General features: G+C 39.5%; 2 protein-coding genes, 1 non-coding gene and 1 pseudogene across 7 annotated transcripts; 3 read left to right on the top strand and 1 right to left on the bottom strand.

Annotated features, from left to right (window-relative positions):
• Nucleotides 1-13,770: 13,770 nt before the first annotated feature.
• On the top strand, nucleotides 13,771-97,523 carry EPRS1 (glutamyl-prolyl-tRNA synthetase 1). 2 transcript variants are annotated; one of them, XM_015116038.3, is made up of 32 exons: nucleotides 13,771-13,958; nucleotides 20,133-20,217; nucleotides 29,606-29,705; nucleotides 30,949-31,105; nucleotides 32,107-32,246; nucleotides 33,889-33,983; nucleotides 39,076-39,202; nucleotides 39,883-40,075; nucleotides 41,844-42,015; nucleotides 44,092-44,325; nucleotides 45,228-45,312; nucleotides 45,802-45,861; nucleotides 53,390-53,500; nucleotides 56,360-56,496; nucleotides 57,391-57,598; nucleotides 58,314-58,426; nucleotides 62,766-62,883; nucleotides 66,900-67,259; nucleotides 75,416-75,649; nucleotides 76,802-77,064; nucleotides 80,187-80,238; nucleotides 81,029-81,238; nucleotides 81,590-81,662; nucleotides 82,972-83,051; nucleotides 83,555-83,656; nucleotides 84,173-84,328; nucleotides 84,799-84,996; nucleotides 85,692-85,865; nucleotides 91,385-91,545; nucleotides 92,552-92,630; nucleotides 97,006-97,070; nucleotides 97,166-97,523. In XM_015116038.3, the coding sequence occupies exons 1-32, from the start codon at nucleotides 13,913-13,915 to the stop codon at nucleotides 97,314-97,316; spliced, it is 4,539 nt and encodes a 1,512-aa protein (XP_014971524.2). In that variant the 5' UTR covers nucleotides 13,771-13,912; the 3' UTR covers nucleotides 97,317-97,523. The 2 variants fall into 2 exon arrangements, with proteins under 2 accessions (XP_014971524.2, XP_077793815.1); XM_077937689.1 differs by lacking the exon at nucleotides 20,133-20,217.
• On the top strand, nucleotides 76,596-76,699 carry LOC114675325 (small nucleolar RNA U13). The gene has a single exon (XR_003726378.1). It is a non-coding gene; the product is annotated as a small nucleolar RNA U13 (small nucleolar RNA).
• Nucleotides 97,524-103,221: 5,698 nt separating the features above from the next.
• LOC114674727 (small nucleolar RNA U3) lies at nucleotides 103,222-103,414 on the bottom strand (annotated as a pseudogene).
• A 2,795-nt stretch (nucleotides 103,415-106,209) lies between these two features.
• On the top strand, nucleotides 106,210-152,531 carry SLC30A10 (solute carrier family 30 member 10). 4 transcript variants are annotated; one of them, XM_077937674.1, is made up of 4 exons: nucleotides 106,210-106,780; nucleotides 135,921-135,998; nucleotides 144,828-145,067; nucleotides 147,338-152,531. In XM_077937674.1, exons 1-4 carry the CDS (start codon nucleotides 106,330-106,332, stop codon nucleotides 147,835-147,837), a joined length of 1,269 nt encoding a protein of 422 aa, XP_077793800.1. In that variant the 5' UTR covers nucleotides 106,210-106,329; the 3' UTR covers nucleotides 147,838-152,531. The 4 variants fall into 4 exon arrangements, with proteins under 4 accessions (XP_077793800.1, XP_001103570.1, XP_077793803.1 ...); XM_001103570.4 differs by lacking the exon at nucleotides 106,210-106,780 and adding an exon at nucleotides 132,734-135,142; XM_077937677.1 differs by lacking the exon at nucleotides 106,210-106,780 and adding an exon at nucleotides 134,746-135,142 and having other exon boundaries at nucleotides 135,883-135,998.
• The last annotated feature ends 94,491 nt before the right edge of the window (nucleotides 152,532-247,022 follow it).

Here is a 247,022-nt window from a genome sequence, read left to right as displayed (position 1 = left end):
ACAAAAAAAACGCCGGCTACTTTTTGTATATTTTTTGTGGAGATGGGGTTTCACCGTGTTGCACAAGCTGGCCTCAAAAGGGATCTGCCCACCTCAGCTTCCCAAAACACTGTGATTTTACAAGCATGACTTACCACACCAGGCCCAAAGTGATTTTTAAAAATCAAATGTAATGCCATTCCCCTTATTCAAAATATTTTATGGCTTTCCTTTGCCTTCAGGATAAAATGCAAACTCCTTATAATGATATATGAAGCTCTTAATGGCTTCTTCCTTCTCCAGCATCAACTCAGACCCTAACCTATACTGTAGCCATGCTCAACCATTTCAAGTTCCCCTAAAACACTATCTTTTCTCTTACCATGGCCTCCATTCATTGAACAAATATTTATTGAGCACCTACTGTGTGTTAGGCACTGAACATAGGTACTGAACATTCTTTTCTTTCTTTTTTTGAGACAGAGTTTCACTCTTGTTGACTAGGCTTACTGCAACTTCTGCCTCCCAGGTTCAAGAGATTCTCCTGCCTTAGCCTCTCGAGTAGCTGGGATTACAGGTGCCCACCACAACACCCAGCTAATGTTTTGAATTTTTAGTAGAGGTGGGGTTTCACCATGTTGGCCAGGCTAGTCTCGAACTCTTGACCTCAGGTGATCCACCCGCCTCGGCCTCCCAAAGTGCTGGAATTACAGGCATGATCCACCTTGCCCAGCCAGGTAGTGAACATTCAACAGTAGATGTAACAGTGACCATAAGTCTGTTCCTTTGTTGAGCACGTGTTCTTGTGAAACAAAACAGATAAGTAAATAAAATTTTAGATTGTGGTAAATGCTATAAAGGAAATCAGGAAGATGAGCTAGAAAGCAACTGGGGTGGGGTTGGAGGGCTGAAAGAGGATCTTCTGTATGTAAAATAGGAGTATCTTTTCCGTGGAGATGATGTCTGGTCAGGCACACTAAGAGCTGAGATTTCTAGTGGAAACAGCAAGCAAACAACATCTCTGAGAAGACAAAAAGAACTTAAGTCACAGTGGCTGAAGTAAAATGAACAAGGGGAAGAGTGTTATAAAATGAGGTTGGGATAGATCCTGAGGCAGAACTTGGGTATTAAAAATTATAAAAAAGAAATGAGGTTGGGGATGCAGGTAGGGGTCATCTATATCCTTAAACTTATTTTTTTCTTTTTTTGGGGGAAAGAGTCTTGCTCTGTCACCCAGGCTGGAGTGCAGTCATGCGATCTCGGCTCACTGCAAGCTCCGCCTCCTCGGTTCACGCCATTCTCCTGCCTCAGCCTCCCGAGTAGCTGGGACTACAGGCACCCACTACCACGCCTGGCTAATTTTTTGTATTTTTAGTAGAGAGGGGTTTCACCGTGTTAGCCAGGATGGTCTCGATCTCCTGACCTCGTGATTCGCCCACCTCGGCCTCCCAAAGTGCTGGGATTATAGGCATGAGCCACCACGCCCGGCCCCTTAAACATTTTTTAAAAATATTTTAAGGGTTGAGGGGAAATGGGAAGTGACTGCCAAAGGGTAAAAAGTTTCTTTAGGGGATGATAAAATGTTCTAGAAGTAATTGTGGTGATGATTGACCTCTGAATTGTACAGTTTAAATAGGTGAATTTTATGGTATGTGAATTATATCTCAATGAAGCTGTTAGAAAAAATAAAATGAGGCCAGGCATGGTGGCTCACGCCTGTAATCCCAGCACTTTGGGATGCCAAGGCGGGTGGATCACCTGAGGTCAGGAGTTCAAGACCAGCCTAGCCAACATGGTGAAATCCTGTCTCTACTAAAATACAAAAATTAGCTGGGTGTGGTGGTATGTGCCTGTAATCTCAGCTACTCAGAAGGTTGAGGCAGGAGAATCACTTGAACCTGAGAAGCGGAGGTTGCAGTGTGCTGGGATCGTGCCACTGCACTCCAGCCTGGGCGACAGAGTGAGATTCCATCTCAAAAAAAAAAAAAAAAGAAGAAAAAAAGGAAAAATAAATGGTCATATGTGGCTAGTGCCTACCACACTGTATAGCATAGCTCTATATCTTCTTCTCCAGGCTTATCTCATCCATTTTAATAACTACTCACACCTTCAACAAAATATTTCAACTGAGCCCCAGATTTTATTATATTATTATAATCTACAATTTGTAAAGGATATTTTCACCTACATATCTTACAGACATCTCAAAAAATCAGTCTGGAACCAAATAATTTGCCAACTCCGTTTCCTCTCTTGTCTTCTCTCCTTTGATAATGACATAACCATCCACCCATTTATCCAGCTGAAATCTAGGAATAAACCGAGGCAAATTTGCTTCTCAGCTGGGTGCAGTGTAATCCCAGCAATTTGGGAGGCTGAGGATGGTGGATCACTGGAGGCCAAGAGTTTGAGACCAGCCTGGCCAACATGGCGAAACCCCATCTCTACCAAAAATACAGAAAAATTAGCTGGATGTGGTGACACATACCTGCAATCCCAGCTACTTGGGAGGCTGAGGCACGAGAATTGCTTGAACCTGGGAGTGGAGGTTGCAGCGAGCCGAGATTGTGCCTCGGCACTTTAGCCTGGATGCCAGAGGGAGACTCTGTATCAATAAGAAAAAAAAGTTTTAAAAACTGCTTCTTTCACCATCGCCTCCTCAAACATCTCATCTGTCATTATTGATTTTACCTCCTAAATATATCTGAAACTTGTTCTCTATTCTCAGATCTTAGTCCACTGCCTTAGCTCAGGCCATCATCTTTTATTTTCTCTAATATGGACTGTTGTAATAACATCATAACTGGTTTCCCTAATGCCAGTTCTGTGCACTCCAAGCCATCTCCTGTATTATTGTCAAAGTCATCCTTGTAAAATGTGATCCTAATCATATCTCCTGCTCCTGCCTAAAACTTTTCACTGACTTTCTATCAAAAGATAAAATCTTGCTCCTCAGCATGATATATAGAACTCTTCATAATTTAGTCTGCCTACATTCCAGCCTTTTAGTCCCTCACTTCCAAAAGATGTTATATTCTGGCAATGATGAACTGGTCAGAGTTTTCCAAGTACACACAGCTTCATGACTTCAGGTTTTAGCTCATGTTCTTATTCTACCCTTTTTTTTCCCCACCCCTTAAATATACCCCCCCCTTTTTTTTTTTTTTTGAGACAGGGTCTTTCTCTGTCACCCAGGCTGGAATACAATAGCATGATCATAGCTCACTGCAACCTCAAATTCCTGGACTCAAGTGACCCTCCTGCCTCAACCTCCCACATAGCTGGGACTACAGGCATAAACCAACACACCCAACTAATTTTTTTTTCTTTGTGGGAACAGGGCCTTGCTTTATTACCTAGGCTGATCTCAAACTTCTGGCCTCAACTGATCCTCCCACCTCAGCTTCCCACAGTGCTAGGATTACAGGTATAATTACAGGCATACAGGATTACAGGTATATTACTGTGCCCAGTCAAATATGCCATCTTTTAGCCAAAGCTTTCCTTTACCATTTTGTCTTTCCTTCTTCACTCAATACGGATAATCATCTTCCATCTGAGCTATCTGTACTTTCTGCAAACTTTATTATGTTTATTCTCATTTCTTTTTTTTTTTTTTTTTAAGACAGAGTCTCACATCTCAGTCTGTTGTCCAGGCAGGAGTGCAGTGATGCAATATCGGCTCACTGCAACCTCTGCCTCCTGGGCTCAAGCAATTCTCCTGGCTCAGCCTTCAGAGTAGCTGGGATTACAGGCTTGTGCCACCCAGCCCAGCTAATTTTTGTATTTTTTGTAGAGATGGGGTTTCACCATATTAATCAGGCTGGTCTCAAACTCCAGACCTCAAGTGATCCACCCGCTTTGGGCTCCCAAAGTGCTGGGATTACAGGTGTGAGTCACCGTGCCCCCGACCCCAAAATGTTTTTAATATGAACATATTTCTATTGCTACATATATCTCACTGTGTAGCGATTTTTATTTACCTTATGTTTTTGTTTTGTTTTGTTTTTTAGACACATTCTTGCTCTGTTGCCCAGGCTGGAGTGCAGTGGCGCAATCTCAGCTCACTGCAACCTCCACCTCCTGAGTTCAAGCGATTCTCCTGCCTCAGCCTCCCCAGTATCTGGAATTACAGGTGTGTGCCACCATGCCTGCCAGGCTAATTTTCCTACTTTTAGTAGAAACAGGATTTTACCATGTTGGCCAGGCTGGTCTCCAACTCCCAACCTCAGTTGATCCACCCACCTCGGCCTACCAAAGTCTGTAGGCTTCTTGGTCAGGCACAGTGGCTCATACCTGTAATCCCACTACTTTGAAAGGTCGAGGCAGGAATATCACTTGAGTCCAGGAGTTCAAGACCAACCTGGGCAACATAGTGAGACCCCATACCTACAAAAAATAAAAAAATTAGCTAGGCATGGTGCGCATGCCTGTAGTTCTAGCTACTTGGAGGGCTGAGGTGGGAAGATCGCTTCAGCCCAGTAGATTGAGACTGCAGTGAGCTATAATCATGCCACTGAACTACAGCCTGCTCTGTCTGAAAAAAAAAAAAAAAAAAATTTCAGGTGCAGTGGCTCACGCCTGTAATCCCAGCACAGAATCCCAGCACCTTGGGAGGCTGAGGCAGGTGGATCACCTGAGGTTGGGAGTTCGAGACCAACCTGGGCAACATGGTGAAATCTTGTCTCTACTAAAAATACAAAAATTAGCCAGGCATGGTGGCACACACCTGTAATCCCAGCTACTCAGGAGGCTAAGGCAGGAGAATCGCTTAAACCAGAGAAGTGAAGGGTGCAGTGAGCCGAGATCATGCCAGTGCACCCTAGCGTGGGCAACAAAGTGACACTTTGTCTCAAAAAAAAAAAAAAAAAAAAAAGCTTCTTGAGGACAGGGACTTTGCCTTTCATCTCTGTATCTCCTGTTTATGTACACAATAATAAGTGAAAATCCAATACCCATTCTTGATTTTAAAAAGAATCCAGGGCTGGGTACAGTGGCTCAGGCCTGTAATCCCAGCACTTTGGAAAGCTGAGGCGGGCAGATCACCTGAGGTCAGGAGTTCAAGATAAGCCTGGCAAACATGATGAAACCCCATCTCTGCTAAAAATACAAAAATTAGCTGGGCGTGGTGGCGAGTGCCTGTAATCCCAGCTACTTTGGAGGCTGAGGCAGGAGAATCACTTGAACCCAGGAGTCGGAGGTTACAGTGAGCCAAGCTCACGCCATCGCACTCCAGCCTGGGAGACAAGAGCAGAAATCTGTCTCAAAAAGAAAAAAAAAAAAAAGAATCCTGTTAACCTAAAAATATATAAGAAACCAGCGGCAAACACTATTCTTTATTTTTATTTTCAGAAAAAGGGTGTTGCTGTGTCACCCAGTCTATAGCGCAGTGGCATGATCGTAGCTCACTGTATCTTCAAACTCTTGGTCTCAGGTGATCCTACCACCTGGACCTGCCAAAGTGTTGACATTACTGGCATAAGCCATTGCAGCCAACCTAGCAGACACTTTTTTTTTTTTTTTTTTTGAGACCGAATTTTGCTCTTATTGCCCAGGCTGGAGTGCAATGGTGCCATCTAGGCTCACTGCAACCTCTGCCTCCTGAGTTCCAGTGGTTCTCCTGCCTCAGACTGCTGAATAGCTGGGACTACAGGCACGCACCACTACTCCAGGCTAATTTTATATTTTTAGTAAAATGACGCAGTTTCACCACGTTCGCCAGGCTAGTCTCAAACTCCGGACCTCAAGTGATCTGCCCACCTCAGCCTCCTAAGTGCTGGGATTACAGGCGTGAGCCATCGCACCCGGCTTACAGACACTATTCTTGATAATGCAACATTAGCAGCATTTCCACAAAAGACAAGAACAAAACAAATACGCTCTTATTCAACATTATTATTGCTCCCATTTAACATTATTGTAGAAGTTCTAGTCAATGAAAGAGATAAGATATAGGTCATGTAAATTTTGGACAGGAAGAAAATGATATTTACCTAGAAAATCCAACATAACTAAAAAATGATTAGAACTAGTAAAAACATCCAACAAGATGGTAACTCTAAGACCTAAGACTTTGTGCTATAACTCCTGCTATCCTGAAAGTAGGATTCTATTGGTGTACTACAGTACATCCTTTTTGGTCGTTTTTATACCCATTTCCTTGATGATTCCATGCTTCTCAAAATCGTCAATGATATGTATCTGGGACTGTGAAGAGTAATAAAACAGTAAAACTTCAAACAAATGGGAAGATTATCATTACTTCCTAGGACTAATCTCTGACCTCCCCACTGAATGATCTCTCTCTTCTGAACTCCTAATGCATTTACAGACTCAACCAATTATTGGTGACTTGGAATGCTCTACTTTTACAGTCTTCAGAGCCTTTCATATTGCTTTGAAAATGGGAGATGTACTGAATAATAGAGATAGAACTAAAAAGATCTCAAGCATTAAAATCTAGCAAGCATATTTAAGATAAGAAAGTTTTATCAAATTACCATGGATCAACCCAAGGTAAGTTAACACATGCAGTGTCTTACATTAGCTCATTAGAGAATGGGAATTTTAGTTTATTAAAATTTTAATAGGAGTCAACAGTGTAAAGTGGCTGTAAAAAGCTAATGTAGTGTGTGTTGACAGAATTGTAATGGGCAGAATAAAAGTGACAATACTTCCTCCTCTACTTTGCCCTGATCACACCACACCCAGAACATTTTGTTGAGTTCTGAGTATTACATTTTAAAAGACACACTGATGAACGTGAGTATGTTTGGAAGAGGGCAGCTGGAATAGATTAAAAGTATCATTTGAAGGACTGCTAAAAGGGCTGGAGACATCTGGCCTAGATAGCAAAGACATGGAAGACATCACGATGGCCTGAAATATATGAAAGATTGTCATGGAGGATCTTAGGCCTGTTCTGTGTAGCCTTAGAGGATAGAAAATAGAGGTATAGAAAAGCATAGGTGTATCTAATAATAATAATAGTTTAGAACAGAGGGGCTGTCTTGGGCAATATTAAGTTTCAGTCACTGAAGGTGTTCAAAACCGGATTATTTGATTATCCATTTGTTGAGTAAATGATTACAGGATTCTCTGTATCCCTAGTGCATTATGTGGTAAGATACAGTATTTATGAAAAGAATTTTGTTTTTAAATCCTAGGGTTTCTCAGCTTCCTCCTCTATATTATATAGGATTTGATTACTCAACAATATTTAGTTAGCGCCTGTCTGTGATGCAGAGGAAACTGTGTTGGAACCTTTCTGAAACTTCATAATAATGGCCGGGCACAATGCCTCATACCTGTAATCTCAATACTTTGGGAGGCCAACGTGGGCAATTTGCTTGAGCCCAGGGAGTTCAAGAAAGCCTGTGCAACATGGCCCATCAGACTAACAGTGGACCTCACAGTGGAAACCCTACAAGCCAGAAGAGACTGGGGGCCAAGATTCAACATTCTTTTTATTTTTTATTTTTTTGAGACAGAGTTCCACTCTTGTTGCCCAGGCTGGAGTACAATGGCACAATCTCAGCTCATCGCAACCTCTGCCTCCCAGGTGCAAGTGATTCTCCTACCTCAGCCTCCTGCGTAGCTGGGATTACAGGCATGTGCCACCATACCCAGCTAATTTTGTATTTTTAGTAGAGATGGTGTTTCTCCAGGTTGGTCAGGCTGGTCTTGAGCTCCCAACCTCAGGCGATTCACCTGTCTCAGCCTCCCAAAGTTCTGGGATTACAGGCATGAGTCACTGCACCTGGCCTCAACATTCTTAAAGAAAAGAAATTCTAACTCAGAATTTTATATCTGGCCAAATTAAGTTTCATAAGTGAAGGAGAAATAAGATCCTTTCCAGACAAGCAAATGCTGAGGGAATTTGTTACCACGAGACCTGCCTTATAAGAGCTCCTGAAGGAAGCACTAAATAAATAATGGAAAGATGATTACCAGCCACTACAAAACACACTGAAGTAGTACACAGACCAATGACAGTATAAGGCAATCACATAAACAAGTCTGCAAAATAAATAGCTAACATCATGATGACAGGATCAAATCCACACATAACAATACTAACCTTAATGTAAATGGACTAAATGGTCCAATTAAAAGACACAGAGTGGCAAGCTTGCTAAAAATCAAGACCCACTGGTATGCTGTCTTAAGAGACCCATCTCACATGAAATGACACACATAGGCTCAAAGTAAGGGGATGAAGGAAAATCTGCCAAGCAAATGGAAAAAAGAAAAAGGCAGGGGTTGCAATCCTAATTTCTGACAAAATAGACTTTAAACCAACAAAGATCAAAAAAGACAAAGAAGGGCATTATATAATGGTAAATGAAGGGTTCAATTCAACAAGAAGAGCTAACTCTCCTAAACAGATATGCAGTCAACACAGGAGCACCCAGATTCATAAAACAAGTTCTTAGAGACCTTCAAAGAGACTTAGACTACCGCACAATAGAAGTGGGAGATTTTAACACCCCTCTGACAATATTAGAGCAGCAAGACAGAAAATTAACAAAGATATTTAGGACCTGAACTCAGCACTGGATCATATGGACCTGGTAGATATCTACAGAACTCTTGAACATAAAACAATGGCATATACATTCTTCCCATCAACACGTGGCACTTACTCCAAAATCTTTCACATAATCGGAAACAAAATACTCCTCAGCAAATGCAAAAGAACTGAAATCATAACAGTCTGTTGGACAACAGTGCAATCAAATTATAAATCAAAATTAAGAAATTCACTCAATCTTATAATTCCATTCAACAAGATAAATATATAAGTAAACAACAAAAAAAGAAAATATAAGTAAATAAATACATTTTAAACTTGGTAAGGGCTGGGCATGGTGGCTCATGCCTGTAACCCAAGCACTTTGGGAGGCCTGGGCAGGCTAATTGCTTGAGCTCAGGAATTTGAGACCAGCCTGGGTAACATGATGAAAACCCATTTCTACCAAAAATACAAAAATTAGCCAAGCATGGTGGCACACACCTGTTGTCCCACCTATTCGGGAGGCTAAGATGGGAGGCTCACTTGAGCCCAGGAAGTCAAGGTTGTAGTAAGCTGTGATCATGCCCCTGCACTTCAGCCTGGGTAACAGAGCAAGACACACTGTTGGAACAAACAAACAAACAACAAACAAAAAAACTGGGTAAGATCCCAGGTAACTTTCTGTCTTCAATTTTGCATGTCTCTTATGTACCTGGCTTCCTAATATACTTCAAAATTAGCATCTAGAAGAGCAAGCCAAGATTCCTGTATTTGCCCCAAAATAAAATAAATAAAACCTATTATTCTAGGTAGTTAGTGAATCACTAATAGACAAAAACACACAAAGTCTTACTATTAAGCAGTCTCCAGGCACTGTGGAAGTGCTTTCCAGCAGGACAGCTCTTTAAGTCTTGGCCTACAGTTCTGGCTTCATCACCTTTGCTCAGCAAAAATCAAACAACAAATATAAACATTCAACATTTAATTTTTTTTTCTAAGAATTAACACAGTTAAAAAAATCTAAATTTTCTAAGCCAAAGATGATGCACGTTTATTTTCATTGTTTCATAATGTTTAATTCCATTTTTCCAAAATAAATTTTGTTTTACTTCCCTTTCTTGCCCCCTATATACATGCAATCTATTGCTTGTGGCCTTTCCCAGATACCCATTGTGATAGAGTAGGAAGAACCTCCAGAATTTGCTAGGCACTGTTAAGAATGGAAGATGTCTAAGACATGTTTTCAACAAACAAGAATCTTGAGAGCGTCAACGAAAAAAATCAAACTCTGGGCTGGGCACGGTGGCTGACACCTGTAATCCCAGCACTTTGGGAGGCCGAGGTGGGAGGATCACCTGACGTCAGGAGTCTGAGACCAGCCTGACCAACATGGAGAAACCATGTCTCTACTAAAAATACAAAATTAGCCTGGGCATGGTGGCGCATGCCTGTAATCCCAGCTACTTGGGAGGCTGAGGCAGGAGAATCGCTTGAACCCAGGAGGCGGAGGTTGTGGTGAGCCAAGATTGCACCATTTCACTCCAGCCTGGGCAACAAGAGCAAAACTCCATCTCAAAAAAAAAAGAAAAAAAAATCAAACTCTGTAAAATATTTGAAGAGATTTATTCTGAGCCAAATATGAATGACCATAGCTCCTGACACAGCCCTCAGGAGATCCTGAGAACATGTGCCCAAGGTAGTCAGGGTGTAGCTTGGTTTTATACATTTTAGGGAGACATGAGACATCAGTCAAATCCATTTAAGATATACATTGGCTAGGTCCAGAAAGGCAGGACAACTTGAAGCAGGGGATTCCAAGTTATAAGTAGATTTAAAATTTTTCTTTTTTTCTTTTTTTTTTTGAGATGGAGTTTCACTCTTGTTGCCCAAGCTGGAGTGCAGTGGCGTGATCTCCGCTCACCATGACCTTCGCCTCCCGGGTTCAAGTGATTCTCCTGCTTCAGCCTCCTGAGTAGCTGGACTTACAGGCATGTGCCACCCTGCCCAGCTAATTTTGTATTTTTAGTAGAGACAGGGTTTCTCCATGTTGATCAGGCTGATCTCAAACTTCCGACCTCAGGTGATCCCCCGGCCTTGGCCTCCCAAAGTGCTGGGATTACAGGTGTGGGCCACTGCGACTGGGCTGATTTAAAATTTTTCTAATTGGCAGTTGGCTGAAAGATTTTTCAATAGAAAGGAATATCTGGGTTGTGATGGGTTGTGGAGACCAAAGTTTTATCACGCAGATGAAGCCTCTAGGTAGCCGGCTACAGAGAAAATAGACTGTAAATGTTTCTTATCAGACTTAAGGTCTGTGTTGATGTTAATGCTGGAGAGGCATAATGAGGCATGTCCAACACCCACCTCCCTAAATGCCCTGAATCAGTTTTTCAGGTTAAATTTTAGAGTGCCCTGGCCGAGGAGGAAGTCTATTCAGATGGTTGGGGGCCTTTGAATTTTATATTTGGTTTACAAGAGCTAGCAAGGTGTGAAAAGAGAAATCAATTTCCAGGAAAGGAGGCAGAGAGCCACCATTTGGTGTGCATTTAATCACTTTCAGAACTTGATTAAATTTGATTATGGATCCCATTGAACCAGGAAAAGTTCCCTTGTCCCCCTCCCAGGGGTGGGTGTGTGGCTTGCTTCTTCAGTGCCCGGCTGCTCAAACCTAGAGGGGAGCATACAGATGGGTAGGTTGTGGGGCTCCAACCCCACAGTAGCGTCTAGGCGTGAATGTTTACAGCTCCTGAAGCCCCAGAGGGCATGTGTTACAAGGTGCTCTTTTAGTTTTGCCGTCTGCAGCTTGTGTTAACCAGCTAAATTAGACCCTCTACCTTGTCAGAGGGCTTTCTGTATCCCGGGATCTTGCCTTGATATACCGGAAGAATTGGATCACACTTGGACTTGGAGAATGAGTGCAAGGTTTTATCATTTTTAAAATTTTTTAAAAAAATTAAATTAAATTAATTAATTAATTTATTTATTTTTGAGATGGGCTCTTGTTCTGTTGTCCAGGTTGGAGTGCAGTGGCGCGATCTCGGCTCACTGCAACGTCCACCTCCCGGGTTAAAGAGATTCTCCTGCCTCAGCCTCCCGGGTAGCTGGGACTACAGGCGCCCGCCACCACGCCCGGCTAATTTTTTGTATTTTTAGTAGAGAAGGGGTTTCACCATGTTAGCCAGGATGGTCTCAATCTCCTGACCTCGTGATCCGCCCGCCTCAGCCTCCCAAAGTGCTGCGATTACAGGCATGAGCCACGGCGCCCAGCCTGAGTGCAAGGTTTTACTAAGTAGAGGTAGCTCAGAGGAATTCATGAGGGGATAGAGTGGGAAGTTTTTCCCCCGGAGTCGGCCGCTCAGCGGCCTGGGCTGTCCTCTGACTACTCCAGCTAAACTCCGCGTGTTCTGCTTCTGCAGGTTGGTGGCCTGCCGGTGTGCAGGTGCCTATCTGTGCGTTCCTCTCAACATCCAGCTGCCTGAGTGTTCCTCTGCTGATGTGCTCCTCTCAATGTACAGCTGCCTCTGTTTCTGCCTTGCTAGGGTCTTGCGTTTTCATAGGCACAGAATGGGGGCGTGGCAGGCCAGGGTGTTCTTGGGAAATGCAACATTTGCGCAGGAAAACAAAAAATGTCTGTCCTCATCTAGGTCCATGGGGGTGGAGCCCTAGCCAGGGACCACGCCCTCCTCTACTCAGCACTTTCTTTCTTTTTTTTTTTTTTTTTTTTTTTTTGAGAGGTAGTTTACTCAGCACTTTCTTTCCCCACCTCTGTATCATTTAAAGGGACCACGGTGTTCCCTTCCCAGCACTTCCCTATCACCATCGCTAGAGATTCTGATAGAAAGGGAAGGAGAGGGGAGAGTTCTTGTTTTGATGCAGTTCTTGCTGGCTTTGGAGGCTGACTGTACTGTACTGAATGTAGCCATCTTTGGTGGTGGTTTACTGGGGCAGGGGCAGGGGCAAATACAGATAACTCCTTATAGTTGCTTTAAGCATTCAAGTCTCATGGGAGATGTAATCTAAGGGGCCCTCCCTATTGAAAACAAGGATGTCTTGGGGAGGTTAAGAAAAAGTGTGGGCAAGGATGCGGTTGAGATGGTTCTTGGAATCGATCCCTGGCCCCCGAACTTTAACGCCAGCCCTTGAAATATGTGTGTAGCTCACACACACGAATGTGTGTATACAAGTTGGAGTATTCCTGGAGCTCATGCATGCACGTCCGTCACAAAGGATTTGAAAGGGCGAATCAGATGAGATTCTGAAAAAAAATACTTGCGGACTTCGTGATTGGGGACAGCGTGGTAGGTTTGTTTTGTTTTGTTTTTTAGATCGGGTCTCCCCCTGTCGGTCACGCCGGAGGGTAGTGGCTACCCACAGGCGAGTCCACGGCGAGTCCACTACAGCCTCATCTTCCTTGGCTCAGGCGATCCTGCCTCAGCCTTCTGAGTAGCTGAGACTACAGGAGCGTGCCACCGTGCCTAGCTGCAGTGATTTTTTGTTTGTTTTGAAACGGAGTCTCACTCTGTTGCCCAGGCTGTAGTGCAGTGGCGCGATCTCAGCTCACCGCAACCTCCACTTGCCGGGTTCAAGTGATTCACCTGCCTCAGCCCCACCAAGTAGCTGGGATTAAAGGCACGCGCCAGTACGGCCGGCTAATTTTTGTACTTTTAGTAGAGACCCCCGTCTCTACAGTTTCACCATGTTAGTTAGGCTGGTCTCGAGCTCCTGACCTCGTGATCCGCTCGCCTCCGGCCTTTCAAAGTGATGGGATTACAGGCGTAAGCCGCCGCGCCCGGCCTCTGCAGTGATTTTTAAAGAGTCTTTTATAAGTATATTTCCTTTAACCATTATTTTCAATACGCAAATCTCTTGAAAATACGTTCCTCTTTTGGAAAAAAAAAGGCTGGGGGAACTGTATTAAAAAAAAAAAAAACAGAAAAAACTTCTTCCATTCCCAACGTAATCATGGCATATCGTGTGTATGCTTCCAGGACTTTTCTTCTGTATGTTTACATACAGATAGTGCATGCTTTTGTTTCGTGCTTCACGTCTATCCCATCTTAGAGATGGTTTTACAACCTGCTGTTTTACGACCTGCTGACTTTACGAAGTGTCGTAAAGTCCCGTCCACTTCAGCGTCTTTCCCACCGCAGCACAAAAGGCCACGCAGGCCATTCTACCCCTGGCGGCCAAGAGGCGGGGTGGCAGGCTCTAGACCCTGCTGGCGGGGGCGAAGACGGCGCGCGGCTATGACGCACCGCCGCGTGCGCGGTGTCGGCAGTAGCTGCGGCGCAGGGGCGGAGCGAAGGCTGCGGCGGCGTCGGGTACGCGCACACGTTGCATCTTCTTGCTTTCGCGGGGTTCTGCGTGGTTCTGGCACCAGCCGGGCGTACTGACAGGTAGACCAGCGGACTGGTGGAGATGGCGACGCTCTGTCTGACCGTGAATTCAGGAGACCCTCCCTTAGGTAAGGGACCGAGGCCAGTGACCTGTGTGGGTTGCATCAGCCAGGGAGGGTGCGGGGCGAGGAAGGTCGCTGCGCCCCGGCTTTCCGCAGTGGTGGTCACCATCTGGGAAGTTGGACCTGCCCCACGCCCCAGAATTGTACGTGGAGGAGGCTCTGCTCCCTTCGCCCCCTGTCCCCGGCAGGTGCATCTGCTCCTGAAGATGTTTTTCCCGGGCTTGGAGGGAGGCGCGGTGTGAGCCCGGGCTAGGCAACACGAGACTCCGCTTCGGATCTTCTTCTCAGAGGGATGAACTCCCTGTCAACTCACCTCTCCCTTTTTCCCCCGGAGACCGAGAGTTGCTCGTGGAAATAACGTTTTTAAAACTTAAAATCCAATTATCGTCACTTCTCTTTTAGCATTTTTTCTCCGACTAAGCCTTTTTCTTACCTCCTTTCCTGTCCTCTCAGAAGAAATCCTCGGTTCACTTGAGTCAAATTTTCCTTACGTTTTATCGAGTTCAGAAGAAAGAAGCCAGGCGAGCGTATTAGCATTTAGGGTTTCAACTGAGGCTGCATTTATTTTTAATTAAAGGTGTTGGGTAATTGGGGAAAACACCCAGGTACACTGTAGACTGATGCGGTTGCTTTTACTGCACCCTGTGGATGTGTAGTATATTTCAGAGTAAGCATTGGATCTGTCACCTTACTGATACATCTTAAGTTCGGTTTGGAATGACTTTTGCGACATGACCAAGGTTATTGTTGGTGGATTGCTTAGAATTTCTGCTTTTTCATTACTTTGGGAAATTACACAAAAGAATTTAAGTAGTTTGACGATTTTTTTTTTTCTTTTGAGAGTCAGGGTTTGCTCTGTCGTCCAGGCTGGAGTGCAGTGGCGCTTTCAAGGCTCACTGCAATCTCGAACTTCCGGGCTCAAGTGATCCTCCCACCTCAGCCTCCTTAGTAGCTGGGACTACAGGCGCGTGCCACCATGCCTGGCTAATTTTCTGTTTGTGTCTTTTTTGGAAAGATGGTGTTTCACTGTGTTGCCCAAGCTGGTGTCAAACTTCTGGGCTCAAACCATCCTGCCTTGGCCTCCCAAAGTACTAGGATTACAGGCGTGAGCCCCGGTACCCGGCCTGACCTAATATTTGCTAATGCGTATGTATGATAATAGACATACAGTGCTTTATAGTGTTCAATAAGCCCATACCTTTATATACAACTGGCCCCGTGGGGCTGATGAAATTATTCATTATGTTCTCTGGTGATGTTTTAAGGCTGTTGAACAAAAACACAACTTGATAGCCATTTTAAGATTTAAAAGATGATAATGTTTTGGCGTATTGGTTGCAGTAATGGACTAACCGCACAACAAATCAATGAACTCTAAAAGGAATGGGTTTGATTCTTGGGCTGGAAAGGCACTAGAGTGCCCTCATGTTTGAGAGCAAACACATTTGTTCCTGCAGACCTGAGTCCAATCCTGGCTGCCACTTATTAGTTGTGAAACCTTGACAGGTTCCTTATTTAGCTTCTCCCAATAGTTTCCTTCTTTTAAGAAAGGGAGAATAATGTCTTTCACATAGGATTGGTTGCCAGAGTTAAATGAGACTATAGTTTAAAGTTCCTGATACTGGTGTGGTTTTTTTGTTTTTTTTTTGTTTTTTTTGTTTTTTTTGAGACCGAGCTCATTGCAACCTCTGCCTCCCAGGATCAAGCGATTCTTGTTCTCAGCCACATGAGTAGTTGCGCTTACAGGTGCGCACCACCACGCCCGCCTAATTTTTGTATTTTTTAGTAGACACAGCATTTCGCCATCTTGGCCAGGCTGGTCTCAAACTCCTGACCTCAAGCAGTCTGCCCGCCTTGGCCTCCCAAAGTGCCAGGACCAGAGGTGTGAGCCACCATCCTCAACCTCCTGATACATTTTTCGTTACTTGGAAAATCACCCTGAAGGTGAACCTGTTTCCGTAGTGTATTACAGAACTCAGAATTCTGCCAGTATTCTATGAAACTCTTAAGTCTGTCGTTTTGAACTGTATGCCGGTTATCAGATATATAATTTTTCTAATTGCTTCTCCCCCTTCTTTTTAATTTTTGATTTAATTATTCCCAGTTGTTTAATTCAATTACATTTTATCTTTAAGTAATATAAGTAGATGAAACATTTTTAAAAAATAGGTTGCATTGCTAGAATTTTCCTATTTTATATGCATTCATCATGTTATATATTTAATGTTAATTTCAAACCTACAACAAAGCTGCAAGACTAGAACAAAGACCTTTCTCCCCCCGTACCACCCAAGAGCATACTGTAGATATGAGGCTTCAGTACCTCAGCATAACTCCCGTGTACATCCCCAACAAACTTGGAAACTCCACATGATCTCACACGAGCACCCAAATCAGGAAGTACACTTGGGTAGAATGCTTCCATCTAATGCACAGACCCCATCCTTGTTCTATCACTATTTGTTAAAACGAGACCCTCCATAGTGTTGGGATCAAAATCCTGTATTATGCTTTGTTTGCATCTAGTTGTCACCTCTCTCCAGTTTCTTTCAGTCTGGAATGGTTTACTAGTCTTCCCTTGGCTTTCATAGCTTTGACCTTTCTGAAGATTACAGGCCACTTAACTTGAAGAATATCCCCTGTTTAAGTTGTCTGATATTTCCTGGTGTCTAGATTCAGGCTCTGTGTCTTTGGCAGGAATAGCATAGTTATTCCTTGTTCTTCATTGCAGCCCATCAGTTGGTGCATGAATTTAATTTTCCCATTACTAATGATTCTAACCTTGATTTTAATGGGCAGATGCGTTGGAATCATGTAAATGTTCCTCTTTGCATCTGACCTTCACCCACTAGTTTCAGTATCCCATGATGCTTCCTACCTAACTTGATTTTTATGATTTTATGATGTTTGCAAAATGGTGACTTTCCAATTCTACCATTCCTTCTATATGTATTAGTTGGCATTTTTCTGTGAGGAGAGCTTTCTCTTTTTCCCATTAAAAAAAAAAGTCATAGCAAAATATACTCAAGAAGTTACAATTTGTATTATTTTCTATTTAAAATTATTTTATTTTTAAAAATTAGTTTTATTGAATTATAACTTGTATACAATTAAGTTTACCAATTTTAAGTGATTGACAAATGTATACAGTGTGTAATCTACACCACAGTCATCATTACTTCAGAAAGTTCTCTCATGCCCCTTTGCAGTCATTCCTTTCCCTATCGCTGGCACCTTGTAGCCACTCATCTTTTTGTCACTCTTGTTTTGCTTTTTTTTATAATTTCATATACATTGAATCATATCATATATATTCTTATATTCTCATATATGTCTAGGATAATACTTCTGAAATTCATATATCTTTTTGTCTGTGACAGTAGTGTACTTTTGTTGTTTTGTTTTTTTTTGGTTTTTGAGATGGAGTCTTGCCCTGTCACCAGGCTGGAGTGCAATGGTGCGATCTTGGCTCACTGCAACCTCTATCTCCCAGATTCATGCAATCCTCCTGCCTCAACCTCCCGAGTAGCTGGGACTACAGGCGCCCGCCATCATGCCCAGTTAATTTTTTGTACTTTTAGTAGAGATGGGGTTTCACCCTGTTGGCCAGGTGGTCTCGATCTCTTGACCTCATGATCCACCCACCTCGGCCTCCCAAAGTGCTGGGATTACAGGTGTGAGCCACCATTGCCCGGCCAGTAGTTCACTTTTTTATTTGCTGCATAAAATTTCATTGTGTAGGTGTGCTAAAATTGATCTCCTTTATTTTGATGGTCAGTACCCTGATTTGCCAGTGGAAGCCACTCCAACCTGGACTCTATGTCCTTTTTTTTTTTTTTTTTTTGGGAGATGGAGTTTTATTCTTGTTGCTCAGGCTGGAGTGCAGTGACACGATCTCGGTTTACTGCAACGTCCGCCTCCCAGGTTCAAGCAATTCTCCTGCCTCAGTCTCCTAAGTAGCTGGGACTATAGGCACATGCCATCATGCCTGGCTAATTTGTTGTCCAGACTGGTCTCGAACTCCTGAGCTCAGGCAATCCACCTGCCTCAGTCTCCCAAAGTGTTGCGATTACAGGTATGAGCCACTGTGCTTGGCCTTTTTTTTTTTTTTTTTTTTTTTTTTTTTTTTTTGCGGGGGGACAGAGTCTTACTCTGCTGCCTATGCTGGAGTGCAGTGGCATGATCTTGGCTCACTGCAACCTCTGCCTCCTGGGTTCAAGTGGTCCTCCTGCCTCAGCCTCCTGAGTAGCTGGGATTACAGGCATGTGCCACCACACCCAGCTAATTTTTGCAGTTTTAGTAGAGACGGGGTTTCACCATGTTAGCCAGACTGGTCTCAAACTCCTGATCTCAGGTAATCCTCCCACCTTGACCTCCCAAAGTGCTGGGATTATGGGCCTGAGCCACCTGGCAGACTCTGTGTCCGTTCAACGTATCTCTTCTCTGTCTTTGAGTACTCCTTTGCTTTCTAACACAGTAAGATTTTTCAGGTTTATTTTGTACTTTCCTTGCCACAACCCTGTTTCCACTGGAGCATGGTGTTCATAAATCAGTATCTGGGTGCTAGTTGTCCATCTTTTTTTTTTTTTTTTTTTTTTAAGATGGAATTTCACTCTTGTTGCCCAGACTGGAGTGCAATGGCGCAATCTTGGCTCACCACAATCTCTGCCTCCCGGATTCAAGTGATTCTCCTGCCTCAGCCTCCTGAGTAGCTGGGATTACAGGCGTGTGCCACCACGCCCAGCTAATTTTATAATTTTAGTAGAGATGGGGTTTTTCCATGTTGGTCAGGCTGGTCTCAAACTCCCGACCTCAGGTGATCCGCCCACCTCGGCCTCCCAAAGTGCTGGGATTATAGGCGTGAGCCACCATGCCCAGCCTGTCCATCTTAACCAAATTAAGGGACAGAGAATTAATGAATCAATTAAGTGTCAAGAGGCCATATTACACTGTTTTAGAGTTTGAACTGTGGACTGCGTTAGACTTGCATTCAGATCCTAACTACCATATATTTTGTCAGGGACATTAGGCTAGTTATTTAACTCCTTTAAGCCTTATTTCCTGTTCTGTAAAATGGGGATGAAAGTATCTCACTCTTTTTTTTTTTTTTTTTGAGACAGTTTCGCTGTGTCATTCAGGCAGGAACGCAGTGGTGCAATCACGGCTCACTGCAGCCATGACTTCCCAGGCTCAGGCAGCCCTCCCACCTCAGCCCCTTGGGTAGCTGGGACCACAGGCATGTACCACCATGCCCAGGTCATTTTTGTATTTTTTTGTAGAGACAGGGTCTTACTATGTTGCCCAGGCTGGTCTTGAACTTGTAGGTTCAGGCAGTCCTCCCACCTCAGCCTCGCAAAGTGCTAGGATTATAGGCGTGAGATACCATGTCCTTCTAATCTAACTCTACAGGTTACCCCAAAGATGAAAAATTATAACTGTAAAGCATTTAGCATAGTGACTACGACATAATAGTCACTCAAATACTATTAATGATAGCTTTTTTTTTCTTTTCTTTTTTAGTTTTTTAAAAATCCAAGGTCAACATATTAACAAAAGCTTTTATATAAGGCACAATGCTATTTTTTATTTTATTTATTTATTTTTTTTGAGACGCAGTTTCACTCTTGTCACCCAGGCTGGAGTGCAATGGCTCAGTCTCGGCTCACCACAACCTCTGCCTCCTGAGTTCAAGTGATTCTCCTGCCTCAGCCTCCCGAGTAGCTGGGATTACAGGCATGCACCACCATGCCTGGCTAATTTTCTGTTTTTAGTAGAGACGGGGTTTCTCCATGTTGGTCAGGCTGGTCTTGAACTCCCAAACTCAGGTGATCCGCCTGTCTCGGCCTCCCGAAGTTCTGGGATTACAGGCATGAGCCACCATGCGCAGCTGGCACTATATTAATTTCTTTTTGTCTCTGAAGGGAGGAGCAGATTAATTTCAGTGTCTCTAACTGAAAGCTGAACAAATTCAAAACCAGTTGGATATGCTAGTGAATGGATTCTGGATTCTGATTTGTTGCTGCTCTGAGACAAAAGACTATACTTTCTGTCTACAGACTACTGAGAAAGTCCTTACAGGACTTAATATTGGTTTGTTGACTCATCCTGATTGCTTTATGATTCAAGTTATAAATACTGCATTGCTTTTAAAGATAAAAAATCTTTTCATATTATTTATAGGAGCTTTGCTGGCAGTAGAACATGTGAAAGACGATGTCAGCATTTCCATTGAAGAAGGGAAAGAGAATATTCTTCGTGTTTCTGAGTAAGTGTTTTCATCTTTTTATCTTCAGTACTGATTGGCTCTTTTTTTTTTTTTTTTTAAGACAGAGTCTGCCTCTTTTGCCCACGCTGGCATGATCATAGCTCACTGTACCTAGAGCTCCTGGACGCAGGATCCTGCCATCTCAGTCTCCCAAGTAGCTAGGACTGCAAGCACATGCCTCCACACCTGGCTAATTAAAAAATGTTTTTTCTAGAGGTAGGATACCACTATGTTGCCCAGACCAGTTTCGAACTCCTGGCCTCAAGCCGTCCTCCGGCCTCAAGCCATCCTCCAGCCTCAGCATCCCAAACCACTAGGGTTAAAGACATGAGCCACCATGTCTGGCCTCTGAATGGCATTTAAAAAAATATTCAGCCGGGCGCGGTGGCTCAAGCCTGTAATCCCAGCACTTTGGGAGGCCGAGACGGGCGGATCACCAGGTCAGGAGTTTGAGACCAGCCTGGCTAACACGGTGAAACCCCGTCTCTACTAAAAAATACAAAAAACTAGCCGGGCGCGGTGGTGGGCGCCTGTAGTCCCAGCTACTCGGGAGGCTGAGGCAGGAGAATGGTGTGAACCCGGGAGGCGGAGCTTGCAGTGAGCTGAGATCCGGCCACTGCACTCCAGCCTGGGCGACAGAGCAAGACTCCGTCTCAAAAAAAAAAAAAAAAAATTCAGCATTGCCAGGTACGCTGGCTCACACCTGTAATCCCAGCACTTTGGGAGGCCGAGGCAGGTGGATCACAAGGTCAGGAGATCGAGACCATCCTGGCTAACACAGTGAAACCCTGTCTCTACTAAAAATATAAAACCTTATCCGGGTGTGGTGGCACGTGCTTATAATCCCAGCTACCCGGGAGGCTGAGGCAGGAGAATCGCTTGAACCCGGGAGGCGTAGGTTGCAGTAAGCCGAGAACGTGCCACTGCACTCCAGCCTGGGTGACAGAGTTAGAGTCCGTCTCAAAAAAAAATTCAGCATCAAATGTTGTATGCTTGTTTTACTTACTAATTAGGTAGATTGTCCCTAGAAAGAAGTATGCTTTTCTTTATTCTAAAATAACTGAATCTAGAGACTTAAATTTTTCAGCAAACTGATTCCCCATGTAATCTGTTTAAAAGGAACTAGAGGTCTAACTTTGAGAGCCCATCTGCAACACCAGCTCCTGAAATGAGGCACAGTTATTTAATTGGACTGGCCTATTCCCAGAAATGAGTGACTGGTTTAATGGAATCCTTTGGCGCCTAGCTATTGATTTTTTCCTGTACAACCACCAACTCAGCTTTTAACTGAAACTTCTAGGGAAGTTTCAGACAGGGGAATGTTGCCTCAGAAAGTGATATCCCAAAGACTGGCACTTTGACATGCTGAGAGGCCTTAGAAGCTACCTCAGAATCAGGGTACCTCTAACCTTGTTTCCTTTCACAGCCCTCCATGCCCACCTCCCCCATCAGTAGAGAGGGACTTTCTAGAATTTCCTCATGTGACCAAGAAAGCATCTTTCCAAAAGAAATGCAGTTGACTTAAATCCCCTCCTTAGGGATCTCATCAAATAATCTGGAAAGGTCCGTCAATCCCAGCTTAGACTTCACCTGCGCTTCTGAGGGCAGCTTTAAGATATTACCTAGGTGACTTTATCCGTATCATAAGACAGTCTTTGTTCCTGTGCAGCTCTGTTTCTTATCTTCCTTTAATGTTGCTCTCTCACCTCCCTGCGCCCACTTCCTGGTCCGTTTATTCTGATGATTTACTTTTGCGCTAAAGAATTATCTACATTCCCTATCTTTCTGCTCCCCTATGAAACAGGGTATGTGGCCAGGTGCGGTGGCTCATGCCTGTAATATCAACACTTTGGGAGGCCAAGATGGGTGGATCACTTGAGGTCAGGAGTCTGACACCAGCCTGGCTCACTTGGTGAAACCTCGTGTCTACTAAAAATACAAAAAAATATTAGCCGGGCATGGTGGCACGTGCCTGTAGTCCCAGCTACTCAGGAGGCTGAGGCAGGAGAATAGGTTGAACCTGGTGGGTGTACATTGCAGTGAGTCAAGATCGTGCCACTGCACTCCAGCCTGGGCGACAGAGCAAGATTCTGTCTCAAAAAAAGAACTAAAAAACTTTGCCAGATAGAAGAATCTGGACCAAATTGAAAGAGGGTTTCAAGGATATATTTTCAAGCAGGACGCAGATTATGAAATGTTTCAACACAATGTTAAAGGCCCCTAATAAACTGACATAAGAAAGACTTGTATTAGGGAAGGGATACAGTATACAAAATAAGAGGTATTACCAGCTTGGTATCATTTTCTCATGAAAAAAAACTTGGGAATAGATTTGAAAGAAGTGCCATGCAGCTTCTTGACTTGGAGAACTGCAGTCCCCCTTGTTGAGCCTCAAAGGGAAAAATGAAAATAATCCAAGAGGAGGATTTCCGTTCTCTACCACTCTTTTTCCTGATGCTTTATAGTTCTTTGTTGACTAAAAATAATTGAATGTGGCATAGTGTTATTAAGAGTTGTAATAGGCTGGGTGCAGTGGCTCACACCTGTAATCCCAGCTCTTTGGGATGCCGAGGCGGGTGGATCATGAGGTCAGGAGATCGAGACTACCCTGGCTAACACGGTGAAACCCCATCTGTACTACAAATAAGAAAAAAAAAAAATTAGCTGGGCATGGTGGCGGGTGCCTATAGTCCCAGCTACTCAGGAGGCTGAGGCAGGAGAATGGTGTGAACCTGGGAGGTGGAGCTTGCAGTGAGCCGAGATCGCGCCACTGAACTCCTGCCTGAGCGACAGAGTGAGACTCCGTCTCCAAAAAAAAAAAAGAGTTGTAATACATAGAATGTCGCTAATTCAAATATGTTGATTTTAAAAGCCAGATGTTATTTATGTAATATCTATAGTGATGTTACTTTCTCCTACCTGCAGTGATTGGAATTAGGCTAGTATTGTCTTGTAAGTTAACTTTAATGAATTAATCTAATGATTTTTGCCTTAATAAAAGTACTGCCCCAAGACAGAAAAATAGTCATTACTGAAATGCTTGGCTTCTGTTAATAGTAGGTACATATTTCACTTGAAAGCCACTAATTCGTCTTTGCCAGACTTACTCTTACTGTTGACTTGCTGGTCACAAAATTTATAAACTGTTTGTAGTGATAATCACAAAGGCGACTGTGCATAATATGAGTAAAGGAAATTAATCTGTAATTGTATTCTCAAAGTACTAACCTAAATAAATTGTCCTGTGTGCCTCTTGCCCTCTCAATCCTCACTGCAGCCTTGGTCTCCTGGGCTCAAACGATTCCCCTCCCTCAGTGTCCCCTCCCCTTTTTCCTGGCCCCTGAGTAGCTGGGACCACAGACACATGCCACCACACCAGTGAATTTTTGTATTTTTGTAGAGATGGTATTTCGCCATGTTGCCTAGGGTGGTCTTTAACTCCTGGGCTCAAGCAATCCACCCACTTTAGCCTCCCAAAATGCTGGGATTATAGGCACGAGCCACTGCACCCAGCTGCAAAGGTAAACTTTTTATGTGTTCAAAATTAATGTCTTTCTGCAAGGTTCCAAATATCTTATTTATTTATTTATGTATTTATTGAGAGGGAGTTTTGCTTTTGTTGCCCAGGCTGGAGTGCAATGGTGCGATCTCTGCTTACTGCAACCTCTGCCTCCTGGGTTCAAGTGATTCTCCCGCCTCAGCCTCCTGAGTAGCTGGGATTACAGGCACCCGCCACCACACCTGGCTGATTTTTGTATTTTCAATAGAGTTGGGGTTTCACCGTGTTAGTCTGGCTGGTCTTGAACTCCTGACTTCAGGTGATCCACCCGCCTTGGCCTCCCAAAGTGCTGGGATTACAGGCATGAACCAGTGTGCCCGGCCTTGATCATGTTATTTAAATGTCTTGACAAAATTAGTCTATTAAAAAAAATTTTTTTTTAAGAAATAGAGCCTTGCTCTGTCACCCAGGCTGGAGTGCAGTGGCACGCTCATTACTCGCTGTTGCCTCAAACTCCTGGGATCAAGCCATCCTCCTGCCTCAGCTTCCCAAGTAACTGGACTATAGGTCTGTGCCACCACGCCAAGCTAATTTTGAGAGACAGGGTCTTGCGTTATTGTCTAGTCTAGTCTCGATCTCTTGACCTCAAGCTCTCCTCCCATCTTGACCTTGCACAGTGCTGGCATTGCAGGCATGAGTCATTGTACCTGGCCCTAGTCTGTTTTTTCATTAAAAGTTTTTGATGTGGCTGTTGTTTTTTTTTTTTTTAGAGGTGGGGTCTCACTCTGTCGCCTAGACTGGAGTGCAGTGGTGTTATCATAGCTCGCTGCAGCCTTGAGCTCCTGGGCTCAAGTTATCCCCCTGCCTCAGCCTCCTGAGTACCTGGGACCGCAGGCATGTGCCACACCCGACTGATTTTTGAAATATTTTGTAGAGATAGCATCTCACTTTGTTGCCCACGCTGGTCTCGGACTCCTGGCATCAGGCAGTCTTCCTGCCTTGGGTTCCTAAAGTGCTGGAGAGTTTTGTTAAGATAGGATCTTTTTCTGTTGCTCAAGCTAGAGTGCAGTGGCATAATCACGACTCACTACTCACTGCATACTTAAACTCCTGGGTTTAAGTGATCCTCCTGCCACGGCCTCCCGAGTAGCTGGGACTACAGACATGTACTACTACACTTGGCTAATTTTTAAAAATTTTTTGTAGGAACAGGGTTGTCCTATGTTGCCTAGGCTGGTCTTGAACTCCTGACTTAAAGTGATCCTCCTGCCTCAGCCTCCCAAAGTGCTGGGAGTATAGGTGTGAGCCACCACGCCCAGTCTCATTACAATTTTTTTTTTTTTTAAATCAAAGCTATCGCGGAGCTTTGTGACTCACACCTGTAATCCCAGCACTTTGGGAGGCCAGGGTGGGTAGATTGCCTGAGCTCAGGAGTTTGAGACCAGCCAGGCAACATGGCAAAACCTCGCCTCTAGAAGAATTACAAAAATTAGCTAAGAGTAGTAGCACACTCCTCTGGTCCCAGCTACTTGGGGGACTGATGCCTGGGAATTGCTTGAGCCTGGGAGGTGAAGGGTATACTGAACCGATATTGTGCCCTGTACTCCAGCCTGAGTGATAGAAGTAGAACCCCATCTCTAAAAAATGAAACAAAAAACGAAAGCTACATATGCAAATACTTTAGCGGCATAGTGCTGTAAGTATTTTAGTAAAAAGCACCATTCACCTCCCATCTTCTATTTTTTCCTCTATAGGAACAAACATTTCAACCCTTTTGAGCTGATTCTTTTGTATTGACCTCTGTCTGTAACATTCTAGTATTGTTTCTCCTTATTTTTCCAGTTTTAGACAATATCTTTCCACTAAGAAAGAGAAAGCTGGGCCAGGCATGGTGGCTCACGCCTGTAATCCTAGCACTTTGGGAGGCTGAGGCGGGTGCATTGCTTGAGCTCAGCAGTTCAAGACCGGCTTGGGCAACATAGTAAAATCCTGTCTCTACAAAAAAAAAAAAAAGCAAAAATTAGCTGGGTATGATGGCTTCGCCTGTACTCCCAGCTACTTGGGACGCGGAGGCAGGACAATCACCTGAGCCCAGGAGACAGAGGTTGCAGTGAGCCAAGATCACACCACTGCACTCCCGCATGAATGACAGAGGGAGACCCTGTCTCAAAAAAAAAAAAAGGAAAAAAAAAAAGAAAAGATAAAGCTGAGCTGGGTGTGGTGGCTCAGCACTTTGGGAGCTGTAATCCCAGCACTTTGGGAGGCCAAGGAAGATGGATCACCTGAGGTCAGGAGTTCGAGACCAACCTGACCAACATGGAGAAACCCCACCTCTACTAAAAACACAAAGCTAGCCTGGCATGGTGGTGCATGCCTATAATTCCAGCTACTCAGGAGGCTGAGGCAGGAGAATAGCTTGAACCTGGGAGGTGGAGGTTGCAGTGAGCCGAGATTGTGCCATTGCACTCCAGCCTGGGCAACAAGAGTGAAACTCCATCTCAAAAAAAAAAAAAGATAAAGCTGAAACACTTTCCCCTGTTGCCATTCCGTACACACAGTCACCCCATACTCATAAACTTCTGCTGTCTATCTCCCCCTTTCTCCCAGTGTAGTTGTACCATAATTGTCATTTGATTACCGTTCTGTATTTACATTATAATGACCATGTAAGTTTTATTTACTGCTGAGCCACATGGTATAATTGCTTTTCATGTAAAACTATTAGTTTTTCATGGAATAATTGCTGTTTGTTTGCTTTGTAATTTTCTTCTGAAACTTTCTGAGTGTTGAACTTTTCTATGTGACTTCAGGAAGTTTGGAGGAATCTTCCCTTAGGAGTCAGTATTCTCAAATTTTACAACCATATGCTTTAGTTCGGGTCTGTTTTTCATCTGTTCTGCTGGGCATTTGGTTGCCTTTTTCGTTGTGGAAACTTGGAAATCCTGCTTTCGGAAATTGAAAAAATTTTTTCTGAGATTTGAAAAATGTTTTTCTCTCCATTTTCTGTTGTTTATGTGGGTGTTGGGATTAGTCCTTTTATTTTTCTAAGTTGTCACCTCCTTTTTCCATCTCTCTTTTTTTTTTTTTTTTTGAGATGGAGTCTCACTCTTGTTGCCCAGGCTGGAGTGCAATGGCGCGATCTCGGCTTCCCACAACCTCTGCCTCCCTGGTTCAAGTGATTCTCCTGCCTCAGCCTCCCAAGTAGCTGGGATTACAGTCATGCACCACCATGCCCAGCTAATTTTCTATATTTAGTAGAGACGGGGTTTTTCCATATTGGTCACGCTGGTCTCAATCTCCCGACCTCAGGTGATCTGCCTGCCTTGGCCTCCCAAAGTGGTGGGATTACAGGCGTGAACCACTGCTCTGGCCCCATCTCTTTATTTTTTTATATGTTTTTGAGATGGAGTCTTGCTCTGTTGCCCAGGCTGGAGTGTAATGGCACAATCTAGGCTCACTGCAACCTCCCCCTCCCATATTCAAGCGATTCTCCTGCCTCAGCCTCCCAAGTAGCTGGGATTACAGGCATGCACCACCATGCCTAGCTAATTTTTGTATTTTTAGTAGAGATGGGATTTTACCGTGTTGTCCAGGCTGGTCTGGAACTCCTGATCTCAGGTGATCTGCCCACCTTGGCCTCCCAGAGTGCTGGGATCACAGGTGTGAGCCACCGTGCTCGGCCTCTTTATTTTTATTTTTATAGATGGAGGTCTCAGTATGCTGTCCAGGCTGGAGTGCAATGGATAGTCACAGGTGGAATTGTAGCACACTACAGCCTCCAACTCCTGGGCTTAACGATACACCAGCCTCCGCCCCCTGAGTAGTTGGAACTACAGCTGTGTACCAACATGCCTGGCCCATTTTTTTTTTTTCTCTACTTTCTGGAAAGTTCGTCAACTTTATTATCCCATTTTTCTATTGAGGTTTTTAAATTTGGCTATTATATTTTTAGTATCTGAGTGTTCTGTTTTTTTACATTCTGGATACTCCTTTTTTAGTATCCTGTTGTTTTATCATTGCAGTATTTTTGTGTTGTTGCTAAAAATAAATTTATTCATTTTTTAAAAACTTATTTTAGGTTCAGTGGTACATGTGCAGGTTTGTTATGTAGGTAAACTTGTGTCATGTGGAGTTTGTTGTACGTATTATTTTGTAACCCAGGTACTAAGCCATCCAATAGTTATTTTTTCTGCTCTTCTCCCTCCTCCCAACATCCACCCTTAAACCCCAGTGTCTGTTGTTCCCTTTTTTGTGTTCATATGGTCTCATCATTAAGCTCCCACTTATAAGTGAGAACATGCAGTATTTGGTTTTCTTTTCCTGTGTCAGTTTGCTAAGGATAATGGCCTCCGGCGCCATCCGTGTTCCTGCAAAAGACATGATCTTGTTGTTTTTTTTTTTATGGCTGCATGATATTCCATGGTGTATATGTACCACATTTTCTTTATCCAGTCTGTCACTGCTGGGCATTTAGGTCCATGTCTTTGTTATTGTGAATAGTGCTGCAGTGAACATTTGCATGTATGTGTCTTCATGGTAGAATGAACTATATTCCTCTGGGTGTATTGCCAGTAATGGGGTTGCTGGATTGAATCGTAGTTCTGTTTTTAGCTCTTTGAGAAATCGCCATATTGCTTTTTACAGTGGTTTGACTAATTTACACTCCCACCAACACTGTGTGGTTTTTCGTGTTTTGTTCTGAGAGGGAGTCTTGCTCTGCTGCCCAGGCTGGAGTGCAGTGGCGCCATCTTGGCTCACTGCAACCTCCACTTCCCGGGTTCAAGCAATTCTCTTGCCTCAGCCTCTTGAGTAGCTGGGATTCCAAGTGCCCACCACCACACCCAGCTAACTTTTGTATTTTTAGAAGAGACGGGATTTCACCACGTTGGCCAGACTGGTCTCAAACTCCTGGCCTCAAGTAATCTGTCCACCTCGGCCTCCCAAAGTGCTGGGATTACAGACATGAGCCACCGCACCTGGCCTGTGATGGGTTTGGACGAGGTTTGATCTGCCTTCTTAGCCTCTTTATTAGCAATATATTCTTTGCTCCTTTGCCTTGATTTATTTTATTTTATTTTTTTTGAAACAGGTTCTCTCTCTGTCATCCAGGCTGAAGCGCAGTGACGTGATCTCAGCTCACTGTGAGTTCAAGCGATTCTTGTGCCTTAGCCTTCTGAGTAGCTGGGAGCACAGGTGCATGCCACTAGGCCTGGCTAATTTTTGTGTTTTTAGTAGAAGATGGGGTTTCACCATATTAGCCAGGCTGGTCTCAAACTCCTGACCTCAAGTGATTCGCCCGTCTTGGCCTCCCAAAGCGCTGGGATTACGGGTGTGAGTCACCACTCCTGGCTAGCCTTGATTTGTTTTAAATCACTGTTATTCTCAATATCCCAGTTATATTTTCATATTTGCACCTCTGAATAGACATGTAAAGAACAAATTAGCAGACTGGGCACAGTGGCTTACGCCTGTAATCCCAACACTTTGGGAGGCTGAGGTGGGTGGGTCACCTGAGGTCAGGAACTCGAGACCAGCCTGGCTAACGTCGTGAAACCCTGTCTCTACTAAAAATACAAAAAGTTAGCCTGTCATGGTGGTGGACACCTATAATCACAGCTACTTGGGAGGCTGAGGCAGGAGAATTGCTTGAACCCTGGAGGCAGAGGTTGCAGTGAACCAAGATCACACCATTGCATTCCAGCTTGGGCAGCAAGAGCGAAACTCCATCTGAAACAAACAAACAAACAAATTAGCAGATCTATTTTTTACTATAGTAGAAAATACATGGTAAATATAATAAGGTTTCCATTTTTACATTTCTTCATAAGTCTCATGACTTACTGATTTGCTAGAGCAGCAGTAATATTTTATCTCATGCTTATATTCTAGAAATGTGATATTCACAGATGTGAATTCCATACTTCGCTACTTGGCTAGAGTTGCAACTACAGCTGGGTTATATGGCTGTAATCTGATGGAACACACTGAGGTAAGCAATGAACATTTTGTTGTGTGTGTTTTGTCTTATGCTTCTGTTTTTTTATGGGAACCTCATCATTTATTGTTGGCTTATGAACTATTCTACTTAAGGATATTAACAGAGTGTTAATTATATAGACCAAGGTATGGAATGCTCATCTTGTTTTTGTTGTCACAAGAAAATTATTTTTTTGTAATTCCTAAGTTTGAACGTTTAATCCCCTACCAGCTGTTCTTTTGGGAGCGTTTAGTGCCATCTTTGCCTTCACAGATTCCTAGCATTTCATAGCCAGATGGGACTGTATAGATCATCTCATCCAACGTTCTTACTTTACGGATAAGGCAGCAAGCCTAGGAAAGTTAAGTTTGACCAGGGTAACATGCATAGTTTGGATCTCATTTTCTTTTCTAAGTGTATGCCTTGTTTAATTAATTATATCAGTAAATTAACTTTTGATACAATCATGTGCCTCTTAACAATGGGATGCATTCGAGAAATGTGTTATTAGGCAATTTCATCATTCTATCAGCATCATAGAGTGTACCCACAAAAACCTAAATGGGATAGCCTACTACACACCTAGGCTATACAGTGTAGCCTAGTGCTTCTAGACTACAAACCTATACTAGCAAGTTACAATACTCAATACAGTAGGCAATTGTAACACAATATGTATTTGTGTATCTAAACATAGACAACATAGATATAACTATAACCTTATGGGACCATTGTCATATATGCAGTCTGTCATTGACTGAAATGTCATTATGCAGTAGATGACAGTACTGCTTTTTAGATGCTGCTTTTTTTCCTGTTTGTATTCTGCTCTAACCTTCCTAAATCTCATAAAATTCAAAGTACACAGAATGGTTTCTAAGTACTAACTTTTAAATGTTTCAAGTAAATGAATATGTTTGGCTGGGTACAGTCCCTTTGGTTCATTCAGGTTGGTTACTTATTTCTGTACCAATTCTCAAATTCTTATTTTCCTATTCTTTCCTGAAGTGCCCCTCCACACTCTTGTAAAAAAAAAAAAAAAAAAAGCAGAAAGCATAGCAAAATAAATGTGGCATTTATTTAAGTTCCATTTTAGATTTTAGGCAATGAGAATTTAATCCACATAATGATAAATTGTATAATTTGAGAAAGGAAAAGCATAGTAAGAGTGTACTATTGCTCTAGTTAACTAGAATTTTTTTATAGTCTTTTTATATGTTGGAGTACATTTCTTTTCTATCTTTTATGTTCACAGATTGATCACTGGTTGGAGTTCAGTGCTACAAAATTATCTTCATGTGATTCCCTTACGTCTGCAATTAATGAACTCAATCATTGCCTGTCTCTGAGAACATACTTAGTTGGAAACTCCTTGAGTTTAGCAGATTTATGTGTTTGGGCCACCCTAAAAGGTATCAATAATTCCTAAAATGCTCTGTTTTAATCGTTTAATATTTTGCTGGATAAGAATTATACATATTTCTGTGTGTATGCATGTATGTATATGTGTATGTATATATATGTTTAGACAGTAACTTAAGACTTTATTACAGAGGAATGACCTCCCTGGCTGTTTTATTCCTATCCAGCTACAGGAATTCCCTGTCTTTTTCTGCCGTTGTCTGTCTCACAACCCCAACTTCCTTCTTGCCTTTGGAGCTGATCTTGTTCCTGATAAAGAAGTCTCTATCCCATTTATGTTAGCACCTCTCCTACTTCAGCTATTATTTTACTCCAGACACTTGTCTCTGACTTGAAAAAAAGCCATTATTGCTCAGCGAGTATGTGATTGGGAGGTTAGGGAGTAGTGGGGTGATGTGGAGTTGTGGTTTTTCTTAGAGGTCACTTCCTTCTTCTACAACTAGTTTGCAACAGGTAAGAATATGCTTTTTCCAACTTGGAAAGCCAATTTTTTCAAAAACAACTTTCTTGAGGTATAATTGATATACAGGAAACCACACTTATTTAAAAATGTATAATTTGATAAATTTTGACTTTTATACACACACACACACACACACACACACACACACACACACACACACACACACACACACACACACCCCTGTGGAACTATGGTTACAATCAAGATAATAAATATATCCACCATCCCCAAAAGTTCCTCATGCCTCTTTGTAATCAATCATCCACCCTCCCCTGGTTCCAGGCAACCAGCACGCCCAGCTTTGAATATTTTTCATCTTCAGTTGGTTGAACCTACGGTTATGGAACTCATGGACACAGAGAGCTCACTGTTTTAGAAAACATTTCATTGTATACCCAGATACTTAAATTTCATATTCCTTAGAAGCACAACTTTAAGCCATCTCATTTACTTCAGTTAGTCACAACTGGAACTTTGCTTTTGAAGCTGCAGATTGATTGAATAGTTTAAAACTATCTTTGCTCATAGGAAATGCTGCATGGCAAGAACAGTTGAAACAGAACAAAGCTCCAGTTCATGTAAAACGTTGGTTTGGCTTTCTTGAAGCCCAGCAGACCTTCCAGTCAGTAGGTACCAAGTGGGATGTTTCAACAACCAAAGCTCGAGTGGTAAGCCTTTTTTTCTTTCTTAAAAAAGAAAAAATGACATTTCAGTCTGTCTGAGGCCCTAGGTCTGAAAAGACAATTATTCCTACTCATAAAGTTTATTTTCTTTTAATAAATTTAAAAGGATCTTCTTGCAAGAATCTGACATTTTTATATCTTCGTTTCACTTTTAACTGTTCAGCTATATAAAGCCCTAATCTTTATATAACTAAAGATTTTGATCATCCAATATATGTCCCTTAGGCAGTTCAAACTCCATGTAAATAAAACCTCATAATTTTACACCTTTGCAATTTTTTCTTTCTTCTGAATCTCCTGGTTTTTGAACCATTGAGCATCAAGTCCTGGGATTCTGCAGCACTGTTTCATTGATTTTGTAGGAAAACGTGACATAGTGCACAGTACAAAAGGTTCTTTTCTCAACCAGACTTGCTCCACTTCGATCTGTTTTACATTTTAGGAATGTGTTGTACAGTTTTGATTTAATTAAGGTTTTCTAATGTAAAATTTGAAAACTACTGTCTACTTGGATAAAGATAGCACAGTCCACAAAACAACACAGGTTGTTTTGGCTGCAAATCTTTACTCATCCTTCACTGTATTTCACATTTACTCAATGAGCCCTGTTATGACTTCTCATGTGTGTAGATTTGTTTTCTGTCCTTCGGTGCTATCGCACTTTTTTGAGGCCTAATTGTTCCTTGCTTGGTTTAATACCATAATCTCATAACTAAACTTCCTTTTGTCTCATCTTTCTCTAGTTCAGGGTATCACTTTAGAAAGCACAAATCCGTGGTCCTGTTATCCCTGAGGACTGACTCCCCATTGCCTAAAACTTAAAAGCCAAACTTAAAAGGTCCTCTGTGTTTTTTACTTAATCTATTTCAGCTTCCTTCCCTACCCACCCAATATGCATTCCTAACTTTTAATGGACATTGCACTACTTTTTCCTGCCTTCGTGCCTTACCTACTCTGTTATTTATTTACTTAGAATGAATACTCCATATACTCTTTTTTTTTTTTTTTTTTTTTTTGAGACGGAGTTTTGCTCATCACCCAGGCTGGAGTGTGGTGGCACGATCTCGGCTCACTGCAGCCTCCGCCTCCTGGGTTCAAGCGATTCTCCTGCCTTACCCTCCTGAGTAGCTGGGACTACAGGTGCACGCTGCCACGGCTGGCTAATTTTTGTACTTTTAGTAGAGATGGGGTTTCACCATGTTAGCCAGTCTAGTCTCAAACTCCTGACCTCAGGTGATCTGCCCTCCTTGGCCTCCCAAAGTGCTGGGATTACAGGCATGAACCACTGTACCCAGCATCCCATATACTCTCCATCTGATACATTTCTACTTATCTTTGAGGTCCAGCTTGTTTCTTAACTCCTTTTAAGCTTTTCCTGATAAACTTAGATATTGCTGATTAATTTCAACTGAGTGATCTAACAGTACCCTGAACATATCTCTATTACTGGTATTTGGTTTTAGTTATATTCTTATCAGATTTTGCAACCTCAAGTACAGGGATGATGTTCTAGTCGTCATGTTTTTCATAACCAGTGTGTGTAGTGCCTGGCACATTTGTTGAATGAGTGTGTTCTTAGACATTTAACCATAAGACTTTTTGTTGTGATGGTGGTTGTGTTTTTCAGGCACCTGAGAAAAAGCAAGATGTTGGGAAATTTGTTGAGCTTCCAGGTGCGGAGATGGGAAAGGTTACCGTCAGATTTCCTCCAGAGGCTAGTGGGTAAGAAAATGTAACTTACATTTATAATTGAATATATTTAGTGGGAAAGCTTTAAAACAGTGCTTAAATACTTAAAGTATTAATAGGTTAATATTATAGAAGAACGTAAGATTTTAATTGTGATAGGTAAAATTCTAAACATCTTAATAGTTTTTACGTTATTGTTAATGTTGATTTAATTTGTAGTTTTTTTAGTTTGTGAACTTAGTAAAAGAGACGGCATTTTAATTTTATCCTGACAGAACTGTAAATGTAATTAACAAAATATCCACAAATAAAAAACCTTAAATTTCATTTTTAGTTTTAGATTTTTGGGCTTTCATTTAATTGGATTTGTGTTTGTACCCTGAGCAGTCCTTTTAATTAGCAGTTCAAGTTATGATAGCGTTGTTTGTTTGTTTTTTTCTTGAGATGGAGTCTTACTCTGTCTCTCAGGCTGGAGTGCAGTGGCGCTATCTCAGCTCACTGCAAGCTCTGCCTCCTGGGTTCATGCCATTCTCCTGCCTCAGCCTCCCAAGTAGCTGGGACTACAGGCGCCTGCCACCACGCCTGGCTAATTTTTTTTGGTATTTTTTTTGTAGAGACAGGATTTCACTGTGGTCTCGATCTCTTGACCTCGTGATCTGCCCGCCTCGGCCTTCCAAAGTGTTGGGATTACAGGCGTGAGCCACCGTGCCCAGCCAGCATTGTTTTTAAGTTATTTTTCCCCCAAATAAAGGAAGGGGAGTCCTGAAAAGCCTGTTTCTATTCCTTTCTTTCCATTAGGTGTCCCAACCCCTTTATCTCTTGGCACCCATGGAAAGTAGTATTTGAATAGCTCATTAGGGAAAAAGACTGTTCTGTATGTTGATCACCAGGCTGGGGCTGCTTCAGGCCTTACCCACCATTCCCCAGGGCTGAAAATGAAGTCTTTGTCTTTGCACACCTGTCATCCTATTTGAAGCATACTGGACAAGCTTTATAATAGCGTCCTTCCAATGATATTAATATAATAAAATACCTCTTATTAAAGCAGTTAGCCTCACTTAGAAAATTAACCATTAGGAAAATGTTCTGCCATGTTTTATAATTGAGGTGATTATTTTTTCCAAATTTAGGATTTCCAAATTTAATTTTTTCAGATTTTGTATTCTATCACCATAACGCAGTTCTCACCCTTATATAGTACACAGTAGAAACTGGAAGATACAGAAACAATTTTCTTTTAACTATGTATTTAATACTTCTTCACAAACTTTCATAAGCATCATTAACAGTAAAATTACTTTCAGAATATCACATTTTTGTCTCTGCTTTTCTATGTTTGCTGATTCAGGAGGTGAAATAAAGGGTAGATAGAAGGAGATGAAACAAAAGTGATGACTCTGGAAAATTCACAGACTTGATCATTAAATGGTTGATTGGTAATTGACTAAGTGGATTCAGTTATAAATAATATTTACCTTACATGGTTTAATACCTATAGACATCCTGCATTCCTGCCGTCCAGTATTCTGCTACTGTGCACTTGGTATGAGAGGTCATGATTGTCCTGTTGACCTTAATTGCCTGTAAAACCACCCTTTTTTTTTTTTTTTTTTTTGGCAGTGGCCATTTGTAGCTGTACCACTTGAACATTTGTCTTTTTTGAATCTTTTCATATTTCGTGTCACTGTCATTTCTTGGAATAGTGAGTTCCCCATGTTTGTATATTTACAGTATAAAATATTTTTTGTTATAAATTATATCAGTTTCAGAGACTATGCTCATGAGACAGCTTTGGGATTTGGAATATAAATCAGTATTTAGTTTTTCTTACTATGCATAATTTTGATCATCTCTTCTTATACTGTTAAAGAGTTTTTCTTTAATTACTATTTTTTCTTTTTTTCTTTTCTGTGTCTTAAATGAAAGGCCAGAAGGCTTGGCTTAGCCTTTTATTCTTATTCTTAGCTAACATATACATAGCACCTATTATGTACGGGTGCTACCACGTGCTTTACTTATAGTAACTTATTTAATCCCAACAGCCTTCTAAGGAAGTCACTATTGTTATCTCTGTTTTACAAATGGTTTCAGAAACAGATTCATACAACGTTTTAGTAACTTGCCAAGCTCAAACCTCTACCATCTGGCTCTAGAATCCATATAATTAAAAATTATACTACATGTATCTGTTACATGTGGCAGAAGCCCAATTCAGCATCACTGCTAACTCATGCAGCATGATTCTTTTGTGTGTGTGTGTGTGTGTGTGTGTTTAGCTATTCTGATATAGATTGACTTTTTAACTGATGGTTTTAGTTGTTTTGTGACTTATAGTCCTCTTAGCTTTCTTGGGGTTTGAAATTGTTAGACCTGCAGATGTTATTTCAGATTTAGAAATAACATTTTTGAAATAATGTTTTGATCTCATCACCTTTCTTAATTTCTATATTTTAAAGCTAAGCACATTAACTGTAAAATAATAGGTACTGATTGTTAGTCTCTTCTTGACAATGGTTATAACATGTTATTGGGCGCAACACCCTCAGTTAAAAGTACATCACAGTATTTTTCTTCCTGGGAATTTATGGCCCTTCATTTAGTTTTATTTTTAATAAATTTTTAATTTTAGAATAGTTTTAGATTTACACAAAGTTACAAAAATAGTACAGAAAGTTCCCATGTACCCTGCACCCAGTTTTTCCTAACATTAACATTTTACATTATTATGGTACATTTTTCACAACTAATGAACTAATGTTAATATATTATTAATTAAACTTCATCCTTTTTTGGGATTTTGTTAGTTTTTCCCTACTGTCTCTTTTCTGATCTAAGATTTCATCTGGGGATATCACAGCCCTTTATTTATTTATTTTTATTTTATTTATTTATTTATTTATTGTATATTTAGTAGAGACAGGGTTTCACCATGTTGGTCAGGCTGGTCGTGAACCCCCGACCTCAGGTGATCCGCCTGCCTCGACCTCCCAAAGTGCTGGGATTATAGGTGTTAGCCACCATGCCAGGCCTACAGCCCTTTATTATATGTAGAAAGTTTTGAATAGCCGTAAATACATTGCATTGTACTTGTTTGCATTAGCCTTTGTGTATAAACCCTCCCTTTTGTCTTTTTTTTTTTTTTTTTTTGAGACATAGCCTCGCACTGTCGTCCAGGCTGGAGTTCAATGGTGTGATCTTGGCTCACTGCAACCTCTGCCTCCCGGGTTCAAGCGATTCTCCTGCCTCAGCCTCCTGAGTAGCTGGGATTACAGGCGCCCACCACCATGCCCGCATAAGTTTTGTATTTTTAGTAGAGACGGGGTTTCACCATGTTGGCCAGGCTGGTCTTGAACTCCTGACCTCGTGATCCGCCAACCTCTGCCTCCCAAAGTGCTGGGATTACAGGCGTGAGCCACCGTGCCCGGCCCAAGCCCTTCTTAAAGTTGAATCATTGATCTGGGATGCTAATGACTTTTAAAAACTTGATTGATTTAAAAATGATATAAATTCATACAAGAGGTTGTACTTTTCCCCTTCCCATATTGATGTCAACTGAGATCAGAGCTGTGTGGGAAACTAGGTAACTGTCTTAAAACTGTACAACTGTTGACTGAGGTGGGCAGATCACGAGGTCAGGAGATCGAGACCATCCTGACTAACACAGGGAAACCCCATCTCTACTAAAAATACAAAAAATTAGCTGGGTGTGGTGGCGGGCACCTGTAGTACCAGCTACTTGGGAGGCTGAGGTAGGAGAATGGCATGAACCTGGGAGACAGAACTTGCAGTGAGCGGAGATGGCGCCACTGCACTCCAGCCTGGTCGACAGAGCGAGACTCCGTCTCAAAATAAAAAAACAACAGAAAAATAACCACAATAAAAAAACTGTGCAACTGCTACCATCATTATAATTTGAAACTAATACAAGTTGGTGAAAGCGGATTAAATTTCCTTGCTTCATGCCTTGTTTCCAGCCCAATCAACTGTATTTCAACATAGTGGTGTGACATCTTTTCTTTTACTCATGTACTTGATAGGAGGAGGATCTTGATGTGTAATATTATCAACAGTGCCTCTGATGTATATTCTTCCTTACAGTTGTCAGCTGCTCATAAGAACAGCAGAACAGTGTTTTTGTAGATTCTGATTCATTGAGTGTTGGTGCTGATGAGACCTTTGGGATTATTTAGTTAAAATTCTTTTATTTTTAATCTCCCTCACATGAGTTTACCTCTATAACAAACCTTCGCATATACCCCTGAACCTAAAATAAAAGTTAAAAAATTAAAGTTAAAAAACACTCTTTTGGCTGGGCATGGTGACTCATACCTGTAAACCCAGCACTTTGGAAGGCCAAGGCAGGCAGATCATGAGGTCAAGAGATCAAGACCATCCAACATGGTGAAACCCCGTATCTACTAAAAATACAAAAATTAACTGGGCGTGGTGGCACGTGCCTGTAGTCCCAGCTACTTGGGAGGCTAAGGCAGGAGAATCGCTTGAACCTGGAAGGTGGAGGTTGCAGTGAGCCGAGATCATGCCACTGGACTCCAGCCTTGGTGACAGAGCAAGATTCTGTCTCAAAAAAAAAAAAAATTTTAGCATCTGAGAAAACCAAAGCCTAGAGAAGTAAAGTGACTTTTACTAATTGTCATGTGCTCTTTTCATTTAGCCATCACAGTGACAGTCTCAGAAGAGCTTCTCTCCAGTGGCATAGGTGGGCACCCAGTTCTCAGTAGTAGCAGGTCTTATTAAAGACAAACAGTGGAAGGTAGCATTGGAAACAACTTTGAAGCAGCTTTACTTTAATTAAATTACCATTCTTTTTGATAAAAAGAAAAAGGAGAGTCTCCTTAAGGTTGCAATGTTTGTAAATACCTTGTCCCCTCTGTGAGATTTTACACATGAAGTTGTTTCTTATAATTGTTTTATATATGTTGTAGTCTTTTTTTCTTCCTGTCAGGGTCAGATTTTCTATCACAGTACTTTTTGTTAGAAAATAAAATATGACTTGGGTACCAATTGGAAGGATTTTTGTTTAGTTCTCATCTCCTCAAAAAGGTTAAGTTTAAGTATTTAGTTAAAACATGTTAATGAGTTTCTTTGTGAAATGTTTTTGTTTTAGTTACTTACACATTGGGCATGCAAAAGCTGCTCTTCTGAACCAGCACTACCAGGTTAACTTTAAAGGGAAACTGATCATGAGATTTGATGACACAAATCCTGAAAAAGAAAAGGAAGATTTTGAGAAGGTAATTAAAAGTGTAGTGATGACCCTTTGTCAGAAAAGTTAATTAAAGTTACAGGATTACCTAATACCTTCATGGTATAAAAATAAATTTTGTTCTCATAGCTACTTTTTTCCTTATCTATATATTCCATGTCTTAGACCTAAGCTAAGAAATGTCGAGCTCCCATACCAAAAAACTTAAAATTTATTTTTCTTTTCCCCATTTATAGAATTTACCTGAATGATATGTTTTCCTATAGTACCAATTTATTAAATGAATTGGTCACTGGAGGCAGGTTTTTTGGTCATATAATCTTAAGTTTATGAATGAAATAAACACTAAGTAGGTATTGGAAAATGTGAAGGTTTCCTAGCCTCTTATCTTTATTCAGAAGTATGGCAGTGTATTCAAAGAGAGGGCAAATGATTGTCAGTTCTCCCGGTAATGACCAGCTTTTCCAAAGTAAATGGAAAACTCCATCATGAGATCAGCTTTCTCAGCTGGAAATTTGGAGGCTAATATAATGAGTATCTATCTCTTTTTTCTTTTTTGATCTAATATCATGTAACTTCCAGAACTGTTTTCAGGCTAAATAAGACTGATGGTTTATATTACATTTGCCTAAATGCAGTATCAAGGGTTGAAAATGCACGAAAAAATGCAAAAGATATACCGATGGTTATTTTGGTTTCTTATTACAGGTTATCTTGGAAGATGTTGCAATGTTGCATATCAAACCAGATCAATTTACTTATACTTCGGATCATTTTGAAACTATAATGAAGTATGCAGAGAAGCTAATTCAAGAAGGAAAGGCTTATGTGGACGATACGCCTGCTGAACAAATGAAAGCAGAACGTGAGCAGAGGATAGAATCCAAACATAGGAAAAACCGTAAGGCACATTGTTTTATGTTTTAATTGATATTTTTATATTCTGCTTCTTTAGTTGAATGTGGTTTCTTTTTTGTGAAAGCTACTCGTTTTTTTGTTTTGTTGTTGTTGTTGTTGTTGTTGTTGTTGTTGTTTTGAGGCAAAGTCTCACTCTGTTGCCCGGGCTGGGGTGCAGTGGCACAATCTGGTCTCACTGCATCCTCTGCCTCCTGGGTTCAAGTGATTCTTCTGCCTCAGCCTCCCAAGTAGCTGGGATGACAGGCGCGCACCACCACACCCTGCTAATTTTTGTATTTTTAGTAGAGACGGACTTTCACCATATTGGCTAGGCTGGTCTCGAACTCCTGACCTCATGATCTGCCCACCTTAGCCTCCCAAAGTGCTGGCATTACAGGTGTGAGCCACCATGCCAGGCAAAAGCTGCTAGTTTAAACATATTTGGGTATAGGACTCATTTGTGTTAGAAATCTTTTTTCTTTCTCTATCTTTATGTTCTTATTATTTTATTAACATCACAACCACATATGAATATGCCCTTCATGTCTCACTTATTATGTGTAGTCTTTTGCATTGTATTCATTCAATTTGAAGGATTCCTTCTGCAACATTTTACAGTTGTCTTACTTCAAATACTTAGCCTTTCTATAATACAATGTTTGATGATAATGTTGTCACCCAAGTCTTCCTTTTGGCATGTGGGTAAATGTGAATATAATATATAATATAAGCTCAGTACTAACCTATATCTCTGAACTGTCACTTGACTAAAGAGCATATCTTTCTTATTCATGACTTCTCTCCTGAACTTCTAAATTGGGCTATTTTCATTCTGTAATTATGTTGTCAGAACCACACTATATTAAATCTTGAGTGTTACATTTGGGAAGCATTAGTAAATTAAAATAGTTATAATGAGTCTTTTTTATTTTGAAAAGGTTTTCTACATTTTCAAAGGTGGCTAACCAATGGACTTTTAGACCTATCTTGATTCTTTGAGGGCAATTGTCTTACATTTCTAGTAGCTTCCACAGAAAATTATTGTTTAACAGTTCGTATGCATATGGGGCAGGTTTTTGCTAGATACTGTGATATAGGTGGAACCATTGCCACTTAGAATATGGAGTCCTTTTTTCTAGTATTAAACTCTTTTCTTTCTTGAATCACTGTCTGTTTTCTATCACCTCTTATTTTCTTGGATCCAAGAGTATCCTGCTTCTCATTGGGATGATGAAGGGGCTTTCAGGGAGCCCATGAGTTCAGACTGTCAGCCTGAGATGTGTTCTTTAGACAGGCACGGGCTGTAGTGCCAATGCCTGTGGGACCTTAGGGCCAGACCAAACCATTCTGTCCCTTAGGCATGAGGTGGCAAAAGGAGAGAACGCTTCTGCTTTAAAGGTAGAATGTTAAATTTGAGGGAGATGAGAAGGGGCTGGCCCGTTGTACCATGATGGGAAGGGAAACACTCGGTGAGCGGAGCCTTCAGGCCTTGTACTTTTTTTTATGCTTAATTAATACTACATGAGTGGAATGTATTAGTGTTATCTTTTCTAAAACATATTTGTATTTCCTAAATGTATTGTGAAACATCTTTCATTAAAAAATGATGCATTTGCTCTTGGTGCTGGATACTGGAACTATTACAGTGTTTTTAAACTAACACAGGGTGGTTATAAAACAAGAACATGAAATTTTATATCAAATTATAGCACTATAAGAATAATTTCAATTTAACCAGATGAGTTAACTGTGATATAATTATCATTTTATAGCTATTGAGAAGAACCTACAAATGTGGGAAGAAATGAAAAAAGGGAGCCAGTTTGGTCAGTCCTGTTGTTTGCGAGCAAAAATTGACATGAGTAGTAACAATGGATGCATGAGAGATCCAACCCTTTATCGCTGCAAAATTCAACCACATCCAAGAACTGGAAATAAATACAAGTAAGTATATCTCCTTCAATATGCTAGGTGACCTTCTGTGCTTTTGTTTTGATCTTCTCTAAACATGGAGTAGAAGCAAAATGGTCAAGAAACCTAGCCTTTTGTTCATTCATGGGTTAACTGGCTGGTGGCCTTTCAGGGGCTGTTTACTCACCTATCAATTAAGGTTATACCACATTATTTCTAAGATCACTTGTATCTGTGAAAGTCCTGAGTCTTTTTTTTGTATTGATTAGGTAAACTGTGATGTATATCTTTAGATGAAGATACTTTGCTTCCTGTAATAAACTTTGAGTCTACTTTGCACAAATTGATTCCTAAAAGTAATAATATTGAAGACTTCCAGAAGTATGAACAATACAAGAAAGTAACATGTGTTTAGATTAGTTTTCTATGTGGATTTGTAGGTTAACAGATCTTCGTTTTAAATGGACCTTTTCCCAAAAAAAAGCCTACTTTATAAAGTAAACCATAAAATATATTTTTTAATACTTTGAAGAAGCCTACTACACATAAATGCTGAATTAAAACTTCTGAAAAGAATGGTAAATGTAAATGATTACTTGGTTAGCTGATGTGACTGACTTTAAACTCATGGGTGCTGACATGTCTGTCCATATATAGACAAACACACGTTAATTATATGTGCATACATACTATTTTTACCAGGATTACTCCTTGTTTTACTAAGCAAATCCTTTAAGTACATTTGGAAAAGTGACTTTGGATACACATTTTCAGTATCAAATAATCGCAAAGCATAATACAATAGTATCTTAATCAAGTTGTATCTTAAAGGTTACAATGTATAATGGCTGGGCACGGTGGCTCATGCCTGTAATACAGTTTGGGAGGCTGAGGCAGGAAGATCTCTTGAGGCTGGGAGTTTGAAACCAGCCTGGGAAACATAGTAAGAACCTGTCTCTACCAAAAAAATAAATTAAAAAAAAAAAGAAAAAGAAAAAAACTAGCCAGGTATGCTGGCATGCATCAGTAGTTCTAGCTACTTGGAAGACTGAGGCAAGAGGATTGCTTGAGTCCAGGAGTTCAAGGTTACAGTAAGTTGTGATCATGCCACTTCACCCCAGCCCGACCAACAGAGTGAAACCCTTTCTCTAGATAAACAAAAAGGAAAGCATTGGCTGGGTGCAGTGGCTCATGCCTGTAATACCAGCACTTTGGGAGGCCTAGACGGGTGGATCGCTTGAGGCCAGGAGTTTGAGACCAGCCCGACCAACATGGTGAAACCCCATCTCTACTTTAAAAAAAATACAAAAATTAGCCAGGCGTGGTGGCACATGCCTGTAATCCTGTCTACTCGGGAGGCTGAGAATCACTTGAACCCAGGAGGCGGAGGTGGCACTGAGCTGAGATTGCACCACTGCACTCTAGGCTTGGTAAAAGAGTGAAACTCTCCAAAAAAAAGAAAGAAAGCATATTTGCACTAATATGTATATTTTTTTAATTCAAATTGATACTGCATATAAATTGTATACATTATCTTAGTCAGAAACTGTTTTTAAGACTATTTCATCTTAAATGTAATTTTAACGTAATAATTTTCTGGTCTGTTATCGGTTTTTGTTTTTTTTTTCTTTTACACAGTGAATGGAGCACTGTTTTTGAGTGTGTTTGACTACTTTTAAGACTCTCAGGGATTTACTTGAGTAAGGGATTATTGAAGACAGTGAGACTCCGTCTCAAAAAAAAAAGATGTTCAACAGCTAAATTTCCTTAAAATTATTACATGTATTGTTTATTGCTTCTTACCATGCCGTACATTGGCCATTACAGAAATATTATGATTATACAATTTGCCAAACCAATACCTAATTTTGTATTAAATTGCAAATTTGCTTTTTTGTTTGACTGCTAAGTTGATAACTGACTCATTGTTCTCAAAGGCTGATAATGTTCTGATATACTTTGAGTATTATAAGTCATAAAACCTTTTGGTTTTTAAGAATCTGTTAACTTGTAAAGAATTACATTTTAAATTAGTATTGTTGTTTATAATGCCTAATCTAAGAGAGAAAGGGTAAAATGTTTTATTTGTTTTTATTTTCTTTTTTCTAGTGTTTATCCAACATATGATTTTGCCTGCCCCATAGTTGACAGCATCGAAGGTGTTACGCATGCCCTGAGAACAACAGAATACCATGACAGAGATGAGCAGTATTACTGGATTATTGAAGCTTTAGGCATAAGAAAACCATATATTTGGGAATATAGTCGGCTAAATCTCAACAACACAGTGCTATCCAAAAGAAAACTCACATGGTTTGTCAATGAAGGACTAGTAGATGGATGGTATGTTTAATGTTACTTAGAATTGACAAGAAGTAAGGACGTAGTAGTTATCAGTGATTTTTAAACTGCTTGAGAGATAGGGAAGGTGATCGGGACGAGGGGGAATGGATAGGCATATAGAATTCTTGTCTTCTTCTCAACCAGTGCATTAGGGCTCCCCATTCTTGTTTTAATGCCACAAATATGGAGTGCCCACTGGGGATCATGAAATGAAAAACACACATGAGGGCACATCCTCTGCAGGTCTTAGCATTTAATAGAAAAATAATTTTGACTTTCTGGTCATTGGTGTATTTGGTTACTGATCTCTATTCTCTACTGAGGCTGAGGTTTTTCTTTTTTGGCTAGGTCCCAAGAAGGTCAAAATACCCTTGAGTCGAAGTGAAGATGTAAAAGTTTATCTTGAGCTCCATTAAAAGGGTATTACTGCATACTTACCGAGGTTTGCAAATCCCTGCAAAATATTTATTTCCTACATATATTTTGTTTTATTCCAAAGGGCTTTATAAAGTACATTCATTTGTGAATGACAGGATACCATCTTTTTTCTGATTCTCATGGTCCTGTGTGGAATAGCGACCTTGAAAATGTTTGTTAAATAAAAATGTATTAATGCATGGGATTTCCATATTTGAAAATGTCACCAGTGTGTCTTTTTTTCCAAATGTGCTTCTACTGTTTCCAGTAGTGCATTTATTTTACTGCAGTATTTGACAAGTCAGCAGTTATCCTGTTCCTTGAACTTGGGCTTACTAGTATTGCAATTTACCTAATTCGTATAACCAGCTCTTAGCCAAATGTTTAACAAGCTCAATATAATTTATTATTCATTAAGTATCTTCTACTCTCCACATCTACACATTACAACATTTCCCTGGTACTTAAAATGTACATATTTCCAGGGATGACCCAAGATTTCCTACGGTTCGTGGTGTACTGAGAAGAGGGATGACAGTTGAAGGACTGAAACAGTTTATTGCTGCTCAGGTGCGTTATAGTTTCTTTTCCAGCTTCTCTGTTTGAAATTTCAGGTACTTCTATTACTGTCCCTTTGGTCTTTATTATCTCTATTGTTCTTTCTATTCCTTGTTTGTGCCTTACGAGCCAAGGGCAGATTTTTTTTTTTCTAACAAACTTTAAAAAAAAAAAAAAAGTTTATCACTGCTTATAATAGTGAAAAATTGAAAATGTCCTAAACTCCTACGCTAGGTTTGGACTAAGGCAGCTGAAGTATTTTTAGCAGTGAATTATATGACTTGACTGTGACCAGTCTGTAGACTGAACCTTTGCAGTGAACTGTTAAGGGTAACCAAATTAGTTTGTATACACTGAGTTTTACATTTCACTAGAAGTAAACTTGTAAGTATTTATCGAGGTTTTTTTTTTTTTTTTTTTTTCTAAACATGCTTAGCATGAAATAAAGGTAAAGTTCTAATTAATACTTCTTGCCCTTAAAATCATGTTACTGTTTTTTAGGGCTCCTCACGTTCAGTTGTGAACATGGAGTGGGACAAAATCTGGGCGTTTAACAAAAAGGTATATATTTTAACTCTCTGTCTTCTTTTTTCATGCCTAAGTCCCAAATAATGTACAAGTAGAAGTCATTACTGTGCTCATGGTAGAGAAAAGTTTGTGAAGAATATTAACATTTTGCAGACTTTCAGGAAAATGGAATGTTTTCCTTTTTTAAATACATGAAGAGCATTAATTAAGCCTATTAACTATTCCAAATAAGTAACAGTGATTGAAACAAACAAACTTGGAATTATGGGGAACAGTAATAGTTTTTTCCTTAAATTTTTTATGAACACTCTGCATTTCATTTTTCTGCTTTCAAGCTGCGAGCTCTCTGTAAGAAGGTATTACTTAATGCTTTTATTTGCCTTAAACATAGCTTTTAGCATATTACATGTTAAAACCTGAGATGTTATATGGCTTTGAAGCACAATCACATGTATATAAAAGACTTGGTGTTAAAAACCATGTCCTCTGGTTTTCTTAGTACCAAAGGGAATGTTGGGATAACCCCATTCTACCCCATTCCCTTGTGTGCTGAGAGGACATAGAATTTTAAAAGTATATATTTCATTGAGTTGTATTGAAGTTTCATTAATTACAGTTCCTTTGTCCTACTGAATCCAGCTTTTTTTTTTTTTTTTTTAACTGTTTCTTAAAGTCAAATGAGGAACACTGCCTATTGACATTGTTAATTACTAATTGGAAAGCAGATGCTTGGACACTATAATAAGGCAAATCATTCAAATGCCATGTTTTAAATTATGGTTTCTGTGATTGTGTTCTGTAAATTCTTATTTGGGATTGCTGCTTGATGGTGCTGATGTCTTGCCTCAAGAAATAGTTGCTTGTTTCGCATGTGTCTTGAATTTGTTTTATTTTGGTCTTTCGTGTTTAGTTTTTGATACATAAAGGAATTGTTAATTGGTTCTTTCTGTTGCTGCAGTTACTAATAATAAATATGAGTAGAATTTGCTGGCAAAGTTAACGTTGGTGTACTTTTCATTAACAATACAATTTTTAATGATTTCAAGTTTTAATAAAGTTAAGCATGGACACTTCAGATATCTGAAATATATTTTACTGTAGTCAAATAGTTCTATAGGGTCTGTTAAGATGAATAACACATTCCTCCATCTTCTTTCATAGTTTCCCTGGAGAAAACACTTTCATTTCTTCTAGATAGTTCTTTTGGTATTTATTACTTACATTTCTTTCTCTCTCTCTTTTTTTTTTTTTTTTTTTGAGACAGAGTCTTGCTCTGTCGCCCATGCTGCAGTGCAATGGCGCAGTCTAGGCTCACTGCAACCTCTGCCTCCCGGTTTCAAGCGATTCTCCTGCCTCAGTCTCTCAAGTAGCTGGGACTACAGGCATGTGCCACCATGCCTGGCTAAATTTTGTATTTTTAGTAGAGATGGGGTTTTACCATGTTGACCAGGCTGGTCTCAAACCCCTGACCTTGTGATCCATCCGCCTCTGCCTCCCAAAGTGCTGGGATTACAGGCGTGAGCCACTGTGCCCAGCCTATTGCTTATATTGCTGAATGAAATATATGTCACTACTTTTTCAGTTATGTTTAGACATATTAGTTGACTTCCCATGATGGAAGATAAATAATTTGGCCTTTTTCTCCTAACTTTTTGGTTTGCTTATAGTTGATTGTCTTGCTTTGTCTCTCCCTCTCATTTGCTTATTTTTCTTTTTTTGTTTTTGTTTTTCTGTTAAAAAAAAAAAAAGCCAGATTCTCATGCCTCTAATCCCAGGAGTTCGGAAGGTCAAGGCAGGAGGATCGCCGGAGCCTGGGATTTTGAGACCAGTCTAGACAACATAGTGAGACCCCATCTCTCCGGAAAAAAAAAAAAAAAAAAATTAGCTGGGCCTGGTGTGGTGCATGCCTGTAGTTCCAGCTACTCGGGAGGCTGAGGTGGGAGGATCACTTGAACCCAGGAGATCAAGGCCGTAGTGAGCCCTGATCACACCACTGCAATCCAGCCTGGGTGTCAGAGTGAGACCCTGTCTCAAAAGAAAAAAAAAAAAATTTTTTTTGCCTCAGGCTGGAGTGCAATGGCATGATTTGGGCTCACTGCAACCTCTACCTCCCGGGTTCAAACGATTCTCCTGCCTCAGCCTCCCGAGTAGCTGGAATTACAGGCGTCCACCACCACGCCCAGCTAATTTTTGTATTTTTAGTAGAGATGGGATTTCGCCATGTTAGCCAGGCTGGTCTGGAACTCCTGACCTCGTGATCCGCCCACCTCAGCCTCCCAAAGTTCTGGGATTACAGGCATGAGCCACCACGCCCAGCACCCCTGCGTAGTTTTCTAAATCTGTCTCCACAAGATGTGGAAATTTCCCACCAAGATACTCAGATGCCTTAGGTGTACTTTGAGTTTCATTTTGGAGACATCTCTGCCAGAGGCTTCTGTGCTGCTCTGTAACCTGATTTGGATTCATGGCCCATTGGCTTCTGAGGCACAGCTGTCTTCCTAGGTCTCTTCATCTTCCTAGGGATTCCCTTTGCTTTTGTTCTATAATGGACATTACAGAACATTGCCCTGTTCTTGGATCTTCTTTTTTTTATATTACCTTCTTGCTTTCCTGAAGGTAATACATCATTCTTTGGACACTCAGTCCTACTGTATACCTGTGGTAGCTCCCTGACAAGGGGAGCATGGGATGAAGAAAATTTTTGAAACCTTGTATCTGACCTGTGTTTTTTGTCTGAAATTTCATGATGATAGGCCATGGTGAGGGTCTGTTTTCATCCACATCCATTGGAAGAACATATGGCTTCCAGTCTGGAAACTCATTCCTTCAGTTCTGGGAAATTTTCTTGAATTCTCTCCCTTTCCCTCTCCCTTTCCGTCATTTATTTTCTTTCTCGTGTCTTGTCTTTTCTCTTTTGTTTTATTTTTTTCTGAGATGGAGTCTCATTCTGTCACCCAGGCTAGAGTGCAGTGGCATGATCTTGGCTCACTGCAACCTCTGCTGCCCGGGTTCAAGTGATTCTACTACCTCAGCCTCCTGAGTAGCTGAGATTACAGGTGCCTGCCACCACACCTGGATAAGTTTTGTAGCTTTAGTAGAGACAGGGTTTCACCATCTTGGCCAAGCTGGTCTTGAACTCCTGAGCTCGTGATCCACCCGCCTCGGCCTCCCAAAGTGCTGGGATTACAGGTGTGTGCCACTGTGCCTGGCTTTAAATTCTTTTTCTTTCTTCTCTATTATGTATTTCTTCTCTCTGGAACTCTTCTTGGGAAGATGCTGGGCCTCCTGGACTGGTACCCTCGTATTGTTTTCTGTCTTATTTTCCTTCTTGTCTTTTGGTTTATCACAGATCTACTTAATTTTTATCTTCTCATCTTTCTGTTGAATTTTATTTATGCTATTATAGTTCCAGTGTTTCTCTTGTTCTCTGAATTTTCAAAATAACTTTCTATTCTTATTTCATGGTATTACTAGTAGGGTTTTTTGCAGAGTAGTGTCTCTTCTCCCCAGTTTGTTTATTTTGGTTTCTTTCACATTAAAGGCATTTCTCAGATGTCTGGTTAGAGCCTTGGTTATCTGCTTATGTTTAATGTGGGGAAATAAAGAGTGATTGGAAGCCTGAAGAATGAGAGTTGGGCTTTCAACTGAGCTTCGCTGTACAATGATCTGGCTGGGCTAGTTTGTTGGAGAAATTCCATGTCAGTAATTTTATATCTTTTCTCAAGGATTAGGCAGTTTTCCCAGAGGGGCTTCATTGAATCGCCTTCCTGAAGTGTGAAGACCTGGCTGCCAGGTTTTGGAGTCAAATGGGGGAAGACTGCTGAGGGTTTTATACATCTACTATCATACATTCACTTATTCCTCTTGTCTCTCGTGCAGTACCCTTTCCTTTGGCTCTTTCTGGTATCTGCCAGGATCTAGATACCCTCTTATTCACAGAGTAAACTTCCATTCTTTTGTCGAGGAGGGGAGAGGCTGTTGCCTGGTTATATGAAGTGGAGAGGGGATGCTTCTGTGTTTTCAGCGTCCAGAATTTTGTTGCTGTTATCTCTTCTTTTTTCTTTTTTTCTTTTTTTTTTTTTTGAGATGGAGTCTCGCTTTGTCGCCCAGGCTAGAGTGCAGTGGTGCAATCTCAGCTCACTTCAACCTCCGCCTCCTGGGTTCAGGCAATTCTCCTGCCTCAGCCTCCCAAGTAGCTGGGATTACATGTTCCCACCACCATGCCTGGCTAATTTTGTATTTTTAGTAGAGACAGGGTTTCACCATGTTGGTCAGGCTGGTCTCGAACTCCTGACCTCAGGTGATCCGCCCACTTCGGCCTCCCAAAGTGCTGGGATTACAGGCGTGAGCCATCGTGCCCAGCCTTCTCTTCTTTTATTTTATTAATCCTTCTGGATTTGTGCCTTTAAACAAAACAAAACCTTTTATTTCTTTTAAGTGGGCAGTTGGGAAAGGGTGAAAGTTGATGAGTATTTTCAGTCTGCTTTTTCTCTTAAATCCTGCGAGATCTTTAATCATTAAACACTGTCTTTAAAACATAGTATTGTTTTTAGACAACTGGTAGTGAAAAGGAAATCATTCTGATCATTACTTTTTGTTTCTATTGCTGACCTTTATGATGTCTTCATGCACTGAAACCCATTCCCTTCAACTCTTAAGGTACATATCCCTCTTATTTAGAGTTCATGGCACTCTCAACCTCTAATTACTGCTTTGTTGTTTTCTAGCTTGCTCTGTCTTTCTTCTCAAGCTCTGCAGGTAAGATTTAAGTGAAGCATCGGTTAACAAAATTTAGCACCATGGAGTTGTGAAGTTAAATGTTACTGGCAGAGCTAAATCATCATTCTTTGGACATTCTCCTACTCTTAACTAACTTAGCTTTTTTTTTTTTTTTTTTGAGACGGAGTCTCGCTCTGTCACCCAGGCTGGAGTGCAGTGGCCGGATCTCAGCTCACTGCAAGCTCCGCCTCCCGGGTTTACGCCATTCTCCTGCCTCAGCCTCCCGAGTAGCTGGGACTACAGGCGCCCGCCACCTCGCCCGGCTAGTTTTTTTGTATTTTTAGTAGAGACGGGGTTTCACCATGTTATCCAGGATGGTCTCGATCTCCTGACCTTGTGATCCGCCCGTCTCGGCCTCCCAAAGTGCTGGGATTACAGGCTTGAGCCACCGCGCCCGGCAGCTTTTTTTTTTTTTTAAAGCAGCTTCTGTTTAAAAAAAATTAGCTAGATTTGTTTGCATGATTCTTTGGAGAAAGAGCCTTATTTTAGGAGTGAACTGTACAGGGTAAAGAAAAGGGAGAAATGGATGACGGGAAAGGAGACGTGTGATTAGTTATCACAGTATCCCTTTGACAATACCGTGATCCTTTTTTTCTTAGCCTGAGTTTTCATCTTGATAGGAATTTAGTACTTTATTTTTCTGTATCACAGTTAAATAGAATATATCTATAAATAGTTTTTTCCTTGATAGAGGTAGGAGACATTTCAAGAGCTTACTTTGCATTAGCCTCACTAATTTTCTTCTTGCTTTTACTTAAGTGTTAAGATTTTAACTTTTCAGTCAAGGCAGAAGAGTCACAGGTTTAAGATGTTCACTTTAGAGCTATTATCAATCTCTATGAACCCTCATTGACTGCTTTAGTTTTAAAATGTGTGTATTTCAGTAGTATAATATAGTTTTTCCCAACTCGCATCTCAACCCCCTTGCATCTGTTCCCAGCTAATAAAGTATGTGGAGACTTCTCTCCCTACTCTGCAAATAAGGAGACTTCCTTCCAGTGAAAGTTTTCTTGAAAATTAAACCCCAATAAATAAAACAAAAACATAGCTGTTCTGGTTGAAGTATGTGAAGGGAATCTGGAGGCCCTCTGGTCCTTCCACCTCCACTTAGTGCTACCAGGGCACCTCTTTGAAATCTTTAGGACTCTGGCGTAATTTGAAAACCACTGATCCAGAGATTTTTAGAATTGCATATTTTTAGAGCTAAAAATACCTTTTAAGTCTTTTAATCCAAGTTTTCCAAATATGCCTGATCCTAACCATCCTATGGAATGCTTGTTAAAAATTAGATTTCTGAAATTTACTTCAGACCATTAAAATTACAAATTTTTCGGGGGTAAGTTGTCTCAGAATCTGTGCTGACAACTGCCCCAAGTGATGATTAAAATTAGTCAAGTATAGGAAACATTCTTCTGTTCCTTTTATCAGCTGAGGAAGCAGCTGCAATGAACTAAGTTTCTCGGGCAGGGTTGTCTAGTTTCAGCTTTTTTAAAGAAATTGTATCTTACTGACTTAAATACTGAGCTGAGTAGCCAGTCACGAATTAAATCTTTGATTATTCCAGCCCAGTAGAAGCTGAAAGGGGAAATCCTTAACTGGTAAGAATGACCTTTAAGCCTCGAGGAAGGAGTGAAACAGTAAACTTGAGAAAGGCTGGTACTGATTTAGTATTAGCATGAAATATAAGCAGATGAGGATTAGCAGATGAGGAGAAGTTCAATAGCTTTTCAAACTTTGCATGAATGACTTCTCTGACGATGGCTTCCTCTCTGAGTTCATTCAGAATTTCCACGATATTCTTTTCAGAAGCTGAAAACTACCTTCGACACTGACAAAAAACCAACCCAATAATGGTAACAATGGAAAAATAAAAACAGATTTAATTATACCACCATTTTCTGCATTCTTCTAATGAGAAAAAATAACTTGTATTACTTAGCTCTTTGTTTGCTTTCATATACATTTTTCTCACATGTGCTTTATATATAGTGTCTAAACATTGCTCTTGTGATTGGTCATCATGACTAATTTTACACTGAACTGTGAAGTGAGAAAAATACATCAGCTCCAGAAGGGGATGCTACTAGTGATTTGGAAGTAGAATAGGTTGGAGCATAATGTGTATGACCATTTATTCAGTCAATCTGCAAATATTTATTGATAACCTATATGAGACAGGCCCTAGCTAGGTACTGGGAATATACTGAGAATATATTGGTCTATATATAGTGGCCTCTATATATAGCATATAGTAGAAATACCATTTATACTTTTAATCTATAGAATTGCCTTATTATAGTGACGGAATGCTATTCTGCTTTTGACGGTGATGTGTTACCCTAACCCTGATTAAATAAAACAATACTGAAACAAAAATATCTGTATTCTCTTAAAATGGACTTCTCCAAACTATAAAATTGAATGTCACATTTACCTTTAGGATTAAGATACAACCCCACTGGATAACTTTTCCTTACCTTCTAATATCAGATCTTAAAATTATTTTCAAAATAACTCTAATATTATGCTTTAATTGGTTTCTTTTCACCTGCCAGTAGCTATTCTTGTGAAAGAATTCTAAATCCTTCGTGTAGTCTTGGTTTACAGTTGTTTCTCTTTTTTCTGCTTGATGGTAAATATCAGAAAAGAGTTAACAGATGAAAAAAAATTAGTAAATGCAGTAACAAAAATACCAGTTAGTATTCCTGTGCTATTATTTATTTTATTTGTGGTGCTCTATAAGATATCTCAGTGTTTTAACATGAGGATGTATTTGTTGCAGGTTATTGACCCAGTGGCTCCACGGTATGTTGCATTACTGAAGAAAGAAGTGATCCCAGTGAATGTACCTGAAGCTCAGGAGGAGATGAAAGAAGTAGCCAAACACCCAAAGGTCACTCTTACAGTTTCACCCATGTTTTTCTCTGTTAAAAGAAGGAGCAGGAAATAAAAAGGAAAATGTGCTTTCATGGCAATGGCATGATTTTGAGATGATTTTCTTTTTCTTTATTTTTTTTTGAGACGGAATCTCGCTGTGTCTCCAGGCTGGAGTGCAGTGGGGCGATCTTGGCTCACTGTAACCTCCGCCTCCCGAGTTCAAGCGATTCTCCTGCCTCAGCCTCCTGAATAGCTGGGATTACAGGTACCCGCCACCACGCCTAGCTAATTTTTGCATTTTTAGTAGAGACGCGGTTTCACCATGTTGGCCAGGTTGATCTCAATCTCCTGACATCATGATCCACCTGCGTCAGCCTCCCAAAGTGCTGGAATTACAGGCGTGAGCCACTGTGCCCGGCCGAGATGATTTTCTATTCAACATTGTTTATTGGGATTTGACACCCGCCCTGTATAGAAATCTTAAATACAAGTACCATAGAGTACTTCTTTGTTAAGCCATGGTCATCCCAAATTCTTATGACTGCTTAATTGACAATGTTGAAGTAAAACAAGTTTTTTTTTTGTTTTTTTTTTTAATTTTGAGATGATCCTTGCTCTGGTGCATGATCTCAGCTCACTGCATCCTCTGTCTTGGGCTCAAGTGATCCTTCCACCTCAGCATCCTGAATATCTGGGACTACAGGTTCATGCCACCACACCTGGCTCATTTTTGTACTTTTTTGTAGAGACAGGGTTACACCATGTTGCCCAGGCTGGTGTTTGTAGAGACAGCGTTTCACCATGTTGTGTAGGCTGGTGAAAGAGTTCTTTTATTTCAGCTTTTACAAATTGTCTATAAAAAACTTTATTATATACTGAAAATTACGTTCACAGACTAACTCATATACTAGTAACCAAGCTTGTAACTATGTTGGTAAACTAACCTACATATAAGATGATATGCATTGCAAAGAGCTACACATGTTCTAAATTGTAGCCTTATATGATTGATTATCTCCCCATGTATGTCATTAGCTACTTTTTAATTTGAAAGATTTGAATCCTAGTAAGATTTGGGGTGTGCGTTTACTTGATTGATTTGGGTTTGCCTTTCTTTACATCTGATTGTTTTGACCAGGTAAGTAGTAGTATCTGATCTGCCATATCACCTACTGTACAGTTAGCATAAATCTGAAGCATACTGAATATTTTAAAATTTGAATCATGAGAATAAAAGTTTTGAAGAGTGCTTATTTTTTAAAATGACAGTTGTAGTCAGATAGGTTAGATTAAATTACTAGGCTGGGGGCTCATGCCTGTAATCCTAGCACTTTGAGAGGTGGAGGTGGGAAGATCATTTGAGGCCAGGAGTTCGAGACCAGCTTGGTCAACGTAGCAAGACTCTGTCTCTACGAAAAATTAAAAAATTAGCCAGGCATTATGGTTCCTGCCTGTAATCTCAGAGGTAGGTGGATCACTTGAGCTCAGGAGTTCAAGGCTGCGGTAAGCTATAACTATACCACTGCATTCCAGCCTGGGTGACTGAGCAAGACTCTACCTCAAATAAAATTTAAAAAATTAAATTACTAAGTACTGCTCATTGCTAAAAATAAGAACTAATTGTTAAGGAAGCACACTCTTAAATTGTGACTGGATTGCTCAGTTTGCTCTGTGGAATTTTCATATGACATTTCCCTCGCAAAGTGTTTTATATTTAGCCTGTTAGTATTCTATTCTAAGCTTAATATGTTATTGGTTGTTAAAACATACTGATTTTTCTCAAATGCATTGGTGAATTCATTGAACAGTTGTTAAACACATGCTGGTTAATGTTTATTTCAAAAGGCCTTCTTGCACTTTTTAAAAAAAAATTCTGCCAAGTAAAAACTGAAATTATGGCACTTTTTATTCTCCTCATCTCTTCTTCTTTCCATATCATACACACTGGAAAGGCAGAAAATTTACTTATCTATATCTATATAGATAATACTTTCTTTAAAGTTTGTCTTCTAAAATCTGAAAGGTCCATAATTTCCTCCAGGTGGCATCTGTTGTCCTATAATGTCCCATAGCCACTGGTCAGGAATGACTTATTTTCTCTTTTGCTGCAGAAGCAGTGAGAATCTTTTATTTATTTATTTTTTGGGGACGGAGTCTCGCTCTGTCACCCAGGCTGCAGTGCCGTGGTGCAATCTTGGCTCACTGCAGCCTCTGCCTCCCAGGTTCAAGTGATTTTCCTGCCTCAGCCCTCCCAAGTAGCTGGGACTACAGGCATGAGCCACCATGCCCTGTTAACTTTTTGTATTTTTGGTAGAGACGGGTTTTCACCATGTTAGGCAGGATGGTCTCAATCTCCTGACCTCGTGCTCTGCCCACCTCGTCCTCCCAAAGTGCTGGGATTACAGGTGTGAACCACCGCACCTGGCGAAGCAGTGAGATTCTAAGGATAGGAAGCAGATTCTAGTTGAAGAGATACTAAGTGATAAATTATACTGTCTTAGCTATGAAATCAGTGAATGATTCTTTTAGGCTGGAAGTAATCTTAGGGGCAGGCTACCTCATCTAATTTCATTAATATTAGTGGTCAGGTTGCTGATCTGATGTCACAGAGCTGGAATTCAAACTGTTAATTTCTACTGAGTCCGAGTATGTATTGTTTAAATGGTAAGAACAGAATTGGGAATATGTTTATGTTAAAATACATAGATGGAGAAAGAGTAAAGCATTTTCTTCCTAATACAGCAATGAACTGCTAACAGTTTAGTAACACAGAAGACTTTTGTGTGGTTAAAAAATAGAATGAATTTATACATTTGCATACCGGGTTCAATAAGTTGTTGTTTCAACAGACACTCTGCTTTTCTTTGTCAATCAGAATCCTGAGGTTGGCTTGAAGCCTGTGTGGTATAGTCCCAAAGTTTTTGTTGAAGGTGCTGATGCAGAGACTTTTTCAGAGGGTGAGATGGTTACATTTATAAATTGGGGCAACCTCAACATTACAAAAATACACAAGTAAGAACTTCTTGTTTGTTTTCAAATAAACATGGGAGAAAAGCATTTTATTTGTATTTACTTATTAAACATTATCAAATTCAGACCTATACATGTTACTGACTAGTAAATCTGCCAGACGTAGCTACTGCAAATTCTGGACACAAATTAAGTTTTTTTCCATATATGCTTCAGTTTATTAACAGGCTATCAAGATGTCTTTTATTTGTGGTGATGAAAATTACTACATCTGGATATAAAAAATAGTTGTAATGCTTTAATGAGAAATTACATGATAAAAAGGGACTCTATACAGTTGCCTGATATGGGGATCTTTTAGACAGAATTTATATGTATAAGATAATCTTTATACTAAAATTTACTTTAAAATTGGTTAATAATGAACTTGACTTTCTAGTTACTATAGTGTGCTACACTTATTTGATCTTACGAATTTGATCTTCAGATTCTGTAAATGAAACATAGTATGCTGAAGATTGATTTATGCAAACTCGGAAATCTTAATTGCGTTGTTATTACATATGATTGCAAGTAACTGCCAGATGTTTTTAAACATAGTAATTCAGATTTTATAATGCTTAATGCAGGTGACTTTAAGTTAATAAATATTTACATGTTCCTCATCAATTATATGTGAATCTGTTCTCTAGTTGATTATTAGTATCTCAATGGCAGTGATTATGTTGTATTTATCTATTAACCAGTATATGTCTGGCATATTAGAAGCTCAAATAAATGTTTAATTTGGAATTTTTCCAAAGAAAATTTCTTATCCATTTATTACAAAATAAAACAAACTATTTTATAATAATATAAAATAATTATAGAATAAAATAGTGAATTTATGGCAGCTGTGGTTAATATTTCTTTGAATACTTTTAATCTTTTATCTAGAAATACAGATGGAAAAATCATATCTCTTGATGCAAAGCTGAATTTGGAAAACAAGGACTACAAGAAAACCACTAAGATCACTTGGCTTGCAGAAACTACACATGCTCCTCCTGTTCCAGCAATCTGTGTCACTTATGAGCACTTGATCACAAAGCCAGTGCTAGGAAAAGATGAGGACTTTAAGCAGTATGTCAACAAGAACAGTAAGGTAACCTTCCAAAGAAACCATATTTCATCTTTTAAATTTTTCTTTAGAATTAAATTTTATATATTTCGGATCCTCAGATAAAATGGATAAGATGTGTAGAATTTTATTTAAATCAAAAGATGTAAATTGAGCATGGCGGCTCATGCCTATAATCCTAGCACTTTGGGAGGCCAAGGTGGGTGGATTGCTTGAGCTCAGGAGTTCAAGACCAGCCTGGGCAACAGGCTCTACCAAAAAAAAAAAAATAAAAAAAGATGTAAGTAATGTTTCCATTTTATAGATGATAGAAACTGAAGCACAGTGAGGTTAAGTAACTTACCTGAGGACAAACAGTGAATAGTAGAGTTGGGATTCAAATCTGACCCTTGTATTTAAGCGCTACACCAGCATGCCTTTCAGCTAAGTCTGTTATGTGCTCCTTGCATCATATTTCATATTTATAGCAGGAAAATTATTTCTTCAGTAATGCCAGTCAAGTTATTTAAAATGTTTCTTGAGGCCAGTTTATGAAGGTTAACTTTTAAAAATGTGATAAATTGAATTGTCATTTATTTTAACACTTCACCATTTCATTGTGTGTGCTCAAGTAGTAAGCTTCTTAACATATCTGTTTAAAATGGGAATATTTTAGTTAGTGGAAACTGCTTGCATTTTAGAGTTGTTTTACTACTCTGATTTTGAGAAAGCGTACTTTGGTTTTATATGATCTTTACAGCATGAAGAACTAATGCTAGGGGATCCCTGCCTGAAGGATTTGAAAAAAGGAGATATTATACAACTCCAGAGAAGAGGTTTCTTCATATGTGATCAACCTTATGAACCTGTTAGGTAAGTAAATGTAACTGAACATCTAAATGAAAATGCTTAAAGTTATTATAGTGAGTGATATTTTAGAAATTGAACTTTCACTAAAATAACGTACCTGACAGTTTTATTTCTCAGTCTCTTTCTCAGTTTTCTTTGTTTTATATTTAACATTTTAGACTTAAAGTAATGTATTTATTTATTTTTTGAGACGGAGTCTCGCTCTGTCACCTAGGCTGGAGTGCAGTGGCACAATCTCAGCTCACTGCAAGCTCCGCCTCCCGGGTTCACGCCATTCTCCTGCCTCAGCCTCCTGAGTAGCTAGGACTACAAACATCCGCCACCACAACCAGCTCATTTTTTTGTATTTTTAGTAGAGACGGGGTTTCACTGTGTTAACCAGGATGGTCTTCATCTCCTGACCTCGTGATCTGTCCGTCTCAGCCTCCCAAAGTGCTGGGATTGCAGGCGTGAGCCACTGCGCCTGGCCTTAAGTAATTTATTTTAACAAGGGATCTTTGAAACAACACGTGCATTGAACATTGATAAATTATTCATTTCTGAAACTAAACCAACTTGTAATTAACTTTCTTGCAGCCCAAGTATAAAGAACAAAATTTCAGTACTGTATATTACCTATCTTTGGGTGAAAATTATTACCATTATCTTTTTCTTTGTAGTGTATTTTCACTAGATAAATGGTACAAACGGTACATTTAGAGGGAAAAAAATAACCAATATTTGTATTTTTTTAACCATGAAATAATAGGATTATTAGAAGGAGAACTTTGTAAATTTTTGTCCCCTTATTTCTTTTCTATTTGTCTCTGCTGTTTTTCTAAGCGGTATCTCTGTAACTGTGTAGTCAAAATGCCTCTTCTGAGATTTAGTCTTGTGAATCTAACTGCCTTTTAGATATCTCTGAATAGATTCTTTCAAGCATTTCAAACTCAACGTGTTCAAAATTCCAGGATCTAGGTGTCATCTCTGATTTATTCTTCTCCTTCATCCCTTTTTTCAGTCAACAAACTCTGTTGTTTGTGTTGCCCATCTAGTCCATCTCTGTGGATCCACTGCTCTGCCTTATTTCAGGCTAGAGCATTGCTTCCTTGATTGCCAAAATAGGCTCTCAAGTATCTTCTTGCCTCCAATTTCATCCTTTTCCTATTTTCCTATTCAGTTTTCACATGCCCACCAGTCTGAAAATTTAAGAGTAACAGTTTTATCACATTCCTCTACTGTTAAGAAATCTCTATTAGTTGACCAGGCACTATGACTTATGCCTATAATCCCAGCACTTTGCAAGACTGAGGCAAGAGGATTACTTGAGGCCAGGAGTTCAAGGGTAACATAGTGAGACCCCGTCTCTACAAAAAATTATAAATAAAGAATTAACCAGGCATAGTGGTAAACACACCTCTAATCCTCACTGCTCAAGCGGGTGAGGCAGGAGGATTGCTTGAGCCCACGAGTTCAAGGTTACAGTGAACTATAATTGCACCACCACACTCCAGCCTTGGTGACAGAGCAAGACTCTCTCAAAGCAAACAAACAAAAATATTGTTAGTTTCAGGGTAAAAGCTAAACTTTTTAGTTTGACATGCAAGATTTTTCATGTTATGGCGTCTCTTGAGCCATACCTGTTGGAGTTTTCTCTCCCTGATCCCTTCTGTTTAACATATGTACCAAATTGCCTGGGACCTTTCTAAAGCACTTGATGCCTTTTCCTGGAATGGCCTTGTGGCTTTTTCATCATATGAGTAACCTTATTCATTTTAATATAACATTTCCTTTAGTCAAATAAGCTCATGCATGCATACAGTGTAGCACAGTGCCTGATAGTTACTAAGCCCTCCTTAAGTATTTCGTAGTGGTGGTGGTACCACCAACTAAAATAACAGAGTAGATTCTCATTTTATTCTTAGAAAGTTTTTGAACTTCTCAACAAATAGTTGAAAACTGAACAGCTACACACGAAGAACTGAACAGCTACACACGAAAGAGTGAAGTTGGGTGCTGTTTGTATCATATACAAAATTTAATTCAACATTTATCAAACACCTAAATGTAAGAGCTAAAACTATAAAACTCTTAGAAGAAAACATGAATGTAACTCTTTGTAACCTCGGCAATGCTGTTTTGGATATAACACCTAAATCACAAGCAACCAAAGAAAAAAAATAAATTGGACTATGTCAAGATTAACATATTTTGTGTTTCAAAGAAAGTGAAAACACAGGTCACAGAATGGGAGAAAATATTTGCACATATGTGTGTAAAAGGACTTGTATCTAGAAGAGAACCCAATTAACAATGGATTTAAATAGACATTTTTCCAAGCAGATGTACAAATGTAAGCACATGAAAAGATGCTCAGCATCATTAGTTGTTAGGGAAATTCAGATCAAAATAATAATGAAATATCATTGCATACCACTAGGATGGCTGAAATAAAAAAAGACAATAACAAGGATTAGAAATGTGGAGAAATTGGAGCCCATATGTATTTCTGGTAGGGTTGTAGAATGGTTCAGCTACTTTGGAAAACAGTTGGATGATTCCTTCAAAAATTAAACACGGAGTTACCATTTGACCCATCAATTCCATTCCTGCGTATTTGCCAAAGGAAAAGAACACATTCACACAGAAATGTGTATGTGAATGTTTACAGCTGCATTATTCATAATTGCCAAAAAGTGGCAATAGAATTTTGCTGATTATCCTTTGGAATTGAGAAATTCTTATAAATTATTATTATTTTTTTAAGAGATAGGGTCTCACTCTCACCCAGACTTGAGTGCAGCGGCGTGACGTCCCCAGGCTCAGGTGATCCTCCCACCTCAGTCTCTCCTGAGTAGCTGGGGCTACAGGCATGTACCACCACACCCATCTAATTTGTGTATTTTTTGTAGAGGCAGGGTTTCACCATGTTTCCCAGGCTAGTCTTGAACTCCTCGGCTGAAGAGATCCATCTGCCTTGGCCTCCCAAAGTGCTGGGTTTACAGATGTGAGCCACCATACCCACCCTTAAATATTTTAAAATAAATAAACATTTTGCAGAAATGTTTCTGCTTATAAGCAGATTAGGTGTGGTATGTAGACAAATTTTCTTGAAGTCAAGAGTATCAACAACATTCACTAACGCCCTTTCTAGTGGCAGGCATAGCAGATGTAATTTTGCCCTGGGCTTAGTTTGTTCATATGGATAGAAGTTCATAGATTGGAAGTTTATAATAAGGACTGTCAATTTCTTTTTTCTTTTTTTTTTTACATTGAGGCAGAGTTTCGCTCTTGTTGCCCAGGCTGGGGTGCAATGGTGCAGCCTCAGCTCATTGCAGTCTCCACCTCCTGGGTTCAAGTGATTCTCCTGCCCCAACCTCCCAAGTAGCTGGGATTACAGGCGCCCGCCACCATGCCCAGCTAATCTTTTTGTATTTTTTTTTAGTAGAGACAGGGTTTCACCATGTTGGCCAGGCTAGTCTCGAACTCCTGACCTCAGGTAATCCACCTGCCTCAGCTTCCCAAAGTGCTGGGATTACAGGCATGAGCCACCTCGGCCGACCAGTTTTGTTTTGTTTTTCTTTGGAGACAGAATCTCGCTCTGTCACTCAGGCCAGAGTGCAGTGGCATGATCTTGGCTCACTGCAGCTTCTGCCTCCTGGGTTCAGGTGATTCTCCTGCCTCAGTCTCCCGAGTAGCTGGGACTACAGGCGCCCGCCTGGCTAATTTTTTGTATTTTAGTAGAGATGGGATTTCACTGTGTTGCCCAGGCTGGTCTCAAATTCCTAAGCTCAGGCAGGCCACCTGCCTGGACCTCTCAAAGTGCCAGGATTGGCTCACAGGGGTGAGCCACCGCACCCGGCCAGGACTGTCAATTTTTGTTTTTGCATTTGTTGTTTGTAGAACTTCTCTGAAGAGCTTCTGATTTAAATAAGAGAATGGACTATTTTATACTTCAAAAAGCATTAACTGGACAGGCTCTGTGGCTCACACCTGTTATCCCAGCACTTTGGGAGGCTGAGGTGGCCGGATCACTTGAGGTTAGGAGTTCAAGACCGGGCTGACCAACGTGGTGAAACCCCGTCTCTACTAAAAATACAAAAATTAGTGTAGTAGCGTGTGCCTGTAATCCCAGCTACTTGGAGGCTGAGACAGGAAAATCACTTGAACGCAGGAGGTGGAAGTTGCAATGAGCTTAGATCACATCACCACCCTCCAGCCTGGGCAACAGAGTGAGACTGTCTCAAAAAAGAAAGAAAAGCATTAACTTAGTGCCATTGAATTTATCTAGGAATTCAGTGTTTATTGCTGTTCACATAATTTTGTTCATATGAACTATTTTGTCCCTTTATTTTCTTTTTAGCCCATATAGTTGCAAAGAAGCCCCATGCATTTTGATATACATTCCTGATGGACACACAAAGGAAATGCCAACATCAGGGTCAAAGGAAAAGACTAAAGTAGAAGCCACAAAAAATGAGGTAGGTAATGACTTTTACAGATATGTCTATAAAAATAAATGGTCTTTCTATACCAGAGTTTAGAATATATTTCTTTACAAATGATTATCTTTCTTACTGTGGAGACTGAAGTAGACAATTAAATCTGCTCTTTGCATTTTGTTGTTATCCTTTCATATAAGATTTTAAAATCTCGCTCTGTTGCCCAAGGCTGGAGTGCTGTGGTGCGATCTGGGCTCACTGCAACCTCCGCCTCCCAGATTCAAGCAATTCTCATGCCTCAGCCTCCTGAGCAGCTGGGATTACAAGTGTGCACCATGACGCCTGGCTAATTTTTGTATTTTTAGTAGAGACAGGGTTTTGCCCTGTTGGCCTGGCTGGTCTCAAACTGCCTGACCTCAGATGATCTGCCCACCTTGGCCTCCCAGAGTGCTGGAATTACAGGCATGAGTCACCGTGCCTGGCCAGACTCCCTTATATTCTTAAAAATTATTTGTTTATGTGGGTTATATTTATCAGTATTTATCATACTAAAAATTGAGAAGTTTTAAAAGGATTTAATTCATGTAAAAATAATAAATCCAGTTACATGTTAACATAAAAAAAGTTTTTATTAAAAAAAATTTTCCAAAATAAAACTTTTAGTTTGAGTGGTATGGCTTTAAATTTTTGCAGATCTCTTTAATATCTGACTTAAACCTTCTAAGGTAAAGATAACAACAAAAAGCTTCTAAAAACCTGCATGAACAGTCATAAGAAAATGAGAGCGAAAAAGACAAAATATATCTTAATATAGTGAAAATAGCTGTGACCTTGCAGATCACCTTTAAAAGGGTTTTATATACCCCTTAGGATCTGTGAACCACACCTTGAAAATTGCTGCTATGTATTATTGAATAACTCATGGAGTAAGCATGAGATAGGAAATTTGGTTGCCCTTCCCTCATTGGTCCCAGTTCCCACCTGTGCCTCTCATTTTTTACATATCCTAGAAAGATAACTGATATTATGCTATAAATTAATATGTGTTCTTGAAAAACTTCATGTTCTGCAAAATCGCATACTAAAAATAACAGCTGATTTATCAAGAAAAACAGAGTTGAGGCAAACCACGAAAACCTGTGTATATCATACGGTTTCAGTCAGATGGTGGCTGGGTAGCAGTCATCAAAGACTCAACTGGGCTGTATTCTGTTTTTATTTTATTTTATTGTTTTTGAGGTGGAGTATCACTCTATTGCCCAGATTGAAGTGCAGTGGTATGATCTCGGCTCAGTGTAACCTCCACCTCCCGGGTTCAAGCGATTTTCCTGCCTCAGCCTCCCAAGTAGCTCAGACTACAGGCATGCACCACCATGCTCAGCTAATTTTTTTTGTATTTTTAGTAGATATGGGATTTCACCATGTTGGCCAGGCTGGTCTTGAACTCCTGACCTCAGGTGATCCGCCGACCTCGGCCTCCCAAAGCGCTGGGATCACAGGCATGAGCCATCGCGCCTGGCCTGGGCTGGATTCTAAAATTGTTTCCTCACCTGGATGCCAAGTTGATACTGGTGTTGGCTGGGAGCTCAGGTGGAATAGTTGACTGGAATAGCTGCAAGTGGCCTCTCTAGCATGGCAGTGTCAGGGTAATAAGATTTCTTACCTGTCATTTAAGGCCTCCAAAAGTAAGTGTCCGGTAGATGAGGTAAAAGGAGCATTCCATTTTATGATTTAGCCTCGGAAGTCTCATGTAGCATCATTTCTGCTATACTCTGTTGCTCAAATCAGTAACAAGCTTGCTCAGATTCAGGAGAGTGCACAGACACCCCCCTTCTTGGTGGGAGGAAAGTAAAAAAAAAAAGTGTGGACATGCTTTGAAACCTGCACACTTTTGAATAGAAATTCAAAATTCAGGTACAGTTGACTGGCACTTATACCCAGTACTGCAGTCAGAGATACTTTGCAGCTTTAAACCTGAAGAATAATAATGCTTTTCCCTGTGATGTGTAGATCTTTGAGGATATTTGTCTCCAACAGAGGCTGATACTATCAAAATTAAATTCTCATCCAGGGTATTGCCTGCTTTGTCAGTTTTTTGGGATTTGTTTTTATTTTTAAGCTTTAGCAGATGAGAATATGTCTTTGAAGTTTCCATCCCCATGTACTGTTTCATCAGATGGCTTAATGTGACGGTAAAACACGTTTTTTAAGCACCATCCTCATTAAAGGAAGGCACTTATACAAAAGGTTTTTGGGTTTTTCTTCAGATTGTCAATGTATTTCTAAAGTTTTCTCTTTAATTATGAAAAGCTTGTTCCTGCATGCTTCTTTATTTGACATAAAACTTGAATACATTGGGAAAAATCACATACAAGGCAGTGTTTGTGTGTGTGTGTGTGTGTGTATGTTTCACTTATATGTTCCCCTATTTACTAACCATGATTGTGATGATTTATGTTGCAAATTAAATGTAGCAGAACAGGCCCGGTGCGGTGGCTCAAGTCTGTAATCCCAGCACTTTGGGAGGCCGTGGCAGACAGATCACGAGGCCAGGAGATTGAGACCATCCTGGCCAACATGGTGAAACCCCGTCTCTACTAAAAATACAAACATTAGCTGGGTGTGGTAGTGCAGGCCTGTAATCCCTGCTACTCTGGAGGTTGAGGCATGATAATAGCTTGAATCCAGGAGGCAGAGATTGCAGTGAGCTGAGATCACGCCGCTGGACTCCAGTCTGGCGACAGAGCGAGACTCTGTCTCAAAAAAAAAAAAGGTTGCTGAACAAATATATTTTTTTGATATAGGGTGGCTAATGATTTGTATTCTTTCTTTAATGTATAATATGCATTTATATATGCATATTAGAGTTTATGAGTGTATATATAGAACCTCACTAAAAATACTATGAGTGATTTAAGGAATTATGGGGGGAAATTTTGAGTGATGGTTTTTTTTACTGACATGCCCACTTGAGAGCCTAACCCTTGTGTGAAATGCAACTGTGATACAGCTTGAGATGCCTGTTAGGTGTTTAGGTAAAGATGTCTTGAAGACATTGAAAATGCTGGGTCTGGGAGCAGGTCAGAATTCTGGAATAGAGATGAAAATTTTTGAAATTTATACATAAGACTCTGTGAATATGGGTAAGATTATTCTGAAAAATTAAGTGGCAGATCATTTAAAGGAAAAAGGTGTAAGGAAGGTATAATGTGAGCTGGGTTTTAATGTTAGAAAGGTTTCAGTAGGGAAGAATGCAGTGTAGGCAGCAGAAAGCATGCAAAAAGTAGTATATTCACTCTTCACGGTTGATTTTAGTGAACATAGCTCTAGATTTGTTGCATTTACTTATATACAAATATATACCTCTAAACTTATAATTTTACACAAATGAAACTGTTCCACAATGATGAGTTACAATTATATCACAGAATTTCATGGAGCTGTTGCCTTATCAACAATCTAGATATATTTCATCTCTTAAAAAATTAATAGTGATAGCTAATGCTTATTGATACTCACTTTTTCTCAGCCTTTGTGACTAACAGCTTTACACAGATTACTTTTTATTTTCCCATCAACTTGATGGGTTAAATATGGTTATCCCCCTTTTATAGTAAGGAAACAGCTTAAATAACTAACTCAGAGTTGCACAGTGCGTATATGGTAGAGCAGTGATTTATTCTCAGACCTGATGGATATGTTATAATTTCTTTAGTCCCCTAATGACAAAGATTTAGGGCATTTTCAGGTTTTTACTATAGTAAAAGTAAAAGTGTAAAATATAGTACACTTTACTCTATAGTACACTCTATAGTACACTTTATAGTACACACTTTCTATAGTAAAAGTGTACCTCTATCTTTGTTTACTCCTGTCATTTTTCATTAGGATAAATACTTAGGAATGAGATTATTCATTTAAGCTTTTTAAGGGATTGAAGTTTAAAGTTTTTGTTTTAAATTGGAAACATTATAAAACAATCAGTTTGAAATAATTTTGTGGGAAAACATTTAATATGAATTAATTATTTTACTTTTGATTTTCTCTCTTGGTAGACCTCGGCTCCTTTTAAGGAAAGACCAACACCTTCTCTGAATAATAATTGTACTACATCTGAGGATTCCTTGGTCCTTTACAATAGAGTGGCTGTTCAAGGAGATGTGGTTCGTGAATTAAAAGCCAAGAAAGCACCAAAGGAAGATATAGATGCAGCTGTAAAACAGCTTTTGTCTTTGAAAGCTGAATATAAGGAGAAAACTGGCCAGGAATATAAACCTGGAAACCCTCCTGCTGAAATAGGACAGAATATTTCTTCTAATTCGTCAGCAAGTATTCTGGAAAGTAAATCTCTGTATGATCAAGTTGCTGCACAAGGGGAGGTGGTTCGTAAGCTAAAAGCTGAAAAAGCCCCTAAGGTCAGTATGTTAGAGAAAGTCAAGACCACATTTTCACTAAGTGTGTGAATTCAAATTGCTTAGGGTAGTCTCATCTTCTTATAAAACATAGACTGCTCACATTTTGATGTAATAATCAACATTAATTGATATCTGCTATGTGTCAGACCAAAAATATATGTAAGAAGCTCATAATCTAGTTGAGGCGTGGCTTACTGGGGAAGGAAACGTACAGACTCACTGTACTCTTGTGTGATGTGACTGTAATCCTTTGTGATATGTATAAGTTGCTATGTGAAGGGTTTGTGTTTTTAAGTGGCAACAAAGGCGGAAACAATTTATAAAGGATATTTAAAATCATCCTGAAGTAGAATCAGCCATTATGGGGGAACAAAGATCAGAACAAGGCACGCTTAAGTGTGGAACCATGGTTCTCAAGCTTTACTGTGCACCAGAATTACTGGCTTGCTAAAACATGGATTGCTGGGCTCTGCCCCTTGACTTTCTTCTTCAGTAGATTCAGAGCATGTGGAAAATACACATTTCTAGAAAGTTTCTCAGGTGATGCTGATGCTGCTGTCCCAGGGACCACCATGCTTTGAGAACTCCTGGTGTAGAAGACAGTACCAGCAGAGGTAGAGGTCAGAAGGTACAAGGTGTATTCAGGGAATAACAAATGGATTGTCAAGAGGTTTTTGACCTGTGATTATTTCCAACTTTTCATAGCAGGGCCTTCAAATTATATGAAATTTTGACTGAAGTATAAATTATATTCTTGTTTCAGTATGTCCTTAGGCAAAACATTTAGCCAAGTGGGTGTGGCACCTAGTGTGAAATGGACTTACTTGATGTAAGTAAGAGACAAAGGGAATGGCATCTGTATAGACTGTGAAAGATCATATTTAATAATGAAGGTAGGTAGTCCTATTCAAACAGCAGCATAGTTCTAAGATGTGATCGGATAAATAGTACTGCAACAAGAAACAATTCAGCCCCTGATGAGCTGCAAAAAATTGTAGAATTTAGACTGTGGCACATACACAGAGAGGTATGGTACACCACAAGGCTTGACTTACGTGGCAGGAAGGGGATTTGTTCTAAAATGTCAGATCTGTTGTCCTGTCAGGGTCCTAGGCTCAGGCTGGAGAATTCAGTAAGTTCCTCACCTCATCAATAAGTGGCTAGCATCTGACATGAAACCCTGCCACCTAAGATACTTTCAATCATGAATATTTGACCTCACATTTTGAGGTCTTCTCCCAGGAGTTAATGTTTTTCTGTCACTCCATTGTGAACTGTGAGAAAGCCTTTATTAGGTTGGTGCAAAAGTAATTGCGGTTCTTACCGTTATTTTTAATGGCAAAAACCACAGTTACTTTGCACCAACCTAAATAGCCTGTTGAGATCCCGAAGAACCATGATTATCTAAAACAGCTTTGCTTCAAGGAATAAATGCTGCTGGATGTATGAGTTTAGGATATAAATTCCCGATGTTTCCTACCTCATGGGGAGGTTGGGAGCATTTTGCACTGTATCTGCTGGAAACTAAATATGTACTCCTCTCTAGGTGTAATTTGAAGGGAAGGGCTTTGGTCTTCAAATTTCTTCGTTGTAAGTAGAATATATTGAGATTATGTGACAATTTTTGTCAGCTTAATTATGGGTGGAATAGTAACAGCAGAAACCATTATATTTGGAGTAACAGTCAACTATGAATCCATCACCCATCCTTTTGGGTTAATGGGTTACATCATGCTTTCATAAAATAACACTGTTAAGGTTATGAAAAGTCAGCTTAAGGTAAAAAGATCTAAATTTCTTTGGTAATTGGGTAGGTAATTTATTAGGTATTTAAATACCAATAAATGTGATACTGAAATAAATCTGACTTCAGTTTAGTCTGACTTACATTTATTGAATGCTGCCTACTTTATACCATATCTGTGTTTCAAAATATATTAAGTCTTAATGTTGTTCATAGGTTCTTGGAAACTGAGACTTTAAGCAAAATGATGTATAACAACAATAGGCTAATTGAGATAAACAAGAATTAAGTTACCTTGGCATATTTCTGATCCCAAAAACATCACATTACACAAACTTCTTGTGTTTTATTATTGTTGTTGTTGTCTTCGTTTTTTCTTTTGTAATATTTTGTCTTCTTTTTCTTTTTAAAATTATTATTTTTGCATTACACAGACCTCTAAATAAAGACCCAACACTTCTAATGGAAACAAATGTGAGCTGTATATACATTTAAGAAAGATTAATAACGACAAGTAAGATAATTATTTACTCAGTTATTCCAGTTCAGGGTTTTGGGTGGCCAGCTCAAGACTCAAGGCAGGAACCAGCCCTGGATAAGACATCATTCCATTGCAGGGCACACTCACACACACCGAGACTCAGACCGGGAGCATTTAGACTCACCAGTTCACCTAATGTGTACAGCTTTGGGATATGGAATGAAACTGGAGTTCCCAGAGAAAACTCACGCAGACATGGGGAGAATGCACATGTTCCACACAGACAGTGGCTCTGGCTGGGGGTCAACGTTTTTTTCCTCTTCAAAGTTATGATGAAATGACATCAAACAAAACAATGTTCTTCAAGGACCTGTTGTACTCCATGTATTTTTTCTCTGAATGCTAGTAATAGTAAATGTTTCTTCTCTTCTAAAGAATGAACCCAGTTATTAGGAATGGCACTAGCATTTAGCCTGCATCTGGCACTATGTACCATACACTTTTTAGTCTTCCCAAGAGCCATGTACAAAAATATTCAAAGAATGCTACTTTTTCTATTTGCCTGTTTTAGCAACAGAGGAGAAACTGAATATGAAAGTAACTTCCTGAAATTTACAAAGCTTAGATTAAAATACTGACTGATTCCCATGTTATTTACCTTGAGAGGTGGTGACAGTGGGGCATTCCATTGAAAGCGCTAGAGAGTTATAGTTTTACTAGTTTATCATTATTTAGCAAGTCTGTGCTTGTTTTGCATTAATAATTTGCCTAAGCCTCTTAACCATTCAGTTTTCTACAAAGGTGGTTATTTTACTGTGTCATGTTAAAAGGTAAGGAAGGTGACCAGCTGAAGTTTTAGGTTACCAGCTTCAACTAGACTTTTCTTGCTCTGTTTTTTGTTTTGTTTTGTTTTTAATCTTCTCTTTCCTGCTTCAGGATCAGATAGATGCTTCTATGAAATAACTTTTAAGCATAAAGGCAAAGTATAAGCAAAAAGACGAGCAAGTAATAAAAACTTGAAGTCCATCAAGTCTACCATCTTTTGCTCCTCTTACTCTTTTTCTCCTGCTCAGTGGGTTGCTGCATAAAATAATGGATCAAGTTGATATAGTGTGAGGCGCATAACAGAGAATACACCAAAGATATAATAACACTTAATATTAAGTTACTTTAAAAATTAAAGCCACTTTAAAACAAATTTCTTTTCTTTTTCTTTTTTTTTTTTTTTTTTGACAGGGTCTTGCTCTGTTGCCCAGGCTGGAGTGCAGTGACTCAATCATGGCTTACTGCAGCCTCACCCTCCCAAGCAATCCTCCCATCTCAGTCTCCTAAGTAGCTGGAAGTTCAAGCACATGCCACTAGGCCTGGCTAATTTTTGTATTGCTTGTAGAGATGGGGTTTCACCGTGTTAACAGGACTGGTCTTGAACTTCTGTACTCAAGCCATCCTCCCTTTTTGACCTCCCAAAGTGTTGGGATTACAGGCCTGAGCTGCTGGGTCTGGCTGTATACCTGTTCCTTGTAAATGAATTTTTTTTTTTTTTTGAGACGGAGTCTCGCTGTGTTGCCCAGGCTGGAGTGCAATGGCGAGATCTCGGCTCACTGCAACTTCCTCCTCCCGGGTTCAAGCAATTCTCCTGCGTCAGCCTCCCAAGTAGCTGGGATTACAGGTGCACACCACGACGCCTGGCTAATTTTGTAGTTTGTTTTTAGTAGAGATGGGGTTTTACCATGTTAGTCAGGCTGGTCTCGAACTCCTGACCTCAGGTGATCCACCCGCCTTGGCCTCCCAAAGTGCTGGGATTACAGGCGTGAGCCACTGCGCCCAGCCTGTAAATGAAATTTTATTGGAATACAGACACAGTCATTAGTTTACGTATTGTCTATGGCTGTTTTCATGCTACAGTTAAAGAGTTGAATGGTTGCAACCGAGACTCACATAGCCTAAATATTTATTATGAAGCCCTTTTGGAAGAAAGAGTTTTGAGAACCATTATAGTTAACAGTTGTTTAAAAATCAAGTAACAACAAAATCAAATGATTATTAAATAAAAATAATTCACAACTGTTTTGTCACTAATGTTCTCTCTTTATGCCATACGCAGTCTATGTGGAGGGGGGTTGAATCACCATTTGCTTCTGTAGTTGCAGCATTTTAATTCATGGCACCTTGTATTTTATGTCCCCAATAATTCATCTTGCAATCTTTGCTCTTTTATTTTTTACACCAATGTTACTGTTTTTTAAAACCTAAATCACAGTTTATCAGGAAAGGACATACATCACTGTACCCCTTTGTCCATTAAGCAGGTTGTTCTAGAAAACTGCCACCCTGCACTCTCGCCCCAAATAGCTTTAAGATGTCTCAGGCCAAAAGATAAATGTTGCAGGGAAGGAAATAAGAAAAAAGCCTATCTTTTTCTTGATGTTGTTTGTAACGTGTGTAGTGAATTCCAGCTATATCTGTATTTAGTACTTAATGCAAAATTGATTTTGATCTAAACAAATATAAATGCATCTTACATCGGATTGTGGTTCAGGATACTTCACAAGACTTACATCAGCTTGGGGATCTTCTGGAAAATCTTCAGAATTTGTGTTAATTGATCTGTATCAGAGAAAAGTAGCAGGTACATTGTGATTTAGGTAAACGAATCAGCCTAGTTGATCAGCAGGAGAACAGGTGTTGTGTTCTAATTTAGGTTTGACATCAAGATCTGGGGTCTACCCTATGCTGTATTGGCTCCTAGAATCATGTTTCAGTAATTGGTTATTCCTTACAGGTGTAGGTATTTAAGCTACACATGATCGGTTAATTATTTTCTTAAAATGTCTTTCTTTGAAACCTGTGAACTTTTAGTTTACTAAATCTCCTAGCAGACTTTAAAAAATATTGTACAAGCATCATCACTCTCTTCCCTCACTTACTTGGAAGGATTTTCTGTTCTGATTACCACTCATTCATCCCCCTCCCCACCAAGTGAGAATCTCTGCTTTCAGGAGTCATCATTACTGATGTGTGTAGATATAGTTCTCTTAGATACGCCAGTAAGGAGCAAAAGTGAGTGACTGGTAATAAAGTTGGAAAAAAAAAGTTTGAAAAAAGTATTTTTGAGAAAAGTTTTTGCATTTAGAATCGAGATACCCAGGCTATTTTGAAAGGTTCTATTATTTCAAATGGATAACATTCCAGGTTTTTTTGTTTGTTTTTTGTTTTTAAAAGTTCACTCCTTTCCCCATGGAGAAACGTTTACATCTAGTGGCTGCTGAAAAAATAGCTGTTTGAGTACTCATTCCGAATGTAATCAGAAGTTTGTCCATTTTCTCCATTTTATTTAACTTTCCAGTTTTTAGTCATAATATTAGCATCACTTTTAGTTATTTCAAATTCCCATCTTAAACCTTTACCAAAGTCTTGTGTAGGTTGTTTCTTTTTCTCATTAATCCACATCAGCAGTTATTTGCTGAAAACCTTTTTTGTTTGTATTGGCATACGTTAGGTAAGTTTAAAACAGTCTTTGTCCACTAACAACTTAAATTCTACTAGCAATGCTCTTTCAGCTTCTGCTGTTGTATGATATTGTACTAAATAATAGTATACCACCCAGTTTCTCTTTGTAAATGTCTTTTAATCCAGAAAACTAGTATTAAGAGATAATTTGTTCTCCACCCATCAGTTCTTCATTGTATATTCTAAGAGACAAATTCAGAGAACTATTCAAAGATCTCTTTCAAAAAGCAGTTTTCATAGCATGTTAGTAGGAATAAAGTGCACATTTAGATCATTGTTTTCTGTAACGCTAAGCAAACCGTAGTGGTCAAGATCACAGCCTCTGGAATAAACCCGAGATTCAAATACTAGCTCTACTACTTATTGTGTAACTCTGGGGAAGGAACTTAATCTTTCTAAATTTAACTTCTGTAAGGGTTGTTTTGAGAGTTAAATAATATACCTTGTACAGCATTTAGTATCGTGTCTGGCACAGACTAAATATGCCATAAAATGATAATGATACTTTTCATATTATAATTCAAAGTCAAGAATCTTTAGATACCTTCTGAATCATCAGGGAAGATTGCATGGTGGTAATTAGTATAATTTCACTCTTTTTGGAAAAATAACCTGAGCAATTTACTTAGTTATCTAAAATATTCCATTTCCCAATGGGAGGGGAAATGTATGAATATATAGCTTTATTAAGAGTATTTCATTCAGTAACAGAGTGGTTTGCTCATCTTAATTTTCTCCTTTATAATGTTTCAATATAATCTTGGCAAACGGGTTTTTTTTTTTTTTTTTCTGTGTGAGAAGTGTGCCATCTGACTTTAAGCTCTAATGAATACCTGCTTATAGTGTAAAGTGGAGTTTCTTTCAGATAGTCGTCTTTTTCTAGAAATAGTTGCAGGGAAGTTCCTTCTTTTCCATTTTTATTTTAGCTGGTGGAAATTGCCCTTTTTTCCCCCTTGATTCTCGTATGTCTGATTAACTTGGCCCTTTTTCTTTTTCTTTTTTTTTTTTTTTTTGAGACGGAGTCTCGCTCTGTAGCCCAGACTGGAGTGCAGTGGCCGGATCTCAGCTCACTGCAAGCTCCGCCTCCTGGGTTTATGCCATTCTCTTGCCTCAGCCTCCCCAGTAGCTGGGACTACAGGCGCCTGCCACCTCGCCCGGCTAGTTTTTTTGTTTTTTTTTTTGTATTTTTTAGTAGAGACGGGGTTTCACCGTGTTAGCCAGGATGGTCTCGATCTCCTGACCTTGTGATCCGCCTGTCTCGGCCTCCCAAAGTGCTGGGATTACAGGCTTGAGCTACCGCGCCCGGCCAGCTTGGCCCTTTTTCTTAAGATAAAGTAGTTTCTGCTGTGAAAACTCTTTCCTAGAAACAGAATAAACCAGAGACAAATCAAGAGTACAAATCAGACAGTTTACTCTCATCTTCTCTTTGTACGTTTTCTCTTAATTTTACTACCTTTATGTGGTGCCTGGTGTGACGCTCTAATGGCAGAAGACGTTATAAAGTAGCTGGACAAGGAAGTGTGCTTTGCTGCCTCATAGATGCAAATTTTTTGAAGGTATACCATTGGTATCCTGCATTCTTCTGACCCCCATTTGAGTATTCTTCATGGCTTCTGCCTGGTTTCATTTAGTTATCTGGAGCATTATTAGAAAGTAGCAGTAAAGATTGGATAGGGTGATTTGGAGACACTTTTCCTATCTATTTTGATTGATACCTCGAGGTTCCCAGTGGTACACTGGTTTGTAGTGAGATAGTAGCACCATTTCAGGTAAGGTGTCCAGCTTGGGTCCTTTGCCTGTGTTGCTGTCATTCTCTGCTAGAGAGTCACAAGTGTCTCGGTTGGGCTGAGTGTATCATTCTTTTTTATTATTATGTTAAAGTATCAGAGATTAAAATATATAGGTAAGTGTCTAAAAACTTCAACATGCTTTCTCATCTCATTGTCAATTTGTGAAATTGATGTAACTATTCGTTAGTTGGACCCAAACTTCCTTTTTTCCTGAAGTTGTCTTTAATTTCTGTTTAATAAGCAGTGGAAAATAAGGTTTGTATAGGCAAAGCCATTGATCTGATCTTTATTCTGATTTTGTAAATTCTGACTTCACTATTTATAGACCCAGGTCTTGACACTGACAGTTTACTTAGATGTTCTATTATTTGTCTGTTGACTTACGTAAAATAGAAAGTTACACTGTTGTATGTTGAACTGTATTTTTGTTTATTTCTTTGGCTTATATATAATCGATGTTTTTAATTTTTCTTTAGCTTTATCTCTTATTTTAGGCTGATGATTTAACGTAGGTTTCCCCATGATTAACTTATGGGAATGATTTTTTGATAATTAAAAATTTTTAAATGGCATTGAAATTTCCAGAAATTTCCAAAGTTTTATAAATATCTCTATCTCTCTTTTGTTTTAGGCTAAAATAAATGAAGCTGTAGAATGCTTACTGTCCCTGAAAGCTCAATATAAAGAAAAAACTGGGAAGGAGTACATACCTGGTCAGCCCCCATTATCTCAAAGTTCAGATTCAAGCCCAACCAGAAATTCTGAACCTGCTAGTTTAGAAACACCAGAAGCCAAATTACTTTTTGACAAAGTAGCTTCTCAAGGAGAAGTAGTTCGGAAACTTAAAACTGAAAAAGCCCCTAAGGTTAGTGGGTTATTTTGTTTATGTGTTTTTGTTTTTTACATTTCAGAGTATTTTCTTTGCCTCAAGTGTTTTCTGCCCCATCAAATCTAGCTAACTTCTACTCATATTTCAATTCTCAATTCTCCTACCTTGCCTTTTAGAGAAACTTTCTTTGTTGATTGTTTCTTACCCCAACTAGATTTGACTGGATGTTTTCATATGACACAGCCCATCACTGACATAGTACTTAAACAGACTGTATTTTAATTGTTAAGTTGTTTCCCTCCAATCTGTAAGATCCAGAATAGTGACCTAGACCCTAGCACAGTGCTCACCCATTGAAGGCCCTTAATATTTACCTTGTTTTTCATTCTTTCTCCTAAAGCTCTGTCAAACTGAAATAGTAGGTTTTATTTTGAGCTCTTAGTAGTCTGTGCTAATTCTGTTATCTTTTTAGGAGTAGATTTTTTTGTACAGATTCACATGAGTGGAAGACAGTCATTGTAGTTTTGAAATTTAACTTTATTAGAACTTGATAATCATTATCTCATCTTTATAATTGTGAAATGTTCAACTTATGTAATTTAATGGCTTTTAACTTAGATTCCTATGGAATACATGTTAGGTACCAGTGCTTTCTAGTAGAACTTTCTGCAGTGATGGAAATATTCTATAACAGTATTGTCTAATACAGTAGTCATTAGCCACATGAGCATTTGAAATGTGATTATGGTGACTTAGGAAGTGAATTTTTAATTTTATTTACTTTAAATGAACCACATGACTACTATTTGGATAGTGCAGTTATAGACCGTGCTATTTTCCAGTCACAGTTTGCACAATTCTATCCCTGTTTATAATAATCTTTATAATTTCAATAGTTGGTGTAACACCTACCCCAAACCCTTCTGTCCCCAAATCCCTGTCTTTAATTGTGTTTGCAAATCTGCTTTTAAACTTTGGACAGATCCTTTTGTAGTTCCTAAGTGTGATGGTTGGGTTTTCACACTCATATGTGAGATATGCCTCCCTCAAACCTTATTACCACCTGGGCACATTACCCATCTGATGTTGGGGGATAAAAGAAAGCTTTGAGCATTGTATTTAAGTGTGCTTAGACAATGACTTGAATTAAATACTGTCTTCTCTTTTTCCTCTTTTGTTAAACTAAAGGATCAAGTAGATATAGCTGTACAAGAACTCCTTCAGCTAAAGGCACAGTACAAGTCTTTGATAGGAGTAGAGTATAAGCCTGTGTCAGCCACTGGAGCTGAGGACAAAGATAAGAAGAAGAAAGAAAAAGAAAATAAATCTGAAAAGCAGAATAAGCCTCAGAAACAAAATGATGGCCAAAGGAAAGACCCTTCTAAAAACCAAGGAGGTGGACTGTCATCAAGTGGAGCAGGAGAAGGGCAGGGCCCTAAGAAACAGACCAGGTAATGAATTGCAGAAACTTCATTTGAAGCAAAGCAGAGCTTTGAATGAATTCAACTCTTAATATTTTTTAAAACAAATTTTGATTAGTTTATCACATTAAGTTAGAGAACGCTAAAACTGTAATGTCAGCAGATAGCATTGATTAATTTTCCATTTAATTTTTAAAATAGGTAACCCATTTGTTTGGTTCAAGAATCTCAGAATATAAGAAGTTCCTGTGCGTGTTTCCCATCTTTCCAGTTTTCCCCACCACCGTAATCAATCGGTAGCCACTGTTAACAGTTTCTTCTGTGTCTGTTGGCGATTTTCATTTATTATTCAAGTAAATACAGATATATATATATATATATCACACACAAATATACATACATGTTTTCTCTCCTCCTTTTTAAACATAATTGGTAGCCTAATTATACACACTGTTTTGCACCTTAGGCAGATTTTTTTCAAATGAAGATCTTTTATGGGGACTAAGTGAGAGCTTCATTCTCAATTTAAAAATTGATAGTTTAAATATAAGACAAAACTGACTAAAGACAAAACAGTGGAATAGATGGCTCTTTAAGGATCTTCTAATCTGTGTGAATAATGTGCAGTCATACACCACATAATGATGTGTCAATCAACAGTGGACTACTTATGTGACATTGGTCCCTAACATCATAACAGAGCATGTATAGAAACCTGATATATGGCACTTGATGTTGGCATTGAAGTATAACAAGCTATGATGTTTGCACAATGATGAAATCACCTAACAACGTATTTCTCAGAATATATTCATGTTATTAAGTGACGCATGATTGTAATTTTTTGTCTCTTTCCACAATTAGAGTGAACTTTATGATGGGTTTTCCTTAATGGCTTAATAAGAAGAAAAAACTGTTACTGAGATACTTTGGTTTTACATTTGTTTAGCTGAGTATCAAATTTTGCTGCCTCTTAGCTCTCATATCATATACACAGTGTCTCCTTAAACAAGAGAATGCAACAGATATTTTTCTTTTTGACTATTAAACTGAATAGCCAGAGTTATAGCAGGGTAGAAGAGAGTGTAGAACTTTTCACCTTTTACTTTCTTGGTGCTTGTGAAAGTGCTAGGTTTCATAGAGTTGTTTTTTTTTTTTTTTTTTTTTTTTTTTTTTTGAGACGGAGTCTAGCTCTGTCGCCCAGGCTGGAGTGCAGTGGCCAGATCTCAGCTCACTGCAAGCTCTGCCTCCCGGGTTTACGCCATTCTCCTGGCTCAGCCTCCCGAGTAGCTGGGACTACAGGCGCCTGCCACCTCGCCCGGCTAGTTTTTTGTATTTTTTAGTAGAGACAGGGTTTCACCGTGTTAACCAGGATGGTCTCGATCTGCTGACCTTGTGATCCGCCCGTCTCGGCCTCCCAAAGTGCTAGGATTACAGGCTTGAGCCACCGCGCCCGGCCGTCATAGAGTTATTTTATTGAGGTATGTCATAGTGAAACAATGGAGAATGCAAATACATTAAAATTTTTAGCCAGTAAAACCTTGTTTCTAAACTCCAAGAAGAGACCATACTCTATCCTGAATAATTGTTGATATTTCAAAAAAATGATTATTGTCTGAAATAATTTTTTATTACAGACCCAGTTTATTTTACAAGCGTCTATCTCTGCAACTTTTATTCTAGTTAAAAGAAAAACTTAAGGCCAGGCTCAGTGGTTCACACCTGTAATGCCAGCACTTTGGGAGGCTGGGGTGGGCGGATCACTTGAGGTCAGGAGTTCGAGACCAGCCTGGCCAACATGTCAAAGCTCCGTCTCTATTAAAATTACAAAAAAATTAACCAGGCATGGTGGCACACACCTGTAATTTCAGCTGCTCGGGTGGGGGAAGGGGTGCTGAGGCACAAGAATCACTTAAACCTGGGAGGTGGAAGTTGCAGTGAGCTGAGATCGGACCAGTGCACTCCAGTCTGAGTGATGGAGTGAGACTGTTTCAAAAAAAGAAAAAGAAAAACTTGTATAAATTTGGTTAATATGCACACATAAGTACACACACATATATGTGTGTATTTATAGCCATTGTTTTTATTACTTTTTAGGTTTTACTTTCAGCGAAATGGTGATCTTACTATAATTTTAACTGGCATAAGATTCTTCTTTTTTAGTGGGAGAGTAGGTGTGAACAGGCTCTGTCTCTATCACAAATTCATTACCTTAAAAAGAACCTTGTAAAAGAGATGTCTGCAGAGAAGCATAGAATCATAGCTTTTGTTACATTTGGCTTTCCTAGATTTTGTGGATAATGTCTCACAACTTTTTAAGAGATGTCTCTGCTGTTTTTGGTTTTGTTTTTTGTGTGGTTTTTTTTTTTGAGACGGAGTTTTGCTCTTGTTGCCCAGGCTGGAGTGCAATGACGCAATCTCGGCTCACCGTAACCTCTACCTCCCTGGTTCAAGCGATTCATTCTCCTGCCTCAGCCTCCCAAGTAGCTGGGATTACAGGCATGCGCCACCATGCCTGTCTAATTTTGTAATTTTAGTAGAGACAGGATTTCTCCATGTTGGTCAGGCTGGTCTCAAACTCCCAACCTCAGGTGATCTGCCCGCCTCGGCCTCCCAAAGTGGTGGGATTACAGGTGTGAGACACTGTGCCCGGCATTTCTACTGTTTTTTAGGTTAAAAACATTATCTTAGGGGCTAGGCATGGTGGCTTATGCCTGTAATCCCTGCACTCTGGGAGGCCGGAGCAGGAGGATTGTATGAGGCCAAGAGTTCAAGACTGGCCTGGGCAACATAGCGAGACCCTGACTCTACCAAAAAATAAAAATAAAAAAATAAGCCAGATGTTGTATGCGCCTGTAGTCCTAGCTACTCAGGAGGCTGAGGCGAGAGAATCTCTTGAGCTGAGGAGTCCTAGGTTGCGGTGAGACAGGATCACACCATTGCGCTCCAGCCTGGGTGACAGAGTGAGACCCTGTCTTAAAAACAAAACAAGAAAACACAATATTATCTTGGGGATGAATATAGAGAAGTTATAAATATGGAAATAACTCATACTGAAGAAAAACTAATCTATTTTGAACTTTAGAGGTTTCATTCGACCTAAAAGCAGTTGCTGAATGAAGAGATTTATCTTTTACTTTTCGTATCTGCAGGTTGGGTCTTGAGGCAAAAAAAGAAGAAAATCTTGCTGATTGGTATTCTCAGGTGAGTATGCATTCAGTTGATTTTTATGTTTTAAGTCTCAATAGCTGCTTTATGTTTAGATTCTAAAATACACCACAAAGGCAATAGTAATAATGTTATATAATGCCTTTAATACATACTGTAGTCATTTAATATGACACTGTTTTTCAACATGTTCACATGAAGTCCTGAATTGAAAAGTAGTACCATGAGATAGTGATTTTTTTTTTTAAATGTTCAAGTAAAGGGATTAATTTAAGGCCACAAAGATATAGTCAATAGCAGAGACAGGATTGGAATTCAATTTTTTTTTTTTTTTGAGATGGGAGTGTCACTCTGTCACCTAGGTTGGTGTGCAGTGGTGTGATCTTGGCTCACTGCAACCTCCACCTCCTGGGTTCAAGCAACTCTTCTGCCTCAGCCTCCCGAGTAGCTGGGACTACAAGCACACGCCACTATGCCCGGCTAATTTTTGTAGTTTTAGTAGAGACTGGGTTTCACCATATTTGAGGCTGGTCTCGAACTTCTGACCTCAGGCGATCCACCCACCTCGGCTTCCCAAAGTCCTGGGATTACATGTGTAAGCCACCACGCCCGGTGGAATTCAGGCTTTATTGAGAGTTTGGAACCCTGTTATATGTTGTTTTTCAGTATAGTCAGGTCTGTTTTACTTCCATTATGACCTCCCACATTATGGGGATGTATCAACAGTAGAAGCCTCCAGATTTGAATTTTGGTTATCATACTCTTGCCACTTACACTAGAATTTTGGTTGAATGTAAGCTTTAAAGACTATTTTTCTTTTAAAAAGGTCATCACAAAGTCAGAAATGATTGAATACCATGACGTAAGTGGCTGTTATATTCTTCGTCCCTGGGCCTATGCCATTTGGGAAGCCATCAAGGACTTTTTTGATGCTGGGATCAAGAAACTTGGTGTTGAAAACTGCTACTTCCCCATGTTTGTGTCTCAAGGTGCATTAGAGAAAGAGAAGACTCATATTGCTGACTTTGCCCCGGAGGTAAGTGAGCTTCTTTTTTATTTTTTTGCAGTGTTCTCTGACAAACTTGAAAATGTATTTTCAACTTTTGAGTTTAACAACCAATTTTGAAAAATGTAAAGCCATTTTTGTTAAAAAGTTCTGTTTCTACCTTTATAGCAAGTAATGATTTTGTCACATTAATTAACTGACTTTTAATATTCAGAAGGTCAGTAAGTGCATACCTTTCCTCACAGTGAACAGCAGCAACTATTTTAACTTGCCTAAATTGATATAGCAAAAATTAAAACAGAGGAAATTTGCCTGCATTTGTACTGTTGCTCCAAAATGCTATTGAAAAAAAATGTATGAAAAATGATTTTTTCTTACTAGGTTGCTTGGGTTACAAGATCTGGCAAAACCGAGTTGGCAGAACCAATTGCCATTCGTCCTACTAGTGAAACAGGTGAGAACAGGCCTTAGAGTGCAGGAGAATGCTCAATGAACAATAGAGACAGCTTCTAAGGTTGAGTCTCAGCTTTCGCTTTGTGACAGGTATAATCCCTGTTGACAATACAAAACTTCATGAGTGTTGATAACGATTGAATGCAGACTTAGGTTGTCTAGAGTTTTGTTCTCTAATAGTCATTGCAGAGCTCTTTATCATTAAATTATAGGATTTTTAATTTACTCACTTTTATGCTGTAAATTTTTAGGACTTTTCAAGGAATTTTATTCTTAGAATAATTTTTATTGTTGGAATTGATTGTAATATTGCAAATACAAATGTTTATGCCATAATTATTTTTAAATTTTAATAATACATTTAGATTTGCATTCACGTAGGGTGTTCATAGGTCGCTAAGTACTTTTACATCATCTTGTGTTATTCTTACAACAGTGTTGTGAGGAAGGCAGGGGCAGTTATTGTGATTTCCATTTTGCAGGTAAAGAAAAGTCTCTGAAAGATTAAATGATTTTTCTAAAATTACATATGGTAAATGATAATGCCGTTGGAAAAGTTGAGGTTTTGGGCTTTACAGCGTCTTTCAAAGTGATCATTCATCTGTAGAGTTCAGGATTGTTTGTTCTTATTTGATATTTCTAGTGATACTTTTGTATAATACATTATTAATATTGTGATACCAGTTTTTTTCTCTGAGACTATTTGGCAAAGTTGTGTTTTGGTTTACTAATTATAGATCATGAGAAGGCTATTCTAAGACAGATATCTTCACTTTGCAATTCATTGCAAGAGCTTTCATACTCTGAATAGGTGCATCTGATAGATATAAATTAATTCTGCTTCTCATACATAACTGCTGGATTCAGCAAATTGTTTAGCTTCTATAAACTCAGCTTTCCACATAAAACTGAGATTATGATACTTACTTATGGGTTGAATGCGAGAATTGAACAGGTCAATGAATGCAGAGAGCTTAACGTAGGACATGACCTTTATTGTTTTTAAAAACCAAACGTGAAAACTGTCAAAGTACATTAACTATTATATGAAGAATGTAAAATCTTCTGTGAAGAATGTAAAATATGATCAACTTTAGATATGTATCCTTGAGTAATACACTTTATGAAATAGATAATACTATTCACTTATTATAAACATTGGAAATATATTTACACAAACATACATTTTATTTTTCAAATTTATTTATTACATTTTAATTCCTACTAATTATCTTGCTGGTTTAGCACTTACAGCCTTAAAGGAGAAATAAAGCCTTAAATGACTGTCTCTATTTTCCCATGTCTTTCAGTAATGTATCCTGCATATGCAAAATGGGTGCAGTCACACAGAGACCTGCCCATCAAGCTCAATCAGTGGTGCAATGTGGTGGTAGGTATTCACTTCCTCTTATATTCTATTATTATTCATGTTCTTTAAAAAATATATATATATTGTTTTTATTTTCAAAGGATTGGGAGTATGGAACTATTTTTGAAGTATTTAAGATAAATTGTGATTTTTGATTACTTATTATATAAAATGGTAATAAAAATTGGAAAGTGACTGGGCATGGTGGCTCATGCTTATAATCCCAGCACTTTGGGAGGTTGAGCAGACAGATCACTTGAGCCCAGGATTTTGAGACCAGCCTAGGCAACATGGCAAAACCACATCTCTACTAAAAATTAGCCAGGTGTGTTGATGTGCACCTGTAGCCCAGCTACTTGGGAGGCTAAGGTAGGAGGATCATTTGAGCCTGGGAGGCAGAGGGTTTCAGTGAGCCATGATTGCACCACTGCACTCCAGCCTGAGGGACAGAGCAAGATCCTGTTTCCAAAAAAAAAATTGAAAAGCTCTTTATAATGACTAAATTGTTTTCTTGCCTCTTCCAGCGTTGGGAGTTCAAGCACCCTCAGCCTTTCCTACGTACTCGTGAATTTCTTTGGCAGGAAGGGCACAGTGCTTTTGCTACCATGGAAGAGGCAGCGGAAGAGGTATAAAAAGTTATTTTCCATATTAACTATGTTCCATTTTTTTGGTTCAGGCTCTGCAATTTTGTTATTTAAAATGTATGTAACACCTGTTAAAAGCAAAATCAAATTAATTCAAATGTACATGGATTTAAGTAACTGCTTATTGGAATGTTATTAATAAGGGAAATAGGCTCTTAAATTTTTAGGTGAAAATACTTCTGGGCTTTAATGTGTATAAAAAGTTATTTTTCAGGAAATTTTCATTTTGATATTGTGTATTTTTCGTAACATTTATTTTCTCTTATATTCTAAACTTATATATACATTTTAAAAAGTTATTTGACTTCTTTTTACATTGCTTCATTGAGTATCTTTCTTAATAAATTCACACTGGCTGCTTTAACCTTTTCATAAAAAGAAGTTTTTATTGTTCGAATTGCTTTTCCCACACAATTAGTCTTAAGTAGTGCAGTTTTATAGATCTTAATGAATAAATGTACCCTAAATTTGAACACATTTACATTTAAAATGTTACAGGTCTTGCAGATACTTGACTTATATGCTCAGGTATATGAAGAACTCCTGGCAATTCCTGTTGTAAGAGGAAGAAAGACGGAAAAGGAAAAATTTGCAGGAGGAGACTATACAACTACAGTAGAAGCATTTATATCTGCTAGTGGAAGAGCTATCCAGGTATCAAACTGCCACATAGGATTCATAAGTCACTGTAAGCACAGTCCATGGACAGATCCAATAATTTCTTCTGTCATCACGGAAGTAGACTCTTTTAAAAAATAAATGTTTAGTGTACTTTTGTATAATAATTTCAAGCAAATCTATCCCATTCCTCTGTCTCCATGGTTCGTTAAGTCATGATACATATCCTGAATTACTACTAAAATATGATTTCCTTTTTAACTGTTGTAGGTAAAATTTCTGCTATAAAAGGAGCTGCCCAGAGCAAAATACTTGTAAATAGTATTTTTTGACTAATCTTAATCTCTTGTTATGGTAATTATGCTTATAATTAAAAACCTTATTTAATGTAAAAAAAGGGAGAAAAGACAAGTCTGGTGCCATTTTTAAAGCATGTGATCTTACAGTAATCATTTTCAAGGGTGTAATAGTTTATTAAAAATAAAGCTTATCTTTCTCTACTTTAGGGAGGAACATCACATCATTTAGGGCAGAATTTTTCCAAAATGTTTGAAATCGTTTTTGAAGATCCAAAGACACCAGGAGAGAAGCAATTTGCCTATCAAAACTCCTGGGGCCTGACGACTCGAACTATTGGTGTTATGACCATGGTTCATGGAGACAACATGGGTTTAGTATTACCACCCCGTGTAGCATGTGTTCAGGTAAGGAAAATATTCCTGTTTATCATTCATTTTATAAAATACAAGCCATATTTACTAAAGGAAATTCGAAAGGATGATTTTCTGAATATCATTCAGGCAGATTTCTCTGATAATAAAAACAATGTGGAATGCAATCTGGACCCTAGTGTTTTGTAACTGTGTGTATCATTTACATTATTTATTGTCTCTTACTCTTTTAATTTTTAAGCTACTTATATAAACATTTTTAGAAGTCATTTTTTAAAAACGGTTTATAATATGTTAAATGAGCTGGGCATGCAGGCTCACGCCTGTAATCCCAGCACTGTGGGAGGCCAAGGCAGGCAGATTGCTTGAGCCCAGGAGTTTGAGACTAAGCCTGGGCAACATGGCAAAATCCAGTCTACAAAATATTAGCCAGGTGTGGTGGCATGCACTGATAGTCCCAGCTACTTGGGAGGGAGGTTGGGGTAAAAAAAATAAATATATGTGTGTGTGTGTGTGTGTGTAAAATAGATTAAATGAAATATAGTAGGTCAGCTGAAAATGCATTTAGATGGGTAAGTGATTTGCAAGTAATTAGTAGACATTATATATGGATTAGAAATCACACAGCTGATTTGTGTTAATAATAATAGCCACTAGTAGGTTTCGACTTCTGAGAGCTTCTGTATCTGTTTCTTTGCATAAATTTGGGGCATTGTGCTGAATTCTAGGTGGTGATTATTCCGTGTGGCATTACCAATGCACTTTCTGAAGAAGACAAAGAAGCGTTGATTGCAAAATGCAATGATTATCGAAGGCGGTTACTCAATGTTAACATCCGCGTTAGAGCTGATTTACGAGATAATTATTCTCCAGGTTGGAAATTCAATCACTGGGAGCTCAAGGTAAATTCCTCAGTTGTATCTTTTACCCTCAACATCTGCAATTTGAGTTTAGATTTTCCTCTGCATGTTTTTATAAAACTTGAAGTTTCTCATTACTTTCCTCTATTTTGATAGTGGGGGCTTTTTTTCTTCTTCACTTAAACTGTTGAGCACTGACACAGTTCATAGCTTTGTAATAGTTATACCTAAATTTAAAATAGTTTTGGTGGAAGCTTATTTTTATGCTGTTGGAATAAAAATGATCTTGAGCCCTTGTTTATGATTTCCCTCACATAGCTGGTATACTAAAATGTTTATGCCAGGAGTTCATACAATAAATAAGTTATTTACATAGACCACCAGAATAACGGTGCATGGACATCACTTAGCTGTCTTTGTTATAGCTAATAGTGAAACATCTGAGATTAATTTTGTTCTTGAGTTTTCACACCAAGTGTTTCATACCAGTTTGTTGATTTTTATTTTATTAAAGCCAGTCTACATTCTGCTTTATTGTTTGTAATATAACTTTCATTTATTGCACATTGTCATTAATAGATTGTCTGTGCCCTTAATTTTATTTTATAAACTTCTGGGATTTAACAATTTTTCTTACGCTGAAAGAGGGAATCTTACTGGATCTAGAAATTAGGAATCAAGACTGTGTAAACTGATATTATAGGCGATGGGATGAGAGAATGTATTGAGATTGCAGCTGCAAGCTTTCAAACTATGGAAGCTCAGCAATATTGGGATTATTAAGTATTTATACATCTAGGGTTCCTAAAGTTGCTAATATTTATCATCTTGTTTGTTTCAAATGGCCCCTGAGGTAAATTTCCTTTGCCAAGGAATGGTAATTATATTGATAATTGCTTCTCTTTTATGTAATATACCAGCTTCTTTACATGCTCTTCTAAACATGAATTTTTATTCCATGTCATTTCCTTTTTAATTGCACTCTTTTTTGCTTACTTATAAATAGGTATTGTGTGATGCCAGTAGCAGTTTCTCTAAAGTAATTTCTACTTAACCTGGGCTATAAAATGTTAAAGGAGAAATTTATTGCTGGGTACTAGCGGGATTAAAAAGAAAAAAACCATCCACATTCATTCCTGAATTCTTCTTTGTACCCTTTCCTCTTTTATTCATTTCTCATCCTTAAACTGACTTGGCTTTGTCTTTGTCACTCTTCTTTTAGTACCCTAGTGAGCCTACACTATGTTGGGGAGGTATGCTTAGTATGAGTTGGGTCTGCTACAGCTTCATTGTCTGTATTCCTCAGGAAAGAAAATAAAGCACCTAAGTTCTAAACTTGATGCCTCAAGTTAAAGAACATTGAGAAAGAGAGTTCACTATCTAGTGGAAGATATTAGTGGAAGGTATTAGATTAATGCCATTTTAGTTCCATTTAGTCAAATAATTTCTAAGAAAAAATATTTTAGGAGCTCTGGATTTGTATTTCTTTGACAGCGATTGACCAAAGTGTGTGAGCGATGTATACGCACATTTTGAAACTTATTCAGATTAGTAAATGAGCTGTAATATGGTTTGATTGTGAGGCCAGAACCCAGCAACTCCTGTAATTCTTTGGTACCCCTTCCTATAATATGAAAATCTAAAGGGGAAAATAATCTGAGTAAATTAACTACTTTTCTTTTTACTATGTGGAGTAAGATAATTTTGTGTTGCTGTTGAAGCAAAACACACATCTTTTACAGTTAAATTTGTAACTAGTTTTAGAAGAAAACTATCAACAAAATATTTGCCTCCTCCATGATTTGGCTTCAGATTACCTTTCCAGCTTCCGCTTTTCATTATCCCCTTTCATATGCCCTTTTCTCTCTTCACAGACAGCCTGTTTTTTCCACCTCTATGTCTTTGCTTGTGCTATTTCTTCTACCTGGGTTGTAAATTTTTTTTTATCATGCAACAGTCACAAACTTACAATAAAGCAAGTCCAATACAAATAATTAATTTTTCCTGCTTGAATTATTTGAAAATAAGATGCTAACCTGATGCTCTGTCACCCTACAAATATACTCTCCTACATAATCACAGCACAACCAACATAGTACAACCAACATATTCTCCTACATAATACAACACAAGTCGGTATAGTAATGTTCATACATTACTATAGTCTAATTCTAGACCCTCATTCAGCTTTCAGGAGCTGTCTGACTAGTGTTTCTTTATAGCAGAAGGACCTAGTTCAGAACTATGTGTTGTATGTAGTTATTATGTATCTTTAGTCTCTTTCACTCTGCAATCATTTCTCAGGTTTTCGTTGATTATCGTGATCTTGACACAACACATTTCTTATTAGCCTTTCTATTAGCTAATTCATATTTTATGGATCCATGGTTTCTAGTATTAAGCACTGGGTTACAGAATCTGCTACTAATGTTATTTGTTTTGATGCTCAAAGTGTCTCCGGTTTGACCATTATGATCCCTTAAAGCTGGCTTTTGTGTCCTTTTGACATTCTCCATCATTCTTTAAGAACTTCCTTGCTGCTTGGCACAAGATGTTGTAGGCTTATCTTGTACTTTTTCTACCCTGGCCCAGGAATTTGCCATATCTCTAAGAAGCTCTGGTTCTTTTGAGTGGAGAATGGTGTTTAGTGCTGGGTATGCTCATTGCTTTTGAGCTATCACTTCTCCCAGGCCTTCTCAGTAGATGGAGCTACTGAATATGTATATATATGTAGATGTCCATACACACATACAGATACATGTACACTTTTACCACCATATTTCCATGTCTATTTATATATGTTGAAAACCAAGAGTTTATATCTATACTTTAAATTCCAATAAAAAAACCACAGGGTGAACCCGGTGTGGTGGCGCATGCCGATAATCCCAGCACCTTGGGAGGCTGAGGCAGGTGGATCACCTGAGGTCAGGATTTTGCCACCAGCCTGTCCAACATGGTGAAACCCCGTCTCTACTAAAAATACAAAAATTAGCTGGGCTTGGTTGCGGCTATCTGTAGTCCCAGCTACTCAGGAGGCTGAGGCAGGAGAATCGCTTGTACCTGGGAGGCGGAGGTTGCAGTGAGCCCAGATTGCACCATTGCACTCCTGCCTGGGCGACAAGAGTGAAGCTCCGTCTCAGGAAAAACAACAACAACAGCAGCAACAAAAACCACCACAGGATGCATTCTAGTTTTTCTCCATTTTGTGCTCGTAATTCCCTTTTCTGACAATGAAAAACCTAGCTCTAATTATCCTTTTTTTTTTTTTTTTTTGAGACGGAGTCTCGTTCTGTCCCCCAGGCTGGAGTGCAGTGGCCAGATCTCAGCTCACTGCAAGCTCCGCCTCCCGGGTTCACGCCATTCTCCTGCCTCAGCCTCCCGAGTAGCTGGGACTACAGGCGCCCGCCACCTCGCCCGGCTAGTTTTTTGTATTTTTTAGTAGAGACGGGGTTTCACCGTGTTAGCCAGGATGGTCTCGATCTCCTGACCTCGTGATCCGCCCGTCTCGGCCTCCCAAAGTGCTGGGATTACAGGCTTGAGCCACCGCGCCCGGCCTTCTAATTATCCTTAGTACATGAATTTATTAGATTAGTCACCCTGTATGCCACCAATCTCTCATTGCCATTGCCACCCACTCCTCTGTATGAATGTGCTCCTTATCCTTCATGTGCTCTGTCACTCTATACAAGGTTGTTCTCATGCGCAGATGCCCTCTCGCCTGACTCAGGCTCAGACACCCTGCTGTGGGCTACCAATGGCTCTCTCCTTTTTCGGTGTAGGGTCCAGTCCTATTGCATTTTGCTGTCATGTCCTTTTAGTTTTCTTTAATCAGAAGTAGTTCCTCAGACTTTCATTGTCATTTATGACATAGGCATTTTTGTAACTATAGGTCACTTATTTTATAGAATGTTCTTTAATTATGATGAATAATTTCCTTATTAATTTTTATCTTCTCCAGTAACTTTTCTTCTCTTCCAGCTGAGGAATATTCTCTCACTGCTGACTTTCTTATTAGTTTTTGTTGTTTATATGTGTGCCTTATTTACCCTACAAAGCATGAAGCTTCTTGAGGACAAGATGTATTTCTTATTCATCTTTTAAATCTCATTGCACTTAGCACTGTATCTTACAAATGCATGTAATACATCCAGTATAATATATTGGATAAATAAACTAAAGCAATAAAATAACGTCATATTTAGCATACAACAGTTTGTTCCATTGTGTGTGTGTGTGTGTGTGTGTGTGTTTTAAAAATCTCATTTTGTAAAATAAGTCTTCCCTCGGGGTAAATAAGGACTTCTAGAGTAATATTTAAAATTTTTCCTATAGCATTTTTTGGGTGTACCACCCGGCATCTAAATTGTATATGGAAGCACCTAACTTAGGAAAATCCCATTAATTTTAGAGGATTATTCATTCAAAAAAAATTATTTAAAATCTACTATTTATCAAATAAGGTTCTGGGCCCGAAAAATGTGGTGTTTCCCTAATCCTTTAAGGATTTTAATCCCCTTACAGGATACACATTCACAAGATTGAACATTCCCAAGTCTTAAACTTGCATACAGTCCATGCTTAAGTTGCTTTGGAAAAACCAAAGAGTATAGGGGAGTGGTTCTTAAACTGGAGTCCTAGGACCAGCAGTGTCAGCATCACTTGGAAACTTGTTAGAAATATAAACTCTTGGCCAAGTACAGTGGCTCACATCTATAATCTTAGCAATTTGGGAGGCTGAGGCGGGCAGATCAGTTGAGGTCAGGTGTTCAACACCAGCCTGGTCAACATGGTGAAACCTCGTGTCTACTAAAAATACAAAAATTAGCCAGGCATAGTGGTAGGTGCCTGTAATCCCAGCTACTCAGGAGGCTGAGGCATGAGAATCAATTGATCTTGGGAGGCAGAGGTTATAGTGAGCCAAGATCATGCCACTGCACTCTAGTCTAGTCAACAGAGTGAGACTCTGTCTTCAAACAAACAAAAAAACAAATTCTCAGGTCCCGTCCCCAACCTACTCTAATAAAAGACTCTGGAGGCGGGACCCTGAAATCTGGGCATTAACAATCCTTCCAGGTGATCATAATGCATGCTAAAGATAAGAGTATCCAGAATGAGGACTTTTCAACCAGAGAATACCACCGTGTCAGGAATGAGTCAAAAATGTGTCATGGTACTGATCCCCTCAGTGGCTTGTAGCCTCAAAAAGTCTTTGTTTAACCCCATTCCTGTGCAAATAAATTTTCTGGATGCTATTTTGTAAAAGTTGGGAATGCTGATCTAGAAACTACTCTCTCTGTTTCTCCATGAAGAACTTCCTTAGCTCAGAACCACTAGGGCAGTAGATTTTTTGTGTTAGGTTTATACCTTCTTACTAGAGTAGGTTTTTATAGTATCTCAGCAGTATTACCTGTTTTTTTGTGTTTTTTTTTCTTGTTTTTTGGCTTTGCCTTTGTTTTTTGGGTTTTTTATAATTTGTTGTAGATAGGCCATGAATTACATCTGTATATTCAACTGGAGACATTCATATATCATTTTAACTGCCTTTTTTTATCTTATAGGGAGTTCCCATTAGACTTGAAGTTGGGCCACGTGATATGAAGAGCTGTCAGTTTGTAGCTGTCAGACGAGATACTGGAGAAAAGCTGACAGTTGCTGAAAATGAGGCAGAGACTAAACTCCAAGCTATTTTGGAAGACATCCATGTCACCCTTTTCACAAGGTAGTTTCTTAAAATTGCTTATGTCTCTCTCTCCAAATCTTCCACCACCTTTGAGATCTTTACCAAGGAATTTTTGGGGTTGTCCCAGTTGGAAGCATTTGTTCTCTCTCTCTGAACCCTCATACTACTTAATTCACCACTCTCTGGGTTTTTTACTTGTATTATGGTTATTTTTCTAAGTGCCATCTGCTTCCTACTAGGTTTGCAACAATGAAGTTTCTGTCCCCCGGACTAATTTGGGTTAATTTAGATCTAGGCTTTTATGAGATATAAATTCAAGGGCTTCAGATATTGACTGTCATCTGCTGGGTACACATTCGCAGCACCTGGGAAGCTTTAGTAACTACCAGTGCCTTCCTAGAGATACTAATTTAATTGGACTGGAGAGGACCTGGAAACTATACTTTTAAAAGCTCCCCCAGGGGATTATAATATAGCCAAGGCTGAGAACCTCCTGACTAGGATTGGGAATGAGGGATAGAGGAAGGCCTTAGGGCCACCCTCACCTATGGAGAGAGTCTTTTAGAATCACAGATCTCAAGGCAATCAAGGCAGAGGCACCAGAAGAGAGGGTAATGCCTGCATCTTATATGAGGGCACTTATATATTGATGTAAGATATATATATATATATCTTTTATATATATTTCCTCTGAATCTGGAAATATTTAAGACCAGGGAGGTTTAAAAAATAACACAGACTCCCATAGGTAATGTGTTAATGCCAGGAAAAGAATGTCGGTCATTAGAGATTTAACAGCAGTAACAAAAGTTATGATCACCTGTTGTGTGCTTAACAAATTTCCCATGCATTTAAGGCTCACAATAGTGCAATGATAAGGTAACTCTGATATACTGATGGTCACTGTGAGTGACAGACTTGAGATTAAAATTGAGTCCTTCTGACTTCCAGGTTATCTTTTCATTAAATTATGCTTATGTGTTTCATAAAACTTCGTCATATTTGTGAGAACAATTATGTATTGTTTTCTAATTTTGTTTGGTAGGGCTTCTGAAGATCTTAAGACTCATATGGTTGTGGCTAATACAATGGAAGACTTTCAGAAGATACTAGATTCTGGAAAGGTCAGAGACTTCTGAAATAAAAATATTTCAGTAAATTGTATTTTAAGACTCATTGAATTTATGCACGGTATTAATACCTTTAAAGCCAATCACATAAAAAGATAGTACATTACTCAACATTTATATATATGTATAAATATATAATCTATATAGTCTTTGTTTTATACTTATATGTCATATATAAATATAGTGTGTGTGTGTGTGTATATATATATATATATATATGTATATAGTCTTTGTTTTCTACTGGCTTTTCTAAAGCATTACAACATTATACCATTTTGGGGTAATACTCATGAACGGATTATGTAAGTTTTTTCCCCATGTTTGATGTGCTACTTTCTAAAGAACATTGATTCTGTATGTCTCCTTATTTCTTCATTATTGAAAATCTCAGTTTCTTGTAAGTTCCTAAAGTAACCATTGTTCTAGCTTTAGAGCTGTCATATGCGGCTGCCTAAAGCAAGATGAAAAGTCAGTTTCTTTCCATTCCCTGACTGTACATACTCAGCTCTCAATTGATTGAACTTTCTGAATAATGAGAAGAAAAGTGTTGCTTATTTTAAGCCTGTTTTTCATAATGAGGGGCTCTCTGGCTCCTTAGAACTCCATAGACTTTCCTAATTAGGTAGTTAATGGCTCTTTAAGATTTAATTGGCTTTATATATTGGGTATGTGCAGTTGTTTCGAGCTGAAACTTTAAATTTTCATAAAGAAGAATTTCAGTTTTGCAAAGTTATTTAATTATTGGAATGAATCACTTATGGTCTTTAGTATTCTGGTATACATGTTTGAATACAACCAATCCTGTGTCCTCAGGTTACAAGTGAGAAAACCATGGGCCAGTGTCTAAATGAATACCCCAAACTCTACAGAATTTAGATCCCTCTTCTGACTAGGTTTAAAGCATTTTTCTCTGTATCTTTTTTTATGTTTTAAATCCATGCTGAGAAGGAGCATGAATTTATGTAAAGCTTTAATTTTTATGGTCATAACGTATTAATATGTCTCTTATTTCTTAAACTGGGAAAATTAATCTCTGGCTTTCATTTTACTATTCTGTAAAATGAGTACAAAATAGATATCGAAATCCTCTTTAGATCTATAATTCTTCAGTATTTAGCCTTCTATCCTTATTGGGTTATTGCTTTTGTAATTTTTTCACCTTTCTGCGTTCTGTAATTTTTCACTTGACTCAAACTTCCTTTTTTTTTTTTTTGTTATGGGGTCTTGCTTTGTTGCCCAGACTGGAGTACAGTGGTGTAAGATCTTGGCTCACTGCAACCTCCATCTCCCAAGCTCAAGCGATTTCCTGCCTCAACCTTCCGCATGACTGGGATTTCAGGCGCCTGCCACGACACCCAGCTAATTTTTGTATTTTTAGTAGAGATGGGGTTTTGCCATTTTGGTCAGGCTGGTCTTGAACTCCGACCTCAAGTGACCCATCTGCCTTGGCCTCCCAAAGTGCTGGGATTACAGGCGTGAGCCACCGCGCCTGGCCTCAAACTTCCTACTTTTAATAGAAGGCTAGACAGTGGGTAGCCATCCGTAGCACTGTGTTTTTTCTTTCACTCTAATTTATGATTTTTTTGTTCTATTATTGAATTTAAAATTTTCCTTTATTGTAGAAATACTGTAGTCATGTTTGAGCAGTCTATTAAAGACATTGCATAAGAGTTAATAAATCAGTAGAGTAACTATCAGTTAAAACATGGCTTTCAAAGAAATGAATGCCAGCAGGTATTGCTGGAATCATGTCTTTTATTCTAATATTGGATAAATTACTGTAGAGATTTCAATAACTATTCTGAAGTAGAAGCTGTGGTATTTTAGCTCTATGTCCAAAGAACACAGGACCAGAAAACAAATTTTTGTTTCTTTTATTCAGTAGGCAGTTCCATCCCCCTTTTCACCTTATGTTGGTCAGCTTAGTAGATGTATTGATTGACCATCAAGCAACCTTTGAGGTTGTTGTAAATAAAATTGTATCTGCTAGGAGGGGAGAAGGAAGAAGAGATCTTTGGAACTTAAATGTAGGGGAAAGTTTGGATCTTTCTACTTTTCTTTATTGGTATAAATGAAAAATTATATCTGATTTTACTAGGACTTGATTTTAGTACATTTTGCCAAGGGAGAATCTTAATTCAATGAAAAATAAATGCTATGTGTATATAATATTTATTGTTTACTACTGCCATCCCTTACTAATCTCTTGTATTTGTGATTTTTGAGTATTGCCATTTCTTGTTATTGACATTTTCCAAGGAATTTGAGATATTACATATTACAAAAGATTGTGTCTTTTTTATTCTTTTTTATTAATCCGTTTTTTTTTGAGACGAGGTCTCATTATGTTGGCTGGGCTGGACTCCCAACTCCTGAGCTGCAGTGATTCTCTCATGTTAGTCTCTGGAGTAGCTAGGACTACAGTCATGCACCATCACACTGACTATGTCTATGTTTCTTTGTTACGTTTTTGTTTTGAGACGGAGTCTCGCTGTGTCACCCAGGCTGCCAGGCTGGAGTGCAGTGGCATGATCTCGGCTCACTGCAACCTCCGCCTCCTAGGTTCAAGCGATTCTCCTGCCTCAGCCTCCCAAGCAGCTGGGACTACAGGCACGTGCCACCACGCCCAGCTAATTTTTGTATTTTTAGTAGAGACAGGGTTTCACCATATTGGCCAGGCTGGTCTTGAACTCCTGACCTCAGGCAATCCACCCACCTCGGCCTCCCAAAGTGCTGGGATTATAGGCGTGAGCCACTGCACCAGGCCTTGTTTGGTCTTTTTAAAAAGCCAGGCACTGTGTGGTGCCTACCTGAAAATTTACCACCTCTTTATTGTGTTAACCCAGATTACCAAAAAGACAGTTCATCAACTTTGGGAATTAGGCTAATACATTTTACTGAAGGAGCATAAGTTACCTAGATAACGAACGCTTCATCACCCTGCATTAATGTTCACCTAATGAATTACTTGTTTTTCTGTAATTTCCTAGTCCCTATTCACTTCTAAGAGATGTCTTTTGAAACATGTTAAACGAAATCCCAAGTGCAAGGAAGGGTTTGCAGGAGGAACTCGAGTATGGACTGTGTGGCTGGGAATAGTTGATGAGAAGCTGCTGAGGAAGCTGGAAGCATGTTGCTGTTACTGCTGATGTCTCTTGGGTCTCCATTTTCATAGGTCTCTAGGTTTTCAGCTGCTTCACACTGTATTTCTAATATGTGGAGATATTCACAACTTTGCTATTCCCCTCATTAACTCTCCAGGAATATTTTGTAGGGCTACTACATAATTGTCATTGCAGATAAACCTCATTTTGAAGTAGACATGCTTTAAAAATTAGCATTCACAACTAGGAGAAATTTTAATATTTGTTGGCCAGATCCAGTGGCTCACGCCTGTAATCCCAGCACTTTGGGAGGCCGAGGCAGGCAGACTGCTTGAGGCCAGGAGTTTGAGACCAACCTGGCCAGCATGGAGAAGCCCCATCTCTACTAAAATTACAAAAATTAGCTGGGCATGGTGGCACATGCCTGTAATTCCAGATACGCTGGGAGGCTGGGGCACGAGAATTGCTTGAACTCAAGAGGCAGAGGTTGCAATGAGCCAAGATTGTGCCACTGTACTCCATCCTGGGTGACAGAGTGAGACTGTGTCTCAAAAAAAATTTTTGTTTTAATACTTGTCTAGTGTAACATCCACATTTTATTTAAAGAAAACCCAGAGCTAGAGATTTTCAAACACGTGGTGACTTTAAAAATTAAAATCCCAAGTATCTTGATTCGGCCTTTGTTTTACGTAGTCTAAGAAAGAAAAATTAAAAGGTTTTTTTTTTTTTCCCCCTTACACAAAATTATTTTTGGACTTTAAAAATGATCCACTTACCTTTATAACATGTTAGGAACATTGTGGCATAAAGTGAAGTTTGCCTGATTGTTAATTGTTATTGTTAACAACACGTTAAAAATCAGTTTGCTATTTTTGATGTTCCTTTTATCCTCCTCATAACCATTTAGGTAGGTGGAGCAGGTGTAGTCCAGGTTTGAAATGAGGGAGATATAACTGGAGTTCAAATTCTTTTCAGCCACTGTGTTGTAGCCCAGTTTATGGGGAGATTTGAGGGTATTGCAAAGATGTCTTTGTTGTGTCTTGTTGTGCTGTGAGCGTGGGTTTTGGAGAGTGGAAAAACATTTTTTCCTATCTTTTATAACTGAGCAAAGTTCCTAGCAGGTTTGCAGAGGTATCATGGCCTGAAAAAAGACTGGGAGACCTATCCTTTTTGCTTGCAAGTTTAATATAGAACTCAAATGTTCCTTCTACAGAATAGAATTGAAGGAGTTATAAATACTGAATACTTCTCCTTTTCATAATTAGATTGTTCAGATTCCATTCTGTGGGGAAATTGACTGTGAGGACTGGATCAAAAAGACCACTGCCAGGTAAACCTAATTAACTGGTAAAACTTTATTGCAATGGAAAGGAATAGCGATGTGCACCATAAATGAATGGAATTCTTATTTGTTATTAATTTCAGGGATCAAGATCTTGAACCTGGTGCTCCATCCATGGGAGCTAAAAGCCTTTGCATCCCCTTCAAACCACTCTGTGAACTGCAGCCAGGAGCCAAATGTGTCTGTGGCAAGAACCCTGCCAAGTTCTACACCTTATTTGGTCGCAGCTACTGAGGGATGAACAAAACCCCCCTCTTCAACTCCCCTCACTTTTTAAAACATTGAAATTAGTATCTTCTCAGATACAGACCGTTTTATGATTTTTTTAAAAAGTAAAAGTTCTAAAATGAAGTCACACGAGACAATTATTCTTATGCCTAAGTTAACAGTGGATAAAATACTTTTCGGTAAACAACCCCAGTAATAAATATCATGAACTAATATGGTTTTTGTATTCATTTGTTTCTGAAATGCCTGCATTATGTACTACGAAGAAATTTCTACCAAGGGATGAAGACAATTGAAAGCCAGATATCTGTTGTTCATCTAAGCACTCCCAACACGTCTCAGACCCTGAACCGCCGGTTACACCCTACGTTGATAGGTCTTGAAGCACTTTCTTTCCATAGCTCCTAATACAGAATCTGAAATTGCCCTGAATCTTTCTGTTTAAAAAACAAAGCAAACCCACAAATGGAAAAAGCAACAATAAGAAAGATTTCCCTTGAACTTCTCTCTTTCTCTAGTTACTATCAGGTCTTTGAAGTAAGGGTTACAGTTTCTGTCTGAAAGAGTGATAAACCCTCCTCCCTTCTACTTTTTACTTTCTACTTTTCCTCACCCTTCTGCCCCCACCGTAGTACTGTTTTCACTGAAATCATGAAGGATACTCCTGAGCATAGCTCATGTTGACTTCTTAGTTTCATGTCTTACCATATCACTCTGTTGCATTTGATACTTTTTTTTTTCTTTTAATTATTCCTATGACCTGCCCTCCTACATCTCTGACCCTTTTTAGTTCCAAGTTTTTCACTGACTTTTCTTCCTTGGTATGCCTCTTCCACATTGGTTTACTAAACTTCCATATTTGGCTGTCTTCTCGTACCTAATCAGCCTCATCTAATCCCACAGTTCCAAATAGCATTAATAGGCTAATGACTCCAATATTTTTATCTGTAGGTCTGAGTTCTAGACCTATTCCAACTGCATACTGAATTCTCTTGAGTGTCCCATCAGCCATTCAGGTCAACATGTCCCAGAAACCTCATTTCACCCTTTACCCCCAGACCCCCTCCTACAGTATTTCCTGCCTGGAAGATTAGCATTGCCAAAATGTTCCTCATAACCCAAACCAGAAACCTGGGATCCCCCCTGGGCAGTCCCTCCAACACCATCATCCATACTCACTCGGCCAGCAGACCATGTTGTTATTATCTCTCATTCTTCCTGAGTCTTCCCTTCCAAAAACCTGTGGATTGCCTGCAGGCCTTGGTACCTCTTGTGCTGATTACTGCAATGGACTCCAGTCTCATCACAAGTCCACTCCAAATTTTCACAGTGTTGTTTTTCTTTTTCCTAACAGTTTATTAAGAATTTTTTCTTCCCCTTAACACCCCTTTGTGGTTCACCATCACTTAAAAGATTAAACTAGCCCATCTAGTTTCCTTTTCAATCCAGCAAAGTCCTTTGCAGCCTAACAATTTGGGGTTTCCTGTAAACAACGTACTATTTCCTGCCTGTGCCCTTTGCTGGGAAAATGCCTTTCCTCCCCCATTTCTAGTCCAGTTGGTCAATCTTTTACCAATATTTCCAGTCCACTTGGTAAATCTCTTCCAATATGCTTTTACACTTGGTAGTGATAAATACACCAGTATAGGAAAATGCATCAGAAAGGACTTGCATTTTGAGCTGTGCTTTGAAGGATGAGTACAATTTCAATAGGTAGAGGAAGGAGGAAGGACATTCCAGGTAGAGGGAACAAGAGATGCAAAAGAACAAAAGTACAAACTGTATAAGAACACAAGAACTGTTCTTAATATTGGTAGGAAATTGTCAGTTGAAAGCAAACTAAATAGCATGCTTTCAAGACTCATGTCTTGAGTATGTATATTCATATACCTAAGTTAGTGAAATTGATTTCAGTTGACTGAAATATATATAGTCACATTTTTGTACTCAGAATCATAATTTCGTATTCCTTTATGGCAGTTCAGAATGCTTTGCCTTCTTAGTGTCTACGTAAACTGCCTAAGTTCATTTATAAAATGGAGAAAAGTCTAACAGCTATCTCAGTTACTCTGCCTCATAGAGGAAGGCAGTTAATGCCCAGCACAGAATAAATAGCTGTTGGTTATGACCATTATGTAGGGTCAACTGGAAGTTGCTTCTAATATATAATTCTAGTTATAGTAGTTACTTTAGCTGCTAATTGTTTTTCTGCAAACCAACATAAATGCTTTTAGGGGACAAGGCTTTTTTGTTTTAACCAGTCCATGATAAAAGCCTGAAAAGTATATTAGAGATTATTCACATTTTTCCCTGTAGCCACTGGCCATTTTGGAGGAGGTGGCCATCTCTGGTGCAAAGACAAATCCTTAGTATTACGTTTTGAAACTTCAGATGAGTAGCACTAACCACAGAAAAGCTTGAAGTTTGCTGCTTTAAAGGAAGTCACTATTTAAAGAAACTCTACATTAAGTACTTTTGTTAAGCAGGGAATCCTTTACCCAAAATGTACCTCTGGCAAATTGGCTTTTTTTCATAAGTTGAGGTTCAGCTAAAATATCAAAATATTTTCTTGGATGTCTCTGCTTTTCAAAAGAGTGCATGAACCTGAATGAAATGAACACGATTTTATTTGCAAGTGACAGCTGTAAACTAGATGTATGACTGATAGTTTGTGATTATATGCCTTGTGTTCCTTGCAGCAAAAAGAAAGCAGGTCAAGGCATATTTACTACTGACTCCATTCACTGGGGCTAGTGTACTACATTACATCTTAGCAATTTCTAGTTCATCCATGAGAGTGTGTTTAATACAGTTTTTCATTATGCCAGTAAATCACATGAATCCTTAATGAGAATTGGACAATAATGGTTGGCTTGCCAGTGAAGAGGATTTAAGTCTTGAGAATAGCAGCATCAGAACATTCATAAAGCAAGCAAGGAGGAAGGCATTTTGAATGGAGAGTGGACAGATTACCCTATTTACATCTGACTCTAGTTATTAGTTATCTGCCATATAACCGTGGTGTTCAGGGGTTGCCAGTACCGTCAAAAAGTTGGGGGAAATAGCTACCACTACCCTGTTATTTTCAAACATAACTTTGGTCCTTTGCTTCTCACTTTTACTATGTCTAGAAAGTGCTAGCCATTTAACAAATTTGAGTGCCTGCTCTGTGCACAGTGCCAGAGGACACAGTGGTGAGTAAAGTGGCTGTATCTCCTTGCAGTAGTTCTGTGTGAGATGCCAAATTAGGCAGTCACTCGGTGGAAAGTGAGATGGGGCACTGAATTGGGCTAAGTGTTGTCAGTAAGAGGCCATAGTCTGGGTGACCCTGACTAAGAGGGTCTTATTATCTAATCATGAGATTATCCCCGTCACCGGTGGCAACATGCCGAGAACTTTGTAGTTGAGGTAATGCCTGGAAAATTACTCTGCCACACCGTCAGGCTTAAAATAACAGGTAGAACCATATTCATCTTGTGGTCAGTAGGCAATTTTAAACCAATGTCTTTGTTCAATTTTACTGGAAAATATATGAGTTTGGAACATCAATAGTACTGAAATGATATAAATATTTTATTAATATTTAAAAAGCATCATGTAATAAGGATATTTCAAAATATATTTGAAGTATGTCACCAAAACCAAATTTTGTGATGAAATACCTGTTGATGAGGAGATTGAGGGATACAGGAACTGGTGATGATGATAATGTCAGTATTACTTTATATGTGGGTAAATATGTAATTGTACCATATTTCCCTGATTCATTCTCTCACTCTTCTAGACAATTATTTCATACCTTTCTCTCCTCAAATACAAATGCTTCCTTTTTCTGACTTTCAGTTGATCATCTTGAATTCTTTCACTGAGATGACAGAGGCAATAAGGATAGAACATCTGGGACCTCCCACCACATCTACCTACCTACTCATGTCTATACATTTCACTTTCTCTGCTGTTTCAGGTGAACTGTCTGTTCTCAGAATGGATGCCAGCCCCTCTACGTGTGCACTAAATCTCATCCCCTCTTGCTTCTCAGTCGTGGCACATCAGCATTTCTCCCCTATATATCATCAGGTTTTCTTTCTCTCCTGGTTCTTTCCATCAGCTTACAAACATGCTGTTATTTTTCCCAGCCTAAAAATACCCTTTCTTGTCTCCACATCCCTTTTAGTGTAGAGCAAAACTCATTGAAAGGATTATCTGTACTTGCCAGCTCCAATTTCTCTTCTCCATTCTCTTGAGCCCCCGTCTCATTTACCCTCAGCACTCCCCTGAAACCACTCTTGTGAAGATCACCCATGGCCTCCATAATGTGCAATCCCATTGGCATTTCCAGCCCTCATTTTGTTTTTGCCCTCTCAGCACTTGACTCGGCTGATTCTCCCTCCTCTTTGAAACACATTCTTCCTTGGCCTTCAAAACACTATACTCTCCTATTTTTTCTTTTCTCTCTCTAGTCCTTCCTTCTCACCTCTTCATACTTTCTTCTCTTCACGTTTTCTTGGTGGCCTCATCCAGTCTTGTGGCTTTTAATATTATCAATTATCAACTCCCGAGTTCACCCTCCCCTGAACTGCAGGCTTGTTCAACTCCCAACTAGCATTTCAACTTGGATATCTAATAAATACCCCAAACTTAACATCATTTCCACCCCTCACTCCATGCTGCTCCTGCAACAGTCAACTTCATCTTATCTTCATCTCAGTTGCAACATCACTCTTCCAGGTCAAAACCCTAGTGCCATCTTTATTGTTGTTGTTTTGGAGACAGAGTCTTACTCTGTTGCCGCCAGGCTGGAGTGCAGTGGTGTGATCTCGGCTCACTGCAACCTCCATATTCCGAATTCAACCAATTCTTGTGCCTCAGCCTCCCGAGTAGCTGGGACTACAGGGGTACAACCATGCCCGGCTAATTTTTCCATTTTTTGTAGAGATAGGGGTTTCACCATGATGCCCAGGCTGGTCTCAAACTCCTGGGCTCAAGCTATCCAACCACCTTGACCTCCCAAAGTGCTGGGATTACAGGCATGAGCCACTGTGCCCAGCCCCTAGTGCCGTCTTGACTATTGCCTCTCTCATACCTTACGTTTAATTACTCAGCACATGCTGTTGACTCTAACTTCAAAATCTCCTGGATACCAGCCAGCTTCATGTGTGTGTGACCTGAGGAGTTGCACCAGGCTCTGTGTCTGGTTTAGTGCTCTGCTGTTGCTGTCTTGAAATTATTAATAATTTTAAAAAATTGGAGTATGGTAAAATACATATGACACAACATTTACTGTCATAACCATTTTTAAGTGTATAGTTCAGTAGTGTTAAGTATATCCACAAAGTTGTACAACCAGTCTCATCTTTTTTTATCCTTGCAAAACCGAAACTCTGTACCCATTAAACAACTGCCCCGTGTCAGCTTCCCTTCAGCCCCTGGCAACCATCATTCTCCCTTCCATTTTTGTGAATTTGGACTTGACTGTAGATACCTCATACAAGTGGACTCACACAATATTTGTCTTTTTGTGGCTCGTTTATTTTACCTAGCAAATGTCCTCAAGGTTTATCTATGTTTTAGCATGTATTGGAATTCTTCCTTTTAAGGTGGAATAATATGTCCTTGTATGTATATGACCTCGTTAAAAAAATTCTTTCATCTGTTGATGGACACTTGGATTGCTTCTGCTTTTTGCTATTGTGAGTGATGCTATGAACATGGGGTACACATACGTCTTCAGGGCCCTGCTGTCAAATCTTTTCAAGTTTTTATACTCAGAAGTGGAATTGCTGAATCATATGACAATTCTATTTTTAAGTTTTAGGGAACTGCTATATTGTTTTCCATAGTGGTTGCACCATTTTATTTATTTATTTATTTATTTATTTATTTATTTATTTATTTATTTATTTTAAGAGAAACCACTCAGACTTCATCCTCTCCCTCTTACTCTCTCAGAGGAAGAGAGGAACAATCATCAATGGCAAATAGCAGTTGCAGTGAAGCAACGCCAAGAGCCAACTTCACGCTCAGGAGAGAATACTGAACCTCCTCCTTGTGGATTCTGGGGCTGCGCCATTTAAAAACTCTTCTTCTTCCTTTTTTGGGGGCAGGGGCAGGCGGATAAAGTCTTTCTCTGTTACCCAGGCTGGAGTTTAGTGGCACAATCATAGCTCACTGCAGCCTCAAACTTTTGGGCTCAAGCAATCCTCCCCCCTACTTGTCTGCTAAGTAACTGGGACAACAGGGAGCATGCCACCATGCCTGGCTAATTAAATTTTTTTTTTTTTTTTTTGTAGATGCAGACCCTTGCTATGTTGCCCAGACTGATCTTGAACTCTGGGCCTCAAGCGATCTTCCCACTTTGGCTTCCCAAAATGTTGGGGTTACAGATGCACACCATCAAGCCTGGCTTAAAAATTCTTGATAATTGGCTGGGCATGGTGGCTTACCCCTGTAATCACAGCACTTTGAGAAGCCAAGGCAGGCAGATCACTTGAGGCCAGGAGTTCCAGACCAGCCTGGGCAACATGGTGGAACCCTGTGTCTGCTAAAAATACAAAAATTAGCTGGGCGTGGTGTCTTATGCTTGTAGTTCCAGCTACTTGGGAGGCTGAGGCACAAGAATCACTTGAAACCAGGAGGTGGAGGTTGCAGTGAGCAGAGACTGTTCCACTGCACTCCAGACTGGGTGATAGAGCATGACTATCTCAAAAAAATAAAAAATTATTGATAATTTTTGAACAAGGGAACCTGCTGTTTCGTTTTACAGTAGAATGCATGAATTATGTAGCCAGTCCTGCCTTGGTGTTTCCACTTTACACCTAGTCTAAACCACAATCTCATCTAGATTATTGCAGGAGCCTCCTAACTGGTCTCTCTGCTTTCATGTAATCTCAGACACATCCAGTGGTTCCTTTAAAACATATACAGGACCTCCTCATTCTTCTGCTCAATATTCTTCCATCTCAGGGCCCCACATGATCTGCCCCTGCTCCATCACCTCTCTGGCTTCTTCTCTTTCTCCTCCCCCTCGTTACTCCTCTCCAGCCCTGCTGACCTCTTTAGTGTCCTTTGAATTCCCATGCTCCTTGTTCCTTCTGCCCAGAAAGATCTTCCTTCAGATGTCTGTGTGGTTTAGTTTCTTACCTCCTTCAGATCTTTATTCGAAGAACATCTTAGTAAATTCTTCCCTGACCATTTTATTTAAAATTACAATCCATACCTATGCTGACACTCTTTCCCCTGCTTTATGTGTCTTCATCATACTTATCACCATTTTAATATTCAATACATTTCATAACTTAGTTTGTTAGTCATTTATCTCCCCCCACCAATCACTAGAATACAAGCTCATAAGGGCAGAGATTTTTGCCTGTTTTGTTGATTGCTGTCTCTTTGGAGCCTAGAACTCTGTCCAGCATGTTGGCACTCAGTATTTGTGGCATGAATGGATGAATGAGCTAGTCTTAGAGCAATAATCTTCACAATGTGGTTGTATTGGAAGTCTAACTGTCAGAATATTAACTGAGTTGGAGATAATTTATGTGATACTATGGGAACTGTTAGGGCTACTGTCTAAATTGTCAGGTTTTAGTCAAAGACTATTAGCCACTGTTCTCCAGAGAAACAGAACCAATGAGACTGTGTATGCAAGGTACACAGATAGTTATATGTGTGTATATATATAGAGAGAGAGATAGAGAGAGAGAGGTATTATAAACAATTAGTTCACATGATTAAAAGGCTAAGAAGTCCCAAGATTGATGGTGAATCAGTAGGCAACAGACCCAGGAGAGCCGACGGTATAGCCCAAATCAAAGACCCACATACTCAAGACCCAGAGAGAGTCCATGTTTCAGTTTCAGTCTGAAGGCAGGAAAAAACAAACATCCCAGGCTGGAGGCAGTCAGGCAGGAAGAACTACCTCTTAGCGTTTTCATTCTATTCAGGCTTCGACTGATCGGAGGAGGCCCACCCACATTAGTGAGGGCAATCTCCTTCATTCACTCTGCTGGCCCAACTGTTAATTTCATCCAGAAACACACTCACAGACAAAGCCAGAAAGTCTTGCATGTCATTGACCAAATGACCAGTTAAGTTGACATATAAAATTAACATCACATTCGGGAGAAAAAGAGATTATAGTATCACTCTGTTTCTTTAAAAGATTGCCAATAGGCTGCTCACAACAATAGAGGCCACTGCTGTTTCAGTCATTTAGAAACTGATAGGCCTTTAAGGGCTATGAGTGTTTGACAGATAAGATTTTTTAAAAGATAAAAACAAAAACTTCCTTGTGTCAGTGAAATCATTATTACTTGTCTGTCTTCCTGGAAACTAACTGGAATTACATCTTCAGCTCTTCCAGTTTACAGGTTTCCTGAATATGAGGAATATTTATTTTGTCTTACAGAGAATGTTTGGAAGTAGGGTACTTGTTTATTCCAGGTCAGTGGGCGGAGCAGTGGAAAAATCACCCTGGCTTCACTTTTAGGTTTCACTTGCTATAGGTCTGCTCTCTGGGTTAGTGACCGCTAGAATATTCCCTGTTTCACACAGTAAATGACATTCAAAACTGCACGCCAGGTGGACAAGATGTAATTGCTTATGTCGAATGACTTGCTTCACCTGAGCTGTTGCTGCACACGAGCATGGAAGCTGGAAAGGCCACAGTCACTGATGAACTACATGATTCAAGGCCACAGAAGCTCTTGATGTCTGTAATGAAACACACACACACACACACACACACACACACACACACAAGTCTCTCAAGTCCATATCTGAAGCCAGTGTCTTGTGTTTCCATAAATCCTGGCACACGTGACATCTCTTGCTTAATTGCCCTTTAAACTGTTTTATGGCTTTATAGCAACCTATAAAAGGTGATTTCCAAATATGACAAGCGCCGGAGGTCTGAAGGGAAGAGTTACCCAGGAGTTGTAATCACTGAATCTATAGCTGCTCCCCTAGCAGCTCAGCCTTCCCAAGAAAGGGAGAGGAACTGCCAGGGCACCGAGCCGCCATGGGGCGATACTCCGGAAGAAGCTTCCGTTTAATCCTCATGTGCCTCGTTAGCATCCTCCTCTTCGTGATGGAACTAGTGATCGCTTACATTGGCAACTCCCTCTCCTTGGCCTCTGATGCTTTTGCCGTCCTTTCCCACTTACTGTCCATGATCATAGGTTTTTTTGGTGTAAGGGCCAGCAACATAAAACAGCACAAGAAGAGCACTTACGGCTTTCTTCGGGCAGATGTTGTGGGAGCATTTGGGAACACCATTTTTGCGGTGGCACTGATGTTCAGCATCCTGGTTGAAGCCATCAAAAGGTACATCAATCCCGAGAAGACAGAGGAGCCGATACTGGTTCTCAGTGCTGGAATTATCGGTCTGTCCTTCAATGTTCTTAACTATGTCATCTTCTTGGACTGCTGTTACTGCGCAGCACCTAAGTCCCAAGGAGACATGGAAGCAGGTAAATAGCTACTCAGAGGGTGGCAGTAAATTTGGTGAGAGTCCTGGCGGGTGCTGTCTGAGGGGGCCTTTATGGTACTATCCAAAGGGGCCCGAGTCTTTGAGTCAGCCTCTTGTCCCTGTGATTTTACAATCGACCTTTCTCAGAAGAGTTGCCTTTAGTTTGAGGTACCTTGTGAGGGTGGCAGCAAGTTGCTTCAATGTTGGGAGGACTTCTTGAATTTTTACTCACAGGGAATGAAAAAGTGTCTTCAGGCAGGCAGAGGGAAAGTAAAGGCACTAATCATAGCCACAGAAAGAGCAACTGGAAAGACGGTGGATGTGGCAGTCTCCTTTAAGTGATTCACTGTTGTTTACCCAGATGTGACATGGCTATGTTTGAATTAGAAAAAAATTTAATGTCTCCATAAAATATGTTTAAAGCTACTGGGCTACATAACCGACTTACACAGAGCACAGTATCAGACAATCAGGTATGCTGATTAACTGTTAGGAATATATTTGAGGAATGGTATATAAAATGGAGAGAGAAAAAATAAAGAAGGTAGTCCAGTAAATGTGGCTATGTTTTGAAAGGAAATATTTGCATTTATTTATTGCATACATCTGTTCTGTTTGAGAAACAGGACGATTTACATGTGAATCTTTAGGAGAGACTTAAGTGTGAGTACCAAACGTACTAGATTATCTGTCAAAAGAATGGAATTAAATCTTGGAAGAGAACAATACATCTAAAAGATGCTTATTTTTTAAGATGGAATCATGTTTCTTTAATTTATTGCCACAAGAGTTGTTTGTAAGTACATATGTATCAGAAAGTTCTTATAGAAGAGAAATTTTCAGTGCTTTTTTTATAAAAGAAGTCACATAGCATGAATAGATTCAAATTATGGTTCTAGCACAGGGCAATAGTCAAGTTACTTCACCTAGCCTGTTTCCCTACCTGTATCATGGAGTTGATAAGAACAGAGAGAAATGCTAAGTAACTTATTTAGTATTTAGTAGGCACTTGATAAATATAAATTATTTTCTAAATCACAATGCAAGCCTTTAAACTACATGATAATCCAGTATTTAATTGTAATAACTTATATGAATTTTTAAAAATTTCAAATATTTCCTTACTTGATGCTGAAGAGTTTTCTCTCAGTAGCTGGAGTATTATATAACTGAGTCTGGGGACCTCAGAGGCTAAGTTGCATTTTTTATTTGATTCCCTGTCTTTGCTACCATTATAAATTATGTCAGTTGGAGCTGATGCTTTATCCTACCTCTGTCTCAATTTTCCTATTGGTAGAACATATGTTATGAGAGTATCTGTAGGATGTGGTAAATATAAAAATAAATTAGAAACTAGAGTCTAGATTTTTATTTGAGTTAATGAATCACTGAATTTGAGCCTCATCTTTTGTAAAGAAAAATTCATTGTTAAATTGAGACTCTATGCTATGGCTACATCAATCATCATGTGAAAATTACTACCAGAGCTTCCAGATCATGAAATTCACATATTTGATATAAGACAAATATATATTTTTTATTGCTAAGTATAAATTTAAGGCAAGAGAGATGATTTCAAATGATTAGTGTTGACATTACCATTATATTTTTGATTGTTACATAACAGTTCTAATTTTGCCTTTATTCTTGACATAAAATATTTACCTGCATATAACAAAAGCAATTTAGGTAAACGGTCTGACTCTGACCAATATGAAACTTGGTACATACCATAGTTCTGTTTTTATAAAATTGAATTATTACTGGATAGGTAGGTCTTAGTTAAGCTTTTATTTGGGAAGTGGTATTTTCCAATGTGTATGTTCATGCTGAGATAACAACAAGAGGCTTAAGACAAATGTTTTACTCCAACCATGTGGGTTTCTTTTTTTCCTTTTCTTCTTTTTTTTTTTAAATTTTTATTTTTATCAGAAACAGGGTTTTGCCATGTTGGCCAGGCTGGTCTCTAACTCTTGAGCCCAAGTGATCCACCCGCTTGACCTCCCAAAGCACTGGGATTGGAGGTGTGTGCCACAGTGTCCAGTCCAGCCATATGGGTTTCTACTGGCTTAATTCTAGAGTATCTAGCTTCTTTTGAAGTATTTGATGCTATATAGTGTTCTACTTTAAATAAGTGATAGGTACAATATACATGTGACTCATGCTTTAAAATACATGTTCTATGTTACCATTATTATTTGGGCAGCTTTTGGTGTTGTCAAATTCTTCTATTAGAAAGTTTAGGCTGGGTACAGTGGCTCATGCCTGTAATCCTAGACTTGAGGAGACAGAGGCAGGACGATTACTTGAGCCCAGAAGTTTGAGGCTGCAGTGAGCTATGATCACACCACTGCACTTCAGCCAGGGTGACAGAGTGAGACCCTGTCACTAAAAAAGAAGAAAAAGAAAAAAGAAATTTTAGTGTTTAAGCTTGCCAAGTTCCTTTAGGATAGCTGTTTGACTTGTTAGTATTTATGTCTACAGTTATGTATTTATCACCTTTTCTGAACCATACATTTTGGTATTCTTCCCATCGTCTAAATTAGTTTAAAGAAAAGAATAAATATTGCATCAGATGAACCTCATAAATTGACATTAACCTGATATCAATTGGCTGACATTTTAAGAACAAATATGATTAATCCATCCATATTTATAACAGGAGTTATAAACTATGAGAGGGAAAGACTCTTTCAAAAGTTTCAACCTAAACTTAAGATAAAGAATTTCTGTAAGCCTAGAACCCTAGCTTATAGCACATGGAAGTACCTATAAAACAACTGCTGGGACTGCCTGGCTTCATGATCAGAATCCAGTAATGTAACACTTCTTTAGTGGAATCTCTAACTAGAGGTTTTTGCTTAACAAGCCTTCAGTCTCCCCAAGGTTCTGTGGATCTTTTACTTGTTCTGCTTATCTATCTGGTGTAGAAATTGAATTCATAATATTTGATATTTGAGATCACGGAAAGTAAAAAAAATCAAGACTACTAACTTTACATTAAATTTAATAGAACTATATATATAGGTAAGACTTTATCCCTGGGATTCATGAAAAAAGTTATACTGACATACATTCAGACATACAGAACCAGAAAATTTTTAAAACCTGGGAGAAAAGAACGTCTGGAAGATTTAGCTGAGATGAGAAAACTTGAAAGTTTTAGATCCAGATCTAGCCGGTGGGAGGCCACCCCTGACTCTAAAAGGTGTGAGGAAGTTCAAGCAATGGTAGAGCCAGTATTTTTGGGTAAAATGAGAGGCAAAGTGAAAAAAGTAAAAATACAAGCATTAAGTAAAGACAAACAAACAAAATAGGGTTAAAGTCCACAATGGTCGATGGCTCTGTGTGTGCATATGTTTCGGGGAAGGGAGTAGGGGAAAGGTTGAAGGGGTGAAAACAACATGTAGGTCCAGATCGCAGGAGATACTTACCACGAGCCAGTTTCTTTCTCTAGGCTGAGGGACTCAATTTGTTCTGTTTACACTTTTTCCCATTCCTTGCTTACTTTATTTGATTTTCCTTGATTTTCTTGTTATTATTCATGTTTAAGTCTTATTGTTAGTTATTTTTTCAGACCTGAGTTCTCTTTAGAATCGAGCTACTAAAACCCTCCATGCTCTTGCCTTGTACTGTATGAATAACCTTGCTATACAGTGGCGTTTATTTTAAGCTAAAGGTAATCTTGTACAGCTCACTTTTCCAGTAGGATGGCTTCTGCTCTATTTTGCATCTTTTTCTGTCTAGGATAGATCAGGCCTGCCATTTATATCATTTATATCAGAAATATCTGTTAATTATTTTATAATTATATATGTATTTATAAGTATATATAATTATAATACTTTCCTTTGAATTTAAGTTTTGTTTTGTTTTTTTGAGATGGAGTCTCACTCTGTTGCCCAGGCTGGAGTGCAGTGGTGTGATCTTGGCCCACTGCAACCTCCGCCTCCTGGGTTTAAGCAATTCTTGTGCCTCGGCCTCCCAAGTAGCTGAGATTACAGGTGTGTGCCACTATGCCCAGCTAATTTTTGTATTTTTAGTAGAAATGGGGTTTCACCATGTTGGCCAGGCTGGTCTCGAACTCCTGGCCTCAAGTGGTCTGCCCGCCTCAGCCTCCCAAAGTTCTGGGATTACAGGCATGAACCACCGTGCCCAGCCAAGTTTTGTTTTGATTCCAAATTGTGCTTGCTTTCCCTCTCTCTCCCTCTCTTTCTCACAATCTCCCTTCTGGCATTATGTTTCTCCAACCAACTCGCTAGAGGCAGTGACAGCACAGTAATAAGCAAAGTGTATTGTTGCAGAAAGTTTTAACGCACTGCTGATTAGTTGCTCCTGCAAGCTTCTAGTTAAGACTCAGTACTATAGCCTGACGGGCTTTTCACATGGATAGTCCTGTAGACGCTGAAACAAGTCAGGTTTCCTTTTGTTGTAGAGGAAATTTTATTCAGTGACAAGCAGAGTAGGCAAGGCCAAGAATTTTAGGAGAGGCAAAGGAGAATTTGCTGTTTCTCTGCCAGCAGCAAATACTTTGGAGTAAATAAAATTTGAGAAGCTGCATAATTGAAGGTAGCTTTTCCAACTAGAAAAGGGAAGGTTTTCTAGGCATAGGTTACCTGAGTTCCCTTTCTAGATCAGAGGCAGAATGATAATGATTGGGAATTTGTGATAATTATTAAATAATTTAAAGAAACATGATGCTTAATTCCCACAAGCTATTACTTTGCATTTTGTCTATATCTGACAGTAACTATTGTTTTCCAAGCACCATCACAGCTGTTGATCGATTAACTTCCACATGAGGATTTGGTGATAAGAATGCACACACCACAGATCACAGTGTCTGTCCCATGGGAGAGGCCTAATAAATTCCCTCACAGATCTTTTGCTACGTTCCTGACAGCTTGCCTAACCTCTCACTTCTCTTGTTGCCCCGTGAAGGGGTCTGGATCAGTTATGGGGAGTGAATAAGAAAGATTAAAGGAAGATAGAAAAATAGGTGCTATTTCACATTTGTGAAACCAAATTCAACTGAAGAAAAAAAGAGCTAAAGAGACCATCTCTTTCTTCTTAGTAAATTTTTTTTCCAATGTGCAGAGGCTGCTATGACTGATATCAGGTAAATTTTAATGAAAAATGAGTTTATATTGACATCTGTGCATTGTCAGACTTTGTCAGAGTATAGAGAGAATAATTACAGCATCGTATCACATACATTTGAAGAACTGTATGTTTTACAAAATAATTAGCTAGAGAGAATACTTGCTATTTATTTCTATTGTTTAGACAAGGAAAACAGGTTCAGAGACAAATCCACAATCATACCGCTAGTTAATGGTAGGATACAAAGAAATTAAAACTTTGAGTTCAGGCCCTTAATTAAAGACTCTACTCTACTTGGCTCCCCTCAGAGAGGAAAACAGTTATGGACGGTGGAAAGTTATTTGGCAATAGTCACAAAAGGGCATATCAAAATGTGCAAATGAACATGCCATAAATTGAATCCTAATTCCAGTAGCTAGGTGACCTCCAAAAAGTTACTTAAACTTTCTAAACCTCAGTTTCTTCATCTGTAAACCTGGTAATATCTGTCTCTTAGGGATGTTGTAAGAATGAAATTTGTGTAAAGTGCTCAATACAGTACTTGGAATACACTGAACACTCAATAAATGGTAACACTGGTGGTGGTGGTGGCGGCTGGTAGTGATCGTCAAAGAGCTGAAGGGATGAGGAACAAATGAAATATTAGTAAGATCCCTCGGCAGACAAGTTCTTTGCTCTATTTCACATCCACAAACTGGCAGCCCACCTTATGCTTGCCAAGACTCTTATTGTTAATCATATATATGGTTACAGCAGATCCATCAGTATTTCTACAAACCATACAAAACGTATTGTTTTGATGATGGGTTAGTGGCATCTCTCGTGGGATGAACCAGAAGGAGCATAGACCAGTAACAAAAATACATATTTCAGCTGGGCACAGTGCTCAAGCCTGTAATACCAGCACTTTGGGAGGCCAAGACAGGAGGATAGCTTGGATCCAGGAGTTTGAGGTTGCAAAGAGCTATGATAGCAAGCCATTACACTCCAGTCTGGGTGACAGACCAAGTCCCTGTTTCTTTTTTTTCTTTTTTTCTTTTTTTTTTTTTTTGAGATGGAGTCTTGCTTTGTCACCCAGGCTGGAGTGCAGTGGCGCAATCTCGGCTCACTGCAAGCTCCACTCCCTGTTCACGCCATTCTCCTGTCTCAGCCTCCTGAACAGCTGGAACTACAGGTGCCCGCCACCACACCCAGCTATTTTTTTTTTTTGTATTTTATATTTTTATTATTTAGTATTTTAGTCTCAGGGTTTCACCATGTTAGCCAGGGTGGTCTCGATCTCCTGACCTCGTGATCTGCCTGTCTCAGCCTCTCAAAGTGCTGGGATTACAGGCGTGAGCCACCACACCCGGCCTGCAAGTCCCTATTTCTAAAAGTAAATAAAGAACTACACAATAAATTAACTTAAAAAAAAGGAAAATACATGTGCTCCCTCATCCACTGGTTCTGACACTGGAAAAGATACTTAACAACTTTGAGCCTCATCTTAGGTATTATTACACCTATTTTAAAGAATCACTCTACAGCCAGGGGTGGTGGCTCACACCCGTAATCCCAGCAGTTTGGGAGGCTGAGGTGGGTGGATTACTTGAGCCCAGGAGTTTGAGACCAGCCTGGGGAACATAGCGAGGCCTCATCTCTACAAAAATAAGAAAAATTAGCCAGATGTGGTGGTGTATGCCTATAGTTCCAGCTACTTGGGAGGCTGAGGTGGGAGGATCACGTGAGCCTGAGGACAGATGCACCCTCTTATCAAGGCTGTGGTGAGCCATCATAAGAATCTGTTTTTCTTTTGTTAAATAACAACATCTTCACGATGTGTTTATTTATTTATTTATTTACTTATTTATTTATTTTTGAGACGGAGTTTTGCTCTTGTCACCTAGGCTGGAGTGCAATGGCGTGATCTTGGCTCACTGCAACCTCTGCCTCCTAGGTTCAAACCATTCTCCTGCCTCAGCCTCCTGAGAAGCTGGGATTACAGGCGCCCGCCACCACACCTGGCTAATTTTTGTTTTTTAGTAGAGACGGGGTTTCATGTTGGCCAGGCTGGTCTCAAACGCCTGACCTCAGGTGATCCACTCACCTCGGCCTCCCAAAGTGCTGGAATTACAGGCATGAGCCAGCACACCCAGCCTATGTGTTATTTATTTATTTGTTTGTTTATTTATTTATTTTTAGACAGGGTCTCACTCTGTCGCCCAGGCTGGAGTGCCGTGGTACGATCTCAGCTCACTACAAGCTCCTCCTCCCAGGTTCACGCCATTCTCCTGCCTCAGCCTCCTGAGTAGCTGGGACTACAGGTGCCTGCCACCACGCCCAGCTAATTTTTTGTATTTTTAGTAGAGACGGGGTTTCACCGTGTTAGCCAGGATGGTCTCGATCTCCCGACCTCGTGATCCACCCGCCTGGACCTCCCAAAGTGCTGGGATTACAGGCGTGAGCCACCGCGCCCAGCCAAATTTTTAAAAAGGCTCTTGTAAATGTTAGCTTCCCCATCTTTCGGTGCTCAAGATGGCATTTTGTAACAGGCCATTACTTGTACTTTTAAAACTATATGTTTTAAACTGCCTTAATGGTAATACAATATCAATATGTAGCTCATTGAAATAATGCAAATGTGGTTCATATACTAGACTGTAATTTCCAAGCTACAGATGAAGAAACTGAGGCACTAACCGTTTTATGGCTAACCCGAAGTTGATGTTAGAACTGGACTTCGTATTACTACTCCTCTCTTCTGCCAACAGATGCTTTGCCTCTTGAACATTTTCCTGCAGTCCTGCCTAGTGAATAATGATACTCCCATTTTCTTTGCTGAGAAGCTTAATTTTTTTCAGGAAGGTAGGGTGAAAGTAAGCTTATTATTTTGGTTTTCTTATTGGCTAGCTGTTTACAAGATGTAGACAATATATTTGTAATTTCTTGCCTCTTTCTTGTTCTTTTGATGGAGACGATGGTCATTGTGGCTTTTTAAAGACATCGTATACAACTGTCTCTGATGATTATGAGATATACCAGATTTTCATCTTTTTAAATTTTTAAATTTTTATTTATTTATTGAGACGGAGTTTCACTCTTATTGGTCGCCCAGGCTGGAGTGCAATGGTGCAATCTCAGCTCACTGCAACCTCTGCCCCCCCAGGTTCAAGTGATTCTCCTGCCTTGGTCTCCCAAGTAGCTGGGATTACAGGCATGTGCCAACACATCCAGCTAATTTTTGTATTTTTAGTAGAGACGGGGTTTTGTCATATTGGCCAGGCTGGTCTTGAACTCCTGACCTCAGGTGATCCACCTGCCTCAGCCTCCCAAAGTGCTAGGATTACAGGCGTGAGCCACCGCGCCTGACCTCATCCTTTTTTAATGACAGGCAATAATATCTAGAAATTCCTTACCCTTAGAATGTCTTCCATAGTCCATATCCTGATATTTATTGTCTACACCTGAAAAGGTGTCTTTAGAGAATTTCAAGGAGGTAATTTTTTTTTTTTTTTTTTTTGAGACAGGATCTTACTCTGTCACCCAGGCCAGAGTGCAGTGGCATGACCGCAGCTCATAGCAGCCTCAACATCCCATGCTCAAGCGATCCTCTCATCTCAGCCTCTTAAGTAGCTGAGACCACAGGTGCCTGCCAACCATACCCGGCCAATTTTTTTCATTGTTTTGTAGAGATGGGGGTCTTACCATGTTGCCCAAGCTGATCTCGAACTCTTGTCCTCAAACAATCCTTCCACCTTTGCCTCCCAAAATCCCGAATTACAGGCATGAGCCACTGCACTCTGAGGATGTAGATTTTGATTGAAGTATACCCATGCTTTTGTTCTTCATCTGCCATGATATCTTTAAAAATGTATCAACTTAATAGGAAATAAGATAAAGATGATCCTTACATCAGGTCAATGGGAAGTACGGGCTGGCTCCTTACAGAGGAACAGCAGAGAAGTCAGGTTGAAGGGGCAACTGGCTGAATGGACCATCTGTTTTCTGTAGAATTCTTTACCTGAAGAAACTGTCTTAACGTCATGAAGGAGAGGAAAGAGGGGAACTAGCAACTAGCTCCACACAAGCTGACCAGAGCCAATTGAGCACATTTTTTGGACTTTTGGGGGCCAATAAACAACTTCATTCATAAATCTGGAACTACTTGAGAAATAAGGAATAAAAGATAGTCCGATGGCAATGAAAATAGTAACTCAGTGTTTGTTTGGTAAAAGCTGTTTTGGAGAGTGTAGCTTGGATGTCACAATTTGGCTTCCTAATACTTATTCTGAGGAGTAAACTCACCTATCCTCTTACAAGCAGAGGACAATACTTGGAAGAGCAGGGGTGGGCCCAGGAACAGAGAGAATGTACATTCTCAGTGGGCAGGCAGTTGGAAGGAGGAAGCCCAGGAAGGGCTGAGCCAGGCTTAATCCATTTCTTCAACCTAACCCACCAGTGAGAGAAGAGCCTTCCACCCTCAGAGTGACTACTTACATGGGGGTTGGGGAGGGAATGGAGGCTACACTGGTGGTTGTCTCACGGAAACACAAGACAAGAGGAATGGCAGTTTCCCCCAACACTCTGCAGATTTATGTTCCCTTCACTCCTGGCTCCCCGGAAGGACTAGATAAACAGTTTATCAGGACTGTACTGCTGTATTTCCGTAAAGCTTGTGCTCCTGATATCAACCACTGCTTCCTTTGGATATCATCCTTTGGACCAGGTTTGGCAATTTAGATACCCTCAATGACTGAAATGGGTCAGAAGAGTAAGTATACTAGTTAAATTAACTCTGAGAGCCCTAAATGTTCAATATTGCTCACTGTAAATTATGTAGTGACATAAATTGATAGTATCAAGATATGCTAACAATTCAATGTCAGCAATATTAAAATACCCCAAATTTTAGCAATATGAATCCCTTCCTAATATCAAATTATAACAGAATATTAAATTTCAAAATTAAATATCTTTGAACTTATGCATTAATAGCCAAAGAAATCAAAACCACCAGTTATTAATCTAAAGGCAAGGCCAAAGGCAAGTAAAACCATAAAACCCCCAAGCTTCCTCTTTTGGCATAGTCTCAGTTTGAGTATAGTTTCATGCCTGGTGGAGTTGGAGTTCCTTCAGCAGTTTTAGTCTGGATTGTTTTCCACTAGAATCGATGCCATTCCTTCAGGCCATCCAAAGTTGCATAAGTTTAGCACCAAGACTTTCATGTTCTTCACCTTTTAAAGATGTTCTCTTTGTCTTTGATGTTCTCTAGTTTTGCAATCATATTTCCATATGTGAACTCCTTTTTAAAAGAATCCCATCTGCGGATTAAATCTAAGCATTTACGTCTTTCATAAATTCCAGAAGATTTTTCAAACATTATCTCTTCTAGTTTTGGCTTTCCCCTGTTCCTTGTACTTCCTCCTTCTTCAATGCTAATTAGATAATGTTTGATCTTATTCTGTCCTCCATGTTTCGTAACTTCTTTTTTCACATTTTGCTCTTTTTTGTTGTTCTGTGTTGCATTCTACATGGTTTTTCAGATTTACTTTCACTTATTTCTAGTTTTTGCTTTTTAACTTTGGTTCTCATCAATCTGCCCATTCAGTTTTTTAAAATTTTATTTTGAAATAACTTTATATTCTCAGTAAGTTACAAAAATAGTAGATAGAGGTCTCATGTACCCTTTGTCAAGTTTTCCCCAATGGAATGATAGTACAAAATCCAAACCAAGAAATTTACATTCATACAATGAGTTATATAATTCTATGAGATTTTTGTCACAAGTGTAGATCTGTGTAACCATCACCAAAATCATCATTACAAAGATATCCCTCATGGTACCCTTTAGTAGTCATAGCCGCCCTTAACTTTACTCCCTATCTCTATGCCCTGGAAACTAATAATCTGTTTTCCATCTTTATAATATTTTTATTTCAAGAATGTTAAATAAATGGAATCATACATATGTGACCTTTGAAATTGGCTTTTTTTCTTTCAGCATAATGCTCTTAAGATTAATCCAACTTGTTGCATGTATCAGTTGTTGTTTTTTATTGCTAAAAAGGATTCCATGGTATGGATATAGTTAGATATGTGTTTTAGTCTATCTGCCAATTTTCTGTCATTTAACTGGTGTGTTTAGACCATTTACATTTAATCCAATTCTTGAAGGTTGGGGCTTGAGACTGCTATTTTACTTTTCATTTTCTGTTTGTTCCTTCTATGTTTTATTTCTCTATTTTCTGTTTCCTGGCTTCCATGAACATTATTTAGAATTTCATTTTGATTTCCCTGTAGTGCTTTTGAGAATGTCTTTGTAGAGCTTTGTTGGTAGTTGCTCTAGGTATTAGACTGCACATACATAACTTATCACTGGCTAATGCTGTCAATACTTTGCTAGTTTGAATAAAATGTAGAAACCTTACCTCCCTTTATCTTTTCCCATTTATAATTGTTATAGTTACACACAGGTCCCTGAGACTTATTTTATTCTATTTTCTCTCTGTTGTTCAGATAGAGTACTTTCTTTCCTTTGTCTTCCCCATTTCTGCTACGGAGCCCATTTTTTTAATTTTTAAATTTTGTATTCACTGCTAAGAGTGTCCCACTGAGGGTTTTTTTTTTTTTTTTTTTTTTTTTTAACGAGTCTCACTCTCTCTGTCACCCAGGCTGGAGTGCAGTGGCGCCATCTCAGCTCACTACAAGCTCTGCCTCCCAGGTTCACGCCATTCTCCTGCCTCAGCTTCCTGAGTAGCTGGGACTATAGGTGCCTGCCACCATGCCCTGCTAATTTTTTGTATTTTTTAGTAGAGACAGGGTTTCATCATGTTAGCCAGGATGGTATCGATCTCCTGACCTCGTAATCCACTCGCCTTGGCCTCCCAAAGTGCTGGGATTACAGGCATGAGCCACTGTACCCGGCCTCCCATTGAGTTTTTATTTCAGTTATTGTAGTTTTCATTTTTAAAGTTTCTATTTTCATTCTTCCTTTTATATTTCTTTTCTGAGACTTTGTTTTTTTATTTGTTTCAAATGTATGTGTAATTGCTTGTTGACGCATTTGTATGATGTCTACTTTAAAACTCCTTGCCAGAAAATTTGTAACATTTTGCTACCTCAATGTTAGTGTTTTTTTCACACTCAGGTTAAAATTTTCCTAGTTTTGCTATGATGGTAGATTTTCTATTGAATCCTGGACATTTTGGGTTATGAGGCTGTGGAACTTACTAAATTTTCTGTTTGAGCAGGTCTTCTCTGACGCTGCGCTACTGGAAGGGGTGCTGCTTGTTATTTTAAGATGAGAATGGAAGTCCAGGTTTCCCACTTAGCTTCTGTTGACACCCTGAGATGGGGGGTGCTTCATTACTGCTGAGCAGGTGCAGGAGATCAGGGTCCCCATTATGACTTCACTGATAGCATCCTGACTAGAAGGAGCAGGGGCACCTTCTATTGAGTTTTCAATTTCAACTAATCTACTTTTCATTTATGATGACTTGTTCTTTACTCATACTTTCCAGTTCTTTATTCCCTTCTATTAAACATACTTAGTTTATATTATGTATCTGGTATTCTCAACATCTGCAATTTTTGCATGTCTGATTCTGTTTATTATTTTTGCTGCTTCTCTCAAGGTGGTTTACTTTCTCACATTTTGTGTGTTTCAGGATTATTTTTATTTATTTATTTATTTATTTATTTATTTATTTATTTGAGACAGCCTCGCTCAGTCACTGAGGCTAGAGTGCAGTGGCATGATCTCACCTCATTGAAACCTCTGCCTCCCAGGTTCAAGTGATTCTTGTGCCTCAGCCTCCCAAGTAGCTGGGATTACAGGCCCCTGCCACCACGCCTGGCACGTTTTTGTATTTTCAGTAGTGACGGGGTTTTATCATGTTGGCCAGGCTGATCTCGAACTCCTGACCTCAAGTGGTCCTCCCTCTTCAGCCTCCCAGAGTGCTGGGATTACAGGCATGAGTCACCATGCCCAGCCATTTCATTGTTTTTGATTGTGAATTAATGTTCAACAAAGCTTTATCGAGGGAATTCTTTGAAGAATAGATTGTTGGTGCATTTTTCCAAGATTTACATTTGCGTCTGTCAGGTGCCTGAGGGTATTACCAACTTGTAAATACTTTAAAAATTATTTGACTGGGTGCGGTGGCTCAAGCCTGTAATCCCAGCACTTTGGAAGGCTGAAGCAGGCGGATCACGAGGTCAGGAGATTGAGACCATCCTGGCTAACATGGTGAAACCCCATCTCTACTAAAAATACAAAAAAATTAGCTGGCGTGGTGGCAGGTGCCTGTAGTCCCAGTTGCTCAGGAGATTGAGGCAGGAGAATGGCGTGAACCTGGGAGGCGGAGGTCGCAGTGAGCTGAGATCGCGCCACTGCACTTCAACCTGGGTGACAGAGCAAGACTCCGTCTCGGAAAAAAAAAATATTTACCTGAGTTATTATTGTTACATATGTAGCATGAATTTAGACTGCATTACCACATGAAGACCACATTATAGTTTCAACTTCCCATGGGAGGTAGTTTTCCCCATGTCCACAATCAAGGCTAAAAGATTGAAGTTTCCTTGTTGTCGCCTTTGGGGCAGTGGGTTTTTGTTTATTTGATTGTTCATTTCATTTTGGTTCAACCTTTGACCAAGGAATCAAGGGGATTGTAAGGGGATCTCTGGTCCAACTCTCCATCTCACATGGATCTCAGTTTTGTCTCTTACACTATCCATGATCATGTGGCTGTCAAAACTCAAAGCTAGAGCATTTGTCTTTATTGGACATATGCTCTTAAGTCAGATTCTGACTCCAACTTACCTTTCTGGATTTTGACTTTTACTTCATTTTTGGTCTCTGAGTATGTTTTTTATTTTCTGCCACACTTTCTGAAGATTTCAAAAAGTCTGAAGCCTTATCCCAGAGCTAGAACACTTATAGGAAAATTTAGATTCCCAGAATTTAGCACTTACTATAGACCAGGTCATCTTTATTGCTTTTCATGGCCACAGCAGAGACTCAGAAAGGAAAGAAGTCTTCTTGGTTGTTGCCTCTCCAAGATACCAGCCAGTATGTGCCAGACCTGGCCAGGGCCAAGACCTGGGTACTAAGTTCCACTGGCAGAGCTTTCACAACAGGAGGTCGATTATGGCACCAAGTTTTCCTGTCTGGTAAACACATGGTATCCTTTCTCAGTAAGTGACATTGAAAACATTCTTTCCTGCTTGCAGGAAATTTAGATGTGTGCTGCAGTGACATCCTGGGCTGTAGATTTTATTTGTGGTACATTTCCAATCAGCATGTGAAAGAGATGAGGTGGAGGTGGGGGGCAGAGAGAGAGAGAGAGAGAGATGAAGGAAGGAAAGGAGGGAGGGAGAGAAGGAAGGAAGGAAGGAAGGAAGGAAGGAAGGAAGGAAGGAAGGAAGGAAGACAAGCAGGGAGGGAAGGAAGGGAAGAAGGGAGGAAGGCAGAAAGGAAGGGAGGGAGGAAGGAAGGAAGGGAAGAAAGGTCTTTAATTCCATTTCCACTTGGAGCCCCTGCTTTTCGGGCTCTGTCTACACTTGGGCACCATCTACACTCACTGCTGCGACTGCCTGTAGCTCTAGGACTGCTTAGACCCGTGAATCCTGCCTCCTGATCCTGCTGCTCTCTCATGCTCACATTTGTTTCCATCTGAAGTTCAGCCTTAGCAAACTCCTGAGCTGAAGTTGTTTTGAAGGCTTCAAGTTTGTCTTGTTTCTGCTTTATGCTCCTCCAAACATTATCTTTCCACAGCTTTTGAGGGTTGCAAGCATATCATTCAACTGAATCTCTCATTCTGAAGTTTGGAACGTGCTTCTCATGTTTTATTTCCTTCTGTGTTCTTCTCTCAGGAAGGCTCAGTTAGGTTGTTAATGGTTTATTCAAGTTCGTAAGCTGGTCTCTTTCCTTCTCTATCTCATGTAGGCTGGCGTTTTCATTGGACTTTCTTCCTTTTACTTTGTCATGGTTTTCTGGGTCAGATATTTATTATTCAAACAGATTTTTTTTCTAATCTCAGTGAGAGAAATGAAGTCAGTGTTTTGTGAGTCTGCCAAAGGCAACTGTTGTCCAAACAAATCTGATCAACCCTCACCTCTCTCAGTTAGATAGTCTCACTTGAAAGGCATTTTCCAATTAAACCAAAAATTGACCCAGACTTGGACTCAAACTATTATTGTCCTGCCTAAATCCCATTCAGTATGTCTCGGCCTTCCTGTGCCTATCAGGAGACTCCTACCTCTGTCTGTTTTTTAATCTGTTCACTCAGGACATGGGACAACCCTGCCCCACAATAACTGTTTTGCTTTGAAGCTCATCTAATAATACCTTAAATATTCTATGCCAGTATCTACTGTCTTCTCCTCTCTACTAGTTCCAAACTTTATAGACCCTTCGTATGGCTTCCCAATCTTTCACACGGTGGTCCTCTCTTCCAGTTAGTGTATAGCAAACCATCCCAAATGTACTGGCATAAAATAACAATTGTTTTATGAATCCACGGGTACAGTGGGCTAGAATTTGGAAAGCACACAGTGGGAACAGGCTGTGTGCTTCCACGATGTCTGAGGCCTCAACTGGGAAGACTCAAAGGCTAGGGGTGACTTGATGGCTTCAGGCTGCAGTCACTTGAAGGCTCATTCACTTATAGGTCTGGCATCCAGGCTGGAAAGTCTCAATGTATAGGACTGCTGGCTGGACCACCTACATGTGACTGCTCCTTGTGTCTTGGCTTCCTCACACTAGGGTGCAAGGACATTGGATGTGGTGGCTCAGGGTTTCAAGCATGAGTGCTCCATCAAACAAGGTAGAAGCTCCATTGCATTTTCTGATTCAACCTTAGAGTTTATGGATTGCAAGCAAGTGACAAGATGGAAGGAGTGTCAAGCCTGTAGAGTCGGCCTTTGAATGGAAGGCGTATCAAGGTCATCCTTTAGAAGAACATGTGGACTAGGAGAACGTGGAGTAGAGATATGATTATGGCCATCTTTAGAAAAAACAATCAGCCCGGTTTACGCATTGGCTATAATTCTCATCACTTCCACATGCAAAAGACTCTCACTCCTCCCCAAGATCCTTAAAATCTCAGTCCATGTGGCATGAGCTCCAAGTCTAGGATCTTGTCACCTTAAATTGGTCGATGGTTAAAGAGGCTCTTCTGGGACAGTTCCTCAGGTACAGCTCCTTGAGTTATCTCCCTCTTGATTTGAAGATCTGTGAAGTAAAGAAACAAACGGGCCAGGCACGGTGGCTCGTGCCTGTAATCCCAGCACTTTGGCTGGCCGAAGTGGGTGGATCATGAGGTCAGGAGTTCAAGACCAGCCTGGCCAAGATGGTAAAACCCCCTCTCTACTAAAAATACAAAAATTAGCTGGGCATGGTAGCAGGTGCCTGTAATCCCAGCTACTCGGGAGGCTGAGGCAGGAGAATCACTTGAACCCGGGGGGTGGAGGTTGTAGCCAGCCAAGATCATGCCACTGCATTCCAGCCTAGGCAACAGAGTGAGACTCGGTCTCCAAAAAAAAAAAAAAAAAAGAAAGAAAGAAAGAAAACGAAACAAATGACCTGCTCTCACACACACTACATATAATAATAGGACAGGCATGGAATAACTGTTGTATTCCCCAATCGCATTTATTTTGGATGGCATTCACAGCTTTGAGAGGGTAGCTTTTAATAGCTACCTGGATCTGTTTCCCACTGATGGTAAAGGTGCATTCCAAATCCCAGGCAACTATCTGAAATATTGCCTTCCTGCTTCTGAAAGATTTATTTGGTTCCTAGTCCCTAGTTTCATCTAATTCATGCCTCTTTTAAGAGTATTTAGATATGTGGGCATTTTTCTTTTTTGTTTCTTTCTAGCCCCAAGAAAGCTCTCCAATCCTCTAGCTTAGTCTGCTTGTTGTTTCTGAGAGCAAATTACTCTCTCTCATTTTCTTTGCACAGTAATACTGAAGCATATAATAAAAATTGGTCTTAAAAACTCATGCTTATTAAGGTCTGTTAAAACAGCACAGTGCTATGACAGTAGCATTCTTCTGTGGGCAATAAGCTGCTGCAACGTGCCAAGGTTGAAATACTGCCTGAGTGCCTGACTCACTCTTACTGAAGCGTTAAAACCTGACAGCTGCTTACCACAGGCTCAATCTCCATGGGTTACTTTGGCCTCTAAATACTCATCTTTATCTTTCTCAAGGTTCCTGCCAACTTACCAATATGTTAGGGCTTCAGGGACACATAAATAGTACCCATTTCTTACTCTCCTAGGTTTGGAAGCAATTGATACATAAGATATGGATGACAGTTGAACATAAAATATTAACCTGATTACTGATATTGAAGGATATGGCTTAGAAGTGTAGTGGCAAAGAGCTTCGTTAATAGTCCACCCCAGAATTAAACTTCCTCACCCAGTCCCAGGCCTCCCTCCACAGGGCAAAACCTGCCCCAGTTAGCTTCTCTCATGCAGCTGGATTGCAGGTCTCTGGGGAAGGCAAATTTGAAAAAGAAGTCCCAGAGGAGGATAGTTGAGCATGCTCCACTCTTTCTCCCAAGCTTACCGGACAGAGAAGCGATCCTGCCTCTGGGAAAAGTCAGGGGAGTGGTAGAAAGAGGTCTAGAGTAATGGTCCTTTGGAGGTGCCCTCATGGAAATGTGAAGCTTGGGAGAATGGAGTGTTCCCCGAACATAAATCAAAAACTGCGCTGGGCAACTCCATTGTGAACCATGTAGACCATCTGCCAGAGTGACTTATCCTGATGGGAAGAAGCATATTTGGGTTCCTCCCTCAACCCCTTCCCCCACTGTTAGCAGATTTGGATATAAGTGCCCCACTCAAAGATGCATGATAATCAGCAAAGATCCAACATGGTAACTACACAGAGATACTACAAAGAAGAAGTTAAAAAAGGAACCAGCAAAAAAGGCAGAAGAAAAAATACATTGAAGAATAATAATTACCCCAGGTGACAGAAGAAATTTTCAGATAAAACAATGAACACGAACTGTCAGAATTCCGGTGGCCAGGGAAAAGATAACAAACATGACAGAAATGAAACACATATAGGAAGCAGTGAGGCATAAAATAAGCACCATTGAAAACCATCAGTAATATAGAAGACAGGGTGGAGAAATTGATTAAGGAATTATTTTAGTTTTTTGAGACTAAGTCTTGCTCTATCGCCCAGGCTGGAGTGCAGTGTTGTGAGCTCAGTTCGCTGCAACCTCCGCCTCCGGGTTCAAGCGATTCTTGTGCCTCAGACTCCTGAGTAGCTGGGATTAAAGGCACACAGCAACATGCCTGACTAATTTTTGTATTTTTGGTAGAGACGGGGTTTTGCCATGTTGGCCAGGCTGGTCTTGAACTCCTCACTTCAAGTGATCCGCCCACCTCGGCCTCCCAAAGCGTTGGGATTACAGGCATGAGCCACTGTGCCTGGCCTCATCAAGGAATTTAAAGCAACTAGAAGAAATATAATAGATATGGAAAACAAAGAGCAGACATGCGGCATATACACACTAGGTATTTCCTGATGTAGAAAGCAGACAAGTGCCCTAGGAAAGAAATTCGAAGATATAAGATTTTTTTTTCTGAACTAAACGAAGATAAAACTTTGCATATCAAAAGGGAAAACTGACATGGAATAATCCATACCCACATTCTGGAGAAGTTGCTAAATATTAAAGATAAAGAAAGAATCCCACAGGAATCTAGGCAGAAAAAGCCTGAGAACAAATATCAGGCTGTATTCAGATTTTTCCACAGCAACATGCAATGTCAAGATACAACGATGAGATGTCTATACAGTTCTCAGAAATAAAATAAAACACGAACCTATGAATTTCATACCCATATAATGTAAGTTTTGCTCATTTATGAATGGCAACATAATGACATTAACAAATATATATATGTAGATAACACAAGAGCTCTTCTTTTTTTAAAAAAAGACTAGATGAAATCCAGTCAACCAAAATGTGAATCAAGATGAGCTCAGAAATTGGAAAGCCATGGTATGAAAAGACTGTTGGTGAGCATCAAATCAATTTAAATATAGAACTGTGGCTAAGCCACTTTCAGAATTACAGGTACACAATAGAATGTAAGTGTTTTGGAAACTGTCACTGAAATAAAAGGAAAACCAGGAGAGTGCAGCGTTCAAAAGTCAAATTAGGAGGGTAATTGAAGTAGGAAAGCAAAGATTCTCTGTCACTGCCTCTCAGCTCTTTCTGCTTCCTCTCCTATTGCAGTTTGAAGGGTATTGGAAAGAAGCAGGGGGAGACACGATTACCAGGGGCTCCAAGTCACATCCTCATGTTTAATGACCAGACAAGAAATGAAGCCTGTCTCCCAGGTTCATTTGAAAAATTCCAAAAGAAGAACTCTGGCCCATCTTGGGTCAAGTGCCCATCTCTTGAACCAAGCATTGTGACCAGGGGATGAGGGACTGTCACCGGCTTACATGCCTACCTCTGTATCCAAGGGGCCAAAGGGGACAGGATATCTTACCACAAGAAAGCAGGAAGGGGTCCAGGCAATCTGAAACTTTAGCTGACTCATTTAAATACTGGTGGCCACAAATACAGTGCTTGCTTTCTAGAACTCATGTTGGTTGTGGGTCCATGGCTTCATAATTACAGCAATAAGGCCTTTTATTTTTCTATATATTTGAACCTTCATTATCTTATTTGATATTCAAACCAACTAGATACACTAAGTAGTATGAGGCTCTTCTTTGCATTTTACAGATTAGGAAACTAAGGCTCAGAAATTCTGTAACTGATCCAAGTTGTACAATAACTTCACGTCCAGAGATCAAGAATCTTAGTTCTCTTCCAGACCTCATTTCGGTATTCAAAACAGCCTCTCATTTTGTGACAGTAATAGTGTCTCCCAGTCCAGATACCTGATTCTCTCTACTCTTCTGCCACATGACTAGCAAGCAGGTCATGATGGAAAAAGAAGGATGTCAATGATAAGAAGGGGGTTTGGGTTTAGATTTACAAAAGATTTTATTTTAAATATTTTTATATTTGTAACATATTATTAATCAATATTTTATATTCATATAATATTTTATTAGTCAATAGCTAATTTGTTTTAAGATAATTAGCTAAGTAGATTATTTAGATTAAGGGGACATACATGACTTTATAAAAAGGAGGATACTCTAGATAACTATGAAGGAGATTCCACAACTGGAAGTCAACGATAGTTTTGGGTATGATGACAGCCAGGAATCAATGGAAGGAGCCAATGTTTGTTGATTATCCACTAAAGGAACCATGCAAGGCCCTTCACATAAGCTTTTTCATTTGATTCTCATAACTACTGTTTGAGAGAGTGATACCTCTATATCTAGCTTAGAAATGAAAACACAGAGGCTCAGAAGTTGAGTGACTTGCTCACTTGCGAAGAGCTGATAGAAGCAAGATTAGATTTTAAATCTGCATGGCTTCAAAGCCTATGTTCTCCCCCTACATATTTAACCAGTGCATTTGGCAAATAAAGTTAAGGACATTTATTAATACATTTGGTTTTGACCCTCTTTCCCCTCCACACAAAATTATTTCCAGAATTTCTTGGGCAGATGCCTTTTTTCATGTTCATATAGCTAAAAATTAAGGCAAAATCTAGCGTGAAGAAGGTTGCCCTCTGTGTTGGATTGTTTCTGATGGCATCAAATAACACATAGGAAACCTTTTTGTAACTTATGAAATAACATGATGTAACTTACAGTTGAAACAATGAGGTCTAGAATCAACATCAAGGGGGGAGTTTTTCTCTATTTCTTGCAACTTGTAGTTCTTTTTGCTTCCATTTGAATTGGAAATAGTCTAAAAGCTGATGTTTCCCTCTCACTATTCACCCATCAGGAGGAATCAGACCCCAAATGATATCAGTAAATGATGATGAACTTTGAATGAGAAGTGTTTCTTAAACTGCCAGTTCTGCCTTTAACCCTTTCCCCTGTTCCTCCTAATAGCCATAACCCCTTTCATTTTTGTGCTTTCACTTACCCTCGTCCCGTTGACAAACCCCAAGCACAGGATTTCTCTATGAGTGAGTCGCAGGGGTTGTCCTTGTGACCTGGAGATGGTAAGAAACACATAGAGCAGTGGTATAGTGACAAAAATGACAAGCTGACCCCAGATACCACAGTTGGCCTCTTTGCTCTCAAATGAATCTAATAGCCCAAGGAAGTATTTCTCCTTTATCAGCAGTCCATTCAAAGTGGTGTTTACCATTACTCAGCTTTTATCATTCCATATGTCATCGAAAAATAATAGCATTCACCTCAAGTCAAGAATCTCTTAAATTTAATGCGTTCTGAAATACTTTGAGAAAAAAAAAGGCATCATCCTGGTGTTATATAAAAATTGATGTCATCTTTTTACATCCATGTGTTCAACAGATGGTAACTTCGGTTCCTATATTTTGTATATGTGGAACTATCGTCTTTCAAACTATACTTTCCTTTTTTTTTTTTGAGATGGAGTCTCACTTTTGTCACCTAGGCTGGGGTGCAATGGCATGATCTCAGCTGACTGCAACCTCCTGAGTTCAAGCGATTTTCCTGCCTCAGTCTCCTAAGTAGCTGGGATTACAGGTGCCCGCCACCATGCCCGGCTAATTTTTTTGATATATGTGTTTTTTGAGATGGAGTCTGGCTCTGTTGCCCAGGCTAGAGTGCAGTGGCACGATCTTGGCTCACTGCCAGCTCCGCCTCCTGGGTTCATGTCATTCTCCTGCCTCAGCCTCCTGAGTAGCTGGGACTACAGGCATCCGCCACCACGCCCGGTTAATTTTTTGTATTTTTAGTAGAGATGGGGTTTCACTGTATTAGTCAGGATGGTCTCCATCTCCTGACCTCACGATCCGCCCACCTCGGCCTCCCAAAGTGCTGGGATTACAGGTGTAAGCTACCGTGCCAGGCCTCTTTTTGGCATTTTTAGTAAGATGGCATTTCACCATGTTGGCCAGGCTGGCCTTGAACTCCTGACCTCAGGTGATCCGCCCGCCTCGGGCCCCCAAAGTGCTGGGATTACAGGAGTGAGTCACTGCACCTGGCCTATACTTCTCTTCTAATTGCAGAAACTTAAACATGTTTTATCTTATGTCTCCATAAATTTCACTGCTCCCAAGATGGAGCTGTAAACAAATCCTTAAAAGTATATTTTCTCTAAAAGTAATCCTTAGCGAATCCTTTGGTGAAGGAAAATACTCTGCTCTCTCTCTAAACTTGGATTTAAAACTCCAGGTGATGGTTATTTTTTGTTAACATTCACTGAGCCTTTCTTATGAACCTGGCACTATCCTAAGCAATTTATATACCTTTTCCCACTTAAGTCTCATGACGACCCATGAGGTAGATACTATTATTATCCCTATTTCACAGGTAAGGAAAGAGAAGGTTTAGTAAGGAACATGCCCCCCAGGTCACAAGAGCAGTAGCAAGTAAGAAGCACAGCTCAGATTTAGTTCCAAATCTGTCTGACTCCAAAGCTCAAATTATTAACTGCAGTGCTACTCTGCCTTTTAAGTTTTCTCAAAGTGACTGCCAAATTAAAATTATTTAGAGTCTGGTATTTTCTCAATAAGTAGGTGGTATCATGTGATGCTGTCCTCGTGCTCCTAACATTCCCTGGGCCAGGGCTACTAGGAGACATACTCTTTCGTTGCAAGAACAAGTGGCGTTTTGAAGAAACCATGGAGGTGGCATTTGGGTGAGGACACTGCAGGCTGATAGGCACAGCTTTATATTCATACTAGAGCTGCTTCCTTCTAGGTGGGCTGCAAGTCACAACTCCCTTATAAATATAGCCCATTCAAATTAGTATTGACCACTACCTGAATTTCTTTTTTTTTTAGACGGAATTTTGCTCTTGTTGCCCAGGCTGGAGTGCAATGGCACGATTTCGGTTCACCGCAACCTCTGCCTCCCAGGTTCAAGCAATTCTCCTGCCTCAGCTTCCCGAGTAGCTGGGATTACAGGCATGCACCACCACGCCCGGTTAATTTTGTATTTTTAGTAGAGATGGGGTGTCTCCATGTTGGTCAGGCTAGTCTCAGACTCCTGACCTAAGGTGATCTGCCTGCCTCAGCCTCCCAAAGTGCTGGGATTACAGGCATGAGCCACCTCACTGGCCTCACGAACTCATTTTTAATCTTTTGCACATCTCATGCCTCTATCATTAAAAAAAAAAAAAAAAAAAAAAAAGAATGGTTACTCAAGTCAAGAATCTCTTAAGTTTAATCGATTCTAAAAAACTTGGAGGGTCAATATGCATACTTTTGGGGTACAAAATTACCTTTGTACAAAGTGTTACAGATGTACACTTTATATAAATTCACCAATGAGGAGCTGACTTCATCCACAGTAAGAATTTGGTGCTTTAGAAAGATGTCCATTCTCTTCTTCAAAGGCAATATCATCTCTTGTCAAGTAGAACTAAAAATAAAAACATGTTTTTTCAGTTTCTGAAAAAATAACTAATTGTTAATTTCTGGTCAAATATCAGTACAAAAATTATTTTTAGTGTCATAATCTCTGAATTTATGAATTGTAGCATATCAAATTTTGCACCAATACCAAGATAACTTTTAAAAACCATTTCATTTGTTTAGAACAAAAAAAGCATTAAAGGCCAGGAGCAGTGGCTCATGCCTGTAATCCTAGCACTTTGGGAGGCCGAGGCGGGCAGATCACTTGAGGTTAGGAGTTGGAGACCAAACTGACCAACATAGTGACACCCCATCTCTACTAAAAATGCAAAAATTAGCTGGGCGTGGTGGCAGGCGCCTATAATCCCAGCTACTTAGGAGGCTGAGGCCGGAGAATTGCTTGAACTCGGGAGGCGGAGGTTGCAGTGAGCTGAGATCATGCTATTGCACTCCAGCCTGGGTGACAAGAGCGAGACTGTCTCAAAAAAAAAAAAAAAAAAAAAATTGAGTTAGTATAATCTGGAAGAAAGGGTGTAAGCTCTAGAGTTTGATGCCTAGTTCAGATCTCAAGTCTATCAATCATTTACAGCTTGTGTGATCTTGGGTAAGTTACTTAAAATCTCAGGTTCTTTCCTATAAAATAGTACTTATTTTATGGGGCTGTGATGAGGATGAAATGAGATGATGCTTATAAAACCCTCATCACAGGGCTGGGCAGAGTAAGAAATCAATAAACAAAAGCTATTTAAACCTCACATTTTGCTGTTAAGTATGAAATGCCAGCCAGGTGTGGTGGCTCACGCCTATAATCCCAGCACTTTAGAAGGTCAAGGCGGGCAGATCATTTGAGGCCAGGAGTTCGAGACCAGCCTGGCCAACGTGGTGAAACCGTATCTCTACTAAAAGTACAAAAATTAGCTGAGTGTGGTGGCACACACCTGTAGTCCCAGTTACTCGGGAGGCTGAGGCAGGAGAATCACTTGAATCCGGGGGGCAGAGGTTGTGATGAGCTGAGACTGGGCCACTGCATTTCAGCCTGGGTGACAGAGTGAGACTCTGTCTTTAAAAAAATAAAAATAAAATGCAGCCTGTATTTTTAGCAATTAACTTAGATTATATATACTGTGTGTGTGTGTGTGTGTGTGTGTGTGTGTGTGTGTGTGTATAGTTTTAGTATAAACATTTTTCTATAGTGCCTTTTATTGACATCATCTGGAAACACCCTTTCTTAAAGTCAGGAATGGGGCCCCCAGGCAGGCTGCCTCTGCCACTTCCAGCTCCTGCAGCTTCCTCAGCCACAGGCTTTCTGGTTCCATCCACTGCACTCCTGGGGCAGTGACACAATTCTTATCTGCCTTTGGTTAGGAAAATAATTGGGCAATCTGCTCCAGTGATACATTTCTGCTGATTTCAGGTTTTCTTTCAGTGGTGAATGACAAAGAAATGCAATTAGCAAGGAATGCTTTAGTTTGTCAACTTTAGTTCCACAAGGCCTCCCTCACTTATTTTGACTGTTTTGCTTGCTGTCATATTAAATGTTTCAGAGGCTTTACAGTTTGAAGACAGTCTAAGCCAGAAACTGTAATGGGTACAGTACTCTGATAAATCTCTTTTGTTTATTAGAGTGTGTCATCTGTTGTTCAATAGTAATTCCATCACACATGTGCTGTAGATAACAATAAAAGAACATTTATGGAGTGCTTACTGTGTACCAGGCACTATTTTAAGCATTTTACACATATTAACTCATTTAATATTCCCTGTACTATTATTATTCCCGTTTTACACTAGTGAAAAATACTGTAGTCTGTATCTTCTTACTTCTACATTATTAATTATTTTTATATTGATTTTTAGAAAATACTTCCAATGATCAATTTTCTCTAGTTTTCAGTATAAGGATATTTTCCTGGAGGTGCGAATATTTAATAAGCCCTCTGAGTTTGGAGGCTTATCCTTGGATCAAGGATGCTTTAGCATGGCTGTTATGGACCTCAGAGATACCGAAAGACAAGGTTATGTTTTACAAGGCTAAGGACAATGAACAGGGCTAGAGGTTAGGATGTTCTGCTCATGGGTTCTGTGGCTAGGGGTACGTGGGGTTGAGACAGGGCCTTGCTATGCCAGCCAGGCTGGAGTGCAGTGGCACCATCACGGATCACTGCAGCCTCGACTTCTTGGGCTCAAGGCTTCCTCCCACTTTAGCCTCCTGAATAGCTGGGACCATAGGCACACACGCCTGGCTAATTTTTTTTTTTTAATTTTTCATTTTTTGTAGAGATGGGGTTTCCCTATGTTGCCCAGGCTGATCTCGAACTCCTGGGTTCAAGTGATCCTCCCACCTTGGTCTTCCAAAGTGTTGAGATTATAGGTGTAAGCCACCACGCCTGGCCTCTGGTGTTTTTTTTTTTTTTTTTTTTTTTTTTTTTAAGACATTTTTATTCATTTCCAAAGCCAAAACTACATGTGCATTTTTCAGAAATGGTTAAAGTTCAGGGGTTGGGGACGGGGAAGGAGAATAGAGATGACCAGACTGCACCTTCAAATCCTCTGTGGGATGAGATAATGAGATAACAAAAGAAACCAACAAAGAAACCTAGGAGCCAGGCCTCCCAAACCTCCACTGCTGGAAGAGACCAGCAGCAGACACCTTTCTTCAAGGGTCCCTTCCTCAGCCTCTTCCTGAGTCCTGAAGACAGTTACCTTCTGGATAACTTTTATTTGGAACAGAGCCTGTTGTCAATAGAAGAGTCTTGGTCAGGCGCAGTGGCTCATGCCTGTAATCCCAGCACTTTGGGAGGCTGAGGTGGGCAGATCACTCGAGGTCAGGAGTTCGAGACCAGCCTGGCTAACATGGTGAAATCCTGTCTCTACTAGAAATACAAAAAAATTAGCCTGGCGTGGTGGCGGGTGCCTGTAATCCCAGTTACTCTGGAGGCTGAGGCAGGAGAATCACTTGAACCCGAGAGGCGGAAGTTGCAGTGAGCCGAGGTCGCGCCATTGCACTCCAGCCTAGGCAACAAGGGGGAAACTCTGTCTCAAAAAATAAAATAAATAAATAAATGAGTCTTTATTTGGAATAAACCTTCATGTAGGTCAGTCGATTGTACTGCGTAACAGGTCATGCTGTCAGGGACACCTGGGGGTGAGTAGAATATTCTCTTCAATGGAGAATGAGACAAGTACACAGAGGAGGTCAGCCCTGGTTTCTTTGGCGGCCAAGGGACTTGTGTCCACCACAGAGTAGACCAGCCTTCGAGTGCTGTGCAGGAGTGCATGCTTACAGAAGTGGGCTCTGCTCTCCTGAGGGCTGCCTGCGATTCCCTGCCACCCAGGGCAGGAGGCCTTGACAGCGAAGATCCTGAAGGGGAGCGGGGACGATCCTGTGCCATGAGTCGGTAATAGGAACGATCCTGCACCGTTTATGACGGCTATGAGGAACAAGAGAGGATTAAATAGCTTTATCCCGGGGTTAGTGGAATGAGGGTGGAGGGCTGAGTGAGGGATGAGCTCACATTTCACCAAATGAAAAGCAGGAAGCACCCTCAAGGGCAGGGTTTCCCCAAGCCTGTGCTCTGAGACCTTGCACCTGATTAATATGGAATCTGCACTGCAAGGTGCCTCTGGGCACGTATTCGAAGGTGTCCCCGTCCACCGAAGCGAACACACCCCACAGCAGCCAACACACCCCACAGCAGCCAAGGCCCTTATCACTGAGTCAGCAGGACACTGGCGACCCTGAGGGCCAGGAGAAGCGGGTTGTCTGGTGAATCCCATCTCTGCATGGGGGAGGGAGTCTGTGAAGATTGACATCCAGGCACGCCCCTCTCCTCCGCAGCGCCCCTCTCTGCACTGTCCTGTCCCAGAAAGAGAGGCATCGGCTCGTGGCCACCTGCCAAGTCAGGCCCAGGCCGCGAGGGAGGGGAAAAGGGACGCGGGAGGCGGCGCACCGGCTGTTCAGATACGGACGCTACCACTCCTTTAGACTCTGGACGTGCGGGGACTGGCGGCGCTCAGCCTCGCGTTATAAAAAGCGGCCGGACAGTATCGGCAAGACAATCTGGGAGGCGGGTACCGGACCTCACGTATCCGCGCCGCGCCCCCCACCTGTGGCTACGCGCGGGGCTGGCTGCGCTCCCCTGGGCGGCGCCGGGCGCCCGCGGCTGGTGGCGAGATGGGCCGCTACTCGGGCAAGACTTGCCGGCTGCTCTTCATGCTGGTGCTCACCGTCGCCTTCTTCGTGGCGGAGCTGGTCTCCGGCTACCTGGGCAACTCCATCGCGCTGCTCTCCGACTCCTTCAACATGCTCTCCGACCTGATCTCGCTGTGCGTGGGCCTGAGCGCCGGCTACATCGCCCGGCGCCCCACCGGGGGCTTCAGCGCCACTTACGGCTACGCCCGCGCCGAGGTGGTGGGCGCGCTGAGCAACGCCGTCTTCCTCACCGCGCTCTGCTTCACCATCTTCGTGGAGGCCGTGCTGCGCCTGGCCCGGCCCGAGCGCATCGATGACCCCAAGCTGGTGCTCATCGTTGGCGTCCTGGGGCTGTTGGTCAACGTGGTGGGGCTGCTCATCTTCCAGGACTGCGCTGCCTGGTTCGCGTGCTGCCGCCGGGGCCGCCGTCGCCGCCTGCAACAGCGGCAGCAGCTGGCGGAGGACTACGTCCCCAGCGCTTTCGGGGGGCCTCAGGGTGCAGAGGACCCGCGGCGCGCTGCGGCCCCGACAGCCCCAGGCTCGGACTCGGCCGTAACCCTGCGGGGGACCTCGGTGGAAAGGAAGCGAGAGAAGGGGGCGACCGTGTTCTCAAACGTAGCAGGTGCCTTTCGGTTGCATCCTTTGGACCGCTTGGCCCGCCCTTCCCCCTCCCACCAGTCTCTTTCTTCTCACCCCACGCCCTCTTTTTCTTCTGCATGCTTTCTTTCTCTCTCTTTCTCTTTCTTTCTTTCTTTCTTTCTTTCTTTCTTTCTTTCTTTCTTTCTTTCTTTCTTTCTTTCTTTCTTTCTTTCTCTCTCTTTCCCTCTTTCTTTCTCTCTCTCTCTCTGTTTTTTAAAATAAATTCATTCCCTTTACAGTCCCGCTTTACTTCTCTTCTGCCAATTTAACGTATTCCCCATCCTTTCTTCTTTCTCCTGGATCCTCGGGTAGCCCTAGCCTCTTTTCCCTTACCCTGTTCTCTCTATATGAGTATCAATTTTCTGGGAAATCAATCATTATTATTGGGCAACAGGCAGCACTCTCCAACCCCTCCTCCCTCTCATTACTTGCTATCTGAATTTTGTTGTTCTCCCTCCCTCTTTGCCCATCCACTTGTCTTCTTGGGTGTCACGGGTTTGGGGGCTGCATGTGGGCTCCCATTCACCCTCTTTTTCTTTTAACTTGAAAGGATGTGTGAATGAAGTCCAAAGGTGGATCACAAGGCTATTTCAAGGCCAAAATGTACTGTTCTGAGCTGTGGGTGTGCAGAAGAAGAGTCTCCCTTAAGCTAGTAGGAATTTAAAATAACAAAACTTTATTTTGAGTCCATTGGTTTTTGTTTGTTTGTTTGTTTGTTTGTAGAACTTATACACAACACAAGGTTTCTTCTTTGAATGCAGGTGATTCCTTCAACACCCAGAATGAGCCAGAAGAGGTGATGAAAAAAGAGAAAAAGTCTGAAGCTCTGAATATCAGAGGTAGGATTGACTTTGGGCCTATTTGAAATCCCTTTCTATGACACATATGGACTGTGCTGTTCATTTCTGTTTGACTTTTAATAAAGCAAAGGTGTGTTTGAAAGTAGGCCAGTTACATGCATAGACTATGACCTGACTCTCTTTCATAATCACTGCATTGATCCTGAGGGAGAAACTGGTTGCTAATGATTTATCTTAGCTCCACTTAGATCCATGCTAATACTGCCTGCTCCAGAGCTGCACATATCAATGTTATGTAACTATTTTACTTGGTTTTATTGGTCCATGGATATTGCTAACAAATCATGCAACCTATTGAACTGATTTTGATAAAGGTAGGAAAAGAGTAGGTGAGCTGCTATCCAAGGTTGTGCCCTATCTGGCATTGCTGAGTGACCCTATTGCATCAGTTGTTTCTGCCAGAAATCTGCTTTGGTGAAGGGACTGTTGACTCACTAAAACCTCCACTCCCAGGACCAAAGGAAATGTTCTGGTGAGGCCCAGGGCAAGCACCTCATAGCATTCTTCTCACCATGTGGTCAAGGTCAGAAGCACTGGACTAAGGGTCAGCCCAGGGGTTTTTGAGATGTGTTTCTCTCTGGACACCATTGTATCCAACATCTCTCCTTTCCAACTTCTTGAGCGCAGACTTTGCTTTAGAGTGATTCCAGAAGGGGTTAATCCCCAGTCTTGACTTTGAGAATTCCAACAAGGATTAAGCAACCTTCTACTCTCCTGTGGTTTGGGGAAAGCCTGTAAGTGGGGCTTTGATGGAAATAATATAATGAAAAATTAATAATTCTGGAGACACCTTCACTTTGAGTGTCTCGCATCTGTTTTACAAAGTAATTCTCAGAGTGAACCTATAGGGAAAATCCAGAAGATAACAACAATAACATATGAGCTCCTAAAAATTTCTAAATTAATCAAACAAATTTAAAGGCAACAGGGGAATTTGCTCTCTGAAAGAGCTTAGTTTTAAAAGATAGTCCGTAAAGAAAAAAAAAATCATCATCCTCTATCTTTCTTTTTTAAGGTCCAGTTTAAAATATATATACATTGCAGTGGGTGCGGTGGCTTACGCCTGTAATCCCAGCACTTTGGGAGGCTGAATGAGCAGATCACCTGAGGTCAGAAGCTCGAGACCAGCCTGGCCAACATGGCGAAACCGCATCTCTGGTAAAAATACAAAAACTAGCCAGGCGTGGTGGTGGGCGCCTGTAATCCTAGCTACTCAGGAGGCTGAGGCAGGAGAATTGCTTGAACTCTGGAGGCAGAGGTTGCGGTGAGCCGAGATTGCACCACTGCACTCCAGCCTGGGAGACTGAGCTAGATTCTGCATATATACACACATACACATACAGAATTTTTAAGGTGGAGTTCACCATCAGAGGCTTTAACTTTTTAACTTTTCAAAGCCTGTTCTGTTAAATATCCTCATTTTTTTCCTTCTTTGAGACGGAGTCCTGCTCTGTCTCCCAGGCTGGAGTGCAGTGACGCCATCTCTACTCACTGCAACCTCCACCTACCAGGTTCAAGTGATCCTTGTGTCTCAGCCTCCCAAGTAGCTGGGATGACAGGTGCGCACCACCACGCCTGGCTGATTTTTGTATTTTTAGCAGAAACGGGGTTTCACCATGTTGGCCAGGCTGGTCTCGAACTCCTGACCTCAGGCAATCTGCCCACCTCAGCTGCCCTGGATTACAGGCGTGAGCCACTGCACCCGGCCAACTATCCTCATTCTTATGTTACAAAGTTGAGAAAGAGAATAGGTAGGTGGATTGAAGCAAAGAAGAAGAGTAGGCCCTCGAAGATATAGTGATCTTGTTTGGGAAACTCATATGAACTTGCCAAATTTTAGTCCTAAGCTATTGAAGTTTCTTGGTAGAAAAATGTCAGTAGCAGAATGCCTTGCTATTCCTGGCTGGGCCCTGGTTTACAGGTACTGACACCAATGCACCTGTAACTGCTGATAGAGGTGAACAGTGCAGTGGTTGAAAGATTGGGATTTGGCTTCAAACTGCCTGAGTGTGAATCATGGCTCTGCCACTTAAGAACCATGTGACTTTGGGCAAGTTATTGAACCTCTCTAAGCCTCCAATCCTCTCATCTTTAAAATGAGGATAATAACAGTACCCACACCTTATGGGATTGCTTTGAAATAAATGAAACATATAAAGTGTTTAGGCTTATAGCAGGAAAACTAGCTAACATTTTTATTGAGTACGTACTTTGTCCCTGGTACCATTCATGAATGAGTAAACTGGTAGTCACAACAATCTTACTGAGTGGATACAATGATCGTTTAATTAGTGGGTGGAACTGCTGGGCTCAACCCACAGTGCTTCCGTGTTAGCTGAGATCATTCCTGCTGCTTTTGACAAGTACCTGTGCTATGGCTAATAGGAGCCTTTCCGTATTCCCGGCTAAGTGTGAAGCTGGCCTCCCCTTTGGTGCTGTGTTCTTATCTTGGAGCCACAGTTCAGGGAAGGATCACAGAATGGTAGAACTGGAAGGACCTTAGGGAAAATGGACTTTTCACTTCACAGATGAGGAAGCAGGGTGCAGAGAGTTTGATGACTTCCCCAAGTCACCACAGCTCAAGCAGAGACAAGGCTGGAATCCTGGGCTCCTACATCACATATCTGGCCCTTTCCATGATCACACATTGCCTCTAGACTCCAGACAGGGAGGGCTTGCTTCTCTAGTACACAGTCCACTGAATGGTTATATTTCTAACATTTAAGCAACTGCTTTAGAAAGCAGGACTGTGTCCCAGTCTCCAGATCTGCAGAGGAAACAGCCTACGGGGATCTCTGTGAATAAAAACAATTTCTTCATTTTCTTTACCGTTTCTCTTATTCCAGTGGGAATAAACAAAAATGAGTTCTTTTGTTTTTTTGAGACAAAGTCTCACTCTGTAGCCCAGGCTGGAGTGCAGTGTCGTGATCTCGACTCAACGCAAACTGTCTCCCAGGTTCAAGTGATTCTCCTGCCTCAGCCTACAGAGTAGCTGGGATTACAGACGCACGCCACTGCACCTGGCCAATTTTTTTTTTTTTTTTGTATTTTTAGTAGAAACAGGGTTTTGCCATGTTGGCTAGGCTGGTCTTGAACTCCCAACCTCAGGTAATCTGCCTGCCTCGGCCTCCCAAAGTGCTAGGATTATAGGCGTGAGCCACCGTGCCCAGCAAAAAAATGAATTCTAAGGATCACACTCTGTCTTCTAGTGTAAAGTATAGTAAAAACACAATCCTCTTAAAATTCTCATCAATGTGCTTTGTAGTGGTCAATTTTATTTAATAGCATCAGACATGATATATTAAAAATGTTGTAACAATATGTCAGAAAGACAATTAGTTTTTTAAAGTTTGGTATAAACATAAATAGATGAATAGCCATCTTGACATCCCTTGAAAAGAAATCCCCTTTGATGAGATGTTTCTTTGTGATTCTTACTTTTTTCCAATAAGAAAGATCTCATTTTTTCATTACCATTTGTCCAGTGCAAATGCACTATTTCCAGTCATTCAACAAATTCAGCAGCACTGATGGCTTTCCTAAGTGCTGGGACACATCAGATTTCAACTTGTGTCAAATTGCCAATTTATGTTATATGCCAGTTTTTTGGGGGTTTCGTTTTAATCTAAAGACAGCAAATGAGGGCCAAGTACAGAGGTTTGCTGTCTTTGCAAAGCTACCTTGAGAGCATTGTGACTAATCGGGTGATTGAGTTGTCTACTAAGTGGTGTTCTCTGTGTCTCAGATAATGCTGCCAGATTTATCTTTCTGAATCATAGATGTGATCACATCGGAGTCTGCTCAAAGCCTTTACTGCATGCAGGATACGGTCTAAACACTGCTGACATTCAAGAGCTTGCTGTTCCATGCCAATACTCCTTTCTAGACGTTTCTGCCCTTCCCTTCACCCCTTCATGGCCTCACCTCCCCCATCAGCTCTTCACTGTCTCCCTGCATACCCATCAACATTTAATGTACATCTGTAGTGAGGTGAGGAGGGCTTAGACCCTGTGATCAGGCAGATTTGGTTTGCGTTCTGCCTCTCCCTTTTCCTAGCGAGGTGACCTTGGGCAAGGAACTTACTCTCTTTAATGTTCAGCCCCCTCATCTATATGATGGAGATAATACGACCAACATCACTGTGTTGTGCGGATCACATGGGTGGTTAGAACAGCACAGAGGACCCACTCAACAAATGGTGCCCGTTATCATTATCTTCACCTCGTGGTCATTCTCAGAGGGTTTGCAGACATTTGTTTACATAATCTACAGAACTGGCCTCTGAGGGAGGTGAGGCAGATATTATTACTACCTCATTTCACAGATGAGAATCTTGCTCCTCAAAGAGGTTGACTTTCCTAAGGTCCATGGCTTACGGCAACAGCGTCAGGGTCTGTGAGTCCAAATTTAGTGCGTCAGCCTCTGGTGTTGCCCCACGAGCACGTCCTCCATCTGCAGTTTCCTCATCTGAGTCTCCCACGAGGTGTTTCTGTCTGAAATGCCTTCTGTGGTTGCCTATTGAAGTCTGCCTCCTCTCCAGAGGCCTGCCCAAATTACCTACCTCTCAACAAGACTTTCCTGAGATTTCTCATCACACGAGACTCTTTTCCTCCCTGAGGAGGTTATCCATGTATTTATCTCAGAATTTTCCATTTTGAGAGGCTGAGGCGAGAGGATTACTTGAAGCCAGGAGTTTGAGACCAGCCCGGGTAACATAGCAAACCCCTGTCTCTGCAAAAAAAAAAAAAAAAAAAAAAAAAAAGATAAAAAGTTCTTTTAAAAAGTAAAAAAATTAACCGGTGCAGTGGCACACACCTGTAGTCCTAGATACTTGGGAGGCTGAGATGGGAGGATCATTCGAGCCCAAGAGTTTGAAGTTGGAGTGAGCTATGATTGTGCCACTGTACTCCAGCCTGGGCGACAGAGGGAGACCCCATTTTTTCTCTGTTTCTGTCTCTCTCTCTCGGTCTCTCTCTCTCTCTCTCTCGGTCTCTCTCTCTCTCTCTCTCTCGTTCTCTCTCTCTGTCTCTTGGTCTCTGTCTCTCTCTCTCGGTCTCTGTCTCTCTCTCTCTGTTACACACGTGCACACACACACACACACTCACAAACACTCACAGACACCCCACAGAATTTTGCTAGTGCACTGTAGTTAATGGTCATGACCAGGCCTTCTTCATCTTTTCATGGGCAGCTAGAAGACACATTGCATTATTCAATGTCAAGAATTGAGTGGGATGCTGCTTTAAACAGTTTTTCAAACTGAAGGCCATGACAATTTGGGCCCTAGAATTAGTTTAGTAGAAAATTAATTATAATGGAATGAAATAGAATAGATAATAGTAAGAAATCATATATAAGGATGAATTTTGCTTTCCCATGAATTATTTATTTCAATTGGTATCTCTGTGCTAGGATGCAAAACACAATTCTTACTGTGGATTATGGGAAAAACAAGTTCGAAAGTTACTATTTTATGTAATTCTTAGGGAGTAACAGTGGGATTTCTCAGAAGGAAAAGCTGAAATTGAATTGTAGAACTTACATGAGGCAGGATGCACAGCAGATCTCTGGTCAGACTACCCAGATTGATATCTCCAGTTATCACTTTTTAGTTGTGTGATTTTGGACAAGTTACTTAGGTATTCTGTGCCTCAGTTTCCTCATTTGTAAAATGAAGAGAGTACCAGCCAGAAATAATCAAAAGGGTCAGATTCCAATTTTCAGGAGTTTATTCAAGTGAAAAGCTGGCAATGGCCATTCTGGGACTCATCACTCCAGAGAAATGGGGATAGGGTTCCAAAGTTAAAAGCCAAATTCTTGCTTATATATAAGACAAAGAAATTTAGCAGGGTTACAACATTTTGTATACAAGCCTGGTTTAGGAGTTAAAAAAATTAGCTACAATTTGTTTTCTTTTCCAAGTGGCTTGTTTTCTTTATAGCTGGTTTTCATTTCCTTTCCAACTTAAAAGAGTGTATTTAACATTCCATATTAAGGGACTGTGATAGCCATGGTGTCTTGTATGAAAAAGGTAAAGGGGAGGATGAAAATCAACAGTAAGAGAGAAGGGGGTCTTCCCTGGGGCCCTTCGCCATTTACAACATTTTACAGAGCAATGCAGATAAGGAAAAAGACTGGATTCAGACATACAACAGCTTACAGCTGCCTGTCACGTAGCTCAGGCCCTGTAATTCACATTCCTTGAAGGCTCAAAATACTTTTGAGTTCCAACAGCTTAGATTTTGCATTACTTATTTTCACAAGGGTAACCACTTTACAGTCCTTAAAAGGATGTAATGGGTAAGTATAACACGCTTAAAACAATGCCTGGAGCATATGTGTTAGTTGGCGTAACAATAATAATAGTTATTATTATTGAAGACAAGAGTTACTGTATGTCATAGGAGTTATGATAATCAACCAGAAGCTACTGTTTTATTGAATGCCTACATTGCTATTACATAAACAAAGGCAATTTGGAGTATGACCCTGATCCTCATGTTACTTACGGAGGAAATGGATCTAACATGTATGAGACAATCAGCGAATAAAAAACTGTCTCACGCAGTAAACGTGATGTTACATGTGTATAGGAAATATTAAGCTTTCGTATTTTTATGGTAGCATTTTGTACTGTCCTGAAGCAAGTTAAAGCTTCGATTCATAGCTCCTTGTAGAGGAACAAAGTATTTTTGAGTTTCCCTTCGGTGGTTCAGGACAGGGACTGGGGAGTTAAAATCTCCTTTGGGAGTGGGGTGTTGTGAGAAAGGAGCACAGCATTAGAAAATGGGAATGTTGGCCGGGCGCGGTGGCTCAAGCCTGTAATCCCAGCACTTTGGGAGGCCGAGACGGGTGGATCACGAGGTCAGGAGATCGAGACCATCCTGGCTAACACGGTGAAACCCCATCTCTACTAAAAAATACAAAAAACTAGCCGGGCGAGGTGGCGGGCGCCTGTAGTCCCAGCTACTCGGGAGGCTGAGGCAGGAGAATGGCGTAAACCCGGGAGGTGGAGCTTGCAGTGAGCTGAGATCCGGCCACTGCACTCCAGCCTGGGCGACAGAGCAAGACTCCGTCTCAAAAAAAAAAAAAAAAAAAAAAAGAAAATGGGAATGTTAATGTGTATACTGAATCAAGATCTTATTATCATAAGTAAACACTCAGTCAAAAGGACATATGGGAATTCTTTTTATTCCTGTAGTTTTTGGGGAAAATTTGAGGCAATTGCCTCAAATTACATTTAGTGTTCACAGAATGCCATTTTACCTATGATGTTATTTAGAATTGTGGAGGTGTTGCCAAGAGGAGGAATTAGCTCAATTAAAGCACCTTCCAAGTGAGACTGTTTAGTCTTAGCCATGAGTAAGTTGTTAGCAATTTGGATTATTATTAATTCTACTGCATAAGTCTGTGGAATACATGGAGAGACAAAGCCGACCTTTCTTAACATATATGCTTTCTTCTAGAGCAGTGCTTTGGAAACTAGTATGTGCATTCCAATCATCTGGGCATTTTTTTTTTTTTGAGACAGAGTTTCACTCTTGTTGCCCAGGCTGGAGTACAATGGCACTATCTTGGCTCACTGCAACCTCCGCCTCCTGGGTTCAAATGATTCTCCTGCCTCAACCTCCTGAGTAGCTGGGATTACAGGTGCCCTTACAATACCCAGTTGAGTTTTTGTATTTTTAGTAGAGATAGGGTTTCACCATATTGGCCAGGCTGTCTTGAACTCCTGACTTCAGATGATCTACCCGCCTTGGCCTCCCAAAGTGCTGGGATTACAGGAGTGAGTCACCGCACCTGGCCTCATCTGGGCATCTTTTTAAAATGCAGGTTCAGATTCTACAGATCTGAGGTGGGGCCTGAGATGCGGTATTTCTAACAAGCTCATAGGCGATGCTGATGCTACTGGTTTGCAAACTATACTTTGAATTGCAAGATTCTGATGTTGCTTTCTGTAAAAACAAAAAAACCCCCAAAACCAAAACCCAAAACTTTGTGTTTATATTTTATAATTTTTCTGACCAAATTTTTACCTAATTTACTTACTAAATCCCAATTTAGTCTTTGGCTAACAATTGGGCACTCAAATCTTTGCTGAGGAATGAATATGTTCTATATCATAATCAGTATCTGTAGAAACAATTTCCTTAATTAAAGGCACCCACAATTTTTAGTATTATCTGTAGAATTTTAATTTTATTTTATTGTAATAAATAGCTGTTTATGCAACGGAAATGTTGCTGGAGTCCCTGTTCTTGGGCACCTCTTAAACCAAATGCCATTTAAATGACCACAGACTAAAAGCAAATTAGGTAAATGCTTACAGGGAAAGGGGAAAGCGGATCAAGGTAGAAAAAAGACAATTTGTTTTAAAGACTCTCTTAATACAACTTGTTCCCTCTCCCCTTAAACATGTTTAAAACAGTGTAAAGCACAGATACTTGTCTAAAAGAAAAAGAAATTGTTTGCACAGCCTCTGTTTTCCAGCTTAGTGCCCTTTGATGGGTGGTGAGCGGTAGCGATGTGGCCCAGTGAGATGGCACAGGCATTCTTCCTGCAGGTCAGAATCTTCCTAGGCTATTGCTCTTCCAAGGTACTCTGAGTCCTGAGATGGTGACCTGGGGTTTTGTTTCCTAAGAAGTAGTTGCCATTATTTTGATTCATCCTACTGCTCTAACCAAAACAAAAACCAAAAACCTCCAAATGGTAACAGATATTCGTATACCTGGAAATCCAAGCCAATGAGTGTCACGTGGCTTCCAGATTTGCATCTGTGCTGCAGTCGTCTTTCTTTCTTCCTGGCAGGTGTACTTTTGCATGTGATGGGAGATGCCCTGGGGTCCGTGGTTGTGGTCATCACGGCCATCATATTCTATGTGCTTCCCCTGAAGAGTGAGGACCCGTGTAACTGGCAGTGTTACATTGACCCCAGCCTGACTGTCCTCATGGTCATCATCATTTTGTCATCTGCCTTCCCGCTCATCAAGGAGACCGCTGCCATTCTGTTGCAGATGGTCCCCAAAGGAGTCAACATGGAAGAGCTGAGTAAGTAGACTGAATTTTGATCCAGAACCACTCTCACTTTAATGTTATTCAGGCCAAAGGACAGGCATTATTTAAGAGCAGTGTTTGAGTTATGTATTCTGAAACACCTTAAATCACCAGGTGGTAGAGACATCATCATATGTTTTATAGCCTATTAAGATGACTCAGCTCCAAGTACCAAAGGTCCTTTGCAATCTGTGATTCTCTGACTCAACTGCAATGCAATGCTTGGTCCGGGCATGGTGGCTCATGCCTGTAATCCCAGCACTCTGGGAGGCCAAGTCGAGTGGATCACCTGAGGTCAGGAGTTCGAGACCAGCCTGACCAACATGGTGAAACCCTGTCTCTACTGAAAATACAAAAAATTAGCCGGGTGTGGTAGCATGCACCTGTAGTCCCAGCTCCTCGGGAGGCTGAGGCAGGAGAATCGCTTGAACCCAGGAGGCGGAGGTTGCAGAGAGCCGAGATTGCACCACTGCACTACAGCCTGGGTGACAGAGCGAGACTCTGACTCAAAACAAAACAAAACAAAACAAAAATGCAATGCTTGGATAATACCTATTCCTGGGCTACTTAATTTCATGTCAAAGATTTATTTTAATCCAAATAAGGCCATTTCTGCCAGGAACTTTATTTTATTTTCCTTATTCTAAAAACACAAATCATTCATATTCTAGACCCTACTTTCTAGTTAATGCGGGCATGCAAGTCACTGTGTCTCTCACAACACTGCCCAGAGCTGCAGGCAGAGTAGGTGGTGGGAGAGGGAAGGAGACAGAGGAGAAGACATACAGCATTGCCTTTGCCTTCCCAGGAGCTAGTTCATTTCCCAATTGAGGAAATAAGATAAACATATACAAAGAAATTTGTGATATATACTGGATATGTTTTTAATAAAGTGATATATTTAAAAACAGATATTTTTAACAATAGACGGTTACTTGTTGTGACTCAAGCCTGTAATCTCACCACTTTGGGAGGCTGAAGGAGAAGGATTGTATAAGGCCAGGAGTTCAAGACCAGCCTGGGCAACATAGTAAGACCTCATTTTTACAAAAATAAAAAATTATTTTTTAAAAATAAATAAAAAAGTAAAGGTTGTAATGTGTGCCTGTGGTCCCAGCTACTCAGTGGGTTGAGGTGGGAGGATCACTGGACCCAGGAGTTTGAGGCTGCAGAGAGCCATAAACATGACACTGCACTCTAGCCTGGGAGACAGGGCAAGACTCTCTGTCTCTAAAAAACCAAAAACCCCCTGCAAGATGGTAATAACAATAGCAATATTTTCATAGCATTTACCACATGCTAGAAATGTAAGTGTTCTAAGTGCTTTACTTATAATAATGTATTTTAACCCTTAAAATAATACAAAAAGTTACTATTATCATTTCTATTATACAGACAAGGAAACTGAGGCACAAAGAGGTTAGGTAATTGCCTAACGTCACGCAGTTAGTAAATGTCTAAACTCGGATTCATACTAGCTGGCTGCAGAGCCTTTGCTCAAATCAGTATTGAATACCATTTCTCTAAATACATACTCATTTTGGAAAGTATAGAAAATAGAGAGGAGCCTAAATGAGAAAACAGAAATCTCTCATAATTTGACTGTGGAAACTACCACTGTTAATATTTTCTTCTATATGCAGTAAAAAGAAAAATCATACCATATACACAGTTTAGCAAATTGCTTTTTCACTTAAAAATACCTTATGTACATTTTCTCATATCCTTAAATATGCAACTTACTTTTAAACAACTATGTCTTATTCCATTACATAATTGATTTAACTATTTCCTTGTTGGTTCCATCTTTTTAATGAATACAAGGAGCATTGTCCAAACCATTCTTGTACATAAATATTTGGTTATTTCTTTTAGGTTAAACTTTTAGCACTAGAATTGCTAGTAAAGGTTTTTTTGATTCATGTTGCCAAATCATCCCTTTTAAGAAAAGAAATTGCATTTTATAATACTATGGGAAGTTCATTCAAGTGTCCATTCCCTTGTATACTCAGCAACCCTGGGGACTTTTTTCTTGTCGTTGTTAGACTTATTTTCTTAAATGACTTTGTATGGGCTAACAATGTGTGGAGAAAGAAGGTTACGGGCAAATGGACCCAGAGAGGTAGAACTAATTTCTTCCTGCTGTTCTTAGTAAGTATGCAGCCATTTTGGTGAGAATGCTTGACGGGACCATATCCCTCCCGTAGTTCCATGCTTCAAATGCAGCACTCACCTTGGCTTTTGTTTGCTCTTCTCTGTTATAGTGAGCAAACTCTCTGCTGTGCCCGGAATTAGCAGTGTACATGAAGTGCACATCTGGGAACTTGTAAGTGGAAAGATTATTGCCACCCTGCACATCAAGTATCCTAAGGACAGGGGATATCAAGATGCCAGCACAAAAATTCGAGAAATCTTCCACAGTGCAGGAATCCACAATGTGACCATCCAGTTTGAAAATGTGGACTTGAAGGAACCCCTGGAGCAGAAGGACTTACTGTTGCTCTGCAACTCACCCTGCATCTCCAAGAGCTGTGCTAAGCAGCTGTGTTGTCCCCCCGGGGCACTGCCTCTGGCCCACGTCAATGGCTGCGCTGAGCACAATGGCGGGCCCTCTCTAGACACATACGGAAGTGATGGCCTCAGTAGAAGAGACACAAGAGAAGTGGCTATTGAAGTGTCTTTGGACGGCTGTCTGAGTGACCACGGACAAACTCTTAACAAAACTCAGGAGGACCAATGTTATGTCAACAGCACTCATTTTTAATCTGGTACCCACATAACCAGACCGTATAGTCGAGGCACTTTGGAACCACCATCTTGGCTCATAAAAAGAGCTTTCCGGGTTGTAGGCTCAGACCAGACTTGCAGCGTGCATGCTCTGTGTTCACTAGGGGTTGGCTGTTAGGGATTTTAGTTAAACGTGTCTGTGAATTTTTATGTAACCCCTTTCCATTCCCCTGGGTGTCTCATGCTGCTCTTTGTTTCAGCTTGAACATGCATTTTCTAAAGCAAACTGCACTAGTGTATATATCAGGGACACTGAAGTCTGGGACTGGGGCTCAATAGCTGTGGATACAGTGTTCAAAGAAGTTCTTGTTTCTAAACTGATTAGAACTTCTAGCTAATGCTCAGGTGAGATCATAGCTTAAATACATTCAAAAAACTAAAGTACCACAATAAGTGTATTTTTCCCTTTCCCCTTAATGATCATAAAAGAGACAAGTTAAGTATTTCTGACACTGAAGAAGTATCTTTTCTCTTTGATTCATTTTTGGATAAATATAAAATGAATAACTATTACGGTAGAAAATATTCTCAGAACATTCTAGAGGAGGTAAAGATTAGTAGGGGGGTTTTGGCCATCTCTACATTTTTGTGAGGTGAGAGAAAACTAATGTTTACTTTCTGCTGTGAAATGAATTGTGGCTATAGAATGTTTCAAATGCTTAAATATATAATACATGTTTTTCACATGGAAGTGAGGGAATATTTCAGCTTTCTTAAGTATGACACAAATACTCAGCTGTCTTTTAGAGTCAGTATAGTTGGAGCTGTTTCCATTTAGTGCTTTGGTAATGATTTACTTATTCTTCCAAACGTCCTTTGACTTTTCTTTCATACGATTGCATTGATCTATGCAGCATTTACCAGAAAAAAGCATTCCTGGGATAGCAGAATCCTTAACATTGAGTGTTAATTCTTGTGAAATAAATAAGCTAGACTGCCTTCTCTTTAATTAGACATATTTTAAAATATTTATTATAGTTGTCAACTAGTGACTCAGTGGAAAAGTTGATGTCCAAGGAAGAAATGAGAATTAGCTTAGTTGCTGCCTTTAATGTGTTTTTGAGAAACTTAAAATTTTCTTTCATGTCTCTGATCCATATTAGCAAGTTCAAATAAAATTTTTGTAATCGGATTCAGACCCATAACCAAAGAATATTGGCAGTAGAGAAGCATCTGTCATGTATTTAACACATTGTTCAGCATCAGTATTTAAATCAGAACAGTCTCGCAGGTATGAGAAAATGGGAGGTGCATCACTAGACAACTAGTATCATCTTTGCTAGACTGCAAGACTGTATGAAAATAACCGTCTCTTAGTGTGTAAAGTCCTGTTTAAAATCTGCACAGGATTTATCAGAGGTGCTGGGTTGATAATGAAGGCAGCATCCACAATTTTTTAGAACAAACATCATATTTAAACAATTTATCTTAGTCCTGAATTTGAAGGCTAAAACAAATAAGCAGCTCTGATCAGTAGGCTAGGAAATCATTATTTTTTCTTTTTTGTAAAAACAGGGTCTCGCTGTGTTGCCCAGGCTGGCTTTGAATTCCTAGCCTCAAGTGATTCTCCCACCTCGGCCTCCCAAAGCACAGGGAGAACAGGCATGAGCCACTGCGCCTGGACAGGAAACTCTTTGTTCCCTGAAAATGTATTATCTGAGTTTAAATTGGCTGTGAATTAGGTAAATAGAAAAACGCCTAAAAATGTTTTTATTTCTGGGAGCTTATTGGGCTAGGCTACATGCACTTTATAAGCATAAAGGGGTTAATAAGTAAGAATTTCCATTTTTAGTGTTAAAAGTGTGGCATGCACTCACACAAAACAGTGGATCCTCTAAGAAACTCAGCATGGAGATAAGTGGGCCAGATTCTCCTACATAAACATTGGTTGAAATTCCTTAGAGCCAAAAAGAAATTTTTCTCTGACTTCCTAATCTGAAGGTCTAATTTGATTTCACATCATTCTGCCTTTATTAAAAGGTAAAATTATAATTTCACAGTTTTTGTGCAACTGGCTGAAGGAATGCATATTAGTTTGCATTTAAACACTGTTCTTTAATCTCTAAAATATTTTTCTGGGTAAGAAAAGGCACTTAATTCCACTATAATTAAACCTAACTTCAGAAAAGTATCTTGATAGACAGTTATGCCAGATTATGGTCTGGAGTCAATGTGAAATAATACCTTTTTAAGGACAGTTTGGCTGAGTGCATTTAAGAATGTCCAATCATGCTAAGTGCAATAATTTTGTATTGGGTTGGGTGGCTTGCATTTGCCACCTGTGGCACTGTGATGCCTGCTGTATGCTATTTTCACTTGAGTTTAACTCTCTCTTTAATTGTCCTGCTTTTTAATTCTCCCAAGGAAATACAAGAGTTTTCTTTTTCCCTTTAAATCAACCCTGCTTGGTGGCAATAGCAGCTGATAAATAGATTCAAAACAGCACTGTTTTCCTTTAAGATTAGAAAAACACTGGCACTCAGTTTGGTGCTCCTGTATACTTATTTACAGAAATCCCCCCACCCCACCCCACCTTTTTATTTTTTAAAGAACTGACGTAATTTTCAAAGTCTATGGCATATTTTGTGTGTCAGGTCAGGGACCAGTTGTCCTGTGTGCTAACCTGGCCTTCTATGTGGCCCTACTGCACTTCTGTTTCTATAGAAACAGTCCTTTCCACATTATTGTAGCATTGGCCATAGGAAATACTATATCTGCTTCATTTTCTGACTCTCAACATTGTTTTTGAAAATATAATTTTTTTTAACATGATATTGGGCCATTATGAATATCCACAGACAGGATCCATTGTTGACAGAAAATAAAATTACTCTCTAACTTCTTGATAAAATATCAATAAAATACAGAGACATTATTTGAGGAAGAATTAAGAATATTCTCCATATTTAGTTCCTTTTTTTTTTTTTTTTTTTTTTTTTTTGCCATCGGTAGAGCAAATTCCAGTGGTGGTAAATCAAGAACTCTAAAGTTCAGTAGGAATAGGTGTTTTGAATGTCAAGGAAATCACTGAGGTAGATTTGAGATGACAATAAGACAGCTGCCCTGTGAGGTCATAAGAGCTTTTGTGAGGCTTACTCCGGGGGTTCTCAGTCTTGGCATTATTGACATTTTGAATTGGATGTGTTCTTGCTCCTGATGTGTGGATGTGTATTGTAGGATGTTTAGCAGCACGCCTGACCTCTATTCATAAATGCCAGTACTGTCCCCCCAAGTTGTGACAACCAATGTCTCCAGACATTGTCACATATAACCTGGGGGAAAAATTGCCCCAAATTCTGAGCCACTGGGTAGAACTAAGGGTAGTTTAGGGACAATGTTGATGAAAGCCTCTCCAAAGTCCCATAGTCTTTTTAATAATGAATTCTGCAGAATTTGCTCTTTAAAAACATATTTTTAAAGGCAAGACCCGTCTATTCATAAAAGTTGCAGTTGTTTCCACACAGGAACTTTGGACATTTAAAGAAAAATGTAATTTGAAATGAAAAGCCCTTATAAATCCCTTTATACGTATCAGTCATTATAACAGTAAATGAAATGAAGAAAAAAAGCATTTGGTCTCACTCTTCTGTGCTGATCTCTTTAATTCCTGAATATCCTCAATTTGATGAGCCCACTACCAAATGAGACTGGATAGTTATCAGGACAATTGATAGATGGGGTTAAGATGTTTAAAATCTCCTTCATATTTAAAATGATCAATTTTAAACTTGATGATGTTTCTTCTTCTTAGTTCCTGTAAGCAGCTCATCTTAGTGCTAATGACAAGTTCAGATGTTAAAAAAATCCTTATCATTTATAGCTAATTTGATCCTTTGCCAAAGCATATCTATTTTCTTCAAGGGAGCAAAATACATTTCCTGATTTTAAAGTATCCTGCTTTTAAATATATCTTCACATTCCTATAGTAAAAGACTTCAAAAAACAAAACAAACAAAAAAACCTGATATAGAAAACATGAGGAAACATGACCTGATTTGAATTTTGAATTTGGGTGAATGATCACTGACTGCATGCCTGCTCTACAGATGTCATGCCCCTGATAAAGTGTTGCGTATTTGTGCTTCTTAGTTTATTTACCCTCGAGTAGCCACAGGTAGAAATAGGTTGTTAAACCAGGAATTTAGTTTCTCAAGTGGAAATTGCATTGAACAATAATCCTCAATGTAATCTGCATGTCCTTACCCATCTGGAGTTTAGATAATGCAGATGGGTCATTTTCTGGTGCTTCTCTTTTCACGTGTTTTATTTCATACCTTTTTGTTTACATGGAACTTTCTTGAATGTTTGATAGATGATCAACTGTCACCTGTTAGTACAAAGCCATGCCAGAGACACTGAACCTGCTCTGCATTCTAATGAGAACAATCCAGAAAGGATGATTTTCAAGGGAGAGTGACCTCTTCCTGGAGATCTGAGGTTATGTTACAGTATTGTGGAGTTTTGTTGCTTAAAATTCTCCTCCTGTCCTCACAGGCAATTGTGCTAGAGTTGCAATCCTCACATTTGAGAGAATTGTCAAAACTCTAAGACATAAAGTTTAAATAACTCATTAATAATTGCATGCAAATCCCCCAGTAATGTATGTACATAAACATACCTTTTAAAGATGTTCAATGGTACTGTAAATAAAATTTTTTAAAAAAATAAAAACATGACTGAGATATGTCTGTGTCACTTAAACAGATAACTAAAAGTAGCGGAACTCATTTTGTCTTTGTCACTTACCCTGGTAAGTTTATTATTCAGTAACTCCTTGGATTGATTTTAATAATTTGGGCCTATTTCTCTTTTTCTGTTTTGCTAGTCTTCTTCACACCCCTTCCTCTGTCACCTAGGCTGGAGTGCAGTGGCACCATCTGGGCTCACTGCCACCTCTACCTCCCAGATTCAAGCGATTCTCCCGCCTAAGCCTCCTGAGTAGCTGGGATTACAGGCACCTGCCACCATGTCCAGCTAATTTTTGTATTTTTCGTAGAGATGGGGTTTTACTACGTTGGCCAGGCTGGTCTTGAATTCTTGACCTCAAGTGACCCACCCTCTTCAGCCTCCCAAAGTGTTGGGATTACAGGCATGAGCTACCATGCCCCGCCCTGATTTGGTTTTCTAGAAGGACCGATTTGGCCCTGGGCTCTGACTGATTTGGCTCAGTAGGCTTTGTGTAGAAGGGAAAGCTGTTTGGATTCAGGGAAGATAGAGAGGCCTGGCTTATTTTGGAGAGGGTCTCTGGATTTGAAATCTCTCCAATGGGTTGACTGTAATCTTTATAAATGTTGGATTAGAGGAACAGTCTTCCAGTTTTTTTCAATTGCTTTTATCAATTAATTGATTTATCAGCATACACTTATTGCAAAGTGTGTGCAGGTGATTCTTGTCTTCAAGGAGTTTGTAATCCACATATGAAGTTAAGTAAGGCTGTGGGAGTTTAAGGGTAGCTACGCATAACCTGTGATTGCTGAGATAACTGTGTGCTGGATGCGTTCTGTGATCAAATGTGCACATGCCAACCCCTGGGCAGCATCTGCAATAAAGGGGGCTACACGACATTTCAAGACCATCAATTTCTTTCAACAATAAGAGTCTGTAGTATGAAGCAGAGGACTGAACCCAGGAGTTAGAGTACAGACTCTCTATTCCATATTCTCTATTCCACAGGGTTGCAGGAATTAAAGGAGATAATGCATATGAGAACAGATTTAAATGTCAATGGATCTTATTCTTTCACACTTTCAAACTGGCATTCATATTTTTCCTGTTCTTATCCTGCCTCCTGCCGTCTAGGTAACTCCATTTTGTCAATTAATTAAACATCATTCAATGCTAAACAGCACTAAATGGTGGTATAAGCAACATGGGTGAAAATGAAGAAGAAAGAATGAAGAGTCAAGGACAGCTTCACAGGAGAGTTGGCATTTGAAATCAGCCTTGGAGTGGTTCAGCGAGTGGAGAAAGAGGGAAAGGACCTTCTGAATTGAGAGCTTAGTTTTAATTCTTTAGGCAGTTGCCCCTAAAGCTTTGGTGGGAGGAGTGTGAGAGGGCAAATTGGGGAAATGCCAAGAATAGAATATTTTTCAGAAGACAATTTTCTCAAAAAGTCTTCCTCAGCTGCTCTATGTTGCTCTGTACAGAGCCTTTCACCCAACATGCACCGAGCCATTGGCATCTCCAGTCCTGCCCAGGATGCTGAGCTCCATCAGTGAAGGACTCACTGTTGTTAAGTCAAGTTTAGCCTAAAACTGCCTCCTTACATATTTAACTTCAGCCTAAAGGTTTCTCTGTACATCATGATCTACAGCTCATGACTGTAGCCCACACTTGTGCCAGTCACTGAGTTTTGGCCAATCAAATGTGGCTCTGTTCCCAGGCTGCAGTGCAGTGGCACAACCTTGGCTCACTGCAACCTCTGCCTCCTGGGTTCAAGCGATTCTTCTGCCTCAGCCTCCCAAGTAGTTGGGACTACATGGACAGGCCACCATGCCCGGCTAAGTTTTTTGTATTTTTAGTAGAGACAGGGTTTCACCATGTTGGCCTGATGGTCTTGAACTCCTGATCTCAGGTGATCCACCCACCTCGGCCTCCCAAAGTGTTGGGATTACAGGCGTGGGCCACCCATGCCCAGCCTATCCTAATTTTAAAATCAACTTTCCTTGACTCTTCTCTGTTCCTTTCAGTGGAAGCATGCTGCCCCAGATTCCCCGTTACCTCCTGGCTTTTCCCCACAAACCAGCTCAAACCTTGCAGCCATGTTTAATGCTGCCTTTACGCTCATCCTATGTCTAACCCGTCATTACGCTCAACTAATGCTCCCCACAAAGTACGACTCAAGTCAGCGCCTCCTTCCCATTCCTGCGTGTTCCTCAGGTTCAGCTGTATCACCTCAGCCTGTGCTGTTGCAGGAGCCTCTTGGCCAGCTCCCTAAACTTCCTCTTGCCAACCCTCTTGCTTCCCTCTGCTCCAGGAGAAGGGACAAACTTCCCCAGCCTGTCACTGTGGTTCCCTTCTCACCCCAGCCCCGCACCCCCACCCCCAGGGTTTATCTTCTTCAGCAGACAAGCAGAGCACAAAGATACCTAAGGAAGTTAGAATGTAAGAGGGTGCAAGGATGCTTTTTCTCTGTAGGCTAGTGAATCGAGTTTTGTATTAGCTAGGGAGAGAGTATTATAGAGTAGTCTGTTTCTTCTATGCCAAAAAACTTTCTTCTTGTTTTTGTTTTTGTTTTCTTTTTGATTTTTACATTACATTTACCAAATTATTTCTTTTCTGGTTTCTCTTTCTGGCTGACTTCCTTTTCTATGTGAGTGTGTCATTTTGCCCCAAAGTTGACTTCCTATGGATGACCAACTGCGACCTTCCTTGACTAGTGTCCTGATTCCAGAGCACACTCTGATATTGACATACCCTGTGAGCATAAGCAGAGCCATGGTTTCTCTCATCTTGTGTGAGGCAAAAAAGAGGGTGGACTTTTCCTTTATCTCATATTTTCACCACATGGTCACATATGTGGCTGTGACATAATAATGAAATCCAATATAGAGCCAAGATATTTGACACATTGCATGATTCTTTTAGGCTTGAAGATGCAAGAGTAAATTTGCATGGGATTTATAACCACAGGGCTGGGTGGGGACAAGGCGAAGGTGGGGGAGCAAATTGTTCCAGTGGCCAAGGTCGATAGAGGCTTGCAGTGGTGCTGATAACAACCAGGTCTCCTATCTGCCTCAGAAAACTGGGACCAAAAGAAGACTACGTTGGGGTACTGTGAGTCTGCAGATGTCATCTGATGCCCAAAAGCATTCAGAAAAAAACTATTGACTCTTTTGGAAGGCGAGATTATTGAGAATGTTTTATAGCATTTACTTTCCATTGTTAAAAATTGCACTATTGGCTGGGCACAGTGACTCACGCCTGTAATCCTAGCACTTTGAGAGGCCGAGGCGGGTGGATCACTTGAGGTCAGGAGTTCAAGACCAGCCTAGCCAACATGGTGAAACCTCATCTCTACTAAAAATAAAAAAAATTAGCCAGGCGTGGTGGTGGGCACCTATAATCCCAACTACTTGGGAGGCTGAGGCAGGAGAATCACTTGAGCCTGGGATGCGGAGGTTGCAGTGAGCCGAGAGGCACCACTGCACTCCAGCCTGGGTGTCAGAGAGAGACTTTGACTCAAAAACAAAAACAAAAAAATTGCACTATATAACACTTCCTGAGTGGGGAGACATGACTTGACCCATGGTATGACTAATCTTAAGTTAGAGGAAAGTGTTTACAGAGAGATTTTATTATAAAAATCAATACATACTATGAACTATAGCTTAAGGTTTAAACATTCTGGCCTTGAAATCTGTCTGCTTTCAAATCCTAGCTCGATTGTTTGTTAGTTATTTGACCTGTGAAAGTAAATTGCCAGGGAATTTAAAAAGTTCTCTGGGCCTCGTTTGTGCCATATGTGGAATGGAGGCAATTAGAGTTCCTGCCTCATGAGATTGTCGCACAGACTAAAGGAAATGACCCATGCAGAACGCTCAGCACAGAGCCTGGGTTTCTCAATGCTCTATGAATGCTATTAACAAATCTTCTTTACATGCCAACTTTAATCAATAAGTAAAATTTGAGCCAGAGTTATTCCAATTGTTAACTCACAACTCGTGAAATGTCAAAAATATATGGTGTAGATTAGCCTGTTAGCACCCAATTCGATTTGGAACAGCAGAGGCTGTATTACATGACTGTAGCAAAGAACTATACAGACCTGGACGCAGAACCCTGCACCTCCACCCCCAAATTCCAAGGGACCTTATTTCTAAGAAAACACAATTCAACGCTGAAGTGCTTCAACAAAATACCAGCGCTTGATTCAACAGGACCTCATCTCCCAGCCATACACAGGTGGCATCTCGAACAGTAATGTCACTGCTAGAGGGCTACTGAGTCCAGGGTTCCAGTCAGAGGCCGCGAAGGCTTCAGCTGACTCTGAGTGAACCTCTATTCTGTCAATGCCTTCCAGCTAGAGACGAACACACCTGTGGTTAAATGAGTTGGGCTTAATAACTGATGCCAAGAGGAGAAGGTACACCATGGGAAACCATGGGGCATATCAGCAAGAGGGCGTTCACAAACTTATTTGAGGATTTGGGTTCATGTTAGGTGATTTTGGGGGAGGATTAAATGAAATGAGGCTTTGCTTTGGATTGGATGTTGTCAGCAAGTGGGGATAACACTGACTAGGTATCTTAATAAATCCTGTATCTGAGGGAAGCAGGGAGGAATGAAGCAAGGCTCAAGTTTTAATTGGAAGCAGTTGTCACTTTTTTTTTTTTTTTTTCTGTGAGACAGAGTCTAGCTCTGTTGCCTAGGCTAGAGTGCAGTGGCAGGCCCGTAGCTCACTACAGCCTCGACCTCCTGGGCTCACGTGATCCTCCCATCTCAGCCTCCTGAGTAGCTGGGATTACAGGATTTCACTACCACTCTTGGCTGAGTTTTTTGATTGTTTTTAATTAGAGACAAGGTCTCGCTATGTTGTCAGGCTGGTCTTGAATTCCCGACCTCAAGCGATCTTCCTGCCTCTGCCTCCCTCTGCAGTGGCTCACACTCGTAATCCCAGCACTTTGGGAGGCTGAGGCTGCTGTCACTCATTTTATCCGGGGTGGGGGTCTGGTATTTTAGTGATTTGCGCAGTGCTCTTGTTTTTGTCTGGGCTTAGACGGTATTACAGAGTGGTCTTGTTTCTCACCTCACTTCATCACAGTCACAGTGGCCTCTTGTCTGGTACTAGTGTTCCGAGAGATGGTTTGTACTCCACAGGAGAATACAATGGCTTAGCTGTGAGAGCCAGGCCAGTCCCACCAACACCAAGGTCTTGTATAGTATCAGTTTCCAGATGCCGGGGGTGTACTTTTCTTTTTATTATCTTCTCAGTACTTAATATATTTGTGGTACATTTTAATGAACCAGGCTATGAGCATTGAAATCCTGGCTGAAAGGACACCTAGAAGCTGTGTGACCCTGGCAAGTTACTTCGCCTTTTGAGGCATCAGTATCCTCCACATTTTATACGTGAGGTCTATACCTGCCTCCCAGGGGTGCTGTGAAGATTAAATGAGATAATGCATGTTCCTGGCAAATAGTGATTTAAAAAATTAGCTATTTTTGTTGAGTATAGTTTGGCCTGCATGGCTGCCTGATTTTAGGACATGGATCAAATACATTCTCTCTGTTTCTTTTTTTTTGAGATGGAGTCTCACTCTGTTGCTCAGGCTGGAATGCAATGGCACGATCTCGGCTCACTGAAACCTCTGCCTACCACGTTCAAGCGATTCTCCTGCCTCAGCCTCCCCGAGTAGCTGGGACTACAGGCACGAGCCACCATGCCCAGCTAATTTTGGCATTTTTAGTGGAGATGGGGTTTCACCATATTGGCCAGGCTGGTCTCAAACTCCTGACCTTAAGTGATCTACCTGCCTTGGCCTCCCAAAGTGCTGGGATTATAGGCGTGAGCCACTGCACGCAGCCTGCATTCTCTCATTTTGCTTCATTTTATTTCCTTGCATCATGTGACTTTCTTTTTTTTTTTTTTAAGTTTTAAGTATCATGATCAGAAGTCCTGCCAGAGGCATAAGGTTATTTCTTCCTTTGTATTGACTTCTAGGAAATAATCTTATGTTACTGCAGCCATTACTGTCATCGTAACTGCTATGATGGTGTCAAATAACAGAGCCAGAGAGAGTCCGGCCACAGTGTACATCACAGCACGGGAGCTCGCACCACTTGTGAGGGGCCGGGCTATCATCCTGGCTGTCTACTCATCAATGAATGTTTGTTTAACACATGAATGAATGAATGAATGAATGAATGAATGAATGAATGAAAACAGTGAATGAAGCTTAGTTTACTTCTCATCTTACAGTCCATCAAGCAGGTATTTTCTTTGTTCTTTGATATCAATGTTCCACTGGGGCTTTACTGCACAGTTATTGAGTGATGCTCAACACTTCAGTGGAAAGAATGTACAAGTGAGTTATCTGTGGTTCCCAAGAGGCGACAGCACGTAGCGCGGCAGGACTTCTATCTCCCCTTTACACGGCCTGGGACTCAGGCTACTACACCCACATCCATTTCAGGCCATCACATTTGGAGCAGATGTTTTTAGCCTCTTTGCTCATTGATAAGAAAGTATTGTTTGTTTTACTTTGGGGCTCTGTAGTATCTCTTGCTTTCCTTCGTCACCTCCCTTATATGTTCTTTTTGCCTCTCTTAGATCATTTTTTTATTACTAAGTGGCAGTAGAACAAAAGAGTGCAGGAGCAAGTAAAGTGAGAGAAATCCGAACCTTAGAGGAAAACATGTTGAACAAAATAACCACATATGGTTTGTTCTTCAACTTGCTTTTAAAAATTAACAATATATTCTGATGATCTTTCCCAGATAAGACATAAAGATTTACCTCATTTTTATTAACAGGTATATAGTATTCCATTATGCAGCCATATCAACTTAAATATCTACTCTCCTACTGATAAATTTTACTTCCTTTAGAAAATCATATAAACTTTAAGTACCCTTGGCATAACTCTGACACTTTCTGGTATTAGGTATGTGTGGATTTTGTCTTTTTTTTTTTTTTTTTTTTTTGAGACAGAGTCTCGCTCTATCGCCCAGGCTGGAGTGCAGTGGCCAGATCTCAGCTCACTGCAAGCTCCGCCTCCCGGGTTCCCGCCATTCTCCTATCTCAGCCTCCCGAGTAGCTGGGACTACAGGCACCGGCCACCTCGCCCGGCTAGTTTTTTGTTTTTTTTTTTAGTAGAGACGGGGTTTCACCGCGTTAGCCAGGATGGTCTCGATCTCCTCGCCTCGTGATCCACCCGTCTCGGCCTCCCAAAGTGCTAGGATTACAGGCTTGAGCCACCGCGCCCAGCCGGATTTTGTCTTAATGTCCTTAAAACACTTCTTCTTTATGCTTTTTGCTCTCTCTGCCCACAGTTTCCTATAATGAGTATATACTACTTAGATAATATCATGAAAAAGTTATTTAAAAATAGTATTAATCTGATATTTTCTTGAGTTCTGGTTCTAATGACACTTATTGCTACTACTAATCCATTTAATATTTGATTACATATTTCATATCTTCAAATAAATAGCTTTTTTCTTGAGAACACAGAATATATACTAATAATAATAATAAAAATAACAATAACATTGACCCAGTACCTCTTTGTGGGAGTTACTTGACTTGTACGTACCATCTCATTTAATCCTCACAAAACCCCTGAAGAGTCAGTTCCCTTTTTACTAATGAGGAAAATAAAGCTCAGAGAGCTTATTTTATTTTATTTTTCTTGAGACAGAGTTTCCCTCTGTCACCCAGGCTGGAGTGCAGTGGCGTAATCTTGGCTCACTGCAACCTCTGCCTCTTGGGTTTAAGCGATTCTCCTGTCTCAGCCTCCCAAGTAACTGGGATTATAGACATGTGCCACCATGCCCAATTAATTTTTGTATTTTTAGTAGAGTCAGGGTTTCGCCATGTTGGCCAGGCCGGTCTCAAACTCCTGACCTCAGGTGATCTGCCTACCTCGGCCTCCCAAAGTGCTGGGATTATAGGCATGAGCCACTGCGCCCTGCCAGCTCAGAAAATTTAAATGGATTGTCCAACTCAGTTACAGTGGAGCCAGGATTAGAACCAAGCTGTTTTTGATTCGAGTTCCTCTGCCCTTTTCACTATTCTGTGATGCCCTCCACTTCAGAATCCAATGAAGTCCCCAACACAGGGATGGACACACAATTTATGTTTAATTAAAACGTGTTGGTTTAACTATTATCGAGGACAATAACTTCATCTAAACACAGTTGGTCAGCATACCCAAGCCAGTCTCCTCAAAGACCAATGCTATATAATATGTCCTGACGAGTGATGCTTCTTTTCTTTATATTATTAGCCACTGGATTCTCTTCAGTATTTGGCCTTGACACATCACAACACGGAAGGAGAAAAGCAAACTGGAGAAAAGGTGAAGTGGTTTCTTGAAGCAGTAACGTATGGTGGAAGACAGAGGCCGAAGCTCAGTTGATCCCAGGGAATGAGTCCTATAGAGCTGAGATTATTGATTGCTATTGAAATGTGGGGTGCCTATTCGTTGTCACCCTTATCTAAAAGTTGTTCATTAGAATTCATAATTGCCTTGTCATAAAAGAGGGCTTGCATTTTGAACTGCTGGGCAAGCGAAAACTCTGGACTTTTTAATGTTTTTGAACAGCCTACTTCTTATGAAAGCAACCACACCTCATGGAGATCTCATCAGGTCTCTGGAAAGCAAGTCATGCACTTAGAGGCAGGTCATGCAGCAGAGTCGTGATCTTCCCTCTTTCTCCACGGTGCTCTTCTCTATGAGAGCTCTGAGTACCTTAGATATACAGTAAATCTGTCCTTAACTACAAGTTCTTACTCCGCTGAATTCTAACATAAGAAGATTTGCTTCTGTATACCTTTTCAATATCTAGGAGAATTTGGATTCTAGAATATGTAAATTGCTTGTCAACTCCTGTGAGGGTAATTTGGAAGAACAGGAAGCTACGTATTTGGAATAGTGACAAGGATATCGTTGACAGAGCAGAATTAAAGCCCTTTGCATGGACATCTTAGGAAAGATAAAATCAAATGAGGGAAATGAAACCTTGGCCTTGGTACTGCATGTGCGTGAGAAGAGCCAGGAGTAGGCAAGGTCAGGGACTTTGGAATGCAGAGACAAGGAGAGGGGCTAAGGGGATAAAGGCTAGATGTGTGGCCTGGGGTGAGACTGAATGGTGAGTCCTGGAAGTCAGGGGTTAACATAGCCATGTGTCAACCTTGGAAAAGCATTCAACATTTGGCTCATAAAAAAAAAGTGCATTGCAGTATGAGGACTGTCTGTTTAAGAAAACAATTCGAAATGGACCAACAAACTTATTTTCAAAATTAAGGAGATCATGGACCTTTTCTAGCAAGCAAGTGATGATAGCATGAAAAAATAAAGCACCTTTATTACTTATTTACAATATATAACTATTATTACTGTTGCTTATATTTTGCACTTTCTCTGCAGGTTTATTTTAGTGGATGTATAATATTTACTAGGCCTTTCATTCTCACCTTTGCCTTCAATTGAAATTTCATAAATAAGATTTTAAGTCCTCTTCTACTCCCACAGTGAAACGTTCTCCTTTCGGGGAACTTTTAGATACCCAACAGCAGTGTTTAGGGAGAGCGTTCTGTTTTATGAATGACTAGTAATAACATCAAAAGGATGCAAAAACAACAACAAAAAATAGGCATGGGTACAAAAGAATAACCAAAAATGCTTATCTGCCATATCAACTTCATTTAAAGACATTTTGAGAATGCAGCCCCTCACTTAAATGAAAAGGTAGTTTGCACTGAGCTGAAACATTTAACTATAACAAAATTTGTTGTTGGGCTACTTAGATCCCCATTCTCAATTCCCTTTTCTCCTGCCTGCCTCCACTGTAAAGGCTGGAAATGCCACCTGCTTACTGTCCCAGCCTCACCTGCAGTTCGGGATTCCCATATGGCAGTTTTGGCTGATGGTGAGAATGCAGGAGTTTTTAGGTTTGGGAAAGAAAGAGTGCTGGGAAGGCTTTCATTTTTTTCTTCACAAAAAGAAGAGATAGAACTTTCATTTCCCTTTCTCTCTTCTTTTTCACTTGAATGCAGATTAGATGCACAGAGCTATGATAACCATCTTGTGACCAAAAGAAAGAAAAAGACACACACACACACACACACACACAGAAGAAATTAATCACAGGAATGAATGCAGGTTGTGATGTTGCTGGGCTGTGTAACCAGAGTCAGCAGCTGCTGATCTCTAGGCTTCTTTTCACAGGAGAAGAGTAAACTTGCAGTCTTTTAAATACATTGTTAGAAAACCTCCTGTTACTTGAAGCTAGAAGCATTCCTAACTGATCCACAGTACTGTAATTTTCTTATTTCCTCATTGGCAAACATGAGTCTGTTCATGGAATCGTATTAGCAATTGATAGTGCCTATGGGGAGTGTATATTGTTCCAGCCTTGTCTTTAATTCTTATGGATTCCCAAGTCATATTTCTTTTTTCTTTTTTTTTTTTTGAGACAGACTCTTGCTCTGTCACCCAGGCTGTTGTGCAGTGGCATGATCTCAGCTCACTGCAACTTCCGCCTCCTGCCTCAGCTTCCCAAGTAGCTGGGAATTCAGGTGCGCACCACCATGCCTGACTAATTTTTGTATTTTTAGTAGAGACGGGTTTTCACTATGTTGCCCAGGCTGGTCTCGAATGCCTGACCTTAAGTGATCCACCTACCTTGGCCTCCCAAAGTGCTGGGATTACAGGCCCAAGTCATATTTCAAGAATCACAGTATTTTAAACTGATATCCATATTATATATCCATACTATAGGCTGTTTTATCTACCTAAAATCATTTCTCTGTGTTTTATATTGAAGGAGACAAAGATATTTTGTGAAAGTCAGGGAAAAATCTATGTCAAGAGTTTTTATAGCTTCATTAATACTTGGGGCTAAACAGTATACATTGTCATCTCATACTAAAATTTCCATGCAAGGTGGTAGGCAGAGTTCAATCCACTTTATAGGTGGAAAAGTGGACTTAAATAGATTAAAACTATTATGCAAAATTTTACTGCAAATCAGGCTTGGGGGTAATAATAGAACATTTGCATTATATTAGGAAACCTCAAGTACTTTCTTAATCTTTTAAGTTCTTAACAAGTACCACAAGCCCTGGATTTATTTTGCCTACTTAATACATCTTTTACCATGTGGCCCTATGTCCTCTCCTCCCTCCGTCCCTTCCTGTCTTCCTGCCTTCCTGCCTTCCTTCCTCCCTCTTTCCCTCCTTCCCTCCCTCCGCCTTCCCTCCCCCAACCTCCCTCCCTCCCTCCCTCCCTCTCTTCCTTCCTTCCTTCCTTCCTTCCTTCCTTCCTTCCTTCCTTCCTTCCTTCCTTCCTTCCTTCCTTCCTATTTTAACTCCATCCTTTCAGCTTTTGTGTAGCCTTGTTTTCAATCAAGTTTATTATAAACCCCATTTTTTTGAGAAGTAAAAGCTTTAAAAGAAGATTAAATGATTGTCTCTTTGAGAATCAGGTCTTGAGTTTCTCTCACCCATTTAGGCGACTTCTACTTTTTCCTCAGGTGAAACAATGAATTTTTATTTTGCTGTCACATTTTGGATGTGGAATCTGACTTTAGAGAAAGGACCCCAGGTTTTTGAGTCTTGGGCAGGTCTTTTCAGCCTGGGCTTTCTTTTCTCCCTCTGTCAAATAAGGAAGGTGGGCTGAATGATCTCCTTCCCAGCACGTCCACCCTAGGATTCCATGGTTCATGCTGTGAGCTTCCTGGCCTTATTCTTGAGAGTCTTGAGTGTTTCTTGTTCTTCTGCTGTGGTATCCTTCTCTGTTTGTACAGCTGTGGCACATGATGAGTGTTTTGATTTTATTCTTGGCTAACTGTATTTCCCTTTAGCTTCCTTCTGATTTGTTTGTTTGTCTAAAGATTTTTTTCTCTTAAATTCTTTGCCTGTGTTCTTGCATTGATACTTTCTGGACTCATATCCCCATTGTAGTTCCATCACACAGGACCTCTTTGTGCCCCCAGTGTCAGGAGATAGGCCTAAGGTCTGTTTTGAAGGCTACTTGTGTTCTTTCAGGACCTGCTCTTCCCACGAGATAGCTGGGCCCATGGAAACAGGAACCTTGCCAAAACTGGTTTTTCTTTCCTTTGCTACATGGTTTTGGCATCTGTTCCATTGTATTCCATTTCTCCTCTTTGGTTTTCTTTCTTTTTTCTCATTTTGCATAAATCTAGTAAGCTTGTAACTACTTTCTATGGATTACATTTAAGCTTTAAATATCCAACATTCTATATTCTCTCTATGGGTAGAAAACAGCCTAGTGTGGGGTCATATTCTCAAAACAGAACCTGTGTATGGGAGATGAGTTTTAGGTGATACCTGACTGAATGTCTTTTCTTTGAATATTATGTACTTATTTTAATGTTTACGGAAATATAACTATCACATCAAACTTGTTAATTTCAGTTGTGCTATAAAACCCCCCCCCTTTAATACATTTACTGACATAGCAAAAGCCTAATTTAAAAGAAATTCTGAAATAATGCTAATTAGCGTGGATCGAACACTTACTACAGTGCATGCATTACATATATTAATTCATTTAATCCTCAAAACAACCCTGAGGTAGGTACTACTGTTTAACCCCATTTTAAACGTAAGGAAACAGGCATAGGTCAAGTCAGTTGGCCAAGGTCACAAAGCTAGTAAGAGGCAGCACCAGGACTGGAACTTAGCTGGGGTGACTTCAGACCTATGTTCTACCCACTGAACCGTGATCTTAAGAAATCCTGTATGTAGTACATGATTTTGGAATAAATAATGAAGATAGTATTCGAATGATTGAAGTTTAGAAAGAACTTATGTAATGGAAAGCACTTGGGCTTTGGAGTTAGGCAAACCTTAAATGCTAGACTGCTAGACTGTTAACTGGTCAATTATGTGTTTCTAGACACAGCACTTAATCTCTATTAAAATGATAGAAAAAATGTAAAATGCCCATCTCAAGTTTTTTTTTTTTTCTTTTTTTTTGAGATGGAATCTTGCTCTGTCACCCAGGCTACAGTGCAATAGTGCAATCTCAGCTCCCTGCAACCTCTGCCTCCCAGGTTTTAGCAATTTGCTGTCTCAGCCTACTGAGCTGCTGGAGCTACAGGCGTGTGCCACCACACCTGGTTAATTTTTGTCTTTTGAGTAGAGACGGGACTTCATCATGTTGGCTAGGCTGGTCTCGAACTCCAGAACTCAAGTGAGCCTCCCGCCTCAGCCTCCCAAAGTGCTGGATGTTTATCTTAGTTTTTGAGATGGAATCTCACTCTGTCACCCCGGGGGAGTGCAGTGGCACAATCTTGGCTCACTGTAACCTCTGTCTTGTGGGTTCAAGCTGTTCTCCTGCCTCAGCCTTCGGAGTAGCTGGGATTACAGGCATATGCCACTATGCCCAGCTAATTTTTGTATTTTTAGTGGAGAAGGGGTTTTACCATGTTGGCCAGGCTGGTCTTGAACTCCTGACCTCAAGTGACCCACTCACCTCTGCCTCCCAAAGTGCTAGGATTATAGGCAGGAGCCACTGTGCCCAGCCCCTATCGTAAGTTTTAACACATATGAATTCCCTCTTCTTTTTGTGACTCTCAGTCTTTTCATCTGTTAAAAAATCAGGATCTGTGAATATTGAGAGGTTTAGAAAAAGTTATGGTTGTCAATATATAGTAGGTGTCTACCAAAAATACACATGAATGTCTTCCATTTTGCTGGCCTCTCATAGTTCGTATTTTGACATTTAGGATCTCCAAGTGCTTTAAGAAAAGATCACTCTCTCCTGTTCCCCACCAGTGACCAAAACAGGGTCAGCCTGGCGAATTTCTTTGATGCCAGTTTCCCCACTGTGGGGAAGAGCACAAAGTATCGAATAACCACAGCCAGGAAGACAACACATTTCTTGTGTGAAGCTGAACTGAGAGGAAGGGGGTTGTATCTCCATCAGAAAAGAAACAGGGGTGGGTTACCTTTTAGGGTTCACATGGATAGCTTCTGAATTGGTTTGGTCACTATGTGGGTCATCATAAAGTAAGGTTGTGACCTGCAAGATGTGACTGTGGGTGAGGACAGCTGTGGTTCAAAATGGGAAATGCCTACAGCAGCATTCTAGTGGTAAAACATTTCCAGCTTTTACAACTTTGAACTTATTATCCCATAAATAATAATATAAATGACTCCAGACTGTTTATCCGAAAGTGATTACAATGACGTTTGACAAAGAAGCCTGTTTCATTCTCCACAAATGATTAAACCTCTGTGACGAACACATGGACAATTGCATTTTAAAGACAGGGGTTGATTAGTTAAGAATTTTGAAACTAGCCAGATGCTCTGATCTAATGACTGAAATAAAATTTCATGCATCTTAGTTGAAAGGGCTTTTTTATAAGCCCACCTCCTCCTCCATGAATGTATGTGCCAGCTTTTTGTTTTTTGGTTTTTTAAAAAAACAATTCCACATTCTTCTTGACTTCTTCCATGATGTAGGGAATGCAGAATTAGAGACCAAAGCTCTACACTCAAGTTTCTGCCCTTTCATTTAAGGTTGCTGGGTGACCTTATTTGTGGTATTTATGAAACCATTCTGGACCTGAGTTTTTTTTATCCATAAAAGGAAGGGGTGAGATCTGCCCCTGCCCGCCTTGCAGGTTAAGGTGGGGGTTATCAGGTTAGATACTGTATGTAAAAGCGTTTTAAAAACTGTGAAGAGCCATACCATGCAGTGTTGTTATTCTCTATGTCTTCTAACCAGATGCCAGGTCATTTTCCCCTTTCAAGTTCCGTGTGCTTTTCCTGATCTCTTCCCTAAAGCTTATCTCCAAAATCTTACAGGAGTCAGAGTCTGGGAGATTCCGCTGTCCAATTTAAGCCTTGATGGCTCCTTGTTTGTTTATTTTTTGTTTTGTTTTGTAAACACAACATGAAATCTCATTAATTTTGGGGCAAGCTAGTGAAAAGCTACAGGGAAAAAAAGGGTAATTCGAAATGCTGGCACACTATCTCATTATGTTTTTCCATTATAGCAAGAGTTTTAAGTGCCTATCATATGTACTCACCAATATTAGATGAAATGCAAAAGAAACCTTCAGTGGATCTTTAGTCCACTGTGTACATGTGTATGTATATTGGTGGTGGTGGGGGTGGGGTGGGGAGGAGAGATGCTCAAAATGCATGAAGCAAAACTAGAACAGACACTCTTACCTGAGAGTTCATGGGCTCCATAAGGGTCCACAGATGGTCTTTCAAGGGGTCCTTGAAAGCGTATGTCAAGATTTGTGCATATGTGCATGTGTATATTTTCTGCAGAGAGGACCCATAGCTCTCATCAGGTTTTCAAAGGATCTGTAATTTAAAAAATAACAACTTAAGAACCAAGATAGAGAACATGGCCAAGCTGCATATAGTCTGTCTAAATGGCATGTAGATTATTTACATGGTGAGCTCAGTCAGAAAAAGCTTTTGAAAGAATGGTTAAGTCAGGTCCCGATTCAGGAAAAGTTTCTGCTGGGTCTGCTTGTATGTGTAGATATGACTAATTTATTAAATATAACAAATCATTACAGTAAGAAGCTGTAACATCTGGCACTTCACTAATTGGGAAAGCTTTATAAAATTGCATTGGAGTCCAGGGACAGTGACTCACGCTTGTAATCCCAGCACTTTGGGAGATCAAGGCGGGTGGATCGCTTGAGCTCAGGAGTTCAGCCTGGGCAACATCGTGAGACTCCGTCTCTACAAAAAATACAAAAATTACTTGGTCATGGTGATATGCATCTGTAGTCCCAGCTACTCGGGAAGCTGAGGCGGGAGGATTGCTTGAGCCTGTGAGGTGGAGGTTGCATTGAGCCAAGATGGCACCACTGCACTTCAGCCTGGGTGCTACAGCAAGACCCTTTCTCCAAAAAAAAAAAAAAAAAAAAAAAAGAAAAAGAAAGAAAATTGCATTAGTCATAACTCCTAATTTTGCTGTTTAACCTAGTTATCAGACTTTATTTCTAATATGTTTTGAAACTTCCTTGAATAAATGCAAAATTCAAATGAACTTCTTCTGTATATAATTTTGGGGAAGCAACATAAAGCATGAAGGTGAAAAAAAGTGGGACTTCTGGCCAGCTAACCTCCTTTCCCCATATCTGCCAATTTACAGTATGGGTAACCATTTTTTTCCTAGTGATTCCACATTCTCAACTATTTCATCATATGAAGCATATGTTTATTGAGTTCCTATTTTGTAAAAGCCCCCAAGTCTGGAGTTTAAAAGTTGTCTGTGACCACGTCACAGAATCTGTGGCCAAGTTGTCTGACTGGGGAATCAGGAGGCAGCAGGAACCATGGAATGAGCTCAGGAGGCCCTCCATCCCTCCATGCAAGGTTCAAATCCCACCTCTGACATTTTGTCACAGGGAGGTAGTGGTGGTAAGTTTTTTAATGAAACTTAGCCTAGATCTCCCATGAACACAATGGGAATTTGATTTTTTGCTTCCTTCATGTGCTGAGTAAATTTCATCTCATTTTGGCTTGCCTATTAGGTTGAGTAAGTTACCTCATCTCAGATTTCTTAGTGTGTAAAATGGGATCAAGAGATCTATTAGCATAGGAGGAGAAACATCTTCAGGTCAAAGAGGAGAGGGTGAAGAAAGAGGTGGGTGCATGGGTAGCTGATGGAAAGGAAGTTAAGAGAGTGTCCATTTAGTGAGTATTAATGCTCCAAGCACTTCATGAAAATAGTAGTGAGTCATTGTGTTTATATTAAATTGGTGTTCTTATTACCCATCCTTCCATCCTCCCCCAATTTTAGTTGAGAAAGCTGAGGCCAGAGATGTAAGTAATTTGCTTAAAACAACATGTGTGAAGTGGCAGAACCAGGAAACAAACCCAGGTATTCAGATGCCAAAATCTACTCTTAAGTGTATGAACTGGATCAACTCTTCTACATATGTTATGCAAATAATATAGTTTAAAAAATTACAGGCTGGTTGTGGTGGCTCATACCTGTAATCCCAGCACTTTGGGAGGCTGAGGCAGGAGGATGGTTTGAGCCCAAAAGTTGGAGACCAGTCTGGATAACATAGCGAGACCCCGTCTCTACAAAAAGTAAAAAAAACTTTGCTGGGCATGGTGGAGTGCGCCTGTAGTCCCAACTACTCAGGGGCTGAGGTGGGAGGATAATTTCAGTCTTGATGTCGAGCCTGGATGACAGAGCGAGATGGTGTTGAAAAAAAAAATTACACTGATTTAAAATAAATTAATACATTTTCTATTTGCTTTCCAAGTATTTAGAGTGTTTTAATTTTTCCTTCCTTATCAATTTTATCACAAGATGGATTTAGCATGAAAGAAGTCAGCAAAATGATGGGATTTTTATATAATATCTTATTAGATGTTTGAACTTGTCTTAAACTTTGGTTTTATAATCTGATGGAAGGAAATCTTGTCTTTGTTTCTGAGAAACATTTCTATGAATTTTATGTTTGGGATTAAAGATTTTGCTTTGCATACCCAGAGACTAAAGTTCTCCTTGTGCTATATTGCTGAAAACTCCTAACCTTACTTCTCATGTATTTGATTTTTCTAAACTCTCAGAAGGCTCTCAAATATCTAATATAGCACCAGTTTCATGCCCTCAATATTAGCACTCAGAGACGAACCACAATCAATTCAAGAATGAATCTGATAACTGAAACATTAAAATCTAAGCATCAGTTTCCTTTTTTTAAGAGCGTTTCCTAAGATAAATATAAAGTATTTTCTAGGCTCAGTATATATGCAGCCCTTAGTTTACATTCTTCTACATCAATGATCCAACTATCAGTTGTGAAAAATAGCGTTTCCTGAGTGGGTTCCAAGATGGCCGAATAGGAACAGCTCCAGTCTACAGCTCCCAGCAGGAGTGACACAGAAGACGGGTGATTTCTGCATTTCCATCTGAGGTACTGGGTTCATCTCACTGGAGCTTGTTGGACAGTGGGTGAAGCTCACAGAGTGTGAGATGAAGCAGGGTGGAGCATCACCTCACGAGGGAAGCGCAAGGGGTTGGGGATATCCCTTTCCTAGCCAAGGGAAACCATGACAGATGGTACCTGAAAAATTGGGACACTCCCACCCTAATACTGTGCTTTTCCAATGATCTTAGCAAATGGCACACCAGGAGATTAGATCTCGTGCCTGGCTTGGAGGGTCCCACGCTCACAGAGCCTTGCTTACTGCTAGCACAGCAGTCTGAGATTGAACTGCAAGGCAGCAGCGAGGCTGGGGGAGGGGCATCTGCCATTGCTGAGGCTTGAGTAGGTAAACAAAGTGGCTGGAAGCTCGAATTGGGTGGAGCCCACCACAGCTCAAGGAGGCCTGCCTGCCTTTCTAGACTCCACCTCTGGGGGCAGGGCATAGCTGAACAACAGGCAGGAGAAACTTCTGCAGACTTAAACATCCCTGTCTGGCAGCTTTGAAGAGAGCAGTGGTTCTCCCCACATGGAATTTGAGATCTGAGAATGGACAGACTGCCTCCTCAAGTGGGTCCCTGACCCTCAAGTAGGCTAACTGGGAGACACCTCTCAGTAGGGGTCAACTGACATTTCATACAGCCGGGTGTCCCTCTGAGACAAAGCTTCCAGAGGAAGGAACAGGCAGCAATATTTGCTGTTCTGCAGCCTCCACTGGTGATACCCAGGCAAACAGGGTCTGGAGTGGAACTCCAACAAACTACAACAGTCCTGCAGCTGAGGGTCCTGACTGTTAGAAGGAAAACTAACAAACAGAAAGGACATCCACACCAAAATCCCATCTGTACGTCACCATGATCAAAAACCAAAGGTAGATACAACCACAAAGATGGAGAGAAACCAGAGCAGAAAAGCTGAAAATGCTAAAATTCAGAGCACCTCTTCTCCAAAGGAGCACAGCTCCTCACCAGCAATGGAACAAAGCTAGATGGAGAATGACTTTGAAGAGTTGACAAAAGTAGGTTTCAGATGATTGGTAATAACAAACTTCTCTGAGCTAAAGGTGGATGTTCGAACCCATCGCAAAGAAGCTAAAAACCTTGAAAAAAGATTAGATGAATGGCTAACTAGAATAAACAGCATAGAGAACATCTAAAATGACCTGATGGAGCTGAAAACCATGGCACAAGAACTACTTGACACATGCACATGCTTCAGTAGCTGATTTGATCAAGTAGAAGAAAGGGCATCAGTGATTGAAGATCAAATGAATGAAATGAAGCAAGAAGAGAAGTTTAGAGGAAAAAAAGTAAAAAGAAATGAACAAAGCCTCCAAGAAATATGGCACTATGTGAAAAGACCAAATCTACATCTGATTGGTGTACCTGAAAATGACGGGGAGAATGGAACCAAGTTGGAAAACACTCTTCAGGATATCATCCAGGAGAACTTCCCCAACCTAGAAAAGGCAGGTCAACATTCAAATTCAGGAAATACAGACAATACCACAAAGATACTCCTCGAGAAGAGCAACTCCAAGACACATAATTGTCAAATTCACCAAAGTTGAAATGAAGGAAAAAAATGTTAAGGGCAGCCAGAGAGGAAGGTCGGGTTACCCACAAAGGGGAGCTCATCACACTAACAGCAGATCTCTTGGCGGAAACTCTACAAGCCAGAAGAGAGTGGGAGCCAATATTCAACATTCTTAAAGAAAAGAATTTTTAACCCCTAATTTCATATCCAGCCAAACTAAGCTTCATAAGTGAAGGAGAAATAAAATCCTTTACAGACAAACAAATGCTGAGAGATTTTGTCACCACCAGGCCTGCCTTACAAGACCTCCTGAAGGAAGTACTAAACATGGAAAGGAACAACCGGTACCAGTCACTGCAAAAACATCCCAATTTGTAAAGACAATCGATGCAAGGAAGAAACTGCATCAACTAATGAACAAAATAACCCACGAACATAATAACAGGATCAAATTCACACATAACAATATTAACTTTAAATGTAAATGAGCTAAATGCTCCAATTAAAAGACACAGACTGGCAAATTGGATAAAGAGTCAAGACCCATCAGTGTGCTGTATTCAGGAGACCCATCTCACATGCAGAGACACACATAGACTCAAAATAAAGGGATGGAGAAAGATCTACCAAACAAACGGAAAACAACAAAAAAGCAGGGGTTGCAATCCTAGTCTCTGATAAAACAGACTTTAAACCAACAAAGATCAAAAGAGACAAAGAAGGCCATTACATAATGGTGAAGGGATCAATTCAACAAGAAGAGCTAGCTATCCTAAATATATATGCACCCAATACAGGAGCACCCAGATTCATAAAGCAAGTCCTTACAGACCTACCAAGAGACTCAGACTCCCACACAATAATAATGGGAGACTTTAACACCCACTGTCAACATTAGACAGATCAATGAGACAGAAAATTAACAAGGATATCCAGGAATTTAACTCAGCTTTGCAACAAGCAGGCCTAATAGACATCTACAGAACTCTCCACCCCAAATCAACAGAATACACATTCTTCTCAGCACCACATCACACTTATTCCAAAATTGATCACATAGTTGGAAGTAAAGCACTCCTCAGCAAATGTAAAAGAAATTATAACAAACTGACTCTCAGACCACAGAGCAATCAAATTAGAACTCAGGATAAAGAAACCCCACTCAAAACCACTCAACCAAATGGAAACTGAACAACTTGCTCCTGAATGGCTACTGGGTAAATAATGAAATGAAGGCAGAAATAAAGATGTTCTTTGAAAACAATGAGAACAAAGACACAACATACCAGAATCTCTGGGACACATTGAAAGCTGTGTGTAGAGGGAAATTTATAGTACTAAATGCCCACAAGAGAAAGCAGGAAAGATCTAAAATTGAAACCCTAACATCACAATTAAAAGAGAAGCAAGAGGAAACACATTCAAAAACTAGCAGAAGGCAAGAAATAACTAAGATCAGAGCAGAACGGAAGGAGATAGAGACATAAAAAAACCTTCAAAAAATCAATGAATTTAGGAGTTGGTTTTTTGAAAAGATCAACAAAATTGATAGACTGCTAGCAAGACTAATAAACAAGAAAAGAGAGAAGAATCAAATAGATGCAATAAAAAATGATAAAGGGGATATCACCACCGATCCCACAGAAATACAAACTACCATCAGAGAATACTATAAACACCTCTATGCAAATAAACTAGAAAATCTAGAAGAAATGGATAAATTCCTGGACACATACACTCTCCCAAGACTAAACCAGGAAGAAGTCGGATCTCTGCATAGACCAATAACAGGCTCTGAAATTGAGGGAATAATTAATAGCGTACCAACCAAAAAAAGTCCAGGACCAGAAGGATTCAGCCGAATTCTACCAGAGGTACAAAGAGGAGCTGGTACCATTCCTTCTGAAACTATTCCAATCAATAGAAAAAGAGGGAATCCTCCCTAACTCACTTTATGAGGCCAGCATCATCTTGATACCAAAGCCTGGCAAAGACCTAACAAAAAAAGAGAATTTTAGACCAACATCCCTGATGAATATTGATGCGAAAATCTTCAATAGAATACTGGCAAACCGAATCCAGCAGCACATCGAAAAGCTTATCCACCATGATCAAGTGGGCTTCATCCCTGGGATGCAAGGTTGGTTCAACATACACAAATCAATAAACATAATCCATCATATAAACAGAACCAAAGACAAAAACCACATGAGTATCTCAATCAATGCAGAAAAGGCCTTTGACAAAATTCAGCAGACCTTCATGCTAAAAACTCTCAATAAACTAAGTATTGATGGAATGTATCTCAAAATAATAAGAGCTATTTATGACAAACTCACAGCCAATATCATACTGAATGGGCAAAAACTGGAAGCATTCCCTTTGAAAACTGGCACAAGACAGGGATGCCGTCTCTCACCACTCCTATTCAACATAGTGTTGTAAGTTGTGACCAGGGCAATCAGGCAGGAGAAAGAAATAAAGCGTATTCAATTAGGAAAAGAGGAAGTCAAATTGTCCCTGTTTGCAGATGACGTGATTGTATATTTAGAAAACCCCATCGTCTCAGCCCAAAATCTCCTCAAGCTGATAACCAACTTCAGCAAAGTCTCAGGATACAAAATCAATGTGCAAAAATCACAAGCATTCCAATACACAATTAACAGACAAACAGAGCGCCAAATCATGAGTGAACTCCCATTCACAAATGCTTCAAAGAGAATAAAATACCTAGGAATCCAACTGACAAGGGACAGGAAGGACCTCTTCAAGGACAATTACAAACCACTGCTAAACAAAATAAAACAGGACACAAACAAATGGAACAACATTCCATGCTCATGGATAGGAATAATCAGTATCGTGAAAATGGCCATACTGCCCAAGGTAATTTATAGATTCAATGCTATCCCCATCAAACTACCAATGAGTTTCTTCACAGAATTGGAAAAACTACTTTAAAGTTCATATGGAACCAAAAAAGAGCCTGCATTGCCAAGACAATCATAAGCCAAAAGAACAAAGCTGGAGGCATTACTCTACCTAACTTGAAACGATACTACAAGGCAAACAAAACAGCATGATACTGGTACCAAAACAGAGATATAGACCAATGGAACAGGATAGAGCCCTCCAAAATGATACCACACGTCTATAACCATCTGATCTTGGACAAACCTGACAAAAACAAGAAATGGGGAAATGATTCCCTATTTAATAAATGGGACTGGGAAAACTGGCTAGCCATATGTAGAAAGCTGAAACTGGATCCCTTCCTTATACCTTATACAGAAATTAATTCAAGATAGATTAAAGACTTAAATGTTAGACCTAAAACCATAAAAACCCTAGAAGAAAACCTATGCAGTACCATTCGGGACATAGGCATGGGCAAGGACTTCATGACTAAAACACCAAAAGCAATGGCAACAAAAGCCGAAATAGACAAATGGGACCTAATTAAACTAAAGAGCTTCTTCACAGCAAAATAAACTACCATCAGAGTGAACAGGCAACCTAGAGAATGGGAGAAATTTTATTACAATCTACCCATCTGGCAAATGACTAATATCGAGAATCTACAAAGAACTTAAACAAATTTACAAGAAAAAATCAAACAACCCCATCGAAAAGTGGGCAAAAGATATGAACAGACACTTCTCAAAAGAAGACATTTATGCAGCCAACAGACACATGAAAAAATGCTCATCATCACTGGCCATCAGAGAAATACAAATCAAAACCACAATGAGATACCATCTCACACCAGTTAGAATGGCGATCATTAAAATGTCAGGAAACAACAGGTGCTGGAGAGGATGTGGAGAAATAGGAACACTTTTACACTGTTGGTGGGACTGTAAACTAGTTCAACCATTGTGGAAGACAGTGTGGCGATTCCTCAAGGATCTAGAACTAGAAATACCATTTGGCCCAGCCATCCCATTACTGGGTATATGCCCAAAGGATTATAAATCATGCTGCTATAAAGACACATGCACACGTATATTTATTGTGGCACTACTCACAATAGCAAAGGCCTGGAACCAACCCAGATGTCCATCAGTGACAGACTGGATTAAGAAAATGTGGCACATATACACCATGGAATACTATGCAGCCATAAAAAGGATGAGTTCATGTCCCTTGCAGGGACATGGATGAAGCTGGAAACCATCATTCTGAGAAAACTGTTGCAGGGACAGAAAACCAAACACATGTTCTCACTCATAGGTGGCAACTGAACTATGAGAACACTTGGACACAGGGTGGGGAATATTACACACTAGGACCTGTCGTGGGGTGGTGGTAGGAGGGAGGGATAGCATTAGGAGATACACCTAATGTAAATGACGAGTTAATGGGTGCAGCACACCAACATGGCACATGTATACATATGTAACAAACCTGCACATTGTGCACACGTACCCTAGAACTTAAAGTATAATTAAAAAAAAAAAAAAAAAGAAAAACAGGGTTTCCCAAGATTGTTCATAATACTTTTGTATTTGATAAAGAACATAGGAAGAAAGATAGAAAAACAACAGCAACAAAAAAGTTCCTCAGAGCTGGAGGAAAGTTATGCCACTTGCTCACAGCGTATCACTTTCAATGTAAACTTCTCTGGAAGGAATCTTTCCAATTAAGAACATGGCAGAGATTGCTAGGTATTCCTCTGTATACATTCCTTTTTTCTTCTTCTTGATATAACCCTGAATATTAGCTGGGCATATGGATACTCAGAATGAAATCTATGTCCCAGTCTTTCTTGAAGCTAGATGTGGTCTTGTGACAATTTTGTAAAATGGAACGTAAATAGTAGTGCAAATTCTTCCCCATTCCTTACAGCCTGGCTGGCTAGAATACAAAAGTAATGGCTGGAACACCTTTGCAATTAAGAAACTACAGTCATTCTAAATGTATCTGCTAAAAGTATCTTTTCTTATTTGATGCTTACCTTTTCATTGTTTTAATGGTGTATTTTGATAAACAGAAGTTCTTAATTTTAATTAATCCAATTTATTAGGTTCCCTCCTTTTATATGGTGGATGTTTATTGTGTACTGCTTAAGCATTTTCCTGTCCCAAAATCATGGAGATTTGCCTATGATATTTTCAAAAGATTTGTTTACCATTCACATTTAGATATATAATTCACCTAGAATTAATATATGAACATAGTGTGAGGTTGGGTCAGGTTTCATCTATTTTCTAATATGACTAACCAGTTGACTCAGAACCATTTATTGAAAAGACACCCCACTACTCTCTAGTGCTGTCTTTGTCGTAAGTTGTGTCCATATGTACATAGGTCTATTTGTTTAGCCTTGTGTCAGCACTACACTGTCTTCATTACTATAGCCTTATAACAAATCTTTACTTTTTTTTTCTTTTTTTTGAAAATTTTTATTTTCAGTTGAGGGGGTACATGTGCAGGTTTGTTACATGAGTAAATTGCATGTCACCGAGGTTTAGTGCATAAATGATCCTATTATTCAAGTAGTGAGCATAATACTCAATAGGTAGTTTTCCAACCCTCATTTACTACTCATTTAGTAGTCCCCAGTGTCTGTTGTTCCCACGTTTATGCCCATGTGTACTCAATGTTTAGTTCCCACCTATGAGTGAGAACATGCGATATTTGGTTTTCTGTTCTTTTGTTAATTTATTCAGGATGATGGCCTCCAGCTTCATCCATGTTGCTGGAAAGGACATGATCTCACTTTTTATGGCTGCATAGTATTCCATGGTGTGTATGTACCACATTTTCTTTATCTAGGCCACCACTGATGGGCATCTAGGTTGATTCCATGTCTTTGCTATTGTGAATAGCGCTGTGATGGACATAAGACTGCATGCGTCTTTTTGGTTATGCCTATATCAGATTAGTCAGCAGTCATTTTCTTTGAGAACTTAAATATATCATTCCTTTGTCTTTTATCTTTTGTTGTTTCTGTTGAAATGTCAGCTGTTCTGCCTTTCTGAAGACAACCTTTTCGTTGCTTTTCTTTCCTTTTCTTTATATCTTCAAAGATTCTTTCTGAGATATCCCCATTTTCTTTGGTCTTCCACAGGTGTATACTATATACACCCAGTGTGTTTTTCTCTTTATTTTTTCTATTTGAGGTTTGCAGGGTTTGAATCAGTCATTTGCTATTTTTTTAAATCAGCTATTATGTCTTCAAGTATTGCTTCTTTTCCATTCCCTTTCTTCTTTCCTTCTAGGTCTATTCATATGTTAAATCGTCTCGCTGTGCTTTTCATATATCCTATCATCTGTTTCCCATCTCTTTATCTTTCCATGCTTTATTTTGAATATTTTCTTATGATTTATCTTCCAACTCATTACTAATCTTTTCAAGTGTATGTAAAAGCTGTTATACTCAGTCATCAAGTTTTCAATTTTAATTATTTTACTTTTTAGTTTTTCAATTTTCATTTGTTTCTTCGGGTACATGCATACATATTTTTCTCAGTTCTCTGCTGAAGTTTTCATGTCTTTTATCTTCTTGAACTTGTAAACTTACTTATTTTAAAGACTATCTCTGAAACTATAATAACTGAAGTACTTGTTGATATTTACATACTCTAGTTTTTTCCTTCTTGGTTTTTATTCATATCGCATTGTCTTCCTGTTTGTCTGCTTATTTTTGATTGTGTGCTTCATAGTGTTTGGAAAAATTTTTTTTTGTATAAATAATTTGAGGCTAGACTGATATTATTTTATCGCAGAAAAAATATAATTTTGCTTTTCCCAGTTATCCAGGGGTCACTAACAATACTGGATCATCTCAATCCAGTGTTACAGACTGAGAGGATTCATAGCTGAATTGCCCTTCTGTAAGAATCTATTTACATCTGGTTTACACTTACTTCAAAATGGATCCTGTCAAGATTCTAATCTAATGCAAGGGATGTTTATCAGGTTCCCCTGTTGGCAAACTCTCACTCCGATACCTGTCCCCCTAAAACCGCAAGAATTTCAAAAGTGACACGAAACTTCCTAGGAGTTCTTAGGAACAAGCAGTCCCAAACACTGGGCTTACTTTCCTGCACCTTCTCATTCCCATCTCCTGAAGTGGTAATTCTGCATTTGCTTGATAGTTCTCTATTGCTTCTAATCGGATTTAAATTTCCGTTTTTCTAGTTGTCCTCAGCTGAAGAGTTGACCTGAATGTCCTGGTTTGCGTTTGCTGGAAGCAAAGGTCCTCTTAGGCATTTAAATAATATCTTAAGGCATGCTCCTTCTCTCACACTTTCCCTACTACTGGAAGTTAGATAATTCCCTTTCAAAATGTTCCTGAACTTCAGTTGTCTGTGAAAGTGTTTGCTGGTAATCTGTTTAGAAAATTGACTTGGCTATTCTTGAATCTTTATACTATCAAATACATTTTTGTATCTGTTTACAGGTTTTCATACGCAAAGATATCCTGTGGGATTTTGATAGAAATGGCATTGAATTTTCATGTGAGTGGGAGATGGAAGATTGGCTTTCTGAAAACATGGCGGAGACAGAGATCGCTTTGTAGCAAGGTTCTATGCTGCAGTTTTGGTAGATTTTCATGGAAGCCCAGTCTAGGGCTGTTTCTTGAGCCCTTCTATTGATTCTATGAACAGCTTTCACTGTTTTTTGTTTTGCATATTTGTATATTTACCTTTTATTCCTATGAAATAAGAAAGAAATAAAAATTATTTAAATTACCATATCAATTTAGATTAAAAATTCTTATCTGTTAGTATAAATACATGTCACCCAACTATTATTGCTTATGTGGAAATCATTTTAATTTTTCAAATTGTAGTAAGAATACTTAACATGACATCTACCCTCTCAACAAATATTTAAGTGTACAATACCGTATAGATAACTATAGGCATGATGCTGTACAACAGATATCCAGAACTCAATCGTCTTGCATAACAAACTTTACACCTGTTACAGAGCAACTCTATTTCTCTCTCACCCAGTCCTTGAGAACTACCATTCTATTCTCTGTTTCTATGTGTTTGACTATTTTTAGATACCTCATGTTAGTGGAATCATGAAGTATTTGTTCTACTGTGACTGGTTTATTTCACTTAGCATATATAATGTCCTCAAGGTTCATCCATGTTGTTGCACATGGCAGAATTTCTTTCCTTTTTAAGGGTGAATACTATGACCTTGTATGTCTATACCACATTTAAAAAACCCATATTCATTCATCCATTTACATTTAGGTTGTTTCCACATCTTGACCATTCTGAATAATGCTGCGATAAACATGGGAGTGCAAATATCTCTTCAAGATCTTGATTTCATTTCTTTTGGATAAATACCCAGAAATGATTGCTGAATCATATAGTAGTTGTATTTTTATTTTTTTTGAGAAACCTCTATACTATTTTCCATGGCAGCAGCATCATTTTGTATTCCCACCCACAAAATGTAAGGGTCCCAGTTTCTCTATGCCCTCATCAATGCATGTTATTTATTTATTTTTAAATAGCCATTCTAATGGATGTGAGGAGATACCTGCTGTGCTTTGAATTTGCCTGATGATTAGTGGTGTTGAGTGCCCTTTCATATACATATTGGTCATTTGTATGTCTTTTTTTGGAGAAATGTTCATTTTTAAATTGTTTTTTTTTTTTTTTTTTTGCTAGAATTGAAGGAGTTCCTTATATATTTTGAAATTAAACCCTCATCGGATATATGGCTTACAGATATTTTCTCCCATTCCGTAGACTGTATTTCACTCTGTTAAATTGTCCCCTTGGCTGTGCAGAAACTTTTTAGTTCAATATGACTCATCTTGTCCATTCTTGCTTTTGTTGTGTGTACTTTTAATGTCACATCCAAGAAATCATTGCCAAGATCACTGTCATAAGGTTTTCCCCTATATTTTCTTATAGGGGTTTTACATTTTTAGATATTACATGTAATTTTTTAGTCTACTTTGAATTGATTCTTGTGTATGGTATAAATTAAGGTTCCAATTTTATTCTTTTGCATGTGGATATCCACTTTTCCCAACACTATTTATTTATTTATTTATTTATTTATTTATTTGAGACAGGCTCTTGCTCTATCACCCAGGCTGAAGTGCGGTGGTGCAAACATGGCTCACTGCAGCCTTTACTTCCCAGGCTCAAGTCAATCCTCCCACCTCAGCCTCCTCGGTAGCTTGGATCACTGGCCTGGGCCACCACATCCGGCTAACTTCTGCATTTTTTGTAGAGACAGGGTCTCATCATGTTGCCTAGGCTGGTCTTGAACTCATGGGCTCAAGTGATCCATCAGTCTCAGTCTCCCAAAGTCCTGGGAATACAGGCATGAGCCATTGTGCCTGGCCCCAATACCATTTGTTGAAGATACTGTTCTTTCCCCATTGTGTATTCTTGGCATGGTCAATTGATCATAAATGAATGGATTTTTTCTAGGCTTTGTATTTATTTCTAGGCTCTGTATTCTGTTTCATTATTCTATGTGCCTGTGTTTATGCCACTATCATCCTTTTTAAATTACTGTAGCTTTATAATATATTTTTGGGAAAAAAAAGCATGATGCTTCCAGCTTTGCTCTTTTTCAAGATTGTTTTGGCTATCTGGAGTCCTTTGTGGTTCCGTAGGAGTTAGGATTGTTTTTTCTATTTCAAAATGCCACTGGCATTTTGATAGGGATTGCATTGAATCTGTAGGTCAGTTTGGATAGTATGGCCATTTTAACAACAAGTTTCCAGTCCATGAACTAGGCATGTTTTTCCATTTATTTGTGTCTTCTCTAATTTCTTTTATTATTGTTTTGTGGTTTTCAGTGTACAAATCTTTCACTTTGTTAAGCTGTTAAGCATTTTTTTCCCTTTTGATGCTATTATAAATAGGATTATTTTCTTAATTTCCTTTTTACATAGTTCATTATTAGTGTGTAGAATGCAACTGACTTTTATATATTGATATTGTATCTTGCAACTTTACTGAATTTGTCTTAGTTCTAACAGTTTCTGTGTGTGTGTGTCTATATTCTTTAGAGTTTTCTATGTATAAGATCAAGTCATCAGCAAACAGAGATAATTTTACTTCTTTCTCTCTGATTTGGATGCTTGTTTCTTTCTCTTGTCCAATTTCTCTGGCTGGAACTTCCAGTACTGTGTTGAAAAGAAATAGTTAGACTGGGCATCCTTGTCTTGTTCCTAATCTTAGGGGGAAAATTTTTCAATTTTTCACCATTGAGTATAAGGTTAACTGACTTTTCATATATAATTTTTTTTATGTTGAAGTCTCCTTCTATTCTAGTTTGTTGAGAGTTTTTATCATGAAAGGGTGTTGAATTTTGCAGAATGCTCTTTCTATATCTATTGACATGATCGTGTGGTTTTTACCCCTCATTCTGTTTATGTGGTATATTACACTAATTTTTGTATGTTGAAATACTTTGCATTTCAGGGGAAAATTGGAATTGATTATGGTGTAGGATCCTTTTAATGTGCTGTTTAGTGTAGTTTGCTAATATTTTGTTTTGTTTCCTTTTGTTTGAGACAGGGTCTTGCCTGTTGCCCAGGCTGGAGCATAGGGGTGTGATCATAGCTCACTGTCACCTCAAACTTCTGGGCTCAAGTGATCCTCCTGCCTCAGCCTCCTCAGTATCTGGGACTACAGGTACATGCCACCAAGACTTGCTAATTTTTAATTTTTTTGTGTGGAGACAGGGTCTTGTTATGTTGCCAGGGCTGGTTTCAAATTCCTGGTCTCAAGCAATCCTTCAGCTTCAGCCTCCCAAAGTGCTGGGATTACAGGCATGAGCCACCACAACTGGCCTTTGCTAATATTTTGTTGAGGATTTTTGTATTTATGTTTATCAGGGGTATTGGTCTGTAGGTTCCTTTTTTTTTTTTTTTGTAATATCTTTGGCTGGCTTTGGCATTAGGGTAATACTGACTTCAAAAGAGTTCGAAAGTTTTCTCCCCTCTTCAATTTTTTTAGAAGAGATTGAGAAGAATTGGTGTTAAATTTTCTTTAAATGTCTGGTACAATTTACCAGTGAAGTCATCTGGTCTTGGACTTTCCTTTGTTGAGAGGTTTTTGATTATTGATTCAATCTCCTGACTGGTTATAGGTCTGTTCAAATTTTCAGTTTCTTCATTATTCAGTCTTGTTAGGGTGTATGTTTCTAAGAATTTATCAATTTCTTGTAAGTTATCCAATTTGTTGGTGTATAATTGCTCATAGTAGTCTCTTATTCTTTTTAATTCTGTGGCATTAGTTGTAATGACTGCTCTTCCATTTTTTATCTGAGTTTTCTCTTTTTTTTCTCTTAGCCTAGCTAAAGGTTTGTCAATTTTATTGATGTTTTTCAAAAAAGTGTTGCTGATTTTTAAAAATTATCTATTTTATTTATGCTCTAATCTTTATTTTTCCCTTTCTTCTGCTGAAATTGAGCTTAGTCTGTTCTCCTAGTTCTTTGAGGTTGGTTTGTTAGTTTGAGACTTTTCCTCTTTATTAATGTAGGGGTTTATTGCCAAAACTTTCCTCTTGGTAATGCGTTTTTTGCTGCATCCTGTAAGTTTTGGTACATTTTGTTTTATGTCCATTTGTTTCAAGATGTTTTCTAATTTCCCTTTGATTTCTCTTTTGACCCACTGGATATTCAAGAATGTGTTGCTTAATTTCCACATATCTGTGGAGTTTCTAGCTTTCCTTTTGCTGTTGTTTCTAGTTTCATTCATTGTGGTTGAAGAAGATACTTGGTATGATTACAGTCTTCTTAAGTTTGTTCTACATATGTCTGTTAGGTCCATTTTATCTATAATGTTCTTCAAATTTGCTGTTTCCTTATTGTTTTTCTGCCTGGATGCTCTATCCATTATTGAAAGTGGGGTATTTAAGTCTCCTATTATTACTGCATTTGTGTCTATTTCTCTTTCAGTTCTGTCAATGTTTGCTTTATATATTTAGGTGCTGTGATGTTGGGGATGAATATAGTTATAATTGTCATATCTTCCTGGGTCAATTGACCCTTTTATGATGAAATAATGTCTTTCTATATCTCTTGTGATAGTTTTTGACATTATGTAATAATAAATGTCAACTGACCAGGAAGACATGACAATTATAAATTATAGTTTATGAAATATCGGTTGCTTGAGTTTGGTTAGATTCATTTGTAAAATTGTCTAGGGCCTATACCCTTTTGGTGTGGGATAGGAGCAGATTTTTGAATGACTTTTTAGTTTCCTTAATGGCTATTGGTATGTTCAGGTTTTCTATTTATTTTTACTTTTGAGTCAATTATGGTAATTTATATTTTTTAGGCATTTGTATATTTCATTTTCCAAATTTATTTTAGTAAACTTGTTCACAGTGTACTCATGTTTTTAAATCTCTACCGATGTATAGTTACCAGCGCCTTTGTTCTCATATTGCTTATTTTGCCTTTTCTTTTTTGCTGTTGTGATTTGGTGCAGATTGTTTTATGAGACTTTTCAAAGAATAAACTTCTATTTTTATTGTTTGACTCTTCTTTTTTGTTTATTTAATAGTTCTGTTTTGGCCATGTTAAGGTTTGTATGCCTGCTTGACATCCAAGTGGAGATTTTAAGTAGGCAGTTGGATATCCAAGTCTGGAGCTTACAGAAGAGGTCAGAGATGGTGACATAAATTATGAGAATGATCAGCATAGAAATGTTATTAAAAACTATTGGGCTAGATGAGATCACCCAGGAAATAATGTGGATCAGTGCTTCTCAAAACTGTCTGTGGGGAAGGACCAGTTTTATTTTTCTAATCCAATCTGATGCAAACCAATACTTTGTAAAATACAATGGTATAAATCATTATAAAAATGAAATATAAACTATTAAAAAAACTATCAAATTCAAGCCTAATTTTTTATTCTTAGATGCAAGACTATAAACATATACTGTCAAATTGTGATTAGAACTTTCTAAAGGCTTAGTCAGTTTCTGTACTTCTGTCATTGCAGTCTGGTAACAAACAGTTAATGGACTGACACTGGCATGCATACCAAGGCTTTGAGTGACACTGTGTGCATGGAAAAGAGAAGAGAATCAAGGACGGAGCCCTGGGGCACTCTGACCTTTGGCGATCTGGTAGTTGGGGGAGGAGCCAACAAAAAAGCTGGAGGAAGAGCAGCCATGAGGTAGGAGGAGAACCAGGCAAGTTTACAGTCAGGGAGGGATGGAGAGCATAGTGTTTCTAGGAGGAGGCAGTGGTCAGACGTTTCAAATGCTACTGAGTGGATTGGGTTGGGTAATACAAGGACAAAGCATTGATCATTGACTTTGTCAATATTTGACAAATATTAGGGATGAAAGTCCCTTTAGAATGACTTGGAGAGAGGATGAGAAGGGAGAAAGTGGAGCCAAGTACAGACAGCTTTTTCTAAAAGTTTTACTCTGGTGGAGATTAGAAAAATAGGGCTACGATTGGAAGAAGATATGGGGTCAAGAGAAGGCATTTTGTTTAAAAAACACAAGGGATAAATATTGTATGATTCCATTTATGTGAGGTCCTTAGATTGGTGAAATTCATAGAGGCAGAAAGTAGTATGGTGGTTGCCAGGGGCTGGGAAAGGAGGGAATGAAGAGTTAGTGTTTAAAGGGTCTTCAGTTTTGGTTTAGGAAGATGAAAAACAAAATGGATAGTGGTGGTGATTGTGCAACAATGCGAATGTGCTTAATGCCACAGAATTGTGCATCTAAAAATGGTTAAAGGGTTAAAATGGTAATATCGTAAATTTTATGTTACATATACTTTACTACAATAAAAGACATATTATATATGAAATATTAAGTGATACTTTTATGTGGATGGAAATAATTCAGTAGAAAAGAAACTGATGGTGCAGGTGACCCCCATTCAGAAGCAGTTTTACTTCAGTGGCTTTCATGTTGGGAAATTACAGTCTGAGTCCCAGTCTGTGAGCAGGGTCTGGTGGTGGGTGCGTCCTCATCTGTTTTCCAAAAAAGCAGCTTGTTTCTCGTGGTAACTCCGGCCTTCATTCTTGTGTGTGCAAACCAGGCTGGTGGCTTTGTGTAAAAAACCTGGTTTGGGTTAGTTCCTTTCTTCCTGAGAAAGTTGAAATTCCACTACCCATTGTCTGCTGTGTGTATTGAATTGAGGCTTGAGTCTTTGCAGACTTATTATGCAGAGCTAAAGGTAATAAAAGGTAATAATTAATATTAGTTGAGTAAACTGTATACCAGGTACCTTACACTTACCCCCCATAAGCTTCACAAGAGCCCTATGAAGTAGGTGTTTTTATTAGTATGACCAGTTTACAGATGTGGAAACTGAGGCACAGCGATGTTAAGTAATTTGCCTATCGTCATACATTCAGAACATAGGAAGTGGCAGCTTTGGGATTTGAACTAAGGCAGCCTTACTTCAGAACTCCAGTTTACATAGAGGGTAGATACAGAAGTGTGAATTCATCATAACATCAGCACTATGTTTTCATTGTGGGTAGTGGATTTTGTTTTAGCAAAATATGATTTATCACATTAAAGTAATGTCATTCACTTAATTTTTTTGTCGGCATTACATTTCTATATGTGTTTCTTTTTAGAGCTATAAATGATCTAAAATATATAACCTAATTTTATGTTTTTGCATATTTGCTTAATATTATAATAAAATATTATTTTAACCAACAATGGAAGTCTTAAAAACTTTTTGTCCTTAGAGTTTAAGTTAAAAAACCATAATGGTGTAGTTTTTTTAAGAAAAAAATTTTTCTGGAAGAAAGAGGATCTTTGTTTTTTTTTTCTTAGTTCCCTGAGAATTAACCAGACTTCTGTTTGTAGAGAGGAATTAGTGTATGACTTAACAGAACTGTTCTCATTTGACCTGAAAAGACTGTATTTGAGGGACTTTCTGAGACCTGTTCAAAGGCTTCAGCTGCCTGGGTAACCGAGCAATGTAGAAGCAGAATTCCAGTTTTGAATTGCTTCCCAAGGCAGGCTTTATTTAGTTCAGGGAGAGATGGAATGCACTGTGATTCTTAAAGAAACTTGGTGTGATCTTGCATTGCGATAACAGATTTGTGAGACGCTTTTCCATGGGCATTTTCTTAGAGGAAAAAAAACCACCAACAACAAACAAACCAGTAGATTGCGATGATCTGTTCTGTTTCACGAAGGTTGCAGAAGATGTTAAAAACAGGAGCAACTAGATGACAGACTGTGAAGTTGACCAGGGACCTTTGTATTGCCCCATTATGTATTCATTCCTATTCCTAACCAACTTAGTGCAACAATGTGCCTTACTTTTTGGTGTGGGGGTCAGGAGTCATAGCTGTTACTGTAGCGCTATAACAACCTTGTAAGGGTTGAATACAAAATGAACATCATTTTCACAGGCTTTTAGGTTGACTCCTTGGTGACAATGAAAAGGTTTAATCTGAGCTCACAAAATTTCTCCTAGACACTATAATAAAGTTTTACCACTCCTATAAGGTCTGCTTTGAATTCCAGTTTACCCTGTCAAATAATGGGAAATCATTAAATATTTCCTGAATGAATTAACGAATGATACTTTCATTCCTATCTGATACTTTCCAATATTATTTTGGAATATTATTTGACAGGGGAGTATATACTTTTTAATTTTGATCCTTTACTGTCAGATATTTCATGCCTTGAAAAACCCTAATTCTGAGCTAGAATTCTTCATAGCATGTGAATAAGATAATAGAAAAAAAAATACTACATGTCTTAACAGTAACCACATTTGTTAATAACATGTCTGGGTTAAGCACTTTTTTTTTTTTAAATCGTAAATCATGGTCATCTTATCTCCAACCCAGCTGCTAAAAGCAAAAGCACAAGTGAGTTATTACTTGCTGGTTTTTCACAATAAGACTTAAACAGGTAATCAGTTGCAAAGGAAAGAGGAAAATCTGAAAGAAAAGTTGGAGTTCCTGCTTATTGCCTTTTGCTGTGATAAAGTATTAAAGACTAGTGATAACAAAGGCAGAGTGATGACACCCAGCATCTGCAAGATTGGGATAATAAAACTACCGCTCTGATAAGATTAAGTGCAAATTCACAAAAAGCATATAATTATTTAAAAACCAGTAAACACATACAGAGTGCTTAGTACATTCCAGACATTCCTTGTCTTAAGGTGTTCACAGTTTAAACTCATTCAGTTCCTACAATGATTCAGTGAGGCAGGTCATTGAATGATGAGGTCATCATCATTTATTCCTCTTTGATAGATGAGGATGACTGAACCATAGGGAAATGAATTTGCCTGAATTAATCAGCTAGTAGGTGACAGAGCCAGGACTTGAACCTAGGTGGTCTTGCTCCAGAGCTCACACTCTTGACTATGAGGCTAACACTGCTTCTCAAAAGATGGCAGCAAATGTATGAAATGTTGATTATCCTCAAATATCATTGATGACCCAGATCTCACAATCTATGCTTTGGAAAAAATTGAAACACTTTTATTGTGATAAAGTCTTTCTTATTATCCTTAATCCCAAGGAGTTAGAAAGGATGCAGGCATTAATGCCAGTAAATTACCTTTAGATTTCTGTTTGGAATTTGCCATTTAAATGTGGAAAGGCAATCATTATCTATAAATTTTAGCAGCTAATATTTACTGTAAGTGCACATAGAAAAGTGCACATAATAAGTCAGATAAAAATCTGGCATCAGACAGAGAGAAAAGCAAAATAACTTAAAAGAGACCTAGAGTTCATCATGCACTTTTTGCTACATTATTTAATCTTAGGGCATTGTTTCATTCATGTTTTCTTCTGTTAAAGATCAGCTAGAGCAATAGCTATAAAGAATTTCGAATATTAAGGTAATAATTTTTATGGTACTTTTATTCTAGAAAGACTACAAAAAGTTTCCAAGAGATAGACTGAAATCTTGAGTATTAAGATCTCTTCATGTTTCAGAATATAGAAAATTTGCATTCAGCTTTAACTAGTCCCTGAACAAATATAATTTTGTTTGGGAGACATAATTTAATTCACAGACAAAACAGGGTGAAGATGCAGATGCCATTAAAAAAATCACCCAAATAATGAACATGGTAAATAAGGCAGGTATTTCATTATATTAGAGAAAAATGAATTCATTTTATGTGGTTATTGGTTTCCCAGTAACAGCATTGAGATAAATGTAATGCTATATAGATATTTACTTTTGATTTGCAAGGCAGCTGAGAACATCATCCAAACATTTTGCTGCAGTGGCTAAAAGAAAATAAATCATTGATAGTGGTTATTGCTTGTAGGAGTATTATGTTAGGCAAATAAACTTTTAATTACAATTTTTTTACGGACATCATAATCTCATTACATTTCTCAAAACTTTTAGATTAGTCATGGTTGCCTGATGCTACTTAAAGGAGGCAATTTTCAATTTGTAGTTAATAAATAAGAGACTCACTACTCAATTTCAAACTTGAAATATATTTAAAAGAAAACATTTCATTGCCAAACTGTCAATGTACTTTTTCAGTGATTTAACTTTCTCTTGTAGACCCAGTAACATATTTGGTATAATATTAATGAGAATGTTACAGATTAAATATTTAACTTGAGCACATTTATTTACTTTCATAGTATCAATTTTGTGTCATATAACATACATCAAATTATACATCAAATTAACATGAAAGTGACGTGGAATTTGTGAGTTCAATAATTTTTTTCTAAATGTATAAAATGAATTAGAAACAAATTAAAGAATATAAAATTCAATGTCTTCTTAAACACCTGTTTATTTCCTTAGAAATCTAGTATTTCTCATGAGAAATATCGTATCATCTGGAATAGGTTAGCATGACATTAAAAGCTAAAAATATGTAATCCTCAGAACAATTTTCTCTTAGTTCAGGAATGGTCGTTGTAATAGCCTTGTTAACATCTCTCCATTTACGCTTTTCAGGATAATTTTCTATGTATTCTCTTTATTCCTGAAGTCCTGAATTTATACATTCTACAAAACTGAATAGAGTCCTTTAAAATTTTTTGAACATATTCCGCATTTTCTCATCTAATGCCCTTAAGCTGAACAGTGGAGTTATACTTAGTTTTGTTTTGAATATCCTTAGCTAGAGCGAAATGTCTTTACAATGACTATGACTGAATGGCTCAACATTTTAAATTGTGAACAACTCATCAGCTTACCTAATTAGTTGTATTGTAATTCAATATTTATATTCCCTTAATATTTTTCCCTTTAGTTGTCTTCCAAAAATCGGAATAGTTATTTGATAATTTTTATACATAAATAAAATAATCTTTCTGATTATAGTTTAGATTGTAACAGTTATAAAAACATATTTATAACATAATACATTAGTATGTTAATGTATTCAGTCACAAGGAGTTAACTTTTTAATTCTTGCAGGAAAAAAAATGAAGACTTTTAATATCAAATGTTAACTTTTCAAACTCTAGTCGTTAGTAATTAGAATACTTCTGTTTTTATAAGTGGCACAAGAACTTTGTAAATTCTCAAGATGCAGAGAAACATTTCTGGAAAAGATCGATTTGGAAGGTATTTTTGAAGAGCCTATTCCTTAATTAAGTGCCAACATAGTGACTACAGACTCTGAAATTTGGTCTAGAATTATGTCCCATGTGAGCTAATGTCATGTTTTCTATTTTACAGGTTTGTCAAAGGATTAATCTAAGCAAAACTAGCATTTCCAAGGTTGAATTTAAAAGGAGTGGGCTATTTTACACATATATAAGTGTGGAGCTTGAATTTGTCTGAGCAGTCATTCACGTTTATTAACGTATAGTGTAAGAACAAAGAAAGGAAGCATTTGAATGAACAACTGATTAGCAATTATCTTAGTAATTTTTTGACATGAAAAAGTTTAGTATATGGCAATATGAAACCAGCTAAGTTGCTGACATAAAGAAAGCATAAGAGGTGATCTAAAAATCAACAAAAAAATTGTCCAAGGTCTTCTCAAATTTTGAATTTAATAGTGCTTATCCCCCTCCATTAAATAATTTCTAGGAAATTCTTTTCCTGGAGTTTTGACAGCCTATAATTTTTAAAAGAGTTTGCCTATTAGTGTATTACATTTATTGATATTTGTTAAGCACCTTAATTTCATCTTCATCAGCCTGAAACATCCTCTTCATTTCACGTAATTTCTACTGTAAGAAAAGTATATATTATATACACATACATGTTGCCTCTATTTCCTTAAGGACACCAAAGTCAAAACATGGATGTGTAAATTAATTTCTCTCAACATAGGTAGGGACACTCATCAATCCTTTTATCTCTTGAATTTGTTTTCATATTTTGTTCTGCATCATCTTATGTTTTTATATGAAGTCTTATATCATATGCAAATCATATTGTGTCTAAAAGTTTAGTTTTGTAGGATTGTAAATGATCAGTATGAGCTCTTCTTTCCTTGATATATGGTCATGGATTGCATTCCTACTGGCATGACCTGACCTTACTCATTTCACTTTGGGGATAGTCTACGAATTTTCCAGAGTTGAGTTAAACATTTATCTCTCTCCTAGGAAAATAGCTTTGCTTCCATTTAAGCATCAAAGCTTAAAATTAGCCTTAACTTTCAGATGATCTGTATTTAATATGTTCTTTGTAAATTTCTTTTGTAGGATCAGGAAAAATAAAAACAGAAAAGGTTAAGAAACGAACACCACGTTCATTCATCTTTAGACACTTTGAAAGGAGAAAAATCTCCAGTCAAGAGATTATTTGATATTTTTAACATATAAACTTGTACTGAATTTAATTTAAAAATAAACAATCTTTTTTTTTTGTTTGTTTGAGGGAGAGAGAATATGTCTTTAGAGATAGAAGAGGAAATCTCATTGAAGCAACAGAGATGATTTTTATAAAAAACATTTTTGAACAAAATTTATTAAAAAAATTTTTATTTGTTGTACAATTTTTGGTATTGGTGGTCTGAGTCACTGCTTACAATTGCTTTTAAAAGTAATCTATTGGATGTTTAAAATAAGCATGTTTATCATTTTAAGGAACTGCAGATTCAGATAAAATACTATAACTCATCCAATAAATTATGAAGTTGTTTGCAAGTGATAGCCATGGCGAAAAATAACTGGTAGCCTTATTATTATCATCATCATATTTTTTTATGACTGCATAGTCTTCACCTTGTAGTGCAATGAAAGTTTTTGTAGGTCCTCTTGAATTGGATGCGTTTTTACAAATCCTCCACAGTTAGATAAATACACGGCAGCTGCCAAACCTATAAGGGCTGAATATATCTGCTGAGAAAAATTCTACGCTTTTCTCCTTGGGGCTGCAACAGAGTCTAATGACTTTTGGAAGTTAAAAAAGCAGAAATTCATTCCAAACCTTATCTGTGGCCTGGAGGCCCCCCCATATGTCCAGTATCTAGAATATACAGCAAATGAAATCTTGTTTGAGTATGAAACAGCAATGGTGCCTTTATTCTTGGACAAATCAGCAACAGAAAGGGCTTTAACTTGCTGCTGCCCCATTTGTTGTACCCCAAAGACAGAGAACCAGTAATCCCTTGTTTTTTTCCAGCCCCCCAAAATCTGTTTTCTAGAAGGCACTTGGTAGGCTAATAAACACTAGCATATAATGTTATAATATATTATATTGTTTATAATTTGCTGAGATTTAATACGCTGCTTCCTCTCAGAAATTTGCATGCTCATTATAGACAATGATGTAAAAAGAGGGGCTTCTGAAGTGTGAAATTTCTGGGATCACTGGGTCAGTCCAGAAGGGCCAGCGTTAGGTGAGGAGACTGAGGCTGAATCATGCAAGTGCAGGCTCTAATTCAGTTTTTATTAAAATTTTTGATATTTCCCTCATCATGATTTCTCTGTTAATTTTTTATTTTTGAAAAGATTGCATCAAAATGTTATTTATCTTGATTACTAAGTTTTTGGACACATCCTTAAATTCTGCACGCCAACCCCGCTACCCCCAAGTTCAGTGCCTTACTTGCTTCACCCCAGTCCTTGCCCATTCAGGAGGAAGTGATCTTTTTTGGGGGTGGTGGAACGGAGGTATCCACCATTCCCAGTATTCTAGATATCACAGTGCAAAGTTGCCACCCAGTCCACCTTCCCAACTGAACTCGATGGTCACCGATAAATAGTTTCACCAAGTCTATCACAAGTACGCTGCGTAGGGCAACTGAACTGGAAACTTGCCACGAGTCCAGTGATGTTGGAAAGGTTTAATGGGTTCATGTAACAAGGGAGGAGGAGGTCCACGGGTTCAAAGGATCATAAAATAATAAAGTCATATAACATTTTTGAATTACTCTAATAAAAAAATAAAAGACTTACCATATTGCCATGATATCTGTAGCCCCGGAATGATATTTCACTTTACATAGCTAAGTGCTCAGTAGTCATTATTTTTAACATTTCAATTCGCTGGCTTTTTCTGGTAGGATGAAATAGATGTAACCAGGTTGGAGATAATATATCCTAAAAAGCATAAGATTTAATATTCACTTTCCAGAGAGACAAATGAGGGCTTCCAGTGTGTGCCTCAGTTGCCTTGGGTGAGAGCTGAAGGCTCAGTACTCCCAAGCCTGGAGTGTGATCAGATTTCAGCCTTCAAAGGTCAGCATCTGAGGCTTCTGAAGTGCAGTATTTGGAGTGCTTTTGAAGCTTATGACAGGCAAGAAGAATAGTTTAGTTGTGTTCAGCAACCCTGAGGATTCATAAGCAGTGCTGTTTTGAGTTGAACCTATAATGTGTTTTGGTGGAGTTTGTTTTCCTTCTGTAGATCAGTTTCCTGGTTTTAACAAAATAGGAAACCTAAATAGGGAAGCTCTTAACTGCAGCTGGGCAAGAAGACAGGACTACAGAGGGGATAATCTGGGTAAAAACCAAAAGTTTAAATTCATTGATAACTTTGCTTTTTTTTTTTTTTTTTTTTTTTTTTTTTTTTTGAGACGGAGTCTCGCTCTGTCGCCCAGGCTGGAGTGCAATGGCCGGATCTCAGCTCACTGCAAGCTCCGCCTCCCGGGTTCACGCCATTCTCCTGCCTCAGCCTCCCGAGTAGCTGGGACTACAGGCGCCCGCCACCTCGCCCGGCTAGTTTTTTGTATTTTTTTAAGTAGAGACGAGGTTTCACCGGATTAGCCAGGGGTCTCGATCTCCTGACCTCGTGATCCACCCGTCTCGGCCTCCCAAAGTGCTGGGATTACAGGCTTGAGCCACCGCGCCCGGCCGATAACTTTGCTTTTATATATGAAAATAGATCCCCAACTAATATAGGCTTTTAGTTTCGTTTCAGTATGACTGAGACATCTTCATCATTGTGTTTATGAAGGATTAAAATCTTGAGGGGGAAGGGTCTAATAGATTCATTTAAGAGCTGCCTAGAACTCATTGTGGAAGGAACCTGGCTACAAATAATTAGCCAGTTTCATAGTGATTCGTGCTTGATTAACAATGGTGACGGCAGCCATGCATACTCTTTATTTTTCTACTTCCACAAAAGTCAGAGAAAAGGAATAAACTAACCCTATATTAGGAGATAACTTTCTGTCATGTTTATAAAAAGCATTAGGATATATTAGAAATAAAACTATGATAAATGTAGCTTTTCTTGATATCCTTTTCATGGGAAATTTTGTGTTTGTGTGTTTAAAGATTTCCCCCCGATACATAGGGTTTTAAAACAGATTTCATAATGACTTTTGAACCTTGAGTATACTGAAATTGGATAGAAATTCAGCTAAAATCCTCGTACTTTATTTAATAAGACCTTCAAATTCGTATTTTAAAATTAAGAAAATTATTTGTTTTAATACATATTAGCTGCCAAACACATAAATAAGAGTAACTGATATGATTGGAGTGTTTTCTTTTAATTGTGTCATTTAAGCAGCACTATTAGGCAACACTTCTGTCTAGGAAAAGCAAAGTCAAAATGCCTAGAGTTAATATGTGCAATGAAGAAACGTTCATTAATCTTGTAATCCCTTGCTAGTGTCCATAAGGTTGTAAAAGTGTTTATACAAAAACTCCCCATTTGTCTTTTTATTTTTCTATATTTAAACTTTTCATTATTCCATACTGATTTGTTTGCTTTTTTCAAGATGGAGTCTCACTTTGTCTTTCAGGCTGCAGTGCAGTGGTATGATCTCGGTTCATTGCAACCTCTGCATCCCAGGTTCAAGTGATTCTTCTACCTCAGTCTCCCAAGTAGCTGGAATTACAGGTGCGTGCCACCATGCCTGGCTAATTTTTGTGTTTTTAGTAGAGATGAGGTTTCACCATGTTGCCCAGGCTGATCTTGAACTCCTGTCCTCACGTGATCTGCCTACCTTGGCCTCCCAAAGTGCTGGGACTACAGGAGTGAGACACCGTGCCCAGCCATGATGTTTAAGATGAATAGACATTTAAAAATGAAGTTTTATCCTTCTCAATATATTTAAGTACTAATATCAAAATAACAATACTTCTTTTTATGGCATGTACACTTTCCTTTTTTGGGCTTGTTTTCCATTAGGTAGGTTTTTGTGATTTAGCCTTGGAAACTAGCCACCACTACTATGGGAAGATGAAGCAAACTTTTAGAACGTAACATTTGCATTAGGAATGACTCTATTTGTTATAAGGAATCATGGACCCCAGGATAGTCAGGTTTTCTCACTGAAGTTGCAAAATGAACTCAGTTTAAGGCCATTTTCCCCATGAGATGGTGGTACCTTGGTTGGTTGGACCTAGATGACATAGTTTGAGTGTATTAAATTCTGTGTCATTAACCATTAAGATACAGCAGAACGATTGATACACAGAACAGTTTTAAAATAGCTCAGAGAAACAGGGAAGTAGGGCAATAATCAGAATTTTAAAAGTCAACATTACCAATGGGATTAACTTTAATCATGTTAGGCTAGATGGTCAATTGATTTACAAAATGCAGTGACTCACTTAAGGTGTTAATTCAATATGTCAAATGGATTAAGCTGGCCTGAGATCCTGGGAGTCACAAAGGAAACTATGTTTTGAACAAGTTTAGTTTCACGAACTTTGTTTGCCTTTTGTTTTAAATAATTGAAAGGGTTAGTTAGAAATAGCTCTGTTTATTAGCCATTATTCATGATTAGTCATTAATGTCTTTACCTCATATACATATTGGGCATCGATATATTTGAGTTATGATGAATTATAGTATCAACCCCAAATGAGATTAGGGAGACTATAATTTTTAAGTTTTAGTAACACAGATTAATTTGGTATTGGTCATCCATAGGTTGATTAGAAAGCAGAGTCAACTGTATGTTATCTATAAGAAATACACTTTAAGATACAGATAGGGTGAAAATACAAGATGGAAGAAGATATACCATGCAGACACTTCTAAGAAAGCTAGAGTGGCTGCATTAGCACCAGACATATAGATTTCAAATAAAGAATATAACCAGGAATAAAAAAGAGACTTTGCATAATAGTATAGGGGGCAATTAATCAAAAAGACGTCACAATTCTAAATGTGTATGTGGCAAATAACAGAACTTCAAAATACACAGAGGAAAAACTGACAGAACTGAAAAAGTAAATAAATTCACATTGTAGTTGGAAACCTCAACATTTACTTTTTGACAACTGATAGAAGGAATTGTCAGAAAGTCACCAAGTATATAGAAGACCTAAACAACACTGTCAGCCAACTTGACCTAATTGACATTTGTGGAACATTTCATCCCTTCAAAAATTTTATCTTATTTTCAACCACACGTAAATGTTGATCAAGATAAACCATATACTGGGCAAGAGAGCAAGTTTCTTTAAATTTAAAAAGCTTGATTTCATATGCAGTATGTTATCTGACTACTATGAAATTAAATTAGATAGTAGTAGTAGAAAATTATGTGAAAAACCTCTCCATATTTGAAAATTAAGCAACGCGGTTCTAAATAACCCAGGGAGGGAAAAAACCACATTGTTTTGTAACTTGCTGTATTTACTTAACAGTATGTTTTAATGTGTTGATGATTCTGTTGTATAAAGGTACCATAATTTACTTAGCTGATTCACAGAGGCTGCCCATTGAGGTTGTTTCTTAGTTTTTGCTTTTGTAAAGAAATGTTGCTATGAACATTATTTACACTATTGACTCCTTTCTTGATTATTTATTTAGGAAAAATTCTTAGGAGTCAATTTTTTTTTTTTTTTTTTTTTTTTTTTTTGCCAGAGTCTCACTCTGTCGCCCAGGCTGGACTGCAGTGGCACGATCACACTTCATTGTAATCTCCACCTTGCAGGCTCAAGCGATCCTCTTACCTCAGACCCCCAAGTAGCTAGGAATCCAGGCACATGCCACCATACCAGCTAATTTTTTTTTTTTTTTTTTTTTTTTGGAGAGACAGGGGTAGGGTTTTGCCATTGTTGCTTAGACTGGTCTGGAACTTCTGAGCTCAAGGTATCCTCCTGCCTCAGCCTCCCAAAGTGTTAGGATTACAGGCATGCGCCACTGCGCCCAGCCAAGTCAATTATTTTGACCAATTTCTGATCTAAGTGTCTTTGATACATATTGCCAAATATTCCTTTGGAAATTGTACCAATTTCCTCTCTCAGCGGCAGTTTATTAGCATTCTTGTTTCCCTGTATCCTGAATAACACTAAACATTATCTGTTTAGATGTAAGGTGTGAGGTAGCAATCTAACTAGTTAGCCAGTTCACTTACTGCATTTCAGGAAATACCTTTTTTATTTGAAAGAACGATTCACAGACAAACTATGGTTACTCATACTTCGGTATTTCACAGATACGTTCTTGAAATAAAAAAAGTGAGTATGTCACTTCAAGGAAAATAACTGACAGTATTTATTAGCAAAGATAAAATTCAACCTTTCAACTAAAAATTAATATTCTGAAGAACTTGTTTCGCCCATCTTGATCCCGTATTTCTGTATTTTCCTAAGAGTGCTGGGGATATTAATGAATTTGATTTGTTGATATTGCATATTGAAATACATCAATATTTGAAATACCTGCATAGCTCAAAGAATCAATCTTTCCCAGTTTATTGGTATTCATAACATAAGTTTCCTTGATTCTCAGACCTTAGAATTCAGACTGGAATTATACCACTGGCTTTCCTGGCTCTTCGACTTGCAGACAGCAGACCGTGGGACTTCTCAGCCTCTACAATGGCATTAGCTAATTCCTCATAATAAATCTGTTTATATCTATCTATATCTATATCTATATCTATATATTGGTTCTGTTTCTCTAGAGAGCCCTGATTAATGCAACCAAGGTTATCACAAAATTATACGTGGGTAAAAGGTTCGTTTAAAGTGTAAGATGGGCAAATGATTTTTAATATTTCAGAATATGGAAAGCTTGTTGTTTATGGTTTCAGATTCTGCATTGCAACTAACCATACAGAAATGATCATTTATTGTGTTTTGGTATGTTTTACCAATGAAGAATATTGACGATTGTCTGAAAAGTCTATTAAAAATCTCCTCCTCTTTCCAACTGCAAATCTGTGTGAGGCCACGTGTTTTTCATACACTTCAGACTTCAATGAAAACAACATATTGAATGCAGAAGCAGATAAAAGCGGTTTTCTATTAAGCCAGATATTAAATAGATTTCCAAAATGTAAAACAATGACACTTTCTTACAAATATTTTTTGGGTGTAAATATGGTCATCGCTCTTAAAATATGTTACTTACGCTAACATACATAGAGTTTATTATATCTAAAGAATTTAAAAACTATTTTAAAATACCTTAATTTAATTTCTAATATGGCAAATACCCACAAAAATAGAAAATCTTTGGTGTTTTTAGTCATTTTGTGTGTAAAGAGAGTTCTGATACCTGAAAAGTTTGAGACAACTGAAAATGATACTTTAGTATCTTTGTGCCAACTGTCTACCGTGAAGCAGGTCCAGTTGGTATAACATTATACATGTACTGGGTCAGGGCAAGGTTCTGTGAAGTGTTAAGAAGATCAAGATCCCTGTAGACTATATTATCACAGAAAGCAGGACAATTAACTTTACCCTGAAACAAGCTATGTAAAGATAAACTGATTTTGATCCTTGCTTTTGGCTATTGGTAAGTTTTCATCACATTGACAAATACATTCAAAGTGACAGGGTCTGTGTTGATTGTTCCTGTAAAGATGCAGATTCAACATGGCAGCCATGGTTTGGGCTATCATCTAGTTATGTTTATGGTAGTCCACCATTATCTGTCACCAGCCATCTCCTTTTTTACAGAGGTCAGATAGGTGAATTGAATGAGACTATAATGAGGCTCACCACTCTTGCATCATTCGGGTTTTCGATGGTGATGACAATCTTGGCTGTCCCTCCAATAATTCAACATAGCTTCTGATTTGCTGGCTTTCAGTTTCAGGGGCTCTCATGTTGTTCCTCCTGCCATAATAACTCTTACTCTCTAGGTCAGGGAACCAGTGTGAAGATTCTGCCAGCTGAAAATTGCATAGTCCCAGTGGAGTCACTGTGAGACAGACTTGGGCCAGAACTCCATTTATTACTTGGCTTTCATTAAGTGTATGTTTTTTTGTTTTTGTTTTTTTTTCTGTGTGTGTATGTGTACATGTGTGTGTGCGTGTGTGTTTGAGATGGAGTCTCGCTCTGTCTCCCAGGCTGGAGTGCAGTGGCGCTATCTCAGCTCACTGCAACCCCCTGTCTCCCAGGTTCAAGTGATTCTCCTGCCTCAGCCTCCTGAGTAGCTGAAACTACAGGTGCGTGCCACCACATCTGGCTAATTTTTTTGTATTTTCAGTAGAGATGGAGTTTCAGCATGTTAGCCAGGCTGGTCTTGATCTCCTGACCTTGTGATACACCCTCCTTGGCCTCCCAAAGTGCTGGGATTACAGGCATGAGCTACCGAGCCTGGCCCCATAAGCCTATGTTATAACCAGAGGACCATAGTGCTCAAAGCAGCTGGTAGAAAAAACAACTGAGATCCTATGTATACTTGTCCTTAAAAAAATTCTGGCCTTTCCACTTTGTTTGGAAGTTTGTAGTTACTCTGTCAAATCATTGCAGGTCTTCTTGGGGGAAGGATGGAAAGAATATTTAGAACATATCTGTGCAGTGGTTACAGGGTTGTTCCTCAAGGGCACCTGACTTTGTCCTCAATCAGTGGGCTCTAGGCCTGTGAAGAGATTTAGATCAGGACACTGGATGAGCAACTGTGATATTTCATTGTGAGCAACTGCTATGAGCCTGTAGGTTGTCATCTCTTCATTTTTTCCTATTATATTACCAGAAGTTTTCCAATGTCTTAGGAGCTGTCAGTCTTGTCCCTAAGAATACTGTGATCTATTCCTTTTACTCTAAATCCCTATGTCTTATGGAACTTGACTGCTGCTCTGAGCTTGCTGACCAATAAGGTACAATTATATCTATCTTGCTTCAGTGGTTAAGTGCTGCTACCTGGGATCCACTATTCTGAAATTTCATCTTCTTATTGGATACTAGGGAATCTTAGTTCACGTCAGTATGTCCTACCACCAATTCTGGCTTGCCAGAGTCACTGCTGAACTTCTCACCAGTATACTCCTTACGGTGTTAGCAAGGGAAGTGTCTTTTGGGTTCTCCAAGAGAATGTGGAAATATGGCAGGTTCTCAGGTTTTAAATAACATTTCTACCTCTCCAAGGCTTCTAATCTCTCTATTTCAGTGCCCAAGAAATTCTCACATTTCAACTTCATTTACTGTCAGCTATTGTCAAATTCAGTCTTTAAAGAGCCATTCCAGCAAGCTCTCAGGACCAACTATTGTTCCCTGCTGAAGCTTTGAATCCTGAAGAACAGATGGGTGGTGCTTTATCAGAGAATTATCCCCAAACCACATTTATATTCTTCTTACCCAGTCCCCTCTTCTCCAGAATAACACCCTCAGTATCCACTTCTATGTATGTTCCCTTCATTTCTGCTGATGCATTTTAACACTAGGATCAGTTATTTCCACAATAATTCTACATAATGAACCACCAAAAAACCTCAGTGATAAACAATAATAAACATGTATTTTTTCCAACATGATTATGGTTGGCTAAGCAGTTCTGCTTATCTGGGCTCACTGGGGGCTTGCTCATGCACTGAGAGTCAGCAGCAAGTCAGTGCTGACTCTCAGTGCTGATAGCTTTGCTGATCTTAGCTGGGCTTGCTGACATATCTGGGGACTTAGTTGCTTGGCTGTGGTCCACATAGCCCCTCATCCTCCAGCAAGCCATCCTAGGATTATTCTCCTGGCAGAAGAGAGGTGCAAGAGTAGAAGTATAGATGTTGAGGCCTAGGCTTGGAACTGGCACGTGTCACTTATGCTGCATTCTGTTGGCCAAAGCAAGGCATGAGACAAGCCCAGTTTCAACGTCTGTGGGAGTAGACCACATTTTATGATGCGAGGGTCCTCAAAGTCACATGCAAAGGAGGTAGATACAGGAAAGGGAGAATGAGGGCCAATTTGGCAATCAATCATAGTATATCCTCTAGTCAGAATTATTTACATCTTATCCACATTTCTTGCCCTTTCAAGATTCCTCAAAGTCTTATATAATCATCCCCATCCAGGATGTTATGATCAATATCAGGTCTATGGTGGTTTCTTGGATGCATCTCCTTTTGGTCTGAAGCCCTTAGAATAAAAAGACATGTTATCTTCCCCTACATACCCAATGTGCAATGATGAATAGAAACAAAACAACCACAATAAACACTCCCATTCTATAAGAGGAGGCACATAGCAGCCACTGTTTCATGACAGTTCTGAAATCCCAATGGAAAAATGTTTACAGATTCTCTTGGAGTGAGGAGTGTGCCTTGATTTGGCCTTGCTTCTGCTCTTCAGAGTGGTTCGTGGCTGTACCCTCTGTCCCTTCATTCTGCACTCTGAGACATCCTTACTTTTCAATATTACTTGGTCACTTCTAATGAGGCCAGTGGAAATTACATCCTTGATATCCCTAATTGGTCTGAGGCTTCTTTCTGTCTAGGGGAGAAGGAATATTCAACTTCTGGCGTAATAATGATATTTCTAAATTCTTTTATATCTGATTAATTTGTCAAGGCCCAGGCTCCTAGGATTAATGTATTATAAAGAAGAGACAGTTTCCCCCTATGGCCACTGGCCTTGCTCTAATGATAATAGAGGACTTTCAGGTTCTGGGGGCTGTGGAAAGAGGGAAGGGAAGAGAGCAAGGAGAGGAGTTAGATTTGTGGGTTTTTATTCATCCTTTCTGGATGATGCTCTGGAAAGGAGAGGTGTGTAAGATAAGCTAAAGGGAACACCAGTAAACGAGGGGGTTCCTTCCTCACTCTCTGAAAGAAGAAAGTCTCATGGGCTGCTCCTGCATCAAACTTTGGAAAGGCAACATCAGCTTAGTAGCTCAGTGTTGTGAGACAGAGGAGCAGCCTTAAGTCATAGCTTTCTGGAGATTCCCTTGCTTATAGAGGCATGAATTGGACCCACATGTAGCTGAGGTGTGCTGGGCACTTGGGCTAGAGGGGCTTAGTGTACCAGGGCAAGGGGTTCTGTAGCAATGAACTGCAGGGTAGATGGTTCAGGCTAGGGCAGAGTGGGAGTCACAGCTAGACCTCCAGAGGGCCTGTAGTGCCAGGGAGCATGTAGGTGTAACTAAATCATGAAGGGAAGATGGCCCTGGCTTCCAGAGAGCAGTGCCTGACTCTAAACCAATGGAATGATTATGAGTTCATCTGTTGCAAATGCCAGCATTGTGTCCAACAGGGCTTCTGGCAACTGAGCAGAAGACAAATCTCCCTGGAGGTGGGAAGAGGTGGAGAACATCATGCCTTAGGACTCTGATTCTTTCTCTCTGTCACCAGGCTCCGTGAGCCACACTCCTTCACGATGTTGCCTTGGAGAAGAAAGGTGGGGATGGTATGGAAGACTAAAATCTGAGTGACTGGTCAGTTTTTCCCAAAGAGATTGACATTTACTTAAAGTGTTTTTGAATCATATGGACATTAAGTTATTTTATTCCCATTAACTAGTAGAAGAGGAGTCAGAAGGAAAGTGTGGATTACATAAAGAATAATAACGATGCTTACTAACAGTTACTGAACACTTACTATGCATGAGGAATGTGCCAGACTGAATCACAGTAACCCTCTGCAGTAGTCACTATGGCTGTCCCTATTTTGCTTATGAGGAAATTAAGGCACAGAAAGGCTAGGAAATTTCCCCAAAGCACACAGATATGAAATGATAGAACCAGAATTCAAAACCAGGCAGTTTGAAACTCAAGCCTATGTTCTTAAATATTTCGTTTGCACCATCAAATTGTAGAATGAGATAAATTTGAAATTCCACTTCATAAATGATCAGTAAGTATTTTGGGATAAATGAATGGTGTGTTGACTACTGGAGGTGGTAGTGGGGATGTGTGTGTGGACATTACAATGAACCCCAGTTATTACCTTCCTGGTCTTAAAGTAGGGATGAACTTTAACTGTGAATAGTGAATTCAGCCTTGCTTAATATATATAAAACTTATATTTTGATTGTGTGTAAGTAGTTTAGCCTTACAACCAAGGTATTGCCAAAGCAAATACTGAGGATAATAAGAGACAGACTCGTTGACCTTAGGTGTGAGACTCCAATGTAATAACACTCCATAAAAGCTGCTGAATTGGAATTACCCAGGAGATAGAGCTGTCAGCCAATTTACTCAGCTTAAAGTGATCCCTAAAAGCAATTCTCCAGGGAAGGAGGGGTCAACCTGGGATACTGAGGTGAAAGGGACTGATGAAAAAGACATACTTTGTGTGTGAATTTAGTTTTTGTTGGAAGACTCTCAAATACTTTCAAAGAGCAATCTATATGTGAACAGCTTCCTGCGTAAAACCCATATAACAGCTGAGCCAATTTGAAGAAGGTCCAAGTTTCCTCTTATATTTATTGGGAATTGGAGGAATGAAGTTTGCAAACCCAGCCTTTGCTCCTTAGGATCCCTCATTTCAGGCATATGTCAGCAGTGGGAAGTTTGTGATTTCCTGGAGACCTCCTCAAGGCCTCTGCTCCTAGGAGTGCATGGCAGTGTAGGATAGCAGGACTCCAGTTGAAAACCATGGCGTGAGAACTTCGTGACACATTCACAAGCTTCAATAGCTGATTTGATCAAGTGAAAGAAAGGGTATCAGTGATTGAAGATCAAATTAATGAAATAAAGTGAGAAGACAAGGTTAGAGAAAAAAGAGTAAAAAGAAATGAACAAAGCCTCCAAGAAATATGGGACTATGTGAAAAGACCATATCTACATTTGCTTGGTGTACATGAAAGTGATGGAGAATGGAACCACATTGGAAAACACTCTTCAGGATACTATCCAGGAGAACTTTCCCAACCTAGCAAGGCAGGCCAAGATTCAAATTTAGGAAATACAGAGAACACCACAAAGATGCTCCTTTAGAAGAGCAACCCCAAGACACATACTTGTCAGATTCACCAAAGTTGAAATGAAGGAAAAAGTGTTAAGGGCAGCCAGAGAGAAAGGTTGAGTTACCCACAAAGGGAAGCCCATGAGAATAACAGTGGATCTCTCGGCAGAAACTCTACAAGCCAGAAGAGAGTGGGGGCCAATATTCAACATTCTTAAAGAAAAGAATTTTCAATCCAGAATTTCATATCCAGCCAAACTAACCTTCATAAGTGAAGGAGAAATAAAATCCTTTACAGATAAGCAAATGCTAAGAGATTTGGTCACCACCAGGCCTGCCTTACAAGAGCTCCTGAAGGAAGCACCAAACATGGAAAGAAACAACTGGTACCAGTCACTGCAAAAAAACATGCCAAATTGTAAAGACTATCGATACAATGAAGGAACTGCATAAATTAATGGGCAAAATAACCCGCAAACATCATAATGCCAGGATCAAATTCACACATAACAATATTAACCTTAAATGTAAATTGGCTAAATGCCCCAAATTAAAAGACACAGACTGGCAAATTGGATAAAGAGTCAAGACCCATCAGTGTGTTGTGTTCAGGAGACCCATCTCAAGTGCAAACATGCACATAGGGATGCATAAAGGGATAGAGGAAGATCTACCAAGCAAATGGAAAGCAAAAAAAGGCAGGGGTTGCAATCCTAGTCTCTGATCAAACAAACTTTAAACCAACAAAGATCAAAAGAAACAAAGAAGGCCATTACATAATGGTAAAGGGATCAATTAATCAAGAGGAGCTAACTAACTATCTTAAACATGCACCCAATACAGGAGCACCCAGATTCATAAAGCAAGTCCTTAGAGACCTACCAAGAGACTTAGACTCCCACACAATAATAATGGGAGACTTTAACACCCCACTGTCAACATTAGACAGATCAACGAGACAGAAGGTTAACAAGAGTATCCAGGACCTGCACTCAGCTCTGCAACAAGCAGAACTAATAGACATCTACAGAACTCTCCATCCCAAATCAATAGAATACCAATTCTTCTCAGCACCACATTGCACTTATTCTAAAATTGACCACGTAATTGGAAGTAAAGCATTCCAAAGCAAATGTAAAATAAGAGAAATCACAACAAACTGTCTCTCAGACCATGGTGCAATCAAATTAGAACCATGAAGAACAGAAAACCAAACACCACATGTTCTCACTCATAGGTGGGAACCGAACAATGAGATCACTTGGACTCGGGAAGGGGAACATCACACACCAGGGCCTATTATGGGGAGGGGGGGAGGAGGGAGGGATTGCATTGGGAGTTATATCTGATGTAAAGGATGAGTTGATGGGTGCTGACGAGTTGATGGGTGCAGCACACCAACATGGCACAAGTATACATATGTAACAAACCTGCACGTTATGCACATGTACCCTAGAACTTAAAGCATAAAAAAAAAAAAAGAAAAGGAAACTCACTCAAAACCACACAACTACATGGAAACTGAACAACTTGCTCCTGAATGACTACTAGGTAAATAACGAAATGAAGGCAGAAATTTCTTTGGTTCAAAAGAAACCAGTGAGAACAAAGACACAATGTACCAGAATCTCTGGAACACATTTAAAGCAGTGTGTAGAGGGAAATTTGTAGCACTGAATACCCATAAGAGAAAAGCAAGAAAGATCTAAAATTGACACCCTAACATCACAATAAAAAAACTAGAGAAGCAAGAGCAAACACATTCAAAAGCTAGCAGAAGGCAAGAAATAACTAAGATCAGAGCAGAACGGAAGGGGATGGAGACACAAAAAGACCTTCAAAAAATCAATGAATCCAGGAGCTGTTTTTTTGAAAAGATCAACTAAATTGATAGACTGCTAGCAAGACTAATAAACAAGAAAAGAGAGAAGAATCAAATAGATGCAATAAAAAATGATAAAGGGGATATCACCATCATTCCCACAGAAATGCAAACTACCATCAGAGAATACTGTAAACACCTCTACACAAATAAACTAGAAAATCTAGAAGAAATGGATAAATTCTTGAACATGTACACTCTCCTAAGACTAAACCAGGAAGAAGCTGAATCTCTGAATAGACCACTAACAGGCTCGTTCTGAAATTGAGGCAATAATTAATAGCTTATAAACCCAAAAAAAGTCCAGGACCAGAAGGATTCACAACTGAATTCTACCAGAGGTACAAAGAGGAGCTGGTACCATTCCTTCTGAAACTATTCTAGTCAACAGAAAAGGAGGGAATCCTCCCTAACTCATTTGATGAGGCCAACATAATTGTGATACCAAAGCCTGGCAGAGACACAACAAAAAAAGAGAATTTTAGACCACTGATGTGAAAATCCTCAATAAAATACTGGGAAACTGAATCCAGCAGCACATCAAAAAGTTTATCCATCAAGATCAAGTCAGCTTCATCCCTAGGGTGCAAGGCTGGTTCAACATATGCAAATCAATAAACGTAATCCATCACATAAACAGAACCAACGACAAAAACCTCATGATTATCTCAATAGATGCAGAAAAGGCCTTTGACAAAATTCAAGAGCCCTTCATGCTAAAAACTCTCAATAAACTAGGTATTAGGTATTGATGGAAAGTATCTTGAAATAACAAGAGCTATTTATGAAAAACCTACAGCCAATATCATACTGTACAAGCAAAAAATGGAAGCATTTCCTTTGAAAACTGGCACAAGACGAGGATACCCTCTCTCACCACTCCTGTTCAACATAGTGTTGGAAGTTCTGGCCAGGGTAATCAGGCAAGAGAAAGAAATAAAGTGTGTTCAATTAGTAAGTGAAGAAGTCAAATTGTCCCTGTTTGCAGATGACATGATTGTATATTTAGAAAACCCCATCGTGTCAGCCAAAAATTTCCTTAAGCTGATAAGCAACTTCAGCAAAGTCTCAGGATACAAAATCAATGTGCAAAAATCACAAGCATTCCAATATACCATTAACAGGCAAACAGAGAGCCAAATCATGAGTGAACTCCTATTCACAATTGCTACAAAGAGAATAAAATACCTAGGAATCCAACTTAAAAGGGATGTGAAGGACCTCTTCAAGGAGAACTACAAACCACTCCTCAACGAAATAAAGGAGGACACAAACAAATGGAAGAATATTCTATGCTCATGGATAGGAAGAATTAATATCATGCAAATGGCCATACTGCCCAAGGTAATTTATAGATTCAATGCTATCCCCATCAAGTTACCAATGACTTTCCTCACAGAATTGGAAAAAAACTACTTTAAAGTTCATATGGAACCAAAAAAGAGCCTGCATTGCCAAGACAATCATAAGCCAAAAGAACAAACCTAGAGGCATCACCCTACCTGACTTCAAACTATACTACAAGGCTACAGTAACCAAAACAGTGGGTTACTGCTACCAAAACAGATATATAGACCAATGGAATAGAACAGAGGCCTCAGAAATAATGCTACACATCTACAGCCATCTGATCCTTGGCAAACCTGACAAAAACAAGCAATGGAGAAAGGATTCCTTATTTAATAAATGGGGCTGGGAAAACTGGCTAGCCATAAGTAGAAAGCTGAAACTGGATCACTTCCTTACACCTTTTACAAAAATTAATTCAAGATGGATTAAAGACTTAAATGTTAGGCCTAAAATCATAAAAACCCTAGAAGAAAACCTATGCAATACCATTCGGGACATAGGCATGGGCAAGGACTTCATGACTAAAACACCAAAAGCAATGGCAACAAAAGCCAAAATTGACAAATGGGATCTAATTAAACTAAAGAGCTTCTGCACAGCAAAAGAAACTACCATCAGAGTGAACAGGCAACCTACAGAATGGGAGAAAAATTTTGCAATCTACCCATCTGACAAAGGGCTAAGATCCAGAATCTGCAAATAACTCAAACAAATTTACAAGAAAAAAACAAACAACCCCATCATAAAGTGGGCAAAGGATATGAACAGACACTTCTCAAAAGAAGACATTTATGCAGCCAACAGACACATGAAAAAATGCTCATCATTACTGGTCATCAGAGAAATGCAAATCAAAACCATAGTTAGATACCATCTCATGCCTGTTAGAATGGCAATCATTAAAAAGTCAGAGAACAACAGATGCTGGAGAGGATGTGGAGAAATAGGAACACTTTTACACTGTTGGTGGGAGTGTAAATTGGTTCAAACATTGTGGAAGACAGTGTGGCGATTCCTCGAGGATCTAGAACTAGAATCACCATTTGACCCAGCCATCCCATTACTGGGTATATACCCTAAGGATTATAAATCATGCTACTATACAGACACATGTACACATATGTTTATTGGGGCACTATTCACAATAGCAAAGACTTGGAACCAACCCAAATGTCCATCAGTGATAGGCTGGATTAAGAAAATGTGGCACATAGAAAAAAAGCAGCAGAAACCTCTGCAGACGCAAACGACTCTGTCTGACAGCTTTGAAGAGAGCAGTGGATCTCCAAACACGGAGGTTGAGATCTGAGAAGGGACAGACTGCCTGCTCAAGTGGGTCCCTGACTCCTGAGTAGCCTAACTGGGAGATATCCCCTACTAGGGGCAGTCTGACACCCCACACTTCACAGGGTGGAGTACACCCCTGAGAGGAAGCTTCCAAAGTAAGAATCAGACAGGTACACTCGCTGTTCAGCAATATTCTATCTTCTGCAGCCTCTGCTGCTGATACCCAGGCAAACAGGGTCTGGAGTGGAACTCAAGCAATCTCCAACAGACCTACAGCTGAGGGTCCTGACTGTTACAAGGAAAACTATCAAACAGGAACGACACCTACACCAAAACCCCATCAGTACGTCACCATCATCATCAAAGACCAGAGGCAGATAAAACCACAAAGATGGGGAAAAAGCAGGGCAGAAAAGCTGGAAATTCAAAAAATAAGAGTGCATCTCCCCCCGGCACTGGAGTGCAGCTCATCGCCAGCAATGAATCAAAGCTGGACGGAGAATGACTTTGATGAGATGAGAGAAGAAGGCTTCAGTCCATCAAACTTCTCAGAGCTAAAGGAGGAATTACGTACCCAGCGCAAAGAAACTAAAAATCTTGAAAAAAAAGTGGAAGAATTGATGGCTAGAGTAACTAATGCAGAGAAGGTCCTAAAGGAAATGAAAGAGATGAAAACCATGACACGAGAAATACGTGACAAATGCACAAGCTTCAGTAACCGACTCGATCAACTAGAAGAAAGAGTATCAGCGATTGAGGATCAAATGAACGAAATGAAGCGAGAAGAGAAACCAAAAGAAAAAAGAAGAAAAAGAAATGAACAAAGCCTGCAAGAAGTATGGGATTATGTAAAAAGACCAAATCTACGTCTGATTGGGGTGCCTGAAAGTGAGGGGGAAAATGGAACCAAGTTGGAAAACACTCTTCAGGATATCATCCAGGAGAACTTTCCCAACCTAGTAGGGCAGGCCAACATTCAAATCCAGGAAATACAGAGAAGGCCACAAAGATACGCCTTGAGAAGAGCAACTCCAAGACACATAATTGCCAGATTCTCCAAAGTTGAAATGAAGGAAAAAATCTTAAGGGCAGCCAGAGAAGAAGGTCGGGTTACCCACAAAGGGGAGCCCATCAGACTAACAGCAGATCTCTCGGCAGAAACTCTCCAAGCCAGAAGAGAGTGGGGGCCAATATTCAACATTCTTAAAGAAAAGAATTTTAAACCCAGAATTTCATATCCAGCCAAAGTAAGTTTCATAAGTGAAGGAGAAATAAAATCCTTTACAGATAAGCAAATGCTTAGAGATTTTGTCACCACCAGGCCTGCCTTACAAGAGACCCTGAAGGAAGCACTAAACATGGAAAGGAACAACCGGTACCAGCCATTGCAAAAACATGCCAAAATGTAAAGACCATCGATGCTAGGAAGAAAACTGCATCAACTAACGAGCAAAATAACCAGTTAATATCATAATGGCTGGATCAAGTTCATGCATAACAATATTAACCTTAAATGTAAATTGACTAAATGCTCCAATTAAAAGACACAGAATGGCAAACTGGATGAAGAGTCAAGACCCATCAGTCTGCTGTATTCAGGAGACCCATCTCACATGCAGAGACATACATAGGCTCAAAATAAAGGGATGGAGGAAGATCTACCAAGCAAAAGGAGAACAAAAAAAAAGCAGGGGTTGCAATACTAGTCTCTGATAAAACAGACTTTAAACCATCAAAGATCAAAAGAGACAAAGAAGGCCATTACATAATGGTAAAGGGATCAATTCAACAGGAAGAGCTAACTATCCTAAATATATATGCACCCAATACAGGAGCACCCAGATTCATAAAGCAAGTCCTTAGAGACTTACAAGGAGACTTAGACTCCCATACAATATTAATGGGAGACTTCAACACCCCACTGTCAATATTAGACAGATCAACGAGACTGAAAGTTAACAAGGATATCCAGGAATTGAACTCATCTCTGCAGCAAGCAGACCTAATAGACATCTATAGAACTCTCCACCCCAAATCAACAGAATATACATTTTCTCAGCACCACATCGCACTTATTCCAAAATTGACCACATAATTAGAAGTAAAGCACTCCTCAGCAAATGTACAAGAACAGAAATTATAACAAACTGTCTCTCAGACCACAGTGCAATCAAACTAGAACCCAGGACTAAGAAACTCAATCAAAACTGCTCAACTACATGGAAACTGAACAACCTGCTCCTGAATGACTACTGGGTACATAATGAAATGAAGGCAGAAATAAAGATGTTCTTTGAAACCAATGAGAACAAAGATACAACATACCAGAATCTCTGGGACACATTTAAAGCAATGTGTAGAGGGAAATTTATAGCACTAAATGCCCACAAGAGAAAGCTGGAAATCAAAAATTGACACTCTAACATCACAATTAAAAGAACTAGAGAAGCAAGAGCAAACACATTCAAAAGCTAGCAGAAGGCAAGAAATAACTAAGATCAGAGCAGAACGGAAGGAGATAGAGACATAAAAAAACCTCCAAAAAATCAATGAATCCAGGAGTTGGTCTTTTGAAAAGATCAACAAAATTGATAGACTGCTAGCAAGACTAATAAAGAAGAAAAGAGAGAAGAATCAAACAGGTGCAATAAAAAATGATAAAGGGGATATCATCACCGACCCCACAGAAATACAAACTACCATCAGAGAATGCTATAAACACCTCTATGCAAATAAACTAGAAAATCTAGAAGAAATGGATAATTTCCTGGACACTTACACTCTTCCAAGACTACACCAGGAAGAAGTTAATTCCCTGAATAGACCAATAGCAGGCTCTGAAATTGAGGCAATAATTAATAGCCTACCAACCAAAAAAAGTCCAGGACCAGGTGGATTCACAGCTGAATTCTACCAGAGGTACAAGGAGGAGCTGGTACCATTCCTTCTGAAACTATTCCAATCAATAGAAAAAGAGGGAATCCTCCCTAACTCATTTTATGAGGCCAACATCATCCTGATACCAAAGCCTGGCAGAGACACAACAAAAAAAGAGATTTTTAGACCAATATCCCTGATGAACATGGATGCAAAAATCCTCAATAAAATACTGGCAAACCGGATTCAGCAGCACATCAAAAAGCTTATCCACTATGATCAAGTGGGCTTCATCCCTGGGATGCAAGGTTGATTCAACATTCGCAAATCAATAAACATAATCCAGCATATAAACAGAACCAAAGACAAGAACCACATGATTATCTCAATAGATGCAGAAAAGGCTTTTGACAAAATTCAACAGCCCTTCATGCTAAAAACGCTCAATAAATTCGGTATTGATGGAACGTACCTCAAAATAATAAGAGCTGTTTATGACAAACCCACAGCCAATATCATTCTGAATGGGCAAAAACTGGAAAAATTCCCTTTGAAAACTGGCACAAGACAGGGATGTCCTCTCTCACCACTCCTATTCAACATAGTGTTGGAAGTTCTGGCTAGGGCAATCAGGAAGAGAAAGAAATCAAGGGTATTCAGTTAGGAAAAGAAGAAGTCAAATTGTCCCTGTTTGCCGATGACATGATTGTATATTTAGAAAACCCCATTGTCTCAGCCCAAAATCTCCTTAAGCTGATAAGCAACTTCAGCAAAGTCTCAGGATACAAAATTAATGTGCAAAAATCACAAGCATTCTTATACACCAGTAACAGACAAACAGAGAGCCAAATCATGAATGAACTTCCATTCACAATTGCTTCAAAGAGAATAAAATACCTAGGAATCCAACTCACAAGGGATGTAAAGGACCTCTTCAAGGAGAACTACAAACCACTGCTCAGTGAAATAAAAGAGGACACAAACAAATGGAAGAACATACCATGCTCATGGATAGGAAGAATCAATATAATGAAAATGGCCATACTGCCCAAGGTTATTTATAGATTCAATGCCATCCCCATCAAGCTACCAATGAGTTTCTTCACAGAATTGGAAAAAACTGCTTTAAAGTTCATATGGAACCAAAAAAGACCCCGCATTGCCAAGACAATCCTAAGTCAAAAGAACAAAGCTGGAGGCATCACGCTACCTGACTTCAAACTATACTACAAGGCTACAGTAACCAAAACAACATGGTACTGGTACCAAAACAGAGATATAGACCAATGGAACAGAACAGAGTCCTCAGAAATAATACCACACATCTACAGCCATCTGATCTTTGACAAACCTGAGAGAAACAAGAAATGGGGACAGCATTCCCTATTTAATAAATGGTGCCGGGAAAATTGGCTAGCCATAAGTAGAAAGCTGAAACTGGATCCTTTCCTTACTCCTTATACGAAAATTAATTCAAGATGGATTAGAGAATTAAATGTTAGACCTAATACCATAAAAACCCTAGAAGAAAACCTAGGGAATACCACTCAGGACATAGGCATGGGCAAAGACTTCATGTCTAAAACACCAAAAGCAACGGCAGCAAAAGCCAAAATTGACAAATGGGATCTCATTAAACTAAAGAGCTTCTGCACAGCAAAAGAGACTACCATCAGAGTGAACAGGCAACCTACAGAATGGGACAAAATTTTTGCAAATACTCATCTGACAAAGGGCTAATATCCAGAACCTACAAAGAACTCAAACAAATTTACAAGAAAAAAACAAACAATCCCATCAAAAAGTGGGCAAAGGATATGAATAGACATTTCTCAAAACAACACATTCATACAGCCAACAGACACATGAAAAAATGCTCATCATCACTGGCCATCAGAGAAATGCAAATCAAAACCACAATGAGATACCATCTCACACCAGTTAGAATGGCAATCATTAAAAAGTCAGGAAACAACAGGTGCTGGAGAGGATGTGGAGAAATAGGAACACTTTTACACTGTTGGTGGGATTGTAAACTAGTTCAACCATTATGGAAAACAGTATGGTGATTCCTCAAGGATCTAGAACTAGATGTACCATATGACCTAGCCATCCCATTACTGGGTATATACCCAAAGGATTATAAATCATGCTGCTATAAAGACACATGCACACGTATGTTTATTGCGGCACTATTCACAATAGCAAAGACTTGGAATCAACCCAAATGTCCATCAGTGGCAGACTGGATTAAGAAAATGTGGCACATATACACCATGGAATACTATGCAGCCATAAAAAAGGATGAGTTTGTGTCCTTTGTAGGGACATGGATGCAGCTGGAAACCATCATTCTTAGCAAACTATCACAAGAACGGAAAACCAAACACCGCATGTTCTCACTCATAGGTGGGAACTGAACAATGAGATCACTTGGACTCGGGAAGGGGAACATCACACACTGGGGCCTATCATGGGGAAGGGGGAGGGGGGAGGGATTGCATTGGGAGTTATACCTGATGTAAATGACGAGTTGATGGGTGCTGACGAGTTGATGGGTGCAGCACAGCAACATGGCACAAGTATACATATGTAACAAACCTGCACGTTATGCACATGTACCCTAGAACTTAAAGTATAAGAATAAAAAAAAGACAAAAAAAACCACAATATTTTACAAATCAGCACATTTTAAATAAATAACTTGCACTGCATTTAAATACAGTTGTACCCTAAATGGAAAAAAAAAAAAAAAAAAAAGAAAGAAAATGTGGCACATATACACCATGGAATACTATGCAGCCATAAAAATGGATGAGTTCATGTCCTTTGCAGGGACATGGATGAAGCCGGAAACCATCATTCTCAGCAAACTATCACAAGGACAGAAAACCAAACACTACATGTTCTCACTCATAGGTGGGAATTGAGCAATGAGATCACTTGGACATAGGGCGAGGAACATCACACACTGGGGCCTGTTGGGGGGTGGGATGGCTGGGGAGAAATACCTAATGTAAATGATGAATTAATGGATGCAGGAAACTAACATGGCACATGTATGCCTATGTATCAAACCTGCACTTTGCGCACATGTACCCTAGAACTTAAAGCATATATATAAAAAAAGATAATAAGGAGGGGGTCCAGTTTCAGTTTTCTGCATAAGGGTAGCCAGTTTTCCCAGCACCATTTATTAAATAGGGAATCCTTTCCCCATTGCTTGTTCTTGTAGGGTTTGTCAAAGATCCAATGGTTGTAGATGTGTGGTGTTATTTCTGAGGCCTCTGTTCTGCTCCATTGGTCTAAATATATATTTTGGTACCAGTATCATGCTGTTTTGGTAGCCTTGTAGTATAGTTTGAAGTCAGGTTGCATGATGCCTCCAGCTTTGTTCTTTTTGCTTAGGATTGTCTTTGCTATTCAGGCTCTTTGTTGGTTCCGTATGACATTTAAAGTAGTTTTTTTTTTTTTTTTTTTTCTTAATTCTGTAAAGAAAGTTCATAGTAGCTTGATGGGGATAGCACTGAATCTACACATTACTTTGGGCAGTGTGGCCATTTGCATGATATTGATTCTTCCTATCCATGAGCATGGAATTTTTTTCCATTTGTTTGTGTCTTCTCTTAGTTCCTTGAGCAGTGGTTTGTAGTTCTCCTTGAAGAAGTCCTTCCTGTCCCTTGTAAGTTGGATTCCTAGGTATTTTATTCTCTTTATAGCAATTATGAATGGGATTTCACTCATGATTTGGCTATTATTGGTGTAAAGGAATGTTTGTGAGTTTTGTACATTGATTTTGTATCCTGATACTTTCCAGTTTTATTAACTTCTTCCCATCACTTCTTTCTTCCACACTCTCCTCACCCCTTAACATTAATTTTTCCAATCCATCAACACCCAAAAGGATGTAACTTAAAACAAACAAACAAACCCATGCATTACTTATCAGTATGAATGTTTTTGGTCTGCTTCTGAAAGTGTAGAGAAAAAATAAGCATTGCCTCTAAATAAGAAACAAAAATATAAAGTTAATCCGAGGTCTGAGTATGAGTTTTTATATTATTTTAATGGGTTTTTGGAAACAGGTGGTTTTTAGTTACGTGGATAAGTTTTTAGCGGCAATATCTGAGATATTGGTGGTCCCCATCACCCAAGCAGTGTATACTGTACCAAATATGTAGTCTTTTATCCCTCATCCACCCTCCACCCTTCTCCCTGAGTCCCCAAAATCCATTATATTATTCTTATGCTTTTGTGTCCTTACAGCTTAGCTCCCACTTACAAATGAGAACATACGATATTTGGTTTTACATTCCTGGGTTGCTTTACTTAGAATAATGGTCTCTGACTCCATCCAGGTTGCTGCAAATGCCATTATGTCATTTCTTTTTATGGCTGAGTAGTTTTTCATGGTGCGTATATATATATTATATATGTATATATTATATATGTGTATGTATGTACATATATGTGTATATATGTATATATTATATATGTGTATATATTATATATGTGTATATATATATATCACATTTTCTTTATCTACTTGTTGGTTGATGGGCATTTAGGCTGAGTCTATATTTGTGAATTATGCTGCTATAAACATGCATATCCATGTGTCTTTTTCATATAACGACTTCTTCTCTGGGTAGATACTCAGTAGTGGTATTGCTGGATCAAATGGTAATTCTACTTTTAGTTCTTTAAGGAATCTCCATACTGTTTTCCATAGTGATTATATTAGTTTACATTCCTACCAGCAGTGTAAAAGTGTTCCCTTTTCACCACATCCACACCAACATCTATTATTTTTTGATTTTTAAATTATGGCCATTCTTGCAGGAGTAAGGTGGTATCTCAATGTGATTTTAATTTGCATTTCCTGATAATTAGTGATGTTGAGTATTTTTTCTTATTTTGCTGGCCACTTGTATATCTTCTTTTGAGAATTGTCTTTTCATGTCATTTGCCCACATTTTGATGAGATTTTTTTTTTAATGCTGATTTGTTTGAGTTCCTTATAGGTTATTGATATTAGTCCTTTGTCCGGTGCATAGTTTGTGAATATTTTCTCCCAGTCTGTGGATTGTCTGTTTCCTCTGCTGATTATTTCTTTTGCTGTACAGAAGCTTTTTAGTTTAATTAGGTGCCATCTATTTATTTGTTTTTGTTGCATTTGCCTTTTGGTTCTTGGTCATAAACTCTTTGCCTAAGCCAATGTCTACAAGAGTTTTTCTGATATTATCTCTGGAATTTTTATGGTTTCAGGTCTTAGATTTAAGTCTTTGATCCATCTTGAGTTGATTTTTGCATTAGGTGAAAGATGAGGATCCAGTTTCATTCTTTTACATGTGGCTTGCCAATTATCCCAGTACCATTTGTTGTATAGGATGTTCTTTCCCCACTTTATGTTTGTGTTTGCTTTGTTGAAGATCAGTTGATTGTAAGTATTTGGCTTTATTTCTGGGTTCTCTATTATGTTCCATTGGTCTACATTCCTATTTTTATACCCTTGTAGTATAGTTTGAAATGGGGTAATGTGATGCCTCCAGATTTGTTCTTTTTGCTTAGTCTTGCTTTGGCTATGTAGGCTCTTTTTTTGTTCCATAGGAATTTTATGATTGTTTTTTTCTAGTTCTCTGAAGAATGATGATGGTATTTTGATGGGAATTGCACTGAATCTGTAGATTGCTTTGGGCAGTATAGTCATTTTCACAATACTGAGTCTACCCATCCATGAATGTGGTATGTGTTTCCATTTGTTTGTGTTGACTATGATTTCTTTCAGCAGCATTTTGTAGTTTTCCATGTAGAGATGTTTCATCTCCTTGGTTAGGTATATTCCCAAATATTTTATTTTATTTTCACAGCTGTTGTAATGGGGATTGAGTTCTTGATTTGATTCTCAGCTTGGTTGCTGTTGGTATATAGCAGTGCTACTTATTTGTGTACATGGAGATTTTATATTCTGAAACTTTGCTGAATTCATTTATCAGACCTAGGAGCTGTTTGCACAAGTCTTTAGGGTTTTCTAGGTATATAATCATAACATCTATGAACAGCGACAGTTTGACTTCCTCTTTACCGATTTATTTCCGATTTACTTCCTCTTTACCATTTATTTCTTCCTCTTGTCTGTTTGGTCTGGCTGGGACTTCCAGTTTTATGTTGAATAGAAGTAGTGAAAGTGGGCATTCTGGTTTTGTTCTAGTTCTCAGGGGGAATGCTTTCAACTTTTCCCCATTCAATATAATGTTGGCTATGAATTTGTCATAGATGACTTTTATTACCTTGAGGTATGTCCCTTCCATGCCAATTTTGCTGTGGATTTTAATTGTAAAGTGATGCTGGATTTTGTCAAATGCTTTTTTGTGTGTCTACTGAGATGATCATATGATTTTTGTTTTAAATTCTGCTTATGTGATGTATCACATTTATTGACTTGCATATGTTAAACCATACCTGCATCCCTGGTATGAAACCCACTTGATCATGGTGGATTATCTTTTTGATATGCTGTTGGATGCAGCTAGCTAGTGTTTTGTTGAGGATTTTTGCATCTATGTTCATGCAGGATATTGGTCTGTAGTTTTCTTTTTCTGTTATGTCCTTTCCTGGCTTTGGTATTAGGGTGATACTGGTTGCATAGAATGATTTAGGGAGGATTCACTCTTTCTCTATCTTTTGGAATAGTTTGAGTAAGATTGGTACTAATTCTTTGAATGCCTGATAGAATTCAACTGTGAATCCATCTGGTCCTGGACTCTTTTTTTGTTGGCAATTTTAAAAATTACTGTTTCAATCTTGCTACATGTTATTGGTCTGTTCAGAGTTTTTATTTCTTCCTGACTAATCTCGGAGGGTTGTATATTTCCAGGAATCTATCCATCTCCTCTAGATTTTCTAGTTTGTGCACATGAAGGTGTACATAATAGCCTTGAATGATCTTTTGTATTTCTGTGATATTGGTTGTAATATCTCCCTTTTTATTTCTAGTTGAGCTTATTTGGATCTTCTCTCTCCTTTTTTTGGTTAATCTCACTAATGGTATCAATTTTGTTTACCTTTTCAAGGAACCAGCTTTTGTTTCATTTATCTTTTGTATTTTTGTTTGTTTCAATTTCATTTAGTTCTGCTGTGACCTTTGTTATTTCTTTTCTTCTGCTGGGTTTAGGTTTGGTTTGTTCTTGTTGCTCTTGAGGTGTGACCTTAGGTTGTATGTTCTGTGCTCTTTCAGACTTTTTGATGTAGACATTTAATGCTATGAACTTTCCTCTTAGCACCATCTTTGCTGTATCCCAGAGGTTTTGTATCACTATTATCATTTAGTTCAAAGAATTATTTAATTTCCATCTTAATTTCATTGTGACACAAAGATCATTCAAGAGCTGATTATTTAATTTTCATGTGTTTGTATATTTTTGAGGGTTCCTTTTGGAGCTAATTTTCAGTTTTATTCCATTGTGGTCTCAGAGGATACTTGATATAATTTTGATTTTCTTACATGTATTGAGATTCGTGACCTATCATACGGTCTATCTTGGAGGATGTTTCATGTGCTGATGAAAAGAATGTAAATTTTGAAGTTGTTGGGTAGAATGTTCTGTAAATATCTGTTAAGTCCATTTGTTCTAGGGTATAGTTTAAGTCCATTGTTTATTTTTTGACTTTCTGTCTTTGTGACCTGTAGTGCTGTCTGTGGAGTATTGAAGTCTCCTAGTATTATCGTGTTGCCGTCTATCTCACTTCTTAGGTCTAGTAGTAATTGTTTTATAAATCTGGGACTCTAGTGTTAGAGCATATATATTTAAGATTGTGATATTTTCCTATTGGACTAATCCTTTCATTATTATATAAAGTCCCTCTTTGTATTTCTTTAATTGTTTTTTTTTTAAAGTCTATTTTGTCCAATATAAGAATAGCTACTCCTGCTTGCTTTTCATTTCCATTTGTGTGGAATATCTTTTTCACCCCTTTATCTTAAGTTTATGTGAGTTCTTATGTTTTAGGTGAGCCTCTTGAAGACAGCAGATGCTTGTTGGATTTTTATCCATTCTGCCATTCTGTATCTTTTAAGTGGAACATTTAGGCCACTTGCGTTCAACATTGGTGTTGAGATGTAAGGTACTGGTCTCTTTATCATGCTAGTTGTTGCCTAAATACCTTTTTTAAAAAAAATTTTCGTTGTGTTATTGTTGTATAGGCCCTGTGAGATTTATGCTTTAAAAAGGTTCTGTTCGGGTGCATTTTAAGATTTCATTTCAAGATTTAGAAATCCTTTTAACATTTCTTATAGTGGTAGCTTGGATGTGGCAAAATCTCTCAACATTTGTTTGTCTGTCTGAAAAAGATCATATCTCTGCTTCATTTATGAAGCTTAGTTTCGTTGGATACAAAATTCTTGGCTAAGAGTTATTTTGTTTGAGGAGGCTAAATATAGGATCCAAATCCCTTTTGGCTTGTAAGGTTTCTGCTGATAAATCTATCATTAATCTGATAGGTTTTCCCTTATAGGTTATCTGAGGCTTTTGTCTCACAGCTCTTAAGATTCTTTCCTCCATCTTGACATTAGGTAACCTGTGCCTAGCTGATGATCTTTTTGCAATGAATTTCCCAGATGTTCTTTAAATTTCTTGTATTTGAATGTCTAGGTCCTAGCAAGGCTGGGTAAGTTTTCCTCAATTATTCCCTCAAAAGTTTTCCAAACTTTTAGATTTCTCTTTTTCCTTAGGAACACCAATTGTTAGCTTTGGCCATTTAACATAATCCCAAATTTCTTGGAGGCTTTTGTTATTTTCAAAAATTCTTTTTTCTTTGTCTTTGTCTGATTGGGTTAATTTGAAAGCCTTGTCTTCGAGTTCTGAGGTTCTTTCTTCTACTTGTTATAGTCTATTGTTAAACCTTTCCAGTGCATTTTGTATTTCTTTAAGTATCTTTCATTTCCAGAAATTGTGATTGTTTTTTCTTTATGGTATCTATTTCTGAGGAGAATTTTTCATCCACATCCTCTATTGTTTTTTAAAACTTCTTTAAGGTGGTTTTCACCTTTCTCTGGTATCTCTATGAATAGCTTAATAATCAAGTGTCTGAATTCTTTTTCTGGCAATTCAAAGATTTCTTCTTGGTTTGGATTTATTTCTGTGGAGCTAATGTGATCTTTCAGGGGTGTTATAGAGCCCTATTTTGTCATATTAACAGAATTACTTTTCTGATTCCTTCTCATTTGGGTAGACTATTTCAGTGGAAAAGTCTGGAACTCAAGGCCTTCTGTTCAGATTCTTTTGCCCCACAAACTGATCCCTTAATATGATACTCTCTTCCTTCCCCCAGGGATGGGGCTTCCTGAGAGCCAGACAGCAGTGATTGTTATTGCTCTTCTGGGTTTAGCCACTAAGTAAGGCTACCAGGCTTTGGGCTGGTGCTGGGGAATGTCTGCAAAGAGTCCTGTGATGTGATCCATCTTCAGGTTTCCCAGCTATGGATACTAGCACCTGCTCTGGTGGAGGTGGCAGGAGAGTGAAGTAGACTGTGAAAGTCCTTGGTTGTAGATGTGTTTATATCTGTGTGCTGGCTTGCTCTAATGCTGGTTATGCTAGTAGTGAAGTCAGGTGGACACACTCAGGACCACTGTTAGCTAGGGTGTTGCAGGCATTGGATTTAGTCCTGGGAGTAGAGTTATTCTGTCATGAGTTGCTATAATGGCCAAAGTTGGTTGTCCTCCAGCCAGGAGGTGGCACTTTCAAGAGAGCACCACCTACAATGGTAGTAGAGGGATCTAAGCTTGCCCTAAGTTGGCCAGGGCAAGTATTTTGGTTTCTCAGGTGATGGGTGGGGTCATAAACCTCCCAAGAGTTTATGTCTTTTGTGTTTGGCTACAAGGGCAGGTAGAGAAATACCATCAGATGGGGGCAGGCTTAGATGGGTCTAGGCTCAGGCTCTCCTTGGGTGGGACTTGCCACAACCACTGTCAGGGATAGGGGTGTGCTTCTAAGGTCAATGGGGTTATGTTCCAGAGGGGATTAAAGCTGCCTCTGCTGTGTCATATAGTTTGCCAGAAAACTAGGAGATAGCTGGTAGTGAAAGACTTCACCCAGTTGCCACACAGTTGGTGGGTGCCCTGCTCAGACCTTGTTCCAGGCCTTACGTTTCTTTGCTGAGAAAGCAAGCATGGCTTTCAGGCCTTGCCCCTCCCTGTCTGCCCACAATGTTGGCAGCACCTCCTGTGCTTGTATATGCAGCAGTCTCTGTTCACACCTCGGATTCTGCTCAAGAAAATGTGTGCCTGGTCAAAAGTATTACAAATTTCATTTGGAAGCTCATTTCACCCTGTGACCTCTCCATCCCCCAGTTCAGCTCACTGTCTTTCCCAAGGACCTCTGTGAGTTATAGTTAGGGATGGCTTCCTTGGGCTCAAGCTGGAGACTAGGAGTCCCTACAGGGCTCTTCCTGCTGCTGCTTCTACTTTTATATTTTGTGAGGCTCCCTAAATCCATTTCAGCTCCAGGTAAGGTTAAGTCCTTCCCCTGTGATCTGGATTTTCAGATTCCCCCATGGGGATGTATGTTTGGAGGAAGATTTTTCCCTTCTCACACATTGGGAACTCACAGTTTTTTGCCTGTCTCATGAAATTTGCTATGTCATGCTGTTTCCTTCGAAGGATCCATGAATTCTTTGTTTTCCTGGTGCATTCCTGTGGTGGTTCTTGGAGAAAAATGGTGTGAGTCTCCACACACTGTTCTGTTGGTCCAAGTGGGAACTGCACGTTAGCCCTGTCTCTTATTTGCCATCTCCCTCCTAATACCCCCGAGAACTTTTGTGTGATCTATTTTTTTTTTTTTTTTTAGTCTTGGTCTTAATTTGAGACATCAAGTTTATTTTATTTTGTTAAGACTTGGATAACCTGGGTATTGAAGTACCTTGTAAGTAATGATGTTGCTTGCAAGGTCTGGCTAGTATTTCAGTTCTAAACTGTATTCCTATTCACCATAGAAACTTGAGTGCAGGGAAAAAGAAAAAAAAAAGGAAAGAAAGAAATTAATTTGGCACTGGAGTCAGAAAATCTGGGATTGAAACAGCGTTGTCAAAGCTGAGTGACAGTGGCAGCAAACACTGATTGAGCACTTACCATATGTCAAGTGCCTTTTTTCTAATTTTCTCACAGAATTACTAGCTGTATGATTGTGGGAAAGTCCCATTATCTTTCTGAAATCTAGTTGTAAATGAAAATAATACTGTGTACCCATCTTACTTCATAAGGTTGTTATGTGACTCAAATGAGATGTTAAGTAACATAAATAGAGTTAAAATTTACAGTTCACTTATTAGATATCAGGTATGGTTTTAACTGCTTTACATACACTAATTCATTTACTTTTTAAAAAACTATCCTACAAGTTAGACAGTTCTATTTTATAGACAAGGGAACTGAGGGAAGAAGACTGCAAGTATCTTATCCCAGGGTTAAATAGCTAGCAAGAAGCAGAGCATGCATTTGAATGAATGATATGTTAAGGTGATTTGAATATATATAACATTTCTTATTTTTCAACAGAAAGATCTCAAGTTCAGTAGACTGGGAAGTCTAGGGTCCTTAGTTAGGAACATACCAAGAATTTGCATTCGGTAGTGCTGAAAGAACAGCTCTTGAGAATTTCAGATCCATATACTTCCTATTTATATGTAGTTATTTGGGCAGCTCAGTGACAGTTCAACTCATAAGGGGTTCCTCTCTCCTTTCTCTTACTGTTAGGTTCCTGTAATTCACTCTATCTCAATACATTATGGATTTAATGTTAATTAGACAGCCCAGCCTTCAAGGAGAAAAGTGACCTGAACACTTTGCAATGAGATGCACATGAAAATACAAATGAAAAAAATGACAAAATACACTGTTACCTCAAAAAAAAAATGCTATGCACTAGACTTTTCCCCTCTCCACCTCCAATTTGTCCTTGTTCCTGTAAGAAGTCAAGATGTGGCTATGTTAAAAAAAAATGGGTGGTAAACCCGGGAGGCGGAGCTTGCTGTGAGCTGAGATCCGGCCACTGCACTCCAGCCTGGGCGACAGAGCGAGACTCCGTCTCAAAAAAAAAAAAAAAAAAAAAAAAAAATGGGTGGATGGGTGAGCAGATATGGAGCCAACGCTATCTCTCATACATAGAGGAAACAGTGAAGGAACCTTTCACCTTGATTTTAAGCCTGACAAACAAAGGTTGATTTAGTTATAAGGAAAAGATGAGGTCTTAGGAGAAAATGACCTTGACTTTCATTTTCGACTATATAATAACCATTCTGAAAAGTTGTAAAAGGGAATCCCATGTTGATTGGTCCAAATGACTTCAGTGGTTTAAATGATGTATACGCTGTTGTCACCTTAAATTCAGGGTGGGAAAGGCCGGACTGTCATCTTGCTCTCTTTCCTAATCGTCCATTTAGTGGATGTTATTGTTTGATGATTTGTTCAATGTTATTGCTGTTTGCCATGGAGGCTGTAAAATATGAAGCCATTTTAGTGCAGGTCACCAGAGCACACACTCCGGAGCCTACTGCTTAGACGGGAATCTCAGCTTCAGTCCGTGTATGAGCTGAGTGACTCTTGGCAACTGACACAACTTCAGTTTACTCTATAATATGGGCATAATAACAATTCCTCCTTCATAGCTTTATTGTGAAGATTAAATAGTAAACTTTATGTAAAGAGATTAGAACAGTGCTTCATAATAATAATTATTGTGGATATTATTAAATTATTAAAAATTAATATTACTTAAATTATTATTTTATACATTTTATTACTTATCTATAGACTCTGGAAACTCAAGGTCCTTCTATCTTTTCACTCTTGAACAGGTCACTGTCTTCTACATCCTATCCTTTGGTTTTCTACCAAATTAACTTTTCCAATTAATGCCTTTCATCATTGTTTTTTTTGGCTCACACTGAGGACTGACCTCACATTGAGTAGACAATAACTCAAACATTCTTTGCCAGTCAAGGCTCTCCATCGACTGGCCTCAACTGTATTCTCCAAACTTTTTAGTAGGGAAGGTGAAGTTGCTTTGGTTTCTCAGTCCATTTTCAGAGACAGCAGCACCATCTACTGGACAATCTTTATTTTAAGTAACACGGAGCATTAACATTCTCGACTGTTAGAACTTAAAAGAGCGAGAAAGCAGAGGTGGATGTTGGTGTTGTCTTTGGTTCATTTGTTCTAAGATCACATTCCAAGGCTGAATAGATGAAAGACCATGAAAGAGTTAAGGGAATGCCATGGACAGTATTTCATGTTGAAAGACTTTGAAATCATGATTTTAGAATGTAAAGGGAACTTAGAAGACAATGGTAAAGCAGCAAGAGTTGGAATAAAGCTGTATGTTTACATATCGTTGAAAAGTTTTTAAAGAACTCTCACATGATTTGACCCTGAAAGTAGCCCTATAAAATAGACAACACAGATCTTATTATCTCCATTTTGAATGAAATGAGAGTAAGGCAAAGGAAGGTTAAATTATGTGGTTTAGTTTTCACACCAGGAATTGTGACTCGGTGTTGTGGACTTTCCATTACACTCTACTTACCTGCTCCAGACTCGCATTCTATAGATGGGAAAACTGACTCCCAAAGAATCTAAGCAACATCCCTCAAATCCAATGGTAAGTTGTACTAGTATCAGAACAAGAGTCTCCTAATTATCAGTCGGCACTCATTGACAACTCTGCTTCTTCACTTTCTTATAAAATTTGTATAGATTTAAAGGGTACAAGTGCAGTTTTTTTTTTTAACATGGATATATTACACAGTGGTGAAGTCTGGGCTTTTAGTGTAACCATCATCCAAATAACATACGTCGTGCCCGTCAAATAATTAATTTCTCTTTCCTCACCCCTCCCACCTCTCCACCCTTTTGAGTCTCCAGTGACTATTATTGCACACTCTACGTCCATGTGTACATATTATTTAGCATCCACTTTTAAGTGAGAACATGAGGTATTTGGCTTTCTGTTTCTGAGATGTTTTTACTTACGGTAATGACCTCCAGGTCCATCCATGTTGCTGCAAAAGATGTGATTTCGTTCTCTTCTATGGCTACATATATTCGTTTGTGTATATACACTATGTTTTCTCTATCCAATCCTCTGTCGATGGACACTTAAGTTGAATTCATATCTTTGCTATTGTGCCCCACTTTGCCCTAACCCCAACAATGACAACACTATCAGTGAAAAATAGAGAGGTGATGATGAAACTCTCTTTGGAATTATTGCTCTGAATTGTGAATGCAGGCAGGTGAAGCATGAAAAGTCTTTTCAATTGACTCTGATACCTGACATTGGTACAGTCACTCCAGGGTAGAGCCTGGCCCTGAGGTTGAAGAAAGGAGCTGGGTAAGATGGCTCATGCCTGTAATCCCAGCACTTTGGGAGGCTGAAGTGGGAGGACTACTTGAGCCCAGGAGTTGGAGACCAGTTTGGGCAACATAGCAAGACCACATCTCTACAAAAAATAAAAAAAATTAGCCAGGCATGGTGACGCATGCCTGTAGTCCCAGCTGCTCGGGATTCTGAGGTGGGAGAATCACCTGAGCCCAAGAGGTCGAGGCTCCAGTGAGCTATGATTGTGCCACTGCACTCAGCCTGGGTATCAGAGCAAGACCCTGCTTCCTGAAACTGCCCCCCTGACCATGGGCCCCCAAAAGAAAGAGTTGGTGAGAGGAAGGGACTGTACTTTGAATCTCAGATGTGCTCTCCAGATTTTTCCAGGCTTGGCTCTGAGCCACATTCTCAGGATGCCCCAGGTTGAGGAGGTCACTTGAGCAGGGCTGCTCCGCAGCTACCTTCTGACCTCTGGCTCTGGGCAGGTCCTTGCCTCTTTCTGCAGGAAACGGGGCAGGTTGCTATGGGTTTTTACATATGGCGGCTGTGGGTTTTTACAACACATCCTTTTGCCAGATCTGAGACCTTTTCCTGAGCAGCTCTCAGTTTGAGCTCTGGCACTAGACACACTGGTGGAGTAAGAATGTCTTATTTCTTGGTCTCAATTCCTACTTTTGGGAGTTTTAATGAAGATTTGATCATTCTCTAAGGGCTGAATCCTGGCACAAGAGTTTCCTGGAAATATAAAAATGTCACCTGGGCTTGCTTGCACTTAGGTAACCCTTGCTGGTGCAACTTTGAAAGAAACCAGGAGACCCTTTTAGTCAAATATTTAAAACCATTTAATTGTCAAGCCTTCACAAACTCTAGTGGTTCTTTTGCAGTTGATTAAATTTTCTAGGACCACACTTTCTAGAGCAAGCATTGCTTCATAAAATCTATTTAAAAGTGAGTGTTCACCTAGATTCCAAATTAGCCACTATGTATGTTCACCAAATTTCTGTCATTGCCAAGAAATTCTGGACTCCTTTTTCTGGTTGGGTGGACAGCTGGAGTTTTCAAATTACACCGTATAGTTTGCTCTGCATTTTAAAATCTAAGATGAAAACTTTATTTTTTTTTTGGCTGCATAAACAGTAGTGGTTTCAAATGTCAAAATTTGAACTCTAGATCCTTGTTTGAAGCTTACTTCCCTCTCTGCCTGTGTCCTTCAAGATGGTGTGTTGAAGTGAAGCAAGGACACACAGTGGAGGAAGGTGTGGACATAAGGTTAAGATGTTACCCAAGATACAAGTTAGGCTGAAAGAGGATTGGGTAAGTGAGAAAAGATGGTTAGAAGGTAAATTTCTTGGCCGGGCGCTGTGGCTCACGCCTGTAATCCCAACACTTTGGGATGGCAAGGTGGGCAGATCATGAGGCCAGGAGATCGAGACCATCCTGGCCAACATGGTGAAACCCCGTCTCTACTAAAATACAAAAAAATTATCTGAGTGTTGTGGTGTGCACCTGTAGTCACAGCTACTTTGGAGGCTGAGGCAGGGGACTCGCTTGAACCTGGGAGGGGGAGGTTGCAGTGAGTCGAGATCGTGCCACTGCACTCCAGCCTGGCGACAGAGCAAGACTCCATCTCAAGAAGGAAAAAAAAAAAAAAAAAAAAAAGAAGGTAAATTTCTAAATTTCTTTCCTCCTATTCATCCAAAAAGGCCTCAGGTAGAAAAAGTTCAGAGATTATAAACTGAACAAAACTGATGAGGTTAGTTGACTATAGAAACAATGCAAAGCGACATCGTTCATCTGGAGTAATGCCCAAGGTTCACCATCCCATGCCAAATAAATCAAGGATATGGACACACAAGGAGTGAGGTTAAGAGCAGAGGTTTAATATGTGAAAGAAAGAGAAGAGCTCTATCCTGCAGAGAGAGGGGTCCTGAGTAGATTTTCTGGTCCATGGCAAAATGCAGTGGGTTTTATAGATGAGCTTGAGGAGGTGGTGTTCAATTTACATAGGGCACAAAAGATTGGTTGGACCAGGTGTGTCATTTGCATAGGGTGCAAAAAACTGGTTAGGGCTAGATGTGCCATTTGCATAGGGCATGAAAAAGCTGGCCACTCCACTCTAATCTTTTATTATGCAGAAGAGTTCTCTATTTGGCTCGTGCCATGTTGCCTGTTTCCTTACTGTACACGTGGTGACAAAGAAAAGGGAAGATGGAGCCTCCATGTGGAACATGCCTGGCCCTCAGGTAGGTAGCCCTTTCCTGTTGGCACAGCTGGCAACATTCACCTGTGCAAGCTTCTAGCTTGCTTATATCTATGTCTGCAGCTTGACTTTTCAGGCTGTTCTTTGTTAGAAAAGAAATTATTTTGAGGTTGTTTTTTGTTAAAAGGGAAATTCTGCTGAGGACTCTGTTACTCATACTATCTGCCTAAATAATTCCTTTCTATCTCTTGTAGCAGATGGATTTTTCAGTTGGAGTTCTTTTCCTCTTTGGTGGGAGGCCTTACCCTGGGGAGTACAGTTAGGTGCCAAAAAGAAAAGAAGTACATTCAACAGAGAGACATTTGAAATCCAAGAAACACTGAAATACGGTTTAAATATTTATAAAATTTCTATAAAATGTGCAAAGGAATGATTACATTGTTTGACACAGCAAAACACTGTAATATTCTTAATCAGTGGCTCCTCTATCACAAATCTCATCCTCAAGGCAGTTTCTAAGTTGAGCAGGTAATTTATTGTCCAAATGGGGACACTTGGGTGTGAAGAGCATGCGATTTATAATTTCACTGGGCACAGGCATACACCAGGCCTGTCCTTGCACACTCCTTTTTCATCTCGTTCTCTCAATTCTGGCATGCACTCCGTCACCTATGTTCACGTTTTTCTCCCAACTAAATCATCTGTGGGATTTATTCTGTTTTCCCAGAGGATCTAGAATGTAAATTACTGCTTTGGCCCTTGCTGAGATCAGCACAACAAAAACCCAGTGGGTGTTCAAGCCTCATCTCTCACCACCATCCCTTTCTCGCTTATGGTTTAAAAGGAAGTTTCTTGGCGTAGAGCCAGTGCCACTCCAGGAGCAATGAGCATGCCCAACACTCAGATCTTGCTTTCTAAATATTGTTTTTCAGTGAAAGGGGCCAGGGCTTTTTGGAGATATGGCTGATTCTAGGGCAAGAGCCTGAAAAATACAAGATGAGCCTGGAGAGTCTTGTAGTGTCAGGAAATAAGGAAGTGCTCAAAAAGTGAAAGCATGGAGGCATGTGCACGTGACAGAGGTACCAACCTGAAAGAGCTCCTGGGGGCCAAAACTGGAAGAATTTGAACAGTAACTTTTTAAAAAAATGTAGCATTGAATAATAATAACAAACACAAGTATAAAATAAATGTACATGAGCCTATGTTGCTATACATAAATAATTGAATAACCAAATAAATAAATTAATGAAGGACGAGAGATAAATTTTCCTTACAGAAGAATTTCAAATAGTATGTGTGGATAATTTACCCTCTCCTCACTCCTCAAAAGTGTGAACTGGACATAGTGACTGATTTCCAGTGAGTAGAAATAGAAAGGGGAAAATAGCAACTTTACAGTGGAGAAAACTGGCAAACACTACTTTAACCAAAATGATCAAGTTTAACATCACCAGTAGTAAGTCATGTTGCTACCACACTACTTCCCGTTTTGATATAATGACAAAAGGACCTTGTCTCTGTGGTATTCTTTCCCAAATCTCATAGCCCATGTCGAATCATGATGAAAAAGTATGATGAAACTGTATTGAGGTATACTAATTACATGACCGGTACTTCTCAGAACTGTTGAGGTCATGAAATACAAGGAAAGACTGAACAACTGTGAGAGTAGAGTAGACTAAGATGACATGAGGACAAAATGCAACATGGCACGCTGCCTTGGATCCTGGAGCAGAGAAAGGGCCTTAGTGGAAAAAGGGGTAAACCTTAATAAAGTCTGGAGTGTAGTTAATAGTAATGTACCACTGCTGGTTTCCTAGTTTTGAGAACAGTGCCACGGTAATGTAAAATGGTTATAGTGGGGGAAGTTGGGTAAGAGACATATGTAAGCTCTCTACCATCTTTGTAACTTTTCTATACATATAAAATTATTCCAAAATAAAAAATTCTTTCTTTTTTTTTTTTTTTTTTGGAAAAACAGGACATAGTTTCCAGCTTCATCCATGTCCCTGCAAAGGACATGAACCCATCCTTTTTTATGGCTGCATAGTATTCCATGGTGTATATGTGCCACATTTTCTTTATCCAGTCTATCATGGATAGGCATTTGGGTTGGTTCCAAGTCTTTGTTGTTGTGAATAGTGCTGCAGTAAACATACATGTGCATGTGTCCTAATAGTAGAATGATTTATAATCCTTTGGGTGTATACCCAGTAATGGGATGGCTGGGTCAAATGGTATTTCTGGTTTAGATCCTTGAGGAATCGCCACACTGTCTTCCACAACTTTTACACTACCACCAACAGTGTAAAAGCTTTCCTATTTCTCCACATCCTCTCCAGCATCGGTTGTTTCCTGACCTTTTAACGATCGCCATTCTAACTGGCATGAGATGGTATCTCATTGTAGTTTTGATTTGCATTTCTCTAATGACCAGTGATGATGAGCTTTTTTTCATGTTTGTTGGCCGCATAAATGCCTTCTTTTGAGAAGTGTCTGTTCATATCCTTCACCCACTTTTGATGGGGTTGTTTTTTTCTTGTAAATTCGATTAATTCCTTGTTGATTCTGAATATTAGCCCTTTGTCAAATGGATAGATTGAAAAAAACTTCTCCCATTCTGTAGGTTGTCTGTTCACTCTGATGATAGTTTCTTTTGCTGTGCAGAAGTTCTTTAGTTTAATTAGATCCCATTTGTCAATTTTGGCTTTTGTTGCCATTGCTTTTGGTGTTTTAGTCATGAAGTCTTTGGCCACGCCTATGTCCTGAATGGTATTGCCTAGGTTTTCTTCTAGGGTTCTTATGGTTTTAGGCCTGTCTGGGGTTGGGGACTAGGGGAGGGATAGCATTAGGAGAAATGCCTAATGTAGATGATGGGTTGATGGGTGCAGCAAACCACCATGACATGTGTATAGCTATGTAACAAACCTGCACATTCTGCACATGTATCCCAGAGCTTAAAGTAGAATAATAATAATAATAATAATAGAAAAACAGGACATAACAACTAGCTTAAAGAGGTTTTATTTACCAAATATGAACCAATTTTAGCATAAAATTTGGATTATAAACCAATAAATTCAGTTAAGGTTCATGAGTTTGTACTAAGGTAAATGAATGAATGGGTGAATAAATAAATAAATTGGAGGCACAAAAATTTTTTTCTTTACATTATATTGCCAATTCATAAATGTAGAAGGGACAGTGAATTTAGAAAATTATCAATGGATGCTAAAACTAGTGACTGAAAGTTTGATGATGAACATTTATTTGCATAATCTTAAGGTAAAGGTATTTACCTGCAAAGGAAGTACAGAGGGGAAAGCAGGAACCTACTTATGATTGAAGAAAATTGTCAGATGTTCATAAAGAATCATCATTAATATGACCAAAAATAGACAAACTGGTGTTGTGTGCTTCTGGAAATGATGCATTGAGGGCACCACATCACTTTCATGGTTTTCCCGCCCTGCAGAATGCACTACCTGAATCCTAATCATGGAGAAATATCAGAAAAACTCAAACTGAGAGGCCTTTTCCAAAATAACCAGTTTATATATATATTTTAATAAACATTCAGGCTAAGAAACAAAAGAATTGGCTAAGGAATTGTTTCAGATTAAAAGGGAACAGAGAGCCATAACAGATAAATAGCTGATGTGATATAGAATTGGATCTTGCACTGGGGTGGGTGGGAGCTATTAAAGGACATTATCAGTGCTAATTTTCTTGATTTTGATAATTGTGCTGAGATTATGTAAGGCCATATGTTTCTATAAAATACACACCCAAGTATTTTATTTAAAAAAGAGATACCTCTTGCTGCTTTGTGGAGAAAGGACTGCAGGGGAGATAAGAAGGAAGCAGGAAGCCATTAGGAGGCTATTTAATAATACAAGCAAGAGACAAATGAGGCCTGGTGCAGTGGCTCATGCCTGTAATCCCAGCGCTTTGGGAGGCTGGGGCAGAAAGATCCATTGAGGTCAGGAGTTCAAGACCAGCCTGGGCAATATTGTGAGACCCAGTCTCTACACACAAAAATAAAAATATTAGCTGGGCATGGTGGCACGCACCTGTAGTCCTAGCTACTCAGGAAGATTGCTTGAGCCTGGAAGTTTGAGGTTGCAGTGAACTATGATTGCACCACTGCACTCCAGCCTTAGTGACAGAGTGAGACCCTGCTCCTAAAAAATAAAAAATTAAAAAATTAAAAAGATGATGCTTTTCTGTAGTTAGTGGTACCTGTAGAAATGGTGAGAAAAGGCTGGTTCTACTTGGAAAGTAAAACCAAAAGGGTTTGCTGATGGATGGGCTGTGAATGACTGAGAAAAAGAGACAAGGATTTTAGCCTGAGCAACTGGGAGAATGGAGGCAGGGAGGGACTGTCACTTAACTGAAAGGGGAAGATCCTGAGAGGAGCGTATTTTGGGGGTGGGGGACGATCAAGATTTCAGCTATTACACCTTGCAACTCAATTGCTTTCCCTCAAGTGTAGCTCTGATAATTCCATTTCCCTGGCTGATAATTTCCTTTCTTCAGTAGTTGAGATGTTACCACCAAAGGACTTGGCATTCGAGGTCTTCCTCAGCTTGGTCCCATCATACTTTATAAAGGCAGTATTTGCTCCTCTCCTCAGTGTTTCTTTTGTTTCAGTCTAATTGAAAGACTTGTGACTGTTAACTTTTTTTCTATTGGTGTTTCCCAAAATAGGGTCTGTATATAGCTGTTGATCTGAATAGTTGCTATAAATCGTACTGGCAGAAATATTTTTCTTTTGATAGTTATACACTGATCTTAATGTATATTAGAAAATGACAACACTAGTTCATCAAACCTGTGATAACATTAGTATTATCATTAGTGTAAATCTTGGTAAAATAGTGGACCAGTTTAAAGTCAATATAAAGAAAAATATTATATAATATATTATAAAATAATAATATGATGAAGGTGGAACATGAAAACCTGGAGCTGGAGAAATACTGTACTGTTAGGGGATAATTGTTAAAAGTATATTTCATTTTGTAAAATTTAAATATACCAAAAATAGAGAGAATAAACCTGTCATTCAGCTTAGAGTTGCCTTATGTCTAGGTTGAAGGTCCCTCTGACTCACCAGTCTACTCCAGCTTAGTCAACCAGGAGAACCCACAGGAATTCAGTGCCCCCAAGCCCCTGTTTAAAAATGAAGGGCTTTTGAAGAGCCAAGGCAATTCTAAGCAAAAAGAACAAAGCTGGAGGCATCACGTCACCCAACTTCAGACTATATGCTACAGGGCTACAGTAACCAAAACAGCATGGTACTGGTACAAATACAGACACATAGACCAATGGAACAGAATAGAGAGCCCAGAAACAAGGCTGCACATCTAGGACCATCTGATCTTCAACAAGGCTGACAAAAACAAGCAATAAGGAAAGGACTTCCTACTCAATAAGTAGTACTGGGATAACTGACTAGCCATATGCAGAAGATTGAAACTGGACCCCTTCCTCATACCACATAAAACATCAAAGCAAGATGGATTAAAGATTCGATGTAAGATCTCAAACTATAAAAACTCTGGAAGACGACCTAGGCAATATCGTCCTGGACACAGGAATGGGCAAAGATTTCACGACAAAGATGCCAAAAGCAATCACAACAAAAGCGAAAATTGACAAATGGGATCTAATTAAACTAAAGAGCTTCTGCACAGCAAAAGAAACCATCAGTTAACAGAATAAACAGCCTACAGAATGGGATAAAATATTTGCAACTATGCATCTGACAAAGGTCTAATATCCAGCATCTACAAGGAACTTAAAGAAATTTACAAGAAAAAACAAATAACCTCATTAAAAAGCGGGCAAAAGACACGAAAAGACACTTTTCTAAAGAAGACATACACGTGATCAACAAACATATGAAAAACAATATCACTGATCATTGGAGAAATGCAAGTGGCAAAACCACAATGAGATACCATCGCACACCAGTCAGAATATCTATTATTAAAAAGTCAAAAAATAACAAATGCCGGTGAGATTGTAGAGAAAAGGGAACACTTACACACTGTTGGTGGAAGTGTAAATTGGCTCCACCATTGTGGAAAGCAGTATGGCGATTCCTCAAAGAGTTAAAAACAAAACCACCATTAGACCCAGCAATCCCATTACTGGTTATGTACTCAGAGGAATATAAATCATTCTACCATAAAGATACATGCACGTGAATGTTTATTATGGCACTGTTTACAATAGCAAAGACATGGAATCAACCTAAATGCCCATCAATGACAGACTGGATAAAGAAAATGTGGTACATATACACCATGGAACACTCTGCAGTTATAAAAAACAATAGGGTCATGTCTTCATGTGAACATGGATGGAGCTGGAAGCCATTATCCTTAGCAAACTAACAGACACAGAAAATCAAATACTGCATGTTCTCACTTATAAGTGGGAGCTAAATGATGAGAAACCATGAACACAAAGAAGAGAACAACAGATACTGGGGCCTACTTGAGGGTGGAGGGTGGGAGGAGGGGGGAGCAGCAGAAAAAGTAACTGTTGGGTACTAGGCTTAGTACCTGGGTAATGAAGTAATCTGTACAACAAACTCCAATGACTGGAGTTTACCTGTGTATCAAACCTGTACACGTACACCCAAACCTAAAATAAAGTTAAAGAAAGCAAACAAATATAAATGAAAGGCTTTGAAGCCAGGAGTGGTGACTCACACCCGTAATCCCAGAACTTTGGGAGGCCAAGGCAGGAGAATCCTGTGAGGCCAGGTGTTTGAGACCAGCCTGGGCAACATATTGAGACTCTGTCTCTCCAAGAAAAAAAAAAATTAGCCAGGCATGGTGGTATGCACCTGCAGTCCCAGCTACTGGGGAGGCTGAGATGGGAGGATTGCTTGAGCCTGGGAGTTCAAGGATGCAGTGAGCTATGATTGAGCCACTACATTCCAGCCTGGGTGAGAGAGTGAGACCCTGTCTCTAATAATAATAATAATAAATAAAAATTAAAAAATGAAGGGCTTTAAATACTCACCAAAGAATTTGAACTTGATCATATAATAATGGGACATTATAGTGAAATTATTTGAATAGAGAAATGACAAAAGGGTTACATTTCAGTTTACAAAGGACTTAGTGATAGAGTAGTATCATAACATATAATGACTGAGATGGTTGTTGTAAATCTGGGGTATTAATTTAAATGGCACTAATTATTAAGAGCCATATTTTGCTATAATGTAACCATGGGTCCAATCAGAACTTAGCAGAGGGAATGCTCACTACCTCTTTACTATGGTGAACACGCTGGGGAGAACACTGGATGTGGAGTCAGGCAGCCTCAAGCCTATAAGACACTATACCCATATTTTGCTATTTTCTAGCTATGTGGCCATGGGGAAGTCATTTTAATTATCTGAGTTTTTCTTTCATTTTCTAAGCTTGGTGTTTTCTATACACATCTATTGAGATAATAGTTGTAACGATGGCAATAGTCTAGAAGCATTCTGCTCTCTGCAGATGCACCACTTTGGTGATTTAGTACTTTTTTATAGTGCCTCCAACCACCATCCCCCTGCCCCAAGCCTATGTTTCTTTACTTTGGTGGGTGAGGAGATAGAGATAACTGTGGGGATGTACTTTATCATCAGTGAAAGAAAGGATAAATAACAGACATTTAAACCTTTGGTCTGTGAGCCTCTTGCTTCAAGGGAATCAGCAGGTTACCCTCTGTGGGTTCCCATTACGCATTTGGAAAGAAGTAAAGCCTGATGAGGGAGGGGAGGACATTGTTGAAGTTTCTGCTTTTAGCTGGCAAAAATAAGAATGCATTTAAAGGTATAGCAATAATTCTCCTGGCACGTTTCTCACAGAGAAGCAGTGGGATCTTGTTGGGAATATTACGTCTTTGGAAAGGGAGAACTTCCTCAATCAGAGGACATAAAACAGTAATGAGAATAAACACTTGGTAAATCTAGGAAATCAATTTCAGCTTGGGAATCCCAAAAGGGAGCTCGTTTTGTGGGCTAGAAAGATACTTTTCCAGGGCTGACCCTTAGTAAAAGGAAACTTACGATTTTAAGTTTAAAAGCTCCAAAAGACTAATTCAAAGTGGAGAAGGGAAAATTATTTTCATGAGAATTCCTGCTAAGACATTTGCGTGGTGTAAACTAATTGCCTGTTGGCTAATAGGATTTGAAGTTTTGAATCTGTGCACTTTTTTTCATTTCTACCACTGAGTGAAATTATTCTCTAAATCAATTTCTGTGGAATAGATGAAAGCAGAAAAGAGACTTAGACAGACCTAGGTGTGAAGCATTTTCATCTTAGATCAATTACTAAACCATTCAAACCCCAGCTTCCTAATCACTAACTGGAGATAATAAAATCTACACCTCGGATTTGTTGTGAGAATTAAATGAGATATTTGTTAAGGGTTCAGCAGGGTGTCTGCAGGTTGAAGTGCTTCGTAAATGGGAGCTATTGCTGTTTTCATCCGAATCAACTGGCCTCTCCCCAGCTCTCTGGCCTTCTCCCTCATGTATTTGAAACCAACTGGATGGGCCTCTAATGAGTACAGTCTAAATACTATCTTTATTGTTAGATGATTCTATGGTGAAAGAAACGTAAAAAAGCAAAATTTTTAAAAGTAAACTAAGGAGTAGTGCATGACATCATTCTTAATAAAACAGAGTTAAGGAGTCCAACTGGAAAGGTTTATGACTTTGTAGTAACTTTGTGTGTGTGTGTGTGTGTGTGTGTGTGTGTGTGTGTGTGTGTGTGTATACCAGTGAGATTAGGGTGGGTCAAAGACATTTATATTTTGTAGAAGGGAGTGATTTCACTTTTCCTTTGTGTATGATGTCCCTGAAGCTAATTATAGCTGAGATTTATAACAGCTGATCAATTTAGTGAAATGGAAAGACACTCGAAAGAATTAAAGAGTAAAAATGTGGTTATTATTTAGTATTCTTTCATCAGATAATCTTTAACTGCTCCTGCCAACCTGATACATGAGAGTTGTTTTTTCCAGAGGTAATTCCGAGGCCCTTGATGATAACATTTTTGTTTTCTATTGTGATCAGTGAAAATCTTACCTCTCCAACAGATTGCTTTGGTCTTCAGGACAAAGATTATTTTCTCTCCCTCTCCCTCTCCCCCTCCCCCTCCCCCTCCCCCTCCCCCTCCCCCTCCCCCTCCCCCTCTCCTCTTTCTTCTTTCTTCTTTCTTCTTCTTCTTTTGTTTTTAGTATTCCATGGCAATATGGTTTGGCTGTGTCCCCAGCCAACTCTCAACTTCAATTGTATCTCCCAGAATTCCCACATGTTGTGGGAGGGACCAGGGGGAGGTAATTGAATCATGGGGTTGGTCTTTCCTATGCTATTCTCGTGACAGTAAGTCTCACGAGATCTGATGGGTTTACTGGGGGTTTCTGCTTTTGCTTCTTCCTCATTTTCTCTTGCCTCTGCCATGTAAGAAGTGCCTTTTGCCTCCCACCATGATTCTGAGATCTCCTCAGTCATGTGGAACTGTAAGTCCAATTAAACCCTGTTTTGTCCCCAGTTTCTGGTATGTCTTTATCAGCACCATGAAAATGAACTAATAATATGGTAATTAGATTATTTAATAACTCCTCATTTACTTTGTCTTGTGAGTCTTGAATGATCAAAACTAGTTTAAAATAAGGTCATGGAGCTTAGTGTTAATCCTCTTTTACATGTTCTTTGAACATAACTATTTAAAAATTGGCAATCTGTGTATTTATTAACCAGAACAGTCCATTCTCAAGTCCTGCCATGTAACAGGGAGTTCCCTGCGTTCTTTTTATTGTTATGGCCCATATGAGACCTGATGAGTAAATGGGATCCATCCTCAGACACATCTTAGCATTTGGATTTACACAGATTCTGAAATGCAGAATTAATACTTAATGCTAAATTCTGATGTGGAAATATGTGCCCACTGAGAATTCTACTGGGTTTGTTTATAGAAAATAAATATTAATTTTGTTAAACTGAATGCATTTGCATTTCTTTCCCCAAATTACCACCAGCTTGCTTAACAAAAGACACACAGAGGCAAATCCCTCAGTTAGTGACTTTTCTATTTTCCCCGGGATGCTTTTCATAGACCCTTGTGTGTGTGTATGTGCGTGTATGTGTGCATGTGTGTGTATGTGTGCACGTGTGTGCTATTTATACATATATAAAAATTTTTTGGTATCATTTTACAGTGTCACTTGAAATGAGGGAGCTCTTATTTATATATTCCTTTTGGCTAATTTTCATTGCATTGTCCTTGTAGGTGACCGACTTGATGGGACAATTCTTCAAACACACACAAAATGCTATATAAGGCCAAGGCTTGAGTGATTTGACTTATAAAGCAGAACAAGTCACTTTTACATTCAGGCCATTACTTACATAGACAGCAAAAGGAAAAGTAGCTGAAGATAGTTGGCTCCCTGAAGTCCTTATCCTACACACCAGAAAGGAACACCACAGAAACAAAACGGACTGGACAATGGCAACACAACTTAAGGGATTCCCCTTTGCTAAGGAGCCAGTTCTGAATTACAGTACAATGGATTTATATCCTGCATCTCTGCTTTGAAGGAGGCAGCCCCAAATTCTTCATACCTCATCAGAACCTCTGAGGCAATGAGAAACAACCTTGTGACAGCTCCCAGTAGAGAGAGGGAGGTAGGTGGGTCTCCCAGCAGCTCATCGCAAGCCTCCCCTGCACTCATGTTCAGGGACGATTGTGAGACATTCATTGAAGACATAGATAAGCTGCAGTGTAAGCCTTTGCCTGCACGGCCCATCTGGACACGTGCAAGGCCACCAGGGCACCACAGTGGAGCTATCTGTTACACCATCCTTCTGAAGTAGCCATCTCCTACAATGGTCAAGTGAGATAGATTGTAGCATCATCTCTCACTCTATTTTGAAGACTGGCTTATCTTGCTGGCCCAAATTTCTTGTAGCTGCTTGGAATCCACAGAGAAGATTTCTTATGGGCAGATCTCAGTTACTAAGATAGCTTAGGTCCACTGGATCACATTTTACACTTGACTCCAAGAGGATGCCCAATGTATTAAGAAAGTAAAGCACAAAAATTTGGTGCAGATTTTGCCATAAAAGGCTTTAGTTGGTGACCTCAGTCTAGTGGTTAAGAACTTAGACTCTGCAGTTGGATGTTTCTGCCATTTACTAGGAGGGTGAACTTGAGCCAGATATTTAACCTCCTTAAGTCTCCATTCTGTCATCCCCAGAATGAAGACAACAGCATAAGAAAACTTGTACGAAATAGTACAGGTAACAGGCTCAGAATGGTGCCTGAAACAGGGTAATACCCAATAAAAGTAGCCCTATATGTTATTGGGAACCTATTGGTGCTGAGCTTTTTACTGAGCACATGGGATTGGGGAGAAAGACAAGGGAAAAAACCCCAAACATTGTTAACTTACCATATAGTTGAATGAACTGAACATGGACAGTCATAAAATAGCCTACCGATGAATATCAACCACGGTCTTTGCAAAGGAGAGGTCAGTAGTCATAAAATTCATCCTTTGGTTGAACTGTTTAATTACAGTTCTAAGTTGGCCCAGTGACTTGTGGATAAAGGCAGAGAGCAGTGGGTCACTCCGTAAAGGCCACCACCAGAGTGCCGTCCACAAAATCTCTTTGTATAGTGGTCTTGGCCAGGCACCGCTCGCTTACCTTCATTTTCCTTTCACAGTCCAGACTGAGGAATGCCTGCTCAACCAGTTTGATCATTTTGACTGAAACAAGTGGTCATTTCATGTCCTATGGGATGCTTGCTGAGGACATTAAACACAGGTGTGTGGGGATAGAGGGTGAAAGCACAGCCATTTTCCAATTAGGAGCCCCTTGGTTCCCTGAAATCCAATCACATGGAGTGAACCAGACGCCCCTGTCTGGAGCTCTGTGTTCAACTCAGGATCCAACTCTCAGTGGAAAATTAAAAACAAAGTCATTATTATATATTAGATTTATTAAAAATGCAACTATTACCAAGAGCCTGTGGGCATGTGTGGAAAATGCTGTAATTAAATTAAATTAAATTAAATCCAGCAGTTAGAAGTAACATTTTCCACTAAGGAGGAGGAGGAAGAAAAAAATAAGCCCATCAGAGAATTCCAAACCAGAAAAGTGCAAGAAGTGGCCAGGATTCTTCTAGGAGAAGGAAGATGTTATAACTGTTATTATTATTATTATTATTGCTGCCCTGAGATAATGGAAAAGTAATATATAAATTTGGAACAAGGTTGGAACTTTCCAGGCATTGGGAAATGATGTTTATTTGGAAGAAGGTGAATAACATTAAAACCAGAAATGGAATGGCTACTATTATGTAGAGAAAGTTTATTTGTAGTGATTATCTGGAATCATTATTCCAATAGTGACTATCAAATCAGTGGGAAAGCAGTGCTCTTTCAATGTTGCCAAGGTCAGGCAAGGGTAAAATTGTCTGCTGGCAGTTGCAGCTGTCATACTTTGTTGCTAGAAGAATTGGGTTGTGTTAAGATGATAGGTGATGGTTAAAGCTGGAGCTTTAGTCCTAGCTTTAAGACAGGCTACATTTTTTTGTTTTCATCCCCATGTGGTGGAAGGAAGACAGGAAGGAAGGCAGAGAGTTAGTGTGATGACCCTACATGTATCTACACTCGGTTTTTTTTTTTTTCTTTTGTGAAATGTGTTGCTACAAAGAGAGTTGCAAGGTCCCTGCAAAGGCCTCTAAGCATGTCTCCACGTCCCTTTGAGGGCAGAAGCTCTTCAATTAGTTGGATTGCTGGATTAGTACTTGTATAGCCTGATTTGTTGGCCTCTTCTGCAAGATCAACATTGGCTACAATTATGCTGCTTTTTCAGAAGTAAGGATAGTTCTGGGGTATATTTAACAAATGAAGTGGTCTAGGCAGCTTGGGAGTGAGGTCAGAGCATAGCCACTACTTTGGCGATGGCAGCTTCCTAAAATGCCTGGTCAGAGGAATTCCCTGGCAGCAGCAACTGAAGCAATGACTGTTCTCGTGGTTGGTGGTCATGTACTCTCTGGCTACCAGAAATGCTCCAGTACTATTTGGTATCAAAAACTTATTTTTTCCCATACCTGGAAAATTTGTTATCCTTCTGGATTTTACCAAGGGTGTGTTTTTACTCCCAACTGACTTTTTCTGATTTGGTTGAACTTATTGATCAATTTGAACATCAGATTTGATTGATTTGATTTATACTTGGTCAAATAGTCTCATTCATGTCAGTTATAATGATTTAACCATTTGCTTGAAGGTGACTCTAGCTTGTCACCAGGCCACTTAGAGAGTTTGATGGAAAGCGCTGAGGTCCAGAAAAATCCTACCCTCTCAATATGGCATTTTGGGGGCATTCTGCACATGAACTGGTTTCACTTTGCTCAGGAAGGAAGCCTGTGAGGACTTGTAATGATTTTAGGATTCTTTTTTTCTTTTTATTATACTTTAAGTTCTAGGGTACATGTGCACAACGTGCAGGTTTGTTACATATGTATACATGTGCCATGTTGGTGTACTGCACCCATTAACTCGTCATTTACATTAGGTGTATCTCCTAATGCTATCCCTCCCCTCCCCTCCCCACAATAGGACCCGGTGTGTGATGATCCCCTTCCTGTGTCCAAGTGATCTCATTGTTCAATTCCCACTTATGAGTGAGAACATGCAGTATTTGGTTTTCTGTTCTTGTGATAGTTTGCTGAGAATCATGGTTTCCAGCTACATCCATGTCCCTACAAAGGACATGAACTCATCCTTTTTTTATGGCTGCATAGTATTCCATGGTGTATATGTGCCACATTTTTTTAATCCAGTCTGTCACTGATGGACATTTGGGTTGATTCCAAGTCTTTGCTATTGTGAATAGTGCCACAATAAACATAATGTGCATGTGTCTTTATAGCAGCATGGCTTATAATCCTTTGGGTATATCCCCAGTAGTGGGATGGCTGGGTCAAATGGTATTTCTAGTTCTAGATCCTTGAGGAATTGCCACACTGTTTTCCATAATGGTTGAACTAGTTTACAGTCCCACCAACAGTGTAAAAGTGTTCCTATATCTCCACATCCTCTCCAGCACCTGTTGTTTCCTGATTTTTTAATGATTGCCATTCTAACTGGTGTGAGATGGTATCTCATTGTGGTTTTGATTTGCATTTCTCTGATGGCGAGTGATGATGAACATTTTTTCATGTGTCTGTTGGCTGTATGAATGTCTTCTTTTGAGAAGTGTCTGTTCATATCCTTTGCCCACTTTATGATGCGGTTGTTCGTTTTTTTCTTGTAAATTTGATTGAGTTCTTTATAGGTTCTGGATATTAGCCCTTTGTCAGATGAGTAGATTGCAAAAATTTTCTCCCATTCTGTAGGTTGCTTGTTCACTCTGATGGTAGTCTCTTTTGCTGTGCAGAAGCTCTTTAGTTTAATTAGATCCCATTTGTCAATTTTGGCTTTTGTTGCTGTTGCTTTTGGTGTTTTAAACATGAAGTCCTTGCCCATGCTTATGTCCTGAATGGTATTACCTAGGTTTCCTTCTAGGATTTTTATGGTTTTAGGTCTAACGTTTACGTCTCTAATCCATCTTGAATTAATTTTCGTATAAGGAGTAAGGAAAGGATCCAGTTTCAGCTTTCTACTTATGGCTAGCCAATTTTCCCAGCACCATTTATTAAATAGGGAATCCTTTCCCCATTTCTTGTTTTTGTCAGGTTTGTCAAAGATCAGATGGCTGTAGATGTGTGGTATTATTCCTGAGGGCTCTGTTCTGTTCCATTGGTCCATATCTCTGTTTCGGTACCAGTACCATGCTGTTTTGTTTAGGATTCTTTTTTCTATGGTGAGCTCATTGATTACAGTTCTGAAACTCTTGAGGGATGAAGGAGATGGTGTATTTTGGCATTGAGGCTGGCCAACCTTGTAGTCAGTGAGGCTCTTTGGCTCTGAAGTGGGGCTAAGTTTGTCTCTGGCTGTGAATAAAGACTTCCTGAGTTTACATAAAAGGGGTTTGCTCATCCCCTGAAACCCCCATGAGAAGCACTGGAGAAATCAGAGCTGTATTTAACATAATATAACTTAAATGCCACAAACGCTCTACCCCTTTTACATGCATAGAACTCAAGTGCCAATCGCTGAGCCTTAAACAGGTCTGCTTTTATTCTTGTGCAGGTTTTCCCAGGGTATTACTGTCAGGGTGAGGTGGTCTGGCTGCTTACCGTGATCCGAGCCCTGGTTGCACAGTAAAATTTTAGTTTTTCTTGAATTCTAACCAAGTGGCAGAAGTCAAATGTTGGAGTGCAAGGGGAATCAGATACTTAAAATCATTTTTATCTGCTTGGATCTGATCTGTAAAACCACTAAAAAAGCCAACCACTCGTTCTGTTTGCCACGTAGTGCAGGGAAAAGAACTGATTTTGCTTCTACAGAAAAACTATATTATTTTCAGAGACTTTGGAAAATTGTGAACTATTCTCAGACATTTCTTTGTAATATGTCCTCCACTTCTCTCCACAAAAACATAGGAAAGATAGGACGATGATATCAGGACATATAAATCACATTCACTTATAATATTTTTTTTCTGTGTATGTTTCCTTTTTTTTTTGAGACGGAGTCTCACTCTGTCGCCCAGGCTGGAATGCAGTGGTGTGATCTCGTCTCACTGCAAGCTCCACCTCCCAGGTTCACGCCATTCTCCTGCCTTAGCCTCCAGAGTAGCTGGGACTACAGGCTCCCACCACCATGCCCAGCAAATTTTTTTTATTTTTAGTAGAGACGGGGTTTCACCATGTTAGCCAGGATGGTCTCGATCTCCTGACCCAGTGATCCACCCTCCTCAGTCTCCCAAAGTGCTGGGATTAAAGGCGTGAGCTGCCGTGCACACCTTTTCTGTGTATGTTTCTAATGCCAATATTAGGAATGATGAGGAAGAAATGTTAATGCGGCATAATGACTCCATGTGAATGATTTGCACCTTGATGGCCTCATGAACTCAGATTGCCAGAAGCAAACTGGGACATGAAATGTAGGACATGGAGAGGAATATCAGAAAATTTCATGCTGTTTCTAAGGAATTGCGCAATTTGCAAAATATGCTGATAATATTTTGGATTGCAGTGTCTCCATGTTCACTGCTGTGTGTGTGGTTGAGTTGGAGTCTGTAGGAGCACAGCTTGAAAATGGCCAGGTGGCTGACCACTGGAAAAAGCACACGGCTCTACAAACTAGCTGCTGAGCAGCCTTCCGGATAGGTTGGAGGAAGGGTTTAGGGAGTGCAGTGTGTTTGAGAAAAATCAACATAGCAGTGGAAGGGTGAGATGAAGAATAAAGGAGAAGCCTAAATAACATTTGATACAGATAGTCACTCCATATAAGCCGTAAATGAAACGATGGGAAAATATATTGTTGCTAATTCATTGGCTTTGCTGTCATTACCAGATATCCAATTTCAGCAAAGGCTTTGGAGTAAAATGGTAACAGAACACATAAATATCACCAACCAACCTTCATCCTAAACATGATTGCATGTGAAATGACTCTGATAAGGCAGAAGGCAGAGCTGATCTATGTTAGCATGAACAAAGTAGGCTTAAACATTTATATATGGCCGGGCGCGGTGGCTCATGCTTGTAATCCCCACCCTTTGGGAGGCTGAGGCGGGCGGATCACTTGAGGGCAGGATTTCAAAACCAGCCTGGCCAACATGGTGAAACCATGATTCTACTAAAAATATAAAACAATTAGCTGGGCGTGGTAGTGGGCACCTGCGATCCCAGCTACTCAGGAGGCTGAGGCAGGAAAATCACTCAAACCCAGGAGGCGGAGGTTGCAGTGATCCGAGATCATGCCATTGCAATCCAGCCTGGGTGACAAGAGCGAAACTCTGTCTCAAACAAACAAACAAACAAACATTTATATACATTTTCTTTGTATTGTGTCATTTATCAAAAAGTGCGAACATGGCTTTGAACATGGCTTCTGGTTTTGTTTCTCAATTCTGTGAAGGATATATGGGGTATGGGAAGAAGCACGAACTTGGACAGATCTAGATTTGAGTCCCAAGCCTACCATTTGTTAGCTGCTGCATCCTGAGCACGCTGCTCAAACTCTTTCGGCCTCAGTTTCTTTATCTTCAAACCAAGGATAGCGGCACCTACCTTATGTATAGTTGTGAGGATTAAATAAAATGATGAATCAAGAGCACTAATTTTTATCTTTTTAAACCCATAATATACAGTAGGACATCCTTTTCCCTTTTTTTACATTTCTATTTGGTGTTCCTAGATGTACACACACACGCACACACACACAGAGACACATGTGAGTTTAACAAAAATTTCATGAAACACTGCTTACTCTCACTAATGACATACTCTGATAGTTTCTGTTCTATTCTATTTCACATTTACAGAAATTCTGGTCATGACCCACTAAATTTATTTTACAACCCACCAAAGGGTCTTGACCCATAGTTTGAAAAACATGAATCCAGCACATAGAACAGTGTCTGGTACACAGTCATTGACCTGTAAGGAATAAACACTGCTCTGGGGAAGGAATGATGTCATGTAGTAGGTTTACTGAGGCATAATTCTTTGGCCAAAGGAAGTCGTAATAAAACGCTAAAAGTTTCTTAATGAGAGTAGCATGAAGGTTGCCAATATGATAAAAGCACTTTCTCCTTCTCCTCCTCCTTCTTCTGATTAAGGCACAAAATGGAAAAAAATGAGGCATAGAGACTGGAAAAATTAAAAACAAAACATGATGAGCTTTTTCTTAAAATAATTTAATTAAAAATTTCTAACTTAAAGACTGATTTCAGAATGGTTCATATTGACAATTTTGGACAATAAATGCTTAAAGGGGAGAAAATCCAAGGAGGTTGTTTACATACAGTTAACTAAAAGCAGAAAAAGGTAGGGCCTGCTGAGTTTCTATCCTCTAGATGATGGTAGAACATCCTTTTCTTATCTCTTTCCTTCTGCAGAAACAAGTAGAACATTAATTAAGAGTGAAGGAGATGTTAAAGGTATGGTTGGTATACTGGTTTTCTGCTGCTGTCGTAACAAATTGCTACAAGTTTAGATGCTTAAAACGACACAAATTGATTATCTTATCGTTTTCATGGGTCAGAAGTACGGGCACATCATGGCTTAGTGGTCCTTTTGCTCTGAGTCTCACAAGACTGAAATCAACACGTTGGCAGGGCTGCTTTCCTTTCTGAAGTCTCGGGATGAATCCACTTCCCAGCTCCTTCAGGTTGATGGCCTGACTCAGTTCCTTGCAGTTGTAGAATGGAGGTCCGCATTTCCTAGCTGGCTGCCCACCAGGGACCAGGCTTTTCTCCTAGAGGCTGCTGCATTCCTCCTCATGCTTCCCATGGCACTCCCTCCCATGACTAATTGAGTCTCTCCTACCCCTCGAATCTTAACTTCTCCTTCTGCCAACCTCTCTCTCATTCCCACTGGAGAAATTACTCTGCTTTTAAGAGCTCATGTAATTAATTAGATTGGACCCCCTAGATGATTCAGGATAGTATCTCTAGCATTAGGTCAGCAACCTGCAAAGTCTCTTTTGCTATGTAATGGAATATATTCACAG

The sequence above is a fragment of the Macaca mulatta genome, chromosome 1 (assembly GCF_049350105.2).
Source record: "Macaca mulatta isolate MMU2019108-1 chromosome 1, T2T-MMU8v2.0, whole genome shotgun sequence".
Lineage (NCBI taxonomy): Eukaryota > Metazoa > Chordata > Mammalia > Primates > Cercopithecidae > Macaca > Macaca mulatta.
This window is presented reverse-complemented; position numbering and strand designations above follow the sequence as displayed.

What these genes read in the sequence shown, in the direction of transcription:
- SLC30A10 (XM_001103570.4), top strand. Translation starts at nt 134,503, where the DNA reads ATGGGCCGCTACTCGGGCAAGACTTGCCGGCTGCTCTTCATGCTGGTG. An exon ending in TGAAGCTCTGAATATCAGAG is followed by an intron (nt 135,999 to 144,827) that starts GTAGGATTGACT and finishes TCTTCCTGGCAG; the next exon opens with GTGTACTTTTGCATGTGATG. An exon ending in AGTCAACATGGAAGAGCTGA is followed by an intron (nt 145,068 to 147,337) that starts GTAAGTAGACTG and finishes TCTCTGTTATAG; the next exon opens with TGAGCAAACTCTCTGCTGTG.
- EPRS1 (XM_015116038.3), top strand. Translation starts at nt 13,913, where the DNA reads ATGGCGACGCTCTGTCTGACCGTGAATTCAGGAGACCCTCCCTTAG. An exon ending in ATCCAAACATAGGAAAAACC is followed by an intron (nt 40,076 to 41,843) that starts GTAAGGCACATT and finishes ATCATTTTATAG; the next exon opens with CTATTGAGAAGAACCTACAA. An exon ending in CCCGTGTAGCATGTGTTCAG is followed by an intron (nt 84,997 to 85,691) that starts GTAAGGAAAATA and finishes GCTGAATTCTAG; the next exon opens with GTGGTGATTATTCCGTGTGG.